The sequence below is a fragment of the Mauremys reevesii genome, linkage group 11 (genome assembly GCF_016161935.1).
Source record: "Mauremys reevesii isolate NIE-2019 linkage group 11, ASM1616193v1, whole genome shotgun sequence".
NCBI classification, from domain to species: Eukaryota; Metazoa; Chordata; order Testudines; family Geoemydidae; genus Mauremys; species Mauremys reevesii.
The window spans coordinates 64,315,878-64,551,456 of NC_052633.1; the positions used below are offsets into that span (position 1 = coordinate 64,315,878).

General features: G+C 42.7%; 4 protein-coding genes and 1 long non-coding RNA gene across 15 annotated transcripts; 3 read left to right on the plus strand and 2 right to left on the minus strand.

The window, feature by feature from the left end:
• Positions 1–2,306: 2,306 nt before the first annotated feature.
• On the plus strand, positions 2,307–32,261 carry LMLN (leishmanolysin like peptidase). Of its 3 annotated transcripts, none has more exons than XM_039495588.1 (17): positions 2,307–2,469; positions 7,192–7,289; positions 7,373–7,403; positions 7,805–7,887; positions 8,149–8,266; positions 10,770–10,948; positions 13,737–13,842; positions 14,067–14,161; positions 17,629–17,746; positions 19,181–19,288; positions 20,873–20,949; positions 21,686–21,796; positions 22,836–22,968; positions 23,940–24,099; positions 24,775–24,905; positions 25,843–26,053; positions 27,984–32,261. In XM_039495588.1, the coding sequence occupies exons 1-17, from the start codon at positions 2,314–2,316 to the stop codon at positions 28,082–28,084; spliced, it is 2,016 nt and encodes a 671-aa protein (XP_039351522.1). In that variant the 5' UTR covers positions 2,307–2,313; the 3' UTR covers positions 28,085–32,261. The 3 variants fall into 3 exon arrangements, with proteins under 3 accessions (XP_039351522.1, XP_039351523.1, XP_039351524.1); XM_039495589.1 differs by having other exon boundaries at positions 25,861–26,053; XM_039495590.1 differs by having other exon boundaries at positions 22,836–22,845.
• Positions 32,262–34,922: 2,661 nt separating this feature from the next.
• On the minus strand, positions 34,923–87,709 carry LOC120375032 (glycerol-3-phosphate dehydrogenase [NAD(+)], cytoplasmic-like). Of its 5 annotated transcripts, none has more exons than XM_039495593.1 (11): positions 87,603–87,681; positions 86,093–86,160; positions 69,583–69,746; positions 57,089–57,366; positions 47,817–47,994; positions 44,262–44,402; positions 43,336–43,474; positions 41,224–41,336; positions 39,103–39,336; positions 38,400–38,506; positions 34,923–35,131 (listed from the first exon to the last, which is right to left on the minus strand). In XM_039495593.1, exons 4-11 carry the CDS (start codon positions 57,127–57,129, stop codon positions 35,035–35,037), a joined length of 1,050 nt encoding a protein of 349 aa, XP_039351527.1. In that variant the 5' UTR covers positions 57,130–57,366; positions 69,583–69,746; positions 86,093–86,160; positions 87,603–87,681; the 3' UTR covers positions 34,923–35,034. The 5 variants fall into 5 exon arrangements, with proteins under 5 accessions (XP_039351527.1, XP_039351528.1, XP_039351525.1 ...); XM_039495594.1 differs by having other exon boundaries at positions 69,583–69,707; positions 87,603–87,669; XM_039495591.1 differs by lacking the exon at positions 69,583–69,746 and having other exon boundaries at positions 87,603–87,709.
• On the plus strand, positions 78,204–157,986 carry OSBPL11 (oxysterol binding protein like 11). Of its 5 annotated transcripts, none has more exons than XM_039495583.1 (13): positions 78,204–78,319; positions 108,777–108,845; positions 111,225–111,400; positions 112,466–112,545; positions 114,756–114,938; positions 131,932–132,133; positions 138,411–138,556; positions 139,982–140,122; positions 144,392–144,890; positions 146,605–146,791; positions 151,690–151,872; positions 153,005–153,158; positions 156,305–157,986. In XM_039495583.1, the coding sequence occupies exons 1-13, from the start codon at positions 78,279–78,281 to the stop codon at positions 156,380–156,382; spliced, it is 2,139 nt and encodes a 712-aa protein (XP_039351517.1). In that variant the 5' UTR covers positions 78,204–78,278; the 3' UTR covers positions 156,383–157,986. The 5 variants fall into 5 exon arrangements, with proteins under 5 accessions (XP_039351517.1, XP_039351516.1, XP_039351519.1 ...); XM_039495582.1 differs by lacking the exon at positions 78,204–78,319 and adding an exon at positions 83,506–84,077; XM_039495585.1 differs by lacking the exon at positions 78,204–78,319 and adding an exon at positions 84,258–84,366.
• A 3,494-nt stretch (positions 157,987–161,480) lies between these two features.
• On the minus strand, positions 161,481–220,148 carry LOC120375044 (TGF-beta receptor type-2-like). Its single transcript, XM_039495618.1, has 7 exons — positions 219,988–220,148; positions 186,511–186,661; positions 176,214–176,416; positions 168,756–169,570; positions 167,867–168,008; positions 165,380–165,507; positions 161,481–161,928 (listed from the first exon to the last, which is right to left on the minus strand). Exons 1-7 carry the CDS (start codon positions 220,037–220,039, stop codon positions 161,716–161,718), a joined length of 1,704 nt encoding a protein of 567 aa, XP_039351552.1. The 5' UTR covers positions 220,040–220,148; the 3' UTR covers positions 161,481–161,715.
• On the plus strand, positions 210,246–212,609 carry LOC120375045. The gene is made up of 3 exons (XR_005586410.1): positions 210,246–210,298; positions 211,397–211,595; positions 212,545–212,609. It is a non-coding gene; the product is annotated as an uncharacterized LOC120375045 (long non-coding RNA).
• Positions 220,149–235,579: the final 15,431 nt, after the last annotated feature.

Below are 235,579 nucleotides of genomic sequence, written 5' to 3' on the forward strand. Positions count from 1 at the left end.
CGGAATGGAAGGGCACCCCGCCGCCGAAGACCCCGGGCCCCCGGAATCCTCTGGGCAGCCCTGCTCAGGGCTGGGGCAGGAGGTATGGGCTCCAGGAGGCACTTACCTCAGGCGGCTCCTGGAAGTGGCTGGCATCTCCCTTCTGTTCCTAGGTGGAGGTGCATCAAGGTGACCCCGTGCACTGCCCCAGCCTGCAGACACTGCCCCCACAACTCCCATTGGCTGCAATTCCAATTCCAATTCCCGAAAAGTCTGGTGGGTGGCGCAGTGGGGGGCTATCAACTCTGGTTCTGCGGCATCTGGCATGTCCCTCTAGCTCTTAGGCGCAGGGGTGGCCAGGAGGTCTCTGTGTGCTGCTCCCGCCCTGAGCGCCGACTCCGGAGCTCCCATTGGCTGGGAACCACGGCCAATGGGAGCTGTGGGGGTGGTGCATTTTGGCAGGGGCAGTGCACATAGCCACCTGGCTGTCCCTGAGCCTAGGAGCTGGACATACTGGTTGCTTCCAGAAGCTGCCCAGCGGAAGCCCGCACTCAAAACCCCTCCCATACCCCAACCCCTTGCCCCAGCCCTGAGTGCCCTCCCACACCCAAACTGCCTCCCAGAGCCTGCACCCCAAATCTGCTCCTTCATCCCAATCCCCTGCCCCAGTCCTGAGCCCCCTCCTGCACCCAAACTCCTTTCTGGAGCCCACACCCCCTTCTGCACCCAACCTCTGCCCTAGCCCTCAGCCCTTCCCGCATCCAAACTCCCTCCAAGAGCCTGAACCCCAAACCCCTTCCCACACCCCAACCCCCTGCCCCAGGCTCAGCCAGGAGCCCCTCCCACACTCTGAACCCCTCAGCCCCAACCCCCATCCCAGAGCCCACGCTCCCTCCTGCACCCCAACCAGGGGTCAGCATCACCATGTTGCGCAATGGACACTTGACAAAATTACTGGACTTAGTGATGGAGGTTGGCAGGCTTAGTGGCAGGCTGAGGCAGGGGGTTGGGTTCGGGAGGGGGATATGGACTCTGAGCTGGGGGTGTGGGTTCTGGGTGGGGCCAGAAATGAGGGATTCAGTGTGCATGAGGGGACTCCGGGCTGGAGAAAGAGTTGAGGGGGTGAGGGCTCCAGCTGGGGTTGCAAGTTCTGGAGTGGGACTGGGGACGAGGGGTTTGGGGTGCAGGAGGGTGCTCCAGGCTGGGATCGAGAGGGTTGGAGGGGGATCAGGACTGGGGCAGGGGGTTGGGGCATGGGAGGAGGGCAGGGGTGCATGTTCCAGGTGGCATTCCCAGAAGCAGCAACATGTCCTCCCTCTGGCTCCTACGTGGAGGCGTGGCCAGGCAGATCTGCTCCATCCGCATGCGCCACCCCCACAGCTCCCATGGGCTGGAAGCCACGGAGTCAGTGCTTGCGGATGGGGGACCGAGGCAGTGTGCCTGCAGAGCTGCCTGGCGCCTGGCTGCGCCTCCGCCAGCAACAGCAGAGACGGGGAGCTGCTTGTGGGGAGCTGCCTAAGGTGAGCGCCCCCCACAGACCTCAACATTTTTTTTACCACGGACATGTTGCCAACCTCTGACCCCAACCTCATGGCCCAGTCCAGTGAAAGTGGGGGAGAGCCAATGATGGAGAGAGGGGGATGAAATGAAATGAGCAGGAGCAGGGCCTTAAAGAAGGGGCCGAGCATGGGCGGTGCCTTGGGGAAGGGCGTGGCATGGCTAAGTGTTTGGGTTTGTGCAGTTAGACATTTCACACTCCTCAGCCTGGACCACCCACCTCAGCCCTGTCCAGCCCCGCCCACCTCAGCCTGGACTACCCACCTCAGCCCAGCCTAGCCCCGCCCACCTCAGCCTGGACTACCCGCCTCAGCCCAACCTAGCCCCGCCCACCTCAGCCTGGACCACCCACCTCAGCCCTGTCCAGCCCCGCCCACCTCAGCCTGGACTACCCACCTCAGCCCAGCCTAGCCCCGCCCACCTCAGCCTGGATTACCCACCTCAGCCCAGCCTAGCCCCGCCCACCTCAGCCTGGACTACCCACCTCAGCCCTGTCGAGCCCTACCCACCTCAGCGGGGACTACACACCTCAGCCCCGCCTAGCCCCGCCTACCTCAGACTAGCCCCGCCCACCCGGCCCAGCCGAGCAGTTCAGTGAACCCAGCCCAGCCCCCGAGGGCAGCGATTTGCTTCTGCTCCTACCCCGCCCCTTGGGTGTCGCCCCTGAGAGCCAATCAGACGCTTCTCTCGGCCGGAGCCCGCCTCCTCCTGCTCTCGGTTGGCTGCTTAGGGCGGAACGTGCTGCCAGTCACTCGCTCCATGGAGACGCGGCGGAAGATGGCGGCCGAGCCCTGCAGTCGGGGCCGGGGGCCGTACCGGCGGCCGCCACTCTCCACCCTCGCCGCTGCCCTCCTCCTGCTGGGCTGCAGCCCGGCCCCCGCCGCCGCCGCCGCCTCTTCCAGTTGTCACCACCGCGTTCCCAGCGGCGGAGAGGTGAGGCGTGCCCGGGGCCAGGCTCTGCGGGCGGCCTGGGGAGGTGATTGCGTAACGCGAGGGGCCGGTGTGAGGGCGCGTTTAGAAACCCTCCCGTTTTGCAACTAGGTGCAGTTTCCACGCGACGTAACCATCTGGGCTCCTGCTCAAGACTTGCTGCCGCCTGGTCCATGGGGTTGCCAATCGGGAGGGAGGGGGGTTGTGGTCGAAAACACTCGCGATCCGCTTCCTCCTGGCTCATGTGCCCAATCGATCTATTGGATGATTGAGGCGCGCTCCTTCACTGGGTTGTGTGTGACTACGTGAACAGGGAGGTAAGGGTTGGGGGTATGGAGCACGCCCCGGAACCCAAGGTGATACCAGAGTGGCCCCTTTCATTTTTTCCACTGGCTTCCTCCTTGCTTTTTTCCAGTGACTTGGCTGCCTATGCACCTGTCGCACTGGTCCAGGGATGGTTGTGCACCTGTCGCACTGGTCCAGGGATGGTTGCAAATCAGGAGGGATGGGGTTTGTGGTCGAAAACACTCATGATCTGCTTCCTCCTGGCTCATGTGCCAAATTGATCTATTGGATGATTGAGGCGCGCTCTTTCACTTGTTTGTGTGTGAATACGTGTGTGGGTACAGAAGGGTTTCATTGTATCTTCTCTCTTGGCCCCAGCTATTGTTCTCCCTTCGTGTTGCATTGATAGTGGGTGGGTGTGTCTCGCCTTTTTTTTTAATCATATATGCTAGGGACAGTCTTGTCCTCTTCTCCTCTCCTGATGTTAGTGTAGATGCAGGCAGTGCAAAATGTACTAGAGTCATGCAGCTGTGCATTTGAGATACTATATTTCAATGATCTGAGGTTTGAAGAACAATGTGGAACTAGCTATTCTTCTTTGAGTGATTGCTCCTGTGTATTCCACAGTAGGTGTGCGTGCTCACCACATGCACCGGTGCCGGAAGTTTTTCCCTTAGCAGTACCCGTAGTGGGGGAGCACTGCTGCGACCCCTGGAGTGGCGCCTCTATAGCGTGTTATAAGGAGAGCTGCGCAGTCCCCCGACCCTCCGTTCCTTCTTACCGCCAGTGAAGGTCGTCGGAACTTTGTGCTCTAGCCTTGCTGTAGCCCTTCTAGTAGCGTTAGTAGTACCCCTCTTCTCCTTAGTTGGATAACTTCTTTAGTTTGTTGCCTGGTGGGGGGCATGCCCCGTGCCCCAGGCTTCAAGTCGTGCGACTCCTGTCGCAGTTCTATGCCAAGAAGCGACCCGCACACTCAGTGTCTTCGCTGCTTGGGCGAGACTCGCGTAACTGATCGCTGTAAGATCTGTTGGTCGTTCAAGCCTCGAACAAAATGTGAGAGAGAGATCCGGCTCCAGACCCTGCTGATGGAATCTGCATTGGCCCCGGCACCGGCACGCCGATCGCTCTTTCACTTGTTTGTGTGTGAATACGTGTGTGGGTACTGGGTGCCTCATCCTTGGTGCGGAGCGAGGCGCCCTCCACCAATCGGCACCCCTCACCTGCTAAGAAGCAAGGGAAGACTCAGCGGCGCCAACAAAAGGACAAGGGTGAGGCCGGACCTGAGTTGGGCAGCCCAGGAATCTCCCCGGGACCCAGACCTTCGACTTGCACCTAGCGGAGTAGTCTGGTCCCGTCCGCATGTGCCCCTCCTGCGGTGAGAATGCCGTCGACGCCGGAGGCTGCACAGGTGGTGCCTCTTTTTATGTGTTTGCTCTCCTGATGTTAGAACCTGACTATGCCGCTGCTGTAGAGGGCTCATCACGCAGCAGCTGGGGGCCACCACGTGGGCTCGGCAGGGCTGCTGGCCACAGGGCCAATGGGTATGGGTGGGCTGGCTGGGATCTCGGGAGTCACGTCGCAGGGATCTGCCCCGCTCCCCAGCGCTGCTCCAGCTTTGAGCTGTCTCCACTGCCTGAGACCTGTGGGGCCCCACCTGCCTCCCCGGGGGAAGAGCCACCTGGGACTGGTGCAGAGGCTGGGCCAGTCTCAGCCAGTCACAGGGAACAGTTGGGGGAGTGGGGGGAGGCTCAGCTGGGTCCTGAGGGAGCCTGGCCCGAGTAAGCTCAGCTCCTGCTCCAGCCTGGCTGACTGCACCAGCTCTGGTCACCTCCCTTTAGGGCTGGCTATTGTGGCTGGGGGTTAGGGTGTGGGAGAGTAGGTCTCTAGTGGGTCTGGGAGGGTGCTGGGCAGTGGGGGGTGGGGAGATCTATGTGTATCGGGGTGCTGGGAAGTGGAGGGGGTCTGCGGGACACTGTGCAGTTGTGGGGGGCACTGGGCAGTGAGGGGATCTATGGGGGAGTGGTCTGGGAGGGCACTGGGCATGGGGTTTGTGGGGGTCTCTGGGTGGTGCGGCACTGGGCGTAGGGAGTCGGAGGGGTGCTGGGCAGGGAGTTTGTGGGGGTCTCTGGGTGGTGTGGCACTGGGTGTAGGGAGTCGGAGGGGTGCTGGGCAGGGAGTTTGTCCACCCCCAAGGGGAAGAAGCATGATGGCAGCGCAGGGCCGGGCTGGACAGCGTGGGTCTGGCAGCTCCCGGTTTGCAAACAGTGCCCTCGTAGTGGGCTGGGTGGAGCGGGGCTATCCCTGCCGTGCCATGACCCATCTCCCATTGCCCCCGGCCGGCCCCTCGCTCTGAGGACTCTGCCCCCTGCCCTATGTCCCCATTTCCGCCATGGAGGCCCACAAATATTTTCAGCACCAGGCCCACAGAAGGTTAATCCGGCCCTTTTTGGGGTGCAGGCTCTGGGATGGAGTTGGGGTGCCGGAGGGTTGCAGGCTATGGGGAGTTTGAGTGAGGGGTGCAGGCTCTGACCCGGGGCAAGGGATTGGGGTACAGGAGGGTGCAGACATGTGAGCTCTGGGAGGGAGTTAGCAACTCAGCACGTATAAGAGAAAGGAGCTGCAGTGATTTCATATAGACATAGAAACTAATAAAAGACACTTTTGCATAGTCAAAATGTGAGAGGCAGAGTTTGGGGGAGGGAGGGGGCGTCTGTACAATATTTCACCACATTCAGTCTCCTGGCTGGAGCAGTAACGTAGCCCCGCAGCACTTGTGTAAGACAGAGAGGAGCTGCGGTGTCTAAGCTTTGACAGTCTAGGAATCGGGCTGCCTGTGCTTTTAAGACCCAGCCCCAGGAACCTGCCCCCTGCTCTGGGGCTGACATGCAGCGTCCTGGGAGCAGAACGAAAACAGCCTCTGCACCCCCCAAACCCCCGACACCCCCAGATTAGCGAGCCCAGCAGGTGGCTCATCCCGAGGGGCCACTGTTCCCCCCTCCCTAAACGGGGGTTTTGTCCCCGCACAGGGTCTGGCAGCGTCTTTCCCCCCCCCCCCGCCCCGGGCTTAACCCCGGCTTCCACCCCCCCACTCCCGATTTTTCCCCTTCAGCCCCTCTCCTGCTGCTACCTACAGCAGCTTGATCCCCCCGGCCAGTAAATTTCTGCCCCCTGCAGCCCCCGCTGTGATTTGCCCCCCTTGGGGCTTTTAACCCCCCCCCCCCAAAAGAGCAGGCAGCAAATCGTAAGTAGAAGTGAGGGCAGTGGCGACAGCGAAAGTTACTGGGCATGCTCAGTTCGGGTGCGCATGCTCAGTGCAGCCAAAGTAGGGAATCGGGAGTGGGATCTGTTTGCGTCGTTACACCGGTGGTAGTGTGGGTGCTCTCTGTGTAATGGGTGGGGGCGGGGCACGGAGTGTCCTGTGTGTAATGGGCGAGGTATGGGGTGCACTCTGCATATGGGGTAGGGGTGGTGCAAGGAGTGGGGCTGGAGCATGGGGTGCCCTGTGTGTAATGGGTTGGGAGGGGCATGGAGTGCCAGCGGGGCTTGCGGTGCCCTCTGCATACAGGGTAGGGACGGGACAAGACAAGGACTGGGTATGGGGTGGTGCCCTCTCTGTAGTGGTTGGGGAAGGGGTAAGGGATGGGATCAGGGGGTATCCAAGCAGCCTGGTATCAGATGGGGTAAAGGGGGCATGGGGTAAGGAGGATTGGTCAAAGGGTGGGAGAAGTGGGGACCAGGCTACCATAGTATCTGGGTGGGTTTTATAGGTATCTATGTTAGGAGTCAGGTGGTGGAAGGATGTTGGAATGTAATGGTGCTCCAGTGAGAGGTGTCAATATCTCAGTAATGCCAGAATCAGCTGTTTTGAAAAAGGGCTCTGCTGAAGCTCTGCAGAATAACCTCAAACTAAAGCAAACAGATGGCAGATAATGAGATCATTCCAAAACAATCAGTTGCAAAGAAAACTGATATTTGATATGATATTCCAGGTTTAAATGCTTTGGTCATAATCCTGTTACTTCTAGGTCTGATCCTTGCTGAAGACATTTGAGGCAGCTTCCTGGAACTTGCATCAGAAATTCAAGAGAGTAAATGTAAATTACTCTGGGCTTCTGCTGTAGTCAAAAATATAAATTTAGCCACTTCTGTAACTATCTTTTTAAAAATTCAGACTATTTTAGTCAATATATAACTAATACAAGTAAGAGGAGATAAGGTGTGTGTATGTGGAAGTAAGTATGTTGACTTTTGGGATGATGCTCAGAGTACTGAGTGATCTTTGATTAGGAAGGTGAGATTTATTATTATTATTTATTATTTTATTTTAAATCAAGAGCCTTTCAATATGGAGGCATTCAGAATTTGTAAATACCTGTCAGTTTAAAATAAAATTGTAAAAATAACTTGTCAAATCAAGTTCTCTGTTCCTGTTTTTACCAGGTTGTCTACAAAGTTTATCTTAAGGAAAATCATGTTCTCAAGAGAAATGTTGATCAAAAACTGAGAATTAAGACTATATATGACAGAAGTGTCGAAGAGTAAGTATAGTGATATTTTTCTGCAGTTTTGAAATGTAAAAATATATTATCTATATCAAAATGTTTCCTTTTTTCCCCCCTAGTTTGCTCCCTGAGAAACGACACCTTATAAAGGTATGTTACACTTGTTTCTCCTTTTGGTTTGTATGTATGGCATTCTGCTCTCCCAAAAGCTATTCCACAATGTGCTGTACATCAGTTATCTGCTATTTTTTACTCTTAAAAAATGTCTAGTTTCCAGTGGCACTTTGTGTATAGTTTATAAAGCACTTTGGGATCCTTCAGAGTAACTATATATGACTGTCAATATTCTTGCTGAGACTGCAGTGCCATACAGTGGCTTAGCTGCACTTAAGACTTCAGCAAGTCTTCGTGTCATGCCATCCTTTCTTCTGCTGTGCCTTCATGTTTAGCAAATGCCCTGTAATGTGAGAGTTAGTGGTCCTAGGATGCATTTTGTACTTGTATTGCAACAAGGAGTCCATTGTGTGTATTTTTGTTTTTGTTAAATTTAGAACAAACTTTTCCCACAAGCTATTTCTTATTTGGAAAAGACTTTTCAAGTTCGCAAACCAACAGGTACTATTTTGCTAAGCAGGTGAGTGAAGTTGGTTTACTATTGTTTGCTGTGTTGATATTTAAAATACTTTGAGTGAACTTTAATATAAATGTGGAACAACATCTTGTTTTTCCACTAGTGTAATAGTAACCCCTTGCGAGTAATATTTCTCATACTAATGCCTTATACAGTAATATTGTAGCACCTGTTTATTTCAGTATCTTTAGCTGCCATGAATTATTTTACAGCTTGCCTTTTCACTTATAAAATAATTTTGACTTTAATTTAAATTAATTGAAGGCAATGCGCAACAAACCAGTATTTAAGGAAGAAAGGTGACCCTCATAGATATTGCCAAGGAGCCTGTGCAGAACACACAAGATGTGGCCCAGTTGTAGTTCCTGAGGAACACTTACAGGTAGTTCAAACCAAGTGACATCTACTTAACATTATAAGTTTTATGGTTTGTGAAGATTACTAATAAAGTTAATATTAATATGTTTGACCTTTTATATGTAGTTTTTACTTGTGGGAGGTGATCAGATTTGAGCAATAAGACACAATATAATCTAAGGCAATAGCAGAGTTTCTCTGATTATATTATAGAGCCAAAAGTCAAGTGAATTAATCCTTACAAAAATTGCCGTAATTGCATTACGGTGCATTGGTGTGGAGCGTGTCAAAATTATGGGATAGAAATTTTACTAATACTAAGGAAAATAGATTTAAAAAGGACATTGTTGAATATTAAGCCCTAGATATTACCAGAGTTCTAAAGCCAATTTATAATACTCCTTATTCAGTGTGTCCAATTTTCTAGAATTAATTTGTCATCATAGAGTCCAGTTTTGAAGTTCTTACTCATCCAAATCTTCTACTGAAGTCATGTTGACATAATATATTTTCTTACTTGGCTGTTTCGATTCATACTAAAATACATGATTAGCACTTCTCTTACTTGCTCTGATCATTGTAGCTTTACACACTTGATACCATTTTTCAAACATATTGTGTAGCACTTTTACTCAGTTTATTTTTAAATTTAATTGAAATTTCATTAAAATGAATCAAGAGACACACTTATATGAAATACAGTCAGAACCTCTAGTGATAAGTGTGCCTCAGTTTTTGGATGTCCAAGTTGGAGACACCATAAAAGTCTGACTCTGAAAGGGTTGATCACCGCCTTTTTAGTACACTTCGTACTGGGCACCACCAGGGGTGAAAGTAACTTACAGGACTTACCGGTACTGCCGGAGTCCTGAGGGGGCGTGGCCTCATCCGGAAGAGGTGGGGCCTCTCAAGATTTAAAGGCCCTGGGGCACCAGCTGTGTCTGGGAGACCCAGGGCCTTTAAATCAACCAGGGGCTCCCAGCTGAAGAGGTGGCTGGGGGCCCCCCAGGGCTTAGGGGCAAATTAAAGGGCCCGGGACTCCAGCCGCCGGGGGGAACCCTGAGCTTTGCGGGGCTGGGGCAGGGATTTAAAGGGCCCAGAGCTCCTGCCGCTGAGGGGAGCCCCGAGCCCTTTAAATCCTGGCCCCAGCCTGGCCGCCAGAGCTGCGGCCGGGATTTAAAGGGCTCTGGGCTGCCCGGTGTAGCCCTAAGGATTAATCTGTTGGTCTCTATAAAATGTCTTTTTGATAAATTTACGTATGTAATAGGCTTATAGATTTATAGATTTGCAATAGCTGAAATGCAAGATACCTACAGATCAGACATCCTGATCTGATGCTAAAGGCAACCTTTGGGATCCTTACTCAGAAAAGTAATTAATAATAAGACAAAATACCTACGCAGATGTCTGGAAACCTTTAACTAAACCAATAACAGTAAAGGGTGGAAAAAGGGATTTTTGCCCACAAATCTAACAAGTACACCACAAATGCGTACATAACTGTCATTCATATGCACACGTTAGCCTATGAGGTAGGTGTACCCTAACACTTCCGTGGGGGACAGATGAAATTTGGGCATAGGAGGAAGGATTTCCGAATAATGCTCTATAAAAGGTGAAACAAATCACCATTAGGCAGGCGATACACCCATCTATCTGTTCCTGTCTACACTCCATCGCCTCCACCTCATCTACGTATCGATGCTACCCATCTCCGAAGGCTATTAACTACTAATAGGCCGTAGTATTATCTTTTCAAAACTGTAAGTAAAAAGGAATCTAATTTCCCTTCTGCTTTACCTTCTAAAGCACCTACTTTATGTAGGGTTAAAACCAAAACCCAATCTTAAAATAGCTTCCTCTATCAGAGGTGTAAAAAACACCCAAAGTGCTGCTGCACTACAAAGCTTATAACAGTGTATTATCATAAATATATCTCTTAAACTGTAATATTTTGTAGCTTTGTAATCTTAAACTGTTTTAACATTTACTTATTGTTTCATTAATTTTAATAAAAAGGTCTTTATAACTATAGCTGTCTCAGTGTAAGTTCCTGTCATATACCCCGAAGTTCCTTTTATAAACTCTGTGAAGCCTAATTCAGAACGGACTTTCTTCTAATCAAACACATTGGCGAGCCAAACCCATACTATTAATATCCAATAATTATTATTAATATTACTAATTAAAAACTAATTAATTTAATTTTATTTGATTAAGTGAATAAATTCCACCAACCCTACTAACCCACCCCAAATCAAGCTACACCGGTGCAGTCCAGCACGGCGTACTGGCTTACGTACACTTCTGGGCACCACTCAAATTGAGGAATCAAAATCACTAATCACTCTTTAAAACTTTGGCCCTAGTGTATTCACCCAGTCCACAGCGGGGATTCTAATCTTTACTTGGCTTAAAAGAACAAATATTTGTGAATGGCTTTAAGATTGGCATATTACATTTCTAAGAATTTAAGTTATTTAGGCTAATTATTTCATATCTTTCCCATTTTAATTGCATTATCATAGCAATGTAGGGAATATAGCGCAAAAGAAGGGCATTGGGGACCAGCTGGCTTACCAGACCAAGAAGGAATTCGAGATGCCGATTTTGTACTTTATGTCAGTGCTCTTACTACTGAAAGATGTGGTCAGGAAAATATTATTGCGTACGCAGCCTACTGCCAACTGGAAGCAGAAATGGACAGGTAAAAATTCATTCCAGGCTAATTTTTACTGAGTAATTTTTTCAGGTCTTTGCATTCATTTATGCTGAACTCACTAGATATGTCTGTTCTGCTGAGTGTAATGGGTTGTTGGTTTACGTCTTACGTTCCTAAAATCTCATGCTTCATGGCTTTAGCTGGTCACCTGCACAGGTCTAGAAGGGACTCCCCCAGTGTGTTCTGGGTTTTTGCACTGAAGCATCAGAGATGGTCACAGCTGGAGATGGGACACTGGATGTGGTGGGCTGGTGCCCCAAGGTAGCTCTGAGCATTCTCTCTCTCTCTCACTGTCAGTTGTCCAGCTGGCTGATTCTTGTTCGTGTGCTTATGGTCTAACTGATCACATATGTAGGTTTGGGAAGGAATTTTCCCTCAGGTTAGATTGTCAGTGACCTTGGGGGGTTAGCAATTTCCTTTGCAGCAGGGGTGCGAGTCACTTGTGGGGTTATCTGAGTGTATATCATTTAATCAGTTCCCTGCCATTGCAGGGACCTCGGGCATTGGTTCACCTCGGTCCCTCTTATGCGCCATAGGCAGAGAATAACAGTTCAGTCTCCTGTGACTTGTAATACTTAGGTCTAATTTTGGTTGTTGGGTTTAGCATGTGAGTGCTGGATGATGTTGGTGGCCTGTATTATACAGAAGTTCAGACTAGATCAGTTGCTCTCAACCTTCCCAGACTACTGTACCCCTTTCAGGAGTCTGATTTGTCGTGTCCGCCCTCCCCTCCCCGCCCTTCCAAATTACACCCCACTTAAAACCTACTTGCTTACAAAATCAGACATTAAAAGACTGAAGTGTCACAGCACACTAGTACTGAACTTTCTAATTTTTACCACATAGTTGTAAAATAAATCAATTGGAATATAAATATTGTACTTACATTTCGGTGTATAGTATATAGAGCAGTATAAACAAGTCATTGTCTGTATGACATTTTAGTTTGCACTGACTTTGTTGGTGCTTTTTATGTAGCCTGTTGTAAAATTAGGCAAATATCTAGATGAGTCGATGTACCCCCGGAAGACCTCTGTGTACCCCCAGGGGTACATGTACCCTTGGTTGAGAACCACTGGACTAGATGACCCAGTGGTCTCTTCCGGCCTTAAGCTCTGTGACTCCACTACAGTGGAACATGGTAATGTAGACAGGTTACATGTTAAGAACCAAAACAGTCATTCTCATGTCTCTCCTTGACACAGTACACTTTGAGATTTTGCAAAACAATATTTTGCGTAAATATTTTTCAAGTACAAATTATGCTAAAAATATTTTCAATATTTATTAAAATAAACTAAACTTTCTTATTAATGTGTGCGCGCGCACACACACATATCAAACTACACGAAATCCTGAGAAGCTGGGACATACCGAGTCAAAGCTAAACCTCTTTCCTTAATACGCATACCATATAAAGCTTCCATTGAAGTAAGTGCAAAACTTCTACTAATTTAAATGGGAGTAGGATTGGGCCCCTTATCTGCAGAATATGTGCACCTTGATCTTGCAATTGTATCCATTATCACCTATGTGGAGCCTTATGGAAGTTGACCTCAGTGTAGGGTGACCAGATGTCCCGATTTTATAGGGACGGTCCCGATATTTGAGGCTTTTTCTTATATAGAAGTCTATTACCCCTCCACCCCCGTCCCGATTTTTCACACTTGCTGTCTGGTCACCCTACCCCAGTGATGCACTTTGCCTTAAATTTTCGTGCAGACTAGCTCCCACCCCTCTGCTGCTGCCTGAAGTTTTACAAGCTTTAAGCAAACTGAAAATCTCTTTATTTTAAAATAGATCAGGGGTTCTCAAACTGGGGGTCATGACCCCACAGGGGGTCACAAGGTGGTTACAGGGGGTCGTGAGCTGTCAGCTCCATGGGGCTGACAGCCCAGAGCCCCCATTAAATTAAATTATACCCCCCTTTTTTAATTTATAAAGGGGGTCACACTCTGAGGCTTGATGTGGGAAAGGGGTCACCAATACATATGTTTGAAGACTAATGCCATAGAGCTCCTAGGGGTGTTGGTAGAGAGGTCTATGTTTCTGCTGCAACAAGTCAATTTTTAAGAACAAATACTGGCCTTGTGGGACATAATTCTGCAGTACTGTATAAAGCAATAGCTTGACCTAATTTGTATTTTCATTTTTAAATAATTGTGGGTGGGGGGGGATTTATTTTGGGTGGTCAAGTAAGGGAGCTGAAATAATGCTCCTTACCCTCCATTTGAGGTTTTAAGAGATAACTGGTTGTCTCTGTTTTCTGTCTCTTATTATGGCTATAAAACAGGTGGTTTGTAATGGAAACTGACTGACTGACCCTGAGCTTCAGTTGTGCAGTGTCTGCTGCTAGATTGGAATTCTTTTATTTAACGAGTTAACTCAGTGGTTTTCAACCTGTGGTCCACGGACCCCTGATTTCCAAAGATGTCTACACCTTCATTTGAAATCTTGTAAGGGTCTGCAAATGAAATAAAGGTTGAAAACCATTGGGTTAACTTATTGACCTCCAATAATTACACACTTTTTGCATGCTCTGTGTGTGTGTGTACGTACACGTGCTACTGCTAGTAATCTATCTAGTCAGGAAAAACATTACATGGAAGGATTTATCCCCAAAAGAGGGTGAAAAGTTATTTGCATTAAATCAGATGAGTGTTCTTTAGGTTTAATTTGTTACCTCCATATTGAATGTGATTTTTTTTTTTTCAAGTTGCCCAGCATTTAATCAAAATCCAATTTATAAAACAAAGCAATGTTTGTCTTCCAGGCCAGTAGCAGGATATGCTAATTTGTGTCCAAATATGATTTCTACTCAAGCTCAGGAATTTATTGGCATGCTGTCTACAGTGAAACATGAAATTATTCATGCACTGGTAAGACTTGATATTTTAACATGTCATTTCCTTGCATTCTCCCAGCTAGTTTATATAAAAAGGAATGCATTTAATTTGCATCTTTCAACATCTGTGCTAATTGCCTTCAGGTATAATATTCTCAACATATATATTGGGGGTTGTATATTGGTCTCTTAATGGCTTTTAGTATTTTAGATGGATTAGTATTGTCTAAACATGCTTTTTATTTACCTTTTTTGAAGGGTTTCTCTGCTGGGCTATTTGCATTTTATCACGATGATGATGGAAATCCTTTGACAGCAAGATATGCAAATGGGCTCCCACCTTTTAATGACAGGTATATTTTTAAATCCCTGAATCCTCTTGGTTTGGTAACTTGACAGTGTCCTTTCATTTTTGCAAGAATATATTCTGGCTGTTAGCCTCTTGAAAGTCAGAGTTGTTTCCTTTTGCAGAAATGTTCTTTCCCTTCACACTCAAACATTAGTTTAATTTGTTGTAGAGTTGATTCATTTGTGGCATTATGCTTTTTTTGTGTTTATATCACACACACACACACACACACACACACACACACACACACACACACACACACACACACACACACACGTGTCAGATTTAGGATGTCAATTACAGGGCTACCTGCACCTTTGCCTCCATTGGTGGTCTCTTTGGGTGCACTCCCTCAGGTGTCAAGCCTCATGCCTTCACCTATTTCAGAATAATTTTACAGTTTTCCCACTCTTAGATTGGGCGCTGGGCTGCAGTATACTGTGTATTAACCATTCGTACCTGAATTCAGCCAAACCTGCAGGGGTATTTGTTGTGCCATTCTTCCCTTTGGGAGGCTGCGACCAGTGGTACACAGTGATCAGACATCCTCCTTAAATCAAAGTATTGTTTGCTTTAGCAGTAGGAACAAAGAATTTAGAGCAGTGGTCCCCAAACTGTGGGTCATGCCCCCCAGAGGGGGGTGCAGAGGAACATTCAGGGGGTGGGGCCTGGGGCAGCCTGCATGGGGAGGGCGTGCCACCCACCTCTGCCACAACCATGGCTCTCTGCTGCGGCTCCGCTCCCGGCCCCAGCCTTAGCCCTGACCACAGCTGGGCCATGGCTTCCGCTCCCATCCCCAGCCTTGGCCCCTGGCTGTGGTTCCGCTCTTAATCACGATCCCAGTCCCAGCCTCAGTTCCTTTTCCCCTCTCTGTGCCCCCACCCAAAACTGGGGGACCGACTCCTGGCTTGGTCGGGGAGTGGGTGGGCAGGGGTAAGGTGGGACAGACTGTGAAAAGTTTGGGGACCACTGATTTAGAGAAAAGGGATTGTAAATAAATATTCTATAAGCAGTGGGGTGTCTGTGTGCTGGTCTGGTTCCCCGGAACTGCTCCCTTTTCTGAGAGAGCATTCCTTTTTAAACCAGCCAGAGTTCCTTTGACCTGCTGGGTTCCCAGCCTTTTCCTGTCCTGGGATTGTCTCTTAACTCTCAAGTGTTTGCTGAGAAGTTGCTTATCTTGAGCCATTCTTTCTCTCCGGCTTGTGATTCCCCACAGCCTCCTATTAAACCAAAATGTTCATACTATTAACAGCCCAGTAACCAGGTCAATATATAGTATTCATAAGCTATTCCAGAGCAACTCCAAATTAGTCACATAGGGTCTATTGGATCTGGCAGCACAACTTCAGCTTCATTGCCCCCATTCCTCTACACTATGGGTAATGCTAAGTAGCAGTAATGCCCACAGTTAAACTGTGCTGATTAAAAGTTGACAGAATCCTATCAATTTTGCTTAAACTGACCACTTCATCTGCTAGCGATTCAAGGGCAATCTATTCAAATTTGGATATTCTGAATATATGAAATCTTCCTAGACTGAAAAGAGTTGGCGGTCCTGTCATACTGAAATGTGACTTTGTCTTCATTTTTCAATAAGATCTCAAATTTGACCCTAAACCTTAATCTGAAGTAATTTGGGTCAGTTTTCATGTCTGTTCCTTAATTGATACCACCAATAGTTAGTTAACTAAGGGCCTTCATGTCATTGAAGTACTACAGTGGACAGTCATAGGTCTGCAGTATTATTATTCTGTGTGTTCAGTAATGGACAACTACTGGATAATAGTGTAGGTTATAGAATATCAAGGTTGAAAGGGACCTCAGGAGGTTATCTAGTCCAACCCCCTCCTCAAAGCAGGACCAATCCCCAACTAAATCCCTAAGTGGCCCCCTCCAGGATTGAACTCACAACCCTGGGCTTAGCAGGCCAATGCTCAAACTGCTGAGCTATCCCTTCTCCCCTGCAGTCCTTTTTGGGACTTCAATCCGGATTATCCTGCAGTCCTCTCAAGAACACTGGGGTCTTGCCTCTGAGGACTGCATGATCCATCACTGTGGCTCAGTTCAGTGGTGTACTTAAACATACACCTAACTTTAAGAACGTAAGTAAGGTTACTGAAAACAGTGATTATATTCATGATTACACTTAGGCATATGCTTAAGTACCTTGCTGAATCAAGGTTTATTCTTCATATATATCTTGTATTGAGTTTACTTAAATCACAGTGATGTATCACATGTCAAATATCATTGTAATTGAATTTACTCAGTATAAGATGTCTATCTTCCAAGGTTTTTAAATATAGAATCATAGAACTGGAAGGGACCTCAAGAGGTCATCTAGTCCAGTCCCCTGCACTCAAGGCAGGACTAAGTATTATCATTCTAGTCCGTCCCTGACAGGTCTTTGTCCAACCTGCTCCTAAAAATCCCAAATGATGGAGATTCCACAACCTCCCCAGGCAATCTATTCCAGTGCTTAACCACTCTGACATTTAGGAAGTTTTTCCTAATGTCCAACCTAAACTGCCCTTGCTGCATTTTAAGCCCATTGCTTCTTGTCCTGTCCTCAGAGGTTAAGAAGAACACTTTTTCTCCCTCCTCCTTGTAACAACCTTTTATGTACTTGAAAACTGTTACCATGTCCCTTCAGTCTTCTGTTAATCATTTTTGTTGCTCTTTTCTGGATTGTCTCCAGTTTGTCCACATCTTTCCTGAAATGTGGTGCCTAGAACTGGACACAGTACTCCAGTTGAGGCCTAATCAGCGCAGAGTAGAGCAGAAGAATTACTTCTCGTGTCTTGCTTACAATTCTCCTGCTAATACATCCCAGAATGATGTTTGCTTTTTTTTGTAACAGTGTTGACTCATGTTTAGCTTGTGCTCCACTATGACCCCCAGATCCCTTTCCGCAGTACTGCTTCCTAGGCAGTCATTTCCCATCTTGTATGTGTGCAATATGTAATGGCACTATGTAGGATGATTTCTGCATGCCTATAATTCTCATTTACTATTTAAAAAAAAATCACAATACACTTTCCTGTTTTTCAGTTAATTTAGATATTTTCAGTATAAATAAGCAATTTTGCAACTGTTTTCCCTTTTAGTAGTAAAAACTCATTTCTTTGTGCAATTTCTGCAAGTGAAAGTTCTTAGCTTTTTAGATTCTTTCCTGATATGTGCAATATATTTTATTGATGCATAATAATTCTGAAAATATCTCCTTAGTAAACTTCTTCAGTTTGACTGATCACAAAATGCAAATTAGGCTTATAACTTGGAAGAATATTACTAAGGAGGAAAGTTGCCCAGTTAAACTACTTCATTTTCATAAGGAATTAGAGTACATATTAAGAGGATACTGAGCACTGTTCATTTTTTTTGGAAGGTAATGTTTAGTTTTGGAGCGTAGTCTAGGTTTATTGCTTAGATTCTGGTAAAACATCTCTAATTAAAACATTTTCCTTACAGTCTAGGTTTGTATCAGTGGAGCAATAAAGTTGTTGATAAAGCAGTGAGGTTATGGGATATACGAGGTAATAAGATGCTGCGCCATGATGTATTTCTTCTGATAACACCTCGAGTAGTTGTAAGTACTGATTAACTTAAGCTTCTTTCATAGTGCATCTGTCCTGATTACCATCAGATACTTGAACTTCAAAATGGTAATGACTGTTGATAACAAAAATGTTAATTTACTGGATACTACAAAGAAAAAAGAATTCTTGACCACATAACCTGGTTTGGGTCAAACTTTAAAGAAAATCATACTCCTAGTTAATTGAAAGATATTTAAGTAAGATGGAGAACAGTTAATTGGGTCTTGAGGTGTAAGGGGAGAAATAATTGAAATGCAAAGACAGAATGTAGGGGTTGGGTAGAGATACCATGAAGGATAGAGTAGAAGATTAAAGCAGATTTGGTAGTGATTAAATGGACCATCCCATCCTACTCACATCTTGTTTCCATAAAGTCTGATCCTGAGGCTTTGATCACTCGCAATTGCTATTGACTTAAGTGATAAGGCCCTTAATCCTTTTTCTGTTCAGTATTCATCTTTTTTTTCATATGACTAGTATACCTTTCCTTTCCTATTTAAATACTACTTGTTTTCCTAATTCCGCCTATAATGAAGTGTCAGCGTTGAAAAATTTCATCACACCTTTCCTCTTGTTTTAGAAATTATTCCAAAATGTTTGACACCCTTTCTCCTCCGAGCTCCCTCCACCTCACTCTCTCACAGTCTTTCCTTTCAAATTTTAACTTTTTTATTTTTAAGGAATTTGAGGACAGAAACCAATTAATAAATGAAACCGAACAACAGTACTTTCACCCAAACATTAATTTTGGTATTATAGATTGTTTGGAGAAATTCTAGTCAAACCTTTACTTTTAGGAAATTGAAATAACTATTTGTAGCTCAACTCTTTAAAGCTGTACTGCTAACTATAGTAAGGGGCTTCTGCTCATCCTGGTTACTGTCCTATTGTGAGGTGGGAGCTGGGAGGGCAGGCCACAAATCTTAGACAGGGTGATGCCTGTTGGCTAATAGCGGTATGTTTTGATTTTTCTCATGGAAAATTCCACCAGAATCTCTCTTCTCATGGAAAATTTTGATTTTGACAAAACCCCGTTTTCTAATGTGAAAATGTTTTGTTCAGAATTTCTTGAGCATACCTAATCGTGAAGGGGGGGCTATTTCATGAAAGCTTATTTTCTCTGAAACATTGTTTTCAGATGATCCTGATATGAACTTGGAATAAGTAGGTAGTATGGTATGTTCCTTATTAGTGGCTAACAGCCAGGTTGCTGGATTCAGTACTGGGAGATTCACTAGCTTGTTAGAGCTTCAATAAGGAGAAGTCCTTCTGCATTCAAAGGAAAATAGCAGACTGTGGTAAAAGGAGGACATTAAAATAGTCCTTTTTTAAAAAAAAAAAAAAATCTTAATCAAGAAGTTCATTTCTGAGTTTTTCTCAGTGTTTTGAGAATGAGGTTGTAACAACAGTTCTGTTTTTTGTAGGAAGAAGCTCGGAAACATTTTGACTGTCCAATTCTAGAGGGAATGGAGCTTGAAAACCAAGGTGGCATGGGTACTGAGCTCAATCACTGGGAAAAGCGATTGTTGGAGGTTAGTGCTGGTAAATAATTCACTGAAGGGGATAAAAATGTAGATTTATTTATTTTATTTTTTTTCAGTTTTTCAGGTGTATCGTAGATCTATTGGAAACCCACCAGTGTTAAACTAACTGAAATACATTGCAAATAACTCTAAGCTGTGCACATTAAACCTCTATTCATTCCCACACAACTCTCATACCATTCTCCAAACTCTTAATTCTCAGAGCACAAGGTTCACCAGTGCCTAGAAAAACAGCATCAAATGACAAACAATTAGAGGTTCACTTTTCTATAGTTCTTTCCCTATCTTCCCCCAACTTGCCCTGTAGAGTTTATTAGTGTAATACAGCTATGCAGTGATCCTAGTTTAATTTGTTTTATGTACTTCTGTACCAACTAGTCTCTTCATAAGAAAACTACATTTATAAGGGCACTTTTGAACTTGATCTTTGTTTACTGAGTGAGTGTTTCTGGGAGGAGAGGGGAGTGGAACTTCCTTCGAGCCAGTTTATCTTTTTTGTCATCCCCTCTCCTTCTACCTTTTTGTCTCAAATCCTGGAGAGTGCAGTTTAGTCACTACCTTGACTTCATAAAATCATAGAAATGTAGGGCTGGAAGGCACCTTGTGAGGTGATCTAGCCCTTCTCTGTAGGATAGAATTAAATATATCTAGACATCCCTGACAGGTGTTTGTCTAACCCAATGGTCCCCAAACTATGGGGTATGCCCCCCTTAAGGGGGTGTGGAGGAACATTCTGGGGGGCACAGTGGGGCCCAGGTCAGCCCCCACAGGAGGTGGGGAGGGAGCGCTGCTCAGTCCCGTTTTGCCCCCAGCTCTACTTCAGCCATGGTCCCGCACTCAGCCCCAGCGTCGGCCTCTTACTGCAGCTCAGCCAGGACCCCAGCTGCCGGCCCCCATTGCGGCCCGGCCGTGATTCTGGCTTCATCCCTGGCCCCAGCTCCAGACCCTCCCCCAAGCTGTGGCCCCAGTCTCAGCCCCCTTCCCCTCTGTTCGCATGTCCTCACCTCCACCCCACCACAGGAGCCATAGCCTTGGCTCGACCCTGAAAAGTCTGGGGACCACTGGTCTAACCTGTTCTTGAAAACCTTCAGTAACAGCAGATCCACATCTTCCCTAGGTAACCTGTTTCAGTGCTCATCTGTATTTCTATGATCCCCTCCAGTGTGGCTTTTGCCATCTCCCCTGTGCAGAAATTCCTCTGAACAAGGCAATTGACTGTTCTCTCACTAAGACGGTGGTCATTTAGCCTATTTGATTGTCTGTGCAGCATTGTTCCTTTTATAGTACAAATGTTAGTGACCTCGTAGTCATGGGTAAAACCACAATATCAAATCAATGTTGTGCGTTGTAGAGGTAAGCAATAAGGGAACAAATTTAAATTTCAAGATTTCCTAGGGAAGTTGGTAAGAAAAAATTAAACATTTTTGGAAAATACTTTTGGTGTCTTTTAACTTGCAGTGAAATTTTTTCAGTATGGAGAAATAACTTAAAATACTTGTCAAGGAAAATGTGCTCTGAAAACACTGTGAATCGCTTTTCAGAAGCTTCCTAACAGTTGCTGGTAATTTTCAGAATGAGGCAATGACTGGATCCCACACACAGAACAGGGTCTTCTCCCGGATTACCTTAGCATTAATGGAGGATACAGGGTAAGAGTGAAAAGACCAAATGTTGTTAGTCTTCAGTTTCAGACTTGTGTGTTTTCAAGCTATAAACAATGAAAGTACTGTGGAGTTCATGCACTTAGAGATGTTGCAGTTAAATGAATACAGCTTGCTTTATGTAAAAAGTTAATAATTAAAGATATTTGGTATAGCACTATGTTATCTTCATTTTTCTTCAGATGTCTCTTGAATGCCATCTATCATTACTCTGTCCATAAAGACCACACCCTTGTGTGTATCTGGTTTGTATAATCAAATTATGCCTTTGGGGTAAAATTCTCCTTGAAAAGCTACATAGCAGATCTTCACTGTCATTCAGCTCTTATTACAGGTATAGAATTTCCATGCCTGGAAGGAGGGCAGAATCAGTCAAGATCTAACCTGTGCATATGAGAGCAGAATTTCCCCTTTATATATGTAAGCCCTTTGGCCAATTACTCCTGTTTCTTTGGCACACTTTATCCATTGTACAATGCCAGATGTAGTCACCATTTATTCAGCAAGAGATGCACATTACAAATAGTGAATTAAAACTAAAACTTGTCTTATTTGTTAAAGTCAGAAGGAAATATTCATATAATTTATATATACAAGGGACATAACCTACATTAAAATTTTCAGTGAATGAATAAGGAGATTATCAAGTTTTTAAACTGTCTTCTGCTGATTGGTCAGAAGACCAGTTTCTCAGTTGTATTTCCATTTCAAAATATCTTTACAGCTGGTATAAAGCCAATTACAGCATGGCAGAGAAATTAGACTGGGGCCGTGATAAAGGCTGTGACTTTGTGATGAAAAGCTGTAAATTTTGGATTGACCAAAAGAAAGAGAAGTAAGAACACACTTTTTTTTTTTTTTTTTTTTTAAGCTCAATGTTCATGTTCATCTGTGTGTGTTTGTCTTCGCTCATATTATAAACTTTTTGAAATGTGTGGCTGTTTAGTGTTGTGAGCCAAAAGTCCAATGAACTATTCCACTCATCACAATGCGTGGTAGCAATTGAAGATAGTTCAATTTTAGCTGCAACAAAATTTCCAGTCTGTCTCACCAAAGTGCTACAAAATCATTTGACTTGCAACAGAGGACAGATGGCCTTGACAATAATTATCCTCTGTAGATGTTCGCTGCTTCCCTTCATCATGTTTCTCAATATGATGCTTTGAAACCTGTTGAATTTGCAGTTTGTCAGTATTCAGTATTCATCTACATCTTTCTCTTCTGTTGTGTAGACCATGAACTCACTTTTATTAGGTTGTGCAAGAATAATAGCTGATTGGCTTCTATCACTAATATCCTTGCTTTTACTCTAATTTTTTTTACATTTAATCTTGAAAAGTGGACATGCTATTACTTTGCCTCCATTGAATTGGAAGTGCAAATGACTCTTAGAAGTCTAAATATCTGATTGCACCTGCAACAATGGAGAGCGGGCTAAGGTCTTTTTCAAAATCAGGCCTAGTTTGTGTTAGTTCTAATAGTATTTTAGATACTGCTCTGACCCATAGGGGGCGTATCTCGTTACACTTTGTATTAGCAGGCCTTCTCACGATTTTAATCTTTTCACCGGCTTAAAAATTTGTAAAGACTAGCAAAAAATTAGACCATCTAGATGAGTAAGTGCATCCTAGATTAAATACTTCTTGATTTAGAGAATATTGTGTTGGCAAATGTGTGGATGCGTTTCCTATGACATTCAAGACCAATCAAATGGCAATAGTTTGCTGCCAAGCTCATTAAGAGATCAGTGTCCAACACATGATGGACCAATGAAGTCGGGGAAAAGTAACACCAGTCCTTATAGAATTGTCTAGCAAAAGCAATTGATATAAATATGATCTAATTCAACTAAGATTTTCTTTCCTCTTTTGAAGGAGGCAATTGGTGAGTCCATATTGTGACACTCTGAGGAGTAATCCACTGCAGTTAACTTGTAGACAGGACCAAAAGGCAGTAGCAGTATGCAATTTACAGAAATTCCCAAAGCAGTTACCTCAGGAGTACCAGGTATAATGCATCTTACTCCATGGAACAGCTCAAATTATTTTTATTTACATCAGGAGTTCTCAAATTTCATTGCACCACGACCCCCTTCTGACAACAAAAGTTACTACACGACCCCAAGAGAGGGGACCAAAGCCTGAGCCCTGTCGCTCCGGGGATGGGGGAGTCAAAGCTGCAGCCCTGGGTGGGGGACTAAGCCTAAGGGCTTCAGCCTCAGACAGGGGCCTTATAACCTGAGCCCCGCCGCCCAGGGCTGAAGCCAAAGCCTGATCTCTGCCATCCAGGGTAGTGGGGCTCGGGCTTCGGCCCCGGGCCCCAGCAAGTCTAACGCCAGCCCTGGCAACCCCATTAAAACAGGGTTGCAATCCACGGTTTGAGAACTGATAACTTAGGTGGTGCAAGATGTAGTGGTGACTTAGGGTGCAGCATTCTTTCCCTCGGAGTTGGTACTGAACTAATATGTGAAGGGGATGTGTGTTGCTGAAAGTGCCCTATTTCAGAGAACGACAAATGACATGCTGACCGTTTATGGTCATTAGAAATGTCATGTTGGTCTCTTCTGAAAGAACAATGATGTTCACCTGGCTCTCTGACCAATTCCATCGTAAGTCATTGCAGGCTCCTACATAGATTTCCCTGGAAGATTTTCTGTATATGGAATTTCTTCAATTCCTTACCTAACCTGCTGCCGGGTATTGCTGTGCATTGTTACAATAGTGCTGTTTCACTCTGGAGGTGGCTGTGATTTGGTAGGAAAAGTGATTTCTCTCGTGTGCATATATGTGTGTATATACGTGCAGAGTTTAAAGTGCTTTCGGCTCCATCTGGCACAAAGGCATTTCTTAAACATACCAGTGCCTATGTGCAGCACCACAGATGTTGGCAATTTGTGATTATGATAGATTCAATGAAAGCTAAATATACACTTGTCCTTATTGCACAAACTATTTCACTGTCTCATTTTTTTTCTCCAGTACTTTGACAGTCTTAATGGAGTACCATCGGAAGATTTGCCTTATTATGGTGGCTCAGTAGAAATTGCTGACTATTGCCCCTTTAGTCAAGAATTTAGTTGGCATTTAAGTGGTGAATTTCAACGCAGCTCAGATTGTAGAATAATGGAAAATCAGCCAGGTCAGTTTCTAGTGAAGTATATTTTCAAAGTGTTTTTCTTGTTGCAGAATTCACAAGGATGGTCTTATCTGGACACCCACACATTTCCAGTTAAGAACATTCTTTAGAAAACAAGGTTCTTTGCTGTTTTCAGTCCACTTTCTGTTGTCTGGTTTGTTCAGCAGACCATTTTTTCCCCCCTTTCCTTTCTCCGCTCCCAACACTTTCCTTTTAGTCTCCATTTTTCTTCATGAACAGATGGGGCGGAGTAAATTATATTGAACAGTTACCATCTGATACTCCTGCCTGATTTGATAATCTGAGTTTTTACACTGCCAGTGACTCAGTGGCCTTACTGGGATGGTAAATTAGCACTGCTAGTGTACAGTTTAGCTGGCAGACATACATTTGCAGTCTGGTGGAAGACTTATTCAGTTTAATGTTAACAGAAGTTGATTTATTCCAATGGACATTAAGCTGTTTCAGATTGTGGAAATGGTGTCCTAGCATTTTAGTCCTAACATTCTATGAGCGGTCTGAAGAGTTAGGTTTTCTTTCTGGTGTTTGTTGAAATTGCCCTATAGATCGTTTACTACTTGAAGTTAATTTTCTTTACTAATTTACAATAGGGGCTTGCTGATGTTCATTTAACAAAGCTGAGTTAACTCTTAAAAAATGTGTTCCTCTTTCCTTCAGATCCTTTAAAAAACTATGGTGCAGAGAAATATGGACCAAACTCTGTATGTCTCATTCAGAAATCAGCATTTGTCATGGCACAGTGCAGAAAAAAGCTCAGTTACCCTGATTGGGGCAGTGGATGTTATCAGGTAAGGATGACATTTTAAATAAATTTAGAAACCATTTTTAAAAAATCACACCTTTTTATAAAAACTCAGAATTTGTTTAAAAAAATAGGATAAGATTACTTAATATCACAGGCTGTTTTTGTTAAATAACCCAATATTTTTAGCAATGTTTTAAAAATGGCTTCCTAACATGAGCATGTAACTTAAACTATCCACTGGAAGTTTAATAAAAATAAAAAAAGATTGGGGTTAAGAACAGGGCTAGAGGACAGATCTGGATGTTATATTTATCTCTACCACAGACTTCCTATGAATGACTTGTCCAAGGTAGTTTTTGTGCTTCAGTTTCCCCAGCTGTAAAATAGGAATACTAATTTTTCTATATTTTGTAATTTATATTGGGATGTCATCCACACAGGATGTCTAGCTTAATTTGTTTTGTGAGTCCCATTGAGTTTAGGTGGAAGGCACTGGATCTATGTAAGTTTATTTTTCATAATCATGATCATCTTGGCTGTACTAATTAAAGAATGGGTTCAAAAATGTTCTTAGCACAACTGAAAATGCACTTATATAAAATCGTTGGCAGTATGCAGATGATTATAGTAATTCTTAATTCAGTGGTTCAGTTAGTATAATTGCAGAGAAGAATATGACCAAATCCTTGAAACAAATAGCAGATTAAAATAGTTAATTGTTCTAAAATTAGCAATATGGGTTTCCAGATCATCTGTGCTGTCTCCAAGCCAGTTTGTGAACAAAATATTTACTTATTGGAAGAATCTATAAACAAGTTTGGATAATAAACAAAGTGACATGTTTAACCATAACAGACCTAACTTGCAGCAAAGAATCCTGTGGCACCTTATAGACTAACAGATGTTTTGCAGCATGAGCTTTCGTGGGTGAATACCCACTTCTTCGGATGCAAGACCTAACTTGGTTTCTTTATTTTAAGGTTTCTTGTTCTCCCAAGGGGCTGAACGTTTGGGTCAAGGACACAGCATACTTGTGCAGCCGCTCCGGTCAAGTGTTAACTGTTAGCATTCAGATGAATGGATGGGTACATGCTGGAAATCTAATTTGTCCAGCTTGTTGGGACTTCTGTGATTCCTGTCCCCCTGAACGAGATCCTCCAGCTTCTAACGTAACAAGGGCACTATCAATTGGTAGGTTGCTTTATGATTTGCTTATGTGAAATAAAGATAGGTAAAACATCTGAAAACTTCAGAGGATTTTGTCAGTTATTGGAAAATATTAAGTGCTATAGGATTTCAGCAGTGTAACTATTCTTAAATAACTTGAATGGTTTGTACTTTGATTAATTAGATTGAAAATCGAAATGTAGACATCTTTGTGGAAAGACTGTATTGACTGCCAAGTAAATCAAAATGGTAGGGCAAACCCTCCCTTCCTCTCTATTCCAAAGTCCTGAAAACTTTGAGAGGGAAGGGAGCAGAGCCAGAGTGGTGGTATCTTAAAACTGTATGGTAATGTTTCTGATGGTCTGGGGGATGGTTGGTTGGAAGAAATATGGCTGGGGAACAGCCACTTCATATGGTATAATCTCTGGCAGTCCTCCCAGAGATGTCTCTGTAGCCTATGGAACTTCCAGTAGACCACAAGGCACTTGTGTGTTTGGAAGATTATGACTCTCTCTTGCAACCTCTATGGGCCTGGACTCCTGCTTGTAGTCCCCACGAGGATGTTGAATTAACACTTTTGTAATTTCACCTGTAAACTTGACCTCATGGAGATAAGATAACAGAACATGTATGACCTCTCTAGACAGTGGTGGCTGCATGAGCATCAGATTTTAATAACTGGTGGTCTTCCTTTACTGACTTGGAGCTTTCATTTTATTATAATTTGTTTTGCCTAGCCGCTTCCTAAAATTAAAGTTAACAAAATCACATCATTTACCTTTAAGTATCAGAGGGGTAGCTGTGTTAGTCTGGATCTGTAAAAGTGGCAGAGAGTTCTGTGGCACCTTATAGACTAACAAACGTATTGGAGCATGAGCTTTCGTGGGTGCATCCGACTAAGTGGGTATTCACCCATGAGAGCTCATGCTTCAATGTTTGTTAGTCTATATGGTGCCACAGAACTCTTTGCATCATTTACCTTATTCATACTAATGGTATATTACTTTCCCATAACTCCTAAAATGTTGTTTTAGTCCTTAGATATGCTGGCCATATTCCAGCTTGGGTAACTACATTGTCTCTGTGAACTTGCCATCTAGTCTCAGTTGAATATGCTATTTATCTTCACCTCCTGTCCTTAAATTTCTGTATAATGCTGTTGCAAACTGTTAAAACAGCTGTTTTTGTTCCATCGTGGAAGTGACCAAATTGCAGTGATTAGGGAAAGAACTAGTGTATAGGTTGTAAAGTTTTTCTAGGAAGAAAAATATTATACACATTAATATAAGGTAAATTAACTCGAGTTCAAGTATCTGCTTTAGGTTTAGCATAGTGTATCCTGTACTCCTTGTATATAGAGATTATTCAGAACAGATCTCTGAAACTGCTCGTTATGTTAGTATCACCCACATTCTTATAAATCTGTAGAAAAACAGGCAGTGAGAACTTAGAGGGACAGGTATTTTTGCAAGCTCCCTCTTTCAGTTCTCCCTATTTCTTTCTTCCTGTTCTTTTCTTTACCTCAGTTCTGTGGTTTGGTTTTCAGCGTTCTGCTTTTATGGCAATCTAAATCAGAATTATTCAAAAACCCAACTCTTGTGAAAGCCTGAGGCACTGTTAAAATGTTGATTCTACCCACCCCCACTTCTACCCCGCCTCTTTTTCTTGCTGTGTTCAGCTATTTTCTGACCATTTTCCTAACTGCTAATCCTGAATTAGCTGTAGAAGCAATACAAAGCACTTCCTATCCTAGGGGCTAATCATGTTACTACTGCAGAGTTCCTAGCCATGGAAGGCTAATATGCATTAACATAGACGGTATTTCAAATGAAGTTTTATGTTTTTTCATGCCTCCTTTTTTTTTTTAACTGAAATTCATGCTTGTTAAATTGTTCACTATTCTGTGTTTTAGGTGTGTATTTTGTAACTGTATTATCTTTATATTTGACTCTAGATTTGTGCTCCTGTTCCTCCAGCCTGGTTGTAACGCTCTGGCTGTTGATGGCTAACTTGATCCCCTTGCTGACAGGATTTCTTCTGTGTGTATGGACTTAAGTGTGGGTAAAAAATGTACTTACTCCAAGACTTCACCACCATGCTGCATTCCTCGAGTCAAGAGCACTACCATAGTGCAACATCTCTGCAGGCACCAGTCTCACACTGGACGATAGACGAAAAGGCAGTCTCACTACTGCTTGTAGCCAAGAAGGTGCTCACAACAGCAGCTAGCTTTTAAGAGGAGGCAAAGTAACTATGCTTTCTCAATAAGTGCCAGTATTTTCTGAATTCAGACCTTTAATTTTAACAGTAACAACTTTTGAAGATCAAATGTGCTAGCTGCATTAGGCAACTGGCAACTCAGTCATTAGTGATATACATGTGAAACTGTAAGAATGCTTCTTGGATTTTGTTTTGCTAAATCCTCTGTGTAAGTGATAGCAGGATGTTGTTTTTTAGCATCCTCAAACTGGAGATATACCTCATTGTTTCTTTAGTGAAAAGCCATGGAAAAAAATCAGTTGGCATTGCTGCTAGGAACCTAGGCTGAAATGGGCTTTTAGCAAGTCTTGCAATTTCAGCCACACACGCACAGACATACACACAAAACACTGATATTATGGCATTGCTGCCAAAATACTATTGTGTACTTTGAAACTTTATGGTGAATTGATGGTATATTTTTCATCCAATTTGTTTCTTTACATTCAAATATTTTAGTAATCCCACTTCAGCTTTTTGAAGCCCACTCTCATTGAACGCGTGCCAGTTATGTGAAAATTGATGCACTACGTATTTGAATCTTACCAGGGTAACTTTAAGAAGGGGGAACACTGATGTACTTTTGATGGGATGGTCAAAATATTTCACTTCACTACAGTAGTTTTTGTCCTTTACCTTCAATATCAGTGTTCAGAGTGCAGGTGAGGTGGGTGGTGGTGGTGGTGGTGTTTTTTTGGCACTTTATGGGTGTTGAGAGCTAAACAGCAGTGAAGTAATGTGTTCTATTCTGCATAGATAATGTGAACACACAACACCTGTGCTCTAACTTGACTTTCCTTTGGGGGAAAAATAATAGTGATGGCAACTGTAGTAAACAAAGACAGTGACTACTTTAGGCCAAAACAAGATAAACACACTAAGAAAACTATAGACTGGCTCTTCTGATGGACATGTGGCTGACCTCTAAAGTGATACTGGGTACGTGAAGATTTAAAATACTGCTATGAAAACAGCTATTTTTTTAAACCAGGGCATACTGTGCTATAAAGAAGCACAAGTTAGTGGTGCACAAAATCTACTAGATTTAGGGAAATGTGTAGAATTGCTGTTTCTCCTGGGGGCACTTAGAGATGCAAACTTGCCCGTATCTTACCCCTTTTGGACTTACAAATAAGTCTTGCTTGCGCTATTCAGTCTGTCCATGCTGATAGTTCTGATTCTCAGAAAACTGTTTCCATTACAGATGTGAGGGGGCAGGAGTGCCCAGTGGTTCCAGCATATACCAAGACAAGACAAAGAGGATAAATATCTTCTAACCTCCCTTTAAGCTGCTATAAGGAAATGGATTTGTCAGGGACTTTTTGCAAGGAAAAAAGGGTGAAGATATGGAATAAAAATCCTCTGGTCACAGATGAACTTGTCCATTAGTAGGGAGAGTTTCCATTATGGTTATATGCATGTTAAAGAAAAATCTTTGTATGCCTACTGCATTTTTTTTTAACATTATCCCCATAAAAATAGGGTTTTTGTAATGTGGCCAATGTCACTGAATCCCCAATTTGCTACACAAGTTAAAACTGCCCTAAGGAATCACAACTGAGAATCCTTTGCATTGGACTAGTTCCAAGTTATATACACTGCTTTAAATTATACGAGGCCTAAATTAGGTTTAAATATGTGTGTTTAAAACATTTTATCCCTAATTGCTATAGTTTTTTAAAACATACAAATTTGGATTAAGACACACTAAAAATAATGAACAGACTGATAAATGTTAATATATACACAATGCAACAACAGTGTGAAATGGTTCCTTGAAAACGCATAATGGTTTGAAAAGATTTTAGGCCCCAGAGGTTGATATTGTATCTTTTGTCTGTTGTGCAATAATAGAATTTAAGTAGCATCACTCAACAATGATGCTTTTTATACTTGAAAATTTTTCTTGGTTATTTTTTCTTAATAATGTAAAATATTTGCACTGTCTCAACTTTCTGATTAACTTTATAGCTGTTAAGCATTTTTACCAGTGTTAATTTATTGCATTGGACATTTGATCTCCTGATCTCCTGTTTGTACAAATGTGAAACTTGCTATCTTTGAATGAATAATCTTGTCTTCAACTGAACAGTTATCTATCCCAATTGCTCAGTCTGCTCTCTGAGAATGTAGTGAAACATGTAAGGTGACTTGAAAAGACAGTGCTTTCTTACATCTGCATTGTGTACTATATAATAAGTGAGTGACCATCGTGCATTGTAGAGGGAGAACTCACCTACGTGTGAGAACGCTTCGAGGCAGACTTAACAGTACTTGCTGAGTAGTTGTTTTTAATGTATCCAGTGAAGTAAAAATATGATTGCCTTAATAATCCTGAGATTTCAGTCATGATTTCTGTGAGCACATGCAGCAGTCAAGAATCCAGCTATGAATGGTAGAATTGGAAGTGACTTCCTGATTTTTGTAGAAAAATGTATTTGAACAGGTTAATTTTTGATATTTTTATATTAGTAAGCTAATGACAGGTAGCCCCATTGTAGTAACAATGTGATGGCTGATAGATGTAATGAGGTCACCTTTAAGGTGAGAGTGAAGAGGTGGCTGCCAATGCAGTGGAAATACCCCTTTCCATCTCAGAAGGAATAACTGAATAAAACCGCCTACCTCAGTTTTCTATACTGTCTTAGATTTAAATATTCAACATACTGTTAACTTCCAAATCTCAAGCTGAATCAGTAAAAACATCTCAGGTTTTTAAGAGCAGAATTAGAGTAGGAAGCATAAGCCATTTCAGAATGCGGAATATACAGCTGAAAGTCCTAGTTTAAACAGTCATTTAGGCAGCCTTAAGTGTTGTCTAACAAAATTGTCAGTGTTATTTTTCTAAAATAACCTGCAGGAAGCTACTCTTGCTTCCTAGTTGCACTTATTCTGTGATGTACTTAGAGCTTTCTTCCTGGACTAGCAAATAAGTTACTTGACTTGCTGTAGCTGAATTTTCTTGATTTATATTATAATTATTTTGTAAAGCACTACATATTTGCTTATAGGAAAAAACTGTGTCTCCTTTCTCAAAGGTGTTTCACAATTTTTTTTCCTAGTTTTAATCTAAAATAGCAACTGAAGGTTCAGGTGAGCTAGATTTGAGGAACACCACAGTGGCACTGGTCTCAAAGAATTACAGGGAGAAGAGGGATAGTTCTTGGTCAGATAAATTGTTTGCAATGAGCAGAATGCTCCAAACCACCAGGCAGTACTGTTACTCCAGTGCTGTGCTCTTGTAAATGAGCTGATTCCTGGGACTTTGGAATCTGGATCCATTGCAGGTATCTAAGGAGAATTTTGCTCCAATGTTTTACTTGACTATTAGTACAATGTAGTTTATCTTTTTGATGTGCACTAGTAAACTAGGAACAAATATCTAATCTAAAATCATATGTCCTCTGCCCTTATTTAGGAGGGACGGTGCCTATTTTAAAATATTTTCTGTCCTGAAATTTTTTCTACACTAATGTATCTCAGTGCAGCTGGAGAGGCGTATGTTTTTTCTTCTCCAAAGTTCCTATTAATGTCAAGTTGGTGACCTGTGGCTGAGCAGTATAAGGCCCTGACTCTGCAAAGTGAGATGGAAGGGATGATGTGGGTGTAAGGCTCTGTATGCATTTATATCACTTTGCAAGGTTAGGGTCCATGCGTATACATTAAGTGGTACGTTTGTGTGGTATGTGGTATTGGGCCTATGGGTACAAATGTCACCTTTATTCTGAAAACAGAATTATTTTGGATGAGAGAACTGACTGTGACCTTGAGTATGTGTTTCCTATTTTAGTACAGAATATAAATGTAGAGTAAATTTTACATTATTTCTTGTGACTGGAATTGAGGATTAAGGGCTAACTTTTGTTTGTGCTGTTGTGAGTGGAAGGTTTTGTTTTCATGTGTTAGGTACTGCCATCTTCAAATAATGAAACAAATCCTTGTACATCAATAAACACTTGTCTAGAAAATTGTATCTCAGTCTTGCCCTTCTCTGAGAATGACACACATTGTAAATTCAAACACTAAACACAAACAGAGAGAGTAATTTATGTATTAGAATTGTCAATTATTTTAACCGTGCCTTTGCAAAACGAAATTACAGCAAATATTTATAAATTTAGCAGAATTAAATTGCTTTATACTTATATGAACTCATACTCGATATACATTGTCTAAACCTGAAAACGCACTATAATATTAAAATGACTTCAAATGGAGTTTGGCCTAAGGAGAGCAAAAAAAGGGCCCAAAACTTCAAACCTATGATCGTAATTTCCATTTAAAAATCATGCAACATATTTATATTCAACCCTGAAAAGATGTAAGTTGAAGTTTTCAAAGCTGTGTAAGGAATTTAGGCATACACTTCCCATTGAAATGGATGGGAGTTGTGTGGCTGTTTCCTGATCATCTTTAAGGCGGAGGTTTTTGGTTTTTTTTCCCCCATGGTTCTATATTTTTAATCTGAACAAATCAATGTCAGGGATGTAACAGGGTTCTTGTAAAATGTGGAAGAAAAAATCTTTCTAATGTAAAAATCTTTTTCTTCAGTCTTTGTATAGAGAATTTATAAAACACTAACTTATGCCCTAGCATGACCGTGAAATAGAGGCAATTTTGTGCAAAAAGTAGGTTACATCTTTAATGTACATGTTTTTTCAGAAGGTTGGAATATAAAAAAGTACCACAATTCATTCATAGATGGCTTTAACCCTGGAAAACATCATGTATGCAAAGTTACCCAAACAGTTATAAAATGGTGTTCAAAAAGTTAAATTACAGCCTTGAAATCTGGCTGCCACCTGTAGCAAATTTAAAACATTGGTGCATGAGTCAGCATGGGTGTCACTAAGATTCAGAAGTGATGTGGATATCTTTGAGTTTAGAATGCATGATGGAACTGGCTAGCTTAATCTCTAGGAGGAGCAGGGTTGTGGCTGCAGTGCTTGCTGTCTACTGGATGATGCATGAAGTTGCACTGGCCTCTAATGGGGCCTCCTACCTAGAGTTAAAATGCAGAGACTCATTCACCAATGTAATATAGGAAGTCTGTGCGTTTATAGCAATTATTTTGTGCGTGTGTAGCAGTGAAACATCAAGGGCTTTAACTTCACTGGCCAAATTCTACCCCTCTTTGCACACTTGTCACCCCATTGAAATCAACAATATTGCACATGGTATACATTAGGGTGAAGCTTGGACCCTAATTATCAGTCTTAGATACATTTGCTATCTTGACTAATGATAATTACTAGGCATCAGTTGCTGAGAAATACTGATGCTAAACACAGATGCATTTTGCAGTGTTATTTATTCTCTCCAAAATCCTTGTACTTTAAGAAAATAAATTAATGAAAATCCCTCACCAGGACACTTGGAAGCTTCAGAGGTAAGATTTTCATTCTATGAAACTGCTTTGATTGAACAGTCAGTCATATTTGAGTAGGGTAACAATTACCCTTTTCCACAAGCATTCTATTAGGAAATCAAATTGGGTAAGAAATTGTATTGACACCTTGCTTTTGAAATGGAATTGTATTTTAGGGGAACTGTATAAGCCCATGTTTGCCGCTTGACAATACTGAAGTAGTCTTTTCTTAAGGAAAAGTTAACTAATTTTTTATTTATTTTCCAAGTGGTTTTTCTCCAAATTACATGCATCTTTGCACTGTTTCTGTATGAGAAATATTAGTGGGCAAAGTGATAAGATGCACGGGAATTAGATTTGATGTGGGTGGGGGGCAGATGAGTATGGGGACTGCTTATAATTAAGTCTCTGATTTAGTCACGGAATCCGTGACTTCAGCCTCTGATGGTTGGGAGCTGCAGAGTCCACACCGCCCACTGGCGCAGGGAGTTGCAGGGTACCCCCGCAGCATCTGGAGGGCCCCGGAGCTCCCAGCCACTACGGGCAGCAGGGGAACCCCCAAGCTCCCTGCTGCTGCGGGCTGAGGAACAAGCTCCCTGCTGGCGGTGGCAGGAAAAACCCTGACCTCCCTGCCTCTGTGGGCGTTGCAGCAGGAGAACTGGAGTCCTGGCATGAAGTGGCAGGGGAGCCTCAAGCTCCCTGCAACCCCAGCTGGCGGGGTAACTCCTGCAGCTCCCAGGTGCTGGGGGGTGAAGGAAACCCCCACCCAGTTTCAGTCTAGGGGTGGAGGGGAACCCCAAGCTCCCAGACACTGCAGGTAGCGGGCAGCCCTGGGCTTCAGTGGGGAACCCAAGCTCCTGGCACCTGGGGGACGCCAGGAGCTGCAGGTGATAGGGGTACCCAACAACCACCAACTGCTGCAGGCGGCTCCTTGCCCCTGCATTGCTGCCTCATAGTGTGGGAATCCGAGGATCCCCATTTTGTCAGGGATATTTTTAGTAGAAGTCATGGACAGGTTATGGATTCCATGAATTTCTCTCTGTTTTGCCCATGACCTGTGTCTTTTACTAAAAACATTTGTGACAAAATCTTTAGCATTACTTATTATCAACAGGAAAGAAAAGAATTTTCCTAGGGCTGATTCTGAAAAGACCAACCAAAGTCAAACCGTATTAATTAAAGTTATTAAATCCTGTATCCATCCTACTTCCTTGGAGATAATGAAATATTCAGGCTGACTGTACAAAAAAAAAGTCTACATTTGCCTTTACAAGAAGAGTTATGTGCCACATGACTTATTTGGCTGCTTTTATTTACTACCAAGTCGAGAGAAGCCCAGAAGAGATGAATGCACATCCGGATGAGCCCCGTGAAAGTCTTACATGTGTTGTGGATGATTCTGTAGACAAGAGATGAATTCTTGGACCAACCTACCCTCATAGCAGATCTGGTAGACAGTTGAGAACAATGGGAACCTAAAAGAAAGATGAAATAATTTAAAGTGGTTTTGAAAGTTTACTTTTATGCAAACAGCTTCACTATTCTTGACACCTATGAAAATGGGGGTTGGGGGAAAAGTGCTGCCTTTTTCTGCTTTGGGATATAAAAGTTTGAAGGGTTTACATGCTGCTTTTTCCCACTCCTTTCACAATTTCCTCTTCTCTCAAAATTTTAGGCCTATCTATCATGTGTTTTTTTTTCCCCAGAGATTGTCTGGATAACTGGAGAGCTAGTTGTAGGATTAAGACATGAAGTACAAAGAGAATGAAACTGGCCCAATTGAGAGGAAAGGATGTTACTGTTTATCTTAGGCAGACACCTTCCCTACCCCATTTAACACTAATGCTTGACAAACAGGTGGGAGAAAGCTGTATGGAAAAAACTCAACAACCTGTGCTTTCAATTAAGGACTTGGAAAGCTCCCTTCTGCTCCCTACTCCTCCTAAGGAGCCTTCCAGGAAAGACAAGCTGTGATATTTCTAAGGTAAAAGCATGCAGAACTGAACCTCACATGGTTTCCCTTACATAGCATAAAGAAGCAAAGAATTTTTTCACTTTGCTGGTTGCCTTTTAAGTTAGATAATTTTACAGTCAAGAATGAGAGAATGGAATTGATTTGAAACTGTGCATAATTTAGCTGTCAAAACAAACTTTTATGAAATCTAAAACCAAGAGAAGTTTTTTCCATAATTATTACAATTCCAATGGACAAGGGTTTTTTTTTCCAATGCCTCCTTACAGTGCTTCCACCCTAAATACTGCAGCAGTGTGCTAGTGTAAGAGAACCTGAAAGACTCAGCTACTTTCATTGTGCAAGCTGAAACAGAGGCAAAGCCTAATTGTAATTCAAATGTTTTCATTTGTAATCTCAGGTGCATATATAGAATCATAAAATTGTGAGGCTTGAATGGACTTTGAGGTGTCAGCAAGTCCAGCCCCTTTGGCCGAGGCAGGACCAAATAAACCTAGACCCTCTGACAGGTGTTTGTCCAACCTGTTCTGAACTCGCTAAGATGGGGATTCCACAGCCTCTCTTTGATGCCTATTCCAGAGCTTAACTATCTTTATAGTTTAAAAGTTTTTCCTAATATCTAACCTAAATCTCCCTGGCTGCAGACTAAGCCCATTACTACTTGTCCTACCTGCAAGGACATGTAGAACAATTGATTAGTCCTCTTTATAACAGCCCTTAACATATTTGAAGACGTAAGTCTTCTCTTCTCAAGAGTAAACATGCCCAGTTGTTTTTGTTTTTTTAAACCTGTCCTCCTAAATCAGGTTTTCTAAACCTTTTATCATATTTGTTGCTCTCCTATTGATGCTGTCTCCAATTTGTCCACATATTTCTTAGTGTGGCACCCAAAATTGGACACACTACTCCAGCTGAGGCCTTACCAGTGCCAAGTATAGCAGGACAATTATCTCCCATGTCTTACATATGATGCTCCTGATAATATACCCCATAATATTTGCTTTTTTTTTTTAAACTACATCGCACTGTTGACTCGTACTCAATTTGTGATCCATGATAACCCCCAGATCTTTTTCACCAGTACTATACCCGGCCATTTAGTCCCCATTGTGTAGTTGCGCGTTTGCATTTAGTTATTTTTTAATTCAAACCCAGCCTAAGCCTTCCTAACCCCATTGGGTGGGGTTGCAAGCACTTTGTCATCCACAAATATTTATAAGCACACTCTCCACTCAGTCTTCCAAGTCATTAATTAAAATATTGAGGTAATTCCAGGCTCAGGACTGAGCACTGTGGGACCCCACTAGATATGTCCTTCCAGACTGACAACGAATACTTGAACTACTCTCTGAGTGTGGTCTTTCCACACTTTGTGCACCCACCTCACAGTAATTTAATCTAGACCATTTCCCCTAATTTGTTTGAGAATGTCATGTGAGATTATATAAAAAGCCCTAGTAAAATCAAGATATCACATCTATGGCTTCCCTTCCCATCCACTAGGCCAGTAACCCTCTAAAGGAGGAGATCAGGTTGGTTTGTTGTGATTTGTTCTTGACAAATCTATGCTGGCTATTCCTTATAATCATATTCTCCTCTAAGTGTTTACAAACTGATTGTCTAATAATATGTTCTAGTATTTTGGTATCAATGTTAATATGGCTGATCTATAATTTCCCAGGTCCTCTTTATTCCCCCTTTTAAAGATAGATACTGTGTTTTTTGTCCTGCGCCAGTCCTCTGAGACCCCGCCAGTCCTCCATGAGTACTCAAAGGTAATTACTAATGGTTCCAAGATTGCTTCAGTTGGTTTAAGTACCCTCGGATGAATTTCATCAATCCTTGCTACTTGAATACATCTAATTTAAATAGCCTCTAATCTAACCTTTTATTTTCCTATTTTGGACGGCTTTCCTTCCCCTTGTTAATACTGTGAGTAGCTAGTCATTAACCTTTTTGGTGAAGACTGTAGCCAAATAGGCATTAAACACCTCAGCCTTCTTGATGTCATCGGTTATTAGCTCTTCTTCTCATCTAAATAGATGACCTACACTTTCCTCCGTCTTTCTCTTGATCCTAGTGTATTTAAAGAACTTCTTGCCTTTTATGCCCCTTGCTAGATAACTCATTTTATGCCTTTATCCTTTCTCATTGACCCTACCTGCTTATACTGTTCTTTTGTACTCCTCCTTAGCATTCATCCATGTGTCCACTTTCTGTAGGAGTCCTTTTTTTGATTTTTCAGGTCATTAAGGTGTTTAAATGGCTCTGTACTCCAATAGCATCCCCTTGTGCCACTAAAATGCTCCTACTGCACAGAAATTTTTCAGCACACAAACAGTCTTTGTTTCGAAAGATTATCCTGCATATCTTACTAAGAGAAGGCACTAGTTAAAGTTAATATTGTAGCTAGTATCAGTGAAAGGTATAACACTGATAGAGCATGAAATCTTATTTGTCTACAGATCAGGTACCCAGGTTTCCTCCAACACTGCATCTCAAACTTTCCTTTTTTTTGGAAAGGAGCATTGTTAGGTGAAGCAGTTCGTTCTGCAAACCATTCAGCCTTTGGCCTGTTCTGTTGGTACTGCCAGTAAGAGTGCAGGCTAATGTGAACAGTGATGGTGCCTTGAGATGTGGACACCTGGTCCTTTATGGACATGGACAGACTATATACTTGTTTCATAAAGACCTTTAAACAGTTGTGAACTAGTAATAACTTTTGCTTATAACAAGTCTGTCAACTAAATATTCAAAAAAATCAAACTTACTTATCAATCATGTTTTTCTGTTTCAGCATCTTATAGACTTCAGCTGAAGTCTGAGGACCTTGTAGCTTTTGTCCATTCAGCATCTCTTTTTCCAGTTCCTCAATAGACTAGAAGAAATGAGAGTGATCACACAAACAGAATAAAAGGAAGCTGCATAACGGAACAGAGTGTTTCAAGCAGAAGGCTTCTGAAAATGTTAGACAAAAGAATCCAGTGATTAAACTGCAGCCCACGCCTGCCTTGTACTTTTGTTATAGGCCAAGTGATTAATGAACAGAAGGCAGTGGGAGGCTTGAACAGATTCTTTTTCGGGTCCCTAAGCAGTGGCTGAGGCATTCAGTCCATATTATATAACCTTTTGCTTTTATAAGCAGAAGGAAGCAGCACTGGATGTGCTGTTCCAAGGGGGAAGAGGATTTTCACTTATTCTAGAATTGTGGGGAACTATTCTCTCTCCTTCCAATTTATTTTAGTTCATCTTTGTTCAGTCCAAAGCTTTCAACTCTTGGGACATGTTTGGAATAATATGTGCTACTGAAACAGTCTTTGCAGTTGGCAAGGAGAGCAAGAGTCACTTCTGAACCCTCCTCTCTTAGATCATTGAGGGAGTGTTATCCTTTCATCAGGAAGATGACTGTTGTTGTGTGTGTAAAATGCAATTGATTAACACATGGGCTTATGATGCCTCAAAAATGCTCCTTACTTTTCCTGTCCGCACAAAGGCTTCAGCTACTTTCCTGTTGCGCCCCCCGTAGCATGTAGTGATTAGATCAGCAACACCGCAGCTCTCCAGAAAAGTAGCTATCGATACTGAACCCCTGCAGAACAGCTTTGCAAAGGCTACCATTTCCATGAGGCCCAAACGAATGACTGCTGCTTTAGTATTGTCGCCAAAGTCCAATCCATCGCAGAATCCAGCTCCGACTGCTACTATGTTCTAAAACCAGTTTAATAGAAAAGGTGCAAAAGAGAGAAGGAAACCAAGTCAGATAAGACGTGCAGTTCTTTGGTAGCATATGCTAAACTGTAAGTGAACACAGTAAGTAAACCTGTTTTTACCTGAGTGCTCCCAGGTATTCCAATTCCAAATAATTGTGAGCATACTTCATAGCACTTAAATGTCAAGTAATTGGACTTCTAAGGCCTAAAAAAATGTTCCCACTTATTTCCGGGTGCAAAATGAAGGGCACTGTGTTAAAAATTTGGCCATATAATGCAGCTGGAATAATTATTTTCCCCTTGTTGCCAGGTTGGCAGCGGGATCTAGTGACCCTTCTGTTCTTATCTTTTAATTGAATCTTTGCCTAGCCTGGATTTCTACCTCCATAAACATTGGTTGCAGTAGATCAAACTTGGCCTATGCCTACAACAGGAGTAGGCAACCTGTGGCACGCGAACTGATTTTCAGTGGCACTCACACTGCCCGGGTCCTGACCACCAGTCTGGGGGGGCTCTGCATTTTAATTTAATTTTAAATGAAGCTTCTTAAACATTTTAAAAAACTTATTTACTTTACATACAACAATAGTTTAGTTATATATTATAGACTTATAGAAAGAGACCTTCTAAAAACATTAAAATGTATTACTGGCATGTGAAACCTTAAATTAGAGTGAATAAATGAAGACTCGGCACACCACTTCTGAAAGGTTGCCGACCCTTGGCCTATGGGAACATTTTACTATCCTTACAAAAGTCGGAAAGAGGTTCACTGGGCATCCCAATCAAATGCTTAATCAAAAATATCCCAAACTTTGTAGTCAGACAGCGTAGTTCACGATATATTGTAGTAGTAGGTGTTAGTGTGGCTACCTTTAAGTTTGAAGTCCCAGAAATGCTCATGCCTCAGTTTTGCTCTCTGCACCATTACTGCTGAAACTCTCATTTCAGTAGGAGCCAGGACTGGGCTATTTCCATACAAAAAACATTCCACTGAAACCTGCCTGGGATACATGTTTGTGTGTGTAAATAACTGATTTACTTATAGGTAAACCACACACCGATTCAGTTCAAGCCACTGATGCTTTTTGTCAGAATAAGTTGAATGATAAGAATATACGACTGCGCTGTATGCTGGAGTGCATTTTCAATGGGTTTTAAAGCAAACTATCCATCTCACTCAAGTGCTGCTTGGAACAGGCTTCAACTTCAGTATTATTTCTCATTTACATTGCAGTTGAATGCAGAGGTCCCAATCAGGATTGGAGTGCCACTATTCCTAAATGTGTTACAACACCACTGGGAGACATGGTTCCTGCCCCACAGAGCTTACAGTCTATTATTTCCTTGTAAGTTATTACTTGAACTTAGAAAGAAAACATTTGCTTAAAGAGGACACTCCATCCTTTTGCCACCTTTTTATTTATAAAAAAAAACCAACTCTTTGATAAAGAAATCTAACTTAAGTTGTAATTGTAGTTTGAATGATAGTCTATTATGATTATTTGTATTACAGGAAGGCTCTGAGGCACCAAATAAGATGAGAGTAACAATTGTGCTAGATGCTGCACATACACGTGCTAGGAATTCCTACCACTAAGAGCTTATGATCTGCCTAGACAAGGAAGTATTAAGGACCAAATTCCGCTCTCAGAAGCATGCATACCTACAATAAGGAAAGCATTTGTATAATTTGTTCCGAAATGCTCTACAACCAATCATTCCTCAACACACTTATGAGGTACGTACATATTCCCATATGATTTGCCCAAGGCCATCTAATGACCTGGTGGTGGAGCCAGCACTAGACCAGGGAACCTTGAAACGAGACGTGAGGGTAGAATTTGGCCCTAAAAAAACAATTATTTGGTTTGGAATCACTAACTTTTAAGGCTCCGCAGATCTCCACTGTATCACAGTCATCCACCACGGTAATCCTGAAATTTGGGGTCTGCATTAATTCTTTAAAGATCTGCCCATGCTTTTCATTTTTGCACCCTGTGGAAGGAAGGATGGGAGTTAAACATTCTTTGTTACATAAGTTACGGGGTGGACAAAACATGTATGTTTATAAGATACTGAAGTAGGGGGATGACTCCGAGGGAAGGGTTAGGTTTTGTAATCTGTATAACTAGACATTATTAAAGGGGGATTTGTGAACCAATACCAGTTCTTGCAGCTGGCAGCCAGTATAACCGCACAAGTCAAAATGCATTAGCAAAACGTGTCCAATAACACTTCAAGTGGTTACGGGTAGATAGCCTCCAACACCCAGGTGTGGTTAGCTTATATAATTCCAAACCTGGCCGAGAGCGGTTTTCTAGTGTACGTTTAGTCTCTTACAGTGAAAGCACCGATTTACACAAATATGCCGTCAGCTCACAAAGCCCTGCCCGAGGGCTATGGCAGCCTGAGCACGGGCTTGAGTTAAACTCCTTAGCTCTAATCCTGCCTCAGCTGTTGACTCACGGTTTGGGTATGGCCAAGTCACTTAACCTATTAGCAGGGTGGTGTCAGGATCAATTCAAGTTTGCACACAGCAATGATGCTGTTTTACATTTTCAAAGCAAAGTATTGCTAACTCACTAGGACAAAGGCTTCGTAACACCAAATACATTCCCACTTACAGGAGGATCCATAGACCAGGATGTTCGGTGTTGGCGCTGTTAGAAAAGTGGTGTTACCAGCCATACTGAGGTCATGTATCAAACTATTAAAACAGTGTCCTTCCGTATGGAGAAGGGGAGGCGGCAGTGCTACTGGGAAAGCTGTGTGGGGATCTTTGAATGAGTTTTTACCTGACTTTTAGAAAGTTGTGTTGGCCTTTGTTTTCATAATAGTGATGTGGCCCTGATAGTCAGTGGGCTGAGCGTCAGGAGTCCCCATTCCAGTGGGACTTCTGGGTGCTCGGCCCCATGTTGTTAAATATCAGAGCAAGCCTGAGCCCTTGGATTAGTGCTCAAGCTCAGAAGCCTGGTTTGTATCCCTCACTCTCTAGGTGAGTTGGCAGGTGGGAATACGTTGTTTCTCTGCAGTAACAATCTCTGGCCTGTCTAGCAGCAAAGGAAGCTCTTCTAGATGTTCGCTCCCAAACAGAAGTGGCAGAAACACTTTGAGGGAGGGCACAAGAACAAAGAGGCAAACTCCTCTGAAGAAGTAACCTCAAAATCATCGTTAAAACGTAGGCAAGCAAAGGTGCTAAACTCACCTCCGAGCCTTCGGAAAGATCTACTGCAACAGAATTGCTTAGCTAATGTTCATAATAGCCTCCTCAGGGAGCAAAAGTTGCCAAGATGCTATAGTTTTCACAATTAATATTGCACAGGAATGGGCAGTTTGAAATGTGTACATACAATCTGAAACAGCCAGTCAAGCTGCAATAAATTAAAGTTGCATTTTTAATGTTCACAACAGATTTTAAGCTACTGTAAAAATACGAAGGTTAGAGACACCACTGAAACAGTTTGTGCTCAGGTAGGCATTGTGACACAGAGAGAGAAAATAATAAGTGATACCATTTCAGTTATAAAGAGGTGGGAGGATTGAGAAATTTAAACGAGGGGTGGCGGAGGCTTTGTGGGGCTGGTTGCACTTTCCTTGCAGTATGTCAGCCGCTGAAGGACTTGACACAATCTCTTTGACATTACTAGAAGTCTCCCATTAACTCCTGTAGAAGAATTAAGCCTCATTTTTAATGGAAGAGATTAGCTAATTGCTGCAAGTACTAGCACCTGCAGCTGTTTGAGTCTGATCCTGTTTCCACTGAGATTGTTGGAAATGTGGCCATTCCTTTAAGGGAAGGAGGTTGAGAGTTTAATACGTGGTGTATACATAAAACTGTTCAGAAACCTTTCAAAGGTTTCCATGTTTCATTTACATGTTGCTATGTTTAGATGCTGTCCTATTCCTCTGCTAGCGACTGCTAGAAGTAGAAATGAACATCTGTGGTAGAGCCAATCAGAGCTCTTGACTGTAACTCGCCCTGAATGATCATTACCAATGGTGGTTTCACAGAACTTCTCATCAGCCACTTCACTGGCTATATTGGCCCCCATGAGCACGCTGACTTCTATCTTCAGTTTCTCTCGAATGATGTCTGAGATGAGCTTCAAGCCCTCGGCACCCTCGTCAACCCCCTGGTGAAAAGATAATATTCAAAGTCAAGTCATTAGAAAAGAAACCAGGGTGACAGAGCATCAGTGTGTGAAATGTAGGCCTCACGCGGTAGGCCCTCGGCAAGCAGTTTTCCCTTTAAACGAAAGCACTTGGATCCAGTGCAACAGTATGTCCCAAGGTTTTACTTTATGGTGAGGCTGCTTTTTCTTTATATGTTAAACTTCCCATAGTTGTAAAATAATCCTAGGCAAGATTTAAACGTAAGACATATTCTATGAAAGCAGAAACAGCACAGCCCCAGTTTTGTTTCTATAAAGAAATAAGTCAAGGTGCATTATGCTTTCCTTCCTCTTCTATTGCTGTTTGCAGGAGAATCTTAAAAGGGAGGGAAAAGGCAACAGCTGGAGAATTGTAGGTCTGAAATTTTAATTCTATTTTCTTCAATTCACGTTTTAAATGAGACATTTTCTGTAACAATTGGAAAGAAGGAGCAGTGGACTCAAAGCTGGAGGCAAACTGCAAGTTTTAAAAACATCCTAAATGGTTTTTTTTTCCTTTTCAGGATAGTTTCCCTGATTCCAATTGCAAATCACTTCAGTTCTGTAAAACCAGCTATAAATGTTGTTGTCCATTTTTTTGTGTGTGTGCGTGTGTACTCTCAAAAACAGCCCTGGAAGAGGAGAATACATGGAATAGAGCATTAAGGCTTTAGAGCTGTAGCTCTTTGGCATTTCTAGCCCCAAGTTTTCCATACTGCATACTTATTCCTTCACTGCATACGGACTGATAGTAGAGATCCCAAATTACCTTGATCAGTGAAATGCCGAATGCTCCAGGTTTTATGTGACCAACAATCTGGTCACAAATTCGTGTAATGAACTGATGGGGTATAACAAAGATGAAAACATCTGCCCCAGCCGATGCTTCAACGACATCTGCTACAGCCACCTAGGACGAAAGTGAGGGAAAAAATTAATTAACCGTCCCTTGTACCATGAGTGAGTTAACGTACTTACAAAATAATGTACACCTAATCCATCACAGAAAGGCATTAAAATAAGAATCCATAAACTAAAAATAAAGGAATCCTTAAACTAACTAATGCTATGACAGTGTTAGCCTTTAATGCAATCAGGTATTGTATTCCAGATTAAAATGTCCCCGAAGGCAGCATAGCCTAACTTCTTAAACCAGTGTGCCGTACTAGCCCTGTGGAGATGATCAGGGACGTATAATACAACCCACAGCTGCATTACCTCCTCAAGTGCCCTTCAGAGCAGGGAAGGCCCTTCACCCCTTTTAATACAGTTCTTAAAGGCAGCCAAGTGACCCTAGTAATACAGTTAAATTGGAGCCATCCTGCCAGGGTGTAGAGGCATAGGGCCTCTCCTCAGATGACTCTGGTCACCTGTGAATGCTTCAAGATCCATGGGGATCTGCAGGGTTTGTGGCAGACCCTATGGCTTACCATGTTTGGGTTACTCCTCTCAAACTGATGGAATGATCAAGGAGAAACTCTGCCAGGGGATCCTTATAGTTACCCTGCCCAAGCAGGGTTCACTGCAGGAGATAGTGATTTGGCCTAGTATTTGCAAAAAATTAACACAAACACGCCAAGGAGCTGGCAAGCCCTACCCTGTCCCAAGTGTAAACCATTCCAGCTGGAATTAACAACAAAACCAGGGCTTATAAGGAAGTCAGCAGCTGAATTTCACTCTGCCACAGCTACCAGTAGCTTTATTGATGATGATAAGAGAACATATCCCCCTAAGAGTGGGGCCCTTCATCTGTGCCATAGTATGAGCTGAGCAGAAATCAAACCGCACTTTCAGGTCCACAGCTAAACAAACTGCAGCTCTCTGCATCAGCTCCTTCAAAGCCAAGGATTCACATTCTTTTAAAATAACTGGCCTAACCCAGTTAGGCCAATGTGAATGGGGAATTCCACTCTGTCGTCGAGCATATTGGAGCGACATAAGCCATCAAAAACAGGGCTGATTTTTAACTAATTAAAACCCACCCTCCTAGCAAATTGTTCATGCACACGTCTCCCATAGCCTTATCCATCTAAGATGAACTGGGAGACTTAAGACCTAAGCAACGAAGAGCTACTCATTGTTTAAATTCTACAGTGATGTGTGTGGTACAAACCCCAGCATGGGAAGTGTCTCCAGTGGAGTGACAGGGTCTCTGCTCATTAGCATGTTATAAAAGGCACAAGATACACAGGTGGGTCCAAAATTCCTAGTGGTGTTCTTCACCTTCCAGTATAATTACCTCAGTGCCTTACCCTTTGTGCAATGCTGGGGCTTTTCTTTGGGGTAAATATCTGAGCTTCACCATCTCCTTTACCACATAATCATAATTATCAGGGTTGGAAGGGACCTCAGGAGGTCATCTAGTCCAACCCCCTGCTCAAAGCAGGACCAATCCCCAAATCCCTAAATGGCCCCCTGAAGGATTGAATTTACAACTCTGGGTTTTGCAGGCCAATGCTCAAACCACTGAGCTATCCCTCCCCCCCACTGTAACTATTCTTACTGCAGGAGCAAAGTAGCCTGCACACACTCCTCTCCCCACAGTGCAAGGAAATCTAGCACCTCCAGCCTGGACCGGCAGGAGACCAAAAGCAAGGAGCTCGTGATTTCAGCAAAAAGGTAGCAGATAACAGGAAGAGATGTGGCTGCGAAGGCAGTCCAAGGCATTTAGAAGCGGGGGTGACTTCCAGGCACTGTGACCTTGGGCAGTGGAGTTCAAAAGTGCTGCCGGAGAATGTATGTTGTATGTATGAAGGGAATGTATGTTGCATTAGGGACTGCAAGTAGAGGACTGCTTATACCAGTACAAGTTGTGCATTGACACTGCCACTGGTCTGATAGACCTATACCAGCAGGGACTTATGTTCCTCCGAAAAGGGGAATAACTATGCTGGAAAAAGTGGAAGGTTTTGTCAATAAAAGACTAAATTAAGCATGGACACCAGCCAGGCTGTGCTGGAAAAAGGCTGGTTTAGCTGGTACAACTTTCCAGCGTAGGTCAGGTTTTAGGGTGAGTCTGCTACCAGGATAGGAATAAAAACCAAGCTTTTTCTCATGTTATATTGTTGTAAAAATAATCAAGGTGGTTCATGTCTTGCTTGCTGTTAGGTGGATTTGATCTCCTTCCTCTATGTCAATTTCAAGTCATGTGCGTGCAAACATGCTATTACAATACTAAATTTAGAAAAATTAACTACTCTAAGCAAGGAGGCCACTCATATGCAGCATGTTAATTTCTGTTTGCACAAATTAAAAGCTACTCTGTTAAGGCTGTGCTAGTTTCTTTACTTTCCAAAACAGGACCATCTGGCAAGCTCCTGAACAAACAAAATGTCACCCTGCTTGCTTTAAATTAAATAGCTATAAATAATCTAGAATGATCACGTTTCTTTAAGTTTATGAAGCTATAAATTATCTAGTATGATCACACATTTTGAATGGCTGTAAAAGTTATAGTTTTTTGCTTTTGGTAGATTTTACTGTATTACGACTTAAAGTGCCTCAGTTTTTCTACTCTGAAATCACACAGGTAATTACAGCAATGCTATTCATGCTGTTTGTTAGCTTTTCTACTGAACTTTTAGTTAGACAGGAAGGGGGAGTTGAAACAACCTTAGTTTTGTTTAGGGTACACCAGGCAGCTAAACATCATCACCCCCCACACTCTCTCCTCCCCCACCTTTCATTCCCATGCAGCAAATACACTTTGCAATAGCAATCACATGAAGCAGTTACTGTGATCAGTTATCTCAGGGTGGACGCTCTGGACCACATACTCTGCTGGTGTAAATCAGCACAGCTCTATAAATGCTGTAGAGATGTGCTGATTTACAGCTGGGCAGGATCTGGGACTTTGTGTACAAAAACACAAATATAGCTGGTTTGTTTGAAGTTGTATGTCCTTTAGAATTTAGATGAGACATTTGTAAGCGACGCAAAGAGTGGGTCAAATTCATAAGTAATGCAAATGTTAGAGTAAGTTGGCCAGAAAAGAGATGTAAGTAATCTTAATACTTGGCATGTGTACATAGGATGAGATAGTAAACCTACAGATAAGGTTGGCAGTTAAAGCAGGATTAAAGTCCCTCTGATTCATACATTAATGACTAGTTGTAAATGATCCAGACAACAGGGATTCCATTTGAAGAATTAAGGTCTAAAAGAACTTTTAGCTTCCCCTGAGTCAACCTATCACCTCTCCCTAGTGTTAAAGCCCCTTTAAGGTGTGTTTTTAAAGCAAACCAGAGATTGTGAAATTCTCAGTCTGGCCCAACCATCAGTCTTAAAGCTTTGAACAAACATTTCAGTTGTTTAGCCAACTTACCACATTTTTAGGTAACGTATGTCCTGGAAGATACTTCACATTTTCATGCTCTTTGTTTATGATCTCTGTGAGTTTCCTCCCATTTATGATTTCTTCAAACACCCACATCTTCACAACAGGATCAAACCTGTTGGATTTCTGGATATTTTTGCCAATAATTTTTGCAATAGCAGACCCCCTGTGTAACAAAGTAAAATACTTAGAGACAGGATTCTGTATATTTGTTTTGAAACAATCTCCTTAGGAAAGTTCAGTAACTCTAGTTTCAACTGGAAGCACAAACTGCATTGAGCAAAATACTCCTACCTCATTGAAAGGCCTGCATTACAGGAACTATGGCCATGCTTATATGCCCACTAAGCCCAGCACAAGGCTCTTCCCTCAGTCAAGAAAATACCCACTCAAGAAATACAGAAAATGGATACCAAGTAAAATACAGTTGTGACCGGAAATCCAGGGTTAACATAAGCATGATGTACCATGTTACATCTTGTTTTTAATTTAGAACTTTGAATAATAATTTTTATCAGATACTTTTCTTAGCTTCTTTAAAAAAAAAAAAAGTAGAGTAACCCAAGCAAGAAGATGCTTCTGAGCAATCTGGATACACTGAAGTCTGTGCATCTTACCTGAACTGTATCAAACTTTCCTATCAATAGCCGCACTCCAGGAGGGGCCTGCCTGAGGGATGGTCTAGCTTAGTTAAAGGGACACTATCAGGTTAAAAATCATTCTTAAAGTCTCCCGGTGTGACAAACAAGACCTTAGATGATTAAAACCTGAAACAACTGAAGTCATCTAGTTTACTTTGCATCATTCATGCTGTGCATTTACTTGCTTTTCTGTCAGCTTGGACCAGTGGTTCTCAACCTGCAGCTTGCTGGGCTGCTTGCAGTCCAATCAGCACACAGCTGCAGCCCATGTGACATCCTCATGGCTATACAGGTAGCATACATGTTGTGTTGATGCGTCCCACGTAACACACGTGGCCCACAATGTAAATAGGCTCAGAACCACTGGCATAGACAGTGAAATTAGACTACAAAAACAAAGAGTCCGGTGGCACCTTAAAGACTAACAGATTTATTTGGGCATAAGCTTTTGTGGGTAAAAAACCTCACTTCTTCAGATGCATGGAGTCATGGAGTGAAATTAGACTAGTCCTTTTCCCTGATTTCTTCTCATGCACCAGCACAATACTGACATGTTTGAGTTATGAACACTGCAGGAAAAATATTTAAATTAAACAAAAAACTTGATTTAACTGTAGAAGACGCCCATGAAAATACTGGTTAGTGGTCTTTAAGTTTTAAGAAAGAACTTAACATTTTGAGCCTACTTTGACTTTCAAGGACCCGTCCACACTACAAATAATTTGAGTCAGAGGATCTGGTTACAGTACTCTTGTCCCCTGACCCAGTTACAACCCAGCTACAATTAGAAGCATGAACAGACCATAATGTGTGTAATAACCAGTTATCAGCAACTGATAAAAGCTTGGGTTTATCCAAGGTTAAGTCCAATTAGATGTTGTCCAAACAGCAAGTCATAACTGCTTTGCAACTGGGACAGAGGGAAACCATGTTGTAACTGCCTCCCTTCACTCAACTATAGTAGTGACTTAAATCAGCTTGCACAAGGCCAATTGCTCAATAAGCAATAACAGAATAAGGGCCCCTGTCTTACTGTCTTTATTCATGCAAAAGTCCCACTGAAGTCAATGGGCATTTTGCCTGAGTATTGGCTGCAGGACAGGTGCCAAGGTATGCAGTGATACCAGGCTACCCAAAGACCAGGGGTGGGTTGGGAGGCCTTGTCTCATGATGGCAATCTGGTTATTTTTTTAAGCCATTTACAAATGTAAAGTAAAAATTTCAGGAGGAAATATTCATTAAAGGGGCATTAAGGATTCTCTTTGTGAAACAGATGAGGCCTACCATATTTAATACTAAAATTATATCTAATTTATAGTTCAGTTCTCAGCCCGTCCCATCAGAATGGGAGACTGAAAGGAGGGCGACAGTTTGTGGAAGAGCGCAGTGACTAAGCATTGGGAAGAAAGGTTGCTTTTGTGCTTAAGGCACTGGCCTGGGACTTTGGAGATTGGGGGTTCCTGGTTCTGCCACACACTTTCTCTGTGACCCTGGATAAATGATTTAATCTCTCTGTTCCCAATCTGTAAAATTAGGATAACAATGTTCTCCCCCTCCCTCCTATCCTTCATCGGCCCTGTAAACTCTTGGGGGCTGGGACTGGCTCTTACCAAATGCGTACTCAGTACCAAGTACAATACAGAGGCTCAGATCTCATCTGGAGCCTCTCTGGGCACTACTGTAATAGATTTTCAAAGCTACTGAGCATCTGCAGCTCCTGTTGATTTCAATGGGAACTATAGATGCTTGGCATCTTTGCAAATCAGGCCAACAAAGGCAAATCTAAAATTACTTAAGTATAAAAAAATTACGCTGATTATTTCGGATACCGGCTAAGGGGTACTAAACATTAAGAGAAACTGCTTGTTCTGGCATTTAAGCAATCCAAGCTCATTTTAAAATTGGAAGATAGGCTCCAGCACACTGTAACCTCTCTTTAAAGTTTTGAGTAGCTTACAATGGACTGGCAGCTCTCAGAGAACCAGACTGCTTTTCCAGCAGAGCCTTCATAGCTGATGTGCTCAGATGCTACTGGGGCACAGTTTTGAAACTGACCAGACTGGAACACAAAGGAATCTAGGTTACTAAATAAGCAATTTTAGAAAAATCTGAGGCGGTGTTCAGCAGTTAGCAGGAAAAGATTCTCACTGTGAATTAATGGGAGACTCGCACATAAACAGAGTTCAAAAACTGGTGCTCTATTTTACCTAACCTATTTGAAATTCGTAGTTCAGCACTAACCAGCCTTTGGAAATAATTGCTTTATCTGTGAAACTAGTGTTTAGTAGACTACAGGAGCATGGCAGGGAAGGTTCACGAATGCACACAAAGCCAAGGGACACTCCCACAAAAACAACATTTTACCTCATTTATTCGCCAAAGATCTATTTATTAAGGATTATAGAAGGCTGTCCTTTTTAACTAGCTGCCGATTAAAGGGTTGACAGAAATCCAATTTATGGAAAAAATCAACAACAACAAATAGTTTTTGCTGCTAATTCTTAAAACAATTTCTTCGAGGATAGATGAATAATAGTAGTACTATGCTTCAAGTGCTTGCTCTCAGCATTACTGGACTGTAGAACGTTTGGCTGGCAGTGTTCTGGCTGAAGTCACTGACAATTCTATCAGTAACTTCAACAGAAGCAGGGTCAGTCCCCAGAGGAGCAGGATGGCTCATTAATATTAGAGTAGCGTCTTTCTCTTTAATCTGAATTGCAGTAGCATCCAGGAATTCCAGTCATGTATGAAGATCCCATTGTGTGAGGCTTTGTACAAACACAGAACAAAAAGACAGCCCTTGCCCTGAGCAATTTATAATCTATAGGTTTGGCTACATGGGGAAGTTATATCAGTGTGAGGTAGAGTTTGAACTACTATAGTTTATATTTATATGGGTATAACTCCCCATGTGGGTGGACGCACTTATTCTGGAATAAGAGGGTTTTTTTCAGTTTAGCCTGTCACTCTGAAAATGGTTTACAATAAGATGGAAAAAAGCACTCTTATTCCAGAATAAATGTGTCTAGATAGGGAGTTGTACTGGTGGAATTATAGTGGTTTAATTATACTGGTATAACTGGAACAATCGACCGAGGTTTTATACAGGGCAGACAAGTAATATTTTACAGCGAGAGAGCGTGTGTCCCCTCTACATTAAATAGGCACTTGCTCCTTTACTAATAAATGTTCAGTCTTGTAAAGTAGTGAGCACCCCCAACTCCTACTAAGTAAATTGGGAGTGGAAGCCATTCAGTGTCTTGGAAGATCAGGCCCCCAGATACTGTAATTTAGAAATTAACCTGTATTTTTTAAACAAATAGCAGAACCATTACTAACTAACAAAACCTATTGCTCCTCGGGTTTTGCAGGTACTTTATATAATCAAATCTGCTATAAGGATTCCAATACTGTTGGCATAATAAGGATCACTGTGACTCACTGGGCAGCTGAGAGAAGCTGTTGAAACATTTGTGTCATGTGCCAACTGTCTTGCTGAGACTCAGAAATGATCCCTGAACTGTTACCTAAATATCTAGTTTGAGGGCAACAGAAGGAATGGTGTGTCTGCTAGAGGTAAACCTTCCACTGTTATGGCTGCTTTTTAAAGAAACACTGTTCCAACTTTGACAAGCTCAAAAATAACAAATAAAAATGATCTTTTCTGCTTTAAAATGTGTTTCCACCAGCTGCAACTACCCTAAGCCACCCAGCTCCTGGCTTAAACAATCCAAAGAACCACTGAGAGATTTGGATCTCACACACACAGAAGTGTGCATGCCATGCTGTTCAGTCATATTCTGCTCTTATAGTCCAGAAAAGGGGTCGGCAACCTTTCAGAAGTGCTGTGCCGAGTCTTCATTTATTCACTCTAATTTAAGGTTTCGCGTGCCAGTCATACATTTTAACATTTTTAGAAGGTCTCTTTCTATAAGTCTATAATATATAACCAAACTATTGTTGTAAATAAGGTTTTTTAAATGTTTAAGAAGCTTCATTTAAAATTAAATTAAAATGCAGAGCCCCCTGGACTGGTGGCCAGGACCCGGGCAGTGTGAGTGCCACTGAAAATCAGCTCACGTGCCACCTTCGGCATGTGTGCCATAGATTGCCTACCCCGGTTCAGAAGGAAAGCAAAATCCAAAGTCCACTGAACTTAGAGGAAAGAGACCTATTGATTTCAGTAGGTTATGGATCACAGCCAAAGTGCTTTCCAGAGCAGTGTTCTTGCCCATTTCAACATCTTCCTGATTCACAACAATGGGGAGAGCAGAATGGTAGGACAATATTCACTCATATGAAGCAACAAACCCAGGATCCATTTAAGGCCAAATTGTCACATAAATATGAAACCGTATCAACCTTTCTGGAGAACAGTGCATTCCTGGGAAAGGTGCTAAAATACTTCAAAGGAAAATGCAAATGCTGTTTTAAATCTCTGTGTGGGCATGATGTTAAATGAAGGCTGCCCTGGCATTAGTTCTCGCCCCTTCATGTAAGGAGCACATACAAGGCGTACTGACCCTTTGCTCTCCTTCTGAGCAATGAGTTGGCCTGATCCTGCAAGTTGCTGAAAACCTTCAGCTTCCATTGAAGGCAAGTGGTGCTCAGCCCTAAAATGCTTTGGCAATACTTTGCATGTTGGGATTTTCCTCTATAAATATCAGAGCGTGTTACAAAGGTGAGTAAATATCAATAACCCCATTTTACAGGTGGATAATTAGAGGCACAGAGTGGCAAAGTGATTTGCCTGAAGCCACTAAATTCCTGGCAGTGCTGTGAGTGCAACTGAGGCCTCCTGCCTTCCAGTCTGGTCTGGTGCATTAGACCACATTAACAAGAATGTAGAGGGAATCAAGGGGCAGGGTGACACACATGCACCTATTATATGCAACTGCCCCAATCTCAGGGTCCAGATAGTGGTTTGGGTTGCCTAGGCCAGGAGCTGGAATTTTGACACTGGGCAGGCCTCCATAGTTGGAGCTGCAACAATGTTATTCCCTCGGGGTATAAGGATAGAGAAGTATATCGATATTAAAATGTACAACATAATTTGGTTTGCTGCGGCGGGGAGGGGGTGTTAAATTTTCAAAATCACCTTGTCCCCTTTTCAAAGGTGAATTAGGTGTTTAGGAGCTAAAATCCTATTGATTGAAAATGGGATTTGAGCTTCTCAGTTACTTAGGGGCTTTTCAAAATCTGACTTGTCATCTCTAGGGTGAGACTGTTCCTTTAAAATACAGATGTTACATAATGTGTGTCTTGGCGAGACATTCCTTTCCCTAATGCCCAATCTGAGATCTGCACTTGAATATGCAGTTCAGAGATCTGCACTTGAATATACATGCACTGTTCTTTAGAAAATATGTAAAAGCAGCAAAGAGTCCTGTGGTACCTTATAGACTAACAGACGTTTTGGAGCATGAGCTTTCGTGGGTGAATACCCACTTCGTCGCATCCGACGAAGTGGGTATTCACCCACGAAAGCTCATGCTCCAAAACGTCTGTTAGTCTATAAGGTGCCTCAGGATTCTTTGCTGCTTTTACAGATCCAGACTAACACGGCTACCCCTCTGATACTTAGAAAATATGGTTTCAAATCTGAGTATAAACAAGACCTTAGGGAAGAAACTGTGTGTTCTCTAGCAGCAGGGTGGGGAAGGCAGAGAAATATTTTAAATTGAGTGTACATACTAGTGAGAGGCATCAGATTTCAGACCTGTCCATCAAGGTTTGAACTGTGCCAGTGTAGGATGCTACACCTTTCAACTCTTCTCTGGGGACACCATCAGCTTTTGCAGAATTTAAGCATTCAGTTTAAAGATGGTTGTGAAGATAATGACCAGAATGCTCATCCAATGCTGTCTTACTAAGTCTGCAGATAATAATACTCAACTATGAAGGACTGCCCTGAAATTCCATTCATCTCAGTGTGTTTACTCTGAAACCTAATGATTTAAATTTAAAACGTAAACATTATTTCCCTGTGATCTTTTTAGCAGGAATGGTTTGGTATTCTGGGATTGCTGGGGTCTTAGTAGTGAATCCCCATTTTTCCCCAGTGTGAACCATGCTCTCAAATTTGTGTCCCTTTTTAGTGTAGAAGTTCTTGAAATCTGTGTAAAGAACCAGTGCATTATTTTGAGCGCATATTTTGGGAGACTGAGCTCCCTCACTGGGGACAGAAGGGAAAATAATTCCTTACAGAGGCCCAATTCTGCACATATGCTGATCCAGATTCCGAAGTCAATGGAAGTATTGTGTTGTACAACAGCTGTAGAATCAGGACCCTCATGTTCTCTTCCAGTAGGAGACATAAAGATCTCTGCAATAATTCATTGAGGAGTATAGGAAATAACCAAAAACAAAAAGCCGAAGGGAGAGTAGAGAGCCTGGCAATCCCTCTAGAAAACTGCAGTCACTTGCCATTTCCAGGCAGAGGTAACAGTACTAAATATCAAAGCAGGAGAAATTTAATCTGCATTCAGTGGCAGTTACAAAAAGAAGAGTGCATGTGAAGATGGGTGAGCATGAGGTTATTTCACAGCAGGGGCGGCTCCAGGCACCAGCACGCCAAGCGCATGCCTGGGGCGGCAAGCCACGGGGGGCGCTCTGCCGGTCGCCGTGAGGGCGGCATGCCTGCGGATTCTGGCGGATCTCCCGCAGGTGTGCCGCCGAAACCACGGGACCGGGGACCTCCCGCAGGCAAGCTGCCAAAGGCAGCCTGCCCGCCGTGCTGGGGGCGGCAAAATACCAGAGCCGCCCCTGTTTCACAGTCAGGCTGGGGACTGGGGCACGTGGAAGACACTACAGACTCTCCTGGAACCCCATGGAATCCTCCACTTGCCTCTCCACCCAAGAGGTACAAGGCTCAGAGTAGTCACTTGCTACCTTTAGGTTTCAGGATGCATTTTACACAAGCAGCCACGTATCTGCCATGTGCACATGCTTCCCCTCACAGCCCAGTCGAGTGGAGAGGACACTGTATGAAGAATCAGCTGACTTGGATTCTGTTCCCAATCCTGCCGCTTACTTTGTGATTTTGGGCAAGCCATTTAAGCTTTGTAGCTACCTAGTTTCCCCATCTTAAAAAACCAGGGATAATAGTGCTGCACCTCTGCAAAGCTTTGAGATGTATACATGAAAATGCTATTAGTTCTTACTAATAAGTACCTGGTGTTTCATATTTCTATTGTTTTTTTCTCCCATTCTTAGTGGCATGTGATCCTCTTCCATGAGCCACCAGCTTCTGATGGGTGTGTACCCCTGATGTAGGAAGAACTCTCCTCTGGACTACCATTGGGTTCTCCTAGCACCCAACTGTGAAACCCTAAAACTAAAGGTAAAGAACAGCTTCTTCCACTAGTCACAGGCTTTCTGACTACGTCCCATTGTTTATCATTATTTCACATTTAGATTACAGCAGTCCCTAGAGGCTAACCACGTTGGGTCCCTGTTGTGTTGGACACTGTACAAGCATCTAGCAAACATCGGTCCCTGCCACAAAGAGCTTACAGTCTGAGACGAAACTTAACAGGTGGACAAGCCAAACAAGGAGGTCAGGCTTGGGGCTGGGTAGAAAGAGCAACAAAATGAGAGCAGAGCTCTGAGCCAAGCAAGACCAATGATCTTGTACGGTTCACTAGGCATGTTTTAGGACCACAGGTTCCTGGTTTTGTAACTGGAATCGTTTAATTACCATCTCTTTTTCTGGCATTTACAGCCCAATCCTAGATTAATTTTTTTCCCCCAACCCAAATATTTCACTGACTTCAAGGGCCCCGGGGCTCAAGGCTGGGAGATGTTAACAACTTCTTGTAAAGTCCTGAGTGCCCCCTTCACTGACTGACTCTAGCAGCTATTAGGAGAGCTCAGCACCTCTCAAGATGAACTCAGCCTGGCAAAGGATCAGGCCCCAGTGTGTGTATGTGCCTCTTTCCAACCAATGCTCAGGTGATGTGCAGTCCTCAATGTTATCTCAAAACCCAGGTAGAAGCCCCTCCCCCCCCATTGCCTCACAGTATAACTGGTAGTTTGAAGACTTTTCAATACACCCAAATTCTGCTCTGCTCTGCTACAGGCTTCTGCTTCGGGACTAGCTGCACTGCCTTCAGTGGAGTTAATCCGGATTCACACTGGCATGGGGCAGTACGTGGCTTTGCAAAGGCAGAAATGGCTTAAATGTGCAGCCGGGACATACACCCCCCAATAAAACCATCCCGGGCGTCACTTTTTTGCGGCGACTCGAATTGCTAGGTTTTGTGTAAAACTTCTGCTCCGTGAGCAGGGGAGGCAGGAGCTGGCTGCGGATTGCCTGGGAGCAGGGGCTGAGCTCGCTGCAGCCTGGCTCCGACGGACTGAGCCCCCCGGACTCCAGCCAAGAGACACGAGCTCTGGTGCAGCGGAACGAGGCTCCAGGACTGGAGTCTCCGCTGCTCGGCCCCAGCCCGCCGGGGAAGAGACTAGCGAGGCTGCAACCCCCTCGCCCTTCCCACCCCGAGGGACGGAGCCCAGCAGCTGGGCGCGGAGCGGCTACAGACAGCGCCAAGATCGCCGCGCAAAGCTGGAGCCCGCCCGGCGCAGCCCCAGCGCGGCTCCCGGGCTCCGGGCGCCACTCACCAGTTTCCAGAGCCGACGATGCAGACTTTCAGCGCGGGCATGGTGGCGGCTCCCGCGCCCTGCTGGGGCAATGGCTGGGGCTTGTCTCCGATGGCACCGACCAGAAACCCGGTGGCGCAGCAGCGGCTCGGTGCCTCCGCGTTGCTCAATCTTCCGCCCGTCAGTGCGTGTGGCCGCGGGAGGGCGGTGTGAGCGCTCCCCAACCTGCAAGCCCCGCCTGCGCCCCGAGAGCCCGCTCGCTGGCCGCTCCCCCGGGTGTCAGCAGCAGCAGGCGGCCCCTGGAGACCAATGGGAGAGAGCAGGTGCCAGTGAGCGGCAGGGTGGGGAGGTGGCGCCCACCTTTGTCCCCCGGGAAGGGAGGGAAATGTCCCAGGTTCAAAACGCCCCTGTGCAAAGCAGCTGCCTCGTGCTACCCACCCGGGGGGGAACCCTGCTTAACCCGCTCGTGGCTGAACATCTGTGTTACCCCACCCACAATGTGCCGCCAAAGCACGGCTCTCGGGTACGTGGAACAAAACCCAGGCTTAAAGTCCACGTGTAACTCCGCCTCCCCGAGCCTGGTTATCTGCAGGCGCTGAAGCGATCACCCGAAATTGCATAGACAGGACAAGAGGCGCTGTAAAGCCCAGGCAAAGGGCAGAAGACGGTGTTTGTAATAGCCTGGGACCAACAAGGCTGCAACCCCGCTGCAAAGTGTGGATAACACATTATTTGCATGCCTATAGCCTCTCTTAGGCGGGGGCACAAAGCCTTCTCCAAGCGCCTTGTCTAAACAGGAAGGGTCCCGCCCCCCATAGTTATCCATGGATAGCTACAGCCCCGTGGGGACAGACTCCTGGAGAAGAGTGGCTTTTTCACCTTTAGCATAAATCCCTTCCCAAGCAAGGTAAGCGAAACCAAGAAAAGCCACTGTTATATTGGGCTACGACCACCCACTGGTATAACTGTTTAAATTCATATCTTAAATTATGCCAGAAAACTTTCCCATGGAAACAACGCCTTAGTCTTGTAACCCCCACTATACAGTAGGTCAGTGTCATCTCCATTTTCTAGGTAGGGAAACCGAGGCACAGAACGATTCAGTGACTTGTTGAAGATTAGGCATGTTGAGGCAGTGGCAGAGTGCAAGAATCCAGAACAAGTCCCCTAGTCTACCCAATAGACCACCCTGTCCCCAAATTTCACCCTGTCTGATTTTGCGTTTGCAGATGACTGAGCCACCCAGATTTTAATGGACACTGCAACCCTAAGACTTCCATGGAGAAGTTCGTGTTAAGAATGCTGTGTTAGATTCTGTGATTCTCCTGTGGCAGCACTACCTGATGTGATATTCAGGATTTCGGCAAGACTGTGGGTGAATATGACAACAGACAGACTTCATAAGAGCTGCAGACTTAAACCATAGGCTCAGTAAGAAGCCAGCGGTAGGTTACATCTCTCCATGGCCAGACTGGAGGACTTGCTCACAGCTTTAATTCTGTCAAGAGATCATGATCTGTTTCCTTTCTCACTCAGGTAAAAGGCAGTGTCTGTGTTTGGAGGGCTGGGTTCAGATGATAACATCTCTGTCTAGGACTCATCACTGCACACGCACTGTTCCTGTTCTTTGGGCTAAATAGGGGAACTGAAAGGGTTATTTGGGAATACAAAGCCATGTCCCAATTTGATATTTCTTTAGTGCCTTTATTGTCATGACCACCTGTAACTTTGTCTAAAATTGACATAGTTACCTCTGAAACCTCCTGCATCTACCTGTCTCCCCCTCACATGCTTTGTCATTCTCTTAATCCTGCAAGCTCTCTGCTTCATTCTCTCTCACATCTCCATGACTTTTCATATTTCCCAGTGTTCTGCCACAATCCTGTGATTCCCTGTAGTGCAGGGGACCGCAGCCTTGTTCACTATGTGACAGCATATGTTGCCTTTGCAGCAGTATCCTTCCTGAGTCAGTGAGTTTCTGGCTCTGTGTGCTGAGGAGGGCTGCCACAATGCCTCACAGAGGCAAGGCAGGCTGCCAACATTTGACAGGCCTGTGGGTGGTCTGTGAGGTACACGTGCTCAGCCAGCCCTGCTGTCAGTGTCACCAGTTCAAATGGCTGGTGCCTCCTTCAGGCGACCTGCATCTGTTTGGGGTTACACAAACCAGGACAAACTCTAGACTTTGCAAAACTGACCAGGGGGTGTCCCTGACACATGGCTACCAGGGACACATGGCCACCCTTTCATATACACAGGTGTGTAACACTATTATTACTGTAAAAAGCAACAAAGAGTCCTGTGGCACCTTACAGACTAACAGACGTATTGGAGCATAAGCTTTCATGGGTGAATACCCACTTCGCCAGATGCATGTAATGGAAATTTCCAGAGGCAGGTATAAATATGCAGGCCAGAATCAGTCTGGAGATAACAAGGTTAGTTCAATCAGGGAGGATGAGGCCCTCTTCCAGCAGTTGAGGCGTGAAAACCAAGGGAGGAGGAAGGCCATTCATGGGGCCTGTATTATCAAGGCCCCGTGAATGGTCTCAGTTCTGGGCTGACTGGGAATACATCTACACAGCACCTGGGAGGTGTAATTCCCAGCCCAGGCGGCCATACATACACTAGCTCTGCTTGAGCTAGCACCGGACAATAGCCATGTGGTCACAGCAGCACAGGCAGTGGCTCAGACGAGCTGCCCAAGTATATACCCAGGGGGTTGGGTGGGATTGTGCTTGGGTGGCTAGTCCAGGCTGTTGCCTGTGCTGCCACAGCCACACAGCTATTTTTAGGCACTAGCTTGAGCAGAGCTAGGGTATGTCTGACTAGCCATGCTAGGAATTACGCCTCCCTCCCAGCTACTAGTGTGTAGACATCCCCTGGATGTTTGCTCCAACTCCCTTCTGGCCCCTGCCTTTCAGTCTCTTCACCTCAGCTTTACTCCATGCCTGAAGCTCAGATCTTTCTCCCCTCCCTCCTCTCACTTGCCCTGTCCCCTTCATCCTTCTCCCTGCCCTTGTCTTTCCATTTAGTTTATCCCCTCCTAACTAACCTCCATGGACCTAAATATTTGCTGCCATCACATTGTTCACTCTGCTTGCGTGTTCCCTTTCCCCACTCCGTGTCTATCGTGTATTAGACCCCAAGGCCTTCAGGGCAGGGACTGTCTACTACTCTTTGTTTGCCTAGTTGCTAGCACAATGGGGCCCTGATTTGGGTTGATCCCCAGGCACTAAGATGATAAAAAAATAATAGCATTCTCTGTAACAAGCTGGATCTAAACTGTGCACCTGTTAGCAAACATTAATCTTTCATTATTCTTCATATATCAAACTCTCATGATTACTTGACCAACCCCCCTCGAATCATTTCTGTAAGCCAAAGGTTCTGGCTGAACTCTGAAGAGTGTTTTATTTTGGATACATGAACGTGTTTGTCCTAGTACGCCTGTCTGTTATTATCCACTCTGTACTCTGAACTTTAGCTAATCCTAGTGTGTTATGAATAAGCTGAACTTTAGCTGGACTATAGCGTGTTGTTAAATAATAGATTGCGTGTCTTTTGTACTCTAAACTCTTGACCCTTAGGGAAATGTCCAGAAAGGAACTACTTATAACTGATAGGGGGCATGTGCTTTCTGTAATCTGTTGAAGGATGCTTTTAGCTTATCAGTAATTATTCTACCAGATGATTTCTGTCATAGTGATTTGGTTATAGATATCTTTTGCAATTGATAAAATAGTGGATGGTCGAACTGATGTCTTTTGCTTATCAATTATGTAAAACAGATACCATGAAAATAAGTCTTCAGTCAAAAGTTCATGTTCTTGGTCTCTTTTCTGTGAACATACATAGTATATAAAGAGATGCCTGTTACAGATGTATGCTGTAATGGACAAAATGGTGTAATTGAAAAGGGATGTTCATAAGTGCTCTGTAATTGATAAACTTAGTACTTGACAAAATAGGCTAGGAGATGTGTTCTGTAATCAATGTCTCAGTAAAACATTAAGGTATGGATTAATGTCTAAGCATTAAGAGCTACCTGTGGTCCTAGCTGTGATACATTCATTACAAATATCATTGGCTTATTGATTCAAAATAAGATCAAACACGAGAGGACTTTTCTTTGTTCTGAACAGTCTACAAGAGATGAGTTTCAGGGAGTTTGTCTGAAGTGAACTCAGGTAGGTGGCCTCACTTTTGTACTCTCAGATTAGGTATGTATGTTTCCTTTGCTATATTCTGTATAGTACTGCATTAAGTATTGCTGGATGGACTGTCTTAATTAACTCCATTGAAGTTTTATTTATTTGACACTGTGACTTATTAAATCTAAACTGGCAACATAACAAATTCCCTAGTTTCCATGGCACTCTGGTGCAGCAAACTGGAAATTCTATGACAGTTTCATTTAGATTAAAAAGGTAGCAGCTTTGAATTAACTATAAAAATGAATAATTCAATCAGTCCAGTAGCTCCTGTGTTTATGCTGCCCCATGTTTCAGTTTTCAATATGCTGCTGATTCAGCAGATTCATGGGAGGAAGCTGAAGGTTTTGGCAGCTAGATAGGGGACAACTGGATCCTCTAGCACTTGGGAAGACAAGGGGTGGCAGTCTGGGGTTGGGGGGTAAAGACATTAGATGCATGCTACTGCTGAAGTGATCAGCTGTGAAATACTTCACTGTGTTGACATTTGAATCGCCATCTTTTGACTGTGATGTCACCAATCCACCAAGATGATCGGGACCATTTACAGTTCAGAACTATTGTTTCAGGCTGTCTGCTGACAGCACTGCATCAATTTACACTTAGTTCACATTTGCAAAGTTATCTTAATGGAAGGCTTAGATTCCAGACTGCAGCAAGAGGTGGGTTCTGTAGCAATTTCCAGTCATGGAATTGCAGAATACAGAGATAGACACTGTGGTTGTTATTTTATGAGGTAAGATGAAGGCTCTTTTCTTGAATGGAATTATATCAAATCCGGAAAGGCTATTTTAACACAAATGAGGAGTCCTTGTGCTACTTTAGAGACTAACAAATTATTTGGGCATAAGATTTCGTGGGCTAAAACCCACTTCATCAGATGCATGGAGTGAAAAATACAGAAAGTGGGTATATATATTACAGCACATGAAAAGATGGGTGTTGCCTTACCAAGTGTGTGTGTGAGGGTCCAGTGCTAATGAGGCTAATTCAATTAAGGTGGAGGTCACCCATTTCCAACAGTTGACAAGAAGGTGTGAGTATCAGCAGAGGGGAAAATTACTATTTGTAGTGACCCATCCACTCCCAGTCTTTATTCAGGCCTAATTTGATGGTGTCCAGTTTGCAAATTAATTCCAGTTCGGCAGTTTTTAACACAATTTTAACACAAGCACACACCCCTCAAACATAAGTCACTGGGGCATTACGCAGATAAAAGCTCCGTCTGTTTAACAAAGGGAAGATAGAGACTCCCCTACCCCACCTTCTCCAATCAGACCCAGTCCCACTGGTAATCAATTGTGCATCTTCTAAACAGCCATAGTTTACAAAGGCAACAGCCTCTTATATGGACCTGAGGTCTTAATAGCTGCTCAGGCCCTGTTTAATTGTAACGATATACATCTAGGAGAAGTTGGAGAGGTAACGGGAATCTCCCAAATGAGACTCCCTGAAGCTAGCATAGGCCTTTTCCTACAGTCTCTCACTGTCATGCTACCATCAGTGTAGCCCCACCAGTGGTTTCCAAATAGATATGCTCTAGCTCAGCCAGAAGTTATGGGCCTGATGTAGGAATCATTGGATGAGGTTCTATGTCCTGTGTTACGCAGGCGGTCAGACTAGATGATCACAGTGGTCCCTTCTGACCTTAAAATCTGTGACTCAGTGGAAACAGCCCTGCTAGTGTAGACCATCCTGTGGTCTCTTTAGCATTACTCTGAACAGGGTTAAACAACACAGTGGTGAAATACCTCCATATCTGTGCCTTGTCTACATCAGCGCTCCAGCCACTGATGCAGGTGGAGCTGCAACAGTGAGAGATTTTTAGAAAAATGCCAGAGCAGACAAGGTAACATAGTGTAGGTAAGGCCAAAGTAAAGCTGTGTTGCTATATTCATTCCCCTCCAATCATAAAATCATCGGACTGGAAAGGACCTTGAGAGGTCATCTAGTCCAATCCCCTGCACTCATGGCAGGACTAAGTATTATCCAGATCATCCCTGACAGGTGTTTGTCTAACCTGCTCTTAAAAATCTCCAATGATGGAGATTCCACCACCTTCCTAAGCAATTTATTCCAGTGCTTAACCACCCTGACACTTAGGAAAAACTTCCTAATGTTCAACCTAAACCTCCCTTGCTGCAATTTAAGCCCATTGCTTCTTTTCCTATCATCAGATGTTAAGAAGAACAATTCTTTCCCCTCCTCCTTGTAACAACTTTGTATGTACTGGAAAACATATTCCCCCTCAGTTTTCTATTTTGCAGACAAAACAAACCCAATTTTTTCAATGTTCCCTCACAGGTCAATGTTTTCTAGACCTTTAATCATTTTTGTTGCTCTTCTCTGGACTGTCTCCAATTTGTCCACATCTTTCCTGGAATGTGGCACCCAGAACTCTCTGGAGCCTCAAGCACAGGAATGCAGGGCTGTGTTTCAGTGAAAGGAAATAATCTTTCTCTACCCCTTGCCCCACTACCACTACTCCGGTAAGTATCCGTTACTGATGAAACAGATAGAGGACAATTACATTGGAAAAGAAAACAGAGGGCTAGATCCTACTTTCCTGATTCACCCAAGCAATTGTGGTGCCTTCAAAGGAACTACTGTCATGAACCATGAGCCAGAATGTCCAGTGGAAATAGAGGGATGAAAGTGCAACATGTATTTTAATTTCTCTCAGTTTAAGGAGGAATCTCTGTGCTGCCGCTGGCCCGCATTGATGGCTGCAGGTTAGCATTGGCGCTCAGAGATGCTTAATACAACCTGGAGACTAGATGAAAACTCCCGCAAGGGTAGGAGAAGAAGCAGCTGCATAGCAAGAGTCATGTGTTGCTAGACTCTGCTGCCACTTTCACTCAGCTCCTCCCCCAGCATATGCCCCACACTAGTAAAACCAGGATTTTGCCCCAAGGATGTTGTCAGCAGATGGATGCATTTTACTAACATAAGCGGTTAAAACTCAATGGAATGTATCAGCAAACATGAGAAAGTAAACACTGGTTCAGTGTGGACATGGGCTAAATGCAAATTTTAAATAAATAGTGTTAATGCAGTGGTAAGGCTACAGCAAGGGGTTCACTCTTGGAATGTCCTGAGCGCTCAATATTTCAACCTTAACTTTGCATTGAAGAAAGTTAATTTTTGTTTTAAACTATTTTTTAAAGTGTGTTCTAATGAGAGAAAGAGAAATCTAGAGTTATTTGGCTTGGGTAGCTTACTCTGACTTTATCAACCATGTTTGTCAATTGTTTGATCAGGTCCTACTGCTTTCCTTTTGCAGAGCTTTCAAGTTCTTTTAACAAGCAGGTTTTTGCTGAAAGGTCTCTACTTGGGGGTTCTCTCTCCTACCGAGTTTATAAGAATAATAGGCTCCCAGCCGCAGCAGAGCACATGGAGGCATCCTTAGCTGACCTTAAGTAAGTTCCTTGATGAATAAGGACCAATTCAGCCTAAGACCTTACAAGACGGATAGCTTCAGCAACAATGTAAGAACAGCCTTAACAAATGTGCACTTGAAATTAGAGCTGGTTAGAAAGCCAATATTTTTCCTGCAAGAAATTTTAAATTAAAAACAGTTTTGAATTGGCATTGTCAGTCGTTCTTTTTTTAAACCAAGAAATCACAAGAAATTACATTAAAAAATCAACATTTTCATTTTGGTACTGTGTGTGTGTGTGAGAGAGAGAGAGAGAGAACATTTTCCATCAGAACTGATATGTCCCCTTGAAAATTTTCAGTTTTAATTAAATCATGTTTTGGGTAGGTAAATTTCTGCACTAAAAATTTTGACCAGCTCTACTTGAAATGTGATTTTAAATAAAATTGAAATGCACACTTCCTCCAGAGGCTCCCATAGGAGAGGGTGAAGGGGCATGAAGGATCTACAACGTGATTCTGCTCTAATGGTTAGACCTGATTTAAAATTATTATTAAACATTTATATGGATAGCTCAGTGGTTTGAGCATTGTCCTACTAAACCCAGGGGTGTGAGCTCAATCCTTGAGGAGGTCACTTAGGAATTTGGAGCAAAATCAGTACATAGTCCTGCTAGTGAAGGCAGAGGGCTGGACTCGATGACCTTTCAGGGTCCCTTCCAGTTCTGTGAGATAGGATAGGCTTTATTAAAAACAAAAAAAGTATCTAAAGGCTGCAATCAGTGAGATGCCCCATTGTGATAGGCACACTGCAAATATAGAATAAATGATAGCTCCTGTCCCCAAGGAGCTTACAATCTAAAATGTTTGTAACTTTAAAACTACTGACCTGATTTTTGTCAGGTACCAAGGGGATTGATTCGATTGGATGAAACCTCCACAAAATATGGCATGGAAATCAGTGCAGAGAAAACCAAGCTGATGACAAACAAACGTGATGGGATCAGCTCACATATCACTATCAGTGGACAAGAGCTGGAGACCGTGAAACAGTTCAAGTATTCATCACTGATGAAGGATCCAAGGCAGAAATTCGGGCAAGAATTGAGCAAACAGCAGCAGCAGTGGCAAAGCTAAAGCCAATTTGGAGGAATAAGAACATCTCCCTGGAATCCAAACTGAAATTGCTGCATGCACTGGTCATTGCCATTTGTCTGTATGAGTGTGAGACATGGACCCTTACAGCAGAACTTGAATGGAAAATACAGGTAGTAGAGATGATATACTTCTGTAAAATCTTGGGCATCTCCTACTTCGACCACATCACTAATGAAGAGGTCAGCAACATAATCACCCAATGCGCCGGGTCCAGGGCCGGCTCCAGGCACCAGCATTCCAAGCTGGTGCTTGGGGCGGCATTCTGCAAGGGGCGGCACTCCCTGTTGTTTTGCCCCCAGCAGCGCGCCGAATTGCCGCCTCCGGCGGTGGGGGCAATCCGTGTTCCCTTAGGGCGGCAGGCGCGTTTCCGCGGCGGCAATTCGGCAGCAGCAGCTTCTATGTTTAGCTGTCCGGGTGGCTTCAGCTAAACATAGAAGCTGCCGCTGAATTGCCGCTGCCGCGGAAACACGCCTGCCACCCTAAGGGCACATGGACTGCCCCTGCCGCCCACGGCGGCAATTTGGTGTGCTGCTTGGGGCGGCGAAAACTGTAGAGCCGGCCCTGGCGGGGTCATATGAAGACCTCCTGACGACCGTGAAGAAGCGCAAGCTGAAGTGGTATGGCCATGTAACAAGATCATCTGGCCTATCCAAGATCATCCTCCAAGGGACAGTACGGGGGAAGAGAAGAAGAAGTAGACAGAAGAGATGGACTGGCGACATAAAAGAATGGACAGGAATGGACTTTGCGGAGACTCAGGCACTGACACAAAATTGTCAGAGGTGGAGACAATTGGTTGATTGCTCATCAGTGACTGTGCCCCAACAACCAACACAGTTATGAGAGTAATGACTAGGGGGATCTATTTAAAAAACAAAACAAAAACCAAGTCTGAAGGTTTTAGCTTCACTCATTTTAGTTGGTTGGGTGCTCAGGTTCTGATTGAAACATATGGAGAAACCACTTGAATGGTTCAAAAACTGTTTATCTGATTTTCCTCAGGGTCCCCCAAAAATGTATTTGTAGAGAAGACCAAGCATGGAAAATTTAATGAGAAAATTATAAGCAATCCAAAAAGCGAGAGAAGAATGGAAGCTGGAGTTCCACGTGCCATGTTGGTGCTTGCTCTAACACAATAGAGAACATTTTCAGGACAAGTAAAGTTTGTGGTCAATATTACTTCAGTGTTAGTTCTTTATTCAAAACAGAATTCTGTACAAATTAAAAAGGAGTATTATGGCATTTCAAGGAAAATGTCCTGTCGGAGGGCAAGGCATTCAGCACTTGTGAATGAAAAGCTGAAGAAACATTTGATCTGATTAGAACAAACCTGTGAAGACTCCCCAGAATCTGAGCACAAACAGCTTGTAGGCAGCACCAGTCTTGATGAGACTGAAGAGATGACCATTTGAAGTTACGATGCAATTACAACTTCAGTTGATCAGGGTAAGGAGAAGAAATAGAGCAGCTGGCAACAGAAAGAGCATAGCAGCAAGCTTCCTTAAGTGGAGCTGATACAACAACATATCAATCGAGCACAAACCAGCAGGAAACACAGGTTTGCCTACCAAAAATACGAATGGGTTTTGACTGATTTTCCAAACTGACCTGGCTGATGTGATGTACCTAGAAATTGCACTTGAACACAGATGACATGGAGATAAACATCATAATGGGAGATGTACAGCAAATGGATAGATACCAACATTGCCATAGGAACCACTCTGCAAAACTGTGTAGGAGTGCAGCAAGTCATGAAAAGCTTTTAGGAAGGAAGGAGGGGATCGTGACTGAGGCAGCTCAATTCACTCAGTGACTGGTAAATTTAATCTAGATATTAATAAAAGTGCATTAACTTTCAAAGAGATTTAGAAACAGAATGCAAAACAGAAAAGGGCTTTGTCTTTTATTGCTCCTCTGCGACTTAGGAAGCAATGGGGTGCTTCCTAATAAAGTGGCTCATCCCTCACCCCATTTCCTAGAGAGGCACCCAGGAGAGGAGGGAGTGTGCACAACGGATGACGGGCCCAATTTTGCTGTAACTGGGAGGAGAACCAGGACCTCAGTGTTTGAACTGTGAAGTTCTGGCTGAATTCCCCTTGCAAGGGGTCTGGTGTTCTTCAGACTAATGCAAGGAGAGTTTGTGTTACATGCGTTTTTACACTTAACTTTACATCCCCTTCACAGTGCACAATCCAGAACTGTTCCTAGCTACACCAGGCATTGACCCCATTGCTCACCTTTGCCTCTCCCAGCCTTCACGTTCCCAATGCAGCACTATGCAGGAGAGTTGGGGGAGTGGGAGGTGGGCGGCACATGGGCTGCTGCTTCCTGGCTCTCCACAGGAGGGGAAGCCTCTTCAGGAGGTCCAGCACCTGCAGCTCAGGCTACCAACAGCTGCCTCTAGTGGCACAGGCCACTGAAGCATCCACTGTAATTCAGCCAAAAATACTGAGCTGTCGGGCACTTCCTGAGAGATCACATGAAGGAAAAAAATGCAGCAAAATCATACGACTCACAAAAGATATAATAGGAGTTGGCAGCACTGCAGCTGGTTCATGTGGTCTGCTTCCCCCTTAGTGTGTCCGTGTGTGCATGCACACATAGGTGAAAACCCTGGGACAAGGCAGAATTTTAAAACAGACTTTTTTCCTTTTGCTTGTTTTGTACATTGGAAACATCTGCTGCTGTCTCCTCCCTGTGCTGGAGAACCCTTTGGAGCAATGGTTCTCAACCAGGGTACGCGGACCCTTGGGAGTACTTAGAGGTCTTCCAGGCTGTACATCAACTCATCTAGATATTTGCCTAGTTTTACAACAGGCTACATAACAAGCACTAGCCAAGTGAGTACAAACTAAAATTTCATACAAACAATGACTTTGCTGCTCTATATACTATACTCTGAAATGGAAGTACCATATTTATATCTCGATTGATTTATTTTATAATTGTGTGATAAAAGTGAGAAAGTCAGCAATTTCTCAGGAATAGAGTGCTGTGACACTTGTGGTTTTTTATGTCTGATTTTGTAAGCAAATCGTTTTTAAGTGAGGTGCAACTTGGGGGAATGCAAGACAAATCAGACTCCGGAAAGGGGTACAGTCATCTGGAAAGGTTCAGAGCCACCGCTTTGGAGAATTGAAATGGAAGAATGCCATCACAACAGCCTGAAACTCAAACTGCAGTTTTCTCAGCCTTGTTACGTCATGGATGTATAGATGGCTCACCAGTTGCTGGGTATTAGATTGTTGATTCTGTAAGTCTCTGGTTGGTGCACAGAGGGATGTGCCAGGTTGTGGCACTCCAGCACAAAGGCAGGGTAAGAACTACTGGACCAGAAGTAATTCTCCAGCTCCTTGCGCTTCCAGGGCCAGATATGTAAAGGCATTTAGATGCTTAATGCTCATTGGGAATTAGATGCCTAAATATCTTTACAAATCCTGCCCCCACTCTCTCTCAGAAGTGCAAGGGAAAAATGGGTGGCATATAGGTGGAGAATGGGCAGGTCTGCAGCAACTTGAGCTTATGAGCCTCATAAAGCCAACGGTGCTATGCATTCCCCTCTCTTGCCTCATTCCTGCTAGTAAGCAGGAGCAGCTTGGCCACACAGCATTATTGTGGGATTGGGAATCCTCTGAGCTTCCTTGTCCACTCATATTTTAACCCTGCCTCTGTACCCCTGAACTATGCAGGATCAAGCCCCACAGAAGGACTTTCCTTCTGGGGAAAACTTAAAACTTGTCACACTTCAAGCAAAAAATCTTTTACCTTTTTTGTTTTCTCTTGACATGTTTGCTAGCTCCTGAAATTATTGATGTGTAAATGGGTTCTCTCTTTCACAGCCTCCTCGTCCCTTATTCCTAGTTCAACCCAGTGGCAATGTCAGACGAAATCTGAGGTATAAGTCATTGCAGAAATAGACACACTGAAAACTAGTCAAAAAGAGAAAAGATTTATGGGTGCAATGATCCCCTACATGGGAGGAGATACTTAAGAAGGTAATCACCTGGCATTGGTAGAAAAAGTACGAGGGTACCAAGGAAACCTGGGAAGGAGAGTGAAAGGAATGATCTCTGATATGGGGGTTGGACTAGATGACCTCCTGAGGTCCCTTCCAACCCTGAGATTCTATGACATGCCATGCAACAGCCAGTCATCTTCCCAACAGGTGTCTCCAAATCAGTGTGAGAATCAGGGCTGATATAAAATGCTGCAGTTAGCTCTGAATAATGTAGAGCCTTATTTATCATGGAGGACATGGAGCCTAGTGGGAAGCTATGAGTTGTCTAGAAGGACTGCAAGCTTGTTTCTGCTTTTTGTGTTTCCACTGTTGTCACTTTGCCTAATTATTTAACACTGGCCCTCTTCATGATGCCAACAATTACACCAGATCTTCTCTAAAGCTTTAGAAGCGAAGGATTCTGGGGCATACGTGAGAACTGGTGTGCAGCTGGGGGATAAACATGTCTGAATGTCAGGTTGTGACTTGTGTCAGGTGTCATGTATCAGGTGTCACTAAAGTTGGGCAATCACCTGTCAAGTGGCCATTTTTTGGCAAAGAAGGGGGGCAAAAACAGATGGATCTACATTTTAGCAAACAGCAGCATGGACCCTCTTTCACTGTGAGACACCATGACTCCAACTTCACAGCAGGAATGAAGTTTATCTAGGGGTGACCCTCAGGAAAATGCATTTCAAAGGGCACTGGACTGTAAAAGTTTGGAGCAAAAACTCGCCAAGGTAGCGCTCTCTCTCTCTCTCTCTCATACACCTAAGCAGGCAAAAGAACCAGTCATTTGACTTTGGGAGGGATCCTGACCTGAAATTTGGTCAGCCCTGTTGCTGGGAGCATGTGGTAAGGATATTATCTTGAACCAAGTCTACTTTGTTAAGTTTTAGCACTAGGAAGCATTTTGTCTTTATTTCTTTTGTAAGCATTTCTGACTTTAGTGCCTTGGGCTTACTTAAAATCTATCTCTTTGTAATTAAATAAACTTGTTTTATTCTTTAATCAAAATCAGCAGTGGCCACCTGAGACTGAGAAGGAGCCAGAATTTACCAATATACATTGCCAAAGAGTCACATTTATACGTCAGCAGCCCTCCCATCAGCTCTGCCCCCGCTTCCAGTGCCTCCCACCCACTGGCAGTCCCACCGATCAGTGCCTCCCCTTCCCTCCCTGCACCTCCCAACCAGCTGTTTTGTGGTGTGCAGGAGGCTTAGAGGGGGAGGGGGAGGAGCAAGGGCACAGCAGGCTCAGGGTAGGGGGCAGGAAGGGGTGGAGTGGGGGCAGGGCCAGTGGCAGAGCCAGGGGTTGAGCAGTGAGCCACCCCCCGGCACATTGGAAAGTTGGGACCTGCAGCTCCAGCCTGGAGTTGGTGCCTATACAGGGAGCCGCATATTAACTTCTAAAGAGCCGCATGTGACTCCGGAGCCACAGGTTGGCCACCCCTGATCAAAATGAATCCAGTGTTGCATTCAAACTGAATTATTTGGGTAACTCCAATTAAAGTAGCAAACTGTTGGATATTGTTCCCTTACAGGGGCGATGGACCTAAAATATCGAACTGTCCAAGAAAGGGCTGGACAGTGCAGAACATTTTGGGCTGTGTGTTGGAGTCACCCTGCAAATGGTAACCAAGGCTGGTGGAAGCCAGCATGTGACTGCAGCGTGCTGGCAGGCTGCATCTGTACACAGACACTCAGGATGTGACCTGCTGTTTTGCTGTAAGTGAGCTGCCCAGTTTGGGGTCGACAGCAGCAAAGCATTGTGGGGTACCCCAGGTTACAGGGCAAGTGGTGACAGAACTCCTCAGTGGTCATGACTGCACCCTGGAATGTGACGACAACCCTCCTGTTAGGGTGCTAAATGTTATTATCCCTATGTTGCAGGGGGGAGAATTAAGGAAGACTTTGGGCAAGGTGCTGAGTACCTCCAAGAGATGCTGAGCAGCCTCCACTCTTACTACAGACAAACTTAGCCTCTCCATTGATTTCAATGGGAGCTGAGAGCATTCAATACCTTGCAGGATCAGACCAAAGTCACTATAGTTTATATTTTCAATCCTGGCCATTTCAGCTTTAGAGGGCTCAACTTTGACACCAGTGGCCTCATTTGCAGACGTACTGCCTTTGCCAGCTCTTGCAGATGGGGGTGCTCAGCACTGCTGAAAAGTGACTTACTCAAAGCTGATGGGTAAATTAGCTGCAGAGCCAGGATTAGAACTCAGCAGCAGCTGGCTCCAGTCCCTCTGCTCACAGCACACCTCCCTGTCAAAGCATTTTACAGAGCTTATGATCATGGAAGAAAGTGATCCCTTTTGCCTCAACAGAAACAGTCATTTCATGAGCTGCAAAGTTCAGGAGGAAGGCTGCAGCAAATTCCTTAGCTTGTGCAAAATTAGCAAATTCAGCTGACATCCTTCAGTCACACGCTCACATTGTGCAAGAGTGGCTTGGCCTTTCCACACAAAGGGAGACTTGGGAAAGCCCCATCCGCCAACGTATGCATGTGTATAAGTGCAAAGGGCAGGGGAGGGTTCCTGTGTGACTGGAGCACCCAGAGGCTGGAAGCCAAAAGGAAGGCTCTGTACACACAGTCATCTGTTAACAACAGCACTGACACGCTGCCAATTTAAAAACTGGGCTTGCTTCCAAAATCACTGCTGGCCTCTGGGGAGGTGCTTTGCCAATAGCAGGAGTCACAACTAAGTGACAACGTCAGACTATGTGGGAGGCCTCATCTAGACTGGCTACAATGGCGTCTAGGGATCTGGCCACCACATAGTTGCCCCTAACCCAGTGACAACACGGTTAAAGGCCATAGTGTAGATAGTACCTAACTGTGGTTCTGTAACCAGGTTGTAGTTGTGGTGCAGAGGGGACCTAAAAGTCATCCTGAAATCCTGCCTCCACAAGACATAAGATGCAATGGGAATGTGAGGTTCTGCTGTATAAGTGTAGGGGCATAATTCTGGCAGCCCATGCAGGGGTGCAGGGGGATTGTATGCATTTCACATGCCGTGCAACTGAGTTTGGCAAACTACATCCATGACAGCACATATAGGGGGGTTGTGATAGGAAGGGACATGATCAGCTGATCTGCAACTATGTAGATGTGGGTGACTTTCCTAGGGGCAGCGTCATCTGCCACTGAAGGCATCTGCAGGTTGTGCGTGGCAGAACACTCTCCAAATATGGTAGGTAGCTGTGATATAAGCAGGGAAACCTGTTGAATAAGCAGGTACAGACAATCTGACAGCAGTGCACGGTGGCGGCGCTGCTGCCCTTATAAAATGCCACAGATGACCAAAGATGTTACTGGACATGGTGAATGGAGGCTGCCATCAAATAAGCCGGCAGCCAATTACAACCTATAGGGCAGTGGTGGGCACCCTGCGGCCCGTGGGGTAATCTGATTGCGAGCCGTGAGACATTTTGCTGATGTTGACTGTCCACAGGCACAGCCCCCCCCCCCTCTGCAGCTCCCAGTGGCCACGGTTCGCCGGTCCCGGCCAATGGGAGCTGCGGGAAGCAGCGGGCTGCAGGTGGCCCACCATTGCTATAGGGGCATGCAATGGTCCCTCCAGAAATAACTCTGGAAATATGGAGGAACTATGAGGGCTCAACGGCAGTTGCTAGGAGAAGGAATTCTGAACTTACATCTGTACCCGGGTTTGTCACCCTACTCATTGCAATTTCTGCACCAGTATGGCATGTAGCTTGCATTGATGAGAGAGTGGGACTGGAACTGCACCCATCTTTTCCACTATAATCCAATCACCGTGCAGGTGATTCAGCAACACAAGGCTGACTCTGTAACCTCTTAATCTAAGTGCTGTGGTGATGGGGACAGGCAGAGGATGATACAGCAGCTCCTGAGTCACAATCCTGTACATAGGTGGCCTGGGAGTGATGGTCATTTGTCATAGACTGAAGCAGATGCCATATTCATATCTGTCCTGTGTGTCAGAGCAGCCCTATCTAGAGACATGGCTGCTCTCCTGAACTGGGGAAGGGGATGGAAAAAGATCTCTAAAAAATACTTGTTCTGTCAGAATTCTGCATCTGTCTGCTGCAGTCTAAATATAAAGAAAACCCAAATAAATGTTGAAACTTGGAATTTTTTCATGTGCCTCGACAGAGGCGATGGACCTGGGCATAGTTGGGCACAGTACAACATAGCTATTGGCTTCACTCAGTGCGCCGAGACTTGCTGGCGAGTCACAGCTAGGAGTGATTCTCTTTACACCTTTTATTAGATTGGCAAATCTGAGACTGGACGTAGATGCTGTGGTGTGTGATTTGCCATTGGCTCTTCAATGGCCTGCAAACCTGTGTCACTGCCAAAGGGTGTTAATGACAAACTTATGCTCGTTTGTATAGGCCTTGTTATGCTTCTGTCATCAGAGCATACGCATTGGCAATGATCCATCCAGGTGAGGATAAGGAGGGCGTCTATCAAACTCTCGGTAGCATCATCAGGTTGGTCCCATGTAATGATAAGCTTATCATTTTAGGTGATTTCAATGCCCCAGTTGGTCATCACTATGCATCATGGGGCAATGTGATAGGTCGTCACAGAATAGGTAATATGTACTCTAACTGCTTGCTATTACTTTCAAAATGCACTGAGTACAATCTAGTTATCACCAACAAGTATAAGATGACCTGGATGCTCCCTGGTTCAAAACACTGGCATATGATCTGTAGGTGAAGAGATCTCAGGGACGTCTGGCTCACTCACGTCAGGAGAGGCCAGACTGCAAGTCAGAACCATAGACTCGTGAGAAGTCAAATATTTCTCTGTATTCTTCTCAAGCAGCATAGATAGTGACTCAAACTTGTGAAGAAAATCAATTTTTCAGCCTGGAAAACTGTGATACACAGTCTAAGATCCAACAGAAACTCATAGAAGCATTTTCCTTAATTACAGAAGCCACCGTGGTTGCTGAGACCGCTTGGAAACATTTTTGGGACAAAACATATAATATGGCTGATGAAGTTCTTGGTTTCATTCAGAGGAAACATCATGATGGGCTTGATGAGAATGTCCCTGAAATATATCAGGTCTTGAACTCACAGCATGTTATCTATATAACTTACACAGAGGACAAGGATCCAGCAGCTAGGAAGACTGCATATCATTGAGCCAAAAAGACGGTTGAGATCAGACTTTGGCAAATGAAAAACCAGTGGTGGGAAAAGAAAGTATAGAGCTACAACTGGCAGCAGACCATAATGATACCAAAAACTTTTTTTGCTGGCCTCTGTGCTGTGTATGGCCCCAAGTGCAATCAGATAACCCCTGTGTGGTCACTGGATGAAAATTGACTCAACTAACAAAAAAGAAATACTTGAGTGATGGATGGAACATTTCAGTTCCTTTCTCAATCTCCCTTCCAACATTTCTGAGGAAGCAATTAATGCTCTTCCGCAACTTCCATTAAAAGAAGCACTTGCACTAGCCCCCACCTTACATGAGACTATCACAGCAATCAAGCAAATGTCAAAAAGGAAAGCAGATGAACCAGATGGCATTCCAGCAAAGATCTATAGGCAGAGCGGCTACCACACTGCAAGACATCTCATGTGGCTCTTCCGTATTATCTGGGAGCAAGAGACGGTGCCATAGGATTTCAAGGATGCCAACATTGTGCACCTCTATAAACATGAGTGGTAGTGTAAACTGTGATAATCATTGTGGTATTTTCCTGGGAAAATTGCTGGGAAAATTCTTGCACAGGTCATACGGAATAGATTTAACACTATCTTGTGGAAACCATCCTCCTTGAGTCTCAGTATGGATTTTGTTCTGGATAGGGCATTATAGACATGATCTGCACATCCCATCAGTTTCAGGAAAAGTGCTAGGAGCAAAACCATGGTCTTTATACAGGGTTTGTTGACTTAGCTAAAGCTTTTGACTCTATAAATCATGAGAGAATCTGGCAACTTTTTGTTCATCTTTGGATGTCCTCCTACGTTAATTTCTGTCATTCGGTCCTTCCACGATGGGTGGTGGAAAATGGCAAGGTATCACACTCCTTTCCAGTCACTAATGGCACCAAATAAGGTTGTGTGCTGACTCCCACAGTCTTCTCCATCCTTTTTTCCAGCTATGCTTATGGATGCATTTTATGACTTTGACAGAGAAGTATTTATCCAGTTGTACATGGGTGGGAAGTTTTATAGTCTGCAATGCTTCCATGTTCACATGAAAGTGACAGATTTACTCATTAAGAAACCTTTATTTGCTGATGACTGCACTGGTAGCTCACTCGATGACAATCAGTTTTTAACTGATCACTTTGCTCATGCAGTCAGCTATTTTGGTTTCATAATCAGCTTAAAGAAAACTGAAGTACTATACCAGCCTGTGCTGGGGGATGTGCATGTCTACCCAATTATTAAGATCAGCAATGCTCCTCTCAAGTCAATGGAATAGTTTTCCTAGCTAGGGAGTATGTTGTCATAGAATACCACAATTGACGATGGAATAGAATGATCGGGGCATCAAGCCTATGGAATGATAGCAGCATCGAAATAAGCATTACACTAAATGTCTATTAGGCAGTCAAGCTTACAACACTTCTATATAGTTGTGAGACACGGACAACATACTGCCACCACATTAGGAAACTTGACCAGTGTCATATGTGCTGTCTTCAGTCTGGTTGCTTCTTGAGTCAAATGGTGAGACAGGATTCCCAATATCTAAATTCTTAATCGTTGTCGGATGTCTGCCATTCAAAGCATGCTCATAAAAGCTCAGCTACATTGGCCTGGACATTTCATTGGTATAGCCAACTCAAGAATGCTCAAGGCCATATTTTATAGACAGTTAAAGCAACCCATTCTCATTGGGGCCAGTACAAATGATAAAAAGATAAACTGAAGTCAAACTTGAAAGCATTTCAGGTTGACCCCAGCAACTGGGAAACAACAGCCCATGACAAAGCTAGGCAGCGGCAGATTTGTCATGTTTCCATTAGCTGCTTTGAAGGAAAGTGCATTAAAACCTTATTTGAAAAACATGAACAACCTACAATGATCATGGATGGTTTTGTTTGTCCCACCTGCACCATGTTTGTAGTTCTCACTTTGGTCTGACCTTGCATACACATATTCACCTATAGTGTTTGCTGAATCCTCATGCAAACATCAATGTGAGACCCCATCATCATGTAGTTCCAGCAGCAAACCTCCTCCCCAAACACATACACACATGGTGGGAATTCAGTTACCTCAGAAGCTGCAATAGTAGCTATAAAGTAGCTGTTCCATAGACTAGAGGAAGGATTTCTTTTGCCCCCAGTCTCTGCATAACACCATTGGGCACAGGCACAGCCCATTTGCTTAGACTGTGCTTTTTTTGTGAGGAGAGCTACTTAAGTTGCCAAGCATGAAATCCTACAGAAGGACTGGCTTCAGTGCTAAGACTTCCCAACACATTGAATAAGTCCCGTTTATATTTTCATGCAAGGCTCATGTGCTGATGCTGTGGTGCATGTGCACAGAGCGTGGCAATGAGTAATGCTAAGCAGAACTGAAAATACTGCAGAACTTGAGTTTGAAGGAGGTGAAAGGGGAATGGGGAAAAGAGGGACGTTTCATACACAGAGTGAACTGCTGACAAATTCTGCCATGGCACTCAGTTACATAATCAACTGAGCAACTCTATATTTACACTAGTGTAAATGGGAGCAGCATTTGACCCTATGTCTGTATGACTAAGGTTGGGTTTAAGAAAAAAGAGTGAGGAAATTATGAGAAAATGGGCAGCTACTAAGCATCACAAATAACTTACAAAAGGTGTTGGCCTATTAAAGCTACATGGGGAATTAGCAATATTCAATAAAACCAAGCCCCTTAGCCTGTATAAAGGTCAGAAACCTAGAAATTCCACCAGGCCATTTCAGCAATTTAAAATATTATAGGTAAAATTCTGCTCTGTGTTACACTGACTCGGCTACTTTTGTAATGGGGGCAGGGAATACCAGGTGGTATGCAGGTTATCTTAGGAGGCCAGGCTGTTCTTTTAATTATATTTTCCCTTCAGATTTTGTGCTATTGCTCTGAATAATACCCCTTGCACCCAGTTTCTACTTTATTATAGCCATCAGCTAGAGAGTCACAAGAAGCAAGAAATGTGTTTCCCAAACTATTAATAGACCAAATGTCAGTTGCTCTGAGTAAGTGATTAACCTTCATAGTCAGTCATTGGTCAATCATTGCAAAGATTACAAACACAGGCATTGAGCACTACTAACAATGATATCTTGTCATCTATTTTCTCATCAATGAGTAACTATCTAATTCACTAATACTCATGGGGAAAAACATCAGTGTGGGGAAGGTGGGGTAGCCTCTTCTCTTCTCTTTTCTTCACCAGGACCATGTGCACCAAGGCATAGGTCTCTACCATTTTCTTCTGTGTGGACCAGCTACTGGATGGGAACACAATGCAATCAGCCAGGGTGTTTAAACATGGTCTCAGCCAAAGGTAATTTGTTTTTAAAGTTGGAGAGAAATTTGTTCAGTTGTTGTAGGTGGATGGGGAAAATATCTTGCCTGTTGTTTTTTTTTAAATAAGACTTTTTGGGTCACAAATAACTAAAACCCCTTTGATTTTTAAAACTTCAAACTTTGAATATGGCTAGTCCCCAATGAGGACTGTAGGAAAAGCTGATTCAGAGAGGTGTGGAGCACCCACAACTCCTACTCATTTCAGATGACGTGGTAGCTGTGGGTGATCAGGATCAGGCCTGGGTAATTTTTCTTTAATGCCACATTATGGAAGGCCATGGTACTGGAAGTAATGACATAAGTAAACACCTTAACTAGTTTTTTAAAATTGACTATGTATGAAGCAAATCTATACTCATTTATATTCTTGTTACCCAAGGCGTGATTCTGTGGGAACCCAGGACCTCTCAGGAGGAAGCAACTGCCTTACTCTTGTTTTGTAACAGATTGCAGGCAAGATTAGCATCCCAGTGCAGGTGTAGTAGCAGTTACACAGGGCCTAGTGGAAAGAGATGAAAAGTTATCGAGTTCCTTTCAGTAACAGTTGCACACAGCAGAAGAAAATGAATTAGGGACATGAAATTTCTGACTTAGTTCTTGTGAGTCATGTTGTGGAAAATTTGCCGGGTATGTCCGTATATTAAAATACAAGTTTTTTTCCTTAGAATGTCGGGCCACAGAGAGGGCTATTTTTGGCAGAGAACTTCCTCTGAAGAAATTCTATGGCCCCCAGCCCAACCTGGCATGGGTTCACAAATTCAAAAAAGCAGTAGAGCCAGCCTGGTTCTGCTGTAGTGAGGAGTGAGGCTGCAGAAAGACAAAACAAGGGACTTTTGCCTTTCTGCCTGCCACAATCTGTTCAGTTTGTGTTCAGCTCTGAGGGAGGAATCACACCCCAGTTACTAGGATGAGCCCTCATATTGGGTCCTTTCATTCAGGCTTTTGGTGAGGGAAAATAATTTGACCCCAAAGTAAAGTTCTAGAACTTCACTTTTAATACTGGATACTAGTGAAGGTCCAGCCTCACTCTATTTCCTCATTAGGCAAGGATGTTATGAATGTTACTGACATTCTCATGGCCCAAGATTGCCTTTGTGTGGTATAGAGCCGACTGCTAGTGGTAAGTGTCCCTTTCAGTTCTAAAGGGATAGAATTGTGTACTGAGGGTTTTTTTTTATTTGGGATAAATGCTCTCACGATATCCTTAGTCCTGGGTAGCCTATGCAGCCATGTGTTTCAAGTATTTTAAACATTTATAACATGTACATAGAGTGCCACAGGAGTTCTGAGTTAGACCTATTTTTAGGGGTGGGTATGGTTGCTGCCTTTTTACAGGAAGATGTCTGTTCCCGGGGATTACTTGCTCTGTGGAGAAAAACTGAGTCTCTTAATGGTCTGGTATTGCTTTTTCATTCTGATGCCACTTAATAAGCTCTTTGTTTTTGTAAGGAGAACTGTCCCTGTTATTTCACCATTATCAACCTTGGCTTCGAGGTGTTGTACTTGATTTGAAATCAAACTTTCTTTAACATTCATCATTCGCTAGAGGGCACCAACTGATCAACTAAAACAATAGCTTCTTCCCAGGCAAAAGGTTTCCCCCTAGAAGAGAATACAGGTCATAGCCAAGGCTAGAAGAGTGTTCTACAACGGGGTTGCAATCTGGTGAGGGCGTGAGGCCCATTACCTAAACTGATGTGGAAAGAGTGACATTGACAGATACCATGGGAAGATATCTAGTTAAAGAAATGTCATCCTTTGAACTCAAGAGATCTGAAACAATATTGAGCTCTTCATCCAAGTAAGAACAGCACTTAATTTTAGCTTTTTTGTTGGCAGGGTTAATGGATTACATATTCTTGTCTAATTTTCCTAAGTAGAGTCTCCTAAACCATACAAGAAAAGATTAATTTTCTTAAACAAACAGCAGCAAGAAACCTGAAAGGGAAATAAGTCAACAACAACCAACCAGAATGCTGTTGCCAGGCTGAAGAATGTAACAACTGAGAGCCATTATTTAATCTGTCCTCACAATGCAATTTGGATCTTTTTTTATTTGAGGGTAAAATAATTTAAACACTTGCTGCCCACATGTTGACCTTTATTTTAACCTGTAGCTCTGAAAGAATTTCAGACACTTATCTCCTGGAAATATTGGGTAGCATCACATTTTTGCTATTGTTTATGTTACCTAGTGCCTAAAGAGTCAGGGCCCCATTGTGTTAGCTACTGCATAGACCTGGAACCCAGGCCCAAGGGTTTACAGTCTCTTCGTGTACTACATTACTTAAGGTGTTTGTTCTAACAGTATCACCGGGACATACAACAGGATGGGGAAAAAAGAAAAAGAGCAGTTAAAAAAGGCTTGAAAAAACAAGTAGCTAAAAATGTTGTTAAAAAGATTTGGAAAGGATAAAAGAAACGAGCAATTTTTCATGTGTTTAAAAAAACTGTTCAGGCGCTTCTTTTGCGCTCATCAGATTAAAATAGCGTAACACATTTGGAGACATTGAGAATTGTCACTGTGCTACATAGCATGGCCATTTGGGACTTCACGGTGATGAAACTCAACACCTACTGTAAAAAAACAAAAAACCCTCACCCACAGCACTAAAGGAGAATCTCTATTAACTGTGTCATATTCTGCCAACAACTAAGTCGTTTTTCTGTTCATTAGAGAAGTTGTACACATACATACGAGCTAGTCCATCACTATTATTTGTACTGCTGTAGTGCCTAGAGGTCCAAACCTAGCATGCTACAACCATACACACACACACAAATATGGTCACTGCCCCCAAAGAATTTATGCTCGAAGTATAAGAAGAGAAGCAACAGTTAGATCCAACAAACATGAGGGGAGAGCATTTATTCTTCTCATTAGACAGAGGCTGCCCTTGAATGTCTAGGGTTCAGAGGAGTTAAAATCTCAGTGCTCACAGCAGTGTAACAAATCTGTGGCCACTTAGGGCTTCATGATTGTTGCTATCCTATATACCATGGCCATTCCCAACTTTACAGCAGGAACAGGGACAGAAACTCTTTACATAAGCACAAGCCCCTACTATTTGAACTAAGGGAGACTGTCCTTTAACCCTTAGCATTACAGGGCCTGTAACAGAGTGGAGCTGTTTGGATTCTATTCAGGGGTCAGAAGTGGATTATGCATACATAATAATAGCTAGCTTAGTTATAAAGCCTCAAATTTTACTTAATCCTTGGGAATCCAAATGCCTCTGAGCTGTTTGAATTAATTTGAATCAGAACTGTATTTGAAAAATGCCATACTATGTAGGGTAAAAAAAACCCCTACATTTACAAAATATGCCAGGTTGCATGCAGTGCTCCAAATACATGGACCTTCATATCTCAGCTCATTCAGAGGTGGTGAACCAGATTAAGAACCTTTCTGTCACTGCTGAACAAACAAACCTTTTCTGTGGGAAGCCATGTGTTGATTTGATTAGAAGGTGAGGGGTTTTCCCCCCAGTTATACCATTTGAGTAAACAGCATCCTAATTTGTGCTATGACAGCCCTTGGAACACAAATATGAACAAAACACCTACTATCATGTCTGTGAGGTTTGGTTGTTACAATGCCATCTCAATAATGCTCCCCACCCCACAATTGTTTTCCATCACATGTGGCTTATTCAGAATATGGCAGCATTTTAGTATGACAATTTTTATTAATATTTAATATTTGTTATGGTGGTTCCTTGAAGACCAAGTCTGGATTGTGACCACATTGGACTATACTCTGTACAAACACAGAGGAAGACGCATTCCTGCCCTAAAAAGACAAAGATCTCCCAACCAAAGTGATCTGGATGCTAATAGTCACAAGTCTTACAAAGTACATTGTTGTTGTTTGCTTTGTTGTTCTATTAAAGCCAAATACACTAAATCTCCTTGCCCTGCCTTCCCTCCCCTATTCAGCCCTTATATTTCTTCCACACACCAGTTCCAATGCTCTTTACTGGACCCTCCCAACATTCAACTCCCTCCCTCCCATAGAGATTCATTAAACTGATAAATATGTGACTGGGCTCTTGTAGAAGTGGGGCAGGCAGGAGCGATTTAAATGAGGAAAGTGTTGAGGACCAGAACAGAAAGGGCATCCCATGATGATGGTGATAAAGAGGGCAGAGTGCAGTTCAGGCAATCAGACTATCAAATTAATCAGTCAAATAGATCCACAGTTTACCACATGGGTATCACCCGAGATCTGTGGTATAGCCCTATTTGTAACTTTTACAACAAATGTTTGTAGCCCTCTCCCAGTGGTTAGGGCACTCTCCTAGGCTTAGATCTGGATTTGAATTGCTGCTCTCTCACAGATTTCCTGTGACTTTATCCCCATTTGTAAACCAGGGATAAATAGCTCTTCCCTCCTTCACAGGGGTGTTGTGATGATAAATACTAGAGAGTCTGAGGCACTCCGATACTACGACAAGGGGAGTTGGATAAGTACCAGAGATAGGAGTGCCACCCTTAGCAGACTGATGTGCAGGTTAAACTCGTTTGTGTTGACATGGATGGAACCACTGTCATGACCTGGGGACAATTTTGCATGTTTCCAGACTCCCACAGGCAGGTTTCCACATTGCCCTGGCAACCTGAACGCAGGAGTGTCTGGGGGCCTGACTGAAACACACCCTGCCTGGCAAACTTCTCCTAACGGAGGTGGCTCCTGTCCCAGAATGGGATCGTCGCCCTTTGCCCCAAGGAGCTGCTGTGGAGGAGGGAGGCGCCCCCTTCTCCTGGGGGGAGGGGCAGTACCGGGATACAGGGGCTGGTGCTGGGGTTGCTGACGCCCCCTGGCTTGAAGTCGTTTCCATCACAGGGGTTTACAGCTCGGTTCCATGGGTCTCTTTAACCCCAGCACCCCTGGATGGAGGTGCCGCTGTGACAGAGGGAGGCGCCCCCTTCTCCTGGGGAGGGCGGGACTGGGGGCAGCGGGACGGAGGGAGGCGCCCCGCCTGGGGAGCGGTCAGCGGGTCTCTGCAGCTGCCCTCCCCTGAGAGGAGCACGTCGCTGCCCGTGACAAAGATGGCCGCCGAGCCTTCCCTGCCCCGCCAGGCGGCTGACCCGGAAGGGGAGGCGGCGCTGGCACCGGCGCTCTCCGTGCGCAGAGAGGACGGCGGCGGCGGGCCCGGCCCAGCCCAGCCGAGCGGGGCGGGGCGGGCTCTGTGTCTCCGACCGCCGCACGCGGAGGCCGGACCCCGGTGGGTGGGGCGGGACCTGGAGCCCACAGGAGGCGGGCGCGGCCGAGCCCCACTGCCGGAGCAGCGGCCTGGGGTGGGCGGTGACTCAGGCGCAGCCGGGGAGCGGAGCCTGTGCCGCGGGCGGCGGGGAGCGAGGAGGCCGGGAGAGAGAGGGGAGCGGCAGGGGCAGCCCCGCGCCATCTCCCCGGTGTGCACCAGCCGGTTCCTCTGCCCCGCTGACGGCTGCACCCCGGTACCTGCGCCGCCCCCTTGCCCAGCGTCTCCCTCCCCCAGGGCCGCTGGCCTCCCGCGGGGACCCGCTGCGGGAGCGGCGTCTGGGGCGTAGGGCCCTCCGGATCCCTCGTGGGTCAGGCGGCTTAAAAGCGGTGCCATGCAAAGTGCGGAGTCCGCCGCGGCCATGAGGGTGTCCGAGAGCGAAGCGAAGCTGGAAATCCCGCTCCCGGCCCAGAACAGCAGTAGGAGCCCCGGCAGCCGAGGCGGCGGCAGCGCCAAGGGCTGGCAATACAGGTAGGTACCGCTCTGATGGCCTGGGGACCATCCCCTAAGGACGGGGGGTGAAGGGGATCCCTTGTGTGAGCGCGCTTTCCCTTGGGGTAAAAGCCTGTCTCCAGGCTCCGGCCGCCCTGTGATGTAACACTGTAACCCCAGAGGGGACCAAACGTGGGGGGAACCAGCCTGCCTTTGAGGGGAAGATAGTCCCCAGGACCTCATAGGCCTTTCCTATCTCAAAGGTCAGGAGAGACAGGGAGGCTGGTGAGAGGAGACAGAATGGGAAGTCCAAAGCAAAGAGTCTCAAGTAAATCTAACATATATGAATAAGTATGTAGCATCTCATTTTAGGACAATATGTTTACTTTTACTCTGTGTTGTAACTTATTAGCGTAATTAAAAGAATCAAGAAGCTGAAGTTATAGAGACTACTATGAGAGAGATGGAAATTAATCCCAAATCATTTCAGCTTCTTACATTTTTAATTATTTGAGTTGTTTCAGATCTTACCCTGACATTTAGGGTTTACAAGGGAACTCTGTGGTTAGTGAACCTGTCTAATCAGTTCCTTGTTTCCACTAAGTGAATTAATTTTCTTGGATGAGAAGTCACCTTTGTGAAATCGGTTGTCTTACACAGAGAAAACACTTAGTTTATTTGTGCTGTTGTGAAATTCTGTACAGCTGTTGCATTGCCACAACATGTCATTTATGACATTAGTCTATTGCAGCTGGAAACCAAGGATACTGCTGGTTTCCACTTATAAAGCTTCTTTTGATTTTAAGAAAATGATCTTACTCTATAAAATGGTTGTCAGCAGTACTGTAATATCTATGAAGAGTGAGATAAAATCACACCTAGTCATTCCATTTGCATGGAATAACATAGCCATGGATTTAATTATATTGTGTCTGTATTTTATTTAGGTTTGTATTAATATTGATGCTTAGTTCAAAGCTTGTTAGAAATATTAACCTATATTAACTATATTAGCTATAATATTAAAGTTATAATATTCTCTGATTAATTTGTTTTGAAATCAACTATTCAGTGTTTATGCTGTTCATGCTTTTACATTTCTGTCATCTTAGACAATGAAAATATGTTAGTTTCCAGTCAGTTACCTTTTCAAGTTCTTGTGCATTAACACAAGGCTGGAATTTGAGTTGCAAATGCTATAAGGGAACGTTTGTTGGTTTTAAAAAAACTCAAAACATGGCAACATTTTTATTTGTCTTAACTTTTGAAAAAGGTGGTTTTCTCCTCACCTCCTCCCAAAACTGAAACTGTAGGTCAAATTTGACCAGGCAGTGTCTTTCAGAGTTTTACTAAAACCTTTATAATTTATATTGAAACAGCATACTTTTCACTGACTGATGGTAGGTGGAAACTACTTCTTTCCCCTACAAAATGCAAAGACTTTTCTCTCTCAGATGTTGAGATCTTTGATGTCATTAATATTCAGTTGGACAGTAAGTGTATGCCATTTTTAAAATAAAAGAAAAACAATGTTACCAATGTGCCTGACAAATTAAACTGTAAAAGGTAAACTCAGTGGTTGTGGAGGCAGGAATTTTTTGTTTTGTTTTTATTCTATAGACAATATCAAGTTGAAATCTGGTCAGGTAAAAACAAAACAACGAAATAAAAATAGATTTGGGTGCTACATTTGCCATGGAATCCCCCTGATTTTTTTGTTTTTGTTTTGCATTCATGTTCCCCTTTCTGCTATTTAATATCCTCCCCCACATGTAGATTATGATGGGCACCATCTTTGTTACACATGTGTACAGTAAGTCCTTGATCCTTGACTGGCATTCCTACACACTATTGTAATAAAAATTCTAAATAATGATGCTGTTTGTAAGACTTTCACAAACTGAGAAAATGACTGTTTAAATGGACATTACATTTAAAGTATTAAAAGTATTACATTTAAATATTAGTCAAAATAGGTTAGCTCTTATATCCACCTCTTTTATACAGAACAGTATTTGATGTAATGGGTTATATATTGTAAACTAACTACTGACCTTGACATGGGGATTGCTTCTATCGTTGAGCAGATGTGCAGGCATTAAGGACGTGGAATAACTTGTGGCTGAAAGGTAAAGAAATATGTATTCTGCATTTTAAAATGCACATGGACTATGCAGTCTTTAGAGGAATATTGCAGGAAGTGAATTCTAAAGGCAATGGACACAGCAAACCAAAAGCCTTGCTCCCAGATGACTTGGAGTAACATTCTGAGGAGATTAAAAAGTTCAGCATTCTTGCATTTCAGGCTATGAGTAGGAAGAAAACTATGTAAGGCAGTGAAAGACCATGAAATACATTAAAAACCAACTTTAATCAGATCTAAAATTAACTAACAGCTAAGGCATAAAATTGAGGTGATTTGCCCCTTGGGTTTGACTTTGATAAGAATTCTTCCTAGTGAAGTTGGCATGAGTTGGAGTTAATCTGAAAGATCAAAGAGATCCTTGGTGGGTGGGGTGGTAGCTAGCTAATATCCAGGGGCGGGGCTAGGGCCCAGCGGGGGGCGGGGGGGGTAGGGGGGGGGGGGGGGGCGTCATGTGGCTGGGAGCTCTGGGCGCATGCCGGCATGGCCGCCGGAGCCGCCCGGGAGCGAGCCCGCGGCCGCGCCGCGCCTCATGCATGGGGGGGCGGGGTCCGTTCTTCCCGCCGCCCCCAGAGGCTCCGCCAGGCGTCCGCCCCCCCGTCCCCTCCCGTGACCCGCCGCAGGCACTGCGCCGGCGGAAGCCCGGAGGAACCACGCCCCCGCCCCCCCCGGAGGCGCGGGGAGGGGGGGGGACCGGGGGGGGGGGGGGGCGGGCGCGCAGCGCGCGCGCTGCTTGGGGCAGCCTACTTTGTAGAGCCGCCCCTGCTAATATCTGTAGGCTCTTATAACATGCCCATCACCAGAGTATCTGAGTCCCTAAAATGCCAACTTTTAAACGTACTGATCTGCCTTTTAAGGCTGTAAATTAAACTAGGGAAACTAAGTAAACTCGGTTATTGCAGCACACACAGTATTTGAGAGCACTGGTTGGTTATTCTCTAACCTCTGCAGTAGGTTGACCCTTAATTTCCAAGTCTGGTTTTCTTTGGTTTTGTTATATACTTACTTATTGTTTTTGTTATAAACTAATAACTAAGTTTTAGCTGTGCAGTGTGTCAGAATTGCATAGTTAGTAGTAACTGATTTGATTGAGATTGGATTTTTGAGAATAAGCCAGAGCTTCCATTAAAGTCAAGGTCCCTAGTATTGTGATGAGTAAGGAAGTTTAGATGAATCAGTTTTAGTGGCCAATTTTCTTAGGCCACTTCTTTGTAACTTCCACTCTATCTCTTGTCCCTACCTGTTCTCTCTCATCGTCATCTCTGCTCTGTTCTATTTAAAAGTAAAACTTACTAGACTCCTTACCTGTGGAATTTTTTTTTTTTTTGGTGGTGATTTCAAATTATTCTAAACTTCTTTCGCTTTGCTGCAGCCAGCCCACAGAGCCTTTCAGAGAGAGAAGCAAAATGACAGATTATTACCTGATAAGTCTGTTTTAGAGCTGGCATGCTTGCTTCTCCTCTGTCCCCTTCTTACTTTTCTTCTTCCCCCTCCCTTAGTTTCTCTGTTACCGATGCCCTTAAAAAACTCATAGTTGGGTGCTTGATTGTGACATCAAGAAGTAAGTCACCAATTGACATCACCCTCTCTCTCCTTCCACCTCTACCTTTCCTGTGTTTTCATACCGGTTTCCTATTGGTTAAGTGCCTTAGCTTTAAATTTTCAAATGATTAGAAATTTGGATGCTTCAACTTGTAGGTGTTCAGCTTAACACATTTTAAAGATGCCTGGCTTTCAGAAAGCGCCGAGCCCCCAGCCCTTTGAAAATTTGGACCCTTTAAGGTAACTCAAGTTAGGTACCAAAAACTTGAGGCATCTAAATAGTCATTTGAAAACTTGGGCCTTAATTCTTAATGTGTGGCTTTTTTAAATCCTTTGTTGTTAAAGTTAAAATTAGTATGTGCTCTGTCCTGTTTAGAGCTCATCTTTCTCCTTCCCTTTCCATTTTTTGCTTTCCTTTTCTTGTATAGTGCCTGCTCTTCAGTTCCCCCAGAACTGCTCTCCAGTTCTCCTCTTCCCATTTGCAACTCTGTGCCTTTTTTTCATGTCACCCCTATGCCTGCTACGGACTCGCTCTTCCTATGTATTCAGTGACCTCCTTCTCCTTAAAATCTCTGAGAAGTTGCTTCTTTCATGACTGATCTTCTCTATGGCACATGCAAAAGTTAATAAATCTTTTATTAAAAAAAAAAAAACCCAGTAAAACAAATTCAGAGTGAAGGCGAATTAATTTACCCACTTACAAAGTAATACACCTAAGCAGTCTGTAAAGCACAGCGTGCACCTGTGATTAGTAGATAATAAATAATTACATGCCAGCATGGAGTTACAGCATCAATGTTCAAACACTGTTTGTTGGGAGCTGCATTGGCAAGCCTCGTTCATGGGGATCTGCACTGGCATGCAGTCAGTCATTGTGATTTGTCAGCTGGGATGGCTGAAAAAGACTTAGTGCTTGATCCTGTTTATCTTAATTTTGGACATATCTACTGAGAGATTGCACCATGTTATAGGGCTGTCAATTAATCACAGTTAACTCACACGATTAACTCAAAAAAATTAATCTTGATTTAAAAAAAATCATGATTAATTGCACTGTTAAACAGTAGCATACCAATTGAAATTTATTACATATTTTCGGATGTTTTTCTATATTTTCAAATATAATAGATTTTAATTACAATGCAGAATACAAAGTGTACGGTGCTCACTTGGTATTATTTTTGATTATCATTTTTACAGTGCAAATACTTGTAAACAAAAGTAGTAGTATTTTTCAGTTCACCTCATATAAGTACCCTAGTGCAATCTCTTTTTCGTGAATGTGCAACTTACAAATATATATTTTTTTGGTTATATAACTGCACTGAAAAACAAAACAAAATGTAGAACTTTACAGTTTACAAGTCCACTCAGTCCTATTCCTTGTTTAACCAATCTCTAAGTCAGACAAGTTTGTTTACACTTATAGGTGATAATGCTGCCCACTTCTTAATTACAATGCACTTGAAAGTGACAACAGGCATTTGCATGGCACTGTTGTAGCTGGTGTCGCAAATTATTTACATGCCAGATGCGCTAAAGATTCATATGCCTCTTCATGCTTCGGGCCATCATTCCAGAGGACATGCTTCCATGCTGATGACGCTCGTTTAAAAAAAAAAAAGCATTAATTAAATTTGTGACTGAACTCCTTGGGGGAGAATTGTATGTCTCCTACTCTGTTTTACCCACATTCTGACATATTTCATGTTATAGCAGTCTTGGATGATGACCCAGCATGTTGTTTGTCAAATTTGCAGTGAAAGTGTTCTTAAAACAAAATGCAAAGAAAATACCAATGTGAAATTTCTAAAGGTAGCTACAGCACTCAACCCAAGATTTAAGAATCTGAAGTGCCTTCCAAAATCTGAGACGGATGAGGTGTGGAGCATGCTTTCAGAAGTCTTAAAAGCAACACTCTGATGCGGAAATTACTGAACCCAAACCATCAAAAAAAGAAAATCAACCTTCTGCAGGTGGCATCTGACTCAGATGATGAAATGAACGTGTGTTGGTCCGCATTGCTTTGGATCGTTATCGAGCAGAACCCGTCATCAGCATGGACACATCCTCTGGAATGGTGGTTGAAGCATCAAGGGACATATGAATCTTTAGCACACCTGGCATGTAAATATCTTACAGTGCCGGCTACAACAGTGCCATGCAGATGCCTGTTCTCACTTTCAGGTGATGTTGTAAACAAGAAGTGGGCAGCATTATCTTCTGGCAATGTAAACAAACTTGTTTGTCTCAGCGATTGGCTGAACAAGAAGTAGGACTGAGTGGACTTGTAGGCTCTAAAGTCTTACATTTGTTTTATTTTTGAATGCAGGTTTTTTCAGTACATAATTCTACATTTGTAAGTTCAACTTTCATGATAGAGATTGGACTATGTACTTGTATTAATTGTTTTTTACAGTGCAAATATTTGTAATAAAAAATAAATATAAAGTGAGCACTATACACTTCGCATTCTGTGTTGTAATTGAAATCAATAAATTTGAAAATGTAGAAAACATCCAAAATATTCAAATAAATGGTGTTCTATTGTTTAATAGCGCAATTAATAGTGTTAACATTTAATCATTTTTAATTGCGCAATTAATCTCTTGGCAGCCCTAGTTATAATACATATTAACAAAGGAGTTAAGCACAACTTAGCACTCAATATAGACAAGGACTGTCGAGTTAAAATTGTCAGCTGGTTGTGGTTCACAATTAATATGATGAGGAGATGTGATTTTAAAACACAACCATTCTTGTTTACCTTGAGTGTTTAACATTGTTATAACAGAAAGCACTTCCCCAGTGTAGGCAAGTCCTTCATGTTTATGCATGAACTAAAGAACTAGATGGGTGGAACAAATTGGAACAAAGGGAAGGTCACACAGGATATTGACGTATGAGCAGTGAACCTGTCTGGTGTTAAAGAAGTTGACAGGATTATGAAAGAATGGCTAAAGGAGTTAGGACAGACACTCGGAGATGCAACTCCTATGGTTAGCTGTCTGCTGCAAAGCAAAAAAAAAATACCTGGGCCCAATTACACATGAAGTGGGCCAATGGGGAGGGAGTGCTGAATGTTCCTCTCCACTGGCTTGTCAGGGCTGATGAGTGTTTGCTAAAAGAGTGTTATCCAGGTCTTGCTGCCATTGAGCATCTTCATCATGTAGGACCCTGAAAGTGAAGGCAGTAGAACCCATGGGGGCAGGAATGTGCAAAAGCCTCTATTGACTATATCATAACAGAATATTTGTCTTAGTGATTTGACCCCAGATTACATCTAGATATTAAAACTAAATGGAATGTACAGGGGAAATGTCTTTAACATGTTGTTCTGAGAGATCAAATCATTTGTGCTGTTGATGGCTTCCTGTGGAATAAATTCCCATGAGAACCAAGGACCGTCACAAATCTTGTTACCTTTCACTACAAGTGCAAGCTCTAATGTAAAAACATAACTACATGTATATTAAAAGAATAAAAATTCTACCAAAACAAAATGTTCCACTACATATAACATGAAATTCTCCCCTTGGGGAGAACAAACCGTGCATGGCAGATGTTTGTCATGTCACTTAATGTACTACAGGAAAGCACTTGAATATTACTGTTACGTGTACATACAAAGAATAGAATAGTTCCCTGAAAAATAGGGAATGTATACAGGACTCTTACTTATCCTGAGCATTCTATCATGATACAGGTTCCTCTCATTTGCAAGTACTGACTCATTTGATTATAGGTGCAGCTGGTAGCATCACCTATCATTAAGGTTGCCTAACACTTCCCATTATAAGACCCTGTTATTAGTTGCTTGTAACTTTGCCAAACTTTAACCATTTAGGCTGAAATTTTCTGTGCTGGGTGGCTGCCTGAGGCAGATTTTTTTGGGGAGAAGTTCAGCCGTTTGAGAATGAGGCTAGGGAAAAATACATTTTTTTTTTTAACATGGGCAAAACAATCTGGAAATCCTTTCTTTGAAAAAGCTCTAGCCCTCCCATGCTTTGGAGCAGAGCCTTGAAATTTGGCAGGTGGTGACTTCTGTGTACTATCCCTGTGAAAATCTGCCCAAATTTGGCCAAGTTATATGCCTTTGCAAAATTGCAGTGGGCACGTGCTCTGTAGCGACATCTTAGATTTTAGCAGCTAGATTCCTCGAACACTGCATCTACACTGGGCGTACTCCATCTCTGTTTTTGCCACAGACCTCCTGTGTGATGCTAGTCATTGCTTATACCAAACTTTTCACTTGTGATCACTAATGGTGTGTTCCTTATCTTCTGGGTGCTTGATTTAGGATTCTGAGGCTTGAGTTTTCAGAAGTTCTGAGCACTTACAGCTGCAACTAAAGTCAATGGGAGCTGTTTTATAGCATATAAAATGCTATATAATGCTATGTACAGTGAAAAATCAGATCTTGGACATCTCAAATTGGGCATCCAAAATTAGTGGATAGGTTTGACCGTGATCTCTTGGTGCCTCAGTTCTCCATCTGTCAAATGGGGATAATACCTCTCATCTCACAAGGGTGTTGTGAAAATAAATTAATGTTTGTGAAGCACTTTGCTACGACAGTGATGCACACTATAGAAAAGCCCATTGGGAAATTAATAATTGTCTTCAGAGCAAGGTTTGAATAATGAATTTAGTTGGGGATTGGTCCTGCTTTGAGCAGGTGATTGGACTAGATGACCTCCTGAGGTCCCTTGCACCCCTGATATTCTGTGATTAATGTACAGCAAATAAGGCATTGAGCAAGGAGGAGAAAACACAATATTGAATAGCTGTTAAATGAGCAGTCTATTCTGTGCTCTGAATGAGGTATGGCAAAAAAAATAATCGTGTAATGAAACCCTATCATAAGGTATACACATGGAGGCCAAATTAAAATTGCAAAGGCAACCTTAATTCTGGCATTTCCTAGCTTTTGAGTGCTTGACTTTGCAACCTTAATGTTCTTTTACCTTTTAATTTTGTGGTGTGTATGTGTAGTATTTGAAACAGAGAGTCCTCTGAGTATCCAGACAAATTGCAGTTTGTTGTAAAATGAATTCAGCATTGTTAGATACTTTCCAGCTGACACGCACAAAGAATAAAATCAATGAATCCGAGAGTCTTGTTTTTGAACCATTTCCGAGATGTGGCAATTAACAGTTAGTTATTTTTCTTCCAAGATTCTTCCAAAGGTGGTTTAGGGGGTGGTGAAAGGACTTAATAGTGGATGTGAATCGGTTGCATAATTGATAAGATGTAGGCTATTCAGATTGCTTATGACTTGATGTTTGCGGCAAAGTCTATAACAGCCATGTAGAGTATCAATACGATTCTGGGATACTGTAGTTTTACAGTTACAAGAAAATCCTCTCATGTTTCTTGGTAGGCTGGGACCTATTATGTACTATTGTTTAGCAATTAGCACTAGGCAAAAAATGCAGTTGTGAAAAGAGACATAGGAGCTGCAGAGCAAAACATTGTTCTGGGCCATGCTTGTGCTAACCTAGATATGCTTTATAGAGATTTGTTATTTTGCCTATTTGTATGCATAATTATTGCTTAGGGTCCATTACTCTAAAAGTGAAATCCTTTTTATTTGGCTTCAAGAATAAGCCTGACATTTAAACCAAATAAGATGCATAGAAGCAATTTTTTTGTTGTGACGTAACTCTGAGTAGAGCAGCTTTGATTCACCTACTGAACTTAAGGAAATTGATGTCAGGAGACTACCTAGTGAATGTTCTGTTGATATTTATCAGAAACTGCAATTACTAAGTGAAATGGTGGGGAAATTTGCTGATATAAAAATTATAATCGAGCTTTGGGAAATTTGTTTGACGCACATCTCCAAAACCTTGCAGTTCATTTTATCTAAATGTACATGCTAGACTGTATTAATGATGATTGTAATGGTGGTCTTCAGAAGCAATATAATCCAATAATAGGATTTTCAAAAATGGCTAGTGGTTTTGTGTGTCTCCATTTTTAGGTGCTCAATTTGAGATATTTTAAAGAGACCTGTTTTTCAGAAAGTGTTGAGAATGTACCTTATGAAAATGAGGCCTATTTAAAATGTCTCCAATTGAGCATTAATCACCAGTACTTCTGATACGGTAAGCCAATGTCACCCATAGATTTACTTTAGATTTCATTTTGAATTGTTGTACATACTTGTGTATGTGGGAGGAGTCTTTGCTAAATTTAGATGTGTTTTACAGAGTAGTTTCAGTATTAATGTAAGCAGAAGTTAAATTGCTTTTTTAAACACCCACTTCAGTTGGTTTGCACGGCAGATATATTTTGAGTGCTAAAGAGCCTTCTAAATAGCAGTGCAGTTAAACAGGCCATTTTACAGCTGTCCAATGAGAGCAGTGTTTTGCTTTTTATTCATTAGGTGTAGGGTCTTTGCTCTGTTTGCTAATTTCTGCCCTGCACCAGAATTAGCAGGGTCACTTCAGCAGTTTCATTAATATAATGGACAGTAAGCATTACTATACATCCTTCCCCCCGTCTCTTGCAAGGCAGAATGGTATTTCAAAACACTTAGGGCTGATTTGAATTTCCTGCTGACAATAAGTTTTCAAGGGGAATAATTCTTTTCTCCCAGTGTGTACTGGTACTTTCAGTGGGTACAGAAATATTCATATCTTACCACATATTAGGATTTGAGCCTTGCTACAAAAACTGAACACTGTTATTGACCCAGATCCTAATGTAATAGCAAATTCTCTCTCTGTTTGAACTTTGAACAAAGAGGGATGATCTCATGTAGGTCAAAGGTTATATCATGAAACATTTATATATGGAAAGGGGTAAGCAGTGTGTTTCACTGAAATAAGGGTCTTGGAGCACTTCTAGAGGCTTACTTTGTGTTCTCCTCAAATTATTGGTGTCTTTGTCTTACAGAATCATAGGAATGTAAGGGAGGGCCCTTGAGAGTTTATCACAGTGGTGGGCAAACTTTTTGGCACGAGGGCCACATCTGGGTATAGATTGTGTGGCGGGCGATGAATGCTCACGGAATTGGGGTTGGGGTGCGGGAGGAGTGAGGGCTCTGGCTGGGGGTGCAGGCTCTGGGGTGTGGCTAGAAATGAAGAGTTCAGTGTGCGGGAGGGCTCCAGATGGGTGTGCAGGCTTTTGGGTGGGGCTGGAGATGAGGGTTTTGGGGTTCAGGAGGGTGCTCCAGGCTGGGACTGAGGGGTTGGGAGGGTTGGGGGAGGATCAGGGCTGGGGCAGGGGGTTGGTGTGCAGGGGGATGGCTCGGGGTGCAGGCTCTGGATGGCACTTACCTCAAGTGACTCCTGGAAACAGCGGCATGTCCCTGCTCTGGGCCCTACGCAGAGGTATGACCAGGCGGCTCTGCTGAGTGCTGCCCCGTCCACAGACGTTGCCCCTGCAGCTCCCATTGGCTGCGATTCCTGGCCAGTGGGAGCTGTAGGAGAAGCGCTTGGGGCAGAGGCAGCGTGTGGAATGGAGTCCCCTGGCTGCCCCTACATGTAGGAGCCCAAGGAGGGGACATGCTGCTGCTTCTGGGGACCGTACAGAGTGGCCCCCGACCCTCCTCCCCGGCTGGAGCATGGGAGCGGGATAAGCCCCAGGCTGGAACTCAAGGGCCGGATTAAAACAGCTGGGGGCCGTAGTTTGCGCACTCCTGGTTATCAAGTCCAGTCCCCTGCCCTGAGGCAGGACCAGGTAAACCTAAACTATCTATGACAGGTGTTTATCCAGTCTGTTCTTAAAAACGTCCAGTGATGAGGATTCTACAACCTCTCTTGGAAGCCTTTTCCAGATCTTAACTACCCATCGATATTTCCTAATATCTAACCTAGATCTCCCTTGCTGCAGATTAAGCCTATTACTTCTTGTCCTACCTTCGGTGGACATGGAGAATAACTGGTCATTGTCCTTTTTATAACAGCCCTTAACGGGTTTGAAGACTGTTATCAGATCTTCTTTTCTCAAGAGCAACCATATCCAATTTTTTAACTTTTCTTTCCTTTTTTTTTTTTACTCTGTCCTCATAGGTCAGGTTTTCTCAACTTTTTATTATCATTTTCGTTGCTCTCTGCTGGACCATCTCCATTTGTCTCCATCTTACCTAAAGTGTGGTGCCCAGAATTGGACACAGTGCTCCATCTGAGGCCTCACCGGTGCCAAGCAGAGTGGGACAGTTACCTCCCATGTCTTGCATATGAAACTCCTGTTAATATACTTCAGTCATATTTGCCTTTTTCATGACTGCATCATGTTGACTCATATTCAGTTTGTGATACTCTTTAACCCCCAGCTCCTTTTCAGCAGTGCTATTGCCTAGCTAGTGATTCTCCATTTTGTAGTTGTATATTTGGTTTCTCCTTCCTATGTGAAGTACTTTGCACTTGTCTTTATTGAATGTCAGCTTCTTAATTGCAGACCAACTCTCCAATTTGTCAAGGTCATTTTGAATTCTTATCCTGCCCGTCGAAGTGCTTGTAACATCTCCCAGTTTGGTGTCCTCTGCAAATTTTATAAGCTTACTCTCCACTCCATTATCCAAGTAATTAATGAAAATATGAATAATGCCAGACCCAGTACTGACTCCTGCTGGACTCCATTAGATACTGCCTCCCAGTTTGATAGTGACTCACTGATAACTACTCTCTGAGGGTACATCTATACTACCCGCTGGATCGGTGGGTAGTAATCAATCTATTGGGGATCGATTTTATCGCATCTCGTCTAGATGCGATAAATCGATCCACGAATCGATCCCCATACTCCACCTTGGCAGGAGGAGTAAGCAGCGTCAACGGGGGAGCTGCAGGAGTCGACTCGCTGCCATGAAGACGGCTAGGTAAGTTGAACTAAGATACTTCGACATAGCTGAAGTTGCGTATCTTAGATCGATTCCTTCCCCCCCGTGTAGACCAGTCCTGAGTATGGTCTTTCAACAGGTTGTGCACCCATCTTATGGTAATTTCATCTAGACCACATTTCCCTAGTTTGCTTATGAGACTGTCATGTGGGACTGTGACAAAAGCCTTACTAAAATCAAAATATATTTTGTCTACGGCTTCCCACCCTCTCCCGGGCCCCATCCACTAGGCCAGTAACCCTGTCAAAGAAAGAAATGAGGCTGATTTAACATGGTTGCTGGCTATTCCTTATAACCCTTTTATCATCAAGGTGCTTACAAATTGATTGTTAGGTAATTTGTTCCAGTATCTTTCCAGGTGTCGAAGTTAGCCTGACTGATGGTCTGTAATTTGTTTCTGCACTTAAATGTTTACCCGTTTCCAGTCCTCTGGGATCTCATTCCTCCTCCATGAGTTCTTGAAATAATTGCTAATGGTTTTGAGATTGCTTCAGCTAGTTCCTTAAGTACCCTAGAGCAGTGGCTCTCAACCTTTCCAGTCTACTGAACCTCTGTCAAGAGTCTGATTTGTCTTCTGTACTCCCAAATTTCATCTCACTTAAAAACTACTTGCTTACAAAATCAGACATAAAAATACAAAAGTGTCACAACACACTGAAAAATTGCTTATTTTCGCCATATAATTATACATCAGTTGGAATTTAAATATGGTACTTACATTTCAGTGTATAGTACATAGAGCAGTATAAACAAGTCACTGTATAAAATTTTAGTTTGTACTGACTTTGCTGGTGCTTTTTATGTAGCCTGTTGTAAAACTAGGCAAATATCTAGATAAGTTGATGTACCCCCTTGAAGACCTCTATGTACCCTCAGGGGTACACGTACCCATGGTTGAGAATCACTGCCCTAGAGGAACTTGTTTTGTAGATTTGGTTGCTCTTTATTTGACTGAATGCAGGAGAATGTGCTGATTGCCACAGAAACCAGTAAGTGTGAAAAATACAAGGTCTAAATGAAGGAACAGAAATCACTGCTTCCAGTTTGCAGTTGACTATTGAAATGCTGATGAATTGCACAGTGAATCTTCCTAGTTTTCCCCTCAAGCTATTTAGAATAAAAAAAAAAGTATGTCAGCGTATATGCTCGACTTTTGCACTCTCTCACTTGATGCGTATAGAGTCCCACCCATGCCCAAAAGACAGCAGTAGTGAAAGTAGAACTCTTGGGATTTTGGTGGTTTCCCAGTACCACATGGGCATGGCACCACAGTTCTAGGGACCTATCGTCAGAGGAAGTAGTGGGGGGTAGTTTTGTTTTTCTTTTTAAAAGAAGGAGGAAAAAAAAAGAGAGGGGGATAACTAATAATGCTATGTAGATGGAAACTTTTGGATAGTTCATATACAAGGGGAATAAACTAATATAGGCAGCAAGCCCATGCACACTTTTCCTGAGATCGGGGCATGACCTTTTAATTAGGAATTTTTAAAACAGTAACTTAGTTTACATTTTTCAAAAACAGAGTTGTGCATACTATGAGCTATGTATACTCTCTTCTTCTCTCCCTTTTCCTGCTTTTTTTCTTTTGTTTTTACTCACTTTGTTACAATCGAATTGAAGGCAACAAGTAAGTTCTTGATGGGTGAGACTCTGGTTTCCTGTGTACATAGCTGAGTACAATGGGGCCCTAATCCTGGAGATGCCTTCATGCACTATTCTGTAATAAATAAAAATGTTGTGATGGGAGTCGCCAGACCTTGCTGTTCATCTTCAAGTTTTCTCTTAGCATGCAAGCACTTCTCAGTCTGCCGAAATGTTGCATCATTGTTAATTTTTTTAGTAGATTCTTTTTTTTTTTTTTTTTTTGTGGAGAGCCATGGCAATCAGCTTGGGAGTTTGATCTCTGATTTAATCTGTTTTACTAGGGTTAGTTTTTGAAGCATATTTGCTCACTGGAACTGGGCATTGATGTTTTGGCTGAGTTTCTTGAATGAGGGGGCTGCCTGCATGCCCTTTGTGACCACCTGTGTTCAAGCACTGCTATATATAGTGTGAAGTAAACAAGTTGCGCAAAGACTATATCCCGGTTTAGCATCACAGATTTCTCCAACAACAGGAAGCTGACCTGCCAGGCTTTGACATCTGCTGTCACTTGACAGAGGGCCAACGCTAATAATACAAATGGACTAATGATAGTAAGTTGTGGAAATGATGCTTGGACATAATTGTGTTTAGGTATCTAAAATCTGTCTCTTGAAAAACATCTGAGGCTTTTCCCCCCTTGTTTTCTTCAAGGGAGTGTATGGGCTCTGAAGGAATCTAGCTTGTTAAGAAAAGGTACTTCAGTGGCGTAGTTTGCCCATCAGTAAAATGGGGATTAGTCCTACCTATCCCAGAGGGGTATTTGTAAAGGAGTTGGAAGGTGGAAAGTGTTTTGTGTGTGTATATAAGGAACTGCCTAACTTTAGCAGCTTGGAGTGCTTCCAAGGGAAGGATGGTTTTGTGGCTAAGGCACTGGACTGTGGCTCAGATTTGCTTTCTTTTTTTTTTTCTCTGCCACAAACTTCCTGTGTGATGTTGGGCAAGTAACTCAGTCTTTCTGTCCTGCAGTTCTCCAAGTGTAACATGGGGTTAATACCTCCCTTATTAGAATGGTGCTGTGAAGATAAACATGGTCTGACATGAGCAGGTATTGTGGTGGTGGTGTCCTTGCAAAGTTTATAAATAAATTCTATTAGCTAAGGACTATCAAAGATCAACATTTCCATATAATATTGTATACAGGTTTGGGCCTGAAGCTTGTTTATCAAGGGAATGCATAAGGGTTCAAACTTGATATGATATATGGACATATTTTGTAAAAGCAGTTACTGCACACCGAGGAATATCAAAAGGCAAAATAAAGGCTTCACAGAGGAATGCAAAATGAGTTCTTATTGGATTTCTCAAACAGGTGCAAGTGGTAGAAGATGACAGAACAAAGAGTAATGGTCTCAAGTTGCAGAGGGGGAGGTTTAGGTTGGGCATTAGGAAAAACTTTTTCACTAGTAGGGTGGTGAAGCACTGGAATGGGTTACCTAGGGAGGTGGTGGAATCTCCTTCCTTAGAGGTTTTTAAGGTCAGGCTTGACAAAGCCCTGGCTGGGATGATTTAGTTGGGTTTGGTCCTGCTTTGAGCAGGGGGTTGGACTAGATGACCACCTGAGGTCCCTTCCAACCCTGAGATTCTATGATTCTAAGGATTTCATTGCAACACATGCCTATCTCTCTAATATATTTGACAAGTATTATAATAAAAGTGGCAGACTACTCTCCTGTAGTAGTAGTTGTAAATGAGGCTCAGATTTTGGCACAAAATGTTTTAGTAAATTTTCATGGCAGAGGTGCAGGAAAAAAAAGGAAAAGTCACAGAAAGGTCACCAACGTTCCTGGCAGGGGCAGTGTGGTTTTGCTTTATGCAGATTAGCATAAAATGTACTTCTCATTAAAGGCAGTCCACAGAAAAGACATTTCATGTCCTTGGTGGCCTAAATATAATCAGTGAAGTCTTGGGAAAAGGCTGGGTGTGGGGAGGATTGGAGAGCAAGCTGACCCTGCAGCAGGTCCTGGACCAAGTTCCCCACTCTGGGCATGAGACCTGATGCTTCTAAAGTTTGGGTATCTGCCCCTCTGTATGTGGAGGGGCAGATGGGCCAAATTCAGTTGGTGGTGTGACCCCATGTGCTGGGTTGCAATGGCATTTTGGTTTGGCCCATCTGCCCCTCCTCCTCCAGCTATAAGAGAGGTGGATACTGAAAACCTGAGTGGTGCCAGATAGCAACACCTGGAGCAGAAGCTGGGCCTAGCCCTGCAGCTGAAGCACTCCCCTCTTCTTCCCCGAGCCATTTCCAGAACTGAACTCATTTTATTTAGAGTCACAATTTCTGTGACCTCTGTGCCTTAGTAGTAAGTGTTTATACTGTGGTAGTATCCAAAGGCCCAGTCGGAGTTGGGCCGCATTGTCCTGTTCTCAGTATATCCTATATTGGGGTGAAGCATCTACACAATGTTCTTGCTGTAGTTGTGCTAATATTTTTTTACTGTATACATAACTCATCTTTTGTAATACAGTGGAAACAATTGTATTAATATTCTTGAAAATATAGTCTTCTAGATTAAATGATTGTTGGGACATGGGTTGTCTTAATTTTGTTATTTACAGGCCTGAGAATATTGTTAGGACTTACTACATCCAAGTGTACTTACTCCTGAAACTTAGATATGTTGTGAATGGTTGCAACAATTTCAAGTTACTATCCGCTTAATAGGATAGTGTAGAGTTCATATTACTGGTACTCAAAATCCTTTCCCAAGTCACTTTGAACAGTTAAGTTATGTTTTCACTGTTACAAATAAGTGAATCAAATATGTATATCACAGATTTAGAGTGTATTGTGCAAGAAGGTCATTATTTTTATATTTTTATATATAATATAATAAAAATATAAAGATGAGGTCTTAATATTGATCCATGAAGTGCCATGATAAAGATTTTAAGGACAACCCTATTTTTTTCTGATATTTTACCACCTATTTTCCGTTACTCGGTTAATATGTGAACCAAGCTAATGCCTGAATTTCCAGACCAAATTCTAGAATATTAAAAGCATTATGTAGATCCCTGAAAAGAGCATAAGTATTGTCATTATGTTCCACCCAGTAAAATGGTACTGTATTTTTTTTTTAAGCCTAGATTTTCAGAAGTGCCGAACACTCATAAAACTCATTGGGAGTTATAGGTGCTTGGCACTTTTGAAAATAGGCCACGATAATTTTAAATATGCACATTGTGATAGAATCAAATGTATATCAAGGAGAAATTGTGGGATTTGGATTTAAATTATAAATGATAAATAAAGTTGTCTATTTTTAATAGAAATACTTATGTGCAGGCATTAGATCGAGTTTTGAAAATTCCACTAGTTCCAGACAATAAAAATTGTTCCCGGGCAAGTGTCATCAATGTCTGTAAAATCTGAGCTTTCTTGCTAATTTTCTTTAAAGTTTGTAGCCCTTTTGGCTGCAAAGAAAACATTCCAGCATGAGGCAGAAGTAAACTGGTAGAATTGCTGTCGTCTTAGTCTACAGGCAGACTAGTCTTGTGCCTCTGTTGTTGCTCAGAGCTTTCCCAAGGAGTGGTAGAGTGAAAACTAATTAGCCTTGTTAGTTTTCTCTGCTACTTTTGAACATCAGTAAACTAATAAGAATTGGATCAGTTTCACACAAACTGGATGAAAAGTAAAGGCTCGGGGAGGGGTAAATTAACAGAGACTTCCACCCAGGGGAGTTAAGGATGGGTGGTGGTGGGAGAACCAAAGGGGAGAATATACTTCTTCATCCCAACAAATAGATTAAATTACCTACTAGTCAGAGACTACAAAAGATGGAACTACTGAGCAAGGTCCCTGGTAAGAATCCCAGCATCCTCCTCTTTCTCAGCCACTGGGCAAGGATGGGTCTTGGCTCCTGACCTGGCATTGCCTCTGGTCAGTGGGATCTCCCATCTTTATTTAATCTCTAGCTATGAGGTGTTTGGTAAATTTTTCTGACTCTTTGTGTGGGAGGGTTACAGGGTGTGTGAGAGACACACACCAGAGGTGGTGGTGGTTTTTTTAGCTCATTTGTGCATGCTGGTTGCTTATCATAAGTTAGGTACCTGCCCAGTACAAGTGGCAGTCGAAGTGAGGAAGCCAGAAGTTGGAGAGCAGTGTAATGGAAAGGGAGATTGATTTCAGTGCAAAGGTTGGAGGGAGGGTGTGTGTGGAGGGAGACAGCACATATAAGGGAGAAAGTGAACATAATATGGGAAGAAAGAGAATGGAGGCGCAAGCAGAGAAGGAAAAGAAGAAACACTGAATGATACTCTGGATTCCTCTGCTACTGGATTGAAATGAGAGAGAAAATGGAATGAAGCTAAAAATGGGAAGAGTATAACTAAGCAAGAGATGTTGCAATTTGCATTTAAAAATGCTATACTGTATAAAAACTTGATTAACAGTGTTTCCATGATAGTACAGAATGAACTGTGTGCACACACTTTTATTTAGAGGGCATGACTTTGGAGTAGCAACACAAGTAGTTTTAAACCTGGTAAGGAGGCTTAGTCCTGGGGTTGATGTGTTGGGTGAATTTTTCCAGCCATACTTTAATTATTTCCTTAATTGTGTACCGTACTGGGTGTATCTCCATGAGGGAGAGGATGGGTTAGCTTGGGTTGTGGGAGACTGAGGTGGAATTTCCTGCTTTGCCACAAACTTCACGTCTGACCTTGGGCAAGTTATTTAATCTCTGTAAAATGGGAATAATAGCACTTCTCTACCTCACAGGGGTGCTGTAAGGATAAATATATTAAAGATTGTGAGGTGCTCAGATACTAAGATGATGGGGACTGTGTTGCTCCTACTGTACTTGGGAAATGCAGTCTGCTGGCATGGTTTGTGAAAAGTGCTGCTAAGTGCAGGTGAATGTATGGGAGGCTGGAGACTCCATGTGGGGTTAAGGTAAATTCCATTACTCACTAGAAGTTAACTTAATTCCACTCTGAAAGTGTCCGAGTCACTTCCCTTATGTATTCATCTGCTGAGCTGCACTTCCCTATGTTTCAGTCAGTGTCCTCAGAGTGGGAAGATCACAGCTTTCTGTTTCATTGTTACTATTTCATTAAATTTTTAAACTCTCTGATTCACCACCATCATAATCAGATACGGCAATTTCCAAAACATAGTATGTAGATTGCCATATTCCTTTACTGGTTGATTGCCTTTCCTCATGTTGATGTATTGCTTGCAGAAGCTACCACTCTGAATTTCCTCACTTTTATTTGTTTACAGCATAAGCATGATTTAGATTGTGGTGTCATGAAGCATGGTGGTTCTTCTGTTTTGCTGAGTGTGCGGTGTTCTAAGGGATGTGTAAATGAAAGGCAGGGCTTGATTTATGTTCTGTAGTTTGTCTCATATAGTGAAAAAGTGGTGGGTGAGTGAATCCAATCAAAGGAGATTGGAGACAGGCTTCAGACCAAAGTTTTTAAAAATTGAACTTCATACATGTTTACAAGCAAGCTTGTCTTTTAAAATTTCAAAACACTTTTTTTCTGTTCAAAGTTGTTAAAACTTCACCAAAGTTTAGGTAGCTCTAAATGAGTGCAACTAATTTTTGTTTTGTGTATGCCAATAATATGGTAGCAGTTCTGAAGCATTTTCAGACAGTTTATTCCATTAGTGTTTCTCCCTTAAAAATTTTTCTGTATTCAGAATATATAAGACCCTTGGTTTTCAGTTTAAACAGATTTTTACTGAAAAAATCCTGGGTTTTACAAACAGTATTTGTTTTTTTCCCCCCTGATTTTCACCCTATTTTTGTATCATTCAGATATATAAAAAACTTGTTTTATTAGGAAAATACAATACTTTGCATGAGATGTATGTATTTACGATAATACACTAGTCTGTGTGTATATGCAAAGCTGCCTGGTGAAGTAAGGCTGTGTATAAATCTAGAAGATACACACAACAAACAAACAGGAACGTGAGTTCTTGATGTACTGATGAATTTCACGCCCACTACGTACACATTCACACTCTTAAATAATGGTTTAGAGATCTGACACACTAAAATGGAAAGAAAACGAAAATCTGTATCAGAATACATATCAGAACACAAGGAAGTAATTGAAAGTTCAAAACAAAACAGGAAATCATGAAGTTGAGTGTATGCGCTGCAAATGGTATGGTCCAACTATTAAATATAAATATTTATAGGCTAATAGTTTTAAGTCTACAACAGTAAACTGTTTATTCAAATGAAAAGTTTTTTTGGGGGATAGAGAGATACTGTTTTCTTAAACTCAAAGGTGGCAGTGTATTTTGAGCTTTAGTTCTGCAGCAAACCATGTTGAATTCAGTTAATCAAAGTATTACTCTACTGAATACTTTCTTCTCCTGTCCTTCCATCCACTAAAATAACCCCCCATATTTACCCAGAAAACTATTAATAGTTTTTTCCACCAATTTTCATGTTTTTATTGTCATAGTAATAAACACCCATACATTTTTGGGTAAAATAAAAACCGAAAATGAAGGGCCCTAAGAATATATGACTGCATGATTCGGTTCCCCAAATGGCTTTGTTTTAGAGCCCTAGTACTGTTTGAGCTGCTATAAATAGTCTGCCATCTTACTGGAGATTCTTCGTTACAATGTTGTTACTTTAATGCTGACTCCACACAGAAGAAAATGGTAATTCTGTGGGTAACAGCTGATATGAACTATTAAGCTCTGTTTTTAAATGGGGGGCAGGGGAAAGAGTGGAGGAGATGATTGTGCTCTAACTAGCATGCCCAACCCACTCTGTTCTGTTTTGATCTTGTCTGCAGTTATAGCTTAGAATGAATCATGGACTGACTCTTATATTTAGGGCAAGTTTTCTCATGATTAAAGTGAGGAATTTAGAAGCAGTTCACTCAGCCTCTGAGAGAACTGCTTCTAAATAGATTGTATGGAGGAGGAGAAATGGAATTTGGTGCAGTCAGTGCAGTGCTCTACACAGGCACAAAAGTACAGTTTATCCACACAAGCAGGAATGGCAGTTGCAGTAGTACCACGAGGTTCCTCCTACCATCCTCACCCAGCTACTGCATCCCAGTCTGGAGGAAATAGAAGTGGGAACCTAATTCATTTCCCCAACCTGTCAAAGCACTGTAATTCTTCTGCTGGTTTCTGGCCTATTTGTGTCATATGGACATCTACCCATTAGGAACTAGACTGAGACATCCAAATTGCTGTTCTGCAGCCCATATTGTAGAAATCAATTAGTCTTCAGTGCAGTCCTACACTGCCCGTACCCATGCGTCAGGGACAGCTTCAGCAGCTCAGAGCACTTAGCTACTGGCTGTGTGCAGGCTCAGGAGCAACAGAGGCAGTACTCAGCAGGTCTGAGCTCTGCCCATCGCTTCCTCCACCCTCGAGGTTCACTGCCCCAACCTCCAGGGCAGCAGCAGAGGAGGTCACAAATGTATAATGAAAAATACGTCTTCGGTAATATTTTCTAAAACATGTAGCTCTTGTCCACAGGGATCCTCTTGCTATATAGAACAGACACAAGCAGTGGTCGGTTACATATCTGGCACATACCTCCATGCACTTACTTTACTGGAAGTTGTCTCGACAGTCAGTTCACTGCCCGAGCAGCATCTCTGTACTCCTGAGCAGTTTAAAATAGAAAACACAAAAGGATCGTTAGTTAGAGGTTATATAAGACAGACAATCTGCTCTTTTACTTAACTTATGTATATGTACTTAACTCCCCCTGGTTCTCCAGCACCTATTTTTTTCCTCACTCCTATGAGCGATTCATCCTCCGGATCCTTTAGGGCATTACCCAGGGAAGGGAAGATGAGGAACTTACTATAGGCCATAATGAGGCACCCAAAAATATGTCTTCCCTTCAGACCTAGAGCATACCTGTCTCTCCCTCTTAGAAGAAAACACTGATGAATGGAATTGTTGTTGGAGCTATGAAAGAAGAGGGGAAGATGTCATGAAATAAACAGTTTTAAACTTGCAAAGATTGAATAAATGAACATACGCGCGCACACACACACACATATCATCAAGCAGTGTCCCCCAAAGACAGTGGAACTCATACTATATACCAGGCCTTGAAGCCTGGAACTGGTATGGCAGGATTCTTCCAGCATCAGGGTGGAGTGTGGCATAGCCCCTGTGCCTCATGACTTGTGTAGATCCTCAAATGTAGGACTATGTGTGGAAATGGGGCACTGTTGGAAACAGGATGGAGCTAATGTGGTCACAGTCCCCTGGTTGCAACTTGCATTGGTTCTGTCACACCTGTTTACGTTTCTGCGCTGCAATTCTCTAATGAAGAGGAGGCTTGAATGACATTTCTGTGCAGAACTGATGGAGTTGAGAAAGGAACCAATCACTGGGCTTCTATAGAATACTTTTTGACATGAGAAATGTTGGTAGATTTCAATATTGTTAGGCAATTCTCTTCCTCATGTTGTCTCTCTGAGATGACTGTTTCATTCCTTTGTTTTGTCAGTTATTTACATGCTCACTGGGCATAGTTTTAAAAGGAAAGAACTTTGATGGAGACTAGCAAAAGGGAAAAATAGGTCATCACATTTATTAAAAGTTGCAGTCATACATGTCATCCAACACAGTTCCTACATTTTGTGTGTAATAGAGCTAATTGTCCAGCTGCTTTAGCAAAATCATGATGCCTTTAGGAAAGAGATTGTCTGGTAGACTAGGAGCCTCTCCTCAGCCCTATATAGACCTAGTTTTGTATTGCTGTATGACCACATTCAACTGTAGCCACTTGTGTTTTATAGGTCACAAACCAGTTGCTACATAAAATTAAACTGCCTTACTTTTTTTTTTCTTTAAAGCTCTGTGCTTCAGATGTGCCAGTTTCTTATGTACTATAATTGGGTGAAAGAATTAGTGCCACTTGTTTTGATGTCCTCTGCCAAAAAAGAATATTATTCATAAACTTAATACCTTCATAGAGACAAAGTCAGCAAGACCTCTTACTGGGATAATGATTTAGCATGTTACTTTGGATTGTCCTATTAGGTATGTCAATTTAAGATGTAATTGGGTGTAATTTTTCTGCATAATGTTTAAATAGCAAGAATTTCACATATATAAACAGTTTAACATTGTCATGTTAGTGAAACCTTTTGTAAACAAAATGTAGGCAACAGATTGATTTGTGCATACAGACAAAGATTTTCCACTGTGCCTGATACTTACTGGCTCTAGCAGTCTTTGTTAATGAATGGATTTTACATTAATCCCTTGACTTCAATAGCCATATTCTGCCACCATGTTTTTTTAAGTAAAGATGAAAAACTTGTTTACCTATCAGTAAGTTACCTGGGTAAGGTGTTCCCATATATTCTTAATTCCGGGAAATGTAAGAACCACCAACTACTATAATAAGGACGAGGTTTGAGATTTAATTTGAGGTTTAACTATGAAGAAAATTACTTTTATAGAGAATTATCTTGATAATTCTCTATAAAAGTAAACAATTGTCATTACAGCCAATGATTGCAGTCTTATGAGACTTGGATTCAGTTCCTGGTTCTGCTGCATATTTCCTCTGTGATGGTAGGCAAGTCACTTAATCTTTCTATACCTCAGTTCCCTCATTGTAAAATTCAGAACTTCTTCCACCCTTTGTTTTGTCTATTTGGATTGTAACCTCTTCCAGGCAGTGACTATATTTCACTGTGTGTGCCTGGTGCCTAGCACAGTGGGGTCTCCAGGAACTACTCTGAGCTGGTCTCTGGTCCCTAACCAGTACAGTCAGAGTGAGTAACTATTTTGGCAAATATTTATTTATCGAAAATACATACTAATAGTTCTGTATATGGAGCTTAATATTGGTAAATACTGACGGCCCTCAGTGCCTCTTGTTTTCACTGGGAGATAGTGCTGAGCTTCTTACAGATTTGGACCCCAGAAGGGAAGTTATTTGTTCATCTTTTGTGCCAAATTGTTATAAAACAAATGGAGAAGACATCTTAATACTTTAAAGTATTTCTTAATGTGATCCGAAACTATCTCTTGGGTTTCTCAGAGCATCTTCTCTATTTGCAATATGGCATTTTTAGTGTAGTTGTTGATGGTTCTGGAAATTCAACATAAATAGAACTTTATTTACTTAATTAGTAGTGCCTAATGACAGATTTCTTTTCAATTAGTGAGATTAATAAGGGTCTTTTGTAAGGTGGTGAAAATTAATTGTGTAGAAACTCAAAACTACCCCCCGGAGAGAAGAGGGGTGGGTAGGCAGAAGTCATAAATAGTATATTCACTACTTAATATCGAAGCGTCATAAATATGTCCAGAAGTGTCTGTTTTATATTATGGATCCAGACCGTCTTTCTTTGCTTCAACAATATTGAAAATTTTTGTTCTTTAATTTTACTGACAGTCCAATAAGTTTGCTTAAAATTTCTTTATTCTGCAGTAAGCCTGCAAACACAAATTTTCCTTCTTAAAATAAATTTTGAGCAGTTTGCTGAAAGTGGACTTTAAACTGTATAAATGAAGATCTATATCTACTTTAATGGTTTTAATTGTCAGTTTATTTGGTCTTAGCTGACTGTTTTTGTCTTGTTTTTCTAACAGTGATCACATGGAAAATATTTATGGCTATTTAATGAAATATACCAATCTTGTTACTGGCTGGCAATATCGGTAAGTCTTTTTTTTTTTCCGGGCAATTTTTTTTCTGCTAAGCAATTAAAATAATGGAAAAAAATTATGTATTTTTCAGATTTAATATGGATTAAACCAACAAGTAGATAAAAGATGGACCTGCTACAGCCATATTAGGGATAACATCTTGTTTTAGTATATGACTAAGAGATTAATGAAAAGCAGAGAAGGACTACTAAGCATTTAAATGGCCTTTTGTTTTTCTGATGTATGAGTGTAAGGGGGGTATTCAGCAACACTTTCTCAAACTTTATATGGCACCATAACAATACAACCAACGTTGTGGTTGGAGGCACAAGCTGTCTAACGCAGTATGTTGCACAACAGTAGTGGCAGAGAGTTTAGCTAAGGACACTTGTTGAAATACCTTCTATTGTGCACTGCATACGTTGTGAGTATGTCTATTCCTAATTAGCATTGGTCCAGTGATGTAAATTACACTCCTCTATCTTTGTGGCTGGTATTGCTTTGTCTTAAAGTTTCTCATATGCACAGTGCTAAGTCTTCCAAGACTGCATTCCTGAAGTACCATAAATATACTTTTAATTTACTTAGTGACAGTTCACATACACCATGCAAAGGTTTGATCTTTAAAGAATCTTTGTACAAGTCTAATCTTATGCAGTTCTAAGCTATAGTTAAAAGCAACAAAGTCTTGTGGCACCTTATAGACTAACAGCCATATTGGAGCATAAGCTTTTGTGGGTGAATACCCACTTCGCCAGATGCATGTACTGGACATTTCCAGAGGCAGGTATAAATATGCAGGCAAGAATCAGTCTGGAGATAACAAGGTTAGTTCAATCAGGAAGGATGAGGCCCTCTTATAGCAGTTGAGGTGTGAACACCAAGGGAGGAGAAACTACTGTTGTAGTTGGCTGGCGATTTACAGTCTTTGTTTAATCCTGAGCTGATGGTGTCAAATTTGCAAGGAGGTCCTCTTCCTAGACACCACGATACAAATAAGTGACGGTCACATTAACATCACCCTATACCGAAAACCCACCGACTGCTAAGCCTACAGCTTCCATCCCGGACACACCACACAATCCATCGTCTACAGCCAAGCGCTAAGGTACAACCGCATTTGCTCCAACCCCTCAGACACAGACCAACATCTACAAGATCTTCACCAAGCATTCTCAGAACTACGATACCCGCACGAGGAAATAAGGAAACAAATCAACCGAGCCAGACGTGTACCCAGAAGACTCCTGCTGCAAGACAAGCCCAAGAAAGAAACCAACAGAACTCCACTGGCCATCACTTACAGTCCTCAGCTAAAACCTCTCCACCGCATCATCAGTGATCTACAACCCATCCTGGACAACGATCCCTCGCTTTCACAGGCCTTGGAAGGCAGGCCAGTCCTCACCCACAGACAACCCACCAACCTTAAACACATTCTCACCAGCAACCACACACTGCACCATAGTAACTCTAACTCAGGAACCAATCCATGCAACAAACCTCGATGCCAACTCTGCCCACATATCTACACCAGCGACACCATCACAGGACCTAACCTGATCAGCCACAACATCACCGGTTCATTCACCTGCACGTCCACCAATGTAATATACGCCATCATGTGCCAGGAATGCCCCTCTGCTATGTACATCGGCCAGACTGGACAGTCCCTACGTAAAAGGATAAATGGATACAAATCAGATATTAGGAATGGCACTATACAAAAACCTGTAGGAGAACACTTCAATCTCCCTGGACACACAATAGCAGATTTAAAGGTAGCCATCCTGCAGCAAAAAAACCTTCAGGACCAGACTTCAAAGAGAAACTGCTGAGCTCCAGTTCATTTGCAAATTTGACACCATCATCTCAGGATTAAACAAAGACTGTGAATGGCTAGCCAACTACAAAAGCAGTTTCTCTTCCCTTGGTGTCCACACTTCAACTGCTAGAAGAGGGCCTCATCCTCCCTGATTGAACTAACCTCGTTATCTCCAGACTGATTCTTGCCTGCATATTTATACCTGCCTCTGGAAATGTCCAGTACATGCATCTGGCGAAGTGGGTATTCACCCACGAAAGCTTATGCTCCAATACGTCTGTTAGTCTATAAGGTGCCACAGGACTCTTTGTCGCTTTTTACAGATCTAGCCTAACACGGCAGCCCTCTGCTCTGATACTTGAAGTGATAGTATATTTGGTGAGTGTGTGTTGACAAATTGTGGTATTTGCATACACCCATTTGCTGTCTCATGGTCCGATTAAAACAAGAACTAATTTTCCCCAAACTTATGTGGAGAGATGGTCTTGGTTTGAGTGATGATTATTTATATTAAAAAGATGTACGTTAGTTTTATTTTGTAAATGGACTTTTTATCACAATCACAGATTTTTTGTTTTAAACAATGAAGCTGGCCTACTGGAGTACTTCGTGAATGAACAGTCTAGAAATCAAAAGCCCAGAGGTACCTTGCAGCTAGCTGGAGCTGTAATTTCACCCAGCGATGAAGACTCTCATACCTTCACCGTTAATGCTGCTAGTGGAGAGCAGTATAAACTAAGAGGTATGACTTTAGTTGTTGGACAGAAGAATTTTCCACTAGAGGATACTCCTGCCTCCTGTATGATGTTGTAGTTTTGTGTTTGGTTGTCTTTGTTTGCTTTAGAAACATATGAACAAAACTGCACACACAGAGTATAATATCCTCATTTTTTTTGTGTGTGGCCCCAAAATCTATGGGATGGTGACTTTTCCAAGATTGATTAAATTTGATTTGAGGAGGAACCTCAATAGACAGTCCCTTAAATTCTATGTTTCAGTGTTTCATAAGTTACGTTAGGTAACTTTTGCTAGTGGGAAGAGAGCCAGCCAATAGTTCCAATGGAAAGAAGCTTAAAGTATCAGTACTGACACTTGAATCAGTGGTTGGGAACCACTGCTCTACAGGCATCTTAGTCTAGAGCAGGGGTAGGCAACCTATGGTATGAGCTGATTTTCAGTGGCACTCACACTGCCTGGGTCCTGGCCACCGGTCCGGGGGGCTCTGCATTTTAATTTAATTTTTAAATGAATCTTCTTAAACATTTAAAAAACCTTATTTACTTTACATACAACAATAGTTTAGTTTATATATTACAGACTTAGAGAGAGACCTTCTAAAAATGTTAAAATGTATGACTGGCACGCAAAACCTTAAATTAGAGTGAATAAATGAAGATTCAGCACAGCACTTCTGAAAGGTTGTCAACCCCTGGTCTGGAGCCATGGAAAAGACTTTTATGGAAATTTGGGCTAATGTCTTTTTGTTCCTGTTCGCTTGAGGCTCACCATTGCATTCTTCCTGACCTGTGTGTGTTTTTTCTTGTATCATGTGTAGATTTACCAAAGAGGAAATTGTACATTCCTTCTGAAGGACAATAAAACCAGGATATGATATTGGTTCCATGCACTACAAATAGTTTTATTTGGTTTCTCTCTTTACCCAGAAAGAGAGAGAGGGGGAAAAAAAGCATATCGTGTACTAGTGCTACATTAGTGTTATTTTAAAAGAATAAGAAAAATTATCTGTACTCTTGCCTATACTTCAATTTTTGTTCCTGTAAGAAATTCTTTGTTTGCTTTTTATCAGCCACCGATGCTAAAGAACGGCAGCATTGGGTTAGCAGACTCCAGATATGCACGCAGCATCACACGGAAGCAATTGGAAAGGTACTGAATTATTTTAATGGGTTCTTGCTCAGTTTGGGTCTGTGGTAAAACTAATTGAAAACTGATATATTCTATTAATCCATGAGCCAGATAAGGTTAAGTAAAAATCTGAAAAGTTCCAAATACTTAATGAGGAAACATGAGAGTGTGGCTCAGTACACTTGACATACATAGTCTGTAATAGAAATGGTCTTTTCCTAAAATATGTAATATCGTAGTATGAAATGGTGAAGGTACTGCAGCCTGTGAAGGGTTAACAGGTCCTAGTTGGTCATGTGGCTGATAGTACAGAGTATTAAAGGAAGAGGAAGCTGAAGCCCCTGGGGGTTTTGAAGCTGAATGTTTTTCATAGTTTGCTTTTGTTTTGTGGGTAACCCACCAACCCTGAGGAAAGGGCCATAAAAGGACTAACGGTTGGAGCTTGATTTCTCCTTCCTTGGTTGTTTATACCATGTATATTTTACAGGTACATTTAGGATGAAACTTGAAATTTAGTGACTTGAGCTAACATTGCGTCCTAACCTCAAATGTACAATAAAATTGTTCTAGCAACATTCTATAAATCGTGTTATTTTACTTTAATTTTCAGTGATTTTAAAATAATATTTACTCTTAAGGAATTTCTAAAAATGTGTTTTTCTTTGTCAGTATTTATTTTTATTTTGTTTTAAGTTTTGTAAAGTAATTCCTGTATTGACCTGCTGACTAGTTGGGGAGTAGCATAGTGGACATTTGATGAAAAGGTATTGTTCACTGTGCCATGCCGTTCCTAATTTTAGCAGGTCCATTTTGAAGGTGTGACCCTGAGTGAATTGAGGGTGAGGGATTAAGACTCCAGGAGTTAATTTATGGCAGTGATACAATGCAGACATTCATCAAGGTGCAAATGCTTGTGGGGAGGCCCTGTTCTTTTATTTAACAAGGATATCTTGCTGCAGCAAGGGTGACTGTTATCTCGTAACACAAGAAGTTCACTCCACCACATCATTATACTTAAGGCCGTTTTTTGTATTTGCTCCACAATACATTTCTATTAGTTTTGCTATCTGGATAGCTTTTCAGTGCTTGAAAAATTCAGAGATATACTGAATATAGTTTTTGGTCCTAAATTTCTTGTTTTTAGAACTGGAGTTTTGAATTGTAGCTCAGATTTCCAATTGGAAATTTCATTTTTTGCTTGGCTTGTTTAAAAGCAAAATTTGTTTGTGTCCAAATTAATTCCCTTGAATTAGATTTCTTTTTTAAAAAAGGCTCCTCCATAAGTTTGTGTTCCTTGAGAGGAGTTTCTAGCAAGCCTGAAGATTGTTAAGGCCTGCTAGCTCCTTTCACAAACCATTTTCAATGCTTTGTTGCTTTAGTGTATATGTGTATTGTATGTTACAGAAGTATATTCTTAAATTTTTGCTTCATTTAACCTAAAATCTGGAAAAAAAAATCCAAAACTCTAAGGTTCTTCTAAAATAGGATTAACTCCTTGTGACTGGCTCAGACTCCTCTATCATAAAGAGATTGTACCCTGGTCTACGTTACAATCTTATGTCATTATAACTATGGTATAAAATCCACCCCCTCCCCTGAGCGACATAATTATACGGACCTAACTCCCTATGTAGACAGAGGGAGGGATTCTCCCATCAACATAGCTATGAACTCTCCGGGAGGTGGAGTATCTAAGCCGATGGGAGAAACAGAAACTTTCCTGTCAGTGTAGGTAGCGTCTTCACAAAGTACTGCGGCGCTATAAATGTAGAGAAGTCCTGCATGAGTTTCACTTTGTCTTCTAAATGGTTGTAAATGAAATTCTTCTCTATTAAATGTCAGGTTCACCCCATGTAGTCTGTTGCCTCTCAGTTTACATGTTAATCTTCCTGCAGAGCTCAAACCTGAATAGAAGGGCCTACTTCCTAATCATATAAAGTGATGTATATTGTTTCATCGCAATTCCTGGGTTGCATGTTAGCAAACACAAGCTGACTGTAAGCAGTGGAGCAAGACAGTTATCAGGAAATAGCACAAAGGAACAGAAACTTCCTCACTTATCAGTTAATACTTTGTGCACATTAATTACCAGAGTAGTTGAAAAACAGTGAGTTAAGGTAGCTTTCCCTCACTTTATTTAATTCTTGATTTTATATTCTGATTTATGTGCCTAATGAAATGTTTGAGTATTAGGAATTTTAAATTTCTTTATATGCTTGTTTATTCACTAGAACAATCCTCCACTGAAATCTCGCAGCTTCTCTCTTGCATCCCAAGGAAGTGGCAACTCTCCTGGTGTTCAGAGGAGACCCAGTCAAAATCCAGTTTCTTTTTTTAATGTTGGACATCACAAGTTGCCAGCAGGAAAGAGAGTTCCTATTCTGCAGCCAGACCACCTAGTAGATGTTAAAGAGGTTTGTATGAATAAAAATTTAAATTTTTTTGAGAATGAGAGAGAACCAACATATTATTTGGTTGACACAGAAACCCTAATAATTTGTTGGATATACACCTCTACTTCACTATAACGCTGTCCTCGGGAGCCAAAAAATCTTACCGCGTTACAGGTGAAACCGTGTTATATTGAACTTGATTTGATCAGCCAGAGCACGCAGCCTCGCGCCCCCGGAGCGCTGCTTTACTGCATTATATCCAAATTTGTGTTATATTAGGTGGTATATCAGGGTAGAGGTGTAGTATTCCTAAATTGGCCTAAACTGCTAGTGTGTTGCTGTGTGGAGGTTAAAGAGCTGCCGTGTTCCCACCCCAGAGCTGGCACTATTTCAGTGGTGGTGGAAGTGATCAGAATGTATTTTCCATCTCACTTTAAATATGTAAAGTGCTTTGGCATTAAAGGTTTTTTATAAATGTCATATTTATTATTTAAATTGTTGGGTGGGAGGTGACTTTGGTGGTGGTACCTGTTATAACATCCTGACATTGACGACTGAGTATCACATATTCCTGTCCCTGCTAGTCCTGGCATTACAGCTCAAGAAGATGTTGTATCACATACTTCTTCCTTTCTTCCCCCCCTCAAGCCTTGGAAGAGTTGACTTCAAGGGCTGAACTTTTTTTTCATGAGCTTCATAGGATGGAGGAGGAATCAGTTTGGTTCATATCAGCGAATTTTGCTGCCAATATACAAAAAGTAATGTTATAGAGTTTTATGGCCAAGACCTCCAAGTGTGATTTGAAAGGGGAAAGCAAAGAAAAGGATGAAACCCAGCAATATGATTCCACTGAATAGTAAATCTGGATGAATGGTATACGTTGCTAAAAGTATACAGTGCATGACAATCCTTTTTTTGTATCCTTCCATCCCTGTCGTCAATATAAAAAGTTGCAAATATTTAAAAACATTTAATCAATATATATCAATGACATCTAACCCATCTCTAAAAGGAAAACTTGTTGCACCACTCACCAGTATCAAGCATCTGTTGTTCTCCTTATGTGGCATCTCTATTACTGGAGGTTTGCAACCATGGTAGCCTGTTCTGTATGATCCTCTGCTAGTCTTTTGTGGGTGAATAGTCCTTTTGATCCATCCAAGATACCACATTGTCCATCCAAGACCTTTTTCTGTCTTTCACTGCCAACTTTCCCTTCCAGTGCCAATCAACATGTTACCCACTGAAACTCTTAAAATGTGCTCTGCAAAGTGAATCGTTCCTTCTTTTCATAAGCTCTCTAACTAGTGTTGGCCTATGACTAGTATTGCCAATATTAATATTGTCACGGCTAATAATAGTTTAATGCAATGTGATCAATACAGTAAATTACAACAAAAGATGTGTAATACTGACAAACCCCAGTCATTGGTGGGTGGGGTTGAATCTGGGACTTCTGGAGCTAAATGCATGAGCCTCTACTGCATGAGCTAAAAGCCGTATGGACCTTAGCTAAGGCTGTAGAGCAGACTCACTCATTAATATCTCTCTCTAAGTGGTCTCGGTGCCACTAGATGGGACAGAGCACCACACCCAGGCATGTAGGTTACAGATATATTTGGCCACTAAAAGATAGTTGCATAGAAAATGGGATGTACTGGGGTATCAATAGGTGAGCAAGAGTTAGTTTTTCTTTTCCCTTTCAATTATAAGATTCTTGTAGACCTCGCAGTAGAGGCAAGTTTATAAAAGGGACATGATGAGTGTGAGACTTGGCAAACTGTCCTAGACAGGGCATTCCACAGTCACAAGAATCACATTTCTCTGTAAAAGATTTCTGGAAGAGCCTTGGCTGTCAACGTAACATAGCAAGAAGGGATCTTGCTAAAGTGGTGGAGAGGTGACTGAGATATTGAAGAGCCAGTGACTAGACTGCCAATATTAGGACCAACACTATTAGAAAATATATTACAAGGTGAAATCAGTCTTGAAAATGCATCCTACCCCCTTAATCTGCATACCGATCCTGAGGCCACAAATACCTTGAAACAAAAACATTGGCAGTATTCATGAAATGGATCCAAATATTCGGTCACTTATTGTGACATTCCTCTGTAAAAAATAAAAAACTCCACATTGCGTCATTCAGAATTACTGTTTTAGATGTGGTATAAAATTCAGAAAAATACAGCTACAGAATTCATGGAATCTAATTTTATCCTTCCTTACAGCTGGTTAGGAGTGGATCAGCTCAAGAAACGTGTTGGTCTGGAAAAACACTCCAAGATGTAGACATGCTGGGTACGTCTACGCTGCATTTAATTAAAAAAAAACCCACACAAACCCTCCCATAAGCTGTGATAGCGAATCTCGGAGCCTGGATCAACTGACTTGGGTTTGCAGGTCTTGCATTACAGGGCTAAAAATACCAGTGTAGACGTTCCCTCTTGGGCTGGAACCCAGGCTCTGAAATCCTGTGGGTGTGGAACGGCATGCCCCGTGATCCTGAATTAGTTGATCTGAGCTCTGAGACTTGCTGCTGTGGGGGTTTATTTGCAGCGTACACTTATCCACTTTCACTTAAAACATTTTTTCAGTGCCACCAGATGGAAAAGGCTTCTACTTTCCATATGTAAATAAATGTCTTCTGACCAATTATGCCTCCCTATAATCTACAGACTAATCAATCTGTAAGGTTCCTTTAGGTGCTTGTATTTGAACAAGGCTCTCTCCTTGTAGCTGAAGTTTTCTCTGTCAGAGCACATCCTGAAATATGAAAATTGCCTGCCAGTAATGTTTCCTTTCTGTTACGGCATGTACTACTTTCTTTAGCTCATAGAACTGAGAGAAAACTGGGGTCACAGAAAGATATTTGTAAAGAATTCTTGCTTTATGAGATGAAAATATAAGGAATGTGATAGAAATGGCAGGGCTTGGTCTCTTTAAATCCCTGCATTCTGTTTGGTTGCTAACAGCTCAGCAGTTCCTGTAAGCATCATGAAACACTGGAGTTTTGAGAGCAGGGAACAAATTCTGAAGGGAGAAGGTTCTGACTCCTAGGCAGTTATGGTCCATAAATGGACAACTATCCTCCTGTTTACTTTCTAATAGAAGGTAGGGATAATGGAATTGTCACAGGGGCCACCCTCTTGTGCCTGTGCCGGCTGGTTAAATAAATAGTCCTCATGCCTTCTTCAGTGCTTCACCCTTGTGTCTTTATTAACAGTGCAACCCCACTTTGTTCCCCCAACAGTTATCCACATTTAGACCCTCCCCAGGGTCTGCTGGCCCATAAGGCTCCTTTCCTTGGATGGGGAGACAGAAATATTGCCCTCTTGTCTCCTCCCAGGATAGCCTCATGACTGAGCTTTTCCTCAGGGCGTTTGTAGCCCTCCCATCCTCAGCCCAGCTGCTGGCATTTAACTCAAGCCATTGCTGTGAGTCAGCCCTCATTAGGGCCTGCAGCTGGGCCCTCTGCTGACTGCCTGAGCCCCTGCACTTGGCCTCCTTACAAAAAAGCAGGGCTTAGCCAGCGTTTTAGCAGGGCATTCAAAGGGTTTACCCCTGCCCTGTCACAGCAATGTATGGGATGTTGCTGTGTAATGGACTCTGAGATCTGTGTATGAAAAAAGCTATTATTTTATCTTGGGTCTTTTCATATTGTTAGAGTAGAGTTAAATAATTTATCCATAGCTTTCTTTTGTTATAGGCTATTGCAAGTTAGCCTTATGTAAGGGAGAGGAAGTAAGACTTGTGAATGTAAAAAGTCATAATTTTGCCGTTGAATAAATGGGCTTGACTTCTGTTGATTTAAGTGCATGAGGGAAGAATTTGGTCCCCAGTATTGTCTAAAGTGAAGCTTAGGGTGTCTGTATTCCCTTTTCTCTGCTTCCTTGCACCATATCAACGAATTGGGTGTCTGGTAAGAGCAGGGTGACCAGACATCAAGTGTGAAAAATTGGGACGGGGTGGGGATAATAGGCGCCTATAAAAGACTAAGCCCCAAATATCGGGACTGTCCCTATAAAATTGGGACATCTAGTCACCCTAGGTAAGAGGTGTGTCTGTAGTAAAGTTACCAGCTTTGCCTCTGAAGTAGCTGCTTCTGTAGGCAGCAGATCTTCAGTAGCTCACCAAAGGAGAGTCCCAAACCACAAACAGGTGGCCCATCAGTCTGGGATTGCCAGCAGGGAGGCTGGAGGACATAGTTAGGGCCAGTGTGGGCATTTGTGATGTTGGGGGACAATAAGAGGAACCGTCAGTTGGGAACATTGTCAGGATGAGTCGACGCTGCCCACAATCTCTCTTTGCTCCTCTCTGTGCCAAGCACAGCCTCAATCAGGGAGGCAGGCTGAGTGTGTCGGAGGGTGTTTTGTACAACTCTTACATTCCATACCAGATAGAATCTGTTAAACATTGTAAAGTTTGCAAAATCAAGCCCTCAGAAATTAGGAAATGTGAGAATTCAGGTTTTTTGAGATTGGAGCTGTGGTGGAGAGGAATTTGATGTGTAGTGGTTGGTTATATGTTGGAATAGGAAGGGATGTTTACCATGGAGTATGTGTTTGTGTGTTGTGGGGATTGCGTAGTAAGGCAAGCAAGCTGAGATTGATGTGGAGGAGAATCCTGATTTAACTGGGTATTGTTTGAATAGAAAATGTATTTAAGCATCCTTTAGCTGTCAGTTACCAGATCTCTTTAGTGTGGAAATGGCCTTGACATGAACAATCCCTCTGCCCCTCATCTCTCTCATGCCTTTCTTAGCCTCATCCTCTCCCACATCTCTACTGTTCCCTCATGCCTCCCACATTGCCTTCCCGATGAATTCTAATACCTCATTCTACTTTAAAATGCTGTGGAGACGTGTGGGTCAGAGAAGTGAGGCTGAAGAGAAGTTCCTTGTCATGAATTCCCTGTGGATCATCACAGTGGAGCTTGTCTTCAGCTACATGTCTTTCCTGAAGGTAAAACGTTGCCCCTCTTTTCCTCTCTCTATACTGTGTGTCTTAGACAGTGCTGTCCACCCATCATAGTCTCCACATAGCCCTGCTCAACTGTCTATTCTCCCGCACAAGCTCCCTCAGACTTTAGTGCCCCAAATGGCTGCGGACTTGTCCAGCGTGCCAGGCAGCCCTCTAAGTGGTAACCCTGAATCAGCACACATCTATCTCCAGTTGCAGGTGTTATATTCAAAACTATTTTAGGTAGTGAGTGTGCTAGTTTAGTAGATACATGCTCTCTTTAAAACACACCTTGTAAGCAAAGAGCCCAGTAGCTGTTTTGTGTTTACAGTATTAAGTTAGTTTTAGGTCAGCTTGCACACATGGTGGGTTTGGTGCACATAAGAGAGACCTTTCCACCTCTCCCCTTTCACAGGAAAGGAGTAAGGAAAAGAGAATTTAACCTCATAAATACACCCCCCCACCCCCCACCCCCAAAAAAAACCTGTGTGTGTGGTGGGGGGGGGGATTAGAAGAGGAAGGAAGGAGACCTTATGAAAGGGATGAGAATATTTTAAGTTATAGGTAAAGTGTGACTCAAAGGGATCTGTATTTCACAGATCTTAGGGTATCAGTTTACACAAGACGAGTGTCATTTGCAAACTAGGACAACTACTATGTTGGGGCTTCAATGTGATTTATAAAATTTGCTTGTAAAATACAAAAAGCAAAAGAAAGATGTGGAGAAAAGATGATAAGCCACTGTTTTAAAGATGAGTTTTAAAATAAAACATCTCCAAAAGGGGGAAAATAAACTTTTGCACATTGTGTCCCCAGTAAGATGTTTTTTACAGTGGTTTTGGAAAAAAAATAACTGCCACTGTCATGCTATGTTCTTCTTGTAATAGCAGGGTTAAACAACTGCTAACATTAAGACATGAAGTGCCCTCCGGTGCCTAGAAAAACCTTAATCTGCATTCCAGTGGTTTCTGCTGTTTTAAGAGCTTGTTAAACCACTTCATCCTTCAGTTTGAAAACTGTTGTTACAAGTTCATGTTTGCAACTTTATATGTTTAAGTTTAAAGGTAGACTGTTTTAGGTACTTCAATATATCACAAATGCCCTTCCTTTCAAGAGATGGATTTGACACTGGTAGAGCTAATGTAGCATGCGGTGAATTTGGATGCTGCCTGCCCTTTTTACCTCATGTCACGTAAGAATAGAAAACTTCAGGAAGAGCAGAAGAGAAAATAAATGACACTGATACTAGTCTTCATATAAAAGTTTTATACTGTAGCTGTATTAACAATTTATCCTTCTGTATATTGCTATTTTGCTGTGCTTAAACAGTAACTTTCTTTTAGCTGAGGAGACTTTGAAGATTTTGGTTAAGCTTCCAGGTGGTGCATGGCATTTCTTAAGTGTGAGACTGCATTCCTCAAAAAGAGAGGACCTGAATCGGAGTGATATGATGAAGGCATAGATTGAGTCCCCTTGAAATGGCCAGCGTGCATTAGGCAGAACTTTGATTTTCCCTGCATCTGTTTGAAGTGAGTTGCAATGATTTTCTTAAAGTTAGAGAGAGAGGCAGGCCTGTAGAAAATTAATATTAATCTTCTGGTTTTAAATCAGTATTGGACTGAGTGATCTGGTGTAATCCTATATTTACGCAGGAACAGCAGTAGAGGCTCTGGAAACATAAAGACAAGGATCATCAGTGTCAGTTATTAATCTAGATGTGTTAAGCAGACTGCTTTTCTTTTCCTTGGTGTGTTGTTGCTTGGTTGATAGGCATGTCTAAAAGTTTTGTGTCAGAATTTATAACATGTAATTTACCAATTTGTGAAGTATAAGGCCTTCATTGTGATCATCTAGTCTGACCTCTTGTATGACACAGGCCATTGAACTTCCGAAAAACAATTCCTAGAAAATACCTTTTAGAAAAACATCTGAGTTTGATTTAAAAATTGTGAATGATGGATACTGCACCATGACTCTTGGTAAATTGTTCCAGTGGTTTAATTTATCTGACCATTTAAAAAAAAAATCAACCCTTATTTGCAGTCTGAATTTGTGTATTGTCAACTTCCAGCTATTGGATTCTGTTAACCTTTCTCTGCTAGATTGGAGAGCCCTATATTAAACATTTGTTCCCCAGGTAGATACTTACAGACTGTAATCAAGTCACCCCATAACCTTCTCTAACATTATATAAACGTGTATATGTTCATTTATGAATGCTATACTTTGATATACCATTTCTCGACTAGTTGCAGTCTCAGTTCAAGAGTCTGCGGCAGAACCAGTCTTTCTAAATGCTCAGTGCACAATCCTCCTTTAAATTGTATAAAATCTGCACATAATCAGACCAAAAATAACCCCAAACTGCACAAAATGTCAACTTCCCGACTTTCTTGGCTCTTAACTGAATCTGTATGTTGTATTGGTGCTTTGGAAACCTTGAGGTAGTTGCTTGCACTACATAGCAAGAGGCCTAAGAGAAGAGACCACTTTACTCTGAGCAGCAGTACTTCTGGATGTGCTCTTTTGCTAGGAACTATGGCAAGTGTACTTTGGACCGGTTGATAGTTTTGAACTGAGTGTGAACTGTTGTTGTATATGAACCTGGTTGTGTCACTGAAACTTAGAATCCTTGAAAGAGTGGTTTTTAAAAAAACCAAAAAAAAAAAAGTAGGTATGTCTGGACGATTTAAGTACTTCCTATGAATGGTTTCACTGTGTCAAGTGTAGCTGTTTTCATTTTGCTTGTGTGGTGATAGGAGAGGTTTCATGATTGACTGGCTATTTTGTGTACACTTCTTTTCCCATTGAGTTAATGGGGAGCCGGGTTCCTATGGGTAGGGTGCCCCACCCTAGGGTTAGGGTTCCTATGGGTAGGGCTCTTGGAGCTAGGGTTAGGGTTCCTATGGGTAGGGCACCCCACCCTAAGGTTAGGATTCCTATGGGTAGGTCACTTGGAGCTAGGGTTAGCGTTCCTGTGCGTAGGGCTTCCTGCCCTAGGGTTAGGGTTCCTATGGGTAGGGCGCCCCGCCCTAAGGTTAGGCTTCCTATGGGTAGGGCACTTGGAGCTATGGTTAGGGTTGCTATAGGTAGGGCACCCCGACCTAGGGTTAGGGTTCCTAAGGATTGAGTACTTGGAGCTAGGGTTAGGGTTCCTATGGGAAGGGCACTTGGAGCTATGGTTAGGGTTCCTATGGGGAGGGCACTTGGAGCTGGGATTAGGGTTCCTATGGGTAAGGCACTTGGAGCTAGGGTTAGGATTTCTACGGGAAGGGCTTCCTCCCCTAGGGTTAGGGTTCCCAACGGTAGGTCACTTGGAGCTAGGGTTAGGGTTCCTATGGGTAGGGCACTTGGAGCTAGGGTTAGGGTTCCTATGGGATAGGGCGCCCAGCCCTAGGGTAGGGTTCCTGTGGGTAGGGCCCTTTGAGCTAGGGTTAGGGTTCCCATGGGAAGGGCACTTGGAGCTTGGGTTTTGGTTCCTATGTTTAGGGCACTTGTAGGTAGGGTTAGGGTTGTGGGAACTTGGCAGATAAGTATGTGAGAGCTGAAGTGTTTAGACTTCAAGGTCGAGGCTAGTTTTTATCTGCTGGTAGGCAGTAAATAGGATGATAAGTCAAACAGGTGTTAGGATGATAATTACCCTATGGGGTTACAGCTGCGGCTGTGTAAATTTTGTTAACCAATTAGCAACTGCTTGCTTGCCTGCTTCAAGAGTATAAAGATGTATGCTGGAGAGAAATAAATGACTTTGCTGCCAATCAAACTGACTGAAGAGCTTTGTTCATATACGCCTGCGATGCAACAAATGGTGACCCCGACGTGATTGAATGAGGACAGTGTTGGTGGCCTGAACTGAAAAGAAGAAAAGGAGGCGCACCTGAGTCTCAGTGTCGAGCGGCGAGCCGGAGGGGCGTCCAAAAGAGGCGCACCTGAGCTCAGTGTCGCAGGGCGTCCGAAAGAAGGCGCACCTGAGTTCAGTGTTGAGCGGCTAGGAGCCGTGGGCGTCCGAAAAGAGGCGCACCTGAGCTCAGTGTCGAGTGGCAAGCCGCAGGGCGTCTGAAAAGGGAGGCACACCCCAGCCCAGAGGTGAGCAGCTAATATGGGAACCACTGCATCAGCGGAAGAAAGGACAGTGCCTGAATGTTTGATGCGCATCGCGGAGCGGCGGGAGAGAAGCTCCTCTGTCGTTATCCCGTCTGCTGCGGTGGGGACGGAGAAGGGGACTTTCTGTTCAACCAAGTACAATTTTTGATAAAACTGTTTGGGAGCGGCTAGGCTCCGAGCTTTGGAAGTCGGTGGCTCAGGGCGATAAGGAGGCCTTCTCCCTGAGTCCAGTATGGAATAAGGCGAAGGAGATAGTAGAAACTCTCACGGCCAAGGCAGGAGTGCAGGCGGCCCTTTCTGAGCTTTGCCCCAACGCCCGCCCGAATGCCTTCTGTGTTGCCGGTTGGAGCCAGAGAGTTTTTCGGTGGTGAGGACACGGTGATACCTTTGGCTTCGACCCCTTCCCCATGGATGATGTTGCCCTGCTCGCCCCCACTACCCTCCAATGTGGCTCTCGGCCCGACATGATTGATCCTGCTACGGTCCTCGCCCGAGCCTATGGAGACAGCCTGCATGCACCCCCTCCAAAGCCATGCCGTGTCCACGGGGCCTGGGGGGGACAGAGGAGGCTCGGGTGGAACATGTGCCATCGAACCCATATCCCGATTTGACTACGTTTACTCAGTTTACTCAGTCTGATGCCTTCTATAAGGAGATGGAGCGCCAGGGTCGACAGCTGCAGCATATATGTGACAAGTTGGACCAATTGGAAGGTCTTCCACCTGGAGCATCGCGATCGCATCTTCACAAGTGCTTTCATTCGCCCTCGCCCGCCTGGCCCCGGGACCCTCCAACTGGGGACCCTCCGGATCCGGTACAGCGCTGGCATGGAGTTTTAAGAGAAGCCATCCTTGAAGGTCTAACACCTGAGGCCTTTCCGGTGATTACGCCAGACCCTCAACACCCTAATCATAGACGGTGGGCTCCTTTGGACTGGAAGTTGATCCGTGAGGCACAGAAATTGATCATGGCTTATGGACTAGATAATCCGTATGTACAGTCTATCATTGAACAGGTATTTGCTGGCCAAGCAATGTGTCCGTATGATGCGATTAAGCTAGCTGACATGCTTCTTACACCTACACAGAAATTGTTGTGGAAAGATGATTGGGCTAAGAGAGTTGACTGGGCTCTTGTCCGCAATTTGGATTTACGGATGATGATCCTCGGCGTGGCCACTGCTGATATGTTTTGGGAGCCGGTCGCTTTGTTGACCCGCATTTGCAAGCCCGCCTCGATCCCCGGATCCTGCAGCAGTCGCAGGAACTGGCTTTGGCTGCCTTTAAAGCGGTGCCCCAGATGGGAAAGCCGAGCCCTCCCTACGCTAAAATTATGCAAGGCCCATCGAACCGTATTCCACCTTTTGGATCGCCTCGAGAGGCTATTGATAGATCTCTAATCTGACGCCAGAGGCCAGAACTGCAGTTGGACTTGATCTTGCAACCCAGAATGCAAATCCCACTTGCCGCCGTATATTAGCCACCTTGCCCAAGACTGCGACCCTGATGGAAATGATGGAGGCATGTGGTAGGGCCGCTATGCTTGAGGAGATGGATAAGGCGGCAATTCCTGCTAAGGCACAGGCCTCTGCACTGGCCGTGGCGTTACAACCCCTGCTCGGGCGACAGCGGGGGCTAGAAACCGACCGCCAGCCGCCCTGTTTCGTTGTGGAAAACCCGACATTTCGGCGGACTGCCCTATGCAAAATGAGCAGCGGGCCTCTGATGTGTTACCTGAAGCTGCAACTGGCGCTTGCACGATGTGATAAGTTTGGACATCGCGCCGCCGACTGTTGGGCGCGTTACAAGAAGGATGGAACACCGCTGCCGGAACGGATCACGGGCCCCTGAGAGGCGCTACGACACAAGTACCTCCAACCAGCAACCTGGCTGCCTGGAACACCTCCCCGGAGCAACCCGTGGCAGTGCCGGAGTGGATTTGGCCACAGCGACAGATGTAGTTTTAGAGACTGACGAGGTTCAAGTTCTTCCTTCCAACACCGATGGCCCATTAGGATTTGGATTGAGTGCCCTTTTGATCGGCTGCTCGTCAACATCAAAACAAGGTATTTTTGTTTTGCCTGGCCTTATTGATGCCGACTATACGGGGAATATTGGGATAATGGTACGTGCCCTTTGTCCCCCTGTGACTATAACTGCTGGTACACGTCTTGCTCAGTTAATACCTTTCAAGGGATGTGTGCCCCGATCGACCCCGATTGACCGCGGGTCTCGAGGGTTTGGATCCACTGGCCCTCCCCACACTGCCTTTGCTATGGACATCACTTTGCGCAAGCCCACCCGAACCGCTCGGCTTCAGGGATCCGATGGGCGGCAGATCACTCAGGAAGGTTTTATTGGGGATGCAATGCAGAGTGGGGTAACTGAGGCACCTGTGACGACAGAGGTAGAAGATCCTGTGTTTACCTTGGAATCAGAGCCCACTGAAGCGGTTGCAGCTGAGGCCCCCATGCAGAATGATGTAGGAGATGCGCCATCTAACCTAGTATCAGAATGCCCAGGGGCAGTTGTAAATGGGGCCCCTCTACAGAGCGACATGTGTCCTCAAGAACTGCCTGTGTGTAGAAAGGGAGACGAAGAGGAGCAAGAGAATTTAGCTGTGCAGCTGGCAGATACTGGCTCACCCATTTTTAGTACTGAAAGCTCTGGGGCTCAAAAAACATTTGTGCCTGTTACAGCTGCAGCAATTGAAGAACAAATCATTGCAGAAACTGTAACATCTATGGAAACCTCAGCTGAAACTTTAAAGCCTTTAGAAGCAGTGCCTGGAAAACTATTTCCTGAACTAGTCCAAGATATTACCACTGCTCATTCAGGATTTGAGGCTGCAAACAGTAGGACTGAAGAAACTGCAACAGTGTCAGTATTAGAGATGACTGCTGCAATGGTGGATGGAATGACTGAGAAAGCAACAAGATGTACACACCCTGAGCCCCTGGAGGACAACTGCTTGTTAGCTGTGCCAGGATCCTTTTTGTTTGATCCTCCCTGAATGATTTAATTGATTGAAATAATTTTTGCTTTGCCTGAATGTATAGGATGATATCCTGATAATTTCCCCCGTAGAACTTGAACCACGATGGTGGTGGAACAGAAGAAAAAACACTCACATCATTGATATTGCCAATGTCTAGAAATTCCTGACTAAAAGGGCATTGAGAACTGACCCTGGTAAAGAAGCAAAGAATTGCACACTGGCAGGAAAAAATTTGGGACTCCTGCTAAAAAATGTGGTATTGATTGGATTTTGGGGTTTATTTTACAGGCTGCGCCCTGTGTTGTGGAATTTTTTTTAGCATGTATTGCCCTCCTAATTGGATTGTAAATGGTATTACCCCATTACTACCCCTGTTTTTAGAGCCTAATTGTTTTTGTTTTAAAGTTTGAGAAAACTCAGCCAAAAGGTTTGTTGAGTATTCTCAAAGGGGGGGGGGAGTTTATGGTGTTATTTAGGCATAAATTTAGGTAATTTGGGAGAATGGCTTTGAATTTATGTGACCCAAAATACCTTTATGTAAAGTGCTTTGGATCGGGCCCAGGCAGGCACGCAATAGATAGAGAACTTGAAGAGGAAAAAAGGATCGGGGCCAGGCGGCGGGCAACAGACAACAAGCTTGGAATACTGGTTGATAACCTTGAGGGTGTAGTTGATAGAAAAGGTAATTAACTACTAGCGAGTAATGTTAGGCAGAGTACAAAGTTAACTCTGTGGTTGCTGGAGGGAATAGCAGTTGAATTTTGTAAAGATGCTAAAGAGAAAAGTTTTTGGTGTTTTTGAAATGTTTGTAAATAAATTTAAGCAAAGAAATTAGTTTGCAATTGTTTGGTCATAAATAATTTTGTTGCATTAGTTGAAGATTGTATATTGTGTTATGTTATTGTAATTGTATTAGGCTAAGGGTATATAAGTGGTGATTTTTTGGGGGGGGGGTTTAAAGGTAGAAGTTAATAGTAAGAACCCTTAAGCTGTGAATAGCTTTGAATTTAGAAGTAAGCCAAGATGCAATTGTATTACTGTAAATGATTTAATTGATGAAGTGATTCCCCTGTTTTGTCTGAAATTAATAAGGGTATTTGTGTATTTTAAGTAATGATTGATTGCCCAGTAGGGGTATATTTGTTTTTGTATTTTAGATAATTGAGGAATATGGATGTTAGCTGCTTAGTATTTGATATACCATGCATTTGTTTACAGAGTTAAATTTATGTTATGTGTTTTATGTTTGTTTGTTTCTTTGTTTGTTTGTTTCTGGCCAGAATTGTTTTTGCGTGCGCTTATGTGGTTTATGTTGTGTTTTTAGGACCTCTCTCTCTGACCCCCCCTCCCTCAGTGTCAGTTTGATCGCCTGACATCTGAGGGATGATTTGGTAATAGAAGTTTGCCACAAGTTGGTGTGCTATAGAGAAGGGGGGAATCCTGTAGAATTTACACCATTTATTTGTTGTGCTTTGTTTTTGTTTGGTGGTGTTGGGGTTATGTTAAGAATTGCATGGTTATATAGGTTGGTTTTATAAAGTTTTAATTTTGGTTTGTGATAGATTGTAGTGTTATGATGTTATGAGTTGGGAATGTTTTGCTTATGCCTTTTTTCTTTTTCTTTTTTTTTTTTTATTTTGAGAAAAGGCGGGAGATGTGGGAACTTGGCAGATAAGTATGTGAGAGCTGAAGTGTTTAGACTTCAAGGTCGAGGCTAGTTTTTATCTGCTGGTAGGCAGTAAATAGGATGATAAGTCAAACAGGTGTTAGGATGATAATTACCCTATGGGGTTACAGCTGCGGCTCTGTAAATTTTGTTAACCAATTAGCAACTGCTTGCTTGCCTGCTTCAAGAGTATAAAGATGTATGCTGGAGAGAAATAAATGACTTTGCTGCCAATCAAACTGACTGAAGAGCTTTGTTCATATACGCCTGCGATGCAACATAGGGTTTCTATGGGTAGGGCTTCCCACCCTAGGGTTAGGGTTCCTAAGGGAAGGGCACTTGGATCTAGGGTTACGGATCCTATGGGTAGGGCACTTGGAGCTAGGGTTAGGGTTCCTGTGGATAGGGTTCCCCACGCTAGTGTTAGGTTTCTTTAGGGTAGGGCACTTGTAGCTAGGGTTAGGGTTCCTATGGGTAGGGCAACCCGCTCTAGGGTTCGGGTTCCGGAGCTAGGGTTAGGGTTCCTATCAGTAGGGCTTCCCGCTGTAGGGTTAGGGTTCCTAAGGATAGGGCACTTGGAGCTGGGGTTAGCGTTCGTATCGGTAGTGCTTCCCGCCCCAGGGTTAGGTTTCCTAAAGATAGGGCACTTGGAGCTAGGGTTAGGGTCCTATGGGTAGGGCACTTGGAGCTAGGGTTAGGGTCCTATGGGTAGGGCACTTGGAGCTAGGGTTAGGGTCCTATGGGTAGGGCACTTGGAGCTAGGGTTAGGGTTCCGAAGGGTAAGGTACTTGGAACTAGGGTTAGGGTTCCTAAATGTAGGGCACTTGGAGCTAGAGTTAAGCTTCCTATTGGTAGGGCACCCCACCCTAGGGTTAGGGTTCCTAAGGATAGGGCACCTGGAGCTAGCGTTAGGGTTCCTATGGGTAGGGCTTCCCGCACTAGGGTTAGGGTTCCTATGGGTAGGGCGCCCCGCCCTAAGGTTAGCGTTCCTATGGGTAGGGCACTTGGAACTAGGGTTAGCGTTCCTATGGGTAGGGCGCCTTGCCCTAGGGTTAGAGTTCCTATCGGTAGGGTGCCCTGCCCTAGGGTTAGGGTTCCTAAGAGTAGTAGGGCACTTCGAGCTAGGGTTAGGTTTCCTATGGGAAGGGAACTTGGAGCTAGAGTTAGGAGGTTGGGTGGCATAAGCTAGAATAGGCTAATAAAGGATGAGAGGCATAACCTGAAGCTATCCTGTGACTTTTTTTCCAGCTTTGCAAACTATGAATCTCCTTTGAGGCAGGGATAGTCTCTTTTTCTGTGTGTTTGTACAGTACCTAGCACAAATGGTACCCCAGTCCTAACTTGGGGTCTTTAGGTACTACTACTGTGCAAATAACTAATGAGGAAGACTCTCAGGAGAGCTTGTGTGTGTATGTGGTGTTTGTTGGTTAAACACCTCGAAGGCATGATTGATCCTGAAATCCAGTTTGTGTCATTACTCTGCACAGTTTTCAGGACAGTTGAAAAGTTCACATGTAAGCCATTTAGAGAATACTGTGACAAGAAGAGGTGGATTTGACATGTATATTGTAGAGCAGGGGTAAGCAACCTATGCATGGATGCCGAAGTCGGCACGCGAGCTGATTTTCCGTGGCACTCATACTGCCCGGGTCCTGGCCACCAGTCCGGGGGGCTCTGCATTTTAATTTAATTTTAAATGAAGCTTCTTAAACATTTTAAAAGCCTTATTGATTTTACATACAACAATAGTTTAGTTATATATTATAGACTTATAGAAAAAGACCTTCTAAAAATGTTAAAATGTATTACTGGCACGCGAAACCTTAAATTAGAGTGAATAAATGAAGATACGGCACACCACTGCTGAAAGGGTTGCCGACCCCTGTTGTAGAGTATCTGGTGGTAGGTAGTCGGTTGTTGGCAAAAGACATAGTAATATAGTGTTACCAAATAATACTGTGAGATTGTTAAACAGTTTTTGTGATTTGCTGATGTACAATATTATTTGAATATTTCTTTGAAATCTAAAAACCATTGCCTAGTAGAGACTGTATGTTATGAGACTGAAAGAAAACAGAGTGAAAGGATACTGTCAGAGTGGGTAAACTGAAAACCTCACCAGCCAGTTTGAAATCAGACACATTCATGAATCTGACATGATATGAGCACATGCAAGAAACTCTTTTTCTCCTTTGCCTGTCAGTTCTGTTTTTGTGTTCAGGCGGTTAACAGAAATTTGTGAGAATCCAGATGGCAGCAGGATTCTTCTTAGATTCCGTTTGTTGCCTCTACTCAGGAAGAGAGACCGGTAAAATAAAAAAAGAGGTTATAAATAGTACCTGTGATCACAGAAAACCTGTGCAATATTTTGTCTTAGTGATTTTTTTTTTAACCTACAAATTTTCGTTTTCCCAACCCTATACTGTGTATGAATGCATGTGCCTTTCTTTTAGGCTTCACCACAAAATGTAGGACCAATAATTAGTCACTGTTGTAGCTTCACTGATGGTAGCAATGGTGCAGGCTGTAGAGTTAGTTGACAGTGTTGTCTAACCTTGCTCTGGGGGAAGGAGCAACATGGGAAGAACGAGGGAGGGGAGAGGGAGGTAATCCACTGAGGACAGGAAGGCTTGTTTTTCAACCTTTCGTGCATATTTTACATATGTATATTATGATGTAAGTTTGAGCCAAGCTATCTCTGTGTAATTTAGGCCTGACCCTTTAAGGCACTGAATACATCCTATCCTGTAAGGTACTGAACACCCTTACCCATCCCATTGATTCCACAAGGTAGACTGTGTCAGCTTCCATGTTCTGTATAGCAGTGAGTTTGCTACTGGGTTCTGTATAAAGCATGGTTTTCAGTACTGTGTGTATCTATCGACCAAGCACGGAGAGCACTCAGCACTTAAGGTTATTAATATGTTCAGATTTCTTTTTCACTTTGTAAAATCTTCTTAGTACATTGTCTCACTATGTAACTAATACAATAAATACCATGGACTTCATGGGACTCGTGGCATGCATTTTGTGGGGGTATTCAGCACAGAAATGTGTTTTTAATTTATATTTTTCTTTTGCAGTTCATCATTAACCATACATTTAAGTGACAAGATGGTACTTTTATTTTTGACACATATAAAACTAATTCTTATTCATTCTTTGGGACTTGTATTAAGTTTGTAATATTCTTCGGGGTCATCTGTTTGTGAAGCACTTCAGTATAGCTGTATACCACAAAAATGTCTATCATCTTCTCTGACACCAGCACTGTTTTGTTTGATAGATGATGTCTCAGGCTGAGGGACAGCAGAGAGACTTGATCAGAAACATAGAATGCCTTCCTGCCTCTGGTCACCTTACATCCTTGGATCCAGACCTGTTAATGCTGAAAGCAACTTCCATGGCAACAATGAACTGCTTAAATGACTGCTTCCATATTCTCCAGCTACAACATGCATCGCAGCAAAAGGGATCCTTACCAGCAGGTGGGTCATGGATTAAGGTAAAGGTCTACATTCTGTGTGACTGAAGCATAAAGCCTAGAATTTATTGATTTTTAATTAAAATGTTTGTTCTACTGAATTTATCTTCCTGTGGGTTGGTTATCCCAAAACTTCCTACTGCAAGGTTTCTTTCACCTTCTTCTGAAGCAGCCTCTGTTAGAGACTTAATACTGGGTTAGTTGGACCACTGGTCTGATTCAGTATGGCAGTTCTTGTGTTCCTGCATGATTACTTTTTTTAGGCCAGGTTATCTCTAGTCCTGATGCAATCGCATTGGAGAATTACACTTCCCACCACCTACCATTGTGACCACAGTAGTGCTGTCAGGACTCTCCCTTCTTATGTGACTAGTGGGGTGGAGAGCAGGCAAAGGCGTAGCTCCATCCTATGTTCATCTCTAGGCATGAGGTGTGGGGAGCAATTTACTCTACTTCCCGGGAAAGGGGTGAACTGGAGAGGTATGACTAAGTCAGAATCCTTTCTACTGCTCTTCTTGGGGAGGCATGGCTATGTGCCACTCTCTACGCAGTACTAAGACTAAAGGCTCAATCTTGCCCCATGTTTGTTGAGCCAGAGGTGTTCATGATGGTTTATAGACAATTAAATTGACAGGAGCAGTTAGTGGGTATTTATTTTCAAAAGTGTCGCCTGTTGGTGGGAATCATGGAACCTTCCCACTATCTTTGATTCCTTCTATGTCTTTCAGCAGAAGCCCTTTAAAGCTAATTTTGTCATTTCCTACTAGTGTTCTCAAGACCTTTCAAATTCCCTAAAATCCATTTAAAGAACGCAAAATCATACAATCATCATAGGACTGGAAGGGACCTCGAGAGGTCATCAGCTCCAGTCCCTCATCTGCAAACTTTATGCCATTATCTGCCATTATGATGAAGATTGATGAAGATAGCGAACAGAAGCAGACCCAGAACTGAGGACCTCAGGACCCCCCATTCATTATGCCCTTCAGAACTCTCTGAGACCAGTTCTCCAAGAAGTTTTTTTTCCCAGTTTGCACCCACCTTATAGTAGCTCCATCTAGGTTGCATTTCCCTGATTTGCACTGTTAAGAAAAAAAAATATAATTTAATATATACCTATATATATTAAAAAAATAAAAAATAATAATTTTGTATTTAAGATTAGTTAAGATTAAGATGCTCAGACTTCAGACTTTGTCAAAACTTTCTTTCTTTCAACCTCTTATTTTTTGAGGTATGCCACAACACCAGTACAGTACTATTTTTGTTTAAACCAACTTTTGAAGACTTTTTTTTTTTTTTTTTTTTTTTTTTTTTCATTTGTTTGGTGAAGTTGTTGTGTGTGTGTGTGTGTGTGTGTGTGTGTGTGTGTGTATATATATTTATACATAACATTTATATAGCTGCTTTTCATTTTCTAGTATCTCAGAGCATGTTAAAAATTATTGTGCATGCAACACAATAATGAGGTTTTTTAGTTTGTGGGCTTACCCCTGGGGTGTGGCTGGAACCAATATGTGCATAGCATGCTTGACAACAGTGATGGTGAAGGCAACATTTTATGGGCTTTCAAATTCTTTGGGGGCATGAACTGTGTCAGGGGTTTTGAAAAACATAATTTTCTTCTGTTTTGATTTAAAAAGAAAAAATGCTCCAGTGAATTCTATCACTGTTCTATTTTAGAACTTTAGTGTCACTCTGAAGTAGTGACATGAACATAGCCTATATTTTAAAATTTTACACTACAAACATTAAGTTCTAATTCTAGGCCTTGTCTATGCACAAACTTTCACCATTCAAGTTTGTATGTGGGTACTCCTATTTTGATTTAGCTTAATCCAGTTTTTGCAGGAGTCGATAAGGGATGTTAAGCTATGCTCCCTTTTGAGGCAGAAAGCATCTTTTAGGAAACTTCAAATTGGGTTGAATATAAAATTACCCTCTCCCTTAAATTAGAAAAGATGCTTTCTCCAAGTAGTAATCATTGTGGAACAATATACGGTGCCTCTGCATGCACAGAGCCTGTCTTTGTCTCTAATTGTTCATTTTCATGCAAACAAATGTTTACCAGAATTGTTTTCATTTAATTTGTTTATAAAGTGCACATTTGAATATGTGCCTTTTCTGTTTGTGAGTCTCTCTACATTAATATGTTAATTTTAGTGTATCTATTGGGTGTTTTTGTGCTAGTAAAAGCTTTTAAGGAAGCTAATGGTTTCTACTGAATTGCTACAGCTATATCAGCCTCTTGATAATTATTGTAATAAACTGCCTAGATAAATTACTTTCATGATGGGAATATATTAAAGGTATTGTAGTATGTTTTGCATTATATATATTTTGAGATTCCCAGCTATGTTGAACTGCTTTTTGCAACAAGAACTGATGAATTGTACAGTAATAATTATTTTTAGCTCTCTCTTTAAACAAAAATTAGCCCATGTGGTTTTAAATAACTACATAGTAGGGTAAACCATCTTTCTGCCTTTGTAACTTCCAGGCTTAATTTTTAAGATGAACATTTGAAAGGTGTTGTCCAAACTTTGACCCTTTTTTTTTTTATGGCTTTAACTTATAACAAACTAAAAAACCCACCGTGCCTGGGAAAAATATTTCCTGTTAAAAAGCATCTACTGCATGCAGATTAACTACTTAAAAAAATAGGATTTTTAATGTAAGTGGCTGGAGATACTGATTAAACCTTCAGTTGCAGATTGGCCCAAGAGCAGAAAGGCTTTCTCTTAGCACTACACAAGATTAAGAACTAATATTAGAAAGTTTGGAGCCCTTACAGTTCCAGGGGGAGATCTGGGAGAAGTGTAGTCCCATTTGCACCACTTCAGTGACAGAATTTTATATGCATCTTTGTGGAGAAGTTGTAATCCGTGAATTTTTTTTTGTTAAAATCACTGAACAGGAAAAAGTTGAACAAATATTTAGTTGACATAGGTTGGTATGCGTGTTTTTTTTTTCCCCCATTAAAAATATAATTTAGAACTTTCATGGTATATTGCCTATCAGGTGCCAAGGTTAACAACGCCACAATAAGGGTAGCAAATCTTAAAGAATTCTAGTGACTTTGTTTCCACGCAAACTATAATCAATAAAAACACTGCTCAAGAGAACCATACTTAATCATGAAATATTTTAGGAGCCCGTGGGAAGAACTGAAGATTGGAGCAGTGCATGTGTCCTTCTCAGAAAATCAAGAAAGAAGGAGAAGACTGGTAGTGGGTACAAAACAATGCCTGTATTGCAGGTATAGAGAAAAAGGGTTGCAATTCATTAAGCATTGGAACGTCTTTGATGAAAGCCTGTTTGGATTAGATGACCTCCACTCAACTAAGAAGGGTACTGATTTGAATTGCAGAGTCTTTAGGCAGGCGTTAAAACTTGATTATGGATGAATAAGGATTCTTTGCTTCACCAGAATGAGCTGTTACGGACTTTTGACATACAAATTAGGGTGAGGATGAAGTTCCTAAATAAAAGATGGAAAGATTTAGAACATAATAAAAGCTTTAGAAAGATGAGCAGGGTGATCTAATAGGCCCTTTTCTACTGTAACATCTTTGATTCCGTGAAGAAGACTAAATGTGTCAGCATACTTTAGCATATGTCTAATGCTAGAAATGCGGGCTATAACAAACTAGAACTAGAAGTGATGCTAAATAAACAGACACACTGCGTGTGTGTAACTGAGTAGTGCAGAAGAGGTGGAAAAAGTACTTAACAGCAAGATACAATTTGATAGCTAAGAACTAGATAATCACAATGATCACATCTGGCCTTGGTATCTGTGAATGTGGTGGTAAATGTCTTTGAGTTAGAATACAAGGAATAAAAAAGATATGACAGTGGGCATCTGCTACACACCCTAAGGACTGAAGGAAAGTATGAACAGAAAAATGTCTGGACCAACTGTCAAGGTGTACTGCAAGTGACAAGCTATTTTAATTGTGAAGTTGAGAATGTGGCGGTTATTGGAAGGCTTCAAACTGTTGATCTGAATTTTGTAAAATACAGAATGGATGCATAATGCATCAGATAAAATTGTGTTTAGTTGTCAGAAAAGCAAATTTTAGAGCCCCAAAACTACAATTCCTGTGAAGAAGAATAAAGCAGGAAATAAGAACTGGCAATGTGGTGTCACAAGGCATTGTTCTAAAATCGGAGGTAAAAAAGAAATCTGCACTGGAACTGGGAAAAAGCTAAGGCAATCAAGCAAGAATACATGGTATTAATTTAAAGCTTATAAGGAGAGAGAGGGACAGCAAAAATGTAGAATAGGTTCATGTCTGCTGCTTTGGCTAAGGGGAATATAATACATTGTCCTGGTTGAGGGAGAAGTATTAGAGGGCAAATCTGTCCATTAATAGAGTATAAAATGAAATTATATTTAGAGAGAAAGATTTGAAATACTTAATTTTTAAAAATCAAACACAAAAAGATAAACATGTTTGAAATAAGTAGTAAAGTGGACTAAAATAGCTGATAAAGCGCAGAAAAGGAAATACTGGTTAAATTTGAATAAATAAGTTTACAAATCAACCAAGACGGATAATATGCAACCTGTGTAGGTTTCTCAAGGATACGAGGAAGAAATGTAGTATATATATATATATATGGAAGGAACAGTTATCCTGGCAATTAACATGCTGAAAGTATAATTTCTAACACTTTTTTATAAAAAGATTGACAAACTGAGAGATTGCTGTTTATCTAGATGCTAATGCAAGCAATGGTAATGGTAGCTGCTTTCAACTACCTGAAAGGGGGTTCCAAAGAGCATGGATCTAGACTGTTCTCAGTGGTACCTGATGACAGAACAAGGAGTAATGGTCTCAAATTGCAGTGGGGGAGGTTTAGGTTGGATATTAGGAAAAACTTTTTCACTAGGAGGGTGGTGAAACACTGGAATGGGTTACCTAGGGAGGTGGTGGAATCTCCTTCCTTAGAGGTTTTTAAGGTCAGGCTTGACAAAGCCCTGGCTGGGATGATTTAGTTGGGAATTGGTCCTGTTTTGAGCAGGGGGTTGGACTAGATGACCTCCTGAGGTCTTCCAACCCTGATATTCTCTAATTCTTGTTTCCATGAAGATTAAATCTTGCCATGCAAAGTTAAGTTATACTACTGAGTCCAGGCAAAGATGTTTAGCTAAGATGTTTTAAGACAACTCTATCACACAAACAGTGGCATTGGAACAGTTTTTTCTAGGGAGTGCTGAAAGCCATTGAACAAAACTGTAAACCCTGTAAATGATGGAAACCACTTCAAGCCAAGAGGGTCTGCCGCACCCCTCGTGCCAGCACCCACGCACGCAAATTGCCCTCACAAAATGGCTACTCCATTTTTCTGATCCTCCTTTACATGAAACCCATGTTATCTGAAGCAGGTTCCTGTCCCCAGCTTAAATCGGGGGACATGACCTCTTTCCGATAAGGGAAGTTTGGATAATTGAGGTTACAGTGTATAAGAATAGAAATGTCCAACATGCTGTTTTTTTCTGAATGTCCCTAATTTCTTTTACTTTACCAAAATGCAGAATACAGAATTATGGACAGAAGATTCCAAGTTACTAGTAATTATGCTTCTGGGTTTGTGTTATAGCCAGAATGTTTCTGTCTCATAGCATTTGTGTGTGGTTTTAATAGAACTTTATTGGTGTCTACTGTACATTAGCCTTTGAAATAAAATGGAACATTTTCATTATTGATGAGGAATTGCATCTGATAGACTAGCGGAGAGTAACAAGACACTTGAATCATTAAATTAGTGGGTGACAGCTTTCCAGGTGCTGCTGCTATCTCTTTGAGCAGCTATTATTTATTCAACATAGCATGTTGTTCCTTCAACTGAGAAAAGACAAGTACTTTTTCCAGAGAAAACAATGCCAAAATATTGTTTCGTTTTAGCCTCGATTTCTGAAACTGACTGAAGTTTGAGAATGAGCTATAGCTACCATTTCTTTAATTGGTGTAAAAACTTCTCCAAGGGGTTAAATAACATTCCAGTTTGGGTTCTGTTTCTAGTGTCTGATTACACCTTTTATAACATGATCATCTTCTCCAGTACAAGTCGCATATATTACAGCTGCCCAATCACAGTGCTCATGCTAATGATCAAAGAAGGTGTTGTCCTGGTGCATTCACCTTGTGTTTTGTGGCTGCTGAACAAGATTAACTGCTTACAGCTTTTTGAAAAAGTGTTTACTCAAAAACATCTTTTGTTGAACTCCCAGAGTATGAATAAGTTTCAGCGCAAACTTTCTTTTGCTTCAGGGACAACGATCAGTTGGTTGGAACCAAAGATTTCTTTGTCAAACCATTTCAAAAATGGAACAGCTCAAGATTTTTCATCAGAGCCAAACAAGCCAGCATCTGCCATAAAGGAGCAGTCTATGCCAGAGCCCTGCCATCTAACAAGGGTAAGGTAATGTGGCAGCCCAAGGTCTGTGAGGAACGTTTCCATTTGCAGGATTATCTGGAGATATTTAGCAATTTTTTTATATAATGCAGGAAAATTATGGTGGTTCTCCTGCCAGTACAGACATTTGAGTAGAATAAGGAGGACCACTTCTGAATTAAATGTTTTATTGCCCTGTAGCAAGTCTGTCGTCTTCTAGTAAACCGCTGCAGGGTGACATATGAATAAAATGTGTAATAAGAGGTATGGGGAAGGCGCAAATTTAAAGCAGCAGTTTACAATATGTAAATACACAAATTATTCCAGTTAGTGTCATTTTAATACTAGAAATCAGTGTGAAGTGAATAAATTGATTTTTTCCAAATATTCACCGTATAAACTACTTTTGAAAATTTCTCAGCAGAGGATAGATGAGGGAAGCTAGTTGTTAAAAGTATTTTATAACTTATTTTCCTGTATATTATTGCTTTTTTCTTTTTCAATCTTTAGAAAAAACTAATCTTTTTAACTTCCCTGAAGTCAAATGATGTTGAATTCTGTTGTATTTTCAATACTCTAAACTATCAATTATTTTGAAGTGCAAAAACATTCTTGTAAAATACAAGAATAATGAAGATTGTGAAACAGAGGCTTTTAAGTTGCAGTTGTAGGCAACTTGGTTTCTGAGAGTTGTGTGTGTATGACACTAAACTCTTTGGGGCAGATTACATGTTTAGGGTAATTATTATTCTATATGCATGTAACAATATCTTGTCTCACTTTTTTCTTTTTTATAACATCTTTCAGTAAAGTTTGTATAAGAAACCTAAAAATATAGACTACGTTGAAATTAAGTATTTAATTCACATAGACTTTTCTTTCCGTAATACAGGCAGATAGCAACCCCTATAGGCCAAGAAGCAGAATTACCCTTAAGATGAATAACTCCTTATCTTTACAAAGTTCATTCTAAATTTATTTGTCTCGCCAAAAGATTTAAATGTAGGGCAAGTACGTAAGAAGTGCTTTGATTACTACATTGTCTGTGGTTGGAATATAATTATTCTCAATGACTTCTTAGATTTATAGGATAATAGAAACATAGGACTGGAAGGGACTTCAAAGATGTCATCAACTGTAGCCTCCTGCGCTGAGGCAGGACTAAGTAAACCTAGACCATTGGCAGGTGTGTGTTCAACCTGTCCTTAAAAACCTGTATACACTCTTTCATTTGTAAGTACAACATGATGTAGCATCAGCAGAAAAAAACATGGAACACTTGTGGTAATATAGAGGTCTGGTTTTCTTTGGAAGCTCATTTGAGACCATTCCCAGTCTGATAGATTTCTTTAAGGTTTTTTAGACTTGCCTCTCCTGCCCTGTGAGGCACAGGCTAAGCTTTTTAGTCCGTTAGGTCTTTGAAATGACTGTGGATTTCTCACACCAGGAACCTGAAGAAATAAACCCAGACGAGGAGCTGGAGGATACATGTGTTAACAAAGAAGATGACCTCGGAGCAGTGGAAGAACAGCGCAGTGTTATCTTACATCTATTGTCTCAGCTGAAACTTGGCATGGATTTAACAAGAGTAAGTAGGCAAGATGTGAAAGCTGTCTGTAGTGCAAGTGAAGTGACACCTAACCTTTGTCCATCCAAATGCCATATGGCAATTTGCCAGGAGCTTGTGGAAACATACCTATTTTGTGTAAAATGGAATAGATAGTAGCTATTTTGTACAGAGTTTCAGCCTGCAGAAACTTCAGGTCCCAACTTCAGCCTGATCTGCAGGAGTTGAAACATGTATTTGAAGCCTACTAGCCACTAAAATAAATAAAATATATAAAAAATACTGTATAGCTTACCGTACCACCCTAAAGGCACCTCTGCTACAATTTAAAGAAACAGCTGTATGCTGTAACTGTATGTGTAAAGAGAGAGAGAAAATTCTCACTTCATCCCCTTTCTCTCGTTCTTTGCAGCTCTTTCTTTACCTGCTTTGTGTTTCTTTACTGCTCTCCAATATTTTCTCTTCCTCTGACATATCTACATACCACTCTGATACATCCCCACGCCCTCGCACAAAGGGGTTGGAGGTTTTACCAGATTCATAGTAACTAGAGGGCTCAAGCGAACGACCAATACAAAAGGGAGTCCAAGGGCAACCTCCCTGCAAAACTCTGGGGGAGAGAAAGGGGCTGACTCCAGAACCTGTTGTGTGTGTATATCTTCTTTAGCAGTCTCTGGCTAGCAAGCCTTATAAATATGAGTTCTTTTTCTCCAACCCTCATCTGGCTGTTAGAAAGAAGAATGAATGTTCTTTCTTTCAGTTCTCAGCCCCAGAGCACCCTGGCATTCACAAGCAGTGGAGTTCTGCTTCTCTTTCACTCTGTTTTCTGTTCGCTGCTGGGAAGTAAGAGCTTTCTGCTATCCTGACCCCCTCCCATCCACAGTTTTGCTGCTGCTCAGAACTTTAGATAAAGGTAGCAGAATGAAATTGACCTCCTCTTGTCAGTTTAACTGCTGCCTTCAGGGATCCCAGTAGCAGCAGTGAAAACTTGACAAAACTAATTAGTTGTCCCGCTGCATGGTACAGAAGCAGACACTGGCATAGGCGGCAGGTTTGTATAATTTTTGGTGGGGCCCAAAATGGTGGTGCCCCCCCGCTCCCGCCTTGTAAGCCGATATAAAATGAAGCTACAACGCGTCAGTGCCACAAGATTACAAGTGTCAATTAAAAGTGGAAAGTCAGAAGCAGCACTTGCCTGCTTCAATATACGGTATTATATTTTGTTGCACCTGTTGTGATGAAGTGGGAATGTTCTTAATATTTTCTCTGAATACTGTGTGGGTGCCTCAGTTTCCCCTGCAAGATGCCAACTGAAGGTGTTGGGGACAAAGAGATCAGGTGGCCTCCCTGTCCGGAAGAGACACAGAGGCCAGAGGGAGTGTCAGTTTGGAGCTGGCTGGGGTAATGGGGAGAGACCCAGAACTTGGTTCTGGGCTCCCCAGCCCCCAAGATGGACCTGACAGAGGGGTTCTGTTTTCTGTACCAACAAGCTCTGTTTAAACTGTGTTCCCGTCATCTAATAAACCTTCTGTTTTACTGTCTGGCTGAGAGTCACATCTGACTGCGGAGTTGGGGTGCAGGGCCCTCTGGTTGCCCCAGGACCAGCCTGGGCAGACTCGCTGTGGAAAGTGCATGATGTGGAAGGGCATGCTGAATGCTCCGAGGTCAGACCCAGGAAGGTGTAAGCTTCTTGCCCTGGAGACAGTATGCTCCAAGAGAGGAGGCTCCCCCAGAGTCCTGACTGGCTTTGTATGGAGTTGTTCCAAAGCATCACAGCATCCCCTTCCACACCGTGCACTTCCCAGAAGTCCGCACAGGCACTGACACTCCCTCCTCCGGCCTTTGTCTCTTTTCCAGGCATTAGGAGGCCACCCGATCTCTCTGTTCTCCAACACCTTCAGTTGGCACCTTGCAGGGGAAACTGATTTGGGAGAAATGAAGTAAAAGCTGCCCAAACCGAGCTTGAGCACTCCTGAATTTTGAGGTGTTCAAATCTGGAAGGCAGGTGCTGGGGGGGGAGGGGGCTGTGGGCTCCATGGGGGAGCATGGCAGCAACTGTCTGGAGCTACACGGAGCCAGACACGCTGGTCTGAGTGGCACAGTAAGCGGTTTGGGGGTTGGCGATGGGGTAGGGGTTCGGGGGGGCAGTCAAGGGACAAGGAGCAGGGGGGGTTGGATGGGGCAGAGGTTCGGAGGGGCAGTCAGGGGACAGGCAGCAATTGGATAGGCATGGGAGTCCAGGTGGTTTATCAGGGGACAGGTAGGAGGGTCCTGGGGGAAGTTGGGTGGGGTCTCAGGAGGGGGCAGTTGGGGACAAGGAGAAGGGAGGCTTAGATAGAGGCTGAGGTCCCAAGGGGCAGTTCGGGGCAGGGGTCTCGGGAGGGGGTAATCGGGGGACAAGGACCAGTGGTGCTTAAATAGGGAGGGGGTCCTGGGGGGCAGTTGGGGCAGGGGTCTGGGGAGGGGGCAATCAGCGGCCAGGGGCTGGGATTCAAAGGGTTCTGGGCTGCTGGCAGCCGTGGGGAGCCCAGAGCCCTTTAAATCCCAGCCGCAGCTGGAGTCAGAGGGCTCTGGGCTGCCTGCAACCGCGGGGAGCCCAGAGCCCTCTGATTCCCGGCCGCGGCTGGGATTTAAAGGGCTCTGGGCTCCCCGCCGCAGCGGGCAGCCCAGAGCCCTCTGACTCCTGGCCGCGGCTGGGATTTAAAGGGCTCTGGGCTGGCGGCGGCTGCCGGCAGCCCAGAGCAGGGGAGAAACCTAGCTCCAAATATTGCTGGAGCAGAGCCCCTGACTGTGAATATTCCTGGGGCTAAAGCCCCAGGAGCCCATATAAGTTGGCCCCCATGGACACTGGAACTGTTTTTTGCAGATCTGGGAAGATTAGGCTGCCACTAATTTATTCTTAGCTTACACATGGAAGATGGGGAGACTTTCTTCGTAACCAGACTAGAAACTTTTTTAAAACTAAAGATTAGACTCCGCAGAAGTTGATGGTATTTGGCCAGAAAAGCTTTCTCCTCATCACAGAAGATTGAGTTTTTCAAGTCTCTCTGATCTGAGTGGTGGTTTGCTCGAATCAACATGGATAATTGCATGGTGGAGCTTGCATTCCTGCATTAAAGATGAAGGCACCTGTAGGCCACATTTTTACCACCCCTGCTCAATCAGGATTCAGTTTAATTCTTCCCACAACTTGGTCCTTAATGCTATTGATAAAAAGGTAGTTAAGGTTAGATTTGTTTTTATTCTTCTCCTTTTCCTCATAACAAATTGTTAGTCATGTTTTCCCTTCCTTTATGGCTGTTTCCCATTTTTGAGTATTGTATATACTCGATCAGAAGCCGGTTTGTTTATAAGCCAACCCCTGCAAGATGGATAAGTAAAAATGGAAAAAATTTTATAACCTGTTCATAAGCTGACCCTATAATTCAAGGGTCAGCAAACTTTGGCTCCCGGGCCATCAGGATAAGCCACTGGTGTGCCGAGATGGTTTGTTTACCTCAAGCCTCCGCAGGCACGGAGGTAAACAAAGTGTCCTGGCGTGCCAGCTGCTTACCCTGATGGGCCGGGACAGCAACTGGTGGGGAAATTTTTTGGGGGGGAGAAGCTGGGAGTCAGGGGAGTAACCCCTGTGACCCCCCACATGGCCCCCCCTAGTCCGGGACCCCCACTCTCTCCCCATCCCTTCCCACCTTATCTGGGGAGGGCCAGGGGAGGATGTCTCTGACCTGGCTGGAGCTGTACCGGCAGGCTGAGCAGCATGGCATGGCCGCAGCATGCTCCGGTGCCTGGGCAGCATGGCCACAGCCTCCTCTGGGGGGTGGGGCCGAGCGGCATGGCTGCAGCCTCTGGCTCCGCCTCGTCCCTTCTGGCTGTGCTGCCTCTCCTTGCTCCCTCTGTTGTGAGGAGGGGCTGTGTCCCACCTCTCTCTATCCGTTCATAAGCTGACCCCCTTCTCTGATGCTTCCCTTTTTTACTAAAAAAATTCGGTTTATGAATGAGTATCTATGGTAAGTTCTCTTAGGTTTGGGTGTTTACTTCATCATAAGTTTTTTGTGCTACTTGTTTTAAGTCTTTCATTTAAAATAATTTTAAAACTTTCTTTTTCATGCCATTCCCATTATCCTGAGAACATTTTGCTTATTAGTGCCAGAATGGACTTTGCATCTCTGTTAAAAGTATCGTATCCCTATTTCCCATTCCCTTTGTAATGTGATTACTTCAAGAATTTATTCATAAATATAGTCTACTTACATATTTTTAAGTTGTTATAGTTTTTTGTCTTTATTTCAGGTGGTTCTTCCCACTTTTATTTTAGAGAAACGTTCTTTGCTGGAGATGTATGCAGACTTCATGTCTCACCCAGACCTCTTCATTGCAATCACAAATGGAGCTACCCCAGAGGAGAGGATGATCCGCTTTGTTGAATATTATCTCACTTCATTTCATGAAGGTCGGAAAGGAGCAATTGCTAAGAAACCATACAATCCAATTATTGGAGAAACGTTTCACTGCTCTTGGAGGATGGCTAAGGGCGAAGTAGCCTCTGACTCAAATAGTAACTCTTCATCCCACTCCCTCTCAGAGCAAGCCACTCTTTCACAAGAGCCAGAGGGCCAAGTGGAGTCAGACTACTATACAGTCAGATTTGTAGCTGAGCAAGTGTCCCATCATCCTCCCGTCTCAGGGTTTTACGCTGAATGTGTAGAGAAGAAGATGTGTGTAAATGCTCATGTCTGGACAAAAAGTAAATTCTTGGGAATGTCAATAGGAGTAACAATGGTTGGTGAAGGTGAGTAATTTATTCACTGCAGAAATGGAAGGTGGTTAAAAAATCAGTGAGATAAATATAAAATTAAGTTCTGTGAACTCCAGTGTCAGAATAACAAGTGACTTTTGCTCAGTTTCATCTATAGGATTTTCAAAAGAAGTCATTTGCAGGTTGTTAATAGGCTATTTTAAGTGTTTGGTTTTGTTTTTTTTAACAAAATAGCTCTGGGTCTCCTCCATTTACCTTGAGAAAGAGATTGAGAAACCTTAAAGTCCTGTTGTTAGATGACATATTTATTTATTATGGAGTACAGAAGATGCCAGATGTGCATGGTAGAAACAATCAAAAGATTGCGTAAGATCACAAACCTCCACAGGGCTATAGTATATTGCAGAAAAGCAAGACGTATCTAGAAACACAACATGAGGTTTTGAAGCAAAAGTACAATTTGTACAACCTAAAGTGACATTATGTCTCCAAAACATAAAACAAATTAGAATGTACAACATAAAATACTTAACATAAATGTTAATTTTTCCATTGCCCTATCTGCTGTGACTCTCAGATGTTTGAATATAATCTGCACTCCTGATACAATGAGGATAGGTAAGGAATGTGTAAATCAGTGCTTTGAGTCTGAGGAAGGCAACTCCTGGAGCTGAAGTCTCCTTCCAGACAGTTTCAGAGACCATATGATGAGCACCTTTGCACTGCTGTTCTTCAAAGATCTGATGTTTGCCCTAAGGTAGTTTCTTTAAAACTGGATGCCTCTCACATCTGCCCATGAGGTGAGAGGAATTGTGCATAACTCTCACATAGGGGGTGTGATCCCTCAGCATTATGGAGGTGAAAAGCTGCCTTCTTAAGGGTCTGTGTCAGCTGCTGCCAAGGCATGAATGGAACAGAAGACCGTATGATGACAGTTAAGCTTTAACTCGTGAACCTGAAAAAGACAGGATACAAGAGAAATTGTGAAAATCAAATGTCAGAAGAACACAGTGACCTAAGTCTACAGGAGGCATCAGCTGGCATATGCACAGCACAAAATCACTTTCTTTTCACTTTTTTTTTTAAAGAGACAGAATCAGAGATAGGTAGATCTGATTCCTGAGAAAATGTCAAGAAGATTTGAATATCATTTTAAAATTAATTGTAATGACTATTGCATGAACAGCAGTCAGGCGATAGTTGTGTTTATCTACAAGTCAGTAATGAAAAGGAAGTGACAGGAAGGAAGACTAAGGCTGCTACACCCCTTCAGCAAAGGTAGAATGTACCATCTACTTGTGGGGGAGGGAAGTGAAATGTGAACATGAACCTCCAAATTCTCTGGCTTCGGTAATTCATTGCGCATCTCATGCTTGTAGCCTGGTTCCAGAGTGTGAATCTCTTACCATTGTAGCAGTAAAACTTTTACAAGTGAACAGTTAGCTGCTACTACGCCTATACAGCACCAGGCTTTTAAGATCATGTTTTTGAACCTGTAACAGGAGGAATGTGGGTTTTCAAGGCGAACAGCAAATGTACTGGTACCCATGATACCCAGTGTCTGTACTTGTCTGTTGTAAAACCTAACTAATGGCAATGTGGGGTTAACAAAATTCTTTTTGTATCTGGAATCTGTAATAATTGTGATAGTTTTACTGAGAGTGTTAGATCTATTTCCTTCAACAACCACTTGCCTCAGTACTGTAAATTGGAAACATTTTGACAACACTCTTATTTTTGCATGCAGGACTCTTAAGTCTTTTGGAATATGGAGAGGAATACACGTTTTCTCTACCTTGTGCATATGCTCGATCAATTTTAACTGTTCCGTGGGTAGAATTGGGAGGAAAGGTCAATGTTAACTGCCCAAAAACTGGATATTCTGCAAGCATTACTTTCCATACCAAACCATTCTATGGTGGCAAACTGCACCGGTAAGTAGACACATCTATATTTTACTGAATTCCCTATACTGTATCACTCAAACTCTGTAAATGAATACCTTGCCTCTGGTTTTTGTCACCATCTGTTTGCATGCTAAGTAGCCTTGTGCTGAGAAAACTCTATTCACTGATGCATTTTTTTTTTCTATTCTTGAAACTGTTGAGGGATTGTGGAGTTATGAGGCAGTACTGCATAGCCCAGCCACACAAACTTCACAAGCAAAAGACTGTTTCATTGCTAATTAGTCAGATAAATTCAAGGCTGCGAGTATCTGCGTGCGTGTTCCCATGCATCCGGTTCAGGGGATCAGGAGACGGGACTTTTAGGGTTTCATTCCTGGCTCTGCCAATGACTTGTTTTTGACTGAGCAAGCCATTTAACCCTGCTCTGTCTTGTGTGTGTGTGTGTGTGTGTGTGTGTGTGAGAGAGAGAGAGAGAGAGAAACAGGGATGACACATCTGCCTCAAAAGGATGGTGTGAAGTTTAATGTTTGTAAAGCATGTTGTATTTATATTGCGTTTTCTATCTGAGTTATCAGAATACTATTACTGTTCTGATGAAAGAATCTCCAACTTGCAGTAAAAAACAAAAATCAAAACCCTGCAAGGTTGTTAGCTTGAGAAGGAGAGTGGGGTGCCAATGATTCGTTTTAACTGAAAGCATGTCTCATAACCAGGAATATATAGAAACATTTACAGGCTTCTGTAATATTGAATAAAATATGAATGAAATTTCATTAAATACAGAAAAGGGGTGAATACAAAACCAGAACTATAATCAGTGTAAATATTAGTAACACTAAATTATCCACACACAAAAACCCCAAAAGAAAAACATTGTGGTCATTGCTATTCCATCCCAAAGGCTTTAGTAGACACTGAGGATGTGATGCACTGCATGCTGTGCAGTGTTGGGGATTGGATTCTCTCCCCATAGTCTCTGTTCTGTTTCCTACACACTTACTCAGGCTTTGTGTGTGATGGAGGTAAAGGCTGGGAATGAGTTTCACACTAAGACATTTGGATTCAAGGGAAGAGACAAGTTAGATTGCTGTGGGGCCCATTAACACTAATGATATCCCTTTTAAAACATAGTGTAGTAAGATCAAGTGATCTTGAGCACTCCCATACAAAGATGCCGACACTCGATGGAAGAAGGAAAAAATATATAGAAAGGAAGCCTGTAGTGAAACAGTTTCTGGCACTTACTGTGAACTGTTATCTGACATCAGCAGATTCATCTTTCAACCATCCACTGAACACAGAGCTTGTTGTTAAAAACCCTTACTTAAATATTTCATATTTTTTCCATGGTTAGTCCAATAGGCCTGAACAATAGAGGCTTTTACGTGTAATTGGCTTTGACAGTTTATTGCGACTCTGCAATTTGCTGTTGCGGAGAAACAGTTTAGGGAGGCTGTCTTAATAAAACATAAAAAGCATCTCAAACTTGAGGACCCATGGTGCCAGGGTAGTACCCTGGTGGGCGCAGAAATCTGCAGGCTGGTGCAGTTAGATAGCATCAAGCGGATTTTCCCCTCTTCTGCTAGGAGCAATTAATACAGATAGTTGGATTTGTAAAACATTTTTGTCCCTAAATCCCAAGATTCATATGGAAGATGAAAATCTAATTATATTGACAGGTTTCATATGTCCTCCAGGGCATTTTGATGATTGAAGTTTACCTGTTCTTTTTGTTTGTCATAATTTTTTAAATTTCTTAAATAGCATATTATTTGCTTTTTATTCATACCCTACATATTGTATCTTCAACTTGGTAATCATTTTGTTATGGCATTTTCTTTACCCGTGTCTGTGTTTAACAAAAGAGCATGGATTTTTTTTTTTTATTGTAATCGTTAGTGATTTGGGAGGAATGGTTTCTGTGATATACGTTGATTATGTGGTGTAGTATATTGCTACATAAAATTAGGAATTCTTACAGAGGGGGTCTATTTGGTGTCACCTGTATCATTGATATAGCCACAGTTGCTTGAACATATTTTCAATGAAATTTTGAAATTATGGTATTTTGACATTACCCAAAGCAATCGCTCTCTGAGACCTACTAGCAGCATTGTTATAGTGACATGGGCTGTTAGTGAATGTTGCCATGACAGCAGCCATTATAGACTTGGTTTGAGTGACCCTTGCTGTAAGACATTGCTTGGATATCTGCTTGTCAGCTCTGTGCCAGATAAGATTGCACTGTACCCAGCTGCATTGCTGAGGATAATAATAATTCAACAGAGTAATATGAGTGTCATCTAGATGATTAAAAAATCCAGTATCAAGTATGTGGTATTCTTTGCTGAAACTTGTTCTGCCATAGGCTGCATGATATACGGGACTGGGAATGGTTGTGCAGTGCAAGGTAATGCTAATAGGAAGAAATTTAGGTCGTAATGATCACTAACAATGTGACAGAATATCACTTGCGAAGACCCATGATTGAGCTAAAATCCCAGTTAGCTTTATCTTTAAATCAAACAAAGATACCAATTTGTGATTGACACTGTGATGTCTCAAATTGTACAAGCATCCAGTGTCAGTTTAACTGTATTACAATTTAAATATGAAGCTGATAAATACATGAAATGTGTAAACACAAATACTGGCCGTCTTAGTCTGTAATTCACTCAGAATGCACCAGTCTGTTTAGAGATATAACTGAGATAAATGAGAATTTCATAATGTAGAATAGCTTCAGTGATGTGTGAAAGTCGCAGAGGATGCAAAGCAACATAAAATCAACAGACTTGTAGGTTACTGCCTAGTCTCGATAGTTGTTTTAAAAAATCGTTTAACCTACTTTATCCGTACACTGTAGGGTGAGCCATGCTAACTGGTAAAACAAACCTTAATAGGGAAATACGATTTTCAAGTTAAGTGTTCGTCTAACTCTCATATTGTGTTCTTCTCAACTGCAAATGTATAGTTAAGATGCATCAGTTCTGTTCAGTTTAATATTCCGGTAACTACTCCAACATTTTTTTTGATCTGGATAAAATCAGACTTATCATTCAAATATTTGTAAAGATTTGTGGGAATATTGCATATTTTTACAAGTAAAACACAGAGGGCCAGATTGTCTCATGTGCTGAGATCTGCTCAGGCCTGGGCTACACTAGCGGGGCTGGGGGGGTGTTGAACTAAGATACGCAACTTCAGCGTCGAAGTATCTCTTAGTTCGACTTACCTGGCAGTCCTCACGGCGGCGAGAAGACTGACGCGGCTCCCCCATTGACTCCGCTTACTCCTCCTGCTGAAGTGGAGTACGGGCGTCGATTAGCGGATCGATTTTGATCCCTGATACACACTGAACACTACCCGCCAATTCGGCGGGTAGTACAGACGTACCCTTAGTGTGAGAGAGGGGGTGGGCTGCCAGACAGCCACTGTCTGCCTTGTGCAGCTCCAACCACAGTCCCGGTGTAGGTTAGGGCAAACATGGGGATGTGGTTTTAATCTGGGTCAGCTGCCATCTGCCCCCACAGGACTACCTGTCACCTGAGAATTGCTGGAGTGCAGTTGTGCTCCAGCTCAGCCCTGGCATCTCACCTACACTTGGGCCAGGAGCGGTGTATGGGCTATCCTAGCATTGTGCCAGCTGAGAGCTTTCCATCCCACACGGAATTCTCATCTAATCCTATATGGCCAGTAGCCAGCCCTTTTGTGCTCCATAAGTGGCACCCGGTTTCCTTTCCTTGCACCTGGTGGTTCAGAGAACCGTATGTGTAACAGAAGTTAATGCTACGGTAACTTCACACGCTGAGCCCCACAGAATGTAGATGTGGTTGGGGACCAATGGCAGTGTCACCACTGAACAAACCTTGTTTCCAGTGGGAAGGAGAACCTGGGGAGTAACATGGTATAGATCCATTCTGTACAGATAACTAGAGATACGTAAGGCAGGGGCTGGCATCCCCAGTGAAGCCTTGAACTCCATGCAGCTGAGAGACGACTTGTCTTGTCTGCATCGCTAGCGAACTCTCTCACTCTTTCCCTCTCATAAGGGAGAATAAATCTTCACTGCATGAAAGGGTGGGGAAATTTGGCTACTTGTTGCTAAGTCTGACTGGGTCAATCAAGATTTCGAGTCTCCCTCTCCAGTGTCACTTCATTGTAAACCTATTGTCATGCGTTCTTTGGGCATGTGGTTTGTCCATCTCCCCACCCCCCCCTCCCCAAAGTATGCACTCATGGGAGTGATGCTAATACTGTGTGTGTATATATAGCATCTTCTGTCTGAGGGTCTCAAATGTTGTACGAAGCATGAATCCATCTCATGAATCCCTGGTTGCTCTTAATCACCCAGGAAATCTCTGGCAGAGCCAGGAATGGAACACAGATCTCAGAGTCTGAGTTTTGTACTTATCTTCCCCTCTGTTCTTGCCTCATTGTCTCTTTTAATGCAATACTTGCATTATACACCAAAAAAAATAAAGAGCAAGTGGCCTATAGGGCCAGCAGGTGAAGATAATTATTCTACAAAGAGAGTTAGCTTGTTAACATGTAAATAAATATCAAACTTGATATCCAGGAGAAAAATATTAACTGTAGTAATGGTTTACTAGTGTAACCCATATGTCAATTACTTTTCAGCTCAATTCTCCTGTGAAAAGGCTTGCAAGTTTTAAGTTAAAGCCAAAAAGCTGAGTTCTGTTGGGTAATATCACAAGAATGATAGAAAAACAGCATTTTCAATATTCTCCCTCCCAGCTTCTCCATGCAAATGCACAGTTTAAGTAACTGACTTAAAAATTTAGAATGTGTGAAAGACTAGCTTGCAGTTTCTTTCAAAATGAAATTAAATGACAAGACAGTCAGAATAGGCCCTAGCCGTCTATTCTCAGTTGTGGTCTTTTTTTTTTTAAATTGTTTTCCAGAGTTACAGGTGAAGTAAAGCAGAATGCAACAAACACTGTAGTCTGCAGAGTGCAAGGTGAATGGAACAGTGTGCTTGAATTCACCTACAGCAATGGAGAGACCAAATACGTGGACTTGACAAAACTGTCAGTGACAAGAAAACGAGTACGGCCCCTGGAGAAGCAAGGGCCATTTGAGTCTAGGTAAAAAAAGATATTTACATCTGTTTAATTGTTTTATAAAATTCATGGAATTCCTCAACTTACAAACCAGGCTGCCTAGGAGAAATCTACAGACTTAAATATCCAAACGATGGGTAGTGTGTGGGACCAGTAGAGCCAAAGTGATCTTGAATATTCAGGAATAGATAGCACTGCTTAGAGCTAGACGTACTGCAGGCAAGTGCTATTTAAAGTGCATATTCAGGGCACAGATGATCACTGTCTCGTGAGTACATACAGTGCCTGCTATAGGGAGACCTTGGTCTTGAGCCTTTGGACATTACACAGTACAAATAATATTCCTCCATGCAGCCCAGCAGTTCTTTACAGGGGCTGTCCTCAGCAGAAACAAAACTTGTGTGGCAGTTTTAAGATGCATACAAATGTCCATTTGGGATTAGGCTGAAATTTCCTATACCTTTTCATTTACGTGCCAATCTAGCATTGCAGTCGAGAGCAGCTTAATGCTGGCCTAGAGATAGAAGACTAAATTCTGAGCTCCCTTTTTCTTGTGCCTCTCAATCCCTGCTCTGTTTAAATCAATTTGTCATGCCCAAGAAGAGGTTGGAGTATCATTGTGCAATAACGTCACCTGCTGTACACCAGTTCTGTATGTCAAGTGACTGCAATCCAGGAAGCTGCCGAAAAATGTGAAATCAATTAAAGCTTCTGATTAGGGCTCTGTCTCTGTCACGGAGGTCAAAGAAGTCACAGATTCCATGACCTCCAGGACTTCTGCAGCGGCCAGTGTGGCTGATCCTGGGGCCACCCAATGAGCTGGTTGGCCCCTGGGACAGCAGACTGGCCTCTGCTGGAGCAGCTGTGCAGCCAGCCTCTTGGGCAACCCCACAACCAGCCACTGCTCCGACGACCCCTGGCAACTGGTGCTGCTATCCCTACCCTCTTCCCCACCTCCCCCTCCCCCGGCAGCAGTGATCCCCCCAGAGTGCCCCCTGCAGCAGTGCCCTCCCCCCCCAGATTTAGTCACAGATGTTTATAGTATACATCATGGACAGGTCATGGGCCATGAATTTTTGTTTATTGCCCATGACCTGTCCATGACTTTTACTAAAAATACCCATGACTAAATCGTAGCCTTACTTCTGATTTATAGGCGACTGTGGCAACATGTAACAGAGTCTCTGAAGGATGGAGACATCGATAAAGCAACAGAGCATAAACGAGCCCTTGAGGAACGGCAGAGAAATGAAGAGAGACTTCGTGCTGAAAGAGAGGCACCGTGGAGCACAAAATACTTTGTTAAAGAAGTAAGTAACTGTGTGTGAGTAAAATGTATGTATTGTAAATGCACATATGAGCATGTATATTAACGTACAGGTCGTGAGCCTATAGAGGACATGCTAGGGAATGCTGATGACCGCATGGCATAGGGCCTTGGATCATATAATACATGTAATGACATATCAGGCAATGCATTCCTATACAAGGCTATTGCTATGTTATGATTCTTCCATTCCACACTGGGTGACTCTAAAGCTAAATGGTTGTTGGTAAAGAACTTTTGTGCATGAAATGCAAGTGTTAAGTACCTAGCTCCTTGCCCATAAATAATAAAAATGGAAACAGCAGCTTTTGATATGTTTATATAAAGGCATAAAAATATACAAAAGCAGCAAAGAGTCTTGTGGCACCTTATAGATTAACAGACGTTTTGGAGCATGAGCTTTCGTGGGTGAAACCTCATGCTCCAAAACATCTGTTAGTCTATAAGGTGCCACAAGACTCTTTGCTGCCTTTACAGATCCAGACTAACACGGCTACCCCTCTGATACTTAAAAATATACAGTGACTCTGTTTCCAGAGCACTAATGTATTTTTCACCCAGCGCAACCAGCACTAGAAAAATAGTAGTCTTCTATACTAACTTACCAAGTGGTTTAAGAAATCAGACAACTTGAATGGGGTATTTATTACCTCTAACCATCTCAGGAGGTCCCAAGAACTTAGTTATTATGCATCTAACTTGAAAAATCCCTTTACTGCCCTGAGGGGGGCTCCCTCTTCCTTTCTCTGCCTGTTGGTTCTCTGTCATTCTTAATGTGGGATATATAGATACACACACTTTTCTCATTTTGCTAGCTGGTATAAGAACTTATATCCGCAATATCAACCCTAGTGCCTGTTGCTGTTCAGCCTGAGTCTCCTGTCAGGGTAATGTACTTGGCCTTTTGCTTCAGAGTTCTTCTGTTGGGGAATCTGGATTATTGCCTTGTAAAGCAGCCGGCTGATTTAAGAGCACCCAAACCCCTAGCATGCAGAACATCATCTGCTAGCTCACAGCGCACCCTGGTTTTGCAATTATGATCCCACAACTGCAAGTGTTTCTTTGTGTGGCTTAACTTTCTTCGAAAGTAAACAACGTTCAGCTGAGACACCTGGAAGCTGTGACGTGGTTTAAAAGTGGACTGAAGCCAATGAATACCTGAGCAAAACACAAGGGAAGCTATAAGAGCTGATTGCATTGTGTGTATATAAAACAAAAACATCAGTGTGACTTACCAGTAAGAAATGTCAGAATAGTCTCTCTACCTCAGCTCTTCATCAGCTTGTTTTCATTCATGTAGATTTCAGGTTTTAATGCAGCTTGTCCATTCCATGGTTGGACCATGATCAAGCTGTTATCCTTGTTATCTGTCAAACGGGCCCCAAAAGACTAGGAAGTTCTGGTGTGACAGCCTTAGAGCAGATTTTCCTTCCTATGTGGAAACCAGTAGCTGCTGAGGTAGGTAGCCTGGTTCTCCTTTGTGGAGGGAATAGAGGTATGTATGTCAGCTATGCGGTGGTGATTCAGATCCATATTGTGACAAATTTGTGTGGTCACAGATGCAATAGTACAGTAAAATATGAAAAGCAAAAAAAATCTCTAATTCAGCAGAAGGTTTTAAAATACTTAGAACTAGATATGGTTCTGAACCACAAACTGCAGGGTATTCTAAAGCTAAATCAAATGGATCACTGCAGAGTATTCCTTTTCTCCCAGGATATGTCTACACAGCTGACTCGGGCTAAGGGGCTGTTTAATTGTGATGTAGACATTCAGGCTGCAGCCTAATCTCTAAGACCCTGCAAGGTAGGAAAGTCCCCGAGCCTGAATGGCCACAGCACAGTTAAAAAGACTCTTAGCTGGAGCCCAAATCAGATGGCATGGGGCAGCCGTGGGCTTATAATTGCAATGTAGACATACCCTCAGTAACAAATCCCCATCTCTCATGGTTCAGAAATTTTGCTTAAGTAGCCTCTTTGAGCTCAGAGCATTATCTAAAAATCTAAATAAACTTTGAGTTTTGGTTTCTGAAAACTTTCGCTGATGTCTGTTTGTTTATTTATCTGTGGCAAAGTGAACAAAGATAGAGAATGACTTAACAAGATATTTTAAATTTGGGAGAGCATATCACTCTTGCATACTAAGATTTTTACCACACAAGGTAACTGCTACCTTGAATTAACTTGTGAACACACGAACTAAATATTTCAGACTAAGAATGTTTTTTAATCAAGTAGTTTGTTCTAATTGCATCCCTGAGTGACTGTTGACAGGAGAAATGTGGGTTGTGTGGTTTTAAAAAAACAACACTGTTTTCAGATTTTTATTTGAAAGCAGAATTTGAGATACTGGGTGGCTCAGAGAAGGGTAAATAATATCCAGAACCATTTCATCTGTAGATCATCAGTTCAAATGTAGCCCAAATGGCTTGTGAGCACAAGCCATTTCTCTCTGAGGGCTGTTTGCTTAGCCTTTGCAAAATAAGTTGCTGGTCTCAATCCAGACCACAGCGTGCCAGAGTTCCCTCATCATATCTACATCAGTTAGTGCTGGCTGCCATTGTTGTTAGTCCCAGCAGAAACACATTACTTTACTGGAATGAACATGATTTCTTAGGGTTTTTCTACGTGGTCAGTTACTGTGTGACAAGCGAAGGTCTGTAAATCTGCAGTGTGTTAACTTTCTGTGTGCTAACTGGCTGCGTGGACACTGCTGTGTCACCCTGACAGTTCCGTAGAGCACTTCGGCATATTCTGTTTAAAACAGCCAGATGTCAAGGTGCACTACAGACCTTCTGGTGCATGATAGTAGGGCTCACGCTGTGACTTAGTGTGTGGCAGACTAGTGCATTGTAGATTTATATCCTAGCTTGGCACACGCTTTGTCTGAGTGTGGACAAGCCCTTAGATATCCTCATCCCTAGAGATGGTCTCTCCAGAGCAAAGTTAAGACATGTTGGCAGGAGACTATTGGGATGCTTGCACTGCTGATATCTGTGTATACATAAGCTGTGTACCTCTAGTTTTCAGTGCTGTCAGTCCGACGCCTGGCACCACAAAATACTTTTCTATGTGAATTCTTCTATAATTATTCTGTGTAACTTTTTTCTTTTTTCCATTTGAATTGCAGGGAGATGGCTGGGTGTATTATAACCCCCTTTGGAAAACAGTCCCCACCATACAGACTCAGCAAATGGACACTAACTAGATAAGACTCTTCAGGATGAGTTCCTCTGTTTATCTAATCTCTATCACTCTCAAAACACAGTAAATAACACTGTGTCTCCTGTTTTTATAATTGCACAAATTCAGATGAGCGTAAAGGAATAAAATACTAGGGCACTTTAAAGGTTACACATAATCAAAGGTGTAGAGCCCACCTTGCCAGGTATGTTCACCAACTTGTTTTTGTATGAACCAAAAGATTTTATCTGAATTATGGAATGTGTTCTTTTAAGCAGGTCCTGCTGCAAGCTGCCTAAGATATAAACCATTTGACTTCCTGAACAGCAGCAGTCAGATGAAATGTTGTTGCCTCAATGGCTTTAACTTTGGAGTGACGTGAACCTTTTTTGAGAATCTGTGCACTGAGCTCTGTTTAATAATTGTGAAATACTCAGTACCCATGTAAACAAAAAAAGTGTTTGCTGCTTGTATACCCAGTGATTAACCTCCTGACAGAAAACTGGAGGAGGTTTCAGAAGTTGCACCTGGAATCAGTGTTAAGAATCATCTGGATTTGACAAGACTTTTTTCCTTCAGAAAGAAAGTGTGCATGCATCGGCGGGATATGGAAGCTAAGTAGAGACTACCTTTTTTTTTAAGGATTTATAAAATTGATTGGAATTGTAACCATGGAGACATTTTTCCTCTGAAACATTTTAGTATACTTGAAAGAATTGAATTGGAAGAATAATTCAGAACACTTCTCAGCTCCTAATTTTATTAAATCTCACTTTCTGAGTGACTGTTTAAGATTTATTCACATTGCAAATGTAAGGAAGTTAAGCCTTTTTTCCCCCAAGGACTAAGGCTTTCAAACTGAACAGCAACCATAAAACAACTGTTGTATTAATTTCTTCATCTCCGTGCGTGTGATCATCTTGAAGGTGAAGTGCCAGTGTTACATGCTGTCCATTGGATTGGTTTGATTTTTCTCCTTTGTATATTTGTTCAGAACAAAAAAACAAAGCAGTTAAATGTGACCATTGAACATATGGACTGTGGTTTAGTTTTTTCATAGTACATGAAAAGGCTTATTTTGCTGGAGACTTTGTTTTAATATACATACAATCAGATATCAGGAAACTGTATTCAGGTACAAACATCCTTCATTTTTTATAGTGTTAAGTATTTTATTGAAGTCTAAGAATTGCTGGCAATTAAGAATAGTACTGATTGTCTTTCATTATTGTTACTACAAGCTACCTTAATTTTCCAAGAGTGGTGCCTTACTCTGTTTTTTCTTCTGATGTAGTCTTCCAATCAGTGTATATAACATTATCTGCCACTCACCAGCCGTTGTAAATGGCTTGACCTGTTCCATCATAGCGAGAACTCATAACTGTGTGATCTGGTAAGATGTTTTCCATTGAAGGCATAAGAATGTAAGAAGGCATCAAAGAGAATTTAAATAACCATGTTTAACATTCAACAAAAAACTGTAAATTGTGCAAAAAAAAAAAAAAAAGGGGTTATGCACAGCTACTTTGATTCCCTTGTACATTTTGCTGTGAAATGCACTGAGGTCTGAATATAAGTCATAGTCCATGTGTGAGGAAAAATGGGGGGGAAAATAAAACTAAAAAATGATTAGCTTGTTTTGTCTGTTTTCCCAGAGTCCAGGTGATTAGGATGAATATTGTACGTACATCATTTTTTCATGTCTCTATCCATATTTCCACGGCCTCCCCAAGCTGTAGTATCTGACCACCAGTACCTGTAAGAGTAACTTTCTTCTCAAGAAGGGTGTGCAGTTAAGGCCCTGTGTAAACTATATGCTTCTAACTTTGTATAGAATACCCTCTATTTTTCCTTACAATTTTTTAAATAAATTGTTTAGCGTGTCTTAAATTCAGAGCAGGAGTAACATTAAAAACTGAAACTACTGGCTTAGTTCCCTGTAGTGCCCTTGTGTTTGAAAAATAAATCTTAATTTATTTTAAAGGCAATCTTTCTATAATTTTGACTAATCATTATTATAAATATGAACACTTTATACTAGCCAAGATGTAAAGAAAACAGAATATCTGTTGGTATTAATGATTTTTTTAACGATTCACTTAGGATTTTCAATTGACAGGCTGTGCTTATTGTCAGTGTAATTGTACCTTTACTGCTCCATCTATGAATCCATCTTAAAGGAATATATAGAGAGCCTATTAATAACAGGCTTAATATGTTAATTGTGTGCAAGGGTCTGTTTATTAAATCCACAGAAGCAAAGAAATCAAAGTGAATGCTGAAACTTTATCCTTTACCCAACTGTATTGTCCCCAGCTATTTGAGGTCTGTTGGGGCCCAGCACAATGCAAGATTTGGGCCTATGTTCCTTCCTTCCTCTTTCTGGTGAGGCTCGATCTTGCACTTATTTAAGTCAATGGCAAAATTCCCATTGACATTGAAGGTGAAGAATCAGGTGTCTACATACTATTTTTCATGTGTCAGTGTTTCTTTCCTGGACCGTCAGAAGTATTTCAGTGAAACATTTGGACAAACTCAATAGAAACAACCACTTTCAATCTGAAAGCAGACACAGCAATATAACTAAACACAAATGTTTAGTTTCAGCTATTCCTGGAAAATCGGGACTAAATAGAAAGTGACAGTCACAACTTTCTTAAGTAGCCAGTGAAATATCAGTGGGATGGTAATCTTTAAAGGTACTTACTGATCAGAAGTACAAACTTGCTAGATAATTGGCCAAGGAGAATAGATGCCCCCTAAGCAAGTGCAGAGATATAGAAACCATACTTTGTGTGATTATTGATAAAAACTTTTCCTAAGCTGCTTCTGTGCCTAAATATGGATTTGAGCGCTTAAATAAGTGACCTTGTTTTCAGAGGTGCAGAGTGCCCACAACTCATTAACTCAGTGAAAGCGCCGGGTGCTGAGCATTCCACTTTACTCAGATGCCTGACTTCAGGCACCGAAGCTTGAAAACTTTGGTTTCACTTTTTTTTTCCTGTTTATTTTCTTGAAAACAAAGTGGCATAAAAATAGCAGAGTTCCTGTTTTCAGGGAAAATTCTCCCCCTCCCCTCAACATGCTCTTTACAATATCACCCACACACTACGTATACTCCCTTTACAAAGGAATTGGACTTCGACCCTGGGATACGATAAGTAGGCTTTACTCTTGCTTACAATGTTCTCCTTCCCCCCACACTTTGGTGGATACAGCTCCCCTTGTGAGAGAGCATTCAGGATGCTTTTGGAAGCATCTTAAGTTTATACTTATTCTGTGAGTTGCACTGTTTCTTCAGCATAGTGTCAATTTCAGACTTGGTGCTGTAAAACTTAGTGCAGAAATCACGTTAGCCACCTGCAGATGTGGGAGTGGCAGTTTCACCTTTTCTTTCCTATGCGTATGCTGTAGATGGCTGTCTTGCTCTCTGTGTATAATCGGTGGTAAGAGAGGAAGTGGGTTGTGATTAGTGGCTGAAAGAAGTGAGGTGAGGGGTTGGCTTGGGGAAAGGGAGGATGCTCCTGGTAAATGGGAGAAGAGAAGCTGTTCCAAGTGCAGAGAGCTGCTTGAAAAAAAGCCCCAAGTCCCAAGCAGCAGGAGGAGGTAGAGAGCAGTCAGGGGAGAGGATTGAAACACAGCTCCTGGCCAGGGGCTATGAGATGGAGGTTTAAAATAGGTGCCCACCAGAATACCTAGCAAACCTTTTCAATAAAAAACATTCCCTAGAATTGATGCTTCTGTAACACCCACATCTATACTCATGCAGTCTCTCTCCTTTGCCCTGTGTAACAACCTGAGAGAGAGATGGAAACACAGCTGGGACGATCTAGGAGGAGGAGCAGTTTTAAATTGGGTCACACTCCAGTGAAGCAATCCACTGCAAATCCAGAGTCAGGAGTCTTTATACTGAATCCCTCCCAATATCAAAGATGGCAAAATCCTGCACAGCCATTGTGCTGCGCTCTCCCACCCTTCCACTTACCTGTACGGTAGATCCATGCAGTTGCAGACTTACGGGCAACGTGCCCCTCCGAATGCTACCACATACACTGCCATTGTGGAGATGACTTTATTGTGCAGGAGCTTGTAGGCTTTCTTGCTGAGCAGAGCCACACTCTTCTCATTGCCTTTCCATCCTAGCTGGGCATGGGAGTGTGTGAGGCAGTGGAGCAGGGTTTGGGTCAATGTGAAGAGGCTGGAAGTGGGGCGTGACTTACCTTATCTTCTGCCATTCAGCTAAGAGCCTTTCCAGTAGAGGGGAGGAGCCCAACTGCTGTAATTGGAAAGGAAGGGCCAGGCCCTACCTAACCTTCATGTCATTTGCCACTTGACCCTTAGATCACAGAAGGTGGAGATGGAAACGATCTATGTGATGGACTAGACCTGCCCTGTCATCTTGCCAATATCACTGTTAAAGTGCATGTGCTGTTACAATATATCCTCATTAGTTTGATTTAGAAGATAGCTGGGAGTCAGGAGACATGGGACTTGAAATTAATACTTAGCTGACATTCTGCATAAGTGCTGTTCAGAGTGGAACCACATCCTCTGAGTTGGTCATGTTCTTTTTTTAGCCAAATAATAATTTTGTACTCTTAACACACAGCTGGAAAAGTCAAGCATTCCCAGGCATTATACATTGAGGAAAAAAGTGTTTGGTGTTAAAGCCAGTCAGGCTTTTGCTAATCTAATTTCAGGTGTCTCATTGCACTCTAAAAAGGGCTGGCTGATCTCTGAATGGTTAATCAGAGACAATGCCTGTTTTAATGAGCTCCTGTCTAACATCTGAGGTTTATAGGCTAGAAAATTAGGGGTAAGGCTCAGTGGTGCAAGAATGAACATGAAAAGAACTAAACTGAAAGGGATAGAGGTGGAATCCAGGTCTTATTAATAAAGGTTAAACATTCATTTTAAAATACTAAAGAAAATGTATTAACATCGTACACTTAAGTACAAAATAATCAATTTCTATACAAAGTATTGATCCCAGGGCACTTTGAATCATAGAATATCAGGGTTGGAAGGGCCCTCAGGAGGTCATCTAGTCCAAACCCCTGCTCAAAGCAGGACCAATCCCCAGACAGTTTTTTGCCCCAGTTTCCTAAATGGTCCCCTCAAGATTGAACTCACAGCCCTGGTTTAGCAGGACAATGCTCAAACCACTGAGCTATCCCTCCCCCTTTGCTTTGTACTTACGGGATGAAAGGTCTGATAAATAAGTTATAAACTAGCTCTTAGTTCATTTTAGGAAAATGAATTGAGGTGTTTTTTTTTTTTTAATTTATTTTTTTAGAGCCACGTGCTTGTCTTTAATTTCCTTGTTTCTTTTTGATACGAGGCTTTCATTTCTTCCTGTCACTGGGTATTTCTATTCCCGTCACTGGCTTGATGTTCCCCACTTCGATGGGCTGTTTTGCTGCCTTCATTGTCTGTATTGTTGTTGAGGATGTCATCACAGTCCATTTGTGCCATCAGATTGAACCGCTCTGCCACACAGTGGGCTGTAAGGCGAGCCTCGGGGTCATGGTCCCAACACTCTGTGATGGTGTCGCACAGAAAGTGCATTCCCTGAAACGAGACGATCAGAGATTAGATTTGGAGGGTCAGGAGAGAGAGGCATGGGAAATCAGCATTTTGAAGGCCTAGGATTACAGTGCTTTTGGGGATGAATTGTCTCAATGTTACTGCGATTATTTCCCATTCTAAGTACACAGGAAACAGCGGTATCACGGATACTACTGGGTTATAACTGCTGCCATTCTAATTATTACTTAATATTTGTTTTACAAGAACACGTAGAGCCCCCAGCTGAGATGGGGCCTCTCACTGTGCTAGGCATTATCTAGACTCCTAGCAAAACTGACGCAAAGTTTATAACCTAAGGGGGAGATTTTTAAAGGAGCTTAAGGGAGTTAGGTGCTCAACTCCCTTAGTCCTCTTTCATCTGCTTTGTCTAGGGGGGTTGGAGCCTTCAAAAGGTGGGTAGCAGAATAGGCTCAGAGAGGTGAAGTGACTTGCCCAAGGTCATACAGCAGGTCGACTGCAGAACTCAGATAGAACCCAGGTCTCCTGACACCCATCCCTGTACTGCATCCCCTGGAGCACGATGTCTCTCTGTGCAGAAAAGAAATGACTTTACCAGAACAGTTCATCTTCCCTAAACTTTCCCTTTTTAAAATCTGGTGTGCTGTACTGCTGCTTTCTCCCCCAGGAAATCATGCCAAAGAACCATAGTGATACACAAGCGAAAGTCTGTGGCCTGGTGGATAGCACACTTTACTGGCGCACAGGAAGACCTAGGTTCCATTCCCAGCTCTACCACTGGTCTGTTGAGTGCACCTGGCGAAGTCACTTTGGGATGGAGGAATAGCTCAGTGGTTTGAGCAGTGGCCTGCTAAACCCAGGGTTATGAGCTCAATCCTTGAGGGCCATTTAGGGATCTGGGGCAAAAGCTGTCAGGGAAGGTACTTGGTCCTGCTGTGATGGCAGGGGACTGGACTCAATGACCTTCCCAGTCCTTTCCAGTTCTATGTGATAGGTATATCTCCATATTAAATATATATATATATATCTCTTCAGAGTTCCAAAGAAATCTCCTGAGAACTCTTTATTTTTTGGGGTAGGAGAAGGATAGGTCAGTGGCTTGAACATTGGTCTGCTAAACCCAGGGTTGTGAGTTTAGTCCCTGAGGGGGCCATTTAGGGAACTGAGGTAAAAATCTGTCTGGGGATTAGTCCTGCTTTGAGCAGGGGGTTGGACTAGATGACCTCTTGAGGTCCCTTCCAACCCTGATAGTCTATGATTCTATGAAAGGTTTGTTTACTGACCACCAAAGGAAATAGCTTCACCCAGGCTTGTCAGTGCACTCTCTAGCACATTAGTCTTTCCATTATAATAGCCAACGCTCTGTACAGCCAATTACTTTTTATCCTGTAGGCTTTAAAGAGAGACCAAAACTGTCAGGTGTAGAAATAAAATGGCAGTTGTCTGGCAGATGGTTTTTTTCTGTGAGCTAACAACTGCACAGAAGTTGTCTGACCTTCCTTTCACCCCACAATCCTAATTTGTGCTACTGCATTTTACATCATCATGCCAAATTTGCAACAGACACTATTGGGAAGAGAAATTCTTCTAAATAAAACATGTTCATATTTTTCAGTGGATTTGTGTATTCTGTGCATTCACAATTAAAATATCACTGAAAAACCTCCAGGATCCTAATGCTAAAGTTAAATATTATATCTTGAAGTATTTCTCCAGTACTCTCTTGACACCCTTTTCTAACCCCTCACTCAAATCTCAGATAAGTCTCTCTTCCAATTAAAAAACACGCTAGATACATTAGGATGACAAAAGTTAGAGAGAACAGAGTTGTCTACTTAAAGTGATAGAGACTACATTTCAGTACCTTCTAAAATAATTCATGTATTTGCCTTATTGAAAAGATTTAGATTCACTTAACAAATTTCAACCTAATCTTTTAATAAAGTTTCCACAGATAGAACACAGCTTTGCCATCTGTCCTAGTTTTATTGATTAAGCAGTAGATTGTCTACCACTCTCCCGAATAATATCTTATTTTACCCAGCAGTAAACATGTTTGCTTTTTAAAAAAATTAATTTAGAAATAAATTAGATCCTTTAAAACAAATGACTTCTAGGTTAAGATGACAAGAAGCAAGTTGAAAAAGGTTTCATCTTGCTTTTCTAATAGCACAACTAGATTTTTTTTTTTAAATTCAACCTGATTTTACATTTGAGTCATGCCATATTTACAATATAGAGTAGTAAATGTGTGTCTGGTTGTTTTAACAGTTTTAGGTTAAAGTTGGACTTTCCAACAGTCTAAGGGAGTTAGGCACCAGATCTGGGTGACTAACCCACATAGGTGCCTTTGACAATCTCAGCCTAAAACGGTCAGGACAAATGGATCTGGCATTTTGAGCAGTGCATTGAACTTAGAGCCTGCTGTCATTTTTTCTTCGTGGGAGGGTTGTGTGCAACTCCCATTAAAATGAGTAACTTGTGCCAGTCTCTCAGCATCAAACGGATAATGTACCTCTAAGTAGTAAGGACCTTTGGTGGTAGTGGGGTGGGAACTAGTTGTAGAATGAATAAACACATGTTCTATTTTCCTCCCAGCAGATGGCTGTGTCACTGCATTTTAGGAGGACTAACTCTAATGTGCCAGGGGAAGATAAGGATCATGATCAGAAACACTTTTTCAGCTTAATAAAAATCAGTCGAGGTAGAGCTTGGCCTTTGAAATCTAGCTTGGCATAGCCTCAAGTAGGTGCATATTTTATCTGCAGTTCCAAATTTTACCTAAAAGCGGATAGGGTGCAGATCTGAAGCCTATGTTCAAAACTTTAAAGAACATAGTTGTGAGATTTGAGGGCCAATAACTGCCTTCAAATGCAAGTTGTAACAGCTGAGTGAACATTGCCAAAAATGTGCTCGCAAACTTTCTTCCAGCTAGAAACCACATTCATTTTGACACTGTTTACAGCCTGGTTCTTTCGAGTCCTACGAGCGTTTATACAAATAGTGTTTTGTTACCGAGAGGCTCATGCAAAATGTAGCAAATGCAGGGCTCAGATTTTATTCTGCAAGTGTTGTGTGTGTGTGGCCATCTTGAAAACTCTTTGCGAGTTTAGAGGGCCTCCATTTAGGAAACAGAAACGAATACCCTGTGAATTAAGGGAGCAATTGCACTGTGTATACAGGTGACTTGCTCTAAGCTACAGGTTTTGGCTCCTAACATTGAGTCTCTCCCTCAAATGAGCTAAGTTGCAGAATAGGGGTGGGATTTTTTCAAAAGTGCTTACATGATTTAGGAGCTCCTAAATCACCTAGGCAATTATGAAACCCCCCCTTCCTCCAGTGTCTCTGTGATTCAGGTGATTTGGATCATAAATGTATTGATACTGTCATTCAAGGATGATCATGTCCATTGCAAGTCAAGGCAATGAATAGATGACTTGGGTTGCTATAGTCTTTTCTTTGATTTACTATTTACCTGATGCACTAGCCAGTTGCAAGGTATCTCTGGGCGCCCTCTGCCATGCAGCACAATGTCTCTCATGGTATCCACACAGGGTTGCTCCTGGACTTTCGACCCAAAAGGTAGCTCGTAACTTTTTACCTCTAGGTGATAAATCAAAGCAGCATTATGGGATGTCTTTCGTGGTTTGGTGGTACCGCGTGTGTTTGCTCATCTGGCTGCTATCCATGGCATGGAACTAGAAAGAGTATGATTTTTGTAGACGGGTCTAGAGCCTCAAAGTTTGGATTCAGAGCTTAATGTCCTCAAAGGTCAGGAGTGTTAGGGAGCAGGTTTTTGGTTCAGGCTCATCACTAAGTTAAAATGACTCCTTCCCCTACTGAATTTAAATGGGCAAAAACATGAGGGTGGCCCCCGCTGTACACAACATCAATGGAGTTGCAAATGAAAAGGCAGGGGGAGGAAACACTGATTCTTAATAAAAAAAAAAAATTTTAAACATCTCAGAATCTTTTTGTTGGAAAGGATTTTTTGCTTTTGGCCTCCTTGTGACGGCACTATTTCATCATAGGTGCGGCAAATGTTTTTAGAAAGTGACTTTGGGATCTGAGACCCACTCGCAGACTGGACACGTGCCCTCTTGAGAGCAGGAGACCGGGAAGTGTTCCCGATGTAGACCCCAGAGCTGTGGAAATAGCTCCCTCTTGTGGCATGGGGGAGCTGAGAGACTCGCCCTTCAGGATATAGTGCAAAATTCTTCTCCCCAACTAAGCTTTTGTCAGGAAGGGTCTAAGATACAGTGACTCTCTCCAGCCTTTAATTTTCAGATTTTCGAGGTGCTTTTATATCAGTGTGTATCAAGTTAAAAAGGTGAACGGTGTGAAGTTTCTAGATGCCACAGCAATTGCAAGTCAGGCGCATCTTTCCTTGTATGTGATGAGCCTTGTGAACCTTTTCCTCTGTCGCTCTCTGGTGTAGCAGAGGGGAGGTCTCTCGGGCAGCTTTCATGGCAAAGAAGGGCAATTCTTGCTCCCCCCTTGGTTTGTGTGGGGATTGCTGAGAGCAGAGCTCCTGAAAGAGGAGGGTAGGATCTCCATTGCTTTCCCCCATCCCATCTCTTTCAATCTGTGAGTCTCCTCTGTTCCAGGAACCATTCCATCTCCCTGGTGGCAGGGCAGGGCATGGGAAAGGGGACTGGAGTGAATTGTGGGGGCATAAAAGGAGGCCAGGAGAGCTCAGAGAATGCAGGAAGGTGGGGGGATGGATGGCGTGGAGAGAGGGCAAATGGGGAGATTTGGATGGAGGTGGGGGGGGGGAGAGTTTATCATAAGGAAAACAGGAGAAAGCTGAAAGCCTGAAGGAAAGGGACAGGCAGAGAAGGAAGAGGAGAAAACTTAGGAATCATAGTAAATTGTTGCACAGAAAGATTAGTACCAGGACATTGCAATGAAATAGACACTGATTGAAATGTTAGGGGACATGACTGGGTAGGATGCCAGAGCTCGTGAACTGTTTGTGGATGGGAGGTAGATGAACTTCATAGTATTGTCTAAAGGGACGGGGAGCCTGCTTTGGTTTTTAGGTGCCTGGCTGATGGGAAATGTGTATAGTCAGGGCCTGATGGCTTTGATACATGTTTGTTGATTATTTTAATAGAACATAACTTGCCTATGGTGAGCTAGTTAATTCCCACGCTAGCTTACTGTGTGCACTCACATGCCTATAATCTGCCTTCTGAAATGAGTACGTCTTCACTGGGTGCTTTGAATTTTTGGTGGGTGAGAGCCCCTAGGATCTCACCAGTCTCTAGTCTAAATCATGGCATTTTTAGAAACTGGGAGGAGCACCAGGAATGTGCCCCTGCAGGGCTCCACTCTGTGCATGCAGGTGTGTTTACTTGGCTGGCTATGGGCCTGCTTGGAGGTGTGGGATAAAATCCTGGCTCCACTGAAGTCAATTAGGGAAACTCCCATTGATTTCAGTGGGGCTAGGATTCACCCATGAGCTCTTTTTAGACCCACTTTTTTCTCTTGTTCCTATTCCCTCCCCTTTGTAGTATTCCATCACCATGGACAACAGCCTCCAAAAATGAGGAACTATCGGGGAGATCCTGTTCTTTTCTCCATCTGTATTTGTTTATCCTGCACACCATCATGGCTTCTGAGAACCTACGCCTGAAGACCATTCTGCAGCAGGCATGTAGCAAGCAGGGAATGCTTAGCAGATTGCAGGCCTGATCCTACCAGGTGCTGGAGAATCTAACTTCCATTGGTGCTCGGCACCCCTCAGGAGCTGTTGAGCATCCAAGACCGAGCTGTATGTGAGATGAGCCGCAGGACTGTACCAGTGGAAGATGTAATGGACTGATTGTTGCTTGGTGGGAAGAGAGCATGAAAACTGTTGTCTAAGGGTGGTTAATTTACAAAAATGCAGGGGCTAGCTAGCATGGCCTTTGGTTCTAGAAAGAAGGGAATACATGGGACTATGTTGCAGTTTTCCTACCTCCTACAGCCTCACACCTGGAGGCCAATTCCCATAAAACCAAGGCCATGGAGTAGACGTCCATTTGTTTGAAGGACTCCAGGTCTTCCAGATTCACTCTAGACTCTAGAACCTCAGGAGCCATGTACCTGGCAGTGCCAACCTAGCCAAAAAAACAACAGAGATTAGCAAATATATCTGCAAGCAGCTGCAGCATGGTAAGGACCTGCCATTTTACAACTGAGGTGAGTAGGTGGAAGACACTGAAATATCTTCATAGCCTGATTGTTCTTGCTCAGGAGCAAACTAACACCAACTGCCAAGCACTAGGAATATGTAAGATGGTTTCCCATCCTCCCTTCCTCCTGTTCATCTTCATTATGAGCAGCCACAGGGAGTTCAATGACCAGGCACTGTCTGCCTAATGAGTGTGCAGGTGGGCCCCATCGCCATAGTATCTGAGTCTCACTCCTGCACTAGCTCTTTTAGAAAAGCTACAGTAGATAGTTTATTTGCTGTATCGTCAGCATTAAACATTACTATGCGCTGAAATGTCTAAACTCCCTCCTTGGGTCTGAAATAGATCAATGACTGTACTGGGTTTGTGTGCAATTTTAAAGATAGCATCATGGTTTGCAAGTGTGCCTAAGCACATCTCAGTCCAATACTGAGCACATTTATCAGATGGTCAACTCTAGTTAGATTTCAGCTTTAAATCCAAGTGGCATGTGGGCAAATTCATGAAGTTCTCAGACTTCCTCCTCTCCCCACAGACCCCTTCTCATCTCCACCATGGCCTGCATTTGGCAGCATGTGGTTTTCAGCTTACGGCATACTTGGGATGTATTGTTAAGTGACGCCAAGAATTTCTGTAAAGTTAAGTCAATAACCCAGCTTTGGCTTCACTCACCTGCCCGCTGTTAGCAAAGTCGTCTGCTGTTAAGGAAGGGTCTAGCTTTAGAGCAATGCCAAAATCACAAATCACGCACTCCCACTCGCTCTTCACCAGGATGTTGGTGCTTTTGATATCCCGGTGAGCGACTGGGATCTTTGGCCTGCCACAGGCAGTGTAGTCGCTGTGCAGGTGGGCCACGCCGTTCACCAGGGAGCCAGCCATTTTTTGTAAGTCTATCCAGCTCAGAATGTGTCGGGACAGATAGTCCTTCAGGTTGCCCCTTCTATGGTAGGCAGTGATGAGCCAGTATTCCTTCCGGGGCCCAGACCCCCTGTCCTCTGCTGTAAGGAATTGAAGGACGCTCTCATGCTTGAGGCTGGCATCTGTAAAGATCTGGCTTTCATTTTTCCATGAGGAATATTCCTCGCACGGGAAAATCTTAACAGCTACTGTCTCGTATTGCCCCGAAGTGGTGTGGTTCAGCTTCGCCCTCCAGACCTCAGCAAACTGGCCTTTCCCCACTATCTCATCCAGCTCAATGGGCAGCAGCTCGGTGTTATGGTTGATGCTGTTGGTGCAGGTGAAGCTCATGCTGGAGTGATTGTCGTCTGTCATCACAGATAATTTCTCATCGTCCTCATCAGCTTTTCCTGGCTCGGGCAAAGCCTGGTGCTGAGTGTGCTTCTGGCCCCAGTCCTTGGCTCTCTTTTTCTGCTTCTGGGTGCGGCAGAGGTAAAATATCACCGTTATCATGACAGCCACGAGCAGAGGGGGGAGCAGGCTTATTGCTGCTACAGGAATGACCTCTTTGCTCTGCAGCATGGAGTATCCTGTAGAAAGGAAAATGAATAAGAATGTGCTGCTATAAAATACCTGCAACGCCTAGTTTTGGTAGTGCCTGGGGAGAAAAATGGGAGGTAGTTAACTAAGTATTGCCAAGGACATAACGCGCACTGCCTGTAACTCTGAGGGTAAGAATTCTCCTGTCTCTGGTTATTAAAGTGACACTGTCAGCTAGTTTTAGGCTTTACATTTAGCTTGTGCAACATGGTGAGGGTTCCAAAAATTAGTATTTTAGCGCACTACCTTAGTGAGCGTATGTGCCCCACTGCCCTCTACTGGATGGAATCAGAACTGCTCAACTGTCAGCCTGAGGTCTTGTAAGCTAGCAAATTCTGTCTTACAGGGGTGCTGGAACAATGTGTATCGTGGAGGTGCTGAGAGCCATTGAACCAAGCTGTAAACCCCGTATATAATGGAAACCACATCAAGCCAGCGGGTGCAGCAGCACCCCTAGTTCCAGTACCTATGCTGTTGTAGCTCAAATGGTAGCGGTTTCTTGCAAGATGATGATAATGTTGAGTTCTTATATAGCACTTTTCATCAGTAGACCTCAAAGCACTTTACAAAGGAGGTGAGTATTGTTATCCCCAGCTAGGGAAACTGAGGTACAGGGAGGTGAAGTGACAAAGTCAGCCAGCAGGCCAGTGGTAGCCCGAGGACTAGCACTCAGGGCACCTGAGTCCCAGTCCAGTGTTTTATCTACTAGGCCACGCTTGCTCTCCAAATTTCAAGGTATGAGAACATTCATCTTCTCTGTAACAGACGAGGTGGGATTCAACCTGTGACTATTTGCACACAAAGAACAGCATATTTCTACTGTTCCACTAACCAAGAGAAGAGTTTCAGTTCTATCCCTGCTGTCTCAGTGGCCACGATATGCAGCATTCCCACTGAGGTCATGTCAGGAATTCTTGGTTGGTCTACCTGCATCCTTTGTTTATGCAATGTGCATACCACCTATGTGTGTATTAGTTCCTCAACATCTTGGAGCTATTAAACACTGATTTCTTATAAACTATGTGCACAAACCTTCCCGTGATCTGAAAGCCAATGATGAAACAAAGCTGGAAAGTTTTGGATTGGCATTTTGAACACCACAAAGATTGGGATAGTTTGGATCTGGGGATCTGGTTCATAAACAGAAGCCCTTTGCAAAACAGTCAAAAACCACTGTTGGTATAATGAAATGTACATTGTTAATGGAGATAAAGCTGTGGATTAAGGTGGAATGGAGAACCAGACTCTTCTGTCAGTGCATTAGATGCAGTCTTAGGGTATGTCTACACTACAGGATTATTCCGATTTTACAGAAACCAGTTTTTAGAACAGATTGTATAAAGTCGAGTGCACGCGGCCACACTAAGCACATTAATTCGGTGGTGTGCGTCCATGTACTGAGGCTAGCGTTGATTTCCAGAGCATTGCACTGTGGGTAGCTATCCCGTAGCTATCCCATAGTTCCCGCAGTCTCCCCCGCCCATTGGAATTCTGGGTTGAGATCCCAATGCATGATGGGGCAAAAACAGTGTCGCGGGTGATTCTGGGTAAATGTCGTCACTCAATCCTTCCTCCGTGAAAGCAACGGCAGACAATCATTTCGCGCCCTTTTTCACCTGGATTGCCCTGGCAGATGCCATAGCATAGCAACCATGGAGTCTGTTTTGCCTTTTGTCACTGTCACCGTATGTGTACTGGATGCTGCTGACAGAGGCGGTACTGCAGTGCTACACAGCAGCATTCATTTGCCTTTGCAAGGTAGCAGAGACGATTACCATCCCTATTGCACCGTCTGCCATTGTAAATTGGCGATGAGATGATGGTTATCAGTCATTTTGCACCGTTTGCATTTGGAATTTGGCTATGATGGTTATCAATCCTTTTGTACCATCTGCTGCTATCATGGGTGCTCCTGGCTGGCCTCGCTGAGGTCAGCCGGGGGTGCATGGACAAAAATGGGAATGACTTCCTGGGTCATTCCCTTCTTTATGTTTTGTCTAAAAAGAGTCAGTCCTGCCTAGAATATGGGGCAAGTGTACTAGTGAACCAGAGAGCACAGCCGCTCCGTGTCAGAGCCCCAGAGATCCCTCCTGGGCTACCGTGGCAGTGTCCCCCCATTTGTGTGATGAAGTAATAAAGAATGCAGGAATAAGAAACACTGACTTTTAGTGAGATAAAATATGGGGAGGCAGCCTCCAGCTGCTATGATAGTCCAGGCAGGACAGAATCTTTTCTTTAGACATGAAAGGGAGGGGGCTGATGGAGCTCAGCCTCCAGCTGCTATGATGAGAACAGTTACCAAGTCTTTTGTGCCATCTGCCGGGAATGACCAGGAGTCATTCCCATTTTTACCCAGGCGCCCCCAGCCGACCTCACTGAGGCCAACCTGGAGCACTCACGGGCTGATGATGACGATGGATACCAGTCATTTTGCACCGTCTGCCACCGGGAAGGGGATGCTGGTGTTCAGCGCTGCAGCACCCCGTCTACCAGCAGCATGCAGTAGACATAGGGTGACATTGAAAAAAAGCGAGAAACAGTTTTTTTCCCTTTTCTTTCGGAGGGGGGGGAAGGGTGTAAATTGACGACATACACCCTGAAACACCCGGGAAAATGTTTTGGACCCTTCAGGCATTTGGAGCTCAGCCAAGAATGCAAATGCTTTTCGGAGACTGCGGGGACTGTGGGATAGCTGGAGTCCTCAGTACCCCCTCCCTCCCTCCATGAGCGTCCATTTGATCCTTTGGCTTTCCGTTACACTTGTCACACAGCACTGTGCTGCGGCCTCTGTCTATCATAGCCTGGAGATTTTTTCAAATGCTTTGTCATTTCGTCTTCTGTAACGGAGCTCTGATAGAACAGATTTGTCTCCCCATACAGCGATCAGATCCAGTATCTCCCGTACGGTCCATGCTGGAGCTCTTTTTGGATTTGAGACTGCATCGCCACCCATGCTGATCAGAGCTCCACGCTGGGCAAACAGGAAATGAAATTCACAAGTTCGCGGGGCTTTTCCTGTCTACCTGGCCAGTGCATCCGAGTTCAGATCACTTTCCAGAGCGGTCACAATGGTGCACTGCGGGATACCGCCCGGACGCCAATACCGTCGATTTGCGGCCACACTAACCCTAATCTGACATGACAGTACCGATTTCAGCGCTACTCCTCTCATCGGGGAGGAGTACAGAAATTGGTTTAAAGAGCCCTTTATATCGATATAAAGGGCCTCGTTGTGTGGACGGGTGCAGGGTTAAATCAGTTTAACGCTGCTAAATTCGGTTTAAACGCGTAGTGTAGACCAGGCCTTATATAGGGCTAAATTCTGCCGGTATTAACTGAGGAGTACCTTACTCCACAGTATTCCTATTGAATTTGGTGAATCTACTCTTGTAGCAGGGCGCTATTCAGAATGAGCAAAGATATCTGAATCAGAACGATAATGGAGAGAAAGTTACTTGCATTACTGCTAGTGTGAATGACCTATAACTTGAGATTCATGTAACTGAGGGCCTGACTGCCCATAGAAAACTTTAAGTTTTTGTTTTTGTTTTTCAGTTTTGTTAAACACTTTTCACCCAGATATTGACCAAGAATGTTTTTAAAAAAATCCCTATCACCCTTCAGATCACTTGAAGACGACCCTCACAAAACATATAATTCGCTGATCCTTTGATGTTTGCAATTCCTTGAGTAAAAATGCTGACTTCAGTAGAGAGATTCAAGTAAAATCTTACTCAGATATTTTTCTGCCAAGTACAATAACTGTGGGGAAGGAGTATGAGACGCATTCCTTAAGCAAAATCCCCTGCTGTTTGACCTCAGTGTGTACAGTTTATAATTCAGGTTCTGGAAGAACGGACCGCTTTGCTGTTTTACTTGGCAAATTCCAAAAAAAATCTGCTGCAGCTAATTTCTGCAAAGCTGTGAAAGTATTTCTAAAATAGGCATCAAGTTCAAGCCACAAGATCAACCCAAATGGCTATAAATCAGTAACGAACCCAGGAATATGTTTATTTTGGAAAGTACTAGATGTGGGTATCACCTACTGCTCTAAAGGATTTACCCAAATGGATATGATCACCTCTGTGAAAAGCTGAAGTTCAACAGAGTGAGAGTAAAGAATTTGCAGGGTTTTTTTAGGGAAGTACGTGCATGAATCCTGCTAATAAATAGTCAGAGCTGAGAGCATAACTTTTGCCAATTACTTAACAATGAGGTTCCTCCATGCTGCAAAATCCCCAGATATGAGTGGGGCCATTACACGTTAGATCTTTTCTGCTTTTTCTGAAAACAAAGGCAGCACGTTGAAAACCAAATATTGCAGTGCATTACTGGCCATGTAATTCAGTCCCTGTCAGATGTGAATTCGAACTCCTAGGCCAAGCTCCATCAGCACAACTTTTGAGACCCTAACTCAATATTTAACAAGAAATGGCATCTTCTAAATGCATAATTTCCTTTTCCACCGCCAGTGCCTTGCTTCCTAGGCTGGGGTTATCAAGCCTGGCTTGGAGGAAGGGAGGAAAGGAAATGACACATCTGCACATGTAATGAAATCACTGATAAGCTCCAGTGTAGACATGTTGCATTTGTATAGCTTAGTCCCAGCAAATTACAAGAGTAAATCATTCCCCTGCAAATTTTCATCTACACCAGTGCAGTGTCAACACTGGAAGTCCCAGATTTCCTTAATGAAGGATGGGTCTAAGACTGTAAATAAATGGACAATTGCTTTGGAAAAATGCTTGTCTGCTTTAGTCATTTCCTTCTTAATCATTTTTCTTTAATCAGATTTTGTGTTTGTAATATTTAAAGTTTAAAAACAAAACAAAATCTTTTAAAATAATATAAGAAGTTCTAAACAATTTATAAGGGCATGCATCAAGTCTGGGTCTTGCAAAATTGTCATTGGCAAGGTGGTTCAGATAATAAAAGCAGAAGAGCGACTACCTGATTGCCTTCTATGACCAGCCTGACCAACCTGATTGCCTTCTATGATGAAATAACTGGCTCTGTGGATATGGGGAAAGCAGTGGACATGATATACCTTGACTTTACTAAAGCTTTTGATATGGTCTCCCACAGTTTTCTCACCAGCAAGTTAAAGTATGGATTGGATGAATGGACTCTAAGGTGGATAGAAAGCTGGCTAGATTGTCGGGCTCAACGGGTAGCGATCAACAGCTCGATGTCTAGTTGGCAGCTGACATCAAGCGGAGTGCCCCACAGGTCTGTCCTGGGGCCAGTTTTGGTCAACATTTTCATTAATGATCTGGATGATGGGATGGATTGCACCCTCAGCAAGTTCACAGGTGACACTTAATTTGTGGGGAGAGGTAGATATGCTGGAGCGTAGGAATAGGATCCAGAGTGACCTAGACAAATTGGAAGATTGGGCCAAAAGAAATCTGATGAGGTTCAACAAGGACAAGTGCAGAGTCCTGCACTTAGGACAGAAGAATCCTCCTCCCATTGCACCATCATTCAGTATTCAAGAGATGATGCCAAATTTGGTTGAGCTGTATTGCAGTCTTTGTGACCATGAACTCTGATTCCTCTACCTATTTAACTGCTTGGCAGTCACCAAGAGTGGAATGCATACGCGCAATCACTTGAAGAAGCAACAATGGTTACTAACCTTTCATAATTCCTGTTCTGTGAAATGTGTTGCACATGTCCATTCCATGACCCCCACCCCACCCCTTCGCACTGGAGTTTCCAGAAAGAAAAAACTGAGGGAGTCAAGGGTCAACTGGGCTCTTTATACCATCCCCATCATCGCACGGCAGGAGAAGGTGTTTGAGCTGCCCCCACAGGTACCACTGAGGGAAAAAAAAGTCCAGCAACTGTGCACAGAGCACGTGCACACTGAGTGGAGTGGACATATGCAATACATCTAGAAGAAGAAGTTGTTATGAAAGGTTAGTAACTTTTTTTTCTGCTCTCATTTACACCTCGGCAGTTCCTCTGAGGCTTTGCCCCCAAAAGGTGAACTAACGTGTGTGAGCGATCCTGCTCTAAAATCCTAGGCTCTATGAAGTAAACTATGTGAAGTGAACTGTAGTCAGGGGTCTAGTGTTGACCTCCCCTAGTTACCTTACAGTAAAAACTACGATGTCTTGTCTCCTCTAGGATTTTAGAAAGGGATAAGTCACACATGTTAGTGATCCTGTGGTTAAAAAAACCTCACTTCAAAAAAGGTAAGACACACCCTGACATCAGTGGGGTTTCATGGGTGTTTCTGGGTAGAACTTGCTCTAGAATTTCATGATTTATTGTAGCTAAAATTTTCAGAAGTGTTGACTAAGTGTGGGTGGCTCAGACTTTCAGTTTCTAATCTGAGCCCCTTGTGCCACAGGAAACACAGGCCAATGGTGGATTCTCCATCTCTTGATGTCTTCAGATCAAGACTGGATGCCTTTCTGGAAGATCTATTTTAGTCAAGTGCAAGTGAAACTTTATAGCCTGTGACATTCAGGAGGTCAGGGTAGAAGATATAATGGTCCCTGTAGCCTTAATAACTATTAATCTGGTTTTCAGAAGCACTGAGGGCTGCAGTTTCCAATGGGAATTTTGCATCTTTAAATTGACATGCCATCATTTAAATAATAATAATAATAAATAAATACTCACCATTGGTGTGGTTTTCAAATATTAGTTTATCGTTGCATTCCTGTTCATCCACACAACCACAGATGTAAAATATTCCTTCCTCACTAGACTGATGGGTCATGATGCACCGTGAGGTGTTGTAATTTGGAACCATTACATTTTCTACTGGGAGCTGTGGGTTGTGGCACAGAGTGCTGATCTTAATGCTGTCATTGTCTTGCTTCCTGAAAATATGCAAGGAATCAACAGTGCATCAGGCCAAAATCTCTGCATCCAAAAAATGTGCAATAGCCCTGCATGATAAAAGCGTCTCAAACCTGGGCTGCTTGTTAGTTTGATACCATGTGGTGTATGGATTGTTCGCAATGGATATGGTGTAGAGCAATAGCTCTCAACCTTTCCAGTCTACTGTACCCCTTTCAGGAGTACGATTTGTCTTGTGTACCCCCAAGTTTCACTTCACTTAAACTACTCACAAAATCAGACATGAAAATACAAAAGTGTCACAGCACGTTATTACTGAGAAATTGCTGACTGTCTCAATTTTACCATATCATTGTAAAATAAATCCATTGGAATATAAATATTGTTACTATATAATATATATAATATATATATATATAGTAATATATAAATATAATTTGTTTTTTTTTTTTAGTGCTTGCTTACTTTTTATTGTGCAAAATAAAAAAAATAAAAAAATGAAGATGAAGTGATGTGGAAAGACTACCTCTCCTCCCCAGAGGTATGGTATGTGTATGCCTGGTTGAAAAAAAAAAAAAAAAAAAAAAAAAAAAAAAAAACTTTTCTTTTTTGGAAATTTAAAACAAAATAGAGAATAATAGCAGATATGGGTCAAAAGGTCAAAAGATTATCAGGATGTTAGAGATTGGTTGATGATTAATGATATGCAATGTAATAATCCTTAGGTCCCTCCTTTAAAATGAACTGAACTGATTCGATTCAGGTTGAGAGGATCTAGTCCATTGATTCCAGAAGTTCAAGGAAGAAGCTGCATCCTTCACACATTTATTGAATGATGCCATTCCTCCAATAGTCCAAGGACCCCTCTTGACAGTGCAAAGCAGTGAGCTTTTAAATGTGGGCCACCTATTTTCACCATGATAGTAGGATCTGATCCTGAGTAGTTGCCCCCTCTGAATTAGTTGTAAAATCTGCATGTGTGTTGTGTGTTCCGTGACACACCACACACAACAATTTATTCTCTCTCTCTCTCGTACTTACAGTTACTGTGTCAACTTCTTTTGGGGATATTTGTAGAAAAGAAAATATGGTGGTACAGCTGTGTGGAGTCCTTCCCCCCAAGCTATGGCTTAAGCCTCCTCCCTTTTCTCTCCTTGGTACTTGCTATCCCTATTATTTGGAGCAGCTTCTCCCCTCTCCTCACATGGTTCAGGTCCTGGGTTCTGTGCTTAGTGCCTCCACTCAAAGGGTCTCATCACTGTGCCACAGGGAAAGGAAACACATCCTGGTCCCATCAAGGTTAATGGGGGTTTTGCCATTGACTTCAATGAGGTCCAGTTACTGTTCCAAAGTCTACTGAGGCATCATGAATTTGCATAGTCTATATTCAGAGCTCTTTCAGTGCCCTGCATTCATGATTTGTAATTAGGGCTGTTGATTAATCGCAGTTAACTCACATGATAATTCAAAAAAATTAACTGTGATTAAAAAAATTAATCGTGATTAATTGCACTGCTAAACAATAGAATACCAGTTGAAATTTGTTAAATATTTGTGGGTGTTTTTCTACATTTTTACAACAGTGCCATGCAAACACCTGTTCTCACTTTCAGGTGACATTGTAAACAAGACCTGGGCAGCATTATCTCCTGCAAATTGTAACCAAACTTCTTTGAGCAACTGGCTGAAGTAGGACTGAGTGGACTTGTAGGTTCTAAAGTTTTATATTATTTTATTTTTGAATGCACTTATTTTTTGTACATAAGTCTACATTTGTAAGTTCAACTTTCATTATAAAGATATTGCACTACGGTACTTGTGTTAGGTGAATTGAAATATACTATTGTTTTTTACAGTGCAAATATTTGTAATAAAAAATAAATATAAAGTGAGCAGTGTACACTTTGTATTCTGTGTTGTAATTTAAATCAATATATTGGAAAATGTAGAAAACATCCAAAAATATTTAAATAAATGATAGTCCATTATTGTTTAACAGTGCCATTAATTGTGATTAATTTTTTTAATAGTTTGACAGCCCTACTTGTAACGTAAAGTATTATTCAAGCACATGGTCTTCCCTGACAGGGAGCTTTTCACTAGCCCAGATTTCATGGGTAGTGTGGCATTATTGATGTGGTCAAATATCTTCTGGTGACTATAATGAGATCGACACGTAATTGTTACATGATCCTACTTCCAAACCAGGTCTGCTGGAATGAAGTGTTTGGTGCCCAACTCTTTGTAGCTGCCCCATGTGTGAAAAGCTGGGAAAATGTCTGTACTATCTCTTATGAATATTGTGTGACTCTGTTTCCCAGTTCAGTTTTGTACTGCAGCTTGCTTGACTGCATAGAGCTAAATCAAAGGAGGCTGTTACAGAGCTTAGCAGGAAAGGTAAAACAATGACAGAGGTAAAGTCACCCTCACATACACAGCTTCAGAGGACTTAACCCAGGGGTGGCCAACCTGAGCCTGAGAAGGAGCCAGAATTTACCAATGTACATTGCCAAAGAGCCACAGTAATATGTCATCAGCTCCCTGCTCCCAGTGCCTCCTGTCCACCAGCAGCACCGCTGATCAGCACTTCCTCCTCCCTCCCCACATCTCCTGGTCAGCTGTTTCATGGCATGCAGGAGGCTTGGGGGCGGGGAGGGGAAGGAGCAAGGGTATAGCAGGCTCAGGGGAGGGGGTGAGAAGGGGTGGAGTGGGGGCAGAGCCAGGGGTTGAGCAGTGAGTGCCCCCGGGCACATTGGAAAGCTTGCGTCTGTAGCTCCAGCCCTGGAGTTGGGTGCCTATACAAGGAGCCGCATATTAACTCCTGAAGAGTCGCCTGTGGCTCCCGAGCCACAGGTTGGCCACCCCTGACTTAAGGTAACAATGGCTGGGCCATTAATGGCGGCAGAACATAGGAGTTAAGGTAACAATGGCTGGCTCCATCCAGGCTAGGAAGTTTTACTCTTCCCAAGTCTAAGCCTGAGATCAAAGGGAACTCAAAAAGCTCCCAGAACCTAGAAAAGGTAGGGATTGGGGGTGGCGGGTGGGCAGAGGCTGGCCAGCATGCATCAGTGAAAAGGCTGACTGTGGAACTGAGCCATTCAGAGACAGGGAGAGAGCTGCAAGCAGAGTGGGCTGTTTTTCCCAACTCTGAGACGGGGAATAAGCCAGACTGGCTGGAGCTACAGATAGAGAGGTTAAGCTTAGGTAAGGCAAAATGCGAGTGGGTCTCTTTGCTATTTTTAATCTACTCCTCTTAAGCACTGTGTAACCTTTGCTGCAGAATAAATCCTGCTTTGTTTTAGAAGCTGTTTCTGTATCACTACAATGCTGTCACAGGCTCCCAAAGAGAAACCTGTGCGGAGTCCAACAATTGTGGTAGCACCTCGAGATACTAATATTTAATTACAATGATATGTCTGCAACCGGTGGTGGTGGTGATCCAGATCTCTGCTCTCCAAGATGTGCCAGTAATTTAGCTGATAGAAATGTTCACTCAGAAGAAGGTACTTGAATAAGCACTTGTATTTCATTCTTCTTTTTCAGGTGGAGCCAATACATGGTATTTTCTGGACTCTTCCTCAGTTGGTCACCAAGTGTGTGGTTTAATTGCTAGGTCTAACATGCTGTCCTTGAATGACCACCCCATGTCTGGCTTTCATTCCACAGGGGACAGAACTAGTCTTTGGAGAACTCTTCACTGTTTCTAGAGCTGGCTTGACCTTTTGATGTGACAAAATTATAACATGCAGGAAATAGGGCCCTGAGCATGCCCAGTATGTTTGTTGGGCCCATGTTTACATAACGGATTCAGTTACTGAGTAACAGCTGAGCAGAAAGAATGGGTGATGTCCCTTCTGAGCATTATCTCCTGGTATTTACCCTCCAGACATCCCCTGAGGGAAACTTCAGGGGTAGCCACCAGCAAGGGGCCTATAAAGGACAGTGGCTCTGGAAAGAGCTGTACTGCCATGAAAGATGGGAGTGGACATCTAGGGAACGTTGTGAAGGGTCTTGGAATGCAGGATTTCCCTGTGGATCTCAAAACAGCCAAGGATCTACAGGGGCAAATATCCTTGTTTCTCCCTACTCCAAATGGGACATCCCAGAGGAAACAGACATTGATGTCTTGGAGGTTCCAGGAGAATTTTCCCTCCTTCAGTGGGTTTCTATGCAGAAGGCAATGGCACAGTGTTTTGTTTTGTGGGTTTTTTTAAACATGACTGTACCATTTAACTACACCCAGGTAATACAGTGAGCAGTGCCCTGAAAATGCATGCAATAAACCTTACCAGAGGAATAATTCTCGATGTTGTTATATGAGGGGTGTTATAATGTAATCAATCCTAGTGTTGTACAATGCTCTAGTTCAGGGGTCAGCAACCTTTCAGAAGTGCTGTGCTGAGTCTTCGTTTATTCACTCTAATTTAAGGTTTCGCGTGCCGGTAATACACTTTAACATTTTTAGAAGGTCTCTTTCTATAAGTCTGTAATATATAACTAAACTATTGTTGTATGTAAAGTAAATAAGTTTTTTTAAATGTTTAAGAAGCTTCATTTAAAATTAAATTAAAATGCAGAGCTCCTGGACCAGTGGTCAGGACCCGGGCAGTGTGAGTGCCACTGAAAATCAGCTCGCGTGCCGCCTTTGGCACACGTGTCATAGGTTGCCTACCCCTGCTCTAGTTAAACAATATTTTTAATGGACAGAGTTCATTTACTTTTAGTATCATAGATCGCCTGCCTTTTTAACAAGGACGTTGTGGAATATTTTCAAAAGTGTCTCAAGGCCAGATCTTTAAAGGTCTTTAGGCACCTACTGGCATCTTTAGGTATTGCTATTGCTAGGTTTAACATTTCATCCTTGAATGACCACTCCATATCTGGCTTTCATTCTAGAGAGGATATAACTAACCTTTGGACACTCTCTTTACTGCTTCTAAAGATGTCTTTGACCTTGTGATTGACAAAATTATAACGTGCAGGTAATAGGGCCCTGAGCATGTTCAGTATGTGAGTGTGGTGAGTATCCGTTGTGTTCATTCCCTCTGGGGCACCTGGCATTGGCTACTGTCAAAAGACAGGATACGGGGCTAGATGGACCTTTGGTCTGATCCAGATGGCTGTTCTTATAGAATCATATTTTAATATCAGTAGTAATTGACTTCTCAAGAGATTTCACTTTCTGGAATTAATGCATTTGTTTGAACAGCATGCATTTTGAATTAAATGTGGATGAATTTTCTGCACCCCATGTAGCTCAGTTGTTTTAGTCAACAATAAGACTAGTTTAAATATTTAAGGATCTGATCCTGAAAACTCACTCGAGAAGCTGCACTCATTGTAGTGGAATTACATGAATACGGTTGGCAGAATTACGCCAAAGCTATAATAGCAATAGTCTGTACTTTGAGGTTTTATTTTAAATTAGTATTCTATACTATGTCATGTTATGAAGTCAAACAGCCTGTTAAAGTCAATGGAAATCCAATCTAGATCCAAATTCGATAGCTTGGGTCCATTTTTAGTTATTGTTTATTGCTTGTATATCATCACAACGGGATAGCTCAGTGGTTTGGCCTGCTAAACCCAGGGTTGTGAGTTCAATCCTTGAGGGGGCCACTTAGGGATCTGGGGCAAAAATCAGTACTTGGTCCTGCTAGTGAAGGCAGGGGGCTGGACTCGATGACCTTTCAAGGTCCCTTCCAGTTCTAGGAGATAGGTATATCTCCAATTATTATAGTGCTTTACAATATTGATGAAGATTAGATTAAGCTGAGAACAAACAGGAATGGTAAGAGAGAACACACGGTTATGTAGGTTCTTGGTGCATGTGTCTTGGCGGCAACCAAATGTTACTTTATTATTGAATTAAGTTATTTCAAAACTATCCAAACGGATAGGAATATAACGCTCCTTGAGAAGTGTTTTAGGAGGAGGATGCCTTGCTCAGAAACTAGGTAGATAAACATTGTATGAGAACCTACATAGATTAGAATGACCAGTAGGGACAGGAATCTGTCTTGGTGCATAGCCTCCATCACTGTAGCATCTGATTAGGACACTATGATCAGGTAGTCACTTGGGCCCAGATCCTCAAAGGTAATCAGTAGAAGGTAGGAGCCTAGATACCTGTTGAGGGTCTGGGACTTGGAAGTGAGTGTGTGGCATTGTTCTTGGGAAATCAGCCAGAACAAAATAAGGTATGAAGGTGGATGTGGGCAAAAAATACAACGAAGGCATCCCCAGGGAGGAAGCAACTCGGGCTAAGTGAAAAGGTGATCAGGGTAAGAGCAGAGAGGTCAGAGGGGGAGCAACTTTGTGAAGATCTTTGAAGACGAGGGGCCTGATCCTGCTCTGACAAGGAACAGTGAATTTGTGCATATGCTAGTGTTCATTATAAGGGGCAGAAAAATGGTCTTGGGGCTGAGACACAGGAATGGGAGTCAGGAGACCAGAACAATATTCCTGGCTCTGCCCCAGACTCCCTGTGTGATTTGGATACTTACATTCTCTGTATGTCTGTACTTCATCTCATCTCACGGGTATTGTGAACTAAATATGTCAGTAAAGCACCCTGAGATCCTCGGACAGACGGTGCTCTCAAAGCGCAAAATAGCGTCCTTTGTATAGCACCACAGGGCTGGATGGTGAGTAACATCCATGGCAATAGTAGCCCCTCTCCATGGCTGTACCGTGTTGTATGGTCAATACAGCTGGAGTGCCTCAGAAGGTCTCAGACTTTCTTTTAAGGAGAGAAGGGTGGGAGCTTGGCAGCTATTAACTGGGAGATTGTTCCAGCTCTAATGGGTGGCGCATGTGTGTGCACGGTATAGAGCCATATCTATTTAACAGCTAATAGAATGGTTTCCTGTTAGTAACTGTGAAAGCAGCATTCCAGAATTAGACGTGTGTCCCTGGCGCTTTGCAGAGAGCACTGACAATGGTCTCCAGGGGGAAGAGCTTAACCACAAAACTGAGTCGTCGTGTTTTCTTTGGACTCTTGGGTTTTTCTTTCAAAAACAGCTTTTATCAGCGTTTCAAGAACACAGTTTTGGAAGGAAATGAAAAGTCAATGCAAAGCCAGCCCCAGAGAGTGACTGAGGTAACCATGCCACAATCTCCAGTGAAAACGGGCACTTTTACACTAGGACTGTGAACATGCAACTCTTCTAGACGGGCCTCTGCGGTGCTCAGCACCAAGAGTGGCAAAGAAACCCTGCAATGGGCAAGTTGTCAGCTGGATGCTTTTCCCACTCATGGCGGGTGAATACTGAAGGTACGCCCCCAAGTCTCTCCGGAGTGGGTGAATGCAATGTGCTTCTAAGAGACCAAATGCCTGTTCCAAAGCCCATTTGCTTCAGTGGGGTTGGACTGGGCTGCTGCTCTGTGGTAAGCTGTGTTTACTAGCAAACAGATTTCAGGCATCAAGGCATTGGAGACCTTGAAAAAACGAGGTGAGGTCATGCCTCCTGGGAGTTCCTGTGCATAAGGAAACTATAGACATAATTACCTTGGTACTCATGATGTTCTGCACTTGCTAGCATCTCCCATCCTGGGGTCGCCAAGTGGGGAAAGTGAGGCACACAGAGGTTCCATGACTTGTTCAACGTCGCTCAGAAAGTCAGTGGTAGAGCCAGGGGTAGAACCCAGATCTGCTCTTCTTTAGCCACTAGCCTATGTGGAAAACTGAACTACAGTCCTGAAACCAGAAAGCCAAAGGACACCTGACCTAGGAGGATATCAAAAACTTTGAGGGAAATAATTCGGAAAGTTACAATAATGATCTTCCTTCTGAGTCACGGAGAACAAGATTGTATTTTGGGGGTGAACTTGTCACTTACACCTGGAGCATACACGAGAAAAAATGATTGATGTAAAGCTGGGTACCAAACAAAAGATGAGGAAAAGTCGCTTAAATGTGCCTTTTTCAACAGAAGATGGGATCTAAAGCCCACTCTAGTCAGTAGGAGTCTGTATTGACTTCAGTGGATTGGCCCCTGAGAGGTCAATGTTTTCCGGGGGCGCGGTCTTCACACAGGAAATCTGAATTTCACAAAACAGAACAAGCCGCATCCTCTGTGGCAGACTGCCTGCTAACAGCCTGCCGGGGGCAGGATAAGATAAAGTGCTAACAAGCTCCTGGCAAGTGAAGATGCTGAGGAGGAGGAGGAAAGAGAGGTGTGGCGACGGGCTTTCATACCACCGACTCTTTCACAGCTCACAGAAACATACCTGCCTCTTCCTTAGTGATTTATTAATAAGGATCTGTTATCCTGTGGCCACCAGACGAGGTGAGTGATTTGCTATGAGGATTTACTGTTCGATTCCATGTGAGATGATTAATGCTGCTGTTTTGGTTTCTTCAGCAATGGGTTTCTCCAGCTTCTGCTGATAGAGCCAATGAAATGTCTGGGGGTTACTATCCCCCAGATTGAGAATCAGTTTTGTTTTCAGACTTTAAGGCCTTGTCTTCACTTAGGAAAAAAAAAAAAGGTGTGTTTACCTCGTGTTAGCTAACCCATGGTAACTAACTCAAGGAAAAACCATAATGAAGACGAAGGAATTTGCAGCTTTGAGGCTAATTAGCCGGTGAAGATGAAGACTATGGGGAGCCTAAAATTTATCTCAACCTGTTAGCTAATATGAAACTACAAATTGCCTGGCCCAGCCAATCACAGCATCTCCCTATATCGCGAATAGGAGATTCATAGGTTCCGAGGTCAGAAGGGACCATTGGGAACCTCTGTTTGGGTGCAGGGCTAGAATTTCTGCTGAGTTTTATGGCACTGGCTCCATGCACTTTTACATTCCCTTATGTGAAGTCTGGGTCTGTCCATATAGCCATCAAACGTGGAATACCTGACCATGTAGTAGGGCATAGAGATTTGGGTTTGTGATGGCTGCATTATTCCAAGTGCTAAAGCCATGAGTGAATTGTTCAGTGTCTTCTGATGTGAACGAAGACTGCCCACAAAAGTAAGAGTTTGACATATCAGGCCATGAGGAAGGATTTGAGGATCTGGCCCCCTGGAACTTGCTTGCAAGGTTAAATTCATGGGAGCTCTGCTGGAGTAGGGTTGCAGGATTTGGCCAATAGTAAACCTGAATATAGTGAAATTTCATATATAGTGCATTTGAAAGTCTCAGATTGTATCAGTGCAAATTGCAATTGTGAATACTGGTGTGTGTGTGTGTGTACAGATTAATGGAGAAGGTACCTGTGCATGTGTATATAATATGTGTAGCATGCTCAAAAGCCATCATTTCACACTGGTCCTTCTTTTGCTCTGTAAATAATTCAGATATTTTTTACCATACTGTCACGGAGTCACTGGGCCAATGTTCTGGAACTGCTCTGTATGAAGCCAGCCAGGACTCTGGGGGAGCAGGCCTCCTCTTGCTGACCATACTGTCACCAGGGCGAGAAGCTGACACAGCTTCCACCTTCCTGGGTCTGACCTCAGAGCACAAGGCATCCTTTTCCACACCGTGCGCTTCCTGCAGCAAGTCCGCCCATGCGGGGCTCCTGGGGAAGCCAGAGGGCCCTACACCCCAACTCCGCAGCCAGCAATGACACTCAGCCAGCGTAAAACGGAAGGTTTATTAGTCGACAGGAACACAGTGTAGAACAGAACTTGTGAGCACAGAAATCAGTGACTTTCAGCGAAGTCCATCTTGGGGGACCTTGGGCCAGACACCCTGGACTCCCCCTCTTCCAGTCCCCCCACGCAGGCTGCCCGGGTTCCAGCCAGCCAACCTCTGACACACCCGATGCTCCTCCTCCTGGTCTTTGTCTTGCTTCCCAGGCAAAGTGTCACCTGGTCATCACCTGGTTGCATCCCCCTCCTGGGTCTCAGGTTACGAAGGGCATCAGCCATTGCAGCTGGAGCAGCATCACCTGCCCCCTGGGGGGTCTCAGCCAAAGTCATACACCCTTATCCCACCACCTACGCATTGGTGCAATACACAGGGAAACTGAGGCACACACCTTATTCATGCAAAACAGTAAAACTCACATAGGCTCAACAGTAAGACTCCCATACAACATAAGAAGGGAAAATCCCCACTTCATCACACATACAGAAAGCACATTGGTAATAGGTTTGTTGCTTACCATATGGCCACACAGATTTCATATGGACTCTCACAATAGGAGTTCAAATTACAGTTGCTGTAGCACACCTTTTCCTCACACACTGGGGAGGTGGAGTCACACCATTTACACAAATTGGTCTTCAGATTTCTCCGTGCCCCAGCAGAACATGCTGCAAATAGAAAAAAAGCCTTTGAATTACTGATTTTCTTTGTCACTCTTGTCTCGAGTCTTAGCTGGCACTTAGTTTGCCTATGAAAAAATGTGATTCAGAGAACCACAGGAGGAGAGAGGGAAGCCTGCGTACAAGCCCGAGCTCACTCTGCTGTTTGTGAGTGCATTTGTTAATCATTTTCCTTTGCTGAACTCTTTGGTCAAATGTGTTAGGCCAGAATTCACAGACGGCAGCTGCAGCTACATGAGCACCAAGGAAGCAGGTCCTGCTGGAGAGTGCTTATTTCAAAGCTGAAAATTCTGAGCTACCAAAGGTAGTGTGGTCCGGTGGATAGTGCACTGGACTGGGAGTCAGGAGACTTGGGTTCTATTCCTGGCTCTCCTACTGACCCACTAGGCAGCAGGGGAGGGGCATAGCTTTAGTGGGAGTTTATGGATTCCAATACACCCACAGAAATTGGAAAACCAAGGGTGCAAAAACACCCTGTGGAGGTGAGAGGGAGGCTCATTTGCACAAGAAGTTGCAGATGGCTCCAAAGCCTGGGCCCTGTGTCATGGTGGTGCTACTCCTGGCCACGTTGCTGCATAATGATGTCAGAGTCTCTACAGAGGCCCAAAGGGCAAATTCTCCTCCACAGAGGGAGCACCAGAGGAGGGGCAATACCTCCGTGTGTCCCGGTCTCCAGGCAGCAAGGATGTGGGGCAGGGCACCAGGCTTGTGGCAGGGACTCTGAGCAGCTGGGAACAGATGCTGAGTGGAGCCACCTCCCCCATCGCATCTCGGGTGGGATGTCTCTCACTGCCGTGCGTAACCGGGACTGGCCCTGCACTGAGGCTGGGCCGGGCCCCCCACCAGACCACACACCCACCCCTGGCACTGTCATTGTGTCATCCTCTCTTTGTCCTTATTGTTGTCACACAGCGGTTACACTGGATTTAGTAGGATGCACCCATTTCATTGGGATGCTACGTCCACCCCTGCTACTGTGTGACCTTGACTGTGATCACTTCACCTCTGTTTCTCCATCTGTAAAATGGGGATGACAACAATTACTTTATAAAATGCTTTGAGATCTGCAGAGGAGAAGTGCTGTATCGGAGCTAAAGATTAGTGTTGTTTTCCCTTTGATGGGTGTTGAGAGATGAGTGAACCACAACCTTTCTTCAAATGCCCCTGAACTTAGGGACGGGATGAGGAGGTTGGAAATGTTGGTCTGAATCTGAAGTTAGCTAGTGCCTCTGTCGTTCTAATTGGCCAGCCCCAAACCTCTGTTCTGAACAATGCTGAGCTTTGGTGCGGGAGGGGTTTCCGGATTTCGCTCTGGACCCAGACTTTTCACGGTGAGGCCCCCACTCTAATTGAAAGCCTTTGGGTAGCACTTTCTGCAGCACAGGATACTGTTGCGTACAGAGACCTTTTTCTAAACACACACCACGATGAAGAAATAATTGCAGCAGGCATGCAGTAGCTGCTGTGTACATGGCCTGGGTACAAAATCCTATTTATTTTTGTACCAGAGCTGAAGGAACTATTTTAGGTTAAAGAATAAATCTCAGCTAAATTTAAACTTCCTGTTGGAAAGCTGCTTATTTTGATTTTGAAAAGGGCAAACAAAAGAGCCATCAAAGAAGTGTTTTTTAAAAAATGGCTCAAATGTAGGCACCGAATTAACGCAGCCTGATTTTCAAAGGCGCTGAGTATCTAAAATCCTCGCTGATTTCAATGAGAGCTGTCAGCGCTCTCCCCTTCGCAATGAGATTTTCAAAACTACCAGAGAGATTTGGACACCCAATTCCCATTAAAACCCCACTGTGCCTGATTCTGCTGTGACAGTGATTGGTTTTATGTCCTTAATATTAACATCCCGTTAATTTTAATGAGAATTGGGTGTCCAAATCCCCTATGTGACTCTGAAAATCTTAGCCTTTGAAAATCAGGGCACTCTAATTTAGGAGCCTAATTTTAGGCACCTAGATTTGAAAACTTTGGCTATATGTTCACGTTTATTTTTCCAAAAGACTAGCCTGAAACTTAATTTTCAAAATAGAGCCCCAATCCTGCAAACTCCCACTCACCTCGCTAGTCCCTACTCACAAGAGCCGTCCCACTGATCTCAAAGGCGCCTCTTGCCTCAGTTGCCTAACTCCCCACAGGAGTACAGATTTTCAGGATCAGGTCTTTGAATGCCAAGTGTCAGTGAATTAAGAACTTCATAGCAAAAACTTCAGGAACTCTTTAAAAGAAGCACTGACGCCACCAGCCCTACAGTATGTTAGTGGGGGATGCCACAGTTGTACGAAGGAGGATTTTGGGCCTTATGAGAGAGGATTTGTTCCTTTAATCTTATCACACATGGCAAAGAATCTAGTAGCAGATGACTGTAGCAAAATAAAAGGCCAGTTAATATATATGGAGTCCTAATTTTCGGTTGCTCGAGTTGTCTATATTAAAGTATAAAATTAAAGTACCCCAGGCAGAATGTGCTTTTTTGTCCAGATTTCTCCAAAGGGCTTGTATTTAGGCACCCAAGTGAAGTGACCTGTGCTGCTCATCCTGCAGCCACCACTGTTCTCAATAAGGCAACCCTCAGTACAGTCCCTATCAATGGGATCCGCTGGCTGCTGAGCACTTTGGGCATCCGACCTTTTCCCTTCATTGCCTAACCCCAAGCTCCTGAAAATCTGGCCCCAAGTATCTTAGTTATTGTTACTTTATATTTTGGATAGCAGTGCCAAAAATCCAGTGTAATAACATTCTCTCTAGGAATTGATATCCCACCCATCACTGTGGTAACTGAGTGCCTCAGCTGAGAATAAAGTCAGCCTTCTCCAGTATCTGTGTCCTTTTCATCCGGGCCTAGTGGAGTTCAAAGTTTTCCATTGTTAATTATCTAAAGTTTATTCTATGGAAAAGTCCAATTCTGCCCAGGGACGTGTGCCAGAGTTTCCTATTGACACACATCTGGGGAAAGAACCTCACCTCGGATGTTCTCTAAGTGCAGGCATAGTTATCCACTAATGAACTCAAAGGCATCCTGTGGTACCCCCTTAGCTATTAGTCTAAAGATACATAACTTGCACCTGGGGAAGAAAACCTCAAAGACAATTTGGGAGTTAGAGAGGGAGTGGAAAAATGCCTCATGGCATTAAGGGATTTTAACTTCCTTGCTTCCCAAATCGAAGGAGTGCAGGCTGCTCTGAGATCATCTTGTGTGCCTAGTGTGATCCTTCCATCAGCACTGCTGCCTCTCTAACGTGCATCAATAAAAGAACACCTGGAACCCTGACACACAGAAATAAACCATTTACAAGCTTCCATGGCCTCAGAGCTGAGCCCCAGGTTCACAACCAAGAAGGAAGCCTGGCTGGCGCGGACAAATCTGTTGATTCCGTAGGCTGGGAAGAGGAATTTTTTTTTTAATTGACCCATGAAAGAGTTAAAATGCCACACAGCCAGGACGTCTCCAAGAAGCAGCATTGTGGCTGTGAAATGGGAATTGGGGAGGGGTGGGGGCCAAACCAAGACGATAGGCAAAGTTACTATAAAACTTCGGTACAAACTGATACCAAGAGTTCTGCACTTTGGGCCAGCTCTTGGCCTTGTTGAAGCCAATGGTGATTTTGCTGATGACCTCAGTGAGACCAGGATTGGAGGATAAACCCCCCACACACACTGTTTTCAACACTGGTACTGGACCTCCTAAAACTGGCCTGAACTGAAACCCTGGCGCCAAATGCCCCTTAGCCTTAAAGAGTCAATCCAGGTCTGGGTCTCAACAGCTCCTCTCTCTCTCTGGGTCTGATTCTCATTTGACATAAATGTAAATATACTTGATGCCCCCTTTAAGGTCCCTTTACACGTTTACCAGAGTGGTCTTAGTGTAACTGAGTCTGGCCCTCTGTCACTACAACTGTGGAAAAATTGGAATCCAGCTCCCAGCTTTGCTGCTGGAGGGCTCATTGCAAGCTCTCGCTAGGGGATCTCGGTGAAGAGGGTGATGCAGATATAATTTGGGTGATGACTGTCTTCCTCAGGAGACGAAGCTAGAATGTTGGTGACCGGCTATGCTGAAAAACTAGATCAAGTGGGAAGGCTCTATGCTTTTCTTTACAGATGTCCTCCCTGAAGCCCGGTGAACAAGACAGTGCTTGAGCTGGCCCAGGGAAACTCAAACCGGAAGAGGAGGATTATTCCTTGGTTGTCTGCAAAGGAGAGGAAGCACACAAGCTATGGGGGTAAAATGAAAAGAAAATGAAAGATTCCTTCAGTGAAGATCTGGGGGCCTCCCTTCAGAATTTTTGGATCTATTTACTAAGAAAGACACTAATAGATAGTGCTTGATTTTCTTCCATTCCTGTGAATAACCCCTGTTGCAGTCAACAGGAGTTGGGAAGGTGGAACAGTAATTATACTCAACAGTTGTGTGGTGCTTTTTATCTTCAAAAAATGTTACCGCAACCATACAAGATAGATAAGGATTATTATTCTTGTGTTACAGCTGGTGAAACTGAGGCATAAAACATAGACAGTGACAGAACCAGGAGTTCCTGGCTTCCAGTCCTGTGTTCATTTCATTAGTCCCCACGTCAGTCCACATATTAGCCTGTTTACATTCTGCTTGTGACAGATGTGGCAATTCCCCACAATATCCCTGAAAGCCCTCATTATATTATTGTGGGCCATGATTGTATGTAATCTTTCTAGTGGGGAGATGTGACAGATGTGGGACCTGGGAGTACAAAAGACTATAGTGGGACAGGTTTCAGAGTAGCAGCCGTGTTAGTCTGTATCCGCAAAAAGAACAGGAGTACTTGTGGCACCTTAGAGACTAACAAATTTATTTCAGCATGAGCTTTCGTGAGCTACAACTCACTTCTTCAGATGCATAGAATGGAACACACAGACAGGAGATATTTATACGTACAGAGAACATGAAAAGGTGGAAGTATGCATACCAACAGGGACAATAAATATTAAGAGAAATTAATGCAAATTATCGCAATTCTGATTATGCAAAACCCCAGCCTTTTGAAGCTATGCCCTGAGGTGAGGGTCATTGTCTACTGACTGCCTATCACAGAAGGCCAAGATCAAAGGCCAAAGCTGTATAAAGAAATGGTTTTGGATTTGGATCTAAGCCGCATGAACTTGTAACCCTGGAGAAAGCTGATTTTGAAGGACTAAAACCTAGCAGAGCCTGAGGCTGGAGTTAGGGGTGACCTAGCACACTTTGTAGCATGCCTTTTGTTTTAGCATGTTTTCTCTGTCATGCTTTTATTTTAAGAATAAATGTGCTTGCTTAGAAGGAGCTATGTCATAACTTATAGTTGTGGGAAATCCACTGGTTATAGCCCTTGGAAAGAAAGCCAGGCACAAACACTGGCCTTTTAGGCAGTCTGGCTTGCTGGGGATTACAGAGGGTAAGGCAGCCTTCAAATCCACGGTCAGGAGGAAGTGAGATGAGGTTCTCCGCCCAACAGAGGTGATGTCTGGAAGCCTGAAGTAGTTGCCCTTGATGGACTATGGAGGGGGAATACAGATGCCCCCCGACTTACGCAATCATTCCATTCCAGAAAGCCTTGCGTAACTCGAATTTTGCATAAGTCGAAAACGTATACCCGTACCTTATGCAAAAATTTCTGCAACTTGAAAATCCTATTTCTGGCTTATGGAACTTTTTCCGTAAGTGCGACTTTGTGTAAGTCGGGTCTTGCGTAACCCAGGGAGCGTCTGTACAGGTGCAGTTGCTCTGAAACTCTGACGTTGCTCACTATGTGTTTGCTTGGAAACAATGTTTTGTGACTGTAAATACTGGAATGGAATCGTGAATGAACTACGTGCAATTGTAATAGTTGCTAAAGTGTGTGTGTGCGTGTGCGCTCATGTGTGGAGATACCACATTCTCTAAAGAATGATTTGGTTTGGTTTGTTTGTTTGTTTATGCCCTTATCCTGCAAAACACCACATGCAGTCAGATTCTGTGCATTCATACTGATTTCCAGGCTCAGGGCCTCAGCTTGTTTAACCAGACAATATTGTACCAGTACCTGTGGAGGATTTGACAGTGCCATTTGTACTGCACAATGAAGAAATCAATGCAAATATCACTTTTTTAAAAAGACTAATATAATTATGTAAATAAGATCCATAAATAATGTTGCAATGAGTTAAAATTCTGTGGAGATTGTCCTAAACTGTTTTGCATGGATTCCATTACCTTTTCTGAGAGAGATTATGGCAGGAACACCTTCTCTTTTTTAACAAGTAAAAATAAGTGTAAGAAACCCACCAAAGTTCCTTCAGAACTTTGCGTCCCTGACCAATTAGCTCGTAGGCACAGTTTAGCTGCCACATCACTCAGAGTAGTCCTAATTAGACCCAGATGAACGCTTTCAATATTAATACTCAGATGATTTAATAAAGCTGCACAAGCAGTAAAAGTAACAATACGCTTCCATAAACGGGTTCCAGATGTTGCTGAGGCAAATGCTAAACATCAAAATAAAAACGTAAAAAAAAAAAAAAAAGCTGGATAAGCAAAACTTGGAACGAACTATAAACTAATTAAATGCGGGGTGAGTTTTCCAAAAAATAAATTGAAGCCATACGGACGCGATGTGAGCCAATAAAATAATAGGTAGTCAAAGTTACTGTGAAACAACAGTTTGGAAGGGTGGTCTGAAGTCACCAATAGGTGAGTTACTTTGTGCTTTCTCTTCCTTCACAGTAATGTTTTGTGCCCTCATGTACGGGGACAGGTTCATGCCTTTGGGTGTTGGTTGCTATGAATCAGGAGCTGTTCCAGAAAGGATAAGAGCTGACTCTAAGCATTTGAACACAGACATGAACCACAAAAAAAGTTTTGGGGTCTCTCTTACTGGAGCAGCAGAACTGATTCCACAGCCAAGGGGCGTTAACGTTTGCTTTTCAGTTGCTTTGAGGGGCCTGTATAGAAGACAGTTCTACCAGTAGCTTTGAGAGACCCACGTTCTACCCTGTCGTCTGTGTGCTATTGCTCACCTCAGCCCATAGGGGCCCATGTCCTGCCGTTTCTGCACTTGCAATTGTCCCCATGATGGGGCTGTTAACAGCTTCAAATTGGGCTCTCTGGAAGCTAGCACCCCAGCCACTTAGAACAGCCAGGGCTCTGGCTGTTCTAAGATAGAAGGGAGCGTTTACACTTGCTGGTAATCTGATGAGTTAATTAGCTCACCAGCTGGAGAGACCAGGTAGGAAAGCAGGAAGTACAAAAGGCTGACCCTGGGAGCAGGAAAGGGGCTTCTCATAACTTTTACTCACACCTCAGACTTTGAGGCCAGAAGGGAGCATCATGATCATCTAGTCCGACCTCCTGCACATCGCAGGCCACAGAACCTCACCCACCCACGCCTGTAATAGACCCCTAACCTCTGGTCCAGTTGCTGAAGTCCACAAATCATGGTTTAAAGACTTCAAGTTACTGAGAATCCATCATTTACACTAGTTTAAATCTGCAAGTGATCAATACCCCATGCTGCAGAGGAAGGCGAAACCCCCCCGAGGTCTCTGCCAATTTGACCCAGGGGAAAATTCCTTCCTGACCCCAAATATGGCGATCAGTTAGACCCTGGGCACATGGGCAAGACCCACCAGCCAGAAACATGGGAAAGAATTCTCTGTTACTATGTGTTTTTAGTTTGTACTGGAGTTTGTGAAGGAGACAAACAGTAAACACACATGGTGATAGTACTTTGGGGTACCTGTGTGCTGCTTAATTCACCAACAGATCTTAACAGCCAGGCTTTTCCTGGAGTGGAAGAGGGAACCTATTCACAGTCCCCTTTAAGATACTTGTTTTCTACACACAATGCACCATATTCTTCCTGTTTATATGGTGACCTAAAATCGCTTTCCCAGCAGCTCTCTCTGCCAATCTTGTCCACCTCAATAGACTTAATTCAGTCCCTGAAACATCAGGCTCCCAGTGGATAATCTGAATGCACTAGGAGGTGGTGCTCGGATAACGCAGTGATGGTTGAAGCCACTGGGAGCACACAAGGGCGCAATCATCTTCCACAGCATATCTCAAACAGGTTCCATATCACCGTTTGGCTACATATCATGTAACGTCTGTGCTGGGCCTTCTGCAAAGTCCCAATATCATTGGCCCCACATGATAACCAGTAAGGATGGCAAGGAATTTCTAGTATGTCGCATATGTGCCAGTGAAGCAAAAGGCATGTTCCAGCTGAAACAATGACACGTGCCATTCAATTAATTTCACATGTGCCTACTTGGCTCTCCATATGGCACTGAAGTACCAAGTGGAGCTTTATACATCCGTTAGAAGGTGTGGATGAGTGTGAGCCATTTATTGATGAATAGAGACAAAATGCCCCGGAGGGTGTCCCCAAGGGCTGGATTTCATGTTTGGGTCTTTGCTTTAACTGACAGCTGTGTCAAATGACACATTGGCAAGGCAGCTGCTTTGGAGGAGACTCGTGCACATTGTTTATTTCCTCATGTGTATACAGTAATTGCCACTCAGCATATTTGTTGCTAATATGCCTATGTGATACCACAGGCCATGAATAACTGGGATGCAAAACTAAGGCCTCTCACGTGGGGTCAAACCACATCAGATTGGAGCCCAGTCAGACACAGATGAGGAAGACACACATGGCACTGGGATCAGACAGAGCTGCTGCTTAATGCACGGGCTTCCCTGCACCTCTCAAAAGCACAGATTGAAGCACTTTTTTGCGAGGCGTACGTGTGTATCTGAGCTCAGGATTAGACTTTAGAATTGGATTTTATCCTGTGACTAATGACACAGCTATACAATAACAGAGCTACTCATAAAATTATTCTGAGAATGACAAAATTCTTTCCTTGTTATACACATTATTTGTTTCTCAATATTAAAAAGAAAAGAAAAGCCAATGGGATCTAGCTTCCCTTTGATCCATGTGAAACTTTCCCCATCGGCAAGTTTTTCCATAACTGCCTACTGCAGAGTTCCTTTCATGATGTCCAGTGTCAGAGACAAGATACTGGACTAGATCCAGTGTGACAATTCCTATAGTCCTGATCCTCAATAGATTGCAGAGTCGTAACAAGGAATTTTTGCGCCTGAGGCAAGGGCTGGCTCCAGGCCCTTCGGCGGCAATTCGGCAGTGGGTCCCTGAGTCCCTGTCGGAGGGAAGGACCTGCCGCCGAATTGCCGCTGCTGCTTCATTCATTCTTTGGTGGCAGTTTGGCAGCAAGTCCCTCTTGGAGGCAAGGACCCGCTGCCAAAGAATAAATGAAGCGGCGGCGGCAATTCGGCGGCAGGTCCTTCCCTCCAAGAGGGACTCAGGGACCCGCTGCCAAAGAAGCGTAGGCGGTAGAGCTGCCGCTGAAGCACCACTGATCGTGGTAGAGCTGCGCCCTCCACTTTGCGCGCCCGAGGCAAGTGCCTCACTCGCCTCGCCCTTGTTACGGCACTGATGGGTTGGTACATGGCTCGAGTACAAGGCCAGAAGGAACCATTCTTGCCATCTAGTCTGACTTTCCTGCATAAGACAGGCCATACGGCTTCCCTGAATTAATTCCAATTTGAACTAGAGCAAATCTTTTAGAAAAACACCCAATCTTGATTTAAAAATTGTCAGTGATGAGGAATCCACCACGCGCTTGGTAAATTGTTTTAATGGCTGTTACCCTCCTTGTTAAAAATGTGTGCCTTTTATCTAGTCTGAATTTGTCCAGCTTCAACTTCCGGCCATTGTTATTCCTTTGTCTGCTAGACTGGAGAGCCCATTATGTTCAAATGCCTGTGCCTCACATAGATACTTTTAGGCTCCATATATACACATGGGTCTCAAGGAGAGGACAGACCAAATTATTTGAGCCAGAGAGATTCAGTAGCAAATTTTCCAAGATACCCCATGATGCACAAAGCACATCTCCTATTAGAATCTCAGTGTTGCTGGAACAATTTTTATCGTGGGGGTGCTGAGAGCCACTGAATCAAACTGTAAACCATGTATATAATGGAAACCACTTCAAGCCAGGGGGTGCAGCTGCCCCTCCCCCCGCACCCTTGGTTTCAGCACCTATGGTGTTGCTTACACTTTATTTGGTTCATACAACTGAATCCTGCCCTCACGTTGCCCTATACACTAAACTACTGCACTTGTGAAGACTGGAGTGAGTCCATAATGTATCCTGGTGAATAAAAAAGGGTCAATTTTGATTGCATTAGACATGGTGCTTCCTGAGGCCAAATCAGACGTGCAGTATGTCCTTTGTGGACTAGCAGGACCTTTTTCAAAGGTAGGATCGTAACGGACTTATTCTGTCATTTACCTTTTGTTCTTAAAAGTATCTTCTTTAAATTAGTGTGTTTTGTAAGTAATGCTTAGGCCGATTACAAAGTAAATGCTGATGTGCGTGGGCTATACCAGGAAAGGTCTCAAAACTGCTGTAAAATCAGAATAATGGAGATCCGTAGAATAATCTCTCTCCTGTCTGGCTGTCTAATCTATTGTATTTCTAATCACTAATGTCGAAGTGCCATTGTAATTACTGGGCTTTGCATGCGGCATTTGCCTCATGACAGTTTATCATGATATGATGAAGTTTTATACAGTAGCATATGGGTGCAATGTCACAGAACAAACATCATACCACGTGTGCGATTTCTGAAGTCAGTACCAGCACAGTCAATGGTATCATTCTAGCTAACAGAAAGCAGGAGTGAGCCCAGAATGATATGCAAGGATTATCTTATGTTTTGCTTCAGTTTCTTTGGCTCATGCAGTTGTTCTCCAGCTCTTGAAATCACAGGAGCATAGAAATTAAAGATAGATTAGATAATACATCTTTTCTATTTGTCTATGATATTCTTTAATGTGCTCCTCAACATAATATCAAGTTGCTGTTACTGCATGTCATCTAGCCGATCCCCAGTGCACCATTCCTGCATTACATCCTACTATTTTTTAGTGCTTTGCCCAGTCTGGTGTTAAGTGTCCCAAGCAATGGAGTTTCCACTTCTTCCTTTGGCAGATTATTCCATTGTTAGGAATTCTTTTCCTGACATTAAGTCTAAATTTTTCTATTCTGAATTTCATCCCATTGCTTCTAGTCATGTCCCCTTGTACCACCCAGAATCCAATAGAACCTCAGAGTTATGAACAGACCAGTCAACCACACACCTCATTTGGAACTGAAGTACACAATCAGGCAGCAGCAGAGACCGAACCCCCTCCAGCAAATACAGTACTGTGTTAAATGTACGCTACTAAAAAATAAAGGGAAAGTTTCAAAAAAAGAATTGACAAGGTAAGCAAACTGTTTCTGTGCTTGTTTCATTTAAATTAAGATGGTTAAAGGCAGCATTTTTCTTCTGCATAGTAAAGTTACAAAGCTGTATTAAGTCAATGTTCAGTAGTAAACTTTTGAAAGAACAACCATAAAGTTTTGTTCAGCGTTACGGACATTTCGGAGTTACGAACAACCTCCATTCTCTGAGGTTCTTCTGTAGTTATTCCCTCTCCTTGGAACATGTGCAGGCAATTATCATATCCCTCCTCCCTTAGTTGTCATATAGCCAGCTATCCATATTTAAAAGCCTGATCCTGGAAAATTCTTGATCACATAAATAGTCCTTTTGATTCTTGCGTGAGAAAGGGCTGCAGGATACACAATGCTAAGTTTTTTCAGTCTTTCCATTTAAGCCAATCCCACCAGCCCCCTTAATCACAGATGTTGATCTTTTTCTGAACTCCCACAAGTTTGTCTCCATCTTCCTGGTAATAAGGTGCCCCGTACTAAATATAGAATTCCTGGGGGCAGTCTCACCAGAGTGCCGCTGCATTAGATGACAGGTTTGTTGCAGCACAGTGGTACTGATCATTATTTTCCATATTGTGCGCCCTCCTTTTCGTTTGAAAACAACAACAGTGCTGACTGACTCATCGAGCCTACAGCCTCTGAGTCATTTTTTTATTTCTGGATTCCACCGTTGCACCCTTTGCGGTGCAATGAATAGCACATACACACACATACAACGTGCACAAGGAGTTCACATTTTTCCAGTAATAATGAAGCAATTTCCATACCATTAAAGAGAAATGATTGTACTTTGCGCGCTCTGGCTTTTATTTTCCATCATATAAACTCTGCACATGAAATAAGGATGGTTGTAAACTAAAACTGTTGTTGTTTTCACTAGCTTGACTGCAAGCCAGCATTAGGAGTCATTTAGACAGTCAGCTTGAACTTTGAAAGTATAGGAACTGACCATTTCACCCCCCTGCATTTTCTCTCTGCCTGGTTTGTAGCAGGAATCATGGCAGATGGGCACTTCCTGAGCAGGTGGGATCCATAGATTCTAGGGCTGGAAGGGACCTCGAGAGGTCGAGTCCAGTCCCCTGCCCTCATGGCAGGACCAAATACTGTCCAGACCATCCTGGATAGACATTTATCTAACCTACTTTTAAATATCTCCACAGATGGAGGTTCCACAACCTCCCTAGGCCATTTATTCCAGTGTTTAACCACCCGGCAGTTAGGAACAGTTAGTGAGTCGTGATACCTGTGTGAGGAAGTCCCAAGTGGTCACACCGAACCACCAGGGGCCATTGGTGGAAGAGGTGTAATGGGGAGCAGAAGAGGCAGGCAGGTGAGTGTGGGGAGCCCCCGGAGTGAGTGCTGAGAAGTAGGTAGGAAGCAGGGGCTGCTGAACAGGCAGTCAAGGGAGAGGAAGCAACCCCCCTTCCCCAGGCAGGTGCTCAGTAGCAGAAGGGAGAGGTGCATGGGTCTGGATGGTGGCTGCCCAGTCCTCGGATGAGAGGGCTTGCCTATTGTATGACAGGGGAGAGGGGCTACGTGGTGGCAGGCTGGGGGGGAGGAAAGGGAGGTGGCCCTGGGAGGGCTAGGCGGAGATATGACCCAACACCTGCCAGCCATTAAGCGCAGACTGTGCATTGCAGCCCTTTGATCAGACAGCTGGTTCTTAAGTTGATGTCCGACAGAACTCAGCGTGTTGGCTACAGATCAGACTGTGCACAGGTGGCTGGGACTGAAGAGCTAAAGGTGACTGCATGCTGTATGCTCTCTAATGGATAGAGCCGTCTTCGTAGTACTGTCCCCAGCTCTTCTTGTCCTGCTGTGATTTCCTGCAGCGAGGCCCTTAGCTAACTGCCGTGCATTGGGAATAACCCAAACGAAACCAACACAACCAGGAGTTGGTTTGCTGATTCAGAGGCTGATTCTGGTCCCTGTTGCAGTGGTACCTAAGGGCCATATGGGTGCTGCAAGGGGTTGAGGGAGAACTCCTTCAGAGCAGGAGAAAAGTAGGGCCAATGTAATCAACATTGTATTGCCCCTCTCCCCCCAGGGGGTGTAGTGCTGGGAGGGTGCGTGCCCATGGTGCTGAGCATTCTGGGGGATTCCAGGCGCCTGTGCAGCCCATAGGCAGCTCTGGGGAGGCTACCACAAGTTAGAGCAGCCTCTGGGCTGCCATTTTGCCCACACAGCAGCCCAGAATCCAGACCCAAAGCTCCTGCTGTTCCCTCTGTCCTAGGGCTGCCCCTTCTGTATTGCGCGCTCCACCCTTTATGGGATCCTTGAACACAACTTTCTCAGCTTTATGTATAATAGGTACACACAAGGCATAATACACGACTCCAGCCAAATTCTTCCTGCACAGGAGTTTGGGGTCATGCAAACCTTGGGGGGTTGGGGGAGGGGTTAAACAGGAGCAGCGTGCACAAGGTTCTGCTCAGCTTGGTAACCACCTCTAGTCCCCCTTGTGTGTCGCAGCACTTCCAGCATCCTCCCCACTAGGCAATGCTACTAGAGAAGCACGGTTGGGCCATACGGCCAGATCTGTAAAGGCATGTGGGCACCTAAAGATGCAGCTATTCATCTCCCATTGGGGAGTCAGATGTCCAGGCTCCTGTGAAAATCCCCCTAGGTGCATCTTTAGGCACCTAATTACCTTTAAAAATCAGGCCCACTGCCTGCGCCTTGAGCTGAGTGACTAATGCACGGCAAATAATTTTAATTTTCAGATGTTGCCTCTGCTGTGCACAGAAGGCTAGACTGATTTGCTAGGAAGGGGAAGTACAACCCGGGTCATCCCAGGAGCAGCGAATGAATTGTTACAATCCCTTCCCTGCTCCCTACGCTTAGTCCGGGGGAGGAGAGGAGTCAACTATTTTATATGGGGCAGCCCACAGCCAGGGCTCCTCTCATGCCGCACCCACTTGCTTACAGGGACTATTGGGTTGTAGCTGGAGTCTCAGTCTGAGCAGGGGAATAGAGAGGAGGGTGCCTTTGCTCCCCTGTGTGGCTGAGACAGGGCTGTGACAATCTACCCAAAATGTATGATGCAATTGCAAACTGATCATTCTTAATGTATTCATTGTACAGGATTAAACACATTTTTTTCCCATAGTGCGACTAGTTCACAAGCAATTGATGGCAAATGCACTTTGGCATTTGTGGTTTGTTGGCTAGTGACCTAAATCCTGGTACTGGTTCTCTTCCCTGCTTGGATGATTTGTTTTATTAATATTTCTTTTGGATTTATCCAATGCTTAACATGCTGTAACGAGCTTCCCACCCCAGGGTGCATTTTGAAGTTTGAATATTAGAATCAAATATATAATTTATTTGCTTTGGCTGAATATTCAAGTTTGAATTCATTTTCTGTGACCATTCGTGTTAGCAAAACTGTGCTGATCAAATGTTTGTGGAGAGCAAATGCAGAAGGGTCATGAACGGGCTGAACTGAAATCCTTTTGCAGATTCAAAAGAATAATTACAGGATGCTTTCCCCTCTTGCTCCTCAGTCAGGCTCCAATTACTCCCCTTAGGAATAAAGTTATGGAAGGATTGGGCAAGAAATTATAAGGTAATACTCTCCATTTATTCTTTTGGTTTAGATGATTAAAGTCCTAACATTTATTGGAATGAAGCAATCTTTCCCCTTTGTATGGATCTTTTCCCATTTCATTAAAATGTGGGTACCTCTGATACACTGATTTATGATTTCTGTTTTACTTAAAGAATTTTTTTGAAAAAGTAACAATTAGCGGGCAAAGGAAGACATATAAAAAGAAAAATAATAACCTATGTACTTGAGATGTTGAAGTTAAGGAGGACCTGATAAAGTCCATTGAAATCAGTGGAAAGACACCTATTAAATTCAGTGGGCGTTGGATCAGACCCAGAAAGGATATGAATGCAAGCAACAAGAGGTATAGAATTTACATACATTTTGAGGGCACCAGTCAACCTAAATCAATGTAACCTCAACCTCAGGCTGTTTCAGGAGTGATGTTTCTTCAGCATCGAATGACAGGAGTATGGCAAACCCCACAGGAATCTCCATTAGATGTTTAAGCAAATTTTACTGTAGCCACTTACATTTCAGTTTCAAACAGAGCTGATTGAAATCTTTTTACTACAAAGATAGGCCCATTGGAAAATGCTGATTTTTAAAACGTTGCTAGAAATTATTCACTGAAATGTCTGCAAGGATTTTGTTTGTTTTCAGGACCTGGATAATCAAAGCACTCCAACCTTTTGTTCTGTTACGAGTTGGTACCATTGTTTCTCAACTCAATAAGGCTCAGATTCAGCAAATCTCTTAAGCACTGGCTTAACTTTATGCATGTACTTAATTCCATCCCTATTTGGCAAACAACTAAGTCAAGTCATTAAAATTAAGCACATGCTTGAGTGCTTTGCTGAATCGGGGCCTTATGATGTCAAGAAATAATACAATTTATTATAACAGAACATTCTGTTACAGTGATGTAATTTTAAAATGATTGCCCATGGCTCCCTATGGGTGATTCCTGTGCCAGACTGAGTTAATTTGACTAGTCCTAAATAATAAAAGTCACCATCTAGGGGAAGAAACAATTTAATCAGGGCATCTGATAGGGTCCTACTGCAGTATATAGGTCATGACAACAGAAGAGCAAGTGGGAATTGGCCCTGGGTGCATTCACAAATCAACACGAGTATTACAACAGGTTGGCACTCTGCCTGTAACATGTCAAATGAACAAGGTTGTTCTAAAACCAGGCCTGGGTGGTTATAACTCCTGATACACTGTTACACCCCTGAGGTTAGTAGGTACCACATTTTCAAAAGTGCTCAGCACCCAGTAAATCCCATTGAAAATCTGGCCATACTTGGGTTGTATGTCAGCACAGTGGTAGAAACTGCAGTAATACTTCAAGTCACACAGGACATAAATACTAGATAACTGCTGTTTAATGACATGACAACTTAATATTGTTTTTTTAATACCATGTAACTGCATAGTGTGTACTGGCGCTTGCAGATTGCTGTGTAATTACGTGCGAAAGCAATTACCATGCAATGTAAACGGGTGTGGAGGAGAAAAGCAACTGTGGGTTTACCCTGTGATAATTGTTCCTAACCTGTTAAAAATGCAGCAGCTGTATGTTAATTACAGTACTATGAAATTCCAATGTGAATAGTTACTATGTAAACGATGGTATCCAAACTTTGTCCAAGTAGGGGGCCATATGGGCTGCTTGTCAGTTGCTAGAGGACCATGTCTAATTACCTAATTTAGTGAAAATGGAGCGGAATGCGTCTATCATCATCTTTAATATGGAGATACAACCCATGGGGCCCAGAAGCAATGGGCCATCTCATTGTGTGTGTGGACTTCAGTTTATTAACATGTGCTCCCCCAGAGTCATGTGTAGACTCTTTATAATAATGTCATACCAATGTCCAAAAGCTAAGAACAACCTTGAGCCCCTCCAACCTAAAACCCTCCAATTACTCCCCCTCTAGACACTCTCACCCCATTTGCCTCCCCTTCAGATCCACCTGGAAAAGCGAGAGAGGACAGAAGGTGTCACTTGAAGGTTCCTGAGGTGACCAGGACCTAGAGCTGGTTGAATAATGACAACATACTCATGAAATAATTCTACCAGCTCTCCAAGAACCCCTCCATTTACGACTTTACAGACTAAAGCCAACACCTCAGAATATACCATGTCATGACTAGAAAGAAGAAACTGCAGCCCCATGAAGAGCACATGGCAATAATCCTATCTCCAAGTGGCTAAATCATGGGTCATTGAGGTGAGGACCCCATATGAAAGAAAAAATTACAATCTACTGGCTGGTACTAATGCTGTGAAGTGCTTTTGTCTAGGTGTCTAGACGCTGCTGAAGATGGTCATGGCACTAGCATGGCACTGGAGAGACCTGGATTCAATTTTCTGCTCTGCCACAGACTTCCTGTGTGATCTCAGGCAAGTCACTTAATCTCTCTGGGCCTCAGTTCTTCTTCTGCAATATGGGGATACTAGCACTTCCCTACACTGCAGAGGTGTTGTGAGGATAAATATATGAATGAGTCTGTGGCATTCAGATGCTACAATGATAAATATAGGTTGCAAACCTGAGTGGCAAAAGGAGGGAACTAGCACCAGCTCCGCCTTTTTCTGCTTGTTTCTTCCGGGCTCCTGACAAAAGGTCAGATGGGATGATTTTGTCTCAGCCAGCTCACCGTCGTTCAAACCCCATTCCCAGTAAGACACTGACCAGGGAGCTGCAGGCTTTGTAGGCCACCTCCTGCCCGTATTAATGGTGAAAGTAGCAATAGGCCAAATAGCAGAACAAAGGGAGCTGTATTTGGCCCTCAGGCTGCTATGCCTTGACCACCTTGATCTTAGGGAAAATATTTCTATATTTTTTTGCCCAGGAACTGAGCATTGTGTGTATTTTCCTTGCTCTGCAGGAGCAGATGGAAGTAGGAGAACAAAAAGGGCAATAAAAAAAGAAAACCCTAAAGATATCCTCAGAATAGGTAAACATAACAGAAACATTATCTGGGTCACATTTGGGCAACAGAGTTTGCTCTGTTTCAAGTGCAAATGGTTTACTGATGATTTAGATGAACTTCCTGGGGAGTGTTTGAAAATTCCTGGCACATGTTCTATTTACCATCTGTTAGGAGGACTTTGATGAGCCAGCAAAGACATGTTGGAATGGAGTAGCTGTTATAACAGAGTATTGTGATCCACTAACTTAAGTATCTTTTAATCTTTTTGATTATTTATTTACAGTGATGTAAATAAATGTACTTTTATCAGAAAGTTCCAACACTGACTATTCTTTCATATCTAATAAAACTCTTCTATGTTTCTACCCAAACTTGGAAATAACAGTCTCAACAAGCTGAAAAATATAGAAATTTCCTTCCTAAAGATCTTCTTATGAGGTGTTAGAACAGTCGTAATTTATTTGCATTGGTATTAGTACTTCATCTTAACATTCCTACCCGGCCCATGTGCCCACACCTGGAAAGAAAGCTGCTGGAATTTTTTTCATAATTTCAAATTTTTGGACAAGAAATGTTACCATTTTTGCAAAAAAATTTCCTCTTTTTCAACCAACTAAAAGAATTGGTCAATAAAATGTTTACCAGCTTTATTTGTAAATATTATAGCCTACAAGATACCAAATACTTTATCCTGTTGTACCAGATAAAAACATTGTTAAACTGAAGTTAAAGTTGAGAATACATATCCATAACATAGAGCTTTTAAAAAAAACACCTTTATAAGGGCACTGAATTATTAAAACCAACCATTAAAATTTTTTAAATATTATTATTATTAAATTTAACCATGCTCCAAACCCCCTGAAAAAAACAAACCAATCAAGCCTAAACCAGGAAACTGAAAGTAAAAGTTGAACTTAAAAGAAACCCAAACATTTGAATACGTAGGTATATGGCCAACTGATCAACACTGCGCCTCAAAAGGAATCTACTAACACTTCCCTACTTTACCAAGATGTTGTGAGGCTTAATTAATTAATATTTGTAAAACACTTTGAGATCCTCACATGGAAGGCACTATAAAACTGCAAAGTATTATTAAAAAAAATATTAGTTACAATTTATATATGTATACACAGGATTAAATTATGATCAAGTTTCTTTCAATAGGTGTTCATTGCCTTTTATGATGTGTCCTGGAAAATAATTAAATCTGATTTACTTAGACATAATGTACATATTTTTGCTAACAAATTAATAATATAAATGATATATAAGTAAAACAGTGAAACATAGTTTCACTTTGGAAATTGGTGTGAAAAATTCTTATGTCTAAATAGTGTCAGAGTATCATAAATTTTAATGTGGAATATTCTTAACTGTCAATGTACAGTGATACTGAGCAGGTCATCCATATTTTCCATTTTTTTGCAAGAAACACAAATGACCAATTAAATCAATTGATAGTTGATAAGTGAGAATAGTTTCCTCTTCCAGGTACATCGAATGATAGTTTTTGTAGCCACTTCTTTTTTCTTTCTATCTTATTTTTGCTCTAGATAAACCACACTTGAAATAAAGTCCACTAACCTGGACTTTAGTTGCTGAAGTCAGTGGATATGAGCGTACTCAGTAACAGGCCTTACATTTGTAAATTCCTAAGTATATTGGTGGAAATTTTCAAAAGTGTTTAGTGATTTTCAGTTGTTGAACTGGAGACACCTTAAAGGGGTTTCATTTTCAGAAAGTGCAAGGCACCCATACGCTAAAAATAAGGCCCTTGCAGGGAGTCTCAAGTTGGGGCACCCAAAAATTGAAGCATCAAAGTCACTTTTTAAAACTGTCCCTTGGTTTACGCACATTCCTTGATTCAAATACTTTCCTGATTGTGACCAATTGGGCAAATCTGTGAAAAATGTCAATTAGCCAGGGCCAGCTCCAGGCACCAGAGAAGGAAGCAGATGCTTGGGGCGGCCAATGGAAAGGGGCGGCACATCTGGGTCTTTGGCGGCAATTCAGCAGCAGGTCCGTCACTCCCCATCTTCCTCTTTGAGCTGCCGCCGAAGTGCCGCCAAAGAGGAAGAGAGAGAGCGAATGACCCGCCACTGAATTGCCGCTGAAGAATGAAGCAGCATGATTGAGCTGCTGCCGAAGTGCCGCTGATCGGCTTTATCTTTTTTTTTTCTTCTTCACCGCTTGGTGTGGCAAAAGCTGGAGCCCGCCCTGCAATTAGTAATGACAATCCCATGTTGGTGTGGATTACTCTCATATGCCGTGTGGAAGAATGCACAACAAAAAGAATTTTAGCTGACTGCAGCCCAGAAAGAAAGAAACATCTCTGCACAAATAAGACTATTTCTTATGAGAAAACTCCTCAAAAAGTGCCTGCAAGTCCTCGGCACACAAAACTAGCCACTGAATTTATGGGAGTATTATGTGTGTGCAAAGCCTGGTCCCTAAGCATAGCCTGAACACATGGGCTATGGACAAAGGAATTGACGTGGGTGAGCAGCCTGGGATGTGGGGATGGAATTGCGCTTCCAGTATGGAAGCAGGTCCCAGAACATCCTCACAGACAAACCATGGCGATTAATGATTCCCACCAACTATGCAGCTGATATATGTGGTGTTTGGGTAAGGGGGATGGAACCCAGGTGGATTCCCTTTCAGGGAATTCCTGTGCCATAAATGTGGCACAAGAGTAACATAGGTGGCTCTGTGCTGGCCTGGGATGGGAGTACCCACCCCACACAAGGCCCAAACAGGTAAAACAGGCCAATTAAGCTATAGGCTACACCTGGCGGAAAGCCAGGGACTGCTAAGGCCTAATGACTGATAAAGCCTGCTGAGTTTGAGCTGGGATAAGCTTATAAAGAGAGGAAGTTGGTATAGGAGAAGGGCTGCAGGGAGGAACTCTGCAGTCACTCTCTAGAGAAGAGGGGATTTGGCTAAAGGCAAGGAGAAGTTCTAAGGGGGTCATCCACCAGGTGGACAAGGATGGCCTTTGGACTTTAAGAAAGCCTTTGACAAAGTCCCTCACCAAAGGCTTTTAAGCAATGTAAGTAGACATGGGCTAAGAGGGAAGGTCCTCCCATAGATAAGTAATCATTAAAAGATAGGAAATAAAGGGTAGGAATAAACAGTTTTCACAGTGGAGAGAGGTAAATAGCAGGGTCACCCAAGGATCTGTACTGTTGGGACCTATCCTGTGCAAGTATTCATAATTTATCTGGAAAAAGGGGTAAACAGTGAGGTGGCAAAGTTTGCAGACAATACAATATTACTCAAGATAGTTAAGGCCAAAGCAGACTGTGAAGAGTTACAAAGGGATCTCACAAAACTGGTGACGGCAATGTTGAAATTCATTTGTTAAGTGAAAAGTAATGCACATTGGAAAACATAATCCTAACTACACATATAAAATGACAGGGTCTAAATTCCTGTTACCACTTAAGAAAGAGATCTTGGAGTCATAGTGGCTAGTTCTCTGAAAACATTTGCTCAATGTGCAGTAGTGGTCAAAAAGCTAGCAGCATGTTAGGAACCATTAGAAAAGGACTCGATAATTTCCTATCATAATGCCTCTATATAACTGCATGGTATGCGCACACTTTGAATACGTGTCCAGTTCTGGTTGCCCCATCTCAAAAAAGATATATTAGAAATGGGGAAAAAGTACAGAGAAGGCCAAGAAAAATTATTAGGGCTATGGAACAGGTCCATATGAGGAGAGATTAAAAAAACTGGGAAAGTTCAGCTTGGAAAAGAGATGACTAAGGGGGGATATGATAGAGGTCTATAAAATTATGAATGGTGTGGAGAAAATGAATAGGGAAGTTCTATTTACCCTTTGACATAACACACAAACTAGGGGTCACCCAATGAAATTAATAGGCAGCAGGTTTAATACAAACAAAAGGAAGGATTTCTTCACACAGCGCACAGTCAACATGTGAAACTGGTTGCAGGGAATGTTGTGAAGGCCAAAACTATCTCTGGGTTCCAAAAAGAATTAGATAAGCTCATGGAGCATAGGTCCATCAGTGACTACTAGCCAAGATGGTCAGGGGTGCAACTTCATGCTCTCGATGTTACTAAACCTTTGATTGCTAGAATCTAGGACTGGATGACAGGGGCTGGATCACTCAAAAATTGCCCTGTTATGTTCATTCCCTCTGAAGCATCTGGCCCCAGCTACTGTCAGAAGACAGGATACTGGGCTAGATGGACCATTGGTCTGACCCAGTATGGCCGTTCTTATGTTCTTAAGCCCAGGGATCCTGCCTTGGAATACAGACTCTGGGAAGAACCCAAGAGAGGGTGAAGTAGCCACAGGGAGTAGAGGAAGCTCCAGTGGTAACCCAGTGGGGAATCCAGAAGATAGGGAAGAAAGGTAGGAAAGCGCCCAGGGAAAGAGTAAGAAGGTCAGAGATTGAGCAGACTGTGGTTGCTGGGCGTAGAGTTCCTGGGCTGGCACCTGGAATAGCAGGCGGGCTTGGGTTCCCCTACTAGCCATAGGGAAGTGGCACAGTCTTGATTGGGAAGACTGTCTGGAATAGCACCCGGACAGTGGGTCCAGTGAGACTGTTATCCTGGAAGGGGAAAACTATATAGTGACCTGGCCGGAGAGCCAGGCCATGAAGACAAAGGGCCAAGTGACAGAGAAGAAGCACTGCGACTCCTAGAAAAGGGCTATGACGCGAGTGAGAGACGGACGTGAGCATCAGCCTGAGCAGAGCTAATCCCAGGACACAGCCATAAGGGGGCGCCCCAGCAGTGAGTAGAATCCCCATGACATACCCTGTCTTGCAGCCCCTGGTGTAGGTGCATGGCAGAAGTAGGTGCATGGCAAAGATAAGAAGGGGCATATTGGGAGGGGTGTGGCCAGAGAACTCCACATTCTGGCTATTCTGGACTACGTGATTGCTACATGTGGAACTGTGAGCAGCGGTCACCTCAGCCACCATAAAAGCCCTGAACTGGGGACAGAAAGGTGGCACATAGCCACTGCTGTGTCTCCCCCCCCCCTCCAGGCTATGTCATTCAGAGGTGCTGCTCATAATCTGGTCCCTGTTCTGCAACAGTTATTTGTTTTAGCAACCCAGCTCCTGCTCAGCGAGTTATCCCTGAAACATGCTCCAGTGGGTATATCACTAAACAAGAGTTTTGTTCAACAAATTCTTTCCAAGCTGAGGCCTTCTGTGCCATGGGGGATAGTGCTGATGAGGATATATGGAACAGGACCTCTCACTCCTCCACTGATGGTGTTTTACAAACAAGCAAGCACAGAACAAATATACAAAACTGGATTGAACGTGCGTTGGAGGGAATGCAACCCGAAAGTTACCTTCCTGCACATATGGTGGGAATGTCCTAGAGTATTTTCCAGCAATTCTGGAAAGATGCCTGTTGACAAATTAAAGACATAACAAGAACTGAATTCCCACAGGATCCATTGCTCTTGCTTCTGTGGATGGGTCTATTCCATGGATCTATGATTTGGAAAGAACTGAATTAATCACCCATGTATTGGTAGTATCTGGATGTATTATCACTTCCTATTGTAAGACGAAGGACCCTGTTATCTCTCATGGAATGGTTTGACTAAATTTGGGACATTTGAAACATGAGAAAAATGACTTAGTCAAAAGGACAATTGAATCAGTGTCTTCTAACTTGGGATGCTGGCTTTTAAATTCTCTTAGTGTAAAATAACCAGCAGGCAAAAACATAAACAAATCTTTATTTTCGTGTCCTGATTTCTTGCAGATTGCTGACTGGTTCGGACACAGGGATTTGCTCTGCATGTGCAAATGCAGGTGCGTTTTTATTTTATTAAAATGATTAAAAAAAAAACAGAAGTTTTTTTAAGCGATATCTATGTAGAATGTTGCCCTTTGCACATTATTATTATTATTTTATTATTATTAGTTTTATAGAGCCCAGAGGTATCGTAGGCACTTTGATGAAACTTGAATCGTGTGTGGTTTTTTTTAAAGAATGTACAGTCTTAAGGTCCTGGTACTGCAAGCATTTCTTCACATGAATAACATTGTCCGTGTTCGTAATCCCATGCACATACAAAGCTGCAGGACTGAAGCTTACGTGCTGCAACTGACTGACAAGTGAGGATATAAAGAGCACTAGGAAGGGGAGGAAATGGGTTACAGATATATGATAAACAGCCAAGGTATACATTCATTTTGGTGGTACAATCTCTTTAAAGCGAGCACACACATTTTCCACCCTGAATGCAAAATACAGAGTAAAGCTACCTGGTTTGTGAAATACTGGCCGAAATGACAAAAGCACTGTCAAAATCTCAGTAACCTTTCTGTCCCAGGTATTGTGCATTATTGCTCTTAAAACCATCCCGTTTGTTATGTGCAAGTACACACCAGTAGCTGTAGAGAGTTTAATGAGATGACTCCAAACTAGAACCTCTTATCCACCCTCACCCGCAACTCAAATATTACTGGTTTGGATAAAACAAGACCTGGCGAAAGTGAAGCAGAGACTTTGGAGATGTCACTTTGTCTCTCTGTACCTTAGTTCCCCATTTGTAATAGCACTTCCCTACCTCAAGGGGTGTTGTGAGGATAAATACATTGCCGATTGTGAGTTGGTTACTACCATGATGGGGGCCATATAAGTGCCTAGGAAAGAGAGAGAGAGAATAGTTTGACGGTGGAGCAGATGGCTGCTTTGTCACTTACAGCCTCAGGTCTGGTCTCCATGAACTCTCAGGGACTGCCAGAAGGTATTGCTGTCAGAATCTGGCAGAGGGGTGAGGATTGACGCATCCTCGAGGGAGGCTGGTGGCCCTGCATGAGACTGTGCAAAGACAGGTAGAAGTTCTTTTCACTTCCCTGCACCAAGGGGAAAAGACCTAACCAAACCCATGATCTGTTTCTCAGGACAAGATCCTGAAGGAAGGTTGATACAAGCCTTCAGTGGACAGCCAAGAGGGGGAGAGTGGGACGAAGACTGGCTGATGGAGCTACTGTTGGTGGATTGCTTTTTGTGCACTCCAGAAGAAGGTGGAGTTTTTGTTTTGGCTGGAGCACTAAACTACCCCGAGAGAGGAAAACTGAGCCTCATCCTCCACAGTCAGAGGTAAGAGACTTTGCCACATTGCCCCAGGCACAAGAGGGCAAGTGAAATTCAATAAGATACAGACTCCTTTAGGCCCATGGAAAGTCCCAGCCCAAGTGTTTTAGCAGAGGTCTCATTGCAGCAGAGGTCTCTCTCGACAACATAGAGGGGAGTGGAAAAGTGAAGTGAAATGCAGCAGCTGCCAGAACTGGCACTGTAGCTAGGATCTTTAGTGCAGTCTGTTCTTATTAATAGGTGCAAATTGTGCACTGTGTAAAAAGATAAAAAGATGTTTAAATCTGATTATACACAATTCTGTCTTGTCAAGAATAACATTTCAATTAAGGTGCATTTTAAAACTGCCAGCATCCAGGTAGGCAATGACTGTCAGCTTGCTGTAAAATGGAAGATTGCAGTATACAGCTGGATAAATTAATTTCCCACAAGACAAGATGCAGTTGCTCCAGCATAAATCAGCTGTAGTTTAGCTTGTTAGGCATGTTCAGGGCTTATCACAGGGATGCTAAACACTACTGATGGCTGCAGTGCAATAACTGCATGCAGGGGTAAATCCTCTTGAGTGCAGTTGTTTGGAGCAGAGCCTGCAGTGGTGGATGCAAGACCTGTGAGTGCTCACATGTCTGATCTTCTGAAAGGCAAACAGCTATCAGCAGTTGACAGTATGAACTGATGTTGTCTATGCTAAGTAGAAGGACCATTTGAAGAACAGAAACATGTCTGTGATGGGGCTTTTGGATCCTTTCTGGAGACTGGTGAGGAAAGGGTTAATCCTCTCCTTCTGGACAGAGGCAGGCAGGATCAGGATTGTTTCCCCTGCATTCAGGGAAATGCAGAATAGCAAGGCTGAGCCAGTTATGACCCACTAGCCCAATCCTTCAAGGCCCTGAAGAGTTTATGGGGGATTTCAGCCCATAGTCTGGGTCCAACGATCTTCTCTTGGTGCACACAGATTTGATGATGCCATTGGCGGTTGACTGGTCTATTGTCCCTAATAAGTGCTGGTCTTTTCTAGAGGTAAGTTTTATTCTTTAAACTTATTTTTGTTTCTCTTGCATTTGGCACTGAACCTTTTGATGTAAACAGAGAAGCAAGCTGGTGTAGTTCACAGGCCGTTCCGAGTCATGGACACTGATGATTTCATCTCAGCCCCCATCAGGGTAGCTTGCTGAGCTATGCTTAATGTACTGTGGGTACTTCTTTTTTATGAAGATGTGGGATCTTGCACATCTAATAAAACATAACAGTCCACAGTGGGGTGCATTCATTTTATTCCAGATTACAATACAAATCCATAAAGGACCAGATTGAAAGCAAACGTGATGAAGATGAATCATTGCAAGGAGGGAGAAAAACATCTTCAGAGAAACAAACTAGACAACTGGTGGAGCTTCATGTAGCTTACAAAAACTATATCAATCAGGGTAGACAATAGACACTGGCATTACTTCAGAATACAGGAACACTTCAAGAGTCCCCTTTTTAAAAAAAAAAAAAATTAAGCCAGTGATTGCTTATTTCATAACCAGTGAATCTGAGGAGTAAATACATTATGGACTTTCTCTTTGATAAGGCACTGATAAAATTTACACGTGTTGTAACTAGAGTTATCTGAACGTTTTAAACAAAAGAATGACTTCTGTATTAAATGGAAATTTTGACAACAATTTTTCCCCCCAGTTTTGGTTGTCCAAAGTCTTAAAACTTTGGGGTTTTATTTTTATTTTTATGTAAACCTGAGAAATTCCATAAAAATTTTCGACAAAAATGAAAAACTTTATTTTTGTCAAACTTTTTCACAGAAAATAATAAAAACAATCGCTTTAGTTGTGACCATCCTGCTTCAAATCTAGATCCCTGTTCCACCTTCTGGTTGTGTTGCACTGCTCAGGCAGCATAAAATAGCTGGAAAAGCAGGGGAAATTTCTGAGTGGCATAAAGCTAACATAACCAGTAATATGCCACCTGCTCCCTGCCCTACAATTAGGGGTAATTCTGCAGGCATAAGGGATGGTGAGCAGAGCAAATTGCACTCCAGCAATCCTGGGCCTGTTGGAACAGCTCCAGGGAACCATTACTGTCAGAGTAATTTAGAGCAGCCCTGAGGCTGCTCTAAGTTATACCAAAGGCTGAAACAGTCTCTGTCTTGTCCCAGCACAAGTGGGAGAAGAACATAAAGAAGAGTTAGAACCACCTGCCCATGTCCCTATTTGTTCCTGAGCCAATCATAACCTGGTTGGACCCATGAATCTGGCCATGCATCTTCAAGATTGTGCTCAGCCTTCTGAAGTGTTGAATAGGTTCCTATTCCTTTTATTTGCTTACCTCAGAGCTGTTGTTAAAACCTAGCTCTCATTCAGCCTTTTCATAACATCTGTATTCGGTTTCCTTTACAAGGAGGCAGAAGCTGCCCAAAGAATCAACTATTTTTCTCCCCCACAGACACAAAGCTAACTATGGGCAGAAACCATTGATTGGTCCTTTAATCCATTATCAGATTGAAGGGGGAATCACTAAACGTTTTGATGGTGCTAATTTGCTCTTGGACATTTCTGGCTATTAATGTAATAGAAAAAAATAAAATAAAAGTCAAATCCTTGTAAGAGGAACACCTCCCGTTGCAAAACATGTAAACAAATTCACATGTGCCAAAAACAAAATAATATACTTCCTCCCACCCCACCCCCCGTCCCACATACCCCACAGCACAAGTATTTAAATGAGAAATGTGCACCAACTACCCACCTGGGTAGCCATGCCTCATAGAATCTCCTTTCAAACTATACCACCTTCTCTTTATTAGTAAAATGTGTGGGTGGGTTCTGTTTTGATCTCCCACCTTTAAAAAAAAATCCATGAATAACCATTTGAATCCCTCTTTTGCCTTCTTTTGTGCCTTAATATGCATAGAGTCTCTCCCCATCTACTCTTTTCAAAGTAGTGGTTGAAGTGGGCCAGTACAAATGGATACATTTAGAGGTCATGCTAAGGCAGGGAATACTATTACTACTAAATATATTAAGGTATTATAATGCTAATTCATAAATGTAGGTCTCAACCTGTTTTACAAAATAAAGTGGTTCCTCTCCTAAGCTCCATTTACAACCCAAGGCCCACTCACGTATGGCATCAAAATGAGATGCCACCACAAGTAGATTGGGCTACTCTTCACAATATGATCGTCCCTGTCCTGTCTTGTGTGTGTTTCGGGCATCTGTGCATCCTGCTAGTGTTTCCCTGCAGAGCTGTGGGAAAGGGTTGCCATGCAAACTTGCAACAGTGAATCCAGGGCAGAAATTGTCTCCAAAGCCTGGTTTTGGCTCCAACTGCCATAGAAACAAGAGCCCCTCCTCTTCAGAAAGCAGCCTGAGGAGCCTGGGATAGGTCACCAGAGATCTCTGAACAAATACTAGGGATGTTTCTGTGACAGCTTTGGAGCTGCCTGTGGTAATTTATGAATACTCTATATTCTATATGTTTGGCTGCTTGTTGTAAGAGGGTTTGCCACATGAAAATGTGGGGTTCGTTCAAGAAGAGGCTGGCTGCATGTAAGCAGGAAAGGGAACAATGGCTTCAGCTAGCCATACAACTCCCAACACTTGAGGTACAATGCAAGTGCCTTCGCTCCAAAAGTCCACCACCACCACCCTTCTGAGATCACCAGATTGTTTTTTGGGCAGTAGAATAAAAAAGGCCTGTTAAATTGAGAACAAAGGACTTTGGCTGGATTTTAAAAGACAGTCCCTCAAGGAGAGGGGAAGGAGAGTTAAGAGGACAGAATGAGACTTAGACCCCCAGAAGTTAGGGTCTGGGGCAAGATAGACATGCTTGTAGACCTTTTGTTGTTTCATAAATCTTCTCTTGTGCAAGGTTTTGGCCTTACTGTTAAGATTAAGCAATACTTTGTTATAGGAGGGCTGTTTTGGGTCACTGTAATCCAGACTCCTGAGGTGAAGAACCTCAGGTGCCCAAACCCAGTTAGTCTTTCTGGGTGAGCACAGCTAATCCATGAGGTATTGTAGCCTAGGGACAGTCTACCTCTCTTGGGATATAATCCTACAATTCTCCCATTCATAAAGGCCCAAGACCTGAGACCTGACAGGATGCACTCAAGAGACCAGAAGAGGGGTCATAAATTCAGCTACCCTTGCAAATGTGACCATTTCCCCAAAGGGAAGCAGTCTGAAAGGCTGAAGATAAACAGCCCCGAAGTTGGGAGAATCACATGGGGGCACTGTAGGCATAGCCAGAGCTCCCATCTTATCCTCTGCAAGTACCAGTCCTTGCTGCTGCCACAATGAACCTAAGATCCCTGTTTACAGCTTGTGAGAACTTCAGAGACCAAGGGAGGAGAGACTCACCACAAGCGGATCTAGGTAGCCCCCTACTACACTTTAGGATGTGTGAGGGTGAGGCTCTCACATCACCCTCATGCAGAGAGGCAGCAGTTCCCGAGAGAACATTGTGCATCTTGTATCCTGCCCCATTACTGGAGTCTCTTATCCCCACCAACAAACAGACCAATTCTGAGCACTTATGACTGAATATTTTCTTGCCATTGACTAGTCGGCATTCTTAGCTAACCCGAAATGTGCATTGGAGTTAGTTTTGCATAAGGGAGATCCATTCGGTGGGGTGTTTGGGGGTGAAGGTTGGGTCTTGGGGATTATACTTTTAGCCTACAATTACCTAATGCAGTAAAGGCAGTCAGCCTTTTTTACAATAATCTATTTTCTGATTCTTACCCCTTGTGAGTTTATACAAAGCCCTCTAGGGTGGGCTGCCCACACCTGTGGCTTTCCCTTGTCCATGTGTGTGTCTTATTAACCAATCAGGTCACTCCCATTAGTGTAAGTGCGGTACTCTGGGTTTCCCTGCAAATCAGCTTCTGGGGGAGGGGACTAAAGGGTGCACTCAGGGTGAACCGACTACTTTGCCACCTTGAGGCACCACACACTCTTTAATCTGGTACCCAACATCCTTCTAGAAACCCCCTTCCCAAGGATCTAATAGCCCCAGGACTGTTGCTAAAACCCTGATGACAGCTACCCAGATGACAGTGCCCTTACTTGGAGCCAAGGGCAACCAAAATATTATCCTTGAGTTGAACCGGCTGAAGCAGTGATACTCTTCCGAGCTCCCGACACAAAATAAGCTCTGCCCACATGAGAGAGCATTCACTATATATTGTGCAGATATTCCAAGTATGATCATGCGCACCCTCTGGAATCCTTGGGCTCAGTTTGCTGTAGGTGAGATCCAAGTATACCTATTAGCTCAGTTTGGTTTTCTCTTGGTGAGACTCACCTCCCCTGCTGGACTTCTTGAGCTTGATTCCCTCCTTGGGCACTCAGATGCCCAACTGCAAATGCAGAGAGATGTCACTACACCAGTTACATATTTCCAAGAACAGATTCATAGATTTTTAAGATCAGAAGGAACCATTATGATAAACTATTCTGACCTTCTGTATAACACAGGCATTAGAATTTCACCCAGTAATTCCTGCATCAAGCCCATAACTTTTGGTTGAGCTAGAGCATACCTTGAAGAAAGAGATCCAATCTTACAATTCAAGAGCATCCACCACGTCCCTAGGTAAAGTTGTTCCAATGGGTAATTACCCTTACTTTAAAAAATCTGTGCTTTATTTCTCTTTGAATTTGTGTAGTTTCAGTTTCTAGCAAGTGGATCTCATTATGGCTTTCTGCTGGATTAAAGAGCCCTTTACTATCAGAATTTTTCTTTCCATTACAGACTGATTAAGTCACCTCTTAACTGTCTCTTGGATAAACTAAATAGATGGATCTTCTTTAGTCTCCCACTGTAAGGCAGGTTCTTCAGACCTTGAATCATTCTTGTAGCTCTTTTCTGAGCCCTTTCAACTCTGTCAATGTTCCTTTAAAAATCTGGATTCCAGAACTGGACACAACCCGCACTCCATGTGCAAAAAGATTCTTAGCTTTCCAGAACTAGAGCTCCATAAGTTAATAATGTAATCAAGTATCAAATTTTGCTGGGATGCCACTGAGAAGTTTCCTGTCTTCACATTCAGCTTTAAAAACCCTACTTACTCTTCAAAAAAGCAGCCACAACAAGGAAAAAATATTAAGGATAAATTTTTTTAACAGAATCTTGTGTGTCTTTGTGTAACTTACTAGTGAGAAATCCTCTATTACATTCTTAACTGTACATTAAACTACAGTCTTTGCTTTTATCACATACAGATGAAAATATTCAGTTACATTATCTGGTGACCATTCAGCCATGTGACTGAAGAAAGTAATATGAAAAGGACATTTTAGAAGCTGATATTGCACTAAATATGGTTCTCAACAGCTCCAGTGTAAATCCATAGTAATGTCTTTACTACATAACCCTCTTGACACCCCTTCCAGCCCTACATTTCTATTATTTTGTGATGATAAAGACTGAAATTCATGGGATTACTCTGGTAATTGAGATGGAATCCAGCCCATTTTCTTTATTATATGATTAAGGATGTGTCATTTATGCTGAGAGGAGTTACTTTCCAGTTGCCACTAAACAGTTAATCCAGATGCCCTTTTACAATTAATCAACATGGTTTTGGGAATTTGTTGCTTTAGGTGGGATCAAATACTTGTTTTAAAATATTTTGGTACTTTGGGCTGGGAGTTTCAAAGGAGTCTAAGGGTGTTAGGTGCCCGATTCCAATTAACAACAATGGGATTTGGGCACTAATTTCCTTAAATTCTTTTAAAAATCTCAGCATTACTGTGCAGCTGATCTTAACTGTATGCATCATAGAACAGGAGGTAGCACTTTAAAAATAGCATTGTTGAACTAAATCCCGTAAAAGAGATTCTGGCTTTTTCCTCTTTGAGACACTATATATTTAAACACTCAAAATTAATTGAATAACGTTAACTTTGTCGACATATCAGCCTCTTAACCTTTCAGATTAATTTTGTTTTGACTCTTTTCAGATTAAAAATTTGCCTTTTATAGAGGAAAACCAAGAATTAAATAACTTTAAAATTGGGCATTTCTCAAGGATAATTAGAGGTTTCCTTTCTTACCAACAATAATCCAATACTGTGATTAAAATACCACCTTGTAGTACTTCAGTTAGTTCTGCTAAAAAAAATTATTTATTTTCATAGTCACTTTCCAGTATAACATCCTGTCCCCTCTACATTACAGCAATAGTTAGGGTTTTATCTGCCAGCTTATTGTTAGTATCACCAGTAAAATTTTGTGCAACTCTTTGAAAATCTTACTCTAACTATATATACTCAATTCCCTGGTTTAGCTCTCAATGATTCATTAGTTGCAATGATGTCATATTTGAAGGCACACAAGTTCTCTGTCTGTCATATCTCATTCCCTTTTCTGTAGACACTGGGACCCACTAAAAGTGAATGTGGAGAGAGAGCCCCACAATCATTTCACTTGGATGTGAACAAAGTGAAATAAAAATCCCAGTGCTTCACTGCATTGAGAAAAGAGCAATTCCAGTCACAGTGAAATTTACACATTGAGCAAAACTAATCTGTGTTTAAAAAAGATTTCACCATAAGAAAGTTCCAGTGTTTGCATGAATCTATAAACATACACTATATATAGATGTGTATGTATACATATGTATAGGTACTGCATATACAGAGAGACATGCATACTTACTTACTGGATGTGTATATAACACCCATTTATATACAGATCTATTCCTCATCTTGAAGCTATCATTAAGATTTAAACAAGAGAATTTAGAGCATAGAGAGGTATATTTTCAAATCCTGATGTAGGGAGTTTATCTGCAGTATTAAGAGTGTTATAGAATCCCAACCAGAGTATTTATTACAAAGAAATCTTTACATAAGTGCTGGAATGGTTTGCTGAATAACCAGATGTTTCTGCAGAGTCTCCCCACCCTGTTTCTTTAATAGTTTGATTAATCCTGCACATAAAACTGGGGTTGATTTAAAAAAAAATTCTATGCTGCAAACATCTCAGCATCTGGACACAGCTGAAGTCAAATCATTCAACCATACATCTCAGTTGCTTTTATTGTGTTTGAATAAAATAAAACCTTCCAAGAAGAAACATTGACCTATATATATATTTTTTTTTGTACGGTAAACACTGACATCTCTGAGCAGCTCAGAGTGCATGCAGAAACTTACATGCAAGTCGAACGTTTACCATTTGTTAGAAGAGAATTATACTGCTGATTTCCAAGCCAGCGTTACTGCTACAGTATTGTACTAAAATCTCAGCTATTTCAAACCCTCTAGCTAATGGCCATTAAGGTAGAAATCAATGATTATCTATCTGCTGGAGAAAGGAAAAAATAAATGAACTCTCTGAATATGTTGCTTAACATTGCCTACCAGAAACTTTTTTTTCTACTCACAGAAGGACAGCAGCAGTAGGGAAATCAGACCCAGCCTCTTCCAGTAACCCATTTTCTGGATCCTGCCAGCAACTGGAAACCCAGCTCCACAGTTTTGATCAATTCATCCTCCACCAGTGCAGCCAGTCTGGGATTATTTTGCTCCTAACCCAAAGCTCCCAGGCTTGTGAGGCTCCTGGCTAAACTTGCAAGGAAGGCGGATCCAGCTGTTTTAAATCCAGCTGTGTGTGGGGTCCGCCCAGGAACTGGAGTTTATGAACAAACTAAGCCTGACTCTCCTCTCTGACTATATACAAATATGGGTGGTGGTGGAGGGGGGGAGCCTGGGGGGGAAGAGCTCTGGCTCTGAGAGCAGAGTTTGATTTTCTGATGACAATATTCAGCTGCTTCAAACTCCATATTGTCCAAGGATCTTTGAAGAGCACTTCACTTCTATTGCAGGCATCTAATCAAAATGTTATGTTTACTACAACACACTCCTGTCATTAGAATAAAACCCAGACTGCGGCAGTTCAGTACATTGAGAATTGCTAATTTACCACTTTTCTCACCTTAACTCTACTTTTGTCAATACATTTGTAAAATTATTTATTTAAAAATGCTTAATTGCAGGGTTCAGGACAACATACCTCATCAGAAAGGGCGCTTCAGCGCATGTTTAACTTTAAGCATATCTTTAAATTCCATTGATTCAATGGGAGTTAAGCACATATTAAAATGCTTTCCTGAATTAGAAACTAAAATAATAATGCTTAGTATTTACGCAGTGTTTTTCTTCCCAAGATCTCAAACTGTTCTTCAAAGGTTTGTAAGCAATATTCTCCCCACTTTACAGATGGGGAAACTGGTACCTAGAAAAGAACTGGCTTGCCCCAGTTATTAACACAAGCAGTCTGTGAGAAAAATGGGAATAAAACTTGTGTCCTGACTTCCAGTCCTGTCTTCTATTCCCTGAAACACACTGCAAATATGCTAAAGTAGTGACCAGAGTAATTTACCATGACAGAGAAAGAAGTGATGAAATCCATTCTTTTACAGCCAAAAAGTTACTCTAATTTGAGGCTTGTTTTCCGCAGTTATTGCTAGGTGATACATCCAGAAATTTCTGGATATATACTTAGTACTATGTATATATACTGTAAAGCTATGATTTTTCACTTACTCATTTTACAGTTTATTAAACTCTGTGTGTTGCTGATGAGATATATCTGAGTTTAGCTTCAATAAGAAATGAAACTTCAGGTCCTTATACTTATCTTCACGTTCAAGGCCCATCACAATCTATCCCCATCCTAGCTAGCATCCCTACTTTGCCGTGATGTCTACAAAACCCTGGACAATGATGAGGCTGCTGCTTTGCTGAGACCATTAGCTGTCATGATGACCAGTAGTGTCTCATTGTTTCCTTGTACTCTTTCATCTTTCTGTATCCATCTATTGTCTCTTGTCTTACACTGAGGTCTGGTCTACACTGGGGGGGCAGGGGAAGGGGAATCAATCTAAGTTACGCAACTTCAGCTACGTACTTAGATCTACTCACCGCAGTGTCTTCACTGAGGTGCAGCGACAGCTGACACCCCCCCGTCGACTCCACCTGCGCCTCTCGCTCCGGTAGAGTACCGGAGTTGACGGGAGAGTGCTTGGCGGTCAATTTAACCAACAGTTATGGCTTTGATTCAGGAATTACTGGGTGAAATTGTATGGTCTGTGTTATGCAGGAAGTCAGACTAGATAACCATAATGATCCCTTCTGCCATTAAAATCTGTGGAATAAGGAGGGAAGTTTTGAACTGGAGGCTGAAATGTTTAGAATTCTTTGCTTAGGGGCAGTGTCTAAATATGTAGAGATCTACAACAGTTGAGAACTTTCCTAAGAAATGCAAACTGGAGAATATGATCCTGCCTAAGAGTAAACTGAGTCAGATTGTCAGCTGGTGTAAACTGGTATAGTTTTCATTACAACTGAGCTATGCTGATTTACACCAGCTGAGGCTCTGGCCCTGTATGTCTAAGTATTAGCAAATGTTTAATAACTCTTTAAAAATGAATTATTGTCCAATCTATATATTGAAATACTGAATTTTTAACCAGGGGTTCTTTGAGCAGATCACTGACTCCTTCTCATTTCGGAATTAGTGCACTTCAAAAGGTCCACAGTACATTTCTGTTTGGCCCTTCGGTTTCCAGGCTTGAGCATTGTGTGTTTTTGTGTGTGTGGGGAAGTCAGAAGCAGGCAGGCTTTTGTTGGAAATGTCACAGATTATTCATGATGGATGTTTAAAACGCTTTAAAACCAGGAAGAATCTCCTGCGGAGAAGGAAAACTTGGAGAGAAGCGAAGTCCCCAGCAGGAGCCCAAAGGAACTTTAAACAGTGGTGGACACTGACAAGAGAAGGTCTCTGTACAGTCAGTAGCTCTGAGTACAGCAAAATTTCAGCAATGGGATTTTTTCATGATCAGAAGCTAGAAAACTAGTGATAGCCCTGAACTAAAGGCCTAGATCAAAATAGCCACAAACTACAGGCATGTTTGAAATCTGAACCTACATGTGGATCCAAATGATCCCTAACTTTTTATGAGCCAAAACAAACCTTACTGTGAATGCTACTATGTTTAGGAGCATTCCCAGCCAAGATCCAGGTTTTACAGTCTGCATTCATCTCCACTGAAAACTAAATATAGGAGATGGATGGAACATTAAAGGGCAAGAGTGTGGAATGCAAGAAAATACATAACGATATGCCCATGCAATATAATTTGAGGAAAAGATTGCTGGGTTAAATTCACCCACCTGAGCTGGAAACGGAGTGGGTGGGGGGAGGGGTGCTCACCCTGGATGCAGGGCAGCAGGTTCTCCTGTGGGATGGTATCATTAAGATCCAGTTGAGGTTCTGTAATATCCCTGCCAGTGGAGGTTGTCTGGAAGAAATGTTGACTCAAAGCAACATCCAGCTGGCTCGGCCCTCTCCTGGGGCTGCCCTGACCATTTCTAATGCTGCTTTAATCAGAGCTTCCCCAGCCCGTGGCACAGTGCGGTTTATAAGTGGCCAGTGCTACTGAGCTGCTCTGTAGGCAAACCTCCCACAGCCTGCATGGCTCCAGAGTGTGCGTGGCCTGGACACTTCTGTCTGCTTTCAGATTTTTGTTTTAATAAGCTTAGATGAAGTCCTCCAATAACCTACATTTGATATTTGTCTGCTGAGCTGATGCTATTTACTGTCAATCAGGGCTTGTCTACACAGCATGAGCGTGCATGGCAACTCTGGAGCTGTGAGCACACAAGCCGGGAGTGAATGTTCAGTTGGTGTGCTGTAGGTTCCCACCATGGCTTGCCATGCACGAACTCGCTCTGTAGACAAGCACAATGTGTTACATATATTTTTCAGATGGGGAAACTGAGAAAGGGAGATTAAGTTACTCTCCCAAGGACATGGAGCGAATTGGTTTCAGAGCCAGGCTTTTTGGCTCTCTGCTCAAACCACTAGACCAGGCCTCTGCCTCACAAATAGCTCAGGGCTGAAGTCCTCCCTTATTTTTCAGACTTTATGCAAGAAAAAAAACCCCAAACTTACTGGGCGCTTTGCCTGGCTAAGGAATGAGTAAGAAGTGAGTAACAGCTTCAGGATTTGGCCTTTCATTTATATTCCAGTGCTTTGCTTCAGTGACAGAACACAATGAACTTTGGAACAAGACATTGGGGAGGAGGAGGAGGAGATAAATGGTGTTTTTTTTAAATTGTTGACTTGTTTATGCCTTTTGGTGTAAATTCCCCTGTTCCTCTATTAGAGGTCTGGACAACCTCATAACTCAGGACATACTGAAGGCTGGATTTTGAGCTCAGTCAAAAAGATTTCTGCGGGATAATTTTAAATTGCATTGTGGGAGTCGTTTTTCCTAAGTTCTCACTTAGAGACTGAAAGACATTTTACTGGAGAACCAAAATCAGACTTCAGCCACCTGAAACAATGCATTGTGTAGTTAAACAAAGGGCCAGATTCAGCCTTGGTGGAACTAAGGAACCTGGCAATAAAAAAAATTGCCACAGGAAGAGGTTGTGGTAACAGAAAGTGGCTCCAATCTCCCCTCCACCAGAGGGAGCATCCACCCCAGTGAGTAGTACTGTCTGGGACTGGTCATAGACAGAGCAACTATGAGGAATGTTAGCAGGAGCTCTGAGTGGTAAACTTATGAACAGCCAGGCAACAACACTACTGGCCTTCCTTTCATGTGAATCACCCTTCCTCCCCCAGTGCAGAGAAAATCAGCTGGCACGCAAAGGTATAATTGACACCTCGCTGTGTCAGCCAGAGTAAATCCAGCCCCAAACGTGTAATTTTACAGTAGTCAAGTCTTTTCAATGATTGTTCATCCAATAATAAAGCAGAATGGAATCCTGTCTGGGTCTCTCCCACTGAGCTTCCAACCAACCACCACTTTGTATGATACCACCTTCTTAGCAAGATAGCTACTATCAGCAGTGGGTTCAGAAATCACAGCTGGACAAAGGACAATTGGCCTTCAAATAAACCTTGCCAAGCTCATCATCAGAAGCAAGCTCCCCACAGACTAGGACACACCAACTCAAAGCAGCACCAAACCCTGCCAGAACAGATGCGAAACCTGCAGACATATCTCCATTGCTAGGATAATCAATACTTCCCACAAACACTTTTCAAGATCCATGGGTCCTACACATGCCTATCCCAACATGTGGTGTATCTCATCCAGTGCGCTAAATGCTCCAACGTGTGGGTGAAACTAGGAAATCACTACACTTTCAAATGGACTCACACAGAAAAATGATAAATGATAAAAACACCACATCACCTCTGGGGGAACACTTTTCACAGAGCGATCAGATCAACCCATATCTGACCTCTCAGTCCTTGTCCTCAACAGAAACCTGCACAACACCTTCCAAAGATGAGCCTGGGAACTTAAATTCATAACTCTGCTAGACACTAAAAACTAAGGACTTAACAGAGATGTTGGGTTTATGGCTCATTACAACAATTTGTAAAACACTCTACTGCCTGCTAACCCTTAATTGCCCACTTCATTTTAAGTGATCTCTGACAGCATGTGTGAATCTGCTACATTTAATCTGTGCCAATTTGTATTTAGCTTAGATACTCTGGTTACCTTCCTTAGATCTGAAGAAGATACGCTGTTGGGTAGGGATAAAGTCCAGAGTGACCTAGACAAATTGGAGGATTGGGCCAAAAGAAATCTGATGAGGTTCAACAAGGACAAGTGCAGAGTCCTGCACTTAGGACGGAAGAAACCCATGCACCGTTGCAGGCTGGGGACCAACTAAGCAGCAGTTCTGCAGAAAAGGACCTAGGGATTACAGTGGACGAGAAGCTGGATGTGAGTGAGTATTGTGCCCTCATTGCCAAGAAGGCCAACGGCATATTGGGCTGTATTAGTAGGAGCACTGCCAGCAGATCGAGGGAAGTGATTATTCCCCTCTATTCATCACTGGTGAGGCCACACCTGGAGTATTGCATCCAGTTTTGGTCTCCCCACTACAGTAGGGATGTGGACAAATTGGAGAGAGTCCAGCAGAGGGCAACAAAAATGATTAGGGGTCTGGGGCACATGACTTATGAGGAGAGGTTGAGGGAACTGGTATTATTTAGTCTGCAGAAGAGAAGAGTGAGGCGGGATTTGATAACAGCCTTCAACTACCTGAAGAGGGGTTCCAAAGAGGATGGAGCTAGGCTGTTCTCAGTGGTGGCAGATGATAGAACAAGAAGCAATGGTCTTAAGTTGCAGTGGGGGCGGTCTAGGTTGGATATCAGGAAACACTATTTCACTAGAAGGGTGGTGAATCACTGGAATGGGTTAGCTAGGGAGGTGGTGGAATCTCCTTCCTTAGAGGTTTTTAAGACCCGTTTTTTTGACAATGCCTTAGCTGGGATGATTTAGTTGGGGTTGGTTCTGCTTTGAGCAGGGGATTGGACTAGTCTAGATGACCTCCTGAGGTCTCTTCCAACCCTAATATTCTATGATTCTAAGATCTGTGAATCTCAAAAGCTTGTCCCTTCCACCAACAGAAGGTGATCCGATCACCTACCTTGTTTGTCTCGACTGGAATTAAAAACATTGGGTCATATTCTATTCTAGCGGTTCTGAGACTGTGGATTGAGAACCCATACTGATAGGAATGGAAGCTTTGCCTGAGATAGTGGTGCAGGATCAGGTCCAACAGCTTGAACCACCTTTTGTTTGTAAGGATACTTGTTCTGATTCTGTGCTGAATGTCCACTCATATTGCAGTGCTCCTGATTCCTGGGGCTTTGTTACTGAAATTATACAAATGGGTTATATGGCTTGGTTTTTATATGGGTTCCCTTACATCATCTATGAGAAAACCCCAACCTTAGTTGGACTTTGTCATTTTTCATTCTCTTGGTGCAGCTCATTCAACATCTGCTGTGATGACATTTAAGTAGTCATGGAGAATAGTTATGTACAGCTTATTCCAATGATTTCTTATCAGGGATAAACTTTTTAATTTTTGGATGGGGGGCACATTATGCTGTTTTTTGCACTGCCACCCCTATTTCCCCTTAGTCCGGCACACGCTAGTCTCACACATCACCTAACACACCTCTTTGGATTGCATTGCTTCTCATGTACACCTACCTGATGATTGACCCCCTATTGGCCGTGCATGGTATTACTTTTTTCTATGTTGCTATGCTTGTTATTTTTCTTTATAGGGTTTGCCCTGTCGTAGACCTTGTACAACTTCATCCAGTTCACTGAAGATGCACAAAGCCTATATCAGGGCACAATTTGCCCCACTATGCTATCCTTAATCTCTTTTTCTGTTCCATTGTTTCCCATTTCTGTTTGGCTTCTTTCCATAAGGCTTTGGGTTTCTCTTGTTTCTTCCTCCTGGCTGCTTTTTGGACAGTTTTCAGCAAAGCCTTGTTTGTGGCATTGGTGATCCCTTCCGGCTTCTTTCAAAACTCGGAGTTGGTTTTGGCTCTCTAGTTGGTATTTATGGGCCCAGTATTGCTCTTATTGAAGACAGTGGCAAAACTCCCGTTGAGTTCAAAGTGAGTGAGACAAAGTGAGTTCAAAGTGACTTGGTCCCTTCTTTTCTCTGAAAGGCTTCCAGAGCCTCTCTAATTATTTTCTTTTTATGAGTTTCTGCTTCCCTGTCTGGGTGCTTAGTTTGACTTTTGCTTTTATTGCTATCTTTATGGCCCCTTCACATAGTTTTTCAATTCATATACAAACACATCCATGAGGGTCTTGGGCTGATCTGTGGTGAAGGATTTCTCTTTTTGGACCTATTAGGCTTTCTCCTTGCCCTCTCTCTTGCATTCTTGCATGCTAAAGCAGGCCATCAAGGATTTTTTACTATTTATTATTGGCAATTTCCCTAACAGTGATTCTTCACCCCAGTGTCTCTTAAGGAACATAAATTTCTGCCTTGTTTATCATTATAACAAACATGGTCACATGCAATCAGATACCACAGTCTTCAGTGGGGCTCAAACATAGGCCCTTCAGCACCAGAAGGACAAGCCACTAGCATCTCGGGCTACAGAACTAATTTTATTAGCAAGCAGTGGGCTTTGTTTGCTGGAGCCAATCGTTAGGGATGGGAGCCACGACCAATTTCACTGAGCCAATATATTGTGTCATCATTATACATTATTATTATTGATTTGTGTTGTGGTAGCGCCCAGGAGCTCCAGTCATGGACCAGGGCTCCATCGAACGAGGTGCTGTACAAACACATACGTCATATCTTTGGGAATAAGATTTGCCAGTTAATTGTTTCCTGCTTTGGTTGCTGACTGCACAAATATTATTGGGACATGCAGAAAGCATGGCGGCTGGGTTTTTTTGTTTTAATTTCTCAGCAATAGAACGGTGGATTTAAAAATCTTTTGCAATCTTTGTTTCATTCTAGATGCTTTTAAAATGCCCCTTAAAGAGAAAAATGCACATAGTTTTGAAGCTGTAAATAGCACTAATGCAAAGTAGGTTGTCTGACAAACTGCAAAATATGGATATTATTTTTTATGAATATGGTGCATGCTTCTGTGTGTTTGTTACAATGGGCTATTTGCTTTGGAATTAGATCAAAAGGGATTGTTAAAGGAACCAAGCAGGAAAGGTAAAACAATGACACATAGGAATCCTTGCACAAACAATAAGGAATCTGTTTTGGGGGAATACACTCTACTAGTGCCAGCCAAGCTAAATATGGTTTACTCCTCCCAAGACTAAATCTAGGCCCAAAAGGAGGATACTAATCATTAGGGCAGTGGTTCTCAAACTTATTTGACCATTCCCCACTTCTTTGTGTCTATAGTATTTTATGCCCCATCCTCCTTCTGGGCGCCTGGCCAGCAGCTGCTGCTCTCTGGCCACCCAGCTCTGAAGGCAAAGTGGAGAGCCTTCCAAGCTGGGCAGCCAGAGAGTGGCGGCTGCTGGCCGGATGCCCAACTCTGAAGGCAGTGCCGCCGCCAGCAACAGTGCTGAAGTAAGGGTGGCATGGAATATACAACTGTATGAATACAGCCGTGAAATTTGCTTTTTATGCCCTGACCAACCAGTTAAAAATATGTGACTTCTCTGTGACTTAAGTAGATCCATGCTGCCTATTAATTTAATTGGGTGACCCCTGGTTCACATGTTATGTGAAGAGATAAATAACACTTCCTTATTCACTTTCTCCACACCATTCATGGTTTTATAGACCTCTATATCCCTATCTATCTATCATATCCCCCTCAGTCATCTCTTTGCTAAGCTGAACAGTCTCAGTCTTTTTCATCTCTCCTAATATGGAAGCTATTCCATATCCCTAATCATTTTTCTCGCCCTTCTTTGTACTTTTAAAATTTCTGATGTATCTTTTTTGAGATGGGGTAGTCAGAACTGCATACAGTGTAAGGTACCATGGATACCATGGATATGCAAGGTACCATGGATATGTACTGTGGTATTATGAGATTTATTGTCTACTTATCTACCACTTTTCTAATGGTTCCTAATATTGTTAGCTTTTTTGACCGCTGCTACACGTTGCGCAGATGTTTGCAGAGAACTATCCACGATGATCTCAAGATCTGTTTCTTGAGTGGTAACAGCTAATTTAGACACCATCATTTTATATGAATACTTGGGATTATGTTTTCCAATGTGCATTACTTTGCATTTGTCAACACTTGAATTTCATCTGCCATTTTGTTGCCCAGTCACACAGTTTTGTGAGATCCCTTTGTAACTCTTTGATGTCTGCTTTGGACTTAACTATCTTGAGTAATTTTGTATTGTCTGCAAACTTTTCCACCTCACTGTTTACCCTTTTTTTCTAAATCACGTATGAATATGTTCAACAGCACAATACAGATCCTTGGGCGAACCCTGCTATTTACCTCTCTCCACTGTGAAAACTGACCATTTATTCCTATCCTTTATTTCCTATCTTTTAACCAGCTACTTATCTATGAGAAGACCTTCCCTCTTATCCCATGATTCCTTACCTTGCTTAAGAGCCTTTGGTGAGGGACCTTGTCAAAGGCTTTCTGAAAGTCCAAATACACTATATCCAATGAATCACCCTTGTCCACATGTTTGTTTACCTCCTCAAATAATTCTAATAGTTTGGTGAGGCATGATTTTCCCTTGCAAAACCTCTGTTGACTCTTTCCCAACATACCGTGTGCATCTGTGTCTGATAATAGTGTTATTTACAATAATTTCAGCCAATTATCCCGGTACTGAAGTTAGGCTTACTATCCAGTAATTGCCAGGAGCACCTGTAGATCTTTTTTAAAAAATTGGCACCACAGTAACAGACCTCCAGACATCTGGTACAGTAGCTGAGATAAGCGATAGGTTACATACCAGTTCTTCAATCATATTTGAGTTCCTTGAGAATTCTTGCGTGAATACAGTCTGGTCTGGTGACGTATTACTGTTTAATTTATCAACTTGTTCCAAAACCTGCTGTGTCAACACTTCAATCCGGGATAGTTCCTCAGATCTGTCACTTAAAAAGAATGGCTCAGGTGTGGGAATCTCCCTCACATTCTCTCCAATGAAGACCAATTCAAAGAATTTATTTAGCTTCTCTGCAATGGCCTTGTCTTCCTTAAGTGCTCCTTTTCATACCTCAATCGTCCAGTGACCCCACTGATTGTTTAGCAGGCTTCCTGCTTCTGATGTACTTAAAAATATTTTTTTTACAGTTCGTTTTTGTGTCTTTTGCTGGTTGTGTTTCAAATTCTTTTTTTGGCCTGCCTAATTATACTCTTACACATGACTTGCCAGAGTATTTTCCTATTTTCCCACTGTGGGATTCAACTTACAAAAAGACATTATTTAAAAATTGGTTCTAACCCCCTATTATACTCTGTTGTTTAGCCATCTTAGCGTTTGTTTATTTTTTGGTCCTCTTACTGTTTTGTTTTAATTTGGGGTATACAGTAACTCCTCACTTAAAGTCGTCCCAGTTAACGTTGTTTCGTTGCTGATCAATTAGGGAACATGCTCGTTTAAAGTTGTGTAATGCTCCCTTCTAACATTGTTTGGCAGCTGCCTGCTTTGTCTACCGCTTGCAGGAAGAGCAGCCCGTTGCAGCTAGCTGGCAGGGGCTTGAAACCAAGGTGAACCAGCAGCCCCCCTATCAATCAGCTCCCCTATGTTCCCTGTGCAGCAGCTACCCAGCAAGCTAGCAATTGCAGCTGTCCCTCTCCCCACTGCCATGCGCTGCTCCTGCCCTCTGCCTTGGAGCTGCTCCCTGATACTCCTGCTTGCTGTGCAGGGGCGAGAGGGGGGATAGAAGGGGGTAATGTCAGGGTGTCCCCCTCCCCCCTGCTCCTGCACCGCGCTTACCCCATCTTCCATAGAGCAGGGGGGGGACACCAGGGCTCAGGACGGAGGGAGCTTGCAGCAGCTGTGGTCTCAGCAAGCTGATCTAATTAACAAGGCAGTGTACTTAAAGGGGAGATGCGCATATCTCCCTCTATTCTTGCTGCCTTGCAGAGTGAGAGAGTTAATCCTTGAGGGCTCAGCCAATCGCTAGTTCATCATTTAGCAGTAAGGGAAATATCCCACCCTCTGACTCCTCCACCTCAACCAAGCTTCACAATCATCATCACTGTGTACCAGTATTAAATTGTTTGTTTAAAACTTATACTCTCTGTGTGTGTGTGTATATGTATATAGTCTTTTGTCTGGTGAAATTTTTTTTCCTGGAACCTAACCCCCTCATTTACATTAATTCTTATGGGGAAATTGGATTCGCTTAACATCGTTTCGCTTAAAGTTTCATTTTTCAGGAACATAACTACAACATTATATGTGGAGTTACTGTACATATAATTTGAGCCTCTATTATGGTGTTTTTTAAAAAGTTTCCATGCAGCTTGCAGGCATTTCAGTTTTGTGACTGTTCCTTTTAATTTTCCTTTAACTGGCCTTCTAATTTTTGTGCAGTTCCCCTTTTTGAAGTAAAATGCTACAGTGGTGAGTTTCTTTAACAAGGATGTTAAATTTAATTACACTGTGGTCACTATTACCAAGTGATTCAACTATATATAACCCTAACCCTGTGCACCACTTAGAACTAAATCAAGAATTGACTGTCCCTTTGTGAATTCTAGGACTAGCTGCTCCAAGAAGCAATCATTAATAGTGTCTAGAAATTTCATCTCTGCATGCATCCAATTCTGAGCTGACATGTTCCCAGTCAATACAGGGATAGTTGAAATCCCCCATTATTATTGGGTTTGCTGTTTTTGTAGCTTCTCTAATCTCCCTGAGCAAGCACAGTCCTTGCTTTGTCTGTTGGTCTCTGGAGAATGCAGTTTGAATCAGTATGTGCAAGGCTTACCAGCTGGTGGGACCTCTTAAGAGGTGTTACAACCTGAGTGAATTTTCCTAATCATTCCCCAATATTCTTAGTGGGCTATGGTCTACCTCCTCCATGGGATTATACATAATCCCTGCCCACAATGATACATAAACATAATATATTAAGATCTTCTAAAGATATTGAAGGAAATAGCCATATCTGTCACAACCTCCTTTCTCAACCATTGTGGATAACACTACCATCCTATCTGTCACTCAGGCCTGTAACCTGAATGTCATCTGGAATTGGAACTTGACTCTAGCTCTTCACATCCAGACTATGCCTCAATCTTGCAGATTTTTTCAACATCATATCTGTACGATGGGGCCTTTCCTGTCAATCTGTACATCTAAAACTCTCATCCAGGCTCTCATTGTCTCCCATTTCAATTACTGCAACATCCTTTTCTCTGACCTTGACGAATGCAGTCTTGCCCTGCTGATATCTATTCAGAATGCTCCTAGCCTGTGGCTTTGACCATGTCACCCCTCTCTTTGCAACGCTTCACTAGCTCTTTCTTCCCTAATGAATCAAATATAAGCTACTTGTCTTCACTTTCCAGGCCCTTCATGACCTATCCTCACCCTGTCTATCATCTGTCATCAGTATCAAAAAGTCAACTCCAGCCTCTGACTGGACCATGATGTCAGCCTCCATCACCCACCTAAATTTTCAAACAAGCACCTTGGTGTTTTCTTTCATGCTGCTCCTCATTTTTGGGATCCCCCATAAACATCCCCCAAACTAACTCATTATCCTCCTTCAAAAACCTTCCTTAATACACTACTGTGCTCTCAGGCTTACAAAAAATGTGACAATGGTTAAGCTGTTGGTGTGCTGACAAATATTGTCTCATTTTTTCCTTGTACTCCTCTATCTTTTGTCTCTTGTCTTATACTGACATTGTAAGGTCTTTGGGGCAGGGACTGTCTTTTGGTTCTCTGTTGGTACAGCACCTAGCACAATGGGGGTGGGACTCCTAGGCAGTATGATAATAAACAATAATAAAATAATGCAACAAGCAGTCTGCTTCTTACAATCCAGACGTGGAGGTACTGGGCTAGCTGAAATGTACGAATGTACGTAAATGGAAATATACATTTTGACCTTGATTGTTTTTAGCATTTGCTATGTGTGCTTTGTACCTTTGGGTGAATGAATAAATAACTACTTTGTTTAAAAAAAAGAAGGATTGGGTTTTTTTAGTCACTTTAACCACCTCACTGGTCACAGGTCCCTAAAGTGAAAGGGCTCACAGGTGCCAAACGGAGTTGGGCCTGTCATTTTAACATGATTGATCCCCAGAAACCCTATCCCGGTGTGGTCAAACTGTGGGAAAGAGATGCAGGAAGCCAGGCCTGTCACCTAAAGGGTGCACTCAAGAAGGACTAAAGGGGTCCAAAATGCCTTTGGTTCTATAACTGTGACAGCATGAAAACAATTACCTAATAGTGGTAAACTCCTATTTACAAATCTCAGCCCTGGTACTGCAGTACTTAATCAGGCAAACCTCTCATTGCCTTTAGTGGGACTTTTGCCTGAGAAAGGTAGTTGAATAATGCTCATGTAACTGTCTTAGTGAGATGAATGTCTATACACTCCTCATGCATTGATGGAAGACTAGGCCCTCAAGTGCAGTACATATACTTCAGCATCAAAATTAGGTAGCAAAACCTACAGTATTTCTAACTGAGTACAAGCTATAAGTGATATTTTTTTCTTTTATATTTAAAGAGTACTAGTCAACATGAATAATGAAGGCAAAATCTGGCCCTATGTTTTTCTCTGTTACACACTTATTCACAGAGAAGCAGTGTTGTCTATTGGTAAGAGCTCAGAACTAAGACCCATGACTTCGGAATTCTATTCCCATCTCTGCTAATGTGATCAAGCAAGTTACTTGATCTCTTTCTGCAGGGCCGCCCAGCGGATTCAGGGGGCCTGGGGCAAAGCAGGGGAGCTGCAGCGCTTGTACTCACCTGGCAGCGGTCCGGGTCTTCGGCGGCATTTCGGCAGCGGGGGGCCCTTCAGTCACTCTGTGTCTTCGGCAGCACTGAAGGGCCCCCTGCCGCCGAAATGCCGCTGAAGACCCGGACCGCTGCTGGGCCAGGGCTCGTGGGACCCCTGCAGGGCCCGGGGCAAATTGTCCCACGTGCCCCCCCACCCCCGGGCAGCCCTGTCTTTCTGTGCCTCAGTTTATCGGTCTGTGAAAGAGAGAATAATGTTTACCTCTCTCACAAGGGTATTAAGAGAATTCCTGATTAAAGAGCTTTTGAAATAATTGGATGAGAGGTGATGTGTATTATTACTTTTACTGATAGCACTGTTTTCATAATAAAAACAAAGTTTGATATTGTATATAGGTTTCACTAAAGAATTTCAATTATATTACTGATATAGATCAGAAAAATTTGAGTATGCACATCCTTTAAATGCAAATGTAATGGATACAAGATATGTATCTTAATGTATATCTTGAGTAAACATACTGAGGACCACACCATAATGGGAAACAGATTTTGTGCTACAGTGTGCAATCATGCATTTACATCTAAACTGGACTTTGGGTTTATAAAATAAATCTTAAATCAATCATATTCAAAGGACATATCAGCAGTTCGCATATTTGTAAAAGGCTTTCATTCCAAGAAACCCTTCAGTGAAAAAACTTGGGAAACTCACTGCCCTGCTAGAAAGAAGGGGTGAGATAACAATTCAAGTCATCTGAGAAGAAATTTGAACAAACATTGAAGACAACAGAATAGAAACCAGATGCAGGATATTCGTTCACAGTTCTGTGAAGAAGATTTTGGGGTTTATTTGAAATGCAGTTGGGAGAAAAGGATAAATTATCGATGAAGAATGTGTGCAAGTTCAGCTGTGGTTAATGCTGAAGTTGTGCCCACTGAAAGAACAATGAAGCACAGTTTTACTTCTCAAGCAACAATGAAAGATATTCAGCTTAATCATTTATTATTATTTGTGGTATTGTAATAGTGCCCAGAGGCCCTAACTGAGATCAGGGTCCCATTCTGCCAGATGATATATGTACATGTAGGAAAAGGTAGTGTTCATAATCTAAGACAAGATGCAACGAGTGTAACAATCAGAAGGAATGGGGAAGGAGGACAAAGTAAGTAGTAACAAGAACATTAGTTTAAAGGCTAAATAAATGAGATAAATATCAGAAGCCTCTACTGGCCATGTACCTAGCTGTTATCAGTTGATACTTTCCTGTAGGCATCATGGTAGATGTGGGTTGTGAGCAGGGATTTGTAGAACAGGATTTATGGACTGGTTCAGGAAGGGTATGTTATGTATAAGGGGGATAAAATAACATGAAGGTGCCTATTGGAAAAATGGGCAAACAGGCACTGGAGACAGGTGGGAGAGAAGATACAATAGTAGCTAAATTGAACATTTATCAACGGGAGGATCAGAAGCTTGCCTGTTCCCCTTCAGAAAAGGCAGGTAGCAGAGGGATTCTAAAGTGAGAGTGAGGTGGTCAGAGTGACAGTCAGAATATGTTGCCAATGTAACACAGCTCTTAACAACTAACATTAGCAGCTTTATTACCAATAATAAAACAATGAAATAATGAAGAGAACAATAATGCAAAAAATGACTAACAGTACAATACAATGCTTAGTAATGTAATTATAAATCCTCAATAGCTACTCTGTTCCTGTAGGACAGCTG

Bases quoted from the DNA above. Each gene is read 5' to 3' on its own strand.
- LMLN (XM_039495588.1), top strand. From the start codon at position 2,314: ATGGCGGCCGAGCCCTGCAGTCGGGGCCGGGGGCCGTACCGGCGGCCG. The intron at 13,843-14,066 runs GTAAGACTTGAT...CCTTTTTTGAAG, and splicing joins ATGAAATTATTCATGCACTG to GGTTTCTCTGCTGGGCTATT. The intron at 14,162-17,628 runs GTATATTTTTAA...TTTTCCTTACAG, and splicing joins CTCCCACCTTTTAATGACAG to TCTAGGTTTGTATCAGTGGA.
- OSBPL11 (XM_039495582.1), top strand. From the start codon at position 83,941: ATGCAAAGTGCGGAGTCCGCCGCGGCCATGAGGGTGTCCGAGAGCGAA. The intron at 112,546-114,755 runs GTACTGAATTAT...TTTATTCACTAG, and splicing joins ACACGGAAGCAATTGGAAAG to AACAATCCTCCACTGAAATC. The intron at 144,891-146,604 runs GTGAGTAATTTA...TTTTGCATGCAG, and splicing joins AGTAACAATGGTTGGTGAAG to GACTCTTAAGTCTTTTGGAA.
- LOC120375032 (XM_039495591.1), bottom strand. From the start codon at position 86,137: ATGCCTGCACATCTGCTCAACGATAGAAGCAATCCCCATGTCAAG. The intron at 57,367-86,092 runs GTCAGTAGTTAG...ATTGGTCTCCAG, and splicing joins GAAGCAATCCCCATGTCAAG to GGGCCGCCTGCTGCTGCTGA. The intron at 39,337-41,223 runs GTTAGTGATTCC...AACTGGTTTTAG, and splicing joins AGATCTGCGGAGCCTTAAAA to AACATAGTAGCAGTCGGAGC.
- LOC120375044 (XM_039495618.1), bottom strand. From the start codon at position 220,039: ATGGGTTACTGGAAGAGGCTGGGTCTGATTTCCCTACTGCTGCTGTCC. The intron at 168,009-168,755 runs GTGAGTGAAGCC...TTTTTTGGCTAG, and splicing joins ACTTTGCTAACAGCGGGCAG to GTTGGCACTGCCAGGTACAT. The intron at 165,508-167,866 runs GTAGGAAAACTG...TTTATCACCTAG, and splicing joins CAGGTGTGAGGCTGTAGGAG to AGGTAAAAAGTTACGAGCTA.